The following is a 257500-nucleotide window of genomic DNA, read 5'->3' on the forward strand; positions in this document are numbered from 1 at the left end:
TCAGTCACCATCACCTCCCTAACACAGCGCTGCTTTTCTCGATAAATACGCGTGTGTTTTTTTTCTCCCAGGCTTCAGAAGGAGACAAAAAGGTCCCCTCGCCGGACACCACATTTCTCCCGCCCTACGTCCGATGGGGACATTTGGGAAGCAATTTTCGTGTAGGGAATTCTTCCCACCTCAGCCTCACGGCCTCGACGCTCCCCTCCTGCCCTGCGTCCCACGATAGCCTGGCCCCGCCCCGCCCCCTCCCCATCTCTCTTTTTCTGGACTTGACACTTTTCCCTCCCTGCTCCCTCTATGACCCCACCAACCCTCATCCCACCCTGCCCCTGTTGCACCCCCCACCCTCACCCCCACCCTTCCCTTATCCTTCACCTTTATTAGCCTTTCTCAGGGCGCCGCAGTCAGGCCTGAAGGACAGGTCTTAGGTCAGGCCTGCCACGGAGACATTAATAAACGGAACTGAATTATTGCCGGATATATTGAAAGGGGAGCTGCATAGTCTGCCGCGTGATTTATGTGTGCAAAGTTTATTACACTTGTGAACGCTCAGTCATTTATTTCAGGCGCTTTCATATCCTGTGATACCTTTGTTGCTATTTATTAGTGTGTATGGAACGGAGTAATTGAACGTGTGTGCGCTGAATGAGTAGTTTGAATGGTCGTTAATATCCGCGCATGCCTCTCTCTGCTTTGTTTTCAGTTGGTTTGTCACACAGTGTTGGATTAGTTTAACTGTCCCTACGAGAACATGCGGGAAATATTTTTTTTACTCTGGCTGCAGTGGGTATATTTGAGCCTCCCTGTAATGCATAAAAGTGCAATTATTGAAGGGCACGATATATCAGGCTACAGCAATAACGTAAAGGAATAAAAGGAGTGCGCAAGAATCCAATTACCTTACGCTGTGCAGCTCCTGTAAATTTGATAGCACATATTTTCCTTATCCATGAATTTATCAAACATTTTCTTGAAGGTGTTTGGTTGAAGGTATTTGCCTTATCAGTGACTACAAAATCTTCCACCAATTTTAAGAATGTCTTCATTACCAGATATGGAATAATAATTTGAAAATACAAGAAAGGTAACTCATCAATAAGTCCAACAAGTTGTAGAAGGGTGTATGATCTTTATTTCAATGACACTTTATTTCATTTCTCGAGCATTCCAAAGCAAAGAAATTCATGTAAACCCAGAGATTGAGAAAAATAACCCCCGTAATGATAAGATTAAATAAGAGGAAGTATGATTATATTTGACCTACAACCTTCTACCCGCCTCGAGCACTCCAAAATCAAGATATTTGACTCCCATAAGACTAAGAAAAAATAATTCTGTCTTGTAATAAACTCACAAAATTTTAAAGTCTGATTTCTAACCCATCACGACATTTTATTTACATTATCAAGCTCTCCAGGGCCAAAATTAGTGACCATAACCTAATGCAAATAAAAAAGACAACGCCATAATGTTTAAACTATATGGTAAAAAAGACTTGTAACTACTGCACTCACTCTTTTACCGCCTCAAGCACCTCGAAGACACACACACCGAAGGAGGGAAAGACAAACAAGGCAAGCACGAAGGACTCCAAGCAGGGCCTCCGTGACCTCGTTGTGTCCAGGTCAGGATGCGAGGTGTTGTTGTCACGTTCGCGCCGCCTTTGTAAAGTTTAAGGCGACGACTTGGAGTATTTTTATTCAGTGCGGAGAGGAGCCCGGGTGTTTTCTTGCGTCCGGGAGAGAGAGAGAGAGAGAGAGAGAGAGAGAGAGAGAGAGAGAGAGAGAGGGGGGGCAGGAAGCTACGGAGGACAGACTAAGAAAGTAGACACAAGCACTCACATGAAATTTCGGTGAGACAGAGATAGATAGATAATGGTGTGTTATCTCTCTCTCTCTCTCTCTCTCTCTCTCTCTCTCTCTCTCTCTCTCTCTCTCTCTCTCTCTCTCTCTCTCTCTCTCTCTCTCTCTCTCTCTCTCTTCATTTTTGCAACAGTTGTGGCTTGAGATCTAATTTCAACTCTCTAGGACACTACTTACAAACTTCTTTCCTTCTTCTTCGTCTCCCCGAAATCCAAGTCCCGAAGGCTGCATTTCCTCACGTTCCGACAGCCCCGGAACGTAATATTTCACTCCTTGTGTTCGCTGTCGAGGTAATTACGCCATTTTCATTAACTTTAGCGCGCCTGAAGTACATGTTAGTGGAAGCTGAACCGACTTTACTTCCTCTGCTTGTGTGTATTTAGTGTTTGGAAGCGTTTTAAAAAGTTAGACCCGGGGAAGATCATGCGATTCCCGTTTTCTTTATCGAGTTGCGGAGTCCCCCCTGATACACTCTATTGGGCGGTGGCTCAGCCCTAACTTTGCATATCCAGGCTTTGCGGACCCAAGTGAAGGCAGTGATGTAATAAGTCTCTCTATCTCTCCCTTCTTGCGCTCTCTCTCTCTCTCTCTCTCTCTCTCTCTCTCTCTCTCTCTCTCTCTCTCTCTCTCTCTCTCTCTCGTTCTTGATGGAGGAGGAAGCTCATTACGAACACACAGTCACCCTCGAGGACGCCATTACGCCTTTAAGGGACTCACCGTACGTCTGAATGCCTCTGGTGATGATGAGGGTGGTGGTGGGGGTGGTGGTGAGGATGGTAGTGACTGTAATGGTGTGAGTCGCGGTCGTGGTAATGGTGAGGGTGGTGATTGTTGTGGTGATTGGAGTTGTGTTGATGGTGTTGGTGGTGATAGTGGAGATGTTAGTAGTGTTGATTACGCCAAAGATTAAGACTGCTGGTGGTGGTGTTGACTAGGTGTTGTGTATGGTGATGATGGTGGTGGTGGTGATGATGAGGAATGTGATGTAGATTTTTTTTTTTTTTTAGACAAAGGAGACAGCTCAAGGGCACACAAAAAGGAAACAATAATAAAAAAAAAGCCCGCTACTCGCTGCTCCTAAAAAAAAATATATTCAAAAGAGGTGGCCGAAATAGAGATCAATTTCGGGAGATGTAATTCTTGTCCTAGACGCGTATGTTGTTTAGTATTATGATGAGTTTTTGCCGCTGTTCTCGTCCTCGTCCTCGGTCTTGTCCTCGTCTTCGTCCTCCTCGTCGTTGTGGTGGAAACGAGAACAATATCAAATCAACTTTTTTTTTTTTACCGCAATCCAATTTTCGTAACATTTAGTGAAGTCCATCCATCACCACGTCTAATTTCCCACTCCTCTCCCTTTTCCCTCTCCCACCTCCTATCCCTCTCCCCTCTCCCACCTCCTCCTCCCTCACCTCATTCCTCTCCGGTTCCTAATGCTCGTCACTCTCCCTTCCTCTCACTTTACCTCACCCTACCCATCTCCCAGCCTCCCTCTCTTGATCTATTTCTCTTCTCTCTCTGTTTCATCTATACTTCTCTTCCTTTCCCTCTCCCTTTTTCAGACTCTTCCCAAACCCACTAACCGTCCCGCCCATCGCGTATCCTTTCCTTATTCTCTTTTCCATCCCATCCCATTCTATCTCCCAGCATCATTTCCCTCCCTATCTCTTCCCCTCCCATCTCCCAGCCTTATTCCTCTCCCCATCCCTGCCCTTCCCATCTTTCACCATCATTCTTCTTCCCTTCCCCTCCCATTTTCAGTCATAATTTTCTCATTCCTTCCTCTCCCATCTTTCATCGTCATTCCTTTCCATTCATGTCCTTCCCATCTTTCAGCATCATCCTTCTTGCCTTCCCCTCCCATCTCTCAGTCTCATTTATCATTCCCCTTCCAATCCTCCTCCCCATCCCTCTCCCCAGTCTCACCATGATAATCCCCTCGACATTATCCCGCTCGTGTTGCCTACTTGTAGAATCACTCAACAGGGAAATCCTCGGAATGCAAATTACCTATCACCCCAAAATGAGACGCCATTAGTCAGCTTTCGAGGCGGAGGCGCAAAACCGAGACCTTTGATTGTGCATTACTCTGCTAAGACGAGACTAGTTTGTTTATTTTTTATCTCAGTCATGTTGTGTGGAGTTTCTTTTTTGTTTACAGTAAAGGAAGCAGCTCAAGGGCAATAAAAAGTAATAATGAAAAAAAAAGCCCGCTAAACATTGCCCCTATAAAAGATAGTTGAGATTTTTGTTAAAGTTTTCATTGACCTCGATTCTGTTAACTCTTTGGAAGGCAGAGGAGTAAAAACATCAGAGAGAGAAAGGGAAGAGAGAGAAAGAAAAAGAGTAAGTGTTCAAGACAACTCATTAACATTTTTCTTCATTATTTTCTTTTTATCTCCGTTTCCATGTTGTGCAGAAGACTTTCCTGGTGTTGAGTTTTTTTTTTTTTTTGGGGGGGGGGAGTTTTTCTTTGACCTCGAGACTGTTCACTGTTTAGAAGCCAGAGGAGTATGCATCAGAGAGAGAAAAAGCAGGAGAAAAAAAAGTAATAGTTCAAGACTTAACACAATAACACTTTTCTTCATTAAAACTACGTTCCTACTCTTCCCTCGAGGTTGTTTCGTAATCCGCTGCACTTTCGCAATCAAGGCCGCTCTCCGCTGCTGAGGGTAAGGATGAAGGGAAGGGAAAGAGAGAGGCCAGCATATATAACTCTTACTTTACTCAACGAACATGATAACAGAACCGGGTTACAAAATAGTGGTAGAGACGGACTGCACCGAGCAAAACCGATTTTACTCCAACACTCGGCGGAGTTTTCCTCTTCTCCCCATCCTTTATATTTTGTTTTTCTTTTTTATGACACTTTCGGCACACGTGGGGCACACGGGTGGGTGTTTTCTTTTATCTGAATGGTGTTCCTCTGTTTCACTTGTTTTTTTCCTGCTTCACCTGTTCTGCGGATGGCACTCAAAACTTTCTCCATCGGGAAAACTTGATTCAGCGTCTCATCATCGGATTTCACCACGTTTTTCTTTCTTCCTGTTCGTCGAAACACAATTCCAAAGTTGTTAGGATATCCAGGCGTTGTTTTGTTTTGTTTCCCTTTTTCCGAAAGGTTTTCAATATGTATTTTTTCTCCAGTCACCGTTATTTTTCTCCGTTATTTTCCGTTTTCCCGGCATGGATTTCATCAGTGCGCCGTTTGCCTTCCGTTCCTCAATCAGCCGCTGCGTCACTTGAGTCACACATCACACACGTCCCTCTCTTCAGCCTTGATGGACCAATCTCGAAGGCTTCTCACAAATTTCTCCCATCACTCATATCTCTCCCGCGGCCATCCGGCGTCCTGTCCTTCGCGTGCCTCGTCTCGGCTTGGTCTCCGCGCAAACATGACGTACAACTGATCCTCACTTTGTAACCGAGAGACCTTGGGACATTTACACGTGTTCAACAGTCAGGAGAGCAAGGAGGGGGGCCATAGTAATCTGGGGAGGGTCGTCAGAGGGGGTCAGTGAGGGGGGAAGTTAAGGGGACTTAAAGACATATAATCTCGCACACAGAAATACAGGCTCAAAAAATATTTACGAAATCCATATATGTATATATCAGTCAGGTAAACATTCAGCATTGTCTCGTTTGTTTGTTTTTATGTATATATATATATATATATATATATATATATATATATATATATATATATATATATATATATATATATATATACATACACACACATACATACATATACATATACATACATATATACATATACATACATACATATATATATATATATATATATATATATATATATATATATATATATATATATATATATATATATATATACACACACCATCAGAGAGTCCGAGTGACATGGATGAGATCGCACATACATGGTTATACATCGGCCTTGAGAAGGTCCCTGTAAGACACCAAGATTCTTCTTTCTTCGACATTCTTGTTCACCATCACCGACACTCACCTCACAACACTGGTGGCGATAGAAAGAGAAGAATAGGTCATGTTCAGCTCTGGCGACGTAATGAGTTTTTCCTTTTCGCGAGGTGGGCGAATGTTGAGGTTTTCCTTGAGTTTTCTTTTTGACCATATTAACGCTTGTCAGCGAGAGGACAAAGGGAGAGTCTCGGCCGAGGTCAGGAGAGTGCGTGGTGACGAGGAACGGCGAGGAGGGGGCGACGAAGGGGGAGGAAGGGGAGGGGGAGGAAGAGGAGGGAGCAAATAATAAAAATGGAAAAGTGAGAAAAGAGGATGAAGGAGATGTTGTTCGGGGAGAAAGATGGTGAATTGTTGTATTTGGGGACTTGGGTGAATGTTTGGTGAAGTTGAAGGATGTCGTGTGGGCGATGAGGGTGTGAGGGGTGAGTGGGGGAAGGGCAGTAACAATTGGGTGAGGGTAAGAATGACAGGGAAATATTGGTGTGACGAGGTGAGGTAAGAATACTGGATGAGGATAAGGGGAAGATGGTGGCGGTGGAAGGAGAGGAAAGGGGGACTAGGGCGTTCAGTATGGGTAAAAAATTGTCTACGTGTTAAGGAAAAGGGGGGAAGAAGAGGTAGGATATATAGACACAAAAAAGTATATATTGAATTTGTGTGGCGTGATGTAATTTAGGAACACCCTTCACCACACCTCAAGACGGTAAAAGTTTAAAGTTTTTGATTGTAGGAAATGTACAGAAGATTGTGAGGTTGGTTGTGAAGGAACAGCATAACAAAAAATCGTTTATTCTTCTAATGATGAAGTTAGCGCAAGAGATTAGAGGCAGCGGAGGAAAGAGACGGACCTAATGACTCACTAAACTAAAGAAAGATGGAGAGAGTAACGAGAGAGAGAAAGCCAGAAAAAGAATGAGACCAAAAACTTTCAAGAGACGGAAAGTGTGAGATTAACGGAAAGTGAGGAAATAAAGAGTAATGTTGAGAGGTGAGGAATGAAGACAGAGAAAAATGAACGCAGAGATGCCGGGGTGGAAGGAGGAAAGTTGAGGCGGAGTGGATGGCAGTAAGTGTGAGAATTAGGGCGTGAGCGGTGCTGTTGGAGTGGCGGTGGAGGAGTGGAGAAGTGGTGGCAGGGACGGGTGGAGGGAGTGGTGTGGGGCGTGGCGGGGCAGTGCGGTGCAGGGCTGCAGGGTCGGGGTCGTGATGGAATGGGTGAAGGGTGGCACGGGGCTGGGGTGGGCGGGGCTGGGCGGGGCTTTATCATAACCTCTGGACGGCCTGTTCGAGGATGGTGACCTTTTTCTCCTTCCTGAGGGTGGAGGTCCTGGGCGGCGGCGGCGGCTCGGGCACATCCCCAACGAAGGTCGCCCACCCGTTAGGCCGCCCGTCGCCGCCCCCGCCCGGCATGCCGCACCCAGGGTCCGCCGCGCACACCACCTCACCCGGCGGAAGGTCCCTCACCACCGTCCACGCCCGCTGCGCCTCCTCCTGGCTGGCTTGGTCTGTGGGGGAGAGCGTGAAGGGTAAAGCACACAGACCTACCCTTGTGGTTGCAGTCTTGCTCCCTCCCGCCTGACCCTCCGTCTCTCCGTCCGTCAGCTTCTGTGAGAGGTCTGATCCATCTCCAAGGAGGCTTTAAGACCCCCGACTCACCCTCAAGTTGCCTGAAGAGGGCCTCAGCGTGCCTCATCTCACCTCTCCGCATCCACAGCAGAGCCTCACTTTAGCCTTGTGTCAACACTGCCGGCCAGGAGTGCCTTATGGATCTTCCCTTCAAATTATTGCTTATCTGAGTACGTTATTGTAGTTGATCGTACATAAGAAAAATAAACTGTGACCCAAAGAAGAACACGATTAAGAAATATTCAAGACTAAACATGAAATAGCATCCACCAACTCCGAGCAAACATTCATGCTTTGGAAAGACTGCATAGCTGGCCGCTGGGAAACACTAACAAGTTGACCTGGAAGCAAAGGGCTGTAAAAGAAGAGTAACAGGGAGAGACAGGGGCGAGAAATAAAACAATGGGGAGAGCATGACTGAAGGCGGTCCATGCATGTACGTCACTGGAGTCGCTAATTATCCTTCTACACATCCATCGCAGACAATAGAAGGGGGAGGAAAGAGTACAGTCCTCAACCTGCCGTCACCATTAGTCACCTCACAGCTCGGAGACAACGATGACTCCGCAGCTCATCACTACTAATACACAGATATCGCTTCCACGCAGTCATCACGCAGAGCTATGATTAAACGACATCAACATTGCTCCCCCATAGTTTTCATTCCTGCTATCATCACCACAGTCATCACATACACAAAGATCCAGTACCCTATTACAATAATCATCACATTTCAGTTTTCATTCATATCACCAAAGTCATCACACACACATATCCATCACCCTCTTCGCCTTCTACTATAGTCATCATTTTTCAGCTTTCACTCATCCTATCGCCACCATCAGTCATCACGCACACCCTGTTACGGTAGTCATCACTTCTCAGTCATTCCGCATGGAGCAAATACGGCCATAGTCATTACACTCATCACCACCAGTCATCAAACTTATGGATAGCCAACACGCTCATCACCTATTCCTGCAGTCATCACATTCTCACTCGTCATGCACGGGGTGATAGAAACGCCACTCACACCTCACTCACCAACATTTGTCACCGCTGTAGTCATTATTCATCACAAACAAGGCACGACGCACCATCATGACCCACTGCATTTGTCATCACTTTCCACTCATCATATCCGGGGTAAAAGGACGCCATTTTCACGGTACACTCACAGACGTTCGCCACCTTTACAGTCAACAGTCGTCACACACAGAGATACAGGGCCATAATATTAAACATTTCGTCGCAAAAACACACACAATTAACGAGTCTTTCGAGGGAGTTGTGGGCCTTTCCATGGGTAGCTTTCCGACCCTGGTGGTAGTCTGACAAAGCTCCTGTACCTTGAACGTGAAAAGAGCACTCACTGGAACGAACCTAACCTCTTTTATTTGGCCTGTAGAAATTGTTAATGTGAGAATCGGAAACGTCTAAGAATACCAACCAAAGCATCCTTGTCCATTATACTTGCAGTCATCACTAAGTCATCACACGCGGGGTCGTAAAGGCGTCACCTAACTCTACACCAACACACCGACACCACCACCACCGTCACCAGCACTCACCACTACACCCACAGCGCCACACTGCACCTGCTACACTACTCTCGAGGCCTCATCACTCACAATGACAGGGGACAAAATGGAAAGGGGGAAGGGCAAGGGGCAAGGGGTAAGGGGAAGGGAAGGGAAGGGGCAACACGCAACAATGAACCTCCTTTACGGGCCAACGAAAAATCTTAATGGCTTTCCGTTTTTCGTTCCATAATTACCCCGACACATCGATCATTCAGCCATTCCTCGTCACTCATTCGCTCCCTCCCTCCTCCTCTCCACCCCCTTCTCATCCCTACCACTACCCCTCCGCTCAATTCCTTTCGGTCACTTGGTTCTCGTTCAGCCACTTAAGAGTCCTACGCGTTACCTCGACTCGTACTGAACCATCGGGAGTGGAACAAGAAATCAGTGTCCTTTACTTCCGGCCGTTGCGTTTCACTTTATTGGGGGTCGCGCCGGGAAAGTTGTGGCCCAAGTTGGGGTTAAGTTCAGTTAAGACTTGCGATCATTATTGGCTTTGGCTCAGCGTCCTCGCCACCGATTTAAAACTTCAAACGAATTGCAACTTTCCCCGCTAAAAAAAAGGCGCACAATAACTCCATGGGCTTAATTGGTTTGCAGTTATCTGAAATATTTGAGGACCGGCATTCTGGGGCTGTATGAATATGCAGTAAAAAAATAATTTGAATATTGCGCTATCACATGTAACATTTTATCTTTTTTTACCTTGTTGAAAAAAATATATATTTGTTGCATATCAGTTCGTGCAAAAAAATGAACAATTAACACCAAGAAAACACGACAGCAATGATTCATGGTGCAATACACGCACGCACACACACACACACACACACACACACACACACACACACACACACACACACTCACACACACAAACTAAACTAGAATAAACAAAAAAAATAACATATTCAAGGGGAAGTTGGGACCACACGACACGAGGCGAGGTCACAGGTCTTCTTTGCCTCTTCGGGGAGAAAGAGAAAGAACAACAAGAACAACACAGAACACACTCGACAAGAGACCCTCGCCGTGACCTCCCCCAAGTGACGTGCCGCCGCTAACACCCTCACGTCGCGCCACGGACTAAGAGATTAAAAAAAAAGGAGAGGAAGAAGAATAAGAGCAGGAAGAATAATATTAATAGAACCTAACTATGCTTTTAAAGAGTGCCGTGCGTCTCACCAATCGTCGCAACGGATTGGGTGCGCGGCGGGCGGGAGTCGGCGCCGCCCTCCCTCAGTAGCGTCGGAGGCTCTATGGTGAAGGACGTCTCCCTGTTGGCGCCCCTGGGAGACCTAGAGAGGGAGATGAGACAAAAAGGGAGATTAGAAAGTGGGTGCGAAGATACGACAAAAAGGGGGGGGGGAATCTAACTCAGCATCACTCATTTTTTTTACAATGTGTTTATTTTTATTTAACTTTTTTTTAAGGAAAGTGCAATTTAGATGCAAAGGTTCACTCGTAGTCAAGATATGGGAAGGAGGAAAGCCGCCGTCGTTGTTGTTGTTGTTGTTGTTGTTTATTTTATGGGGACGAAGCTGAGAGGCGGCCACAGATAAGGTGAGAGAGAGAGAGAGAGAGAGAGAGAGAGAGAGAGAGAGAGAGAGAGAGAGAGAGAGAGAGAGAGAGAGAGAGAGAGAGAGAGAGAGAGAGAGAGAGAGAGAGAGAGAGAGAGAGAGAGAGAGAGAGAGAGAATGTGTGGAGGAACGGAGGGAAGATATATTGTGGTGGTGAAGAAGAGGAAAAGATGGAGAAACTGGAAAATACGATGTTGTAGAGTGAAGAAAACGAACGAAGAGGAGGAGGAGGAGGAGGAGGAGGCTTTCGAAGAGGCGTCAGAGGAGGAGGAGGAGGAAAAGCCGGAAGATAGCGAAAAGAAAACCCTGAAGGAGACGGAAAAGGAATAAGAGGAGAAGGAGCAAGGGAAGAAGAAGAAGGAACAAGAAGCCGAGAAAAAAGACGAAGAGAAGGAAAAAGAGTAAAAGGAGAGAAAGTAAAAATAAGATAGTTTGGTGGCTCGTAAAGAACACGGCAACGTTTGAACACCGTCTTACCTACTGATGGTGGCAACGCCCGTGGGAGCCCTGAAGGAGCCTTGTGACTTGAGGGCTCCTGGGGACTTGGGTCTCTTTAGGGTACTCGACGGGGACCTGCTGGAAGAGGGGGGTAGAGGAGGAAGAGGCGGGTCAGACGAAGCGCCTAAGTGATGACTCTCCGGGATATAATTAATGCACCACAGAAGTAATCATCATACAACGCCCTCCTATTAATGAGAGTGAAAAGTAATCATACATCGCCCTCCTACTCACTTATTTTTTGGCGAGGAGAGTAATGAAGGGTGTTGTTGTGGGAGATTGGCAGGCAGTTTGCGGGGGTCGAATTTATGCGGAGAGTGAGAGGAGGAATTTAAGTCTGGTGTGGCGTGAAATATTTCGTGGTGTCGAGGAGGGTCTTGGGTCTTGTTGTCGTGGGGTAGGGGTGGAGGAGGATTTTCGTGTAGACTGGAAGGTAGTTGTTTATGGTATCGAATTTTATGAGATGGTGAGGAGGAATTTTATATAGTCTAGTGTGGCGTGAAATAGTTCGTGGTGTTGAGAATGGTCGTGTAGGTAATGGTAGGTTGGTAGGTTGTTTATGGTAGGTTGGTAGGTTGTTTACGGTAGGTTGGTAGGTTGTTTATGGTTATTGATAGGTCGGGAGGTTGTTTACGGTAGTTTGGTATGTTGTTTATGGTAGGTTTGTAGGTTGGTAGATTGTTTACGGTTAGTAGGTAGGTTGCTTATGGTAGGTTGGTAGGTTGCTTCTGGTAGGTTGGTAGTTTGTTTATGGTACATTGGTAAGTTGTTTACGGTAGATTGGTCGATTGTTTATGGTAGGTTGATAGGTTGTTTATGGTAGGCTGGTTGGTTGTGTATGGTATCGAATTTATGCGAAAGTGAGGCAGAATTTTTGTCTGTTGTTGCGGAAAACTTGTGCGCTGTCGGGAAGGTTCGCCGCGTTGGTTCTGGGTCACAAGTCTCTCGGGTTTGGACTAATTGCTTGCTTCCTTCCTTGGGCGGGTTTCTTCGCGCTAAGGAAAGTTACCCGAAGTATAAAATAAAACTCGCGGGCTGCACAGCGGAGCGATAAATTTTCGGAACACTCGGAAAAGAAAGTGAATTAATTTTTGTCTCATGGCTCCCGACTTGTTCCTGCTCTTTACTCTTTTCGCCCTTAAATTTCCTTCGCTTGATGAGGAAGAAAAAAAAATGCTTCCGTGTTGCGCCGCCGGTCGTCCCTGCGAGTCCTTTGAATGTTAAAACGACGAGACATTTTTGCGAGGTGCAGAGGACCGAGCGAGTCCTAACGAGGCCATCCATGGGAATAATGGCGATAGAAACCTTGACTATTTTCCATTTTTTTTTTCGATGCTGGAATTATTGAGGATGATTTAAATGCTCCGGGCACGAGGCGAAGCGCTGTCTTGCCCCAATTAACTGTTGCTGTATCGATTTTTTTCCTATTTTTTTCTTTAGCTCATATACAAGTCAGGGCTCAAGGAAAACGGGCGGCGGGCGATCTGTCAATAATGCCGCTGTAATGATGTCGCTTTAAAGGGAACGTCCCGCCAACAGTACACACGCAGAAAAGTTCTTCGTTTTTATTTTTATTTTTTCTAACGAGCAGCGGCGCGTCAGAGGTGAAAGGAGGATCCAATGCCCTTTATATGGTAGTAGTATTTTTTTTTGCGTGTGTGTGAATCAATCTACTGTGACGTGTGCCTTTGTCTTGTGTGTGTGTGTGTGTGTGTGTGTGTGTGTGTGTGTGTGTGTGTGTGTGTGTGTGTGTGTAGAAGCGTGCGTGCGTGCATGTGCGCTTTCGTGCCTGGGCTGTGCGTGTGTGTATTAGGGCAGCGAAGGGTGGCAGGACTAAACTTAATTATGGGATGAAAGAGTGAGAGGCGGGTGGGCGTGCGGGTGGTGGGTTTCGAAGGTGGGCGGGTGAGTGGGCACGTGTGGAGGTACCCGTTGAGATGGTGAAAGCTGCGGGGAGAACAGGTAGGGAGGGTAGGGAGAAAGGGAAGAGCCCTGATGAATGCGACTCGTTGTGATAAGAAACACAACGGAAGGAAGAGAAACAATACGAGACCTGGTGATGAGCAAAGTCAACAGCGACGAGTGAGTGTGAGGCGGTAATGATGAGCGATGGCGACTGATAGGGAGGATGATTGGGACGGTCGCAGTTTCGTGACCGCTGAATGATGGTTAATGAAGGTGACTTACGGCGACTGAGACGGTGACTTGGAAGCAATTGTGGCGGTGATTTGTGGTATTGGAAGAATTAAAACAGATGAATTACCGTAAGCTATAATGATTCAAGTTTATGAGATGAAGTAAAATAAAGAGAGGATACAAATGCGATTGGACCATGAGAAAGGGGACGGTAGGGAAAGGAAGGGAGGGAGGGAGAAAGGGAGGGACACAGTGATTTCGTTGAAGTGAAGAAGCAGAAGCGGAGCGAGAGGGAGAAAAAAAAAAGAGAAACAAAGAAGAGAATTTCAGCATTGCAACCTCTTGTATACGATCGAACAAAGGCTGGAGCACCGAACGCCGCTGTAGATGAAATGTCTCGCCCACCTTACTGCTCCGGGACTCAATAACGCTTGCGATGATGGACCTTTTCGTAGCATGAGAGAACTTCTGGTCGTCAGGCCCTCTACCGCTCAATCGAGGTCTTGAGTGTTTGGGTCACGAACACACACGACGCACTCTCCCGGGTCCTCGTGCCTCGGGTTGAAGGCTCCACACAAGGGCCCTCCACTCTGGACTTCAAGGGTTCATGCGAGAACATTTGTATCAGATCATTGCACAAGATGGACACGTAAGACTGGATTCGCTTGTACTACACATTTTTTGTCATATTCATTTCGTACGCGTTCCTTGTCTTGTGAGTTTTTTGTAACTTGTAATCGGAATTTGTGAGACTTTTTACCCCGTGGTGATTCGTAATTTCATGGTGGTTAGACGGCGTGTTTGCCAGCCGCTAAGCTCTCTGATGGCGTGTATAAAAAAATCACTGGACCCGACAGTTTTAAGTTAACGGGCAAAAAAATAAGCCTTTGTGGAAGTGTTCATTCTGTTTTTATAGCGAGCGATGCCGGGGTGTGGCGGCAAGGGGGGCGGGGAAGGGTGTGAGGGGAGCCGCGGCGGAATGCTCGGTACTTGCCTTGTGAGGTGTTGCAGCTCGTCCGAAGTCAAGTGAAGCTTCTCGTAGGACGCCTTCACGCAGTCGGGCGGGCCGCCGTAGGTGCCGCCCAGCCCTCCCAGGCTCATGACAGAGCCCACCCGAGGGATCTCAGCCCCCTCCTGCCGCGCCGCATACCAAGGAAAGCAAAGCGTCAGCGACATGCTTGCGTGAGGAACATGACTCTGTATTTCCGAGACTCACCTCAAGGGACCTATAACAATCGATGCCTCACCTGAGCGTGAAGGTGATGCCCCTGGCAGGGAGGGTGCTGCGAGGGCCGCCGCCAGAACAGCAGCAGGAAGATAAGGCCGTTCAGCAGCAGGAGGGAGACCCCCAGCCCCACCGTCACCAGCAGCGCCGTGGAGTATCGCACGTACTCGCTGACGTCGGGGAGAGGCATCTTGGGGCCGCTGCTAAGGGAGGGGAAGACGGCGACCGTAGAGCAGGGAGGGAACAGCGCACCCACCCCCACACCCACCCACCCACCCACACACACACACACACACACACACACACACACACACTACTGAATAATGTGTGTGGGTGGGCGCCACGTTCTCACCTGGCGATTGTCGGCGATAGTGCAAGAGTGGTGGTGACCCGCGGCGTGGTGGCCTGGGGGGAGGGGGTCACTGACAGGGTCGGGGTGGTAGTTTCATGGGCGGCAGCGGCAGCAGCGGCGGCAGCGGCGGCGGCAGTGGTAGCGGTAGTGTTGGGCTGCATGAAGTACCAGGGGTCGGGGGGCTTGACGACACCGTAGAAGAGGTGCGGGTCGGTGCTCAGCTCCCACGACTTGGGGTCCGGCGGGTACGACTTCCCCGCCGCCTCCAGCTCCGGCACCAGCCACGTCCAGAGGGCCAGCTGGTGGGCGCGGTACTGAGAGCCCACCGTGGGCGGCACACCTGCCCGAGTGAGGGTAAGAGACCAAGTGTTCTAAGTTTGCTGTGTCAAGGGGAAGGAAATCGATACCACACTCGTGTTGACTAATTAGCGTAATTTACTTTATATTAACCCAGCGTGAGTAACCCCGCCTCAACGCCAGCGCTACCAACGGAGGAGGGTGCCCCAAGACTAACAGAGCCACACAAGAGCCTCACTCAGACAACTGAAGCCGTCCCTCATTAACTCCGGGATAGACTTGCGCCAGAACAAACAGAACGGCGCGTCACCAAAGGGGCCGCGGATACAGCTAAATATTGTCACTACTAATTGGTGCAGCTCGTCTTGTTTGACCTTCCCGTGGCCCAGCGAGGCGTTCTGTTGTTCATCACACACTTGACACCAACTAATGTATTCATATTGACACAAAAGTCACAGACACACAGAAAAGGGTTAAACCAACACACAGTATATGAAGTTTTCTCCAACACTCACCTATCTTGAGGTACTGCCGCGTGTCTGGCATGTAGCGCGGCCACGCCACGGCGGCAAAGCCCGGCGAAGGAGACTCCCTGGGAAGATTGGGATCCCTGGGGGAGAGATACACAGTAGGTTATTGATGTCCTGCGCTCCGACCTATCATGTAGCTGGAGCAAGAGGTTGTTGCTGCTATCAGTAACCCTCCCACCCCTTAAACCCTTTCCTTCCCTTCCTCCGTCACCCCACCAGTCATGGTCGCGCTGCACCGATGCCTTTCAGAAGTGGGTCATCATTCCTGCGGCTAAACTTCTCTCCCTTCCTCCCTCCCTCCCTCCCTCCCCTACCCGCCCCCCCTGCGCCGCGTCGGGTGTGTGCCTTGCTCGCCCCACCCACGGCATCCTAGAAACAGCTGAGACCCGCCCATCTCTCCGCCCCGTTTGTAATTACCGAGACGGACACAGCCGTTTAGGAGTGCTCAAGAGGCTTTCCAGGAGACTCATGGCACATTACAGTCGTCGACGGTTCACCTGACCACCAGTCTTACCCATGTCTGAGAGCGTCGTTCTGGTCCCCGGTGCCCGCCACACATCCTCATGCGGATTGTCGTTTCGAGTCTCACAAAGAAACACAGAAAAGCCAAAGTAATGGATATAGATACACTCCATTTTACGAGGTTGTTCTTATTGTATCAGTGAAGCAATGGAAGCACTCTTGTGTCCCTCAAATAATCTTTTTATGTCCTCTTGGCTCGCCGGAAGAAGCTCGTGTCTGACGTCTGAGCACCGCCACTCGCCGTCCCTTTATCACTCGCCCGGTGATGTAAAGTCTCCTTCGCGTTGTTCATTGCGCCGCGTCTTCCTCGATGGCGCCCCGTTAAGGGTTTGCTGTGGACAGCGTCACCCAAAAAGATGATGAAAGACGGGGTGCAAAGTCTGCCTCTAAAGTCTTTGCCAGCGCCACCCACTGGAGATTTATGTGTCGCGTATGTATGCGTTACAGCTCTTGCCAAATACCTCGTAGTGAAAGTCATGTAGGTGCCGGACATTAAATATCTTCTTTCTTTAAATTCAAAAGGTATTTTAATTTGAAATCTAATGTTTCAAAATAATTTCGTAGTGCAGTTGCTGAGTATTCTGACGTCGAGTTACAGAGACATTATTTCAATATTCTGCCCACAACAAACTCCTCCTAAAGCCGCAATTGACCTGTCACTCCTTTCCGCGCCTGAACCTGACTTGTGGCAGCAACAGAACAGCAGCGCCACTCACCCCGACTTGGCGAAGTTGGTGAGAAGAGTGATGACGTCTTCTGAAAGCTGCATCAACACCGGTGGCCGGATGGGAGGCGACGGTGCGCCGGGAGATGAGGTGACGTCACTCATGCCGGTGCCCCAGATCAGCCCCAGCTCCCAGCCCGGCACCTGGAGCTGAGGAAGGAAGGGACGAGCTTTGTCATAGGCTTTGGGATTAGATTTACACAAAAAAGAAGGGAAAGAGATCAACAGACAGGCAGAAGCAGACTGTCAGGAAGATTATGCAAAAACGAGAAGCATTGGATGCGTCTCATTTGGAGGCTTACCTCGCCGGAGAGTTGGCTCTCGAGGTCACAGATGAAAACGAAGACTTTGGTGTGGTGTGCAAGGGCGTCGGCCGCCTGGTGTAGGGGCGCCACCACCCCTGCGTCGCCCAGCAGGTGGAGAAGAAGGTTCCGGCGCACCTCCGGCCCCTGTTTGATCGCCGTCCAATCCGTGTACTCCTGCAGCGTGGCTGCCAACACCTCCCGCAGATGGTGGCGGCGTGTGTTCCTCACCCACGTTCTCGCCACACGCTCAAAGGCTCTATCGTCCACGCCCTGGCCCACCAGACTCTCCCCCAGCCAAGACCAAGCCTCCCAGGGCGTGAACCCTAGCATCACCTGCACGTCATGTTGGCGCCCCAGCGACGACCCGCGCCTCGCCCCCGCCACCACCACGCCGTCCTCGCTTGGGCCCCACGCCGGCATGAAGGCTGGAGACTCTACTTGCCTGGCGGCGGTCATGAGGTCCTGGAGGGGAGCGTCGCGGAGGCACGACACCGTCCTGGGATGGGCGGCGTTGGGGTCGTCTGGCACCGGACACCCGGCGGCCACGGCCAGCCTGAGGGTGACGCTGAGGGGCGCAGCGACCCTGGACCACGGGCACCCCGACCACCCCGACACCATCACCACACGGTGAAACAGCCCTGCACAGACGGTTTCATGCGATCGTTAGGATCAGGTGACACGAGCGTCATGGGCCCAGATCTATAAGTGTAAAATCTGCAGCGAGATCAATAGCTTTCTAAAGGCTTTAATGGCTGCCCTGTCCGACTAGCAAGGACATGCCGCCGCGGACTCACCTTGTGGCACGATGGGACTCTCCATGAGGTAGGAGATGCACGCGGCGCCGGTGTCCCGCCCGAAGAGTGTCACCCTCGCCTCGTCACCGTTGAACTGCTTGATGTTCTCCGCCACCCAGTTGAGAGCAGTGATCTGGTCCATCAGGGCGAAGTTGCTCACCACGCCGCCTCCGCCGCCGCCGTAGGTGTTGAGGAATCCTGTGGCGGGAGGTTACCTTCACAGACTCTGACATTACCACCCTACAACAATACAGCCTCCACGCAGCCCATACCAGCCCTTTACATGAATGCGTCGCGCACACTAGGGTTTATATGTGTATTTCCTCTTAACTCACCAATCGGTCTCGCAGCAGCAGTGGGCGCAGCAAGGAGGCACGAGGGTCTCATTGGGCGCATGTACTTTAAAATCAAGTCTGGAAGTTGATTTGGCATGAGCATCCATCACCGTCGAGTGAGTTACGGCGGCGGGTAATGGATGAAGGCGCGGCCCCGACGTGTTTGGGTTCAGGGATCACGTTATGTCCCCGCTCGTGTTGCCCTGACGCCGCCGGTTCTGGGGCCGCGGGTAATGGGGCTCATCCGGGGCTCACTTTACCCTCCCCGCGGCACTGATGGCCAAGGCAACTTACCCAGACGCTGTGTTTACTTCGTTGAAAGAAAGTCGAAAGGAAAACGGTGTGGACTGCATCACTATATCTTTTCTTTACACGTGTATGGTGGTTTGTATGGTATGTTCCTTGGTATCTCTCTGCAATCGTTGCTTTATATATACTACTTTTCATTTATACTCAAAATGTATGTAATGACTCTTCGGTGGAGTTTCAACGAAATATTTCTCTCTCTCTCTCTCTCTCTCTCTCTCTCTCTCTCTCTCTCTCTCTCTCTCTCTCTCTCTCTCTCTCTCTCTCTCTCTCTCTCTCTCTCTCTCTCTCTCTCTCTCTCTCTCTCTCTCTCTCTCTCTCTCTCTCTTTCAATCAGAATAAAGAGCTGGAGCGGGAGTTATCTTATCCACTATGATGTAGAAGCTCATCCATCACCTTCACTTTATTGACCTGCTAACGACCGGGGTGACCTTGCTCGCTCCCCTTCCCCTTCCACCTTCCCTCGCTCCCCCTCTCCCCAACCTCATTCCCCGTCCGGTACAACAAGGGCAGCTCATTACTTCCCCTGCAAGGTTATTTCTCTCCTGGAGGCCGCTGCGTGTATTTTATATGAAGGATAATTAAATATAAACAGCCCGGGCGAACATCCTTTAAAATATTTTCGTGGGGCGTCCCTGTGTGTGTGTGTGTGTGTGTGTGTGTGTGTGTGTGTGTGTCCGTGTAAAAGTGGACTCACCTAGAGGCCCGAGGCGGTAGTTGAGGGTGATGACCACGACTCTCGCGTAGGCAGCGAGGACAGACCCGTCGAAGAGCGAGCCGGCGCCCCAGCTGAAGCTCTCGCCGTGTACGTACACCATCACCGGGTACACCTCCGAGCCGGGGATCACTGTGGGGGCCGTGGGGAGGGAGAGAGGATGATGGGTTAGCAACTTGCATGGGAAAGCACTACATAGAAATTAGTCGTCCCTCCTCCGAATGGCAAAGGTCTCCCCGCACCCCGCCACACTCACCCATGATGGGGCTGTAGATGTTGACGGTGAGGCAGTCCTCACTCTGATTGGCCAGCGCCGCCGACACCTTCCTAATGAAGTCCGCCCTGGCCCGCGGCATGTTGGCCTCGTCAGGATCCGGCAGCAGCTGGGGACACACCGGCGGCGGGGAAGTTGAATCCAACACCCCCTCCCAGGGCGTTGGGGTGTTGGTGGGGGTGAAGCGCCCCTCTTCCAAGGGAGGAGCCGCATACGGAACACCCATGAACACCTCCACGTCACCGAGATGTTGGCCCAGGTGCCTGATGAGCCCCTGCACCTGGCCGTACTTTGTGGTGACCAGGCGAGTCTTCTTCGGAGCTGCAGCCTGCGCGCCCTGCCATGTGGCGGCCAACACCACCAGCCACGCCCACGCCCACGGGGTCATACCACCATCACGCCCTCGCCTCCGCCCTCCGCCTGCCCTCAGCCCTCCGACATGTAGGCGCGGGGGGCGGCTGGAGGTAATGAGGGAGGCAAAGGCTCAGGTCTGTGCGGTTCGATGGGCAGGGGATGAGTAGAAGGAAGGGGCGTGCGAGGCTCTCAGTGCGGCGTCCCTTTGCTGCTGGCCATGCTGCTGGGGAGTCGACATCTTAGCGGGGCGGGGCAAGGCGGGGCATGGCGGGGCCCTCTCTTGACCTGCCGCGTGACGTCACTGCCGCCTTCCCCTCGATCCGGTTCGCCTTGGCTCCCGCGCCGCCTCTCGTCTTGGGGTTCACGACGCCATTACCTCACTACGGCAGGTGCTGCAGTGCAATTATTCCTTCCTGTCACACCTGGCGGGGCGGGGCGGCGCCGGCACTCTGGAGGGAGGGAGGAAGGGAGCGTGAGGGAGGGAGGGACGAGACATATGAGGAAATAGGGAAAAAACTCACCTATACACTCTCCCTTACACACTCACACACACACACACACACACACACACATGCATATAATTACACATAACCTGCTGGTATACGCGATCTCAACTAATGAGTATGAAGCAGACGAATTAACAACGGTAGGGAATAAAACGTTTGTGTCACGAAATTACGATTACATCCATAATTATCTCCGAGGCTTGGGTTCAAAGGAGGATGGTTACTCCGGCTAATGAGGAGTGAGAGAAGGCGGCTAATCGTGTGTTACCTGGTTAAACACGGAATCTGAGGCGTGGGTTTAGATGCCATTAATTAGCTCTCGCAAGTGTTAATCTATTACCTGTATTGTTATTGTAATTATTATCGTTATTTTTTATTTTATTGTTATTATTAGTATTAGTAGACTAGTTGTATTACTATCATTATGGTCATTATTAAAATTGATTTTTGATGTCGTACTTTTTATTTTTTTCTAATCATCATCATTATTATTTTATCCTCTTCCTCCTCCTCCTCATCATCATCATCATCTTGTGTTGCATCTACCTTGCTCTGAAGGAGAACAAGTAGGTATGAAAGTAGCAAGAAATATAAAACTTAATTAGGTTAAACTTCAATGACTCCCTTAATAGAACAGTAAAAGGCTTATGTAATTAAACTGGATGGAATTCAATGATTAAGGACATTATATTTGGCGTGAATATCTCCTGAGCCCTGTCAACCCCGCGCCCCTTGTCTTTCTCAGGCCTTCCTCTCAGAGTTTCAACAAAAGCTTCCTGCAACATAAAATCACGCCAACTTTAACACCGCCGTATGGTAAAGGCAAGAAATTTAAAGAGAATGAAGACATCAAACTTTGCCTACCCCTCGCCTGCACTCCTTTCTCCCTCTTCCCTCCTCGGGTTTGTCTTGCGCCCTCCCCCTCAAATTTACAACAACATTTTTAAGGCAGCTTAATGTGATCGGGACTTGGAAAATGCGACGGATTAACAAACTGTCTTTTTTTACTTCAGAGACCTTTAACCCTCGATCCTTCTCTTCCATCTTCGTCCCCAGTCACAACGTTTTTGAAAGCACCTCTGAAATTAGAAAATACGACTGGAGATTACCGAACTCTGATATTTTTCCTTCCCTCTCCATCAACCTTGTCTGCCGTCCCTTTCCCCTCCTCCTTCCCCTGCCTTTCCCTTCCCCTTGTCCTCCGCGTAGCCGGCATCGAGGGGTTGCCAGAGATGACCAGCCCTTCAGTCTCTCCCTAAGACTTATCGTTCGTCTCCTGAAGGCGGTAAAAACGCTGACTCGCCCCAGCGTCTCCAATCATACTGAGGCGTCCGTCAAAAGTTTTGCAAGAAGCTGCCTTACCCTGCCCCCCCCCCCTTCCCCCTCTCCCCCTCCGTGTCCTCTCCTTCCCCTCAAACTTTCTCACTTCCCCATCCCATTAACCCTCATCCTCAGCCCTACCTCCCTTCCCCCTCGCCCTCATCCCCACCGTCCACCCCTTTCTCGCAAGCCTTCCCCTCCCTTGTTCCCCTCGCCCTTCTCCATGGCGCTTCATTTCCACCCTTTCCGCTCCCTCTTCTCCCTTTCTCTCTTCTCCCTCCCGCTCTATCTCTCTTCTCTTCTTTATTTGCTGTGTTTTCAGTTTTGATTTTTCGTTCTTAGCAACAAGGTAGAATAACAGGAAGGAAGATGATAATGATAGTAATACACACACACACACACACACACACACACACACACACACACACACACACACACACACACACACACACACACACACACACACACACACACACACACACACACACACACACACACACACACACACACACACACACACCCGAGAGAGAGAGACAGACGGCTTGACAGGGTCTCACGCCGGGTGGTCAGAAACTCTCTCTTATCCCGGACTCACCTGGGAGAGAATCCTTTAAAAGATACACCCGAAGTTTTTTTTTCCCCTCCTTCCCCTCGTAGTGTGTTTCTCTGATAAGTTTCCTTTTTTTCTACTCACGGAAGGGTCCCTTAGGTGAACCGTGTTTCGCTGCATTTTTCTTTCCGTGTGTTTCATGTTTTGCTGTTACGCTGCTGTTGCTGGTGGACGTGTGTACGGAGGGGAAGCAACACACTCCGAACTTGGTCTGCTCTGCCTCGGTGCAGGATGAGATACGAAGTTTCCCGTTGCGCTTAAAGATATGCTGTCTTGTTCAGCTGTGCGGCACTAAAGGGAAGCAGGAGCGAGGGAAGGGAGGAAGCGAGGGAGGAGCGCTGTGTGGCAGGGAGGAAGAGAGAAAGGAGAGTTGTGTGACATGGAGGAAGAGAGAGAGGAAAGCTGTGTGGCAGGGAGGGATGGAGGGATGAAAGCTGTGTGGCAGGGAGGGATGGAGGGATGAAAGCTGTGTGGCAGGGAGGGATGGAGGGATGAAAGCTGTGTGGCAGGGAGGGATGGAGGGATGAAAGCGGTGTGGCAGGGAGGGATGGAGGGATGAAAGCGGTGTGGCAGGGAGGGATGGAGGGATGAAAGCGGTGTGGCAGGGAGGGATGGAGGGATGAAAGCTGTGTGGCATGGAGGAAGAGAGAGAGGAAAGCTGTGTGGCAGGGAGGGATGGAGGGATGAAAGCGGTGTGGCAGGGAGGGATGGAGGGATGAAAGCTGTGTGGCAGGGAGGGATGGAGGGATGAAAGCGGTGTGGCAGGGAGGGATGGAGGGATGAAAGCGGTGTGGCAGGGAGGGATGGAGGGATGAAAGCGGTGTGGCAGGGAGGGATGGAGGGATGAAAGCTGTGTGGCAGGGAGGGATGGAGGGATGAAAGCGGTGTGGCAGGGAGGTATTGAGTGATGAAAGCTGTGTGGCAGGGAGGGATGGAGGGATGAAAGCGGTGTGGCAGGGAGGGATGGAGGGATGAAAGCTGTGTGGCAGGGAGGGATGGAGGGATGAAAGCGGTGTGGCAGGGAGGGATGGAGGGATGAAAGCGGTGTGGCACGGTGTGTCTTTATATAGCCGAGGAATGGAATGTGAAGTCGTGAGAGTATTGAAAGTTAGTATTTGTTATTTGATTCCTCATTTGAACCTGTGAAAAAAAATAGAAGCTAAGTATTTCGTATTAATCTTTGTGTTTCCATTAGTTATTTTTCATTTTCCTCCTCCATTTATTCTCTTCATCTCCCTCGCTTATAATATTCCCTCCTCGCTATATCTCATTTCCAGTTTATTCTTCTTATTTTTCTTGTTCCTCATCCTCTTTATGTAACTCTCTCTTCTCCTATACTCGATAACCTCCTCACTCCTTCACCCCTTTAATTTCTTTTTTCCCTTCAAACTTCTTTCGTTCCTCATCCTCATTAACGCTACCTCTCTCTCTCTCATTCTCTCGCTCATTTCCTTTTCCTTCTTTTTATCCAACTTCTCTAATCTTTCATCTTTAACTCCCTCTTACACTCCATCATTTCACTCATCCCAGTTTCCTTCTCTCCTTCTTTGCACTAAATACTTTTCTTGGTTTTCTTTTGATTCACTAACTCTTTTTCCTGTCTCATTTCCTCTTTCGTTTCCCTTCCTTTCCTCTTCCTCTTTCGCTTTTCTTTTAAATTCTCTAACTTCCTTCTTCTTCCACTTTTTTTTTCTCTCATCCATTTTTCCTGTTTTTCTTTTCCTTTTCTAACTTTTCCTTTATTCCATCATCCATTCGCCTTCCTTCTCATCCCCTTTTCCTGGCCTTTTTATTTTCTTTTATTTCTATCACTTCTTCTTTCATTCCCCTTCCTCCTCCTCCTCCTCCTCCTCCTCCTTTTTTTCTTAGTTTTCTTTTCTTTTCTACCTTTCTTTTTCTCTGTTATATATTTCATTCCCCTTCCTCCACCTCCGCTTTCCTTTTATTTTAACTTTTCCTTTTTCCAACTCCTTTCCTTTGTCACACCTTCTTTTATTCCCTTTCCTCAACCTCCTCTCCCTCCCCTTTTCTTAGTTTTCATTCAATTATCTAACTTTTTCTCTGTCCTTTCACCCTCCTCCTCCTACGCCCCCTGCCCCTCCACCCGCTCCTCTTCCCCCCCTCACATCCTCCTCCTACGCACCCTCCTTCTCCTCCTCCCTCTCCTCTTCCCACCCAAATCCTCCTTCCTCTCCTCTCCCCCCTTTCTCCTGCGTACCCTCCTCCTCCCCTACTCCCCCTCCCCTCCCCGTTTCTCTCACCCCATCCGTCATAATCAAATGGACGCCCGTGTAATTTTTTTCCTGATTTACCTGCAAGCGGGGGATCATTCTAATTCCCGGCTCATCAACAGTAAATAAAGTAAATGACAGAAGGGGAAAATTGGACTCCTCGTAAACCGTGCAGCACCGTAAGAAAGAGGAAATGTTATCTTTTGCCCTCTTCCTTCCTCCTCTTTCTCCTCTTCGTTTTCTTCTTCATCTTCTTTCTTTTGGTCTGGTGTTTCTTTATCTTCCTTTTTGCAGAGTATCGGTCGTCAGTTATTTTTATCCTTCCTCTCTCTTTCTCTTCTTCTTTCTCTTCTTTCTTCTTTCCCTCTGGTCTGGTCTTTCTTTACCTACCCTCTTCCTTCCTCTCTCTTCTTTCTTTCGCTGTGCTCTTTCTTTACCTTTCCTCCTTTCTCCAGAGTATCGCCAGTTATCTTTTACCCTCTTCCTTTCTCCTTCTCTTCTTCCTTCTCTTCTTTGTCATCTCTTCTTTTGGTCTGGGTTTTCTTTACCTTTCTTCGTTTCGTTCTCCAGAGTATTGTCAGTTTCATATTTTCTCCTTTTTGTTCGCGTGTCATATTTCTTCTTCCTTTTTTCCTTTTTCTCTCGCTGCTCTTCTTTTTTTTTCTCAGAGTATCTTCCGCTTCTTTTTTATATATTTTTTTGGGTGGTGGCGTATCGTGTTTCTTCTTTCCCTTCGTCCTTTCCTTATCTGATATTTACCTTCCGTTTCTTATTGCGTCCTCCGTTTTCTTTTTATGCGTTTTGGTCGCATGTCTTATTTTCGTTTTTTCTTTCTTTTTCTGTCTGTCTGTCTCGGGGTGGCATGGCGAAGGGGAAGGTTTATATAATTTAGCGACGACGGAGGCGGACACATCTCTTGGTTCATCCCCACACACGAACCCGAACGAACTCACCCTTGACGATTTCCACGCATAAAAATAAGTGAAAATAGATAAAATGTGAATATATGATACACACACAGAGTAAAAAAAAAAAAGGAACCGTGGTCGCAAGTTCGGGTTTGAGTTTTCCAGGAACATATTTCTTTCACGAGGATGATGGAGAAGCCAAAATGAATATATGCCGAGCCGAACCAAGCCGACTCTTCCGGAACCCCCGACTGGCGGTGTATAATTATGGAGAGGCATTCCGCTCCGTCCAATTAAGTGCCGAGTTATGTTGTGGGGAGACAGAGGGATGAGGACATACTGACACGTGGATTCCCTTATTAACGAGTAATGGACACGTACGGGGAGCCATTTCCTCGTTCGCTGCCCCGCCCCGAATTTTTACCTTGTCACTGATTAAAATATTTGCATGTTTTCTGCTGAAAGGCTCCGCGCGGGGCTCATTCATGTTTACAGTGTGTTAAAGGTGTAGTGCGAGCCGGCGTAATTAATTAAGGGAGGTGAAAACAAGTCTGCGTCAAGGGTGATTCGAGGAGGGGGTCGGGGCGTCTTGTCCCCAACGCGACGCTCTCCTGTCAGGGCTGGCGCTGACGACACCTGCAGGGTCTTCCTCCTCCTCCTCCTCTTCCTCCTCTTCCTCCTCCTCCTCTTCCTTCTCCTCCTCCACTACCTTCTCTTCCTTCTCCTCCTCCACTACCTTCTCTTCCTTCTCCTCCTCCGCCTCCTCCTCCTCTGTAAGCCGTCTAGACCCAACCCCAGGGGACAGATGCACAAATAGACAGATAGAGAGACAGAGAGAAATAACAACTGGATATACACAGAGGGACCAAGGCGATACACACACACACACACACACACACACACACACACACACACACACACACACACACACACACACGTTGAAGGGTGACTTGGCATGTGGCAGGGTGTTAGGGTGACATCATGCCGGATATTACCCCTCCTCGGCCTTCCTCCGCTCCCTGTCTCTTCCCTTCACCCCTCCAACCCTTTCCTCCAACCCCTCGCACACCTACATACGTCTCCATCTGGCCCCTCTATGCTTGTTCTCTCTCCTCGTCTCGCACCTCACAGCCTTGCCTCAACGCCCCCCTTCCACCACCTCCTCCTCCTCCTCCTCTCGTGTTCTTCCTGTGTTTCCTTCCATCTCGAGTATTTCCTGTCTGCTCTAGGCTTTCACTCTCCTGCTAGCCTTTTCCTATCCCCGCCAACTCTCCCGTTTCCCTCTTGCACCATTTCTTGTTCTCCTTCGGCTTTCTCCTACCCTGTCCTCCTTTCCGCTATACTCTTCGTCTTTCCGTATCTCTTCCAGTCTTTTACTATCTCTTCTTTTTCCTGGTTTACTTTATATTTCATTTTTCTCTGTTTTAACTTTACCTGCTTCGCCAGTGTCTTAGGTTCTCGTCAATCGTACCCTGCACAGCCTTGCCTCCATTTTTTTATCCTTTTCCCTTTCAACCTTAATTTAGCCTTTCCCTTTTTTACCTTTACCTGCTTTTCCAGCCTCTCATGTTCCCATCAGTCGTACCTTTCCTTTCCTTGCCCCCTTCATTTCCTCGCTTTTCCCTTCCGACCTACATTTAGCCTTTTCCTTTTTTACCTCTCCCTGTGTTTTCATGAGTCGTACCTTGTCCTTCCTTGCCCCCTTCATTTTTTCTCCTTTTCCCACCAACCTTCATTTAGCCCTCCCAGCCTTACCTTGCCTCTCAAACTTTTCCTCTTCGTTTCAGTCTTATCTTTCCTCGCCAGCCTCCCCTAATTCCTTCAGTTTTTCGTCTCCCCTGCATCCAGCCAGCCGCTTCTTTCCTCCTTTCTACCACCACTGTTCCGGCCTCGCACTGGAAAACCTCGGGCGGGCCGCTTTAACAGTGAGCGTGGAGGGAGAGTAAAACTTGTTCAGTGATCCTGGTAATCGTTCCCTCGCTCCTTCAAGAGATGGAGTGGTTTTCAGTCTTTGCCAACGCCTCCGTAAAATCCCCGGAACATCAGCGCCGCGACCTCTGTTTCCTCACCTGAATACGACCGGCTCTCCTTGGCTTAAGAACGACTCCTCTTTCGTATCGCCGTTACAACCACCACTCGCCTCCTTCCGCCGTAAGCTCCCACCTCCTCGCAGTATCTCGCCCGGGGTATTAAAGCTTAAGGCTCTTTAAAATCACACCCTTCCCCTCCTCCGTGAACTCGAGAAAATTTTATACAGAACGCTTTGGTCTCGAGACGTGTTGTAAAAGCTGCTTATCCGCGAAGTAGAGGATGAGAAGCAACGAGGAAAAGACCGTCTATGTGGATAACATGGACACTGCACGGTATTAGCCTTGCAGAGAGAGAGAGAGGGAGAGAGTGGGAGCGAGAGAGAGGAGGGATAAAGAAGGGTACCTCAAATTATCCACATCCCACGCGCGAACTTTCTTTCCCCTTCAAGCTCCGGCAGAGGAAACGGTCGCTTTGTCATTTCATTTTCTCTCGCCAGCCATTCATCTGTGCTGCTGGTGATTGGTTCCTCAGTCTCTTCTCTCTCTCTGGGGCTTCTTCTTTAGGTTATTCTCTCTCTCTCTCTCTCTCTCTCTCTCTCTCTCTCTCTCTCTCTCTCTCTCTCTCTCTCTCTCTCTCTCTCTCTCTCTCTCTCTCTCTCTCTCTCTCTCTCTCTCTCTCTCTCTCTCTCTCTCTCTCTCTCTCTCTCTCTCTCTCTCTGTCGCTCTTATCTTATCTCCATGTCTCCCCTTTTCTCCCCTATACGTTTCGTCTTCCCTATCTGCTCGCTGCTCTCCCATTCACCGGCACCGCCACCACCACCACCACCGCCCCTACCATCACAACTCGACCTAATTCTGGTGATGGTGGTGATGATGGCGTTGACGCTTGTTTGTGGCTGAATTGCGAGGCTGTGGAAATGGCGTTGTAATTACAGTGATGGTTCGGGTTTTTTCCAATAATAAGTGGATAGGGAGGTGTAGTTAATTGATATTGATTTTGCTAGTTCGTTACATTGGTGCTGATGGCGGCGGCGGCGGCGGCGGTGGTGGTGGTGGTGGTGGCGAGGTTGGTGGTAATAAACTGTAAATAAAGGAGGATAGCTGGTGGTGTGACTAATTCTATCGTATTTCCTTTGTATTTTGTATATTTGCGAGTTTCGGCAGATGTATTAATAGAAGTCTGCCATACTCACCGAATTGCATATGTAGGAGACAGTTCTATCTAGAGGAGGCCAAGAGGATGCCCACAAAGCTCGCGAATTGAGGATGCCTTTGGGTTCTGCCGGAGAGTACTTGGTAGGGGAAAGGGGCAATAATGGAAACTTGCTCATGTGAAGTTGTGAACCCCTAACATTGGTGTGGATGGGTGAGTCGATCAGCCCTCCAGTGTACACCTCCGTTCATAACCAGAAAGTCATCCTGGACCATAAATAGCAATGTTTCTTTTCAATCTACGCTTTTCTTGCCTTTCTGAGTCCGCTACACTTCATCATCTTTACTCCGCAGTCTCTTTTTCTCTAACTGCAAGAAATAGCATGTTTCAATTTAACAGCCAAACACGCGCTTTATCCCTCGACTCCGTGATTTATCGTGAGTGTTTGTCACGCTCACTGCCTCACTCACTCTTAACTCCTGAAATATTGCCGCAGTTACTCATCGATTTATGTCATTTGTCAACAATTTTCCTTGGCAGAGTGCGAAAGTGTAATCCGGCATCCTAGCACCTAAGAGTTCTTCATTTATTGTTGGTTTGTAAAACGTAATTTTGATTTGTATATAAAAAAGAACACACACACACACACACACACAGAGAGAGAGAGAGAGAGAGAGAGAGAGAGAGAGAGAGAGAGAGAGAGAGAGAGAGAGAGAGAGAGAGAGAGAGAGAGAGAGAGAGAGAGAGATGTAAATATCTCAACATTTCATCTTTTTTCTCTGGACAGGTAAGCGGACAGCGGACAGCGGACGGCAGCTCGGGAATATGCTGGCGCGTGTTGCCGGATTTCAGAAGTTCAAGAGTAACAATATATTTGACAACCAAAGAGTAAGTACGAAAAAATTACTTCTCTTTGTTATTTATATTAAATCCTGCGCGCAAACCCTTCGAACTCTGGAGAAGGGAGAGTCTCTGCGTGCGTGTTGTTTTATTTTTTTAATTTTTTTGGCAGTAGTGATGTTGGTGGCGTAAAGAGAATGTGCAAAATATATAAAGGGCGAGATAAAAAAGTTAATGAAGGAGAGAGATATAGGAGTATGTAAAGAAAGAAATAATACAAGAGAGAATGGAAAATAAGGAAATGAAAAAGATGAAAAAGAGCGAGTTAGAGAGAGAGGAAAGAAGAATAAAAGGAGATAAAGAATATAATGACAGGGAAAGAGAGATCGAGAGAAAGAATGATAAAAGGCCAATCTTAAATCTACTGAAAGTTTAATAACAGTAATGATAATAATAATAATAATAATAATAATAATAATAATAATAATAATAATAATAATAATAATAATAATAATAATAATGCCTCCACCGCATAGCCACTCAGCTGAGGGCGTTATTGCTGCCCAGTGATAAATAATAACGCTTTATCTTTTTGCACAAAACTATAAATGTTGCGAGAGGACCGTCACCCACTCTCCCCATACCCCCATACCCGTCTATCCTCATTCTCTCTCTCTCTCTCTCTCTCTCTCTCTCTCTCTCTCTCTCTCTCTCTCTCTCTCTCTCTCTCTCTCTCTCTCTCTCTCTCTCTCTCTCTCTCTCTCTCTCTCTCTCTCTCTCTCTCTCTCTCTTTATTTTCCGCACGTCTCAACAATAAGTAACAGCGACAATCAATGGAAGAGAAAGAACACGGAATCGATGCTCAACTTGTTCGGATCAGTAACTAAATTTCGGCGCGTGGGTGTGTTGCTTGCAGTACTATTAAGTAGTTTTCCATGTCTCCAATTTTTAAAGCAGCGCTATTTTCTGTAGTGCGTCTTTTAATATTGTTTTCGTGTTCTACTATTCAGAGCTCATTATTACTCAACGGAAAAGGAGATATTTCGAGTTTAAAGCGGACTCTGGCTAGCAAAACCTCGCCAACCCAACCAGGTGAATCCTATTTCCCGTAAACAGTCAGGTAAATATTCCTACATAGCTGACTCATGCAGGTGGACACCATAACATATAAACATTAAAACTAAAGTCTCTCCGGTAACTAATTCGGGTAAAAATTTATATTAAACTGGTAAATACTAGTTGGATAAACACTAACCCACGTTAAAACTTCTCAGGCAAACACTAAACCAGGTAGATATTAATTAGACATTAACTTAGGTAAAGACAATTCAGGGAGCCACAAATCAGAGTAGACTCTAATACAGGCAAACACAGCTTAGGTAACTATATAAATAATCGAGGTGAATAACCCAAATAAACAGTAACTCAAGTAACGACAACCCAGTTAGCCACCAACCCAGCTAAACACTCACCACAAATGTTTCCTCTTCATGGATTGAAGAAATAACCATAATCGCGCGTTGGCAAAAAAAAAAAAAAAAAAAAAAAACTTGGGGCAGAAGGAAAGTCTACGGTGTTTTGTATCCTCAGTTAGCTACCTGAACCCTTTTGAGCTATCGTTGTCGGCGGGACTAAATGCTCCTTTAGTAAAAAAAATGTAAGGGTGCCACATTAGTACACTCATGACGGTCCAGCTTCAAACTTGTCTTCAGAGTTTGGTTATCATTCAGTGCTGGCCCACATATTGAGAGAGAGAGAGAGAGAGAGAGAGAGAGAGAGAGAGAGAGAGAGAGAGAGAGAGAGAGAGTTGGGGGGAGAGGGGAATGGGGAGAAGGTTTAAAAAGTGTGGAATCTCTTAACTTTTCGGCTCCTGCTCAACACAGGATCAGAGTCGAGACAAGTTTTTTTTTAACCAAATTAAGATTACATTATGCAGATTTAATATACGGAAACCTGACCCGCGAAGCCGGCGCCTGACCAGACTATTTCCTTGCTCTCTTGATTATTTACTTACTTTTCTGCTTGTTTATTCATTTATATGTTTATTTGTTAATTTACTTATTTGCCTGCGTATTTGTTTATTGTTAATTTAATTTGTTGTATATGTTTACATTGTTTACATGTTAATATTTTATGTATTTTTATTTTTGGTCTTTTAAGGATTTTGTTTCGTTCTGTAATACCCGCCTCGGGAGCTCTTCCACTCGTGTTGTCAGTCAGTTCAGGTTTGGCAGTTTTGTGGCTTAGTCGTGTTTTAACATGTGCCTGAAGTACTCTTGTTAAGTGAACGACAGAAAAAAAGAGGAATTAAAGTGACAAGGAAGAGGCATATACAGTAAAAGATTATGTGCACCTGAACGAAATATGCCGAACAAAACTGACGCTGAAAACACGTTGATTTTACTCGCTTAGTTATCACTTCATCCCATTTCGATGTGTTGTTTTATGCACTTAGAGACCCTCACGCCCGAACGAAGTGACCCAATGTTTTATTCTGTCTCTAGTTGCTCCAATCTAAAGAACGTTATTTATGATCGTATTTTTCATCTCCTTTGATTTTGAGGTTGTGTGTCTGTTTCCGGTTGAGCAGTTAGTATTCCTCAACGAACTATGTGTCTTTCTACTTTTTTCCCGTCTTTTATTATAGCAAGGCCTTATAATATGCAAACATTTTTCATACAAATTTATTTCGTAACATTTTGAGGATCTGTTATCTTTTCCAGTCGCATTATTTTGTCCACCTGAGCGAAATAACCATCATGTCTGTGCTGCCTTTTAAATATCCAAAAACATGAGGCAGGAAAAAGACAATGCGGGCCTCAGGCGATGCTCTAGACCTGATCAAATATGCTTTCGTCCTCCTCCTAAGCGATGATTTTATTGTGAGGACTCGCGAGGGAATTCAATCAAGTAGTGCAAGAAAACTGAAACACTCGCGAAGAGGAAATTGTGGTTTGCATCCATTAAAAGCAGACAGACGAATGGACGAACACACACACACACACACACACACACACACACACACACACACACACACACACACGCACAAACTATCGGCTATGTAGCTCTTCCCCGACCCCCGAGAGATGCTACCCGCCCTTAGTGACGCAGACATGCTCCTCCCAAAACGTCCAACACCACCCCAGGACAGACAGAAAGACCCATCATCCCCACCCTCCCTTCGTTTTTTTTTTTTCATCTTGGTTATAATAGGCCTAGTTTCAACCGCAATAAGAAGATAAGAAACGACAGTGTACCGTTCATTATTATTGTCATTATTATTGTTGTTGTTATTATTATTATTATTATTATTATTATTATTATTATTATTATTATTATTATTATTATTATTTGACACACACATGCACTCACGGTCGGAGGCGCACACACAAAAGCTCCTTATTTTCGTACTTAAGGAAGCAAAAGAGAGAAAACTCCAGCTCGCCATCGTTTATTTTTACCTGGATGAGGAGGAGGAGGAGGAGGAGGAAGAGAAGGAGAAGGAGGAGGAGGAGGAGGAGGAGGAGGAGATGAAGAGAAGGGTACGAAAGGAGACTATTCTTCCTCTCCAGAGCGTATAATGAAGTTCTCTCACGGTTGCCTCACTCCTTACCGGATAACTGTTTTGCCGGAAACGGCCGGACCGAACACTCCCCTCCGCTGGACGACACTTCTGCTCCGCCCGTCTGCAGTCTCTTTTCTCAGCAGCGAATGTGTTTTTTTTTTTTCCACTGCGTTCGTTTCTTTTTGTGTCACCGTGTCTGTTTAAACGTTGTGTTGTTAGTATGAAGATTAATTGTTGAAGGATTAATTGTTAGTGTTTCAGTACTCGCTGTTTTAATGATAATGATGGCAATACTGTAGCAATGATAGTAGTAACAGCTGCAGCGTTAGCAGTAATATGAACAATGATGATGGCACCTGTGTATGATGACGGTGACGATGATGAAACTGGTCATAATAATAATAATAATAATAATAATAATAATAATAATAATAACAACAACAACATTCAATAACATTAACCATCAGCATCATCATAACAGTGTTTGGGAACTACAAACTTTCACGAAGGCCGTGCAATCCATCCTTCCCCTTCATATGGCCTTTTTTCCCTTTTTGAAGGTTGCCGCCATCACCCATTCAGTCAGTCTATCGGACTTTATCGGCGTGGGCGGATCACCCCCAGTAAAGCAGAAAATCGTAGCTCTCACTTGAGACACTCTGGTCTGGCCCACAAACCCACAAACCCTTGTCGGTACCCACTGGACGCACTCTTGGTCTGCCCTCAAAGTTCAGGCGGGTTTTCCTTGTGGCCGCCTCATGTCATTGACTCATTCATTTTTCATCGTTCATTCACTACCATTCACCGAGCTTTTACCGGACGTTTCCCTCCCTACATTAAATATATTCTTCCTTGACTCATGCTACGCCTTTTAACCAAGTTTCAAGAGGGTTGAGCTTTTGTTGTTTTGTGTTATCCTGTTAAAAATTAAACACAAAAACAGAAAAGAACAAAAAATAGGTCCTGCTTGTCATAGATAATCAATCATTCATAATTAAATATATTACGTATAGTGAAAACGCTAGCAAACGTTTATACCTCAAACTATTACACTAAATTGCCTCTGTTTAACATCATCCGAGACCAGGAAGTGCATTAATATCACGAGTATACACCAATCATCCACGAATAATAATACCCTTGTCTTGCACGGCCAAATTCAGACCAACTACCGGGAATCTTATTCACACAAAGGAAAAGTTGGATTAATATGATAACGCACTCCGAGGTCGAGAGGATAAACAGTTAAAGAAAATGAGATTGGGACCCTGTCAGAAAACCATTAATCCAGGATAAATGGCAAAAGGAAAGTAAAAAGTAAAAAGGAACGGAAGCGGGAGGATGTGAAGCAATAAATAAGATTATGAAAGGAAGAGTTAGAGGAGGAGGTGGAAGAGAAGGAGAAAATAGAATGAGGGAAGAGGAGGAGGAGGAGGAGAAGGAGGAGAAGGAAGAGGCAGAGAAAGAGAAAGAAAAGGAGAAAGAGAAAGAGGAAGAGGAAGTGGAGGAGGAGGAAGAGAAACAAAAAGGAAAGGAGGAGGAAGAAGGTAGGAAGGATAAAAGGAAGAAAAAGAAGTGAGCTAACCTAATTTAAGTGAATGACAGAAAAAAAAGAGGAATTAAAGGGACAAGGAAGAGGCAATAGGAAATAATCAGGAAACTAAAAAAAATTAACGAAGAGGAAGAAAAAGATTTAGGGGGGAATAAAACTTGAGAGGGAAAAAAAAGAAGCAAATGAGCAATTAAACGAGGACGAGGATAGAGGATTTAAGAGGAAGAAGAGTTAAGAGGAGATAATGTAGCCTTTAACTAAGAGAAAAGAAGAAAGGTAAAGAAGAAGGTTGGAAAATTCAATACGAGAGTTAAGAGGGGGCAGTAAAGGGGCCAGGAGGAAGAGGAGGAGAAGCAGGAGAAGGAGGAGGAGGAGGAGGAGGAGGAGGAGTAGGAGGAGGAGGAGGAGAGATAAGGCTGAAGGGAGACGGATAGTGGGAATTGAGAGAAGAATGAGAGAGGAAAGGAGAAAGGAGGGGAGGGAAAATGAAAAGATAGCAAGGAAGAAGGACGAGGGAAGACTGAGAGATGGAAAGAAAATGAGAAACGTCGAGGAAACAGCCGATGAAGGAGAGGGGAAAGTATTAAAGTAGAGAGAGAGAGAGAGAGAGAGAGAGAGAGAGAGAGAGAGAGAGAGGGAGAGGGAGAGAGAGTGTCGCTATGACTACATCCCCAAAGGCTATCCAGCGAGCCTCGATAACAGTCACCATCATCAGCGACACAAACACAAACAAACAGGTAATGCCGCCAACGCAACGGCCGCCGCTGGACATAATTTTTCGTGTTACGCTTCGTCAACAAAACAAAGCTTTCTGAATCCCGATAACTCCCCTGGGACGTGAAGTGTGGAGCCTACCGATTTGTTATTTGTTGCCGCCGAGACACACACACACACACACACACACACACACACACACACACACACGCACACGCACACGCACACATGATTAGAAAAAAAGTCTGTATGAAAAGGTATTGATCAAAGCCTCATCAAACGGACCTCTATTGCTAAAAAAGGATGCCACTCTAATCGACATTTCTGAGAATCCTGTCTGTGACCAAATACTTTGCCTTTTTATTAACTACAAGGGGCAAGAGCAGCATGCTAACCGTATTCCAAGTATTCCAACCGAGTGTTTCAACCGTAGACCGCTGCTTGTTCTCAATGTAAAGCCGATGCAATACGTTTATACCTAATGAAGTCAATTACCCGAGAAACAGGACTACATCGCCGGGCAGCTCCGGGGCTCGCGACGTCGGTGTTAAGAGAATGCCGGGTCATTATATGGATGGACTGCACCGATCGCCTCAAAGTGTAGTGCTGCGCTACCTTCGGTCTATACTTCTACGTTCTTCACTACTAAGTATTTTTTCCTTGAGGACTTGTTAATCATGCTTATTTTTTCTTTGCTTGACAGTTGGGTTAAGTAAAGAAAATAGAAGTTCGTGGAATGGTGCAGATAGACATAGATACGTATATACAGACAAACAGGAACAACAAACAGGACTCAGGAGGGCAAGCACACATACCTACATGCAGACACAAACAGACAGACAGACTGACAGATGGTCAATGAGTCAGACAAACAAACAGAAAGATAGTGTAAATTAAAGTAATAAATCATGCAGGAAAACAAACACACACACACACACACACACACACACACACACACACACACACACACACACACACACACACACACACACACACACACACACACACACACACACACACACACACACACACACACACACACACACACACACACACACTAACAAGAAAAATTAACACACAACAGAATTCCCTTGCTTAAAACAAAACAGAACAGAAAACATGAAACAGACCAAACAACAAACCTCACCAAACCCACTCTAAAACACACACACAAAAAAACACGCACACATACACATACAACCCACCTCACCCCCACATACACACTCTCCCCCCACCACATACCCACAAACACAGGTGCTCAGTTTCTAGCCTATAAGTCTACCCGATCACTCGCGGAGCAGCACCAGAATCAGCCAGACTCGTCCACTTCGCACCCTGCCCGCATGAGAGGCACACACACGCATATTTAGAAGGACACGACAAACACACTCCACCGTTCCTTGATCCCGCACTCCTCCCTGCGATGAGATGACGGGAGACTATTGTAGAGACGGGAAGAGGAGGAGGAGGAGGGATTGCTATTTGGCTGGCTGTAAGAGGAAGATTTGTGGCTAGGAGAAAGGAGACTGGAGCAATGGAGGAGGAGGAGAGAGGAGGGCGGAGGGAGGAGAAAGAAGAAAAGGAGTCGGAGGGAGCAGGAAGAAGAAGAAAAGATAGAAGTTGCACAAGTGGCTACAGCAATGAATGGAGGAGGAGGAGGAAGAAGAAAAGCAGCAGCAGCAGGAGGAGGAGGAGGAGGAGGAGGAGGAGGAGGAGGAGGAGGAGGAGTAAGAAGAAAAGCAGCAGCAGGAGGAGGAGGAGGAGGAGGAGCTCAATATGCTTCGTGCCCTGAGTGTCGAGTAGCTTATTTTCTATTGTCTTGATCTGTAATTACTTTCTGCGCTGCACTTTTGTTGTCGTTGTTTGTTGTTGTTATTGACTACCACCACTACTACTACTACTACTACTACTACTACTACGTATGCTACTTCTGCTTCGCCTGCTGCTCCTTTTATTACTCATGCCGTTAATATTATTGCTTGTGCTTCATGTGTTATGCCCTAGAGTCATATATCCTAAATTGTTTTAATTCGATGTGAAACTTTTCCCATTTGTTCATCAAGCTAATTAATGTTCGAAACAGTAAACTCATTCATGTGTATTATCTTTCGGTCATAGATAAGCGCAGTTTTCAGAAAAGTGTCAACCCTGCTTTTAATTAATTCATGGAAAACTGACGGGACCAGACGCGCGGGGAAGGGGCGGCCCGGACGAGACGGCGGGAGAAAACACCACAAGGGTATCTCACTTGAGCGATATATTACCGCGAAGGTATTACGAAGATTAAATAGGAAAGATGAAAACCTCAGACAACTCGATTTGCATCCAGACGAAAAAATATCTTCTGTGGTAAAACTTTAGTCCATCTGAATTATCTCCAGCAAATATTTCAGCGCTGAGGGTTGTGAGGTGGATGAATTATCCCTTTGTGGAAATCATCGTGGATCCCAACAAAGGTGATATATACGTGGCCAGCTCAGGCGCTCCGCCAGGTCTGGGCCAGGTGAGCCGGGCAGCCTGTGCATACCGTTAGCAGAGTTTGTTAACTTTCAAGGCGTCATCACGAGTATCATTTACTGTGCAGGTGTGATAAGCTACCTTTCTTTCCATCAATTAAACCTCATGTAATCTTTTTTTCTCAAGAACACAATATTAAAAAGATGGGTTAAAAATGATGAACCCAAAAGTCAAACCTTGATATCCTACCTTTATATTAATTACAAATCTAGTACATTGTTGTTTTAATAAGAACAAAATCATATAAAGATAGTTCAAACCTTCGAAAACAACCTGCCAGTCTTGATATGCTGCCTTTTTACTGCACAATCAATACTTTGGGACATGTTTTTATCTTTATAGAAAACATACTCGTTGGTAAAGATACATGACCCAAACTAAGCCGACCTTGACTCCCGCCCTGTTTGCTGCGTGCATTCCCAGGTGTTCGTTCATTGACCTCCCTGTATAGAAGATTCGTCCTTGACCAGATCAATCACTGTCTGCAATTCTCTAGACAAGGTAAACACACACACACACACACACACACACACACACACACACACACACACACACACACACACACACACACACACACACACACACACACTCCAGCATAATGTCTGTGTGTCCTGTCTTTTATGCGTCGCTTTTTTACAGTCTCGCCATCCTTTCACTCTCTTCAGTTATCATTAAATAATTAAACGCTTCGCCTCTATTCATTCTCCTCTCACTCATGAAAGACGTCATTCTGTTGCTCCTGGAATGTTTCCCTCAAGGTTGTGTTTTTCTGGCGAGTTCTTTCTTTGCAGACATTCTCCTTCTACTCCCCCTCCTCCTTCTCCTGCACTTTAACCTCCTCTTCCTCCGCCTCCTCTTCCTCCATCACCGCCACCGCCTCCTCCTCCTCCTCCTCTTCATTTTTCCTTTTTCTTTCTTTTTCTTTCCTCTATTCCTTTATATTATATTTCTTCTCCTCGTTCCCTTACTACCTCCATCCTTTACCTTCTCCACTACCTCGCCCTCACTCCTCCTCCTCCTCCTCCTCCTTCCATCCCTCCCTCCCACACACGGCTTTTCTAGGTCACGTCGCCTCCCTGCCAGGCCGGAGGGCACGTCTTCTCTCCCTGAAAAGTGTCACCTCACTCTTCCCCGACGTTTCCTTTGCCGGCCGCAGGTTCTCGGACCAGACAGACCTACAGGGCTCATAGCGGCACACTCTTAAACCCTCATTAAGAGATTTCCCCAACGTTCCAGTCGGTAAGTTTCTTCTGGCGTACAATTTTCCAGATTATCCCGGACCGCATTGCTTGTTGTTAAGGGGCGAAGTTTCCCCTAACTCAAAATTTATCCAGCGTGAGAAGGTTTTTGATGGCGTGATGTGAGAGAAGTATTCGAGACCTTTCCTTGAAGCCTTCCCCTCCCTTTCCCTCCTCCCGTTTCCGCCTGCCCCTCCTCCTCCTCCTTCCCTTTCCGAATCCCAACGCACCGACCCAATGTCTCCTCCCTCCCTGTCCCTCCTCCCGTTTCCCTCTGCCCCTCCTCCTCCTTCCCTTTCCGAATCCCAACGCACCGACCCAATGTCTCCCCCCTCCCTGTCCCTCCTCCTGTTTCCCTCTGCCCCTCCTCCTCCTTCCCTTTCCGAATCCCAACGCACCGACCCAATGTCTCCCTCCCACTCTCCCCAACTCCCCCTAATCCCCCATCCGGCCTCCACCTCCCCCGCAGCGAGTCTCTTGGTGTTGCCAGTCGCATAAAAATCCAAAACTGGTTCTCCCTTCCTCGTTTTGAGTAGTTTTCCGATTTTCAGATTGTTTTGCTTCATTGCACTTCCTTTCCTAATGCCCGGGAGAGAAGGTGTATTTTTTTCCCTTTCTTTTTCATCGCTTTTCTACTGTATTCTTTATTTGCATATTCATTACCTCTTTGCATGTCGAGATTTAATTGGAGAATATCTTACTTTGGAGAGAGAGAGAGAGAGAGAGAGAGAGAGAGAGAGAGAGAGAGAGAGAGAGAGAGAGAGAGAGAGAGAGAGAGAGAGAGACAGAGACAGACAGACAGACAGACAGAGACAGACAGACAGACAGACAGAGAGAGAGAGAGAGAGAGAGAGAGAGAGAGAGAGAGAGAGAGAGAGAGAGAGAGAGAGAGAGAGAGAGAGAGAGAGACAGAGAGACAGACAGAGACAGACAGAGAGACAGACAGACAGACAGACAGACAGACAGAGAGAGAGAGAGAGAGAGAGAGAGAGAGAGAGAGAGAGAGAGAGAGAGAGAGAGAGAGAGAGAGAGAGAGAGAGAGAGAACTGACAACTCTCCATCGTGACCCTGCGAAATGGAGGTCAAATGGACTTTTCCTGAAGGAGCCATCTCGTCCAAGGGGATTTCTGGATTGCCAGCCCTGAGGGAAACGACTTGTGAATGCAATGACTCGGCCAAACCTCACAAAGAACCGCCTCGCCGTCCCACCCATCAAGAGAGCCAATATTCTGCCTTTCCTCAATAGGTTCACTAGGGTCACGTCAGGGTCACTTGGCAAGCATTCTGTAACACTTGGAGCACTTTATTATGCTTATTTTGTAACATTAGAAAGCTTTATAGCAGCCTTCAGGAAGCATAACACCAGCACGTTCATACCCAAGTGAAGGAAATTAGAAAAGAATCGGCAGTATCCCCAAAGGTACTGACCCTTTTGGCTGTTTGTTACAAGCCTTAATTTGCCAGTGAACGCAGATAATGAACGCCACCGACCTGCCCAATCATCCTGAATCTGCCATTAAAGTGTTCAGTGCCCACGACATAGGTATTTTGGCATGCATGGTAAATAATTCACTATTTTCACGGAAGGAAGACAGAGGAACGAATAAACCCAAACAGCAAGCAATCTGCTGCTGTCATCAAGAAAACACGACAAAAATGAGTGATCAAAGCGACAAGACGTGTGATGAAGACTCTTTCAGCCCGGCACGAAGGATACTTAGATCAATTAAAGGGCAGCAAGGAAAGGGTTTTAAGCCGCTTGTCGCGAGTAAGACTCAGGGCGGTGTGCAGCGGGGGCCAAGACTTTTGTTACCAGCGCCGCCGTGTCCAGTAGTAATGTATTGCATATTACGTTGTGTGTGTGTGTGTGTGTGTGTGTGTGTGTGTGTGTGTGTGTGTGTGTGTGTGTGTGTGTGTGTGTGCAGCTGTCCCGCCAGCGTGCAGTGTTGCAATGAATGGTTAATGGTATATTGTTTATGCATATGTGTCCATCTTAATTTGTGCTTCATGAGGAAGTAATTTATTTAATGAAAATTGATTTTGTCATTAGTTTTGATGAGTAATTAATTAGCAACGTATCTTATACCCCGCCACCCACGTTGTGAACACCACCACCACCACCACTGCCACCACCACCTTCACCTCCACCATCACCACAATCACCTTTATACTCCTACAACAGCCACCACCACCACCACTACCACTGCGCAGCACCACCACCACACACCACCACCACCACACACCACTCACACCACCACCAACACCAAAACCAACACCGCCAACACCCCAACACCACAAACACTACAGCCACCATCTCTACCACCATCACCACCAACAACACCATCACTCACCTACACTACTAAAACCACCACTACCACCCCTACCATCAGCACTACATCCACCATCACCACTTAAATAGTACATATCTCTCCACTCCCACCCTCCTCACGTTAACCTTTGGCCTTTTAAGCACGATTACAACAACAATGATATAAATTAATGATGGTACTAACATTAATTATAATAATGATTATTATTATAATCATTATTATTATTTCACAGTAATTGTTATCATTATTTCATTATTAAGTGTAAATGCTATATTACAAGTAGTAGTGGTTGTGGTGGGTGTGATAGTGGTTGTGATGGTGATTGTAGTAGTAGTAGTAGTAGTAGTAGTTGTTGTTGTTGTTGTTGTTGTTGTTGTTGTAGGAGGAGGAGAAGGAGGAGGAGGAGGAAGAGGAAGAAGAAAAGTAGTAATAGTGTTAGTAGCATATCTTTCTCTTACTGTTAGAATTCTTTTAAGTCATAAATATAACCTTTTCTTGGGACACTAGTACTTATTTATATTTTTTGTTTACTTAGATTTTTATCAACTTATTCATTCTTCTGTTTCTGAGTTGGTAGTCCGAGATGAATTCCATTACCCACCACTGCCCTGTGCGTATGACGGAAAAAATATAATAAACTTGTATTTCTCTGCCTAACAAAACAGAAGGTAGAATCGAGAAGCAGCACCTGCCCAGAGTTGGCACGCGGCAGACAGGTGCGTGGGTCGTATTCTGGGAAGGGATTTAATGTTTTTCAGGTGTGAGAATAATGTGTGCTCCACTTTTTAAAATTTTCATATTTTCTCGAATGGCTTTATTTTTCAATAATATGAATAAATAATCAGTAGTAACTTGATTTTTTACGGTGTCTCCAACTCGCTGCTACTACTACTACTACTACTACTACTACTACTCCTGCTGCTGCTGCTGCTACTACTATTGCTGCTACTACTATTACTACTACTACTACTACTACTACTACTACTACTACTACTACTACTGGAGCTACTTACAATAATACCACTGCTGTGTATTATAACTTGTTAATAATTGAGTCCTTCCTTCCAGTCACGGTGCATGTCAAGTATTCTGGAGTAAGACGTATCAACCATAACTCTCGAACTCAGGGTCGCTTAAAAAGTCATGAGATGTACGAGTTTCTTTTTTGTCCCGAGTCTGAATTATTCACTCCTGACTGCAAGGGTGTAAAGACATTTTTGGGATACGTCTTAGTTATAATTAGAGGGAAGACAGACATAGATTTAAGTTAGTGGTACAGAGAAAATTGCGTTGGCAGTGATGCGGCGAAGTAATATGTAGTTAATAAGTAAATGTGATAATGAGTAATGGGAAGGACGGTAAGCAGCTTTGTCCACTAAGACTTCCACAATAGACGGCGTGGCTGCCATTGCTTCCAGGCCCGCTCGTTTGTAAGACTTGCCTTCATTACACGGCAGGCCTGGGAGCTCTAAATGTGGAACACACACACACACACACACACACACACACACACACACACACACACACACTCACACTCACACTCACACACACACACACACACACACACACACACACACACACACACACACACAATTGTCCCCAAAGTGGAAATGGATTTCTGTATGTAAATGTTTTTGCAAACCGAAATATTTAATGGTTATATTTTTTAATGAGAACTTGCGTTTGTCTCTTATATTTCAGAGTAATTTCTTCAAAAATAGCACAACAAATGCCAAGATGAAGCAACACTTATATTTCAATACGGTTTCCTCTAAAATAACACAAACGGAAGCAGTCTACCACATTCATATCTTATTGCTTCTGAAACACCACAAAGCAAAGCCTGCGGACTATATTTACATGTGGCTCCTTATGAAATAACTCTAAATGAATGCTAAAAAATTAAGCCAAAATATTATTCATACGTGATTCATTTATAGAATAACTCATGAAGCAGATCTATTATATTTTTTGATCCCTGAAGCAGGACACAAAATGAGTCAGTGTACTATATGGTTGTGTGATCTCTTTTTAACACAACTAAAAACTTATTGTCCAGAGTTTGTCGTTTTTCAGCTTAAATATACGCATTGGCGCTGCATGTTAAATCTCTTTGACGTCACATTTATGTTTCAAAACACATTCAATATAAAATTCATTAAACAGTAACAGTGAAATTTCATGGTTGTTAACAGTAATTTTTCAATGATTACGTAGTGAATTGATTAGTCATATCGGATAAAAAGCTTATAGATTTTTGTTTTGTATTTTGCATAATTAGCATGATTGGATTAATTTAATACATAGGGTGATTATTACGTTTGCGTTCCAGTGGTAATTGTAAAAAATATATTTGCGATTTTTATCATGTATTTTTATGGTGCCGCGCCTCGCTTTTCATCGCTGTTACATTTTTACTGCCCGTCATCGGCCCGCAACCCCCATCCACAATAAAATGTGCGTGTTTCATTGTTGCATTCCCACCGCCATTTATTGCGAAAGAACCCTCCCGTTTAGATGCGTCGTTTTCATCGTTGTAACATTTTCACTGGCATTCATTACGTCAGAATCTTCCCTTTTATAAATGTCTTTCTCTCTGTTATATTTTTAATGACGTTCATTACGCAAGAATTTCCCTCCTACCTATGATTCTTGTTATATTCTTACTGGTAGTCGTTGTGTCAAAAACTCCCTTCTTAGTAGTGTCGTTTTTCGTCGTTGTAACATTAACTTTGCCCACGAGGAGAATCTTCCCTTTAAATTCTGTCGACTTTTCATGTTTAAAAAAAAAAAAATTCGGTCACGTATATCACTTACAACATCTCCTCTTAAATCTTTACGCAGTTCTTTTCTATCTTAAATTTAATCTTTAGGTCAGTGAACTCCCTCTTCGATGTCTCGTTTTTCGTCTCTACAACTTTTTCTCCACCCGCAGTAAAACTTCCCTAGAACCTTCCCTATTAGTGTCGATTCTCCTCTTTTGCTACAGTTTTACTTCGGGTCAGTGCATAAGAACTTTCCTTCGTAAATATGTCAATTTTTTGTCATTTTCACCATTCCTGAAATTTCCCTTCCAGTCATTGCCTCAGAACATGCCCTCGTCAATGCGTATTCACCTTCACGTCTGCTACACACACACTAACGCACTCACACTCACACTCAAGCCTCACTCACCCTTGACTCACTACCCACCACACGCTCATTACATGCTCATTACTTGGTTAATCACAGCCTCTTCGCAAGACAGTGAGCCATGATGAAAAAATGGCAACGTTGACTGAGGGCTAATAAGATGGAGTGGCTTATTAATGAACCGATGAATACATTACTTCGGGCAAATTTGGTTTCATGCAAGGAGTTAGCGGAAAGTTCGTCCATGCGGCGGCAATATCCTCGAAATAATGAACAGCTCCTGCCGTTTAATTCGAGGGCGGTTGGAAGAATACAAGACACTTTTACCCCGTTCACTCTTTATAAAGTCATTTAGGCCGTAATTGCAGGGGTGCAGATTGCCGTGAGGAGGGAAAAAGTAAAATTCTTGCAGCATGAAGACGGAAAATAAAGGGAGGAATCTTTTTCCTTCTTTACTTTTAAGGGGCAGGAGGGTTGCCAAGATGGACAAAAAGGTCACTAAACAACGAGCGAAAAACGAGGGCAAATTCCTTCCACTTCCCTGCACTCTCCTCACCTCTCCCCCCCGCCCCCTCCCCCGCCCCCTCCCCCCCTCACACTCCGCTGAAATATCTCCCATCTTTAAATTATATGCTACTTTGTTAGAGAGAGAGAGAGAGAGAGAGAGAGAGAGAGAGAGAGAGAGAGAGAGAGAGAGAGAGAGAGAGAGAGAGTTAAAAGCCCAAGCAGAACTTCTGGAACCGAGCTAGAGAGAGAGAGAGAGAGAGAGAGAGAGAGAGAGAGAGAGAGAGAGAGAGAGAGAGAGAGAGAGAGAGACAGGGGACACAATATTGAGGGAGAAAGACTTACCAGGAGCTCTAATGTGACAGGTGAGTCGCAGGTGATGGCCGCTCGCAACACTGCACTCCCGCCACTCCCCCACAACACCGCCTCCTCGGGCACGCAATATCTAAACCAATGCCTTTCAATTTAGCGAGAGTTAACAAACCTGAAAGAACAAAATGAGGGTTTTATGGTCCATTTCCTTTTGCCAATATTTCGGCGACCGAGAAGTAAGTCCTTTTAATGGTATCTAATTGCCTTTCACTGTCCGACTTATGCGAGCCTCTTTTTTTTTTAGTTGATTTCATGCGCGAAAAACATTATCAGAAAACCAGTCAACCGTGAAAAACGTTTGTGGGCCGCAGTCGCTAGGTAATAACGTTTTTTCGCGTTATCGCTTAATAAAGACCGGAAGCGCCTCAGTTAGGGGGGTAACGGGCACGAGGGGGGACAAAAAACACACTGCACAGCCCCCAGGTGGCCCAGGCGCTACGGGGAGCCTCGACACTAGGCTTAAAGGGCGAGAGAGAACCGTGCGTGATCCTTCCACTTCGGAGGGTCGAGCGAGACTGGCCGGCCGGGCGCTCTCCTACCTCCCTCCGCCTCCCCCCACCTGCTCGCCGCCCTCGCACGCACTCGCACACACGCATGTCGAAGAGCGCACGCAGACTCTTGAGTGCATGATGCGTCCTCGTGTACTCGACAGGCTAATGGGAGAGGGAGGCTTTGGAGAAGGTCGGGATTGTTTCTGCATCACCAACACATTCCTGCAAACAAACAAACAAACAGGGCTCGCTCGTGGCCTACATTCTCGCCCGCCCAAGTTTGGATGCAAGTACACAAGCCAGAGTGAAAAGAAATACATTATATATCCCTGTTTGCTCGCGGCCAAAGGATTCACCTGTGCTGCTTGTGTGAACAGGCGTGTGGGGATAGGATGAATGGAGTAACAAATATGCTCGTATCAGTTAAAAAAGCATAAGAAAGTTAGAAGAATAAATAAATGAATGACGATTAACAATAAAACGTGGACTTGTTGAGGTCATGTAATGCATATAACTGATAACATAGAGGACAACTAAGATAATATAAGATATCCCCTGCACACTCGGCTTCCCCGTCCCCCCAATAGCCAACAAATATGCGTGTTATGCACCTACACAGATCCAGTGCCAACCCAGAAATTGTTGAAGACAGGCGTGCTAGAGAACCAGGAAGAGAGATTAAATGAGAGCGTTTGGAGGGGTAGGACTGAGTAAATCAACATCAGAGAGAGAGGAGGAGGACACTGAGAAAGGCCTTTACCCAGCAGCGGCCTAGTAATGACTGATGACGACGCTGAAATGGAGTAGGGTCTTGCAATATCCTGAGCTCATAAAATTCTGTGTACTTCTATCACTAGGGAAAATATTTGCACCTACAACACGTTTCTGGAATCTATGACAGTTGCCCAAAACGAGAAACAATTAACGACCAGTTGGCACATCATCCCTGGCAGGTGGATGGCTTGCCTTGGTTTATCCTCCATGTAACGGACGCGTCGTGGAGGCAAGACTGTCCTCCATTATCCGCCGCGGGATGGAGTTACCTTCCCCTTGATGGGAAAATTAGACTCTGCTAAATCGTGAATGTGCATGGCGGCCTGGCGTCTCAAGTCACCCTCCCAGCGTGCCGGTCCCTGGAGTGTCCCGCCTCTCATCCCCATCATGTATTCATTGCATACGCACACACACACACACACACACACACACACACACACACACACACACACACACACACACACACACACACACACACACACACACACACACACACACACACACACACACACACACACACACACACACACACACATACATGCTCACACGTAAAATATATATACAGATACGTACATATAAACATACAAAAATACATACATGCATACATACATACATTCATACATCCATACAGACAGACAGACAGAGATATATACATGCATATATACATTACATACATACACATTTGAACACATATACGCATACTTACATATCAACATGCATATATAGATAGATAGATATATATATATATATATATATATATATATATATATATATATATATATATATATATATATATATATATACACACACACACACACACACACACACACACACACACACACACACACACACACACACACACACACACACACACACACATCATTTCCAGAGGCCGGTATGATATTCTGAAACTTATTCTATATTCTAAGTCGTTTTAAGATCTCTTTATCATTTTTTCTGTTTCCATGCAAATCATGTTCGCTTTCTGTCTCTCCATGTCACCGCCAGGACTTTTCTCTGTTCCTCTTTGTGTGCTTTTTAGTTTTCTCTCTAAACATTTTGAGGCGCCGAGTTTGTGAGCCGTGTGGTGGGGCTGGCGGGACACACTGTACATCTTCTCCACAGGGGGAGTGACAAGTTGCTATTCATGATATTACTGTTTTCCAAAAGGGCTCCATCCTATTCCTATTTTTTTTTTTTCGTGGACTGGGTTTGTTTGTCATAGGCATCTCTTTCTCTGCTCTCAAGTGTTTCGTTTCCGGTCACTATTTCTTGCCCTGCCAGCTGATTTTTAACATTACCTTCGTTTTCTTTCTATTCACCTTCAGACCTACTTTCGGTCTCTCTCTGTAGTGTTCATTGATCGCTCTTTGCAAACTTCCCTTAGAATCACTCACTAAAAGTGTCATATGAGAATCTTATGTAGTTAAGGCATCACCGTCTGTCTTGCCTCCTAGGTTATCGCTCTCTAAGTTCTTAAATACTTTCTAATAAGCCTTGGCAACATCTTTCTCAATAAGAATTGACTTGCTCTTCTTGTGGAGTTTAATGGTTGCTGTTCTGTCTCTCTTTGCTGGCCAGTAATGAAAACGTAACGAATTTCATCGCATTGATTACATTTCTTGTACTTTCTGTTGATTTCATTGTGCAGAAATTCATTAATGTAAATAATGTTCATTTGCTCTTAGTTCTTTCATTACAAAATAATAACTTATATCTGCGCTAACGGTTTACAGCCGTAATTAGTGCTGCTGGCGCCTATTGATTTGATAAACGATCATTAATTTCATGTGTTGTCGAATTTACTCCTAACGAATGTCGTTACATTAAGAACAATTTGAAAGTAAGTGCATTACGTTTTAAAAAGATTATAAAAAATATTTGTTGTACCTCGAGACTGAAGAACAATTAAATCATCATTACTAGTGCAGTTCTCATTAACGTTTTGGATATAATTCCCTTTCCATGTGTAGTGAAGCACAAAAGAAGCAGAGAGAAGGGTTAAATATAGTGAAAAAAATTAGATACATAATAAAACAAAGGCAACAGAAAAAAAAATCACCCCCGACACAAAATAGTCAGTTAATCGCGCGAGGAAATATGTAACACACAACTCATTCAATTACTCTTTATCACGCGGCGGAAAAAAATGAGCCTCGAGCACGCTTCGCCCCGCCGCACGCCAGGCCCTCCGTCTCCAAACTCTACGGCGGGGAGTAGGACTGGAAGACGTTAATCTATTGCGGAGCCTTCACTTTTTTTCCCCTTCAAGATGGAGTGTTCGTTCATGCAGGTACACTCCTTTTATCAGCCCGCCCTTCACTGCCTTCGCTGAGGACCTGCCGTGCGCAGTTTTTTTCCTTTTTTTCGTTTTGACTTGCTCTTTTCCTTGCATGATGTAGAGGCTTTACCAGCGCACCCCAGAGAGAGAGTCAGGGCGTGAGGAAAGGCTGGGAGGATAAGGGCTGGTGAGCGGGCGTGAGGGAGGGGTTGTAAGGAAGGGAAAGACCTGATTTCGTGCATTTGCTGAAGGAATCCACGGCGACGGAAGTGGCTTGCGGGGAGATGTCAGAGGAAGACTGTATTCACCGGGAAGAAGAGGAAGGCCATCAGGGGAGAAACAACGGTGATGGGAGAAGAGAAGGAACAGGAGGAGGAGACAGGAAAGATGATAAAAGAGGCGATTGGGGAAGGAGGAGGAGCAATAGGAAACGGAGCGAAAAAAGAGAGGAAACCAGAGAAAGAAGGCAAGGAAGCACGATTATGGCGAAGAATGAGAAGAAGGAGAAAGAGGAGGAAGAAGAGAATGAACCAGAAGAGGAAACAGAAGAAGGAATAAGAGAATAAGAAACGAAACTAAAGAAGAGAGGAAACCAGAGAAAGAAGGCAAGGAAGCACGATTATGGCTAAGAATGAGGAGGAGGAAGAAGAGAAAGAACTAGAAGAGGAAACCGTGGAAGGAATAAGAGAAGAAGAAACGAAGGAAGAGAGGAAACCAGAGAAAAGGAAGAGAAAGGAAGACACGATTACGCTAAAGAATGAGAAGGAGGGAGAGAATGAAGAAGAGGAAGAACTAGAAGTGGCAATACGGGAAGTAACAAGAGGAATAAGCCACGGGAACAGACGGAGAAAGACGGGGAGATGGGAAACCAAAGGATGAAAGGAAGGAAACGATTGTAGATGAAGGGAAACGTGCAGGGGGAATGTGCCTTCATTGGATAAGTGTTGCCATTGGCTGTTAGGTCCCGGGGGTGAGTGTAGGGAGGTGGAAGGGGAGGAGAGGCATCGTGCGGCGTTGGTATTCCCGGAGGTTCATAACGAGGGAGTAATAGCATTGAGGAACATAGCGTGGATCCCTCATTACGTTCTGCACCACCTGTCTCTAATTTTCTTGTTACCTGCGCTCTCTCGGACACGAAACCCCGGCCCACCTCTCCCTCCCTCCCCTCCCTCCTTCCTGACTCCACGGGATAAAATTTTGCTTGATAATTTACAGCTTTAATCACACACACGTAAGAGAAAGCTTAGGCGAACACAGCTTAACAGGAACGACGCTCAGCAATATATTTATACTCCGCCTTAATCCCACACACACGTAAGAACCGGATTAACTGAACACAATTTAACGTGAGTGACATTAGCGAATATATCCTTGGCTGATGCTGAGATTGTGTTTCGGTATAGGTCTCGTGTGTCGCTCTCCATTCCTCTCCTGTAATCCCTTCTCTTCCCATCACTCTTGTCCCTTCCCTTTATCCATGTCACTCTTTATTCTTCCCCTCTCTTTTCCAGGCTTCGTTTGCGAGCTATTCTCTTCCCTTCACTCTCGTCTCTTTTCTAATTCCCTTCCCCCATCCCTCTCCTGCAATCCCTCCTGTTCCCATCACTCATATTTCTTCCCTTCTTTTATTTACAATTGCTTTTCCTTCTCCATCCCTCAATTGCAATCTCTCCTCTTCCCTTCTTTCCTGTCCCTTCTAATTCCCTTCCCCATTCCTCTCCTGCAATCCATTCTTCTCTTTCCCTCTCTCTTGTCCCTTCCCTTCTTGTATTTACCTTTCCCTTCCTTCCTCCATCCCTCATTTGCGTTCTCTTCTTTTCTCCTCTTTCGTATCTCTTCTCTTGTGTGCCTCTCCGTTGTCCCTCATTTGGAATTCCTTCTTCTCCTTCCTTCATCTATCTTTCGTGTTCTCTCGCTTCTGCAATATTCCTTCTCTTCTTTCCCCATAACTTACAAGCCCTCCACTCAGTATCTGTAGTTTCTCTTTCCCTTTCCCTTAAATCCCTTTCGTTTCTGCTCTATCCCTCATTTGCAATCCTTCTTCCTCCCCTTCCCTCTTCTTTTCCCCTAACTGTGATGGTCTCTTCTCTCCGTCCTTTACAATCTCTCCTTCCCCTCTTTCATAGTTCCCCTTTCTCTATCCCTTGTACCTCTTCCATCCCTGCCCCATCCCTTATTTGCTGTCCCTCCTCCTCCTCTTCTTTCTCCTCTCCTCTTGTGTTGGTTTCTTCTTTTCTCCGTTCCAATTACAATCTCCTACCGATAGTTTTCCTTTCCCTCTCCCTCATACCTCTTCCGTTCCTACCCCATTCCTCACTTGCAGTCCCTCCTCCTCCTCTTCCTTATCCTCTCCTCTTCTGTTGGTTTCTTCTTTTCTCCGTTCCTTACAATCTCTTATCTATAATTTTCCTTTCCTCTCCCTTATACCTCTTCCGCTCCTGTACCATTCCTCACTTGCAATCCCTCCTCCTCCTCTTCCTCCTCCTTCCCCTGTTGCTTCCCCTCCTCCCTTCCTCCCCCGTGATGGTCTCGACAAATGGGGCAATTCACATGTCTTCGCTAAAGTTGGGACGAGCGACAGACCCACTATTACGCGTCGCCCTCGCCCCGCCGCCAGGTATTTCAGGCGTCACTCCGTACAATCCTTGCTTTCGTCTCTGCATTACTTTCCCATGACGCCTCACACCTGCCCGGCGACGCTCAGGTGAGATCGCAGGGAAGGGGCCGCGCTGGACTAATGACACCTGGGGATTTATGGTGATCTCGTATTATTATCTTTCTGCAGTGTTCATAATGGCAGTACAGTGGATGTAGACGTTGATGGGTTTATTTTTTCTTTGGCATTGCAGACTATGGAAATTCACCGCCATATTTAACTCCGATATAATTTACTTCGATACTCTGACTTGATTTGATACTTTGCCTTGATATTTCCACAAGCTGTAATGAAAAGAACTTAGAATTGAGGCAGATGCTTCTTTTACTGTAAAAAAAAAAAGTGTTCTATCATATATCATTATTTTATATTTGTCTCTCATATAAGCATTGCATATTAGAGAAATTGAAACTTTGAAATTATTTATAGTTTATGTTTCCAGACGTAGCATAGAAACACAACAACCTAATGTGAGTATTTTCTTATCGCATATTAACTAAGGAAACACAATACGACTTTCCATGTTTTTCATCTTGATATTTCCACACGTCGTTTGGAAACAGCCGGACATTGCGTGACCATTTTATTGTTTATCTCGATTTTTTACCTTTCCTTGGTCTTGCGTGAACAGGATGACAGGTGGACCAATACCTCAGCGGTCACTTGCCCCCTCCCCGACCCCTCCCCCCGCCCTCCGTACCTGTCACAGTGGTCGTGGCGGATGTTGCCAGGCGGGAAAAATGCAGTGAGACAAAAATGGTGTGATGTATGTGTGTGTGTGTGTGTGTGTGTGGGTGTGGGGGGGAGGTTGGTGTGGATGTGTGAGTGTATGTGTGGGAGGGTGTGGGTGTGGAAGTGAGTGTGAGTGTGGGGGGCATGTGGATTGGTGTGTGTGGGTGGGTGTGGGTTTGAATATGTGTGGATGTGGATTGGTGGATGTGTGCGTGTGAGTTTGTGTGCGTGTGTGGAAGTGGGAGGTGCGTGCGTGTGTGTGCGTGTGTGAGTGGATGGGTGGGTGTATACTAGCGCAATCTTCCCCGACGATCAATATAAATAACACTCAACAAACTACATATGTCAAATTCGACTTCATTTATCATAAAAAGTAATGAGATTAATTAACGTAATGGACATCGCTTAACGTTAAAACAGCCTCGCAGCCTTAAAACAACACACGGTAATGGCAAAACTGACGTGATGAAGAGCGCGCCGACACGAAGACACACAAATCCCGGACGCTCGTACAACATAACAAGTAACATATTTAACCTCGGCCATCACCGGATACGCCTTTGTGCTCGGGGCTCGTGGAAAGGACTCACATGGAGGACGAGAAACTATTAAGAGCATTGATATAAAGGATCAGTTGAAGGGAAGAATCTGATTAGGTTGAGTACGTTGGACATTTATATGGAATGCAAATGAACAAAAGAGAGGATGTTTTTTTTGACAATAATGGAAACAGCTCAAGGGAAAAAAATAAATCGGCTACCACTGCTCCTGTGAAAGAAAGTACAGAGGGGAAGAGATGATTATCAAGTCCTTTTTGTTCCGACAGTAAAATAGAAAGGAGAGCAAAAACAAAACAATAAAAAAGGTTCTTCTAGGAAAGGAGACATAGATGGGAAAAGACAAAAATTTAAACTTAGTGCCAGAAGAGTTTTGTCATTCCCCTATTGAGAGAAGGTTGTCGTGGTGAGGAGCGCACACAAAGAAAAGAAGACGGTTTCAAAGCTAACCTATGGAAGGGATGAGAGGGAAAAGATACTGGTGAAATCTTGCCGTAGAATATAGTTTGTATCCTACCTTTGGATTAACAAGTGGAAGGACTGAAAAAGAGAAGCTACTTGTTAATTCTTGCATTAGTATCTCGCCTCTGAAGTGATCAGTCAAAGAAGTGAAAGTGAGACGATACTTGACAACTCTTGCATTAGTATTATGCTTGTATCTGTCTTTAGAATGCCCAATAAAGTAACCGAGAGAAGATAATGGATAACGTTTGCATTAGTACCTCTCTTGTATTTTACCTTTAAACTGACTAATGAAGGAACTAAGAGATAAAAGAAACATTAACTCTTCCATTACTGTATGCTTGTGTCTTGCAATTACTAGCGTGTGCAGTGAACGTGAAAGGGATGTATGAGAGACAATACAGGTTAACTATTACGTCATATATTACCTTTCAAGTGAACGTGAGGCAAGGAAACGAAGGACTACACTCAGTTAGCCGCCCCGTGCGTCAGCCACAAGTGGTTCATTTTCTGAGAAATTGTGTGTTCGGGGGAGGCGAGCCGGCGGGGCGACCACGCAGACTCACAGCATGGTAGCTAGGCCGCGATCAAGCTTGTGGCGGCCTCATCGTTTTCAGTCTGTCTGTTTTTTTCTCTCTCTCTCTCTCTCTCTCTCTCTCTCTCTCTCTCTCTCTCTCTCTCTCTCTCTCTCTCTCTCTCTCTCTCTCTCTCTCTCTCTCTCTCTCTCTCTCTCACACACAATCATTTTACCTTGTAATGAATATTTGTTTTATATATTTTCACCTGCATGAGCGCCCTTCCATTAATAATCCTGAAGTAATTATTACCAACATCATCGTTATTATTATTATTATTATTATTATTATTATTATTATTATTATTATTATTATTATTATTATTATTATTATTGAGTCGTCATTTTCATCATTATTATTAACAACTATTTATCATGCCACACACACACACACATACAGTTGATCTGCGTTGCTCTGCAGTTGCGACCGAAACTTGTAATTAAGTAACTTTTAATCAAGGAACTCTCGGGGTAACTGTTCTAATTATTGGTGCGTTTTTCCTTTAGTTCTCCGCCCGAGGAAATAGTTAATGCTCGACAAATTGCAACGTATTATTAACGCCACAGAAATATTACTAAATCCTCACAGAAAAAAATCGGACCTCTTGTGATTTCTCGTATATGTCCTCAGTACGAAGAGAAACGGTAATAATCGACAATATTCGGAAGGTTCGAACTTTTCCGCTTGTCCGTCCGCTCATGAAAGTCAGAAGACAGCAGGAGTGCACCCGAGAGAAGAAGAAAAAAAAAAAAAAGGAAAATCTCTCCCCAAGCGACACAAACACATTCTTTTCCTCGCCAGCAGACCACAAACAATAGCATACACGCAAACCTTTATTTCTCCAGGAGCAGGAAGAGGAGGAGGAGGAGGAAGAGCAGGAAGAGGGACGAAGAGGGAAGGAGGTAGAGAGGGGGAGCATGGACGGTAGGACACAGTGAAAAAAAACATAGAAAGAGGAAGATGGAAAAGCGGTCAAGCTGGAGGAGATGAGAGGGCGACACAATAGAGGACGGAGAGGAACAAAAAAAATAAAGTGAAGGAAGAAGAGGAAGAAGAAATAAACCACTGCGGGAACAAAATTGGCTACGGGAGGGACAAAGACAGTCATGGTTGGAACAGAGGGTGACGAGGAGGAGGGACACATGTGGAAGCAGAGGTTGAGGAGGACACACAGGTAGAGGTGGAGCAGGAATGAAACCAGATGGAGAACGGACGGTTGGATGGAGGGACGCAGGAAGGAAATATGGAGGGATGGAGGAACGCAGAGAGGAAAGAGAGGGAAATATGGAGGAGGGCAACTGAAGGGTAGGGAGCATAAAGGGCATACGCAAAGCAGAAAGGAAATGGAATGAGATAAGTATGAAAGGGTGGAGACAGGTGGAGAGAGGAATAAATGGAAGGTAAGGTAAGGAGGTATGGAGAGGTGGAGCCAGGCAAGCCACGTCCTCAACCCCCCACCACACCACACACACACGTACACACACACGCACACACACGCAGGCCCCGCAGCGTCGTGAAATGAGCTTAAGAGGACTTTGGCGAGGTGGTGTCCTTCGAACTTTTTGAGGTTGTTACGCCGAGAGTGAAATTCTGCCAAAGATAAGGGACGAAATATTACCAGGTGGAGAGAGAGAGAGAGAGAGTCAACTGATTACCTTTCGGCTCTTAGCTCTATTTACACTTCCGTTGCGTGGACACCTGTGATACCTGTGACGTAAGGTGCGGAGAAAAGCGATGAGATTAACTTGACACTTTTAAATGATGCTGAAGTGTGGAAACTATTTTATTATTATTATTATTATTATTATTATTATTATTATTATTATTATTATTATTATTATTATTATTATTATTATTATTATCTTCGTATTTATGGCTTTCTTTCTTTTTAACTTCTTTATTCTCTCTCTCTCTCTCTCTCTCTCTCTCTCTCTCTCTCTCTCTCTCTCTCTCTCTCTCTCTCTCTCTCTCTCTCTCTCTCCTCCTCTTCCTCCTCCTGCCAGTCTTCCTGAGTTCCCCTTCACCTTCCCTAACTTCGGCTAACTATATGTTCTGCTTTCCCTTCCCCTTAACTTCCCCTCCTGCAGCCGCGCCTCCTTCCCTCGCCGTACCCAGCTATCATTTTCTATCGCCTTCACCTCAGTTATCGCCGCTCTCGCCCCTCTCTCTCTCCCTCTTTTTCCAGATTCCGGTTTCCATTTTACCTCATCTTGCCCCGCCCCTGCCTCCTCCCGCCCCCCTCCGCCCCTTCCCTCACCTCCGGACCAGCAACCAACCACATTCTTCGACCTAATGAACCGCTTTCCCCGCTCAAATCGAATCTGGTGGCCGAGCGCTCTTGGTAATTTGGCCTGCTGCTAGTTTCTATCTCTCTATCTCGCTCTCGCTTTCTCTCTCTTTGCCCCTTTCCCCTACAGCATTTCTCTCCATTTTTTCCATCCTCTCCTTCACTCATATTTCTCTTTCTATTAATTGCTCTTTCCCTCAGCGGACTTCTCCTCTTCCTCCTCCTTCTCCTCCTTTCCATTTCCTCTCCCTTCGTCTCTCCTCACTCACCTCTCTCTCTCTCTCTCTCTCTCTCTCTCTCTCTCTCTCTCTCTCTCTCTCTCTCTCTCTCTCTCTCTCTCTCTCTCTCTCTCTCTCTCTCTCTCTCTCTCTCTCTCTCTCTCTCTCTCTCTCTCTCTCTCTCTCTCTCTCTCTCTCTCTCTCTCTCTCTCTCTCTCTCTCTCTCTCTCTCTCTCTCTCTCTCTCTCTCTCTCTCTCTCTCTCTCCCCCCGTCCCCCCCTCCACTTTTTTTTCCTCCTCGTCTCCTTCCTTTCGCTGTTTCATGTCATATCTGTTTCTTCCGTTCCTTTATCCTCTCTTCCTTTCGCCTCCCGTCCGTTCCTCGTGGCTTTTGAGCTGCTCAGGAAGTTGCGTGAGAACATATTTTTTTCTTCTCTTTTTCCCTTTTTCTTATTTTGGTCGTAAAGGAAGGATGTTGTAGTAGCTGGAGATCCATTTTTTTTCCGGGGCGGGTCTGATTATTTTTTTAGGGGGGTCTGATTTATTTTTTCTGGTATGGCTGTAACAGAACTTCCACTATATTTAGGCTTAGTTATGTTTTTTTTACCTCAGTTTACCCTCCTACTTAGTCTCCTTTTGTGCCGTCGTTCTCTTTTTTTTTTTTTTTTTTTTTTGGTTGTGGCGGTAAAGCTATTAGAATATTTAGGCCAAGGAGACGGAGGAGGAGGAGGAGGAGGAGGAGGCAGGGGAAGGAAGAGGCGGAAGAGGAGGAGGAGGAGGGGGAGACGCAAGATGAGGAGCAGAATATATACTTCCTCATCCTCTGACCCTTCCACCACAGCTCTCTTTTCCTCTTAATATTCCTCCTCCTCCTCTTCCTCTCTGTCGTCTTCCTCCTCCTCCTCCTCTTCCCCTCAAAGTGAACAGCAGCAGCCAGCCTCCCTCTCTCCCCGACTCGTCTCACGCTCGCACTAACAACATACTCAAGAAACGTAAATTCCACCAAGAAAAGCGTGCGCGCGGGAACCTTCGCCCCTCGCACACTCTTCCCTTCCCATAACTTGACATTTCTCTCGTAGGAACCCGTAAAAAAAAACGCGCCATTGGGCCAGCGAAGAAGGAAAAGTGGATAAATGCATCAGGGAAAGGTGAAATGGCAAAGATATTTATTTGTGTGTATGGGAGGAGGCGCCGCAGGGGGTAGATTAGGCGGCGTGGGTTGATGGCGTTTCGGAAGGGTTTAGTGTCATGGGGGAACTCTTGACTCCATCAGCTGTGTGGCGCGGAGGCAGGTGGCGATACGGTGATGTCAGGCTTGCGACACTCACGCCACCTCCATCACCATCACCACCGCCTCCTTCTCCTCCTCTTCTTCCTCTCCTTTCTTCTCGCATCTTCTTTCTTCCTCCACATCCTGCATTCACACATTCTTTCTTCGTTTTCCTTTTCCTGCTTTTTGATGCCATCGCCACCTCTTCTCTCCTCTACTATTAACAGACTTTTTATTCCTCTATATTCTGCATTTACTCATTTTCCTTCCCCTCTTATTTTCCCTTCTTCGTTTTCCTTTTCTCATCTCCTTTTCTCCTTTGCGTATCTCCTTTATTTCTCAACACGCAATATCGTCACCATTTCCTCCTCTCCCTTCTATTCATCATTGCCTTCTTCCTGCTTCCGTTCTCTTTTTTCCCCTCTTTTTCCTCTTCGTTTTCCTTATTCTTCTTTACCTCGTAACAGCATCTCCATCATCATCACCACCTCTTCTTTTCCCTTTTACTCCCCACAACCTTCTTTTCTCACATCCTGCATTCATTTGTTTTCTTCTCCTTCTTTTGTTTCTTCTTCTTTTTTTCTTCTTTATCTTTCTATACCACTATCTCCCTCTCCTCCTCCTCCTCTTCCTTCTCTTCCTTCTGCTACTCCCTCGTAACTCCTCTTCTTACGCCACATCCTGAATATCTATCATCCTCTTCTCCCGTTTCTTTTCTTTTCTTTTCGTTCTTTTCATTTTTTTTTTCACCTTCGGCGCCATCTCAGTCCTCGTTCGTCTTCTCGTTATCGGGGTCTTCCTTCTTCCCTCCTTCTCGTGTTTCCACTTTCTTTTTCCAGTTTCCTCTATAATTTTGCCTCCTCCTCCTCCTCCTCTTCTTCTTCCACTTCTTCCTTCTCCTCCTTTCTTCCTCCTCGTCCTTGCCCTCCTTCCCTCCTCCTCCTCTTCCGACTCCTCTTATTAGTCTCCTCCTTTTCTTAATTCCTCTCATTCCGTTCCCCTCCTCCTTCTCCTCTTCCTGCTCCTACTCCTCCTCTTCCTCCTCTTCTTCTTAGTCTCCTTTTCTTCCTTTATTCCGTTCCTCTCTTCTTCCTCTTCCTACTCCTACTCCTCCTCTTCCTCCTCTTCTTCTTAGTCTCCTCCTTTTCTTCCCTTATTCCATTCCTCTCTTCCTCCTCTTCCTCCTCTTCTTAGTCTCCTCCTTTTCTTCCTTTATTCCGTTCCTCTCTTCCTTCTCTTCCTACTCCTACTCCTACTCTTCCTCTTCCTCATCCTCCTCTTTCCCCTCCTCCTTCTCCTCACACCATCAGCCCCTAAACTCACCCCACTCTTTCTCTTCCCTCACTTATATCCCTTCCTCCTCCTCCTCCTCCTCTTCCTCCTCCGACCACCCGTCTTTCCCGTCCTGTCGGTGACCAAGACGTTCCGTAAGATGGCCCGCTCCCGGGGGTTTGGAATGTAAACAGGGGATGAGGAGTGCCGAGGGCTGAGCGGGCCGGGACAGGAGAAAAAATGGGCTGGTAAACAGATCCCACTAGGCTGGGAATGGCTCTAGGGGGAGAAGAGAGGCTTTTTATTGGGAGAAACGGATGTGAGGAGATGAATGGCTCCTTAAAAGGTTGCATAAAACTCCCGCGAAGGTAATGGTTTAGAGAAGACGTTTTTAGGCTCAGGTACAGCTCTCTCCTCGTGTATATCTCTCTCTCAGGAAGTTGTGGTTTTTTTCTTTTATCTTATTGTTGTATGAGTTGTTTGTGAAAGTAAAGGGAAATTGAGCTGTAAAACACAAAGGCGACGCTAATGAACCTACGCGGGAACACTTTGCAGAGTAACTAATTTGATAAGAGAAAAAGTGGAGATATTATGTAGCTCGTGGACTGGGAAATTATGCTAAGAATACACGGGAGAGATAAAGTGCCTAATTGAAGATGGTGGAGGAATTTAAGTCTGAAGGACCCACAGGAGGCAGGGGGAGAGGTAGAGGTAGTGAGGCTTAGAAGTCCCATATTCTTAAATGTATCGGGTTCCCATGGCGACTGTTTTCCAAGGCCACTGAGAAGATTAACCGGGTTTTCATGGCTCTTTTTTTTTTTTTTTAACATCTCTGCCTATAGCGCTGGAAGGCTTTCTTCAGGGGCCTGGTGGTCGGCCCAAGCCCGTCATGGCGCAGGCAATTTTTATAGTGGCGCCAGTTATGCTTGGCTCATGCTGCCCCCCGGAACTCATTCGTGATTCATTTGGACGGTTTCTTCAAGAGTCCGGGTTGATGGCTGGTCTTCTGGACAGCATGTGGGTAGTCTTAGGCCACTCGGCGGTGGCTGAAAAATCCCAGGTGGTAGCGTGGGGATTCCAATCGACGTTGTCCATGGCGTGGTGAATGCGGGGCCCGCACGCTAACCACTCAGCCATCGCCGTGTAAAACTATCACTAGGATCACAAAACAGTCCATGAAAATTCCTGCAACTTCAATACAGACAAACTGAGGTGCCAAGATGTGTAAGAAAACGGGCTTTACAGTTCCCCTTTTACTTCCCATCTCCACCACCACCTTCACCACCACCGCCATCACATTAAAACCCCCTACACGGCGCCTCTTCTTGTCTCTTCGTCGGCTCCCCCAGAATTACTAAAGAGGAGGAGGACAAGGAAGAGGCGCTGTAATAGGCGGCGGACGTTGCAAATATTAAAGAATGGGAAAGGAGGCACCAAAACCCCATAGACTGTCCCTTTTGCTGTCCTTTCTTCGGCTCCTCCAGAAACACTAAAGAGGAGTAGGACAACGAAGAGGTGCTGTAATAGTCGGCGGACGTTGCAAATATTAAAGGATGGTAAAGGAGGCACTAAAACGTGTGCTTAGGCGTGCGTGCCGGTAAGTAAGGAGGGAAAAGCGGTGCAAAATTTGGGGCGTCCGTTGCAGCGAAGTGAATGGAGTGGAGGGAGGGGAAGCTTAACAGTAAACAAGCAGAAGCGATGGAAAATAAGCACAGGAATTGCCGCGCGGGGGAGAGGCACGAAGAACAAAACAAACACCAAAGTCAGAACAAACAAAAGGGGGAAAAACAACGCCCGACCGACCGAAGAATCGCGTCGGTCGGGGAAAAAAGGAAAACAGCGAAAAATATTAATAAATGTCCCCCGAAAAAGTTTATCGAGAGAGAGAGAGAGAGAGAGAGATAACACAAGTTTAGATAACACAAAAAATAATCTCCCTAAAAATCAACTAATACTTCCATGCATACGAAATTTTCTTTATGACAGTAGTGCGATCAGTAGTAGTAGTAGTAGTAGTAGGAGTAATAGTAATAGTAATAGTAGTAGTAGTAGAAGGAAGAGGAAATTGAATAGGAGGAGGAGTTAGACCAGTAGTGGTGATGAGGGAGGGAGATTAGGGTGGGGTGGGAGAGAGGATTGGGGCAGTGGGTGTTATGGTGGTGGTAACAAGTATACGAAGCCGCATCAGCTTAAGTCAACAAGTCTTTGCATCAGCGTGCGAGATAAACCCCCCGCCGCCTCGCCCTCAGCCCTGTCCGCGGCCCGGCCCGTGATGGACGCCTGCTGTGTATCGCTTGCACGCCATCAAAGACTGTTTTCCTTGTATAATACACACGAGGGGGGGGTAGAGAGAGGGAAGAGGGGGTAGGTAGCAGTGTGGAGTGGTCGCTCTCTGTCTGTTTGTCTGTCTGTCTCTATTTATCTATCCATCTGTCTATCTCCATTTCTCTATCTCTTTTCCTCCTCCTCCTCCTCCTCCTCCTCCTCCTCGCCCCTCCTCCCTCCTCTCTCACTACCCCTTTCTTCCTTCCTCTTCTCCCTTCCATGCAACTCGAAGGCACAGACCAAAGGCGCACACACACACACACACACACACACACACACACACACACACACACACACACACACACACACACACACACACACACACACACACACACACACACACACACACACACACACACACATACACACACACACACACCTGTACAGCCTCTCCACCCTCGGTCTGATAACATTCGCTAGTGCTGGAAAGCTTGACGGATGAAAAGAGAGAAAAAAAAAGAGGAAGCGAGTGAAAAATTGCAGTTGTTTACCTTTTTTTTTTTTACCTTTTTCATCTTTTTGTTGTCCTTGTTGTTGGTGGTGATGGTGTTGTTGTTGGTACTGTTGTTTTATGGGTTGGTCGCTGCTGCATCACCACCATCATTACCTCCTAACCCCCCCCCCACCCCCCCTCCCTCCCTCACCACCACCACCACCCACGTCATGTCCGAAATTAACCCGTATTTTTGCCTCTTTACTGCCGCCATGTTTACGCTGCAAGTCGTTCCCCACTCTCGTTGTTATTTTTTATCGCTCTCTTTTTCTTCCTCTTATTTTATTCGAGAGTGCTGGAGGAGCCGGCGGTACTCGAGAGAGAGAGAGAGAGAGAGAGAGAGAGAGAGAGAGAGAGAGAGAGAGAGAGAGAGAGAGAGAGAGAGAGAGAGAGAGAGAGAGAGAAAAACAGAAACAGAAACAGAGCATCAGGAACCAAAGCTTATGACTGGACAACTACCTCACCGGCCCGAGTGGCGATAATGCTCAAGAGAAACGCTAAAAATGATACGCCGGAAAGCCAGACAGACAGAGACCAGCGCGCGAGGGTTTTCATTCTCCCTGGTAACCGCAAACCAGTGTCAGGAGGGAGAGGAGGAGCGTCAAGGGGTAATAAAGCGTTGAATTTCCGGCACTCGTCATGGAAGGAAACGGATTAATGACGCCAGGAATGACCGGAAAACGAAGGGAATGAGAGAAGAGGTTTTTTTTTCTTTTTTGTTTCCCCGTAATGAGACGCTCAGTTGAAGTACACAGTCACTCATTCTCTCACTCACTCACTTTTATTATCTTGTTACCTACTTCATTACCTTTATTATCTATTGCGTTTTATTCCCTGCCTGTTCCTCTTCTGTCCCTTCCTCCGCGAAAAAAAATGTGAGTTTGTAGCAGCAGCAGCAGTAGTAGTAGTAGCAGTAGTAGTAGTAGTAGTAGTAGTAGTAGCAGTTGCTGTAGTTATGGTTTTCTATGCGGTAGTTGTAGTAGTAATTGGAGGAGGAAGAGGGGGAGGAGGAGGAGGAATTGGAGGACGAGGAGAAGGAGGAGGAGGAGGGGTAGTGGTGGTGGTGGTGGCATGCAGGACCTCACTTATAAGAATAGTGTCCGAGGCAGTGTCAGGACCCCCCCTTCCCCCCTCCCCCCTCCCCCTTAACACCACTTCGTCTTGGGTCTTGAGATGCAAAACTACGACCACTCGGACCTCAGATACTTGGCAATATTTCAAGGCTTTTGGAAGATGCAGCTCCAGCGCGACAGACAGAACCCTCATCCCTCTCCTGCCTCCCTCATTCCCCTCCCCTCCTGCTCTCTCCTCCTCTCTCCCCTTTCCCTCCCTCACTCACTCCTTTCTCCTCTCTGTTTCCGCTACTCTCCTTCACTTTCGTTCTTCTTTCCTCTTCGCCTCCCTTCTTCTTTCTTCCTTTCCTCCTTTTTCCCTCACCCTTACTTTCTCTCCTGCCTCCCTCACCTCCCTCTCTCTCTTTCCTCTCCTCTCTCTTTCTCTTCTGCCTTCTTCATTTCGTCATTCATTCTTCTCCTTTCTTCATGTACATTCTTTCTTCCTTGTCTTTTCTTTCCCTCCTATCTTTCTCCTTCATTTCGTCGAATTATCCTGCCTTCCCCTCCCTTTCTCTCTCCTTTTTCCCATCTCTCTTTCCTCTTTCCTTCCCTTTCTCCTCATTCTTCTGTTATCTTCTTCTCCCTACTTCCTTTTGTCCTTTTCCCTCTTCCTCATTTTTTTTCTTTCTTCCCTTCTCTCTTTCTCCTGTTTCCTTCCGTCCAATTATTTTATCCTCCTTCCCATTTCCCATTACTAACTATCCTTTTTCCTCCATCCCTCATCCCTCCCCTTTCTCTCCTTCCTTTCTCTCTTTTTTCTCCATATATCTCTTGCCCCTTCCATTTTTCTTATGCTCTCGTAGTCCGTTTTTCCTTTCCTCCTTCCCTCTTTCTTCCAATTTCTCTCCTCCTCCCCTTCTTCATACCTTCTCTCTCTCTCTTTCCCCTTTACCCACTTTCTCCATTCTTCCCTCCATCATCTCTCTCTTTCCTCCCCTCTCTCTCGATTTTTCCTCTGCTCATCCCGTTCTCCTTCCTCCCTACAGCATTCCCCTCTTTCCTTCCTTTTCTCTCTCTCTCTTTCTTATTTTCTCTTCCCATCATCCACCTTTCCAACCATGAGCTTTTCCTCCATTTTTTCCCCTCCGCAATTTTCTTTCCTTCCCTTCTACCAAATTTTTATCTCCCCAATCCACATCGTTTGCTATCCTCCATTTTTATCTCCTGCTTCTTTTGCCTTCCTTTATCACTATTTCTCTCTTCCCTCCTTTCATATCCTTGTATTTTCTCTATTTCTTCTTTTTTTTACTTTATTTCTCTCTCTCCTCTCAGTTCCTCCTTCTTTCGTTTCCCCTTTATTTTCTCTATTTCATTTTTCTTCGTCTCTTTATCTTCTCATCCTTCATCTTCCTTCTTTCATTATCCTTGTATTTTCTCTATTTCTTCTTTTATGACTTTATTTCTCTCTCACTCCTCTCAGCTCCTCCTCCTCCTTTCGTTTTCCCAGCATTTTCTCTATTTCATTTTTCTTCGTCTTTTTATCTTCTCACCCTTCATATTCCTTCTTTCACTTCCCTTGTGCATCCTCTGTTTCCTCTTTCTTCATCTCCGAGCATATTCTACACGCCCATTCATCTTGTTGTTAATGCTAGCCTTAAAAATACTAAGTGGTCTTTTAAGATGTTCATGTGTGCGTGCCTCGTGTGTGTGTGTGTGTGTGTGTGTGTGTGTGTTTATGTTATTGTTCGTACGTGCCTGCGCCGAGGACGGAAGGGATGTGAATTTCAAGGAGGAGGAGGAGGAGGAGGAGGAGGAAGATGTGAAGGAGGAAGAAGAGGAGGAGAAGGAGAATAAATTTTAGAGGGAGGGAAAGGAAGAATATGGAGAGAATTGTAAGACTAGAGTGAGAGAGAGAAAAAAAGACGGAGAAAGAAAAAAAAGAAGCAATTCCATCGAACGTAGACGTTTAAAATGATTGAACAAGGACGAGATAGATAGATAGACAGAGATAGATAGATAGATAAAGAGAGAGAGAGAGAGAGAGAGAGAGAGAGAGAGAGAGAATTGTTTCCCTATCTACAAATATTGGTTTCCTATCTCAGTTGTTTGAGCAAAAACTTCCACGTACGATCAAAACAAAGGAATAAAAAAAGACTGAAGGGAGCCGCGAAAACCCTCCCCCAATAGTAATAATAATAATAATAAGCAGAAGAAGAGGAAGAAGAAGAAGAAGAAGAAGAAGAAGAACGAGAATAGGAACAAGAACCAGAAGGAGAAGAAGGAACAGGAGAATGCCAATAATAACAATAATAATCAACAACAACAGCAACAACATCAACATACTCACCTAATCATCTACCTATACTTACCTGGCTTAAGCGATAATAACACTAGGTAACCCGAAATCCCTTCCTCCTCCTCCTCGCAGCTTCTCACTACCAAACACACACCGGAGAGCGAGAGAGAGAGAGAGGGGGCCAAGATTTATCGCGACCAACTTCGTGTGTCGCCGCCAAAATGCTCCCAGTCACGGATCCATATGCACGCGACTCCCCTCCGCCCCGAACAATCTGCCCGGCGCCCCTCTGCGGTCTGCCAAGGTCGAGGGGCCGCGATATTTCTCCCGGCCGACGCTCGGGATGCGGCGGGAGATTAAACGAGACAGGTGTTGGCAACGGAGGGCAGGTGAGGAGGCCGCCTTGTTTTGATTCTGGCGTGGAAACATTATGAATAGGCGTGTTGTCTCATTTTTCGCTTTCTTTTATCCGCGTCGGGTGTTTCTTGAGTTATGCGATGGCGGGAAAGATACTGCGGCGTGAAGGTATGAGGAGGAGAAGGAGGAAGAAGAGGAGATACAGGAAAACGAATGCAAGAGAGAAGTAATGGAGACCAGATGACAAAAGCGGAATGGATAAAAGCAGGATGGCAATGAAAAAGGAAAGACGGAAAAGACTGACTCGGACAAAGAGGGAGAGAGGGACAGAGGCGAGAACTGAAAGAAAGATCAAAGAGAATGTATCCCCTTTTGCTTACCATTAAAGAATTCCGAATATCCTTTCAAAAAAAAATAAGAAAAAAGTCTCTCGCTCACTCTTTCTCTCCTCTTTTTCCTCTTCCTGAACTGCCTCTGCAACTAACGGGGAGGAAAAAAAGGACACGTAATCGCCGCTCATTTGAAAGTCATTGAGACGTCCCTGTAAAAGGCCCAGTTGAGGGAGAGTTCCAGCGATTCTTGTCCTCGTTAGCAAGAGTTTTTACCGCGACTTCAGCAAACCAGCGGCCGCCACCGAGCTCTGGATTCACCCTAATGCGCTCACCCTCAAAATGGGCTCCCTAGATTATGCAACCCTTTCCCACCCTGACCTTCTCCACCCTAAATATAAATGCACTAATTGTCACCCTTATTTTGATCACCCTCACTCACCCTGGGCACCTTAGACTATGGAACCCTTTCCCACCCTGACTTTCTCCACCCTAAATATAAATGCACTATGCAGTATGTCACCCTTATTTTGATCACCCTATGCTCACCCTAATGCACCCATCCTCATCACCTTCACCCCTCACCCTGGATACTGTACAACACTCACCCTGACCACCTAAATCTAAATATACTGTCACACTTATCATGATCACCCTACACTTGCCCTAGACGCCTCCATCACACCCTAATGCACTCACCCTCATCACTCTCACCCTTAACACACTAACCACACCCTAAACACGCCGCCTTCACCCTGATATCCGACCTAAGCCTACCTGCTCTCCCCCTCCCTCCCCTCACATTCTTCCTGTTCTGTCCTACGTCCACCCTGACACCCTATTCCTCAACCATACCATACTCAACCAAGCATAGGCCACGCATCTCCTCCCTGGACACCCTAACACACGACAGCCTCACCCTACAGTCACCCAACTTCACCCTAGACACCCTATACAATCCCATGCTCACCCACTCCCAGACAACGCTCCTCCCTTCCCTGTCACCCTTACTTAAGCTGCCTTCACTTTTAGCTAATCCCTTGTTGACTGCTTCTCGGCCTTATAGATCACCTTTCAGGACATTCACATACTTCTGTACACATTTCTTTATCTCTCCGTCGCCCTCTTTCTTTGTCCTCGCGTCTTCTTTATGCCCCGATATTCTTCAGCCTTGTTATTCTTAAGTCTCTAAAGTCTAAAGAGCTCCCTTCTCAGGCCAGTCACATACCTCCCTTGCCCATGCTTCTTCATTCCAACTTATCCTCAACTTGTGGCTCGGTGTTTTCTCTCATGTTTCAGGCTCCCAGTGTCACATTCTACTAGCCTCTGCCTTTCCCTTATGTTACAGCCGTCCAGTGTCACACCCAACTAAACAGCTTCTTCAGAATCTTCCTTATGTGTCTGCCTTACAGTATCACACTCCACTAAACATCCTTTTCGTCTCTTCCTAACCAGCCGCCCATAGCCACCCACACCCCATCAAACAGCCTCTCCAGTGCTCCCTAACCCACGCCACCGCCACCAGCAGCCCACGGTATATTTAAGCAGTCCATTCTTACACACTTAACCATGACACTCGCTCTGAAAAGATGATACAGCCGCCCTTAGCCACCCACACACCCCTATACAGCCTCTCCCCGCCTCCACCAGCAGCACCTCCGCCCACACTCCCACAGTACTCTTGAGCAGTCCATTCTCACACACACCACCACGACACTTGCTGTAAAAAATGTCAGCCTCTCTCTTTCTCACTCGTGGCTCTCTCGCTCTCTCTCTCTCTTTCTCTCGCTCCCACCCCACCTTATCCCTTGCATACATATATACATACATACATACATATTCATGGTTTGTTGTATACAGATTTATGTGTACGTCCTTTATGCACACATACACACACACACACACACACACACACGCACACGCACACACACACACACACACACACACACACATACATACATACATACATACATACATACATATATACAAAACATTCAAGGCACGACTGAAGCCTGATATGAGGTCTTGAACCGACGTCGACCGCCCACACATGGTCCTTAAGCCACTCCTCTTCCTCTTCCCCCCTCCCCCTCTTCCTCTTCCCCTTCTCCCTTCTTCCTTTCTTCCCCTCACCCTTCTTCCTCTCTTCCCCTCTCTCTTCCTCTCTTCCCCTCACACTTGTATCTTTGTTCACCTCTCCGTAATCTCTCCCTCATTTTCCTATTCTCTCCTTTTTCCTCTTTCCTTCTTATCTTCTCACTCCTCTTCTTTTCTTCCCCTTTTTCCTTTTTACTCATTCTTCCTTTCTTTCTCTCTTTTCCCTTTTCTCTCCTGTTCTTCCACTTTTTCTTCTTCTCTCCTGCTCTTCCTCTCCTTCCATCTTCTCTCCTTCGGCTCTCTCCCCTCCTTCCTTCACTCCTTCCTCTTCCTCCCTTTCCCTCACTCCTGTTCTTGTCCTTTTCTTTCTCTTCGTTCCCTCTCTCCTCGCCTCTCCCTCTCTCCCCTCCTCGCTCTCTCTCCCACTCACTCTTCCCTCTCCCCTCCTTCCTCTCCCTCCCACTCACTCACATCGGCAGAATATTCAATTTTAGAGAGACTTAGAAACCGAACGAAATATGTAAATAGGAAAAAGTGAAGAAAGTGTTTGTAGAGGACTTACGAACATGTTGGGAGGGATTAATTTAATGCTCTCTCGGTTCCCTGAAAAGCGAATAATTATTGAAAAGTATGATACCGTTGAAAGTTCACCGGCAATGTTCTGGAAAGTGTCGCGAGAAATAAGAAATAAGGTGCAATCTGATTTACGTCAAAGCGCATGAAGGTTTTATCCGCGTTAAAACAGTTTCTTCCGCAAAGTCAGAAAAATAAAATATTCTACCCCAAAAGTAAACTGTCAAAGCCAAACCTCCATGATGAAAAAAAGAAAAAAAAGAAGAGTTTAATCTAAGGGTCGGAGTTTAATCTTCCGGATCGTGTTTTAAAAGACCCTGAACACTTAGGGTTTTTTTTAACTACTGTTGCCTTTTGTTTTGTTCTTTTTGTTTTTTTGTTTTTTTCATGCAACTTATTCGGGTTATGTTTTTTTTAACTACTTCTGAATTCTGTTTTGTTTTGTTTTCTTTTTATCATTCAACTTATTCGTGTTTGTTGTGTTTGTTTTTTTCAAGTGCTGCTCCCTTCCTTTTTTTTTTTTTTTTTTTATTATACATCTTATTCAATCCTCATACATACCTCAGAAAAAAAAATATTTGGGGAACTCGCTAAAAAAAAAAAAAACATGCAATCGTTCCCTCGAAGCAATTTCACATAAAGGAGTTTCGAAGTACAAGAAAAATGATAAAAAAAAAAAAATCTTACATACACCTGCGGAAGGCACCTGCGAAGTCACTTTCTTGGAAGCCTCGAGAGGGAAGTTTGAGTAATTATAAGGTAGAAATTACCCACCTGTTGCCCATGACAAGAGAGAGAGAAAAAGAGAGAGAGAGAGAGAGAGAGAGAGAGAGAGAGAGAGAGAGAGAGAGAGAGAGAGAAGAGGAAAAAGACGAAATGGAGTCGGGCTGTAATTGAATCAGTCACGGATCTTTCATATTCTGTTGTCCCTTCCGCCTCGCGTTTGTTTTTAGAAATGGAGAACTGGAGGCAAAGGGATGGAGATGATAGGAGAGAGAGGAGGAGAGGAGGAGAGAGCAGGAAGCACGGAGAAAGTGATAGAAGGGGAGTGGTGGACAGGAGGGTGGTTACAAGGTTTTAGAGTAATAGAAAGTGGATGGGTACTGGATAACACCCTAAGTGAATTGATTGTGAGGTAGCGGGAGTGCGTGAAGGGGGGAGGTGAGAGAAGGGGAGAGGGGAGCAATGGGTGTGGGAGAAGGGAATGGAGAGAACGTAGGAAAGGGATGAAGAGGCTGTACCAAGGGAGCGTGGAAGGGAGGGGATGAGAGAAGGGGAAGGGGGTAATTGGAGTGGGAGAAAGGAAGGGAAAGAACGAAGGAAAGGGATGAAGAGGCTGTACCAAGGGAGCGTGGAAGGGAGGAGATGAGAGAAGGGGAAGGGGGTAATTGGAATGGAAGAAAGGGAAGGAAGGGAAAGAACGAAGGAAAGGGAGGGAGAGACTGTATCAAGGAAGCGTGGAATGAAGGATGTGGTATGAGAGAGGGAATAAATATTACGCTGAAATGGAAAAATATTGAAGGTAATTAAAGGTAAACTAAGGGGAGACGGAAGTAATGGGAGTGGAAGAAAGGGAAAGAAGGGATAGAACGAAGGAATGGGAGGGAGAGGCTGTACCAAGGAGGCGTGGGAGGAAGCATGTGGAACGAGGGAGGGAATGAATGCTACGCGGAAATGTTGGAAAAATCTCGAAGGTAAATTATTCGTCAGGAGAAAATAGAAGCCTGCATGATTAAGGATGGAAGGGGATGACGGAGGATAGAGACACATAAATATTAATGAGCGGGCGATCTCTTCCCTTCCGTTCCCTTCCCTCCCGCTCCGACTCTGTTAAATGGCCCTAGTATTTTCTGCCCTTCCCCGAACTTAACATATAGAAGTGTTTGCATGTAGGTTGGATTTTTTTCTCTCCCATGTGTTTTCAAATGTTCAAAAGAAGTATAGTGTCTGATTTTTTAGGAAAGTGCTTTCAAATGCTCAATAGTATAGTGTCTTTTTATTTAGGAGTGTCCTTTCAAATGTTCAAATGTATGTTGGTTTTTTTTTAGGAGAGTGCTTTCAAATGCTCAAAAGTATAGTGTCTGGTTTTTAGGAGAGTGCTTTCAAATGTTTAAAAGTAGTGTCTGTTTCTTAGGAGAGTCCTTTCTAATGGTTAAAACTTATAGTGTCTGACATTCTAGGAGAGTGTAGCCCTTAACATTAATACCAAAATCCCATAACCCAACAGTACAAGATTATAAATATACATTGGAGCCCTAACAGTGGCCTGCATTATTAATATATTTGCGTCACGCTACTGGCGCCTCATTATTAAGCAGCACAGGCCCAGGTGTTATTAGAGAAGCTCGTACGGACGCGTGTGGAATATATTGCTGAAACTTTTGCGCCTAAGTTCTGTGGTGTTGTTATTAATGTTATTTTTTTATGTGTAAATGATGATGTATTGGCGAAAGATGTTGCGGAAATTGTTAAAACACTTACTCTTTTTAATATCAAGGCGTTATTATTGATTGGTAAAGGAATTAACAAGGAATTTTTGTCATGTATAGTAGGGAAATCATTAGTAAAGCCTTTCCATTTTTAATTTTAAGACTTTATTGCCGACCTTTGCAGACTGAGGTGCTAATATTGAAACAAAGACAAGTGTTGAGTATAGCGCTGGAAGACTGCGATACACCCCTCAAGCGACGCGCCACACACAACACAGCAACACACCCCCTCATGAAACACCCTACACAATACTGCAACACACCTTCACGCAACACGCCACACACAACACAGCAACACACACCCTCATGAAACACCCTACACAATACCGCAACACACACCCTTACGTGACACGCCCCGCACAACACAGCAACACACACCCTCATGAAACGCCCTACACAATACTGCAACACACCTTCACGCAACACGCCACACACAACACTGCAACACACACCCTCACGCGACGCCCCACACAACACACTCAGCTCCCCCACGCCCACTCTCGGCCCAGGGGGAGGAACACACCGCCATATCCTGGTGAACATAAAATAAAACTCACTGTTTCCGCGAATCGAGTAATTTGGTGTTGAAAGGTGTGTGACTTTTTTTTTTTTTTTTTTTTTTTGCCCGCGCCAAATGGATAAACGAGTGCGTGCAGATAGGCGGATTGAGGACCGAGTTTTTAGATGGATTGTCGGATATTTAGGTTGACATGCATGCAGGTAAAGCGATATATAGATGAATAGATCGATAGGTCAATAGATAGATATATAGATACATAGATAGATAGATAGATAGATAGATAAGTAGATAGACAGATTGATAGATAGATAGATAGATAGGTACAAACATGCATACATTGTGACGTCACTTGGCATCGGGCGGCTTAAACACCAGGCTTGCCGTCACTCGATAGCAAAGTAAGCATAGGGTTCGACAGGCCAGTGCCAGTGCACCAGCGAGAAGTATGCCCAGTGCACCAGCGAGAAGTATGCCCAGTGCACCAGCGAGAAGTAAGCGAAGAGACAAAGAGGGTACAAGAAGGTTGAACAAAACCAAAGCGCCAGATATCTTGTCGACTCCCAACACACAGAAGAACGCGAATCCGCATGGGAAAACAAGACACACGGATGAACGGATCTCGGTGTTTCTCGGTTCCTTGTTTTATCTTAAAAATAGAAGAGGTTTGAGATAAATAATATATAATAATCAGATACAAATAAGTGAAGCGTGACATCCCAGGACACCAACACTGAGGTGCACTAACGAAGTGCGACTGAGTCTCCAGACCCCGTACAGCGAGGCGGCATTCATCTGCGGTGGCGGTGACGTGTGCAGCGGCGTGCCCGTGTCGCGGCGCTTCACACGGTGGGACATTCATACTGAGAGCCGGTGAAGCCTTGCCGCCCCCAGCACCCGTCGCTGCCTCACGCTGCCGGGTGCATGATTACAGCGTCGATATTAATAAGGATTTCGAGGATTTTTATTTTGCAAGGGTTCAATGTGTGTGTGTGTGTGTGTGTGTGTGTGTGTGTGTGTGTGTGTGTGTGTTTCTTTTTTGTGTGTGTGTATGTATGTATGTATGTATGTATGTGTATGTGTGTGTGTGTATGTGTGTGTGTGTGTGTGTGTGTGTGTGTACCTGTACATATATGCATACATCCATACACACATGTATATTCACATTCATATATAAATGCAAGCATCCATTCATACTTCCATACATATACACACACATACATACATACATACATACATACTGAGAAAGCAATGAATCGGTGTATTATGCAAATCTTGCCGAAGTTCCACCGGTCCAGCAGTCCGCGGGGTCCGCTGGGGCTGGAGGGCGGGGCGGCGAGGCTCCTGGAGCGTCCGAGGCGCGGCGGGGTGAATTATTTTGCCTGCGTTTGAGTTTCCGTGAGAAGAGAGACGTGCGGCTGATGTTCGCCTTCCTCACGACTCTGTTATGCGGAGGAGGAGGAGAGGAAAAGGAGGAGGAGGCGGAGGAGGAGGAGGGGTAAGAACGAAGCGTAGAAGGAAGAGGAGGGATGGGGTGAGGAGGAACAGTAGGAGGTGGAGATGAAGGACTGTTAGAGAGCAAGGAGGATGGGCTGAGGAGGCATGAGTAGTCATAGGAACAGGGACGAAGATGAGGCGGAACACGGCGGGCAGGGAAGACGGGAAGGCTTGTGTGATGACGGAGGGAGAGAGAGGGAGGAAGTGTGGAAAAACGTTTGTGCCGGAATTACAAGTTTGGGAATTATCATATTTCTACACGACGGGCTTTTTAATGTGTCTGTGTGTATGTGTTTACTTACTAGGCTCCCCTCTTAACCTTGTCTTAATCTCTTCTGAAGATTTAAACCCTCGGACGAAATCTCCATTGTATCCTGTTCTTTATTTTCCTGGCTGGTAATATTGTTCCTTTGCTACTTGTATAAGAACACGCAGTGACGGGTGTAAGATGGATAAATTTAGGGTCAGGAAGAAAATAGGCAAGAACTAGTTCACGAAGAGGGTGGTGGATGTGAGTGGAACAAACTGAGCAGCTATATACTTGAGGCTAACACAATTAAAAACTGTAGATGAAGGTTAGATATACATATTTATGGATGGGAAGGGAATAAGGTGAATAACCCACTCTCAGGAGCTGCCATGTGTAAGCCGTCTGGCCTCTTATACGATGCGCTTTATATCCTTGAGTATTCCTGCACTAAAAGAAGGACAACTTGTAAACAACACGGAAACACTCACCGCCAGCACCAACAGCCGCCTCGCTTATCCTGGAAGCTTTATCCATCCAAGAACTTACGCAAACACAAGACCGGCAGGCCCTTCCCAGCACGAGAATATCATCCCACCCCAAAGTCTATTTTCTCTTGTCATTATTACCCCTATCACTATCTATACTATTATCAGAAGAAGTAATAATAGTAATAGTAGTAGTAGTAATAGTAGTAGCATTGTTTCTATTATAACTCTTCATATAGCTGATACTGATGTTTTATTTTCTGCAACAGATAATATAGTTGTAGTAGTAGTGTCAGTAGTAGTAGTAGTAGTAGTAGTAGTAGCAGTAGTAGCAGCATCAGTAGCATCAATATTCATAGCATCACGGGCCCTCCAGTCTGAGCTTTAACACTATGCATTTTTATTCAAATATGAGAGATTATGGCGTCTGTTTTCTATTTGGAGAGGATCATAGAGTTTTGTGATCCGGCCTTAATGAAACGGGATTCCGGAGGCAGCGATGGCAGCAGTCGCGGTAATAGTGGCAGTAGTAGTAATAGTAGTAGTAGTAGTAGTAGTAGTAGTAGTAGTAGTAGTAGTAGTAGAGCAAAAATACCTTAACTTCTTTCGTCACTTCATCACTCCCTCTCTTACTCCCTCACTCCCAACTCCACTCCAACACTTCCTCTTACTCTCACATCCCCCCTTCACTATCTTCTTCCCTCCCTCACACTTTCTTTTACTCCCTCTGACACTCTCATTTTCCCCCTCTCTCACTCCCTTACTCCCACCAACAATCACTCCTTCCCATACCCACTCCTTCCTTTCCTCTCTCATTCTTACTCACTCACTCCTCCGTTTCACTGTTTCCATATACATTTCCTTTAAACACTTGTACTTACTCCCTTTCTCCCTTCCTCCCTCCCTTGTCTATTCCTCTCTACACTCTGTTCTTACCTCTCATTCTCATTACCTCGCTCTTCCGTTTCACTTACGTTTCCTTCTCTGACACTCACTCACACCCTTCCTCCCTCCCTCCCTCCCTCATTCCTGCAGCTCATCTCAGAAGCCTCTCACTTTACACTTGCCTAAATGAGTATTCACACCTTGTCAGGCCGCCGTCCCTGCTCTCTAACCCCCCCCCCCCCTTTCTTCTCCTCTTCCTTCTCTTCCTCCTCCCCTTCCTCCTCCTTCTTCGGCCGTAACAGAGTCGTGAGGAAGGCGAACATCAGCTTCCACGTCTCGCATTTCACGGAAACTCAAACGTAAGCAAAATAATTCATCCCGACGCACCTTGGGAGACTTGTAAAGGGAAGGTCTTGCTGTCGAGTCCCACCGAGCGTCGTCGAATCAACATGTAGAGCAAATTACGTTATATCATATTAGTGTACTCTCTCTCTCTCTCTCTCTCTCTCTCTCTCTCTCTCTCTCTCTCTCTCTCTCTCTCTCTCTCTCTCTCTCTCTCTCTCTCTCTCTCTCTCTCTCTCTCTCTCTCTCTCTCTCTCTCTCTCTCTCTCTCTCTCTCTCTCTCTCTCTCTCTCTCTCTCTCTCTCTCTCTCTCTCTCTCTCTCGGTCAATAAATGCTACACCCGCTACATTTTTTACACGCCATTGTTGTATATTTTTTCTGCTCTGAATGCTCTGTTTATTGCTTTTGTATGAGAAGGATGTGGCGTTTTGCTGTGATGGAAGGGATGGGGATGGGAGAGGCGGATGATGGGTGACTGACAGAAATGGGAGGGGTTGTACTTACTGTTGGAGCACTGTGGAAGGGGTGATATGGATGGGAAAGGGAGGATGTGTATGTAGGTATTGTAGCCCATATTGTAGGGGTGAAAGAAGAAGTAGATAATGAAGGAAACGGAAAGGAAGAGTAATGGGAAGGTGGGAAGGATGAAGAAGTATAGATGTTAAAGAAAGGAGAGAGAGTAGGGTTTAAGAGGAGGTAGTGATAGAGTATTGATAGTGATGGAGATAGGAAGTGATAGTGAGTGATAGTGAGAATGAGATAGTTACAAGAAAGGAAGGTAAATATTGATGTCCACGAGAAGTAGCTAAAAGATTTGGAGACAGGGGTGAAAAAGAGAGGTGGTAGGGAAGGGAGAGAGGGAGGAGGCTGTGGTTGAGGAACAAAAGAAGGAATAGTGAAAAGGATTAGGAGGAAGAAGGGAGAGAAAGAAGGGTGTCTGGGAGGAACAAAGAGGGATTGAATAGTGATATGAATATAGAGGAAGAGATGAGATACCTGCAGGAAGTAAGAGAAAGAGGAAGAGGAGGAGGAGGAGGAAGAGAGGTAAGAAGAGGAGGAGGAGGAGGAGGATCAAGAGAGGAATAATCATCGAACCGGAAGGTGAAACTGTTTACAAACTACATTGAATTTCTAATTGAGATAATCTGTTTTACTTGTTTGTTTTCGTTTAATGGATGTAATTAAGTCTCCACAAAGCGTTTACTATTAATCCGTTGAAATTAACCCTCGTGAACCATTTCGTGTGACGCATTCAAATGAACTTTACCGGACGAGAGTGTTTGCCGGAGCCCCTTGCCTGCTTAAGTGCCGGCAACAATGGGGATGTTAATTGATTTATAAATATTAGAAGCAGGGAGCCGCGGGAGTACTCCAGGTAATCAAGGAGCTAATCAATCACGGTTTACCTGGACGCCGGGAGCACGCGGCCTCCGTATTATTCACGGCCTGACCCTGTTTTCGGATAGTAAAGAGCATAGAGCCGTTTATATCCATAGTTTCTTATATGCTTATTATTCTTATAGAGCTTTAGTTCAATTTTTGTGATTTTCTGTATGTTTGTGAAACCTCTAATGTGTAGTTTGTGGTGAGCATCAGTTTATATATTTTTTTTTATATTCAATGAATCTTTTTTTTACAAATGCATGTATCCCCCCGTTTAACGGGGAGGCGGTGGCTGAATCGACAGAGTAACAGCACCGCGTTCAGGAGGACGCGAGTTCAATCCCCGCCCGGTGCCACCAAGCTGGGATTTTTCAGCCGCCGCCGAGTGGCTTAAAACTACCCACATGCTGTCCAGAAGACCACCTATCAACCCGGACACTAGATTCTAGGATTAAAGATGAGCTCCGGGAGGGCAGCATGAGCCAATGCAAGATGGCGCCACTATAAACACTCGCCTGCGCCAGAACGGGCTGGGCCGACCATCAGGACCCACCGGGAAGAAGCCTTGGGCCGACCATCAGGCCCCACCGGGAAGAAGCCTACCGGCGCTTTAGGCCGCGACGTAAAAAAAAAAAAAAAATCCTTATTGTTTTTTTTTTTTTAACACCCAAATATGCATATCTTACTTGTATTTCGTTTTCTTCACTCATGTACTCCTTTCTTCGCTTTGTTCCGCTGCCTTGGGTTAAGTAAGGGATGTAAAGGCGTTGGTTTGATTTCCGATGCGCCGCGCGAGGCGTCAATACATTCCTAGTGTTACCGTGATGGAGCCGAGTGTTGTGCGCTCAGCGATCACCACGAGGTCCCTAAAAAATGGATGAAGCTTACTTTTACATTCTGGGTCAATATTCACATTTTTGCATCATTTATGCCGCACCTGCTCGCTGCAAGCAGGCAGGATTCAACACCTCTCGTCCCTCTGCCTGTAACTTTACCTCTTCCTATTGACTGCCGCCTTCCCTAAGGAGGTAAGATATGGTCAAAATCCGTACGCACCTGTTCATTACTTTTCACAGCATGGGAATCAGTCAAGGGTAAATAAAAAACGAAAAGGAGCAAAAAAGATGTTCCCAGAAAAGGAAATTAAGACAAGTTCCGAAGCGTGATCAAAGTGGAATGGAGAGGTGACATAATACTCCCCTCTTGAAAGGGAGGAAATCCTTGACGAAGGGAGGCTGTTCCAGAGGTTATTACTGAAAATGATGAAAATATGAAGACACTGGTTAACTTTTGCATGAAGACGATGGACAGCACACGGATGAGCTAGACTGGAAAGTCGTGTACAGCGAGGTCACGGGAGGGGTGCATGCATTTTCCAAGTTCAGGACAACAGGCATCAGGAAAATAGCGGGAAAGGATTTGAAAATATGATGATTGTTCATTTTTATGCCTCAGCTGGATTCTCCAGAGTAGTTTTTCTCCCGATATGTGAACTGATTGGAAGGGCGCGTGCGAACTACTGAACATAATTCTAGGCCGGGCATCCATTTGTCCGTAACCCGTAATCCTTGTCCGTGGCTGCCCCCGTATCCGTGGCACTGAAAAGTTGATAATGTGAAAAAATGCGAAAAAAATATATATTAACTCTACCACGACTATGACTGTCAGTATTTACAACATTTTTCTTCCCTTAAGAATCGTTCTGCCTCAAAAGTTTAGTGGCTTAAGTAAAAAAGTCCAAAAACTTCATTGATATACGTTTAAGATCATGACACGGACACTAACATGGACTTAGACGCGGACGCAGACTTTGGATCACAAACAGATAGATCCTCGCCGTAACAGCCTTCCCCTCGATGCCTTTGTCAGCCTCAGGGCACGTGTGTCACATATGAGCAGCCACAGGTAGGAAGAGACGGTAGAAACAGGTAACTCTTCGCCGCCAGGAATCTGACTCCTCTAATCACATTCTACCTGCAGATTGGTGATTACATTCTTTACCTGTAACCGGCGGTACTCCTGATGGTAGATGCGGTGATGGTGGTAGAAGAACCAGCGGTGGTTTCGATGGTAGACTCGGTAGTGGTATATGCTAGAGAGAGGGTGGTGGTGGTGGTGATGGTAGAGGTAGTATAGTTGGAGCTGTTGATGGAGGTGGTAGCGGCAGTGGTTTTCCATAACTGTTGATGGAGGTGGTGATAGTGGCGGTGTTGATGGCGGTGGTGATGGTGAGAGTAGTGAGAATCCTTAATGGAATTCGAATGGCAGCTATAATGATGATGTTACTGAGGTATGTGGTCGTGTTGATAGTAAATACAGTAAGTAATAGTGGCGAATGTTTGTAAGAATAGAGCATGTTAACCATCTCAGAATCTGTGGCCCAGGAAAAACAAGTGACATTCTACGTACATCTAACTTCCGCATGAACGTTTTTTTGCGCGGCCCTTCATGGTATAAGCTGTGTGGTGGTGGTAATAGATAAAGTAAATCATAGTAGCATGTTAACCATTTCCGAAACAGCGGCGCCATAAAAATACCCGACATTCTACATTAAATAACGTCTGCATGAACGGTTTTTGCGCGGCCCTCCATGACTTAAACAGCAGCACCCAAGTTGGAATGGAGATACAGAGCGCAAAACACGCACGCACACGGAGGCCATAAATTATTAAGGACGCGGCTTAGAAATTAGTTTATTCAGTGAGAGTTTGCAAATTTTCTTCATGGCCAAAGTTCGCCTCACGCGCACTATTACCGGGCTAATGGTGGTACGCGGCGCACAGATTTACCTCCTCTCGTATTTCCGCTTCACCAACACCTGAATATTCACGCCATGGACAGCCAGATGTGTGTGGGTAAACAATGTTGGAATTCTCGCATAGTCGCCCCAAAACTCATTTCCGGACAGGTAAATCTCATTCCAGGTGAAGCTGAATATTTTTGGTTACTTTTTCTTTTGCTTTCCGTGATGTGAGTTGCATTTTTTTTGCATTTTTATTATTCTTTGCTGCCATCAGAGGTTGCTTTGTAGGTGGGTGTACTGACGTTGCTCTTTCCTATCACCCCTGCTCCATTCTCACCCCTTCCCGCATTCCTCTTCCAGCAATTCTCTCTCCCACTTCATCTTTTCTCTCCTCCCCCCCTTAAACCTCACCCCTTCACCAAGATCCCCATCCCATCCATCTTGCTCCCCCTTAACCCTTTCCCCATTCCCTTCCTTTTCACTGTGACCACTACCTGTATTCTCTTCCAACTTTCCCTCACCCTTTCACCATGACCATTAGTGCCCCGTTTCTTTCCCCTTTCCCTTCCTTTTCACTCTGACCATTAGACTCCCTCCTGTGTCCGCTCTTTCCCTCCTACTTCTTCCTTGCCTTTATCTGCCCTGCCTTTTCCCCTTTCCCTCTCCCTTCTTCGTGACCATTATCTTCCCTTCCCCTTCCTCCCTCCCTTCCTTTCATACTGTCACCAGGACCCCCCCCCCCCCCTTTCTTACAAACGAGAGGCACATGGCTCCAGGACGAGTTGAAACGAAGGGAACGTGGGTCCTTCAATCAGAATGTCAAGGGAATACCGTCTTTAAAAACCCGAATCCCTTTAAACATAATTGCTCCGCTTCTCCTTTGCTTTTCCCTCCTCTCGTGTCCCTTTTTTTCCAGCTCCTGTGTTCGTCCGGTTTTTCCTTCATTTTTTCTACTCTGTCTTTCCTTCTCTTTCTCTCTCTCACTCTTTCTTTCTCTTATCCTCATTTTCTTATTCTTTTTTGTAGTATTTCACCCTTCGTTTCATCTCTTTCCTCCCCTTCTCTTCCTCCCTCCGTCCCCCACCCCCCCCTTTTTTTTTTTTTCGTTTCTCTTGACCGATGAAGTAAGCGAATTATTTAATCGGGAAATGCTGTAAAATTTAACGTTATCTTTAGAGCGTGGGAATTTTTTGTATGTGCTGGCCGCCGTGTCCCATTTTCGTACATAAAAGGATATGATTTCATAATTAAAGGTACGCCGCGTAATTATTTCTCGGCTTTTAAAGGTAAATACCTCGCCGGGAATAATTAAGATTTGTTGCGGAATTGCTTTACCTGCCGTATAATATGAGGCGGTGTTGTCGTCGTTGTTGTCACTCTTGTTGTTTTGCTATACTGCCCGCCTGTCCGGAGGCTTGCTTGATATTAAAATTATGCGAGGGAAATAAGATGAGAAAATATTTAAAAGACTAATACAGCCACGAAAAAGAGCGGCACATATCATGCAAAAAAAAAAGAGAGAGAGGAAAAATAGCAAGTGGAAGTGTATTTTTTGCCTCCACAAATAAAAGGAAAAAACTGCGCGCCAGCTTTTCTTCTTAGGGCGGGGGAAGGCCACAGTAAATTATGAATAACTTGCAGGGAAAAGTGAAATCCTACTGCCTGTTCGTATTATATTTTAAAAGCCCACAAATCATTAGTATTCAAGCGTTGGTGGTCCGAATTCCGAGGTGAAAACTCAGTCTTTTTCGGAGCTCTCGGCCGCACGCTGCAAGATATAACATTTGGGGACGCGGGAGAGCGCGCCGCGTTGCCTGTCTCTTAATTACGACGAGGCAGCATGGCACCAGGGCCGCGGCAGGGAGTGGAAGGCGAGTTTTTCTTGCCGGCGAGGCTGATGGAGTCGCGAGGGAGCGTGTGTTGGCTGGCAGTGTGTTGCGGCCCTGTTCATGCACGGCTCCATTTTGTGTTAGCACTCCTTTTTGCTGCAGCTCCTCTTTTATCCTCGCCTTGAGTAAGTGGAAGGAGTATATTAGCCTCTCGTGATCCTCCCTGGAGGGCGCCGTGTGTGGAGGCAAGTTGTTATCTCCACTCTTCACTACACGAGCAGACAGGAAGCCACAAGTTGTTATTAATGTTTGCCGCAGCGTAACGTCCTGTTTGCCCGCTGCTGATCCACGTAATCGATGTTCCTATCATGAGTATTATGCCGGGACTGGTTTACACCTGCTGGTGACGCCTCGTGCCGGCTAAAAGTCGTGAATTAACCCGTGAGTACCTCCAGCGGTCTGTCCGGATGGGAATTTTTCTTGTTCCCGCCGGGGGCCGGGGCCGAATTGAACCAGACTGTGTAATCATCGTAAAACTTTATTATTATGTATGATCGAGGTCACTAGAATGGTGGAATATGTTTGTGTTCATAAAGTGATCACTCTCTTTGCTTTCGTTAGCATCTTCCACATGTAGAATAGCTAAATTATTGTAAATAAGACCCGCTTCGGCGAACAAAAGATGTATATTTTACCAACCAGTTTCGTTGGACACTACCAGCTTCAGAGGTTTGAAGGAGGAGAAGAACTAGGGGAAGGAAATACAGATCTCCTTATGTAGATATAAGACAAAATTTGTTATACTTTAGTTCACTGCAACGTCAGAAGAACAATTTAGTAATGAGAGGGAAGCGTCCTCCTCTGTTGCCCTTAAAGTTCCTCCCGCGCCGCGCCTCCCCCGGGTCATTCTTCCTTGAACACACGTCAGCACGGCGGGACTTCTTTCTTCGACGCCCACCAAGCCCCCGTTCTTCGTCGCCTCGCCTGAGAATTTTCACCTGTGGCCAGCGAGTTACAAGTGCCGAGGAAAAACTCACGCCATAGCGGGCCGCACCACTCGTCTGCGGCCGCCATGGTCTGCCGAGGAACCATTGACAGGGAACGAAACTCATGCCCGGTGCTCGTCTTCCGCGGGGTGCCTTTCTGCGAGCCTGTGATCTCAAAGGAGTGTTTTCTTGGAAATGCTTGTCCACGACTTTCCTTTCATCCTTTTCTTCGCAAGCACAAGAGTGAGCCGTCGCTTAGTCTCTTTTAAGGTGACTGTCCGTCCTGTCTACGCGTCGCGACATTTTAAGTCGTTTGTTTTCCAGCAAACACCTTACTGCGAGCTCTTACCGCAACTCAGAGGCTTTTGTGAGCCTTGCATCCAGAGCTGTCCAACGTAAATACATCGATCACCCATAAAATGCAAGTCTTGTATTTTTCAACGGTATGCTGATGCGGCTTTCGTGTCTGTTCCGGAAACTGAGCTGAACGTAAACTTTGTCACAAGTAACTTTGATTGGAGACGCAGCATCAATTAGAAGGCCGCCATGCTGGATGGGGCGGCGAGCTTATTCGGCAGAAAGTCACCGTCTCACCTTCCCTCCGGCATGTCAAAACTTCACAACCGTCCCTTGATTTTCTACTCGATTCCCCTTCGTCATGACGGCCCGTTGTTGCCGCCAAAAGTTCCGTCACTGCCCGTCACGCTAAAGGGAAGGGAAAGACTGCAGTAGTTACGAGGATAGTGGTTGGCAGCATCCTACACACACACACACACACACACACACACACACACACACACACACACACAAGAACACACACTTCATTAACGATAAGGCATTCCTGGCTTGCCCCGGAGACCGATGGAAATTTATTAATCGAAGGAGAAATTTTATGCAACATTTCCTGTAACTTTCGACGCGCATTTTTCCCTTGTATATTAATCTTGTTCCTTGCCTTCCGGAAAGCAAAAGTGGGGAGGAAAAAAAGTCGGATTTCCGGGAATGCGATATTAAAATGCCGCATGTATTTGTGTCCCTTTCTCTCCCATGAAAGGCCGGACTTCACTGTTTCCGCACCGAGAACAGCGACAAAGACAGGTGTTCCGGGTTCCTGGGACGACCGCGGCGCTCCCTCAACGCTGTCCAGGTGGGATGTTGTGTCTTCCTCTCTCTTACCTGTGTTTGTGTTGGAGGAGGCTGTTTTTTTCGTAGTACCATTCTGATTTTTTTATCTCTCTCATTTTCTCTCATTCTCTCTCTCTCTTACCTGTATTTGTGTTGGGTAAAGCTTTTTTCGTAATAATAATCTGATTTTTCTCATTCTCTCTCTCTCTCTCTCTCTCTCTCTCTCTCTCTCTCTCTCTCTCTCTCTCTCTCTCTCTCTCTCTCTCTCTCTCTCTCTCTCTCTCTCTCTCTCTCTCTCTCTCTCTCTCTCTCTCTCTCTCTCTCTCTCTCTCATATTTAGAAAGGTTTTAGTGTATATATGTTTAAACAAAAGCTTCGGGGACTCGTTTGGAGAGACTCGTTGCAATGTATTTCTTCTGAATTTCAATTTTATTTTAGGTTTGTTTGCCTTGAATTGCTTTTTTATTTATTTACATATTAATAATTTATGTTGCTTTGTCTGTTTTCATTTATCTGTTCATTTATTTATTCATTCATTTATTCATGCATTCGTCTGTTACACTATTTCGTTTATCCATTTGTTTACTTATCCACCTGCTTATTTATCTACCTGTCCATCCACTTTGGCATTCCTCCATTCACTTATATTAAACTGTCAGTTTCTGTACAGTGATTCCCATTTGTCGTCTGTCACCATTTCTCTCTGACGTCCATACAAGTCCACAGTCATTCACTCTTAACCACGGGAGCAAACTGAGCTCAGTAAACATCCCGAGTCTAAACCGACCGCCGCCCAAAGCGATGTAGCGAGGCATCAAGGGAAGAGCCGAGCGAGCCCCCCCACGAACTCTTTCCTTTCAGTCACTCGCGAGGATTCCGGCGATGAGCGATTGATTACAGCGCGACTCCCGAAGCCACAAGTTGGAGATCAGTTGCCTCTCGTCCCCGTCAGGTCCCCGCGGCGAGCGACTAGTTAATGGAACTCGCTTGCCTCGGGGGATTGAATCGAATGAGAGAGGAGAAAAAAAAATGGAATCGGGAATCTCCTTGTCACACACTCATGAAATTTGCGTGCGTGCGTGTTGTGAGTGTGCGTTTGCGTGCGTGCAGTCACCATTACGTCCTACTCTAGTGGTTTGAAGTCTAATGTTTTCTCGTCCTTCGGTGTTGCGTGTGTGTAAGTGTCTCGTAACTCTCACTGAATAAAAAGTAATTGAAAAGTACGGAGGAATAGTATCGGAGAAGTAGCCTATCATTACGAGAGAGAGAGAGAGAGAGAGAGAGAGAGAGAGAGAGAGAAGAGAGAGAACATTGATTGAATAACGCTAGCATCGGCGCAGTTGCTTGTATCGATTCATCCGACACTCGCCTCTCCACCTGTTTGCCTTTTAAAACACGGCTGTTCGCCCATCCACTCCCTCCCACGCCTACCACTGCCTCCCCCCGCCCCCTGTACCCCTCCCCTACCCCTCTCCCATCCCTCCCACGCTTCACTTCCCCCATACTCCCACAAACATCAGTACATCTTCAACAACTCACCCTTACTAATTTTTCTTTCATGTACTCACTCCCATGCATATAACTTCCTCCCTCTACCCCCATTACCCCTCCCATATTCCCCTCTCACCTCCCCCCAGCCCCACTTCCCCCATCCTCCAACAAACACAGATTCATATTCAACTATCCATTCCTTTCCGTGTCCACTCTCTCATGACTATTATTTTTTACAGGACTGCCTTACCCTACTCTTTTTACCCCTTTCCTATATACCCCTCTCCCACCTCTTCCCTTGCCTCACTTTCCTATACTCCAGCAAACACGAATTCATCTTCAACGATTCTCCATTATCAATTGTGTTTCTGCTCAATCTCTCATGCCCACAGTTGCCTTGCCTTACCTTCTTTACCCCTCCCCTACTCCTCTTCGACCCCTTCCTCCTCCCATGCTCCCACCAACACCATTTCATCTTCAACAATTCACTACTTTCAATTCCTTTCCATGTTCACTTAACCGTATCTTTGACCGCCCTATCCTTCCCTATTATCCCCTTCCTTACCCTTCCCCTACTCCTCTTTCTTTCTCTCCCCTTCCTCACTTACCCAATACTTCCCCAAACAGCAGTTCATCGTCAACAGTTCACCCTGCTTCATCCCCTTCGCCCACTATCAGTAATTATACATTCATCCTCTCAGCCCATTCTCTCATGCTTGCAAGGGTCCAGGTCTTCCTCTTCTACCTCTTCCCTTTCCTTACCTACTCGTCCCTTGCCTCAATTCCTCTAATACTCCCACAAACATCATTATTCAAGCTCGACAGTTCACCCACTCGACCCCCACTCACGAGCTACTCCCCCCACTCCCCACGCGCTGCCCCACACTCCCTCACTCACTCACTCTCGCATTCTCCCACTCACAAATTGCGACTTTTCATATTCTTAGATTTTTCATACTCTTCTTCATGTGATTTTCTTTCCTCCTTTTCCAATACTTTTTCCTTCCTCTCCTCCTCAGTATAAGTTTCGTTCTCGTCCTTCTTTTTTTATTTCTTCACATTTTTTTTCCTTCTCCTCCGACATGCGTACTCTCTCCAAGTTTCTTTTTTTTTCTTTTTTTTTCAGTTTTTTTGTTTCCTCTCCTGACACGCTTTCAGACTAGTAAATTGCACCAAGACAGAATTAGAGAGACATCAGAATTTTTAATAAGTTCACATTTTTTTGGTGTTTGAAAGGGAGAAGATGTCTGAAAAAAAATACCTCTTTTACGTCTCCTTGATTGGCACATTATTTATTTATTATTTATTTATTTATTATTTATTGTTACATGTTTTCCGTGTTCGTGTCCGTATTGCTGTTCTGCTTTTGTCCTCTTTCCATTTTCTTTATTGCTTTCTTTTCCTCGTAGTCTGTAAGCTCCTCCTTCCTTCATCTTCCTCCTCCTTTTATCTTTCTCATCTTCCTCTTAGTCTTACCGCTCCTCCTCTCCTCTGTCATCTCTTTATCTTTTTCCATTTTTTATCTTCCTTCTCTCTAATATCCTCCTCTTCCTCTTTTCTGTTTCCATTATTCCTTCTCTCTTATCCTCCCCTTCCCCCTTATAATTTCCATCTTTCTAATTTCTCATTCTCCTCTTCCTCCTTTTCTATTTTCATCTTCCTCCTCTCTTACCTTTCTCCTCCTTCCCTCAGCTTCATTTTCCCTTTCACCTCTTCATTTTCCGTTTAGTCTTCTCTTCTCTCTTGCTTCTGTCATCTTTTCCTCCTTTTCCATCTCCATCTTCCTGTTTTCCTTTTCTTCCTTTTCTATTTCCATCTTCCTCACTTATCTTTCTCTTTCTTCTTCCCATCTTCATCTCCATCGTCTCAACTTCCTCTTCCCCTTATCCATCTCTATCTTTCTGCTCCCTTATCTTTCTCTTCCTCCTTCTCCTCGGCCGTGAAGCCAATCCGGTATGTCTGTGTTTATACTGTAACGCACCTCACTCTGCTCACATACCTATACGCACACACACACACACACACACACACGCACCAACACACACATGCATGAACCTACAAGCCCAAACATGCACGATCATATATTCATCTCAACCTCCACACACACACACACGTCCGTACATGCAAGAGCGACGCGTGTGTGTATAGCCCAAGGTACACATAAATATTCGCCGCAGGTCTTATGTTTATGTATGAATAGGTGCAGTTTGGTCCCTCAGCTCAGGTGCGATCCCCCTCGTGGCCAGGTAATGCTCCCACCTGCTCACCATTATGGACCTTAAGCTCCCCCTCCTACGTCACCTGTGCCCCCCCTCCCGTGACGTCATTCTTCACTTTCACTCTTTTCGGCCGTTTTTAATGCTTTGGGTTCTCGTCCAGTGCATTTATAGGACCGGTGTTTTTTTTGTTTTTTTTTTATCGCTGTTTGTGGTTGTGTTGTTTTTGGTAGTGTTTGTGGTTGTTGTTGTTGTTGTTGCTCTTTTTTATTCTTCTTGTTCCTGTTCTTGTTTATCTTGTTCTTGTTCTCCTTTGTTCTTTTTTCTTTTTTGTCATTGTTTTTTGTTCTTGATCTTCTTTGTTTTTGTTCTTTGTTCTTGTTCTTCTTCCTCTTTTTTTTTTCTTCTCTTCTCCTCCTCCTCCTTTTTCTTCTACTTTTATTATTTCATTTTCTGGAAGATATTGTGAGATTTTTTTGTCCTCCGCGTGGTAATCAGCCTTCAGTACTTTCTATCCACTCGGAAAGTCTTTAATCTCTTTGAAATTATTTATTCATTCAAGAAGTAAACGAACATCAAAAACTCCAAAGCAAATAGTGAAAGAAAACTCAGGGACACACACACACACACACACACACACACACACGCACGCACGCACGCACACGACATTTATCATGGTATCTCTTTGGAAAGTTTCCCTTCAATGACCTAAAACGATGAAGCAATATAATGTTTGTAATGTGTGTGTGTGTGTGTGTGTGTGTGTGTGTGTAGAGAGAGAGAGAGAGGGGGGGGAGGGAGGTCACGAGTACTTGGGTCAGTGTTTTGGCGTAGGGTGACAAAGGAAGGAGCTTTTAGCGTGATCGAAACCAATCAAGGCGAATTACTTGACTAGCGAGTATGTGCGGCGTACGTCTTTCCCTTTTCCTTTTCCTCTCCTCCTCGCGCGCCATCCTTCATTCTCCCTCCTTCTCACTTCATATTTTGCCTCATTTTCGCTCCCTCTTTCTTCTTCCCAATCTCCGTGACGGCTATCTACTTATTCACTGTCTCTCCCTGCAGTTTATGAGCTCTCTCTCTCTCTCTCTCTCTCTCTCTCTCTCTCTCTCTCTCTCTCTCTCTCTCTCTCTCTCTCTCTCTCTCTCTCTCTCTCTCTCTCTCTCTCTCTCTCTCTCTCTCTCTCTCTCTCTCTCTCTCTCTCTCTCTCTCTCTCTCTCTCTCAACATTATTACCCCTGAATGATGAATGCATTATCTCAGTGATGGCTCAAAGAGAATGATAAACAGAACAGGACCAACGGACACCTCGCCTAAATCCAATAGTGAGTTCATTATAGAGGACTCGATTCTCCTACGCCCTCTGCATAGGGATTAGGAGACACGTACAGGGGGATTGTCTTTTTTGTTTATCTTGCTACTCTCCCAATCCACGTCTCTCTATTCTCTCTGTCTCCCGTCTCTCTCTCTCTTTACTGTCTCACTTTCTCTCTTTTCTCTCTCTCTCTCTCTCTCTCTCTCTCTCTCTCTCTCTCTCTCTCTCTCTCTCTCTCTCTCTCTCTCTCTCTCTCTCTCTCTCTCTCTCTCTCTCTCTCTCTCTCTCTCTCTCTCTCTCTCTCTCTCTCTCTCTCTCTCTCTCTCTCTCATGCTCCCTCCCTCTTCATTAGTTGCTTTCTTTCTTTCGTCTCCGTCATTATCGTAAACGCAATGAAGCCGGAGGTAACGTGGACTTTAGGGCGAGTTATTAATTTGGTGATTCCGGTTTTCAATTGAAGCATGTATCGAGGTAATGGCCTGTGCCGCTGCTCTCCTCGATTTCCCATTAACCCCCAGCGGCCCGCCAACAGTTGCACGGCACAGTCTTCGGAAAGGTGATATTCCGGGCTCGGCGAAGGATGTAATTGTAAGCACACGCACACGCAGGTCGGCAGACACACACAGCCCACGCTTCCGAACACACACATATATTGACAGACGACTCAACACGCTCACACACACACACACAAAGACAAAAACAATCACACACACACACACACACACACACACACACACACACACACACACACACACACACACACACATAATGTTTAATTCAGACTCGTAAAAGTTGCATGTATCCTCTTAACTGAGCACACACTCACGCACATACACACAAAAAACGTGTATATTCAAACACTGGTAAACCGTTTCTCTCTTTCCTTTTCTTACCTGTTTCATCATCATCATCATTACCAGCGGCAGGTGTGGGCGCCCATGACACCCGGCCTTGCGGTTGTTTTCCCTTTAGAGAGCATCACCCGCATCAATCAGTCACTCGCGTCACTCTAGCGAAGAAGAGTTGATCTGCAGGAGCGCTCCGACTGTCCTGTGTTTGAAGGGCTCAGAGGGGGCGGGCGAGTGTAAACAGGTCGACATCAAAGCTTGGCGCAATTCGTGGAGATTGTTTTTGCTCTTTTAACAAAAACAATATAGACTATAAGTTCTATTCTTCTATCAGGTATCAATGTTCTATCAGATTTATTAATGAGGCACCGTGAAATGATGGAAAAATACTGAACCAAAGTGAAATATTGTCATGAATAGGAATACATGATAGAGGTAAATTAGAGCTTCATTATTGGTTATTTAAGGTGAGGAATAAAGGTAATTTTAGGTGATTTATAGGAGCAGTGATTAGTGGGCTTTCTTTCTCATTAATATTTGTCCTTCAGCTGCTTCCTTTACTGTAAAATAATAAAACAAAGAAATGTCAACTTAAGTGTTTAGAATTTTTTTTTCTTTTTTTTCTTTTTTCGCCTTCTAGAATCAAGCTGTGTTGCCTCCCTCCCTCTGGCGTGGCTTGCTCTCGGCTCTCTCCGCCCTCCGAGACGCTCGCAAAGTTCCCGCCACTTACGGTGTATCTCGCGGGGTTATGAAAGTGGGGAAGGCAACGCGCTGAAAGGTTGATTGTGGGTATTACTGGGAAGCTGAATCTGCGAGGGAGCAAAACATCCTCCCCCCACCCCCTAAGGTATGCCATTTACTTATTCAGGCTTGTGTTATTTCTCTTGATCCCTGTTATTATCATTATTGTTATTATTATTATTATCATTATTATTACTGTTCTTATTATTACTATTATTGTTGTTATTATTATTACTGTTACTGTTATTGTTGTTATCATTTTATTATCATTATTGTTATTACTATTATCAATATTACTACTATCATTACTATCGCTATTATTATCATTATTCATATTATCATCATCATTAACATCCCCGTCCTCGTTTTCCCCTATAAACCCGTTAACGTTCCCGTCCTGCCGGGCTGTTACAACGTGGATGTCGGCAAAATTAAAGCAATTTACTCCGGCATTCAGCGCCATTAATCTCGTTCGCATTTGAGAGGTCAGGCGCCTCCTAAGCCCCGGCCAGGTGCGCCCTCGTCCCGGCGGTGTCCAGAGCAGGTAATGAAGCCACTCCCACGCTGTAATTCTCCTCCTATGTCACCTGCCGCCCATTCCCACCTGGTATCTCACCCAACGCGCTCCCGCTCTGTGTACCTGGATATCGCAGAGAGCTAATTATCTCCAGGTGTGAGAGGCAGGTGTTGTGGGTGCCGGGGGAGATAACGACAGGAGGAGCCTCGCGCTGAGCCTCGGGATTTGAGATGAGATTAACCTCTGATGAAGTCTTGGAGGTCAGGGTAAAGTGGATGCCTCGTGTTTGGGGTGGGGGGTGGGGGGTGGCGTGTGTGTGTGTGTGTGTGTGTGTGTGTGTGTGTGTGTGGTAATAACGGTACCTAACGAGGGTTTTGTGCAGGTGATTTGCATTTTGAGAATAATCCTTGCTTCATTAAGGATATTTTAGCAGTGTGTGCGTGTGTGTGTGTGTGTGTGTGTGTGTGTGTGTGTGTGTGTGTGCATCGTAAATGATAAAGCATATTTTTTACTCTTAAACTATTGAGTGTTTGGGTAACAGTGATAGAATTACCGACAACAGAATGAATGGTGATGATTATAATACCAAATAATAATAATAATAATAATAATAATAATAATAATAATAATAATAATAATAATAATAATAATAATAATAATAGTAATAATAGTAATGCTGCCAGTGGGTCATCATAAATGCCCCCCGCCTGTCGTCATCATGGAGTGGCATTAACCTTTCAGTGAGTGGCCGCCCATCAGCCTGGCCCCGTTTGCCTAAGTGTAAAAAGGCGTAATGATAACGTGACGCCGACAAAAATTATGAAACTACATACAATGGAATCGTCACTTTTACTTGGGATTAAAGCACATCATCCTAATCTAGTCATCCCCCTCCATTATTAAGCTGAGGGAGAGATAGATAGATAGATAGATAGATAGGTAGATAGATAGATAAGAGACAGACAGACAGACAGAGAGATGGAGGGACAGAGAGATTTAAACAGAGACACGAACAGATAACAGATAACATTTGGTGTAGCTAGGACAAAGAAATGCCTGTATTAATAATTCTATTGAAGCAGGAGAGCATATAAAATTGAGTTTATGTGTTACGATGAGGCGGTGGCTTAGTGGTCAGCGCGCGGACCTATTGATCACCAGTCCCTGGGTTCGTCCCACACCAAGACGCTAACAGTTTTCAAACAACGCGGAGTTGCGGAAGATCACCCACATCCTGCGACTTAGGTCAAGAGGAGCACCGGAGAGCAACATGGGCTAAGCAAGTCATGTATCACGGCAACTACTATAAATTAACTTGTCCTGCGCCATTTCCGGGCTGGGGCCATCCACCCACCACGCCCCTCAAGAGAGCCTACCCTCGCTATAGGCAAAAAAAAACTAGATGTCAAGTGAATATTGAAAAAGAAAATAAGAGTTAAAGCACGAGAACATTGACATTGAGTGAAAAGAAAATCCGGGAGCCGTTGCAAAGGCATATCCCGGGACTACCTCTGATCTGATCTTGGCAGCCTATAAGGAGAAAAAGGGAAGAACTGTAATAAGTGAGATGGATTGTATCAGATGTGTCTTTGTCCGTGAAGGGTGGCAGCGTCCTCGTCCATGGGTATATGAACAGAAATAGCGTCTCTGGATTAATTTCAATATTTCGAATACATGTACGGTACGGAATTTTGCAGAACATTTGTGGCTTACGGAACTAATTAAAAAAAATGTGTTTCTTCAACGAATCTGAATATTTCACTTTGTGGTAAGTAAAAAATTGGATTAAGAGGACAGTGGAATGCCCCCGCAGCCCGCCTTCACCAGCTCATAAAATAATCATGAAAAAAAAAAAAAAAAAAAAACTACGAGAGACGCGAATGTCAGGAGGGCAGAAAATTAACGTTTTTACACAAGTTTGAAAGCGTAACATTAATGAACTATATCACTCTTGCTCTGCGGTGCGTCCCTTGCGGCGGCGGACGGACAGACGGATGGACTGACAGATTGATGCGGATCCGAGACCCAGATGAATGGATCTTGAGTTGGCAACGTTTTTTTAATAAGGGGAGACGAGGATCAAAGAGCTTACAGGTCCTCGCGTATCTGAATAAATGGTAAACGCTTGCAGGAGGTTATCTATATGCAAAGTCCTGCCGCGTCGGGTATAGAGAGGAGCCATCAGGGCGTACAGGACAGCTTTGTAGATGAAGATTCACCTTTATGGAGAGTAAATAAGGACGTACTGTTCAAGAAATCTCCTTTGTGTCTTTCTCATTCGATATACGAAATGTTTGTTTTTTCGGTGAGGTTGTTATGCGTCCGGTCCTGTGGGGATTGGAAAAGGGGTTCGACTTAATTAGTTTAATGTATCCGTGAAATGTGAATATGCGTGTACCATGATTATTGCAGTAATGGGGGCGTGACTGTCAACACACACACACACACACACACACACACACACACACACACACAGGTGGGCGCCCTCACGAAATTGCGCGTTGTCCGTCCGTCACACCTTGCGCATAACATTCTTCCCCGCGCAGGTAATATCCATCAGGTAGAAGCAATGCGAGGGTCAGGCAGGGAGGGAGAGGCTGCGAGGCGAGCTAAACGAGGGGAATAAGGGAAGATTAATTAGATTGGACATTGATTAGGGAGGGGAGATTCCAGACTACTAATCGTTATGAAGTTGGAACGTTTTTCATTTTTAAAAGTTGGGTATTCGTTTTATGTGATTAATGTTTTTTTATTTTCTATCCGTGTGGTTGGTTTTATACGTGTCGTTACTACTTTTATCATGTCTGACTAACTTTTTTTTATATATTAGTAACTTTTTTTATATGTTTTTCTCTTTTTTCGCTGTGCCTTCTGACATCATCACTCGGGCACCACTATGAATATCCTCGCTACTTTAATCAATAGGGTTACCAACACCACAACCACCACCACCACCACCACCACCAGCCTCAAAACCACCACCACCACCACCAGCCTCAAAACCACCATCACCATCACCACCACCTACACTAACACCACTTACTACTATCTTGCAACCACAAAACCAGCACTGCCACCACCACTACCTGCACCTCCACCATAAACGTCATCATAACCACCTTCACTACCACCACCACCAACAATAGCACCACCATCATCACTATCATGACCACTTCCACAACTCCACAACCTCTGCCACTAGCACTAACCCCTACACAAATCACCACCACCACTATCAGCTCCACAACTCCACCCCTCCGCCAGCAGTACAACCTCCTCCACACACACTCGGATAGGAGAAAAAATCGTCCCCCGGAAAAAAAAACTGCAAAAAAAGTAGTGAAAAGTTACTTGTCAAAGAAATATGGAAATGGAGAAATATGTTCCAGCCACACCTCGACGAGCGGACAGAGGCGTATGGACGGGGGGGGGGGCACACACACACACACACACACACACACATACACATACACACACACACACACACATCTGAGCGGCATTTGGCAGTACGATGTTTAATTCGCGTGCATTGAAAGTTCTTTTTTGCCGTACGGTTTTTCATTAATTTCAATATTTGTGTGGCTAAAAAGAACGCATCGGGTAAACGGAATGATAAATCGAAACACAGACAGACAGATGGACACAGACAGACAGGCAGATAGGTAGACAGACGGACGGACGAGAAGGGAAGGGAGGGGAAAGGGAGGGTAATGGAGAACAGTCGATATTTCTCCCCCTGACGTTTCCACTCCCACCAAAAAACGTATAACTGTAAAACCACACACGAACACACACACACACACACACACACACACACACACACACACACACACACACACACACAGGCACACACACATTCATCACTATTCACATTGCTTCTTTCACGAGTAATTTGAGTCCAATAAAAATTGTACGGCATTTAATTTTCCGTTTTGTTGCTTGATCAACCCTCCGTTTATTGGGCGTAGTAACGTTAATTTGACTATTACGCGGACCCACCTGAGGGGAGGGGGGGAGAGAGAGAGGGGAGGGGAGAATGGAGAGAGAGAGAGGGAGACGGGGAGAGAGGGAGGGAGGCTTACCTGCAAAACTGTTCCGTCCATAGAATTGAAGAGGAAGTGCAAAATGTGTTGAAGGTTTTTTGTTTTACTTTTTTTTCTTTTAATAATGGTCGTGGTGGTGATGGTAGGGGTAGTTGTGGTGGTCGTGGTGGTGGAATGGGACATTGTGATGATGATAATGTTGGTTTTGTTTTTGTTTTTTGTATAAACTGTTGTTTCTGATGTTATTCGCTCGCCTTTGCGTATAAAGAAGTGCGATATTTCGGTCACCGTCTGTTTGCCTTTTTGTCTACCAAAGTCTCTAACCAAAATAAATTAAAAACGGATTCACAAAGTCACCAATACACATGAGATCGTCCTTAGGTGAATATCTCAAACTGAGTAACTCTTGGGAACACTGAATGGAGGCGAGTAAGGAAATAAAAGGGCTGATTGAATGACTTGGGTGACCGTACGGAAAAACCCTCCTGCGCATTGTGGCCAGACACGAGTGCCTCCAGGAGGAAGCCAAAGTGGTCTAGAGGTTTTGGAGGTCGTCCGTCCCAGGCCATCAAAGCTTTCAGTTCCTTGTTTCCCGTGGGGGTTGTTCGTCCCCTCCCCGACAAAATCCAATAAATTGTGACTGAATGAAATAGCGTATCGCAAAAAAATACGTATCGCCGCTGTATAACCCCGCGCGTCGAAACCTCCCGTAATCATTGTTTCATGCTCCGGATTTTCATTATGATTCGACTGTGTTTAAAAAATTCTACGCAATCTTGTTGTGGTACGTATATCTAATAAAGCTCTTATTTTTTATGATTTAATTTAAGTGACTTTCATCAGTCTCTCATTTATCAGCGTTATTAGGGTAGCATGTTTTCCTGAGCCTGTAACGTTGCCATGGTCGTTCCCTCGCTGGCCGCCCGTCCGGGGCTGGCTGCTCCTTGAGGTCGTCTGCAAGAAATTTTGCTTATCTGTAACCGACTTGTTAATCCTCCCACAGCTTCACCGTCGTCAGCGTTACTTTTTATTTTGCATTTTGAATAGATTATTAAATTTCATCGCATTTCAAATTAATTACATTGCTTTTTCTGCATTTTAACTACATTTCCAAATTATTTTTTACATTTTGGTTACATTTATAACCTTTTTTATTTCACTGCTTTTTTAACTTATTTAATTTAAAATTATCATTATTACTACTGGGATTATTATTATTATCATCATCATCATCATCATCATCATCACCGTGTTGCTGTTGTTGTGGCTGTTGTTGTTGTTGTTGTTATATTTAGTGCCTGCGTTATGGATACTATTGGCATTGGTGTTAATACAGGTGAATATGTGTATTGTTAATAAACACGCGAGCAAAATAATACAATGTAAAATACAGTACGAGAAAAACATTTATTACAGTCAGCTGGGAGCCCTGCGTTGTGTTTTAATCATGTTTAACAAGCGAACTGTAACTTTATAGACAGTTATTTTTTCGTTCACTCTGTCGGTGCTGATATATTGAACTCATTCCTAAAAATACAAGCTTCATGGTGCAATTAATTCAATGTGCTGCACCTTATTTCTGAAAACGTGTTCATATTTCCGTGCTTGAAAAAAAAAGAAACTATTATTGCGAAAGATATTGATCAAACACATCGTTCAGGAAATACGTTTGTAGTCTCGGTGCAAGAATAAAGAGGAACACGAGAGAGAGGAGGCAGAGCGAGGGAAGAGGGAACACGAAGAGGATGGAGAGAGAGGTGGACATGAGGTGCAAGGAAGGGGAAGAGAAGGAGAGAAGAACAAGGGCGGGAGTAGAGGAAGAAAGGGGGTCACAAGGAGGGAGGTGAAGGATAGCTATGAAAAAAGAGAGAAGGAGAAGGAAAAAGGGACAGCACAGAGAGACAGGTGAAGGACGAGTAAGAGGTAGGTGGAGGGAAGGTAAGAGGAAGGGAATAGATGGAAGGTGAGAGGAGAGGATAAAGGGGGTCACAAGGAGGGAAGGAATGAGGTAGGAAAGAGGGAGATAAGAAACAGGGCGGGGGAAGAGGAAGAAGGGGGATCACAAAGAGAGAGGTAGAGGGAAGATACGAGGAAGAGAGAAGAAAAAGAGAAGAGGAATATGCGCAGAGAGAAAGGTGAAGGAAGAGTAAGAGGGAAAGAGGAGAGAACGAGAAGGAAGAGGAAAAACTTAAAGAACGAGGTGAAGGGAAGATATGAGGGAGGGAGAAGATGGAGTGGGAAGAGGAGGAAAAACAGAGAGGGAGGAGAATGGAAAGCGTAAGAAAGGAATAAGGAGGAGAGAGAAGAAAGAACACACAGCGAAGGAAATAAAGAGAGGGAGAGAGACGAGGAGAAGCAAAGAAAGAGGAGGGAGGGAGGGAGAGCGACACGTGTAGATGAAGACAAGGTGGAGGGATGGAGGAGGGAGGGGAGAGAAGAGGTGGAGGAAGAATGGAGGAATGGAGGAAGGCAAGAAGAGAGAGGAGAAGGAAGAGGTGGAGGAAAAATGAGAGGGAGGAAAAGGAAGGGGTGTAGGAAGGCAGGAGGATGGAGGGAAAGGAAAAGAAAGAGAAAGGCATGAAGAGGGAGGGAAAGAAAGGGGGGAGGAAGACAGGAAGAAGGAGAGAAAGCAGGAAGAGGGAGGGGAAAAAGAGAATAGAAAGACAGAATGAGGGAGGGGAAGTAAGGGGTAGAGGAAGAGGGGAAGGAAGGGAGGAGGGAGAGGGGAAGAAAGGACTGGAGGAGGAAGGGGAGGGAGGGGAAGGAGGATTATAAAAGGGATTAATTTTGGGTGCACTGTAAGATATTTAAATTATAGATCCTGCATGAGAGAGAGAGAGAGAGAGAGAGAGAGAGAGAGAGTTACATAATACCAGATAATCATTCCACCATTAGCAAAATCACTCCGACACCTTGCCTCTAGGGAGCGAGTTGTCAGTCTTTCATTCTTTTGTCTTTTCCTTCTTATTTTCTTCCATTTTTTTCCTGTTATCCCTCATTTATTTATTTTCATCTTGTTCCTTTTATTCTTCATTTCCTTTATTTTTTTCTACCTTACTCGGTGCCTGCAGTTCTTCTTTTCCTTTTCCATCGCTTCTCCTTTTTTCCTCTACCTTTTTCCCCTCTCACTCCTTTATTAATTTCCATCTTGTTCTTGCATTCGGATCTTCATTTGTTCATCCATTCGTTCTTTATTTCCTTTCTTCCATTCAGTGTCGTTGCTCTTCGTCTTTCTTTGCTCTCCTTTTCTTCATTCTTTCCTCAATTCCTAGCTTTTATTCCTCCTTTCCTTTCTTCTTTTCTTCCTTGACCGGTTCCTTCATTTCTTCTTTTCCATTCCCGTTCGTCTTCCTCTCCATTCCTTCCTACATTCTTTTCTTAATTCCTTTCATCTTTTTCTCCTTTCTTCTTTTCTTCCTTGACCGGTTCCTTCATTTCTTCTTTTCCCTTCCCGTTCGTCTTTCTCTCCATTCCTTCCTACATTCTTTTCTTAATTCCTTTCATCTTGCTTCTCCTTTCTTCTTTTCTTCGCTAATTCGTTCCAGCAATTCTTCTTTTCCTTTCCCGTCCCTTCCTCCTATCTTCATTCCTTCTATAATTCCTTTCGTCCTTCTTCCTTTCCTCTCTTCTTTTCTTCTCAACTCGTGTCTCCAATTCTCCTCTTCCTTTCCCGTCCCTTCCTCCTTCCTTACTCACACAATCACTCAGAGACGCCGTTCCTTCGCACCCGTTCTTCAGCTCTCCGCCTCTCCCTTCCTTTATTCCCTCTCCTTCCCCTTGTTCTTCGTTCGTTAGAGTCTCGACACTGCGCCGCGTAAGAGGAAAGTGTAGCGCTCCTGACAAGTTCGATATATTGTCTTTTTCTACCATTTTCTTTCATCATATCTTTGCATTTTCACCTGTTTTTCTTTCCTTCAGTCTTCCATGCATAGTCATTTTGCATTTTTTTTTTACCGTTCTCTTACTCTCCATTCTTTCTTTCTTTCCTTCCTTCCTTCCTAATTTTCACTTCCTCTCACTGTATATTTGTTTTCCCTTCAGCTTATTCTCGTTTATTTTCCGCCCATCATCCACCCGCTCATAGCTCAAGCCCTTCCGTCCCTCCATCTTCTTCCTTTCGTTTTTCCCTCCCTTCCTTTCCTTCCTTCTTCCCCTCATCGTTTTCTGCGGCGTTCTCCTTTCCCCTTTCCTCTAAATTCCATTCCATCTTATTCGCACCACTGCAAATCGAGGACAGGCACACACACAAACACACGTACACGCACACACTCACACGCACACAGACATACGCAGGCGCTACTATTTTCCGATAGCGATAAAATGGAAACATACACGGCCGTCCTTCACATGTATTCTTGGTCTTGTTTGCCCTTCCCTGGTTCTTTCCTTCGCCTGTCTTCCTCTCTCGCCTCCTCTCGTCCTCCCGGCCTCATCTCCCCCCGCCTCTCGCAACACAATCTCTCCATCTCGACGCTGCACAATGACGCCAGTGTCTTCCCGCCCCGACCTTTTGCTTCCGTTCAAGGGAGAGGAAAAAGGGAAAATCAGAGCTCAGAATCGTCGCTGGGGAACAGTACCGATGCTGACGTGAAGGCAATATTCTTTTTTCCTGAGTAATGCGTCTTCTCTGTCCCTTTCTTTGTTTGTTTGTGTGTGTGTGTGGGGAGGAGGGGAGGGGTTGCCTGTGTATGTGTGTGTTTGGGGGAGGGTTGTATGTAGGGTTGTAAAATTCCCGGGTATTTTGAACTGGGAAACTTTCTATGGGAATTTTCGTGAATTTTCGGAAACTTTGAGAACTGAGAAAAATTTGTTTGCCTATGGCGCCTTTAGGCTTTTTTTTTGTGTGCATGATGTTATTGTTGCTTCTTAGACTTTAATTTTGGGGGGCTATTAGTGAACGTCCCTTAACCCGGTGGTGGCGCAGGCAGGATTGTTGAAGTGATGCCCACAAAAAGTTACCGTATGTCTAGACTCAGTAAACAATCATTTATTCTTTCTTACTAAATGAGATTTTCTATATAACTAATTGAAGCCTTTCTTTGTTAATTTATGCTGTAGGTGTCTGGATATCATGTGTTTGGAAGTTCCTTAAACTTAACCTAACCTATTGGAAATACAATTTTTGTTGCTTAAAACTTTTTTCTAATTAATTGTTATACTAACCAAAATTGGTTTGTTTATTAATACAAATGCACATATGTGAAAAATTTGAAAATTCCCGAAAATTCCCAAAATCCCGGCCTTGAAAATTCCCGGAAACTTTGCTTGGAAAGTTTCTATTTTTTTACGTAAATTTTCCCATCCTCTGCAACCGTAGATGTATGTGGGTGTAATACGGATGTGTGTTTGTGTGTACGTGTGCGTGTGTGTGTACTTGTTTAGGGGGTTGTATGTGGACGTATATGGATGTGTGTTTGTGTGAACGTGTGTGTGTGTGTGTGTGTGTGTGTTTTGGGGGTATTGTATGTGGGTGTATGTATATGGATGTGTTTGTTTGTGTGTGCGTGTGTGAAAAAGATTAATGACACTCGTTTTTTTTTTTTTGGGGGGGGGGAGGGGAGGGAGGGGGCATTGTTTCCTTTCATTATTTGTCCGCGTCAGTCGTTTAGTCGTTGTGTTAATGTGTTTGGTTGCCGAGTGAATGTTTGCCGAAAGTTCAGTTTTGTATGCTATGAATAAATTAATGTGTGTGTATTATCCGCCATTACGTGTGTGAATGACTAGTAGTAACCTGTTATCCTTTTTTGGCAAGTGTGATTTGTGTGTGCATAAAACAAAATGTAAATGTGTGTGGTGGTGGATGTTTATGAAAATGTAAATGTACTGATGCGATTATGACACGGAAACTATATACCATTACAATTTTTTTTCGCTATTTTTTACCGGTGGTCGGTCGGTCATAACTCGCAGTGTCGATGGCTGGTCTTTTGTGCTCCTTTGTGAACGCGACGAGAGGAAAATAACCCAATTTCCTGTGTTTGGGGCGGCATCAACAACAACGCAGAAAAAGAGAAAATAGAGGACAACAAGAAAACAGGAAAAAAAAAATATGTCATCAGAACAAAATGAACAGGAAAACAGGACAACATGGAAACAAAAAAATACATTAGAACAGGAAACAGGAAAACAGAAAAAAACAATGTCATCAGAGGAAAATAAACAGGACAACAGGGACAGCAGGGAAACAGAAAACAATAGAAAAACAGTAATACCATGTTAGCAGAGCAATATGAACAGGACAACAGAGAAACAGGGAAACAGAAAAAAAGAAAAACAGCAATACCACGTTAACAGAGCAAGATAAACAGGACAACAGGAGAAAAGGGAAACAGAAAAAAAGAAAAACAGCATTACCACGTTAACAGAGCAAGATAAACAGGAGAACAGGACAACAGGGAAACAGAAAAAAGGCAAAAAAAAAAAGAACATCAGTGATACCACGTTACCAGAGCAAGATAAACAGGACAACAGAAAAAGGTCGAAAATAAAACAGCAATATCGTGTTAGCAGATTAACTGAAACGGGACAACAGGAACACAGGACAACAGCAAACAAAGAACGGCAGCAATACCACGTTAAAAAGAGCAAGGTAAATTTCCGCGACAAACAATTACCCCGGCCATAAACACCCCCAAACATGCTGCCTGATTAATTTAGTGTTTCATGAAATCTCTAACTGTCTAGCGAGGTGACGTATCACGCTGTTCATCAAGCAAAGTGAAAAGAACACACACAACAAGTCAAAGGCAATTTTGTTCCACGAATTATATTGCTTATTAAGAAGAGGAATGGCCCTGGGCGTGGGTGGCGGTGGTGGTGGGGGGCGGGGGCGGTGACATAAGAGGGTGAGGGTGAGGGGGGGGCGTGGGTGTGACAAAGAGACAGAAGCACCTCACTAATCATAAAGACAGAAGGTGATTTTTCTCTCTCCCGTAGACGCATTGCCAACGAGGTCTGAATGGGTCGCTTTGTGCGCGTGTATCGCCCTTTGCCTCGGCTCATTAATCTTGTTTTCGTTTATTTATCTCTCAGTGTCTCGAGCTCCGTTTTGGTTTCTTTATTGGTGGATCGCTTAAAAGATTGTTGTTCCTCCGGGCGGGTGCCTCACCCCTTGTCCGGCTTCATTAATATTGTTCTCGTGTGTGTTTCCTTGCAGTAGTAGTTCGCTTTTCATATTAGTTTCCTTATATTTGATTATTTGCAGCTATTTTTGGCTTGCGTTTTTTTTTTTTGGGGGGGGGGGGGTGTTGCGGTCATTTTAGGTATGAAGTTATTTTTGGTTTGCAGAAGTTCCCTTTTCATTTTGGTTTCCTCATTGATAATTTTACTTCCAAAGGTCACCGCGGATATTCATGCTTTCACCCTTGCAAAATTAATCATAGTTCCCCTAACAACAGCATCCCTTTTTGCTTTGTGTTTTCATTGCTTACGTCGGCCTCAAATTGATTATGCCAACAACTGTCAAGAAAGTCATTACTATTTTCTTGTCATCAGTCATTTATTAATATTTGGTCAGATCCATTGCTTGTAGTGACAAAAAAATACATCCCTTTCACTGCACATTCTCAAGTTTATTTACTGGCCACTAAGTCACCTGAAAAAAAAACGGTCACTTATAAAATAATCACGTATAACAAGTAGCTTTTTTTATCCTTATCCTCTACATTTCGCAGTTGATGTCTTTGTTACCATGATTGGCCAGACTCAGCCGGGCTCGTGAACGGCTGAACACACACGCACACACAGTCTCTCTCTGCATTCCCAAGCACGCATTTCAACATATTCTGAGCCATAAAGTCTGGTCAGTATTTAGCACACACCTCCCTGCCTCCCTGCCCCTCTGCCTCCCTTTCAGCAGCCTCCCTCCCTCCCTCCCTCCCTTGTGTCCCGCGTCCAAATACAAACACCAAATTTATCTCCCGCATGGCCGGCGTTTCTGGCCCAAACACACACACTCTAATTTAAGCACACAGCGGCACATGAATTCAAAAGATAAATTATTTTCACAGGTAATAAACAGGGTGAGATTTCGGTGCAGGTAATTTGCTTGATTTGTGTGTGTGTGTGTATGTGTGTGTGTGTGTGTGTGTGTGTGTGTGTGTGTGTGTTCTATTTGTGTTATGTTTGTTTATTTGTGTGTGGGTGTGTGGGTGCGTGTGTATATGTGTGGAGGTGTGTGTGTGAGTTATGTCTGTGTGTTGTGTGCATGTGTGTGTTTGTGTGTGTGTATGAGAGAGAGAGAGAGAGAGAGAGAGAGAGAGAGAGAGAGATGAGCAAATACAATGACATTAACGTATTTCAAGTATTAATAGAATTGTTAATAAGCTCATTTGCCTCTCTAACTTTTGTAACATGAATTATCCTGGTTCAGGAATTTCTTACCACTTGAATATTTCACGAGGAAAGCGTCGGCGTGTTGGGCAGTATTTCCGTGACTGATTTAGCGCTCGTGCCGTGTTCTTTGCGTCGCATGTATTAATGCAAAACAGCAAAGCTCAAAAGAATCATTGTTCACTAATTACCGTCCTTCATGGTAGTTATTAAGGGAGCACAAGGCGGCCCATCACCCGCCTCACTTGTCCATCACAGTGTTAAGCGTCACGTCTCACGCGTCACGCCTCACGCGCGGGCGCTGCGAGGTGACGTGAAGGTCATGATGCACCGTGATCCTTCTAATGGCTGGTCCTGAATGCAAGTCGTTCATTTGTCTCGTGACCCAGTGAGGACCAGAGGCACCGAGCGACTCCTTCAGTTCCTCCAGTGTGCCAGACTCGTCGGCTCAGCACCCGTCCCCTCACGGGTCTTGAGGGTCGTCCATAGTCTTCCCGGTGCACAGCTCCTCCAGACGTGCCCGCTGCTCGCTGCTCACGGAGAGGAAGAATTCAAGGTCGTGAGGAAGGCGTCGGTCACTATGGTACGACCTTACAGTCTCTAGAAACTTGTGGTTACCACTGATGGCGTCCCTGACCCAGGGTCCGCCAGCCACGCCCGGCCTGTAGAGGGGCAGGTCAGGCATCCGGGGGTCCTGCCATGAACCCACGAGGAACCTGGTCGTGGCGCGCGTGTCGTCCTCGACAATCTCCAGCAGGTGCATACCGGTCTCGTAGAAATCCCTTAGGTAATCTATAGCTGACTGAAAGTCCACCTCAAGCGCCGCTTCCTCCTCACGTGAGTGCAGCAGGACGCTGAGCAGGACCCCCTCGAGGGGGTGTCCTGCCATCATGACCTTCAGGGACGTCAGTCGGAGTTTGTTCAGAGTGACAGGCTGCAGCGACCACCTTCCCTCAGGGCTCCTCGTGGCCCCCTGAGGCACTGCCACCACCACCTGCCGTGGAGATACATACTTCGCACCCCCGCCCCGCAGCCTGTATGGTGACCCTGGGCGCCAGCAGGTAACTCGCCGCCCGTCGCCGCCCTCCACACACAGCAGCGTGTCTCGGGCGTCGCTGCTTCCTTCATCCTGGGGACAAACATCTTTGGTCACTCTTGTCATTTTGCGCCGCGACTCAGTGGACGAAGTGGACAATGTCATTGAACTGCCCACGTGACGAAGCGGCCCGACCTCCGTCGCCCACGCCTCGTCCCCACGGCACGAGGCCGGTGACCCGCCCCGGGGCCGCGCCGCCCCACGAGCACGCGCAGGCCACTCCGGCATGTTTATGAATACCGAGTTTGTAGAAATTGATTAAATAAATCAGGTAAATATTCAATATGAATACGAAGACATTTGAATTATTTATGAACGCTTTCGCAGTTTCGCTCATGAATAAATTCCGATATTATCTGTGATAGTTTTATTGCTCTGGTCAGAATACTGCATTTCAATTTCTATTGTTTTTTCAATAACAATAATAGTTAGTATAAGCCACTTATATATCATGAAATGTATGCCATATCAATTCATTACTTATTTTTTTGTTCTAATGAGATTGTTGGAAAATACTATACTGGAAGTGTCATGGCGTCTTCCTGTAGTAAAATTTGTTGACTGTGTGTATGCAAAGCGTTCATTGGCAGATTATTTGTGTTGTACTGACGCATTTCAATTGGAAGATTTGAATCCATGGCGCGAGCCTCGCTGCGCCGTGCCGCCAGTCATAATCATGACGCAACAGTGACAGCATCAGCCCCGCCAAGGCCACCTCCGGGAGTAAGAACATTCACCTTTTTCTAGCGTAGGGTGACCACCCGTCCCTTAAAATACGGAATCGTTTCTTATTGGAGAATGAATTGATGCGTTCTGTTTTGAACAGATGCGTAACGCCATTTGTTCGTATTTGGCTGTCTGAATGGTCAAGCTGATAAATTTCAGTATTTTAAAACTTGAAATTTAAAATTTAAAATAAGCAGTCCGAAAAATTATGTATTTGTCATAAGTTGTCCTAAAATACATGTAAAGTACGTGATGTAACGTCCCTCCCCCACCTCCACCTGCCTCCACCACCAGCGGGCAGCGGCTGACAAGCAGGGCTGCCAGGCAGCAGGCTAGATAAATTTTAGAGTTGCCACACTTTCCTTAACATACAGATTCGTTCCGTATTGGAGTGAAATGTTGCGTTTCGTATATTTCTGAGCTCAAGGTGGAAGCCCTACCCTTGTTCCTCACACTCCTCTCTACTCCCTCCCTGCGATCCTATGTTGCTCGGCTTGGTATCTCGCTCCACATCTAATCTGAGCGAGAGAAAGCTCCAGTCGCAGAGAATAACTGTTACTTGACATTAAAGATTCTCTCGTGACTCACCTGCTTCCGTGGCTCCTGGGGCGTGTCCTTGGCGGGGGCAGGAGCCTTGACTTTCTTAAAACTGTCATTGTGCAGCTTGAGCTTCTTTGTGGGTTTAAGGAACTTCTCCATCCAGCGTAGCGAACACCGGGTGCCTACTGAGTGTCTGCCAGTGGTGCGCGGGTGTGGCTAGGATGCCAGACACCACCACTGATATCAATGGGTACTGCAGCATGTCGGGAGTCACGTGATGTTTCCTTATCTCTTGCATCATGTTCTGTTGACAACTCGCCGAAGCTTCCATATGAGGGAGGAGGGAGGGGGTCATGCCACTCGTGCCTCCTTGTCAGAACAACACACTCTCCCAACGCCTGACAGCCTATCAATTGCAAGGCTCCGTTAGAATCGAAAGTGTTGAGCGGAAACGGAAGGCAAGTGTGCTGCACGATCCCACAAGAATGCACAATTCAACCCCGCAATTCAACTTCCACGCGCGTGCTTCCGGGGTGGTTTTGGACAGTGGTTTCGGACGTCACGCCACTCCTCGCCGCGGCAAGTATAAAGGGTGACAGTTACAAAGGAAATAATTTGAGTTTACTTGTGTACACCTGGGACTAACACGATGGGAAAATAATATATATAAGAAATGATGAACAGCTTACGGAATAGTTCATGGAAATACTGCGATTATTAGTTGCTGAATATATCAAGAAAAAAAATAAAGTAGAAAAATATGTATTACTTCACTTGTCGTAGAGATGTGTGGCGCGATTCGTGCTCTCTTGGCCGGGGATTCGAGGTTCCGCAGCGCCGTGTGTTTTTAGGAGTCATGGCAACACGCAAGGGTAACGCTTCTTATCTAAGCTTTATCTCCTTTGAGGCTTAGTCATCTGTTAAAGAGTAAAGTAACTATTCTATTTCCTCCTGGCCTTTGGGTCAATTATATTCTCCTATTGCTTCCTCTTCTTGGTCAGTTACGTTGTTTTCATTTCTTATCTTATTTGGCACAGTTGCTTTGTTTCATTCCATCCTGGTCTGGCCGAGCGAGTGTTGTGCTGGGTGCGGAGAGGAGCAGGAGCAGAAGCAGGTAGCAGGAGCAGGTAGGGACGCGCTGCCCCAATACCTCGGCCAACTCACGTCCCGAGCTGCTGTTGAGGCTGTCTTGAAACGTGACTGCTGCCTTAAAGCGCTCCAGTGAAAGTGTAGTTTAGGGAGTACACAGGAACTGCAGTGAAGAGGAAAAGACAGAGAAATTGGGGCGTCCGATTCTTTGCTGGTGTGTTTTGGCTATTCTTTTTGCTGGTATCTTTATTTTTTTGTGAGGAGAAATTTGTGTAGAAGTGTGAGGAGTAACAGTTTGTCCCAGTTGATGGAGGAAATACACACACACACACACACACACACACACACACACACACACACATGCAGACTTCAAATGTGCACTCTCATTGTCAAGCTCTGAATACGAAACATCCCAAACTGACCACCTTAATATTTTGGAAACTCCTCATGTTATTTACTGCGGCAACTAAATTTCGCGTTTTCTCTTCTTTACTATAACCTGAAACTGCCTCCTACGATGTAACAAAAAAAAAAAGACTTAATCACCCAGTTTTAAACCGTGATCATTATAAATCAAGCCATCCAAATAACCCCTCCCCCCCCCAAAAAAAAAAAGCTGAAAGAATTGCGATCACTCATGGGGAAGCGATCAACTCTGGCTTGTCTTGAGTGAGTCTTTGCGCGTCATTATGAGTCGGCGGGGCTCACTGCATGAATTAATTTGTGTGAGTGCGTTCATGTCTCTCTGGCTAATGAGTGTTCACAGTGGCGGCGTCAATGTTTGTGGGTGTGAGAGAGAGAGAGAGAGAGAGAGAGAGAGAGAGAGAGAGAGAGAGAGAGAGAGAGAGAGAGAGAGAGAGAGAGAGTTGGGGATAGTGTGTGTGTGTGTGTGTGTGTGTGTGTGTGTGTGTGTGTGTGTGTGTGTGTGTCGCAGAGGTCATAAGATCAGAGGTTCGCTTCCTTGCACTAATACGCTGATGAAATTATTGTGTCCCGATAGACTTCAGGAGCTTGGCAGGGCTTCGTTAGGGCTGCTGGGATAATAATAGGACAGCAGGAGTAGCAGTGGTAGTAGCAGCAGCAGTAGTAGTGGTGGTAGTAGTAGTAGTAGTAGTAGTAGTAGTAGTAGTAGTAGTAGTGGTAGTAGTAGTTCCAGGTTATTTTTTTTTACCAACCAGTGCAGGTTCTTATCGTAATGACTCCTGATATTGTTGACCATATTAATATTTCAACGGGCATGTTACTTATAATCTTCTGTATTGTCCTGACGTCAGCGGAAATTATTGTGATCCCCGTGGAGGAAAAAATCGTAAGGTAGGAGTAACGTATAAGTGATTAAGGTAGTGTATTACAATCCATACAGACCATGTTAGGTAAATTAGTTGCCTTAGTTGCTCCGTTGGCTTCATATTTCTATTTTCGCAAACCTGAAGGAGAGGAGATGTGATTCTATTTCCCTAAATAATCAAGGCTTCAACAGGGTTTTCATTAACTCAGGCCGCCCCAAGGCTCTTCATCTCATCAGCTCTCCTCCTCTTACTGACAGTCTACTACCTCATAAATTCCGCTGCAGTGTTGCTTCTCTATCCATCATCAATTGACATTTTCATGCTGACTGCTCTTCTGAATTTGCTAACTGCATGCCTCCCCCACTCCCGCGGCACCGCTGCACACGACATTCTACTCTTGCTAATCCTTATACTGTCCAAATTCCTTGTGCAAGAGTTCACCAACCAGCATCTTTATTCTTTCATCCTTTTCACTGGTGAACTCTGGAACAGCCTTCCTTCGGCTGTATTTCCTCCTGCCTACAACTTGAACTCTTTCAAGAAGGGAGTATCAAGACACTTCTTCAGAAATTGACCTTTTTTGGCCACTCATTTCTGCATTCTTTTACAGGAGCAGCGCAGAGAGGGCTTTTTGTTTTATTTATTTCTGCCCTTGAGTTGCTTTCTGTACTGTAAAAAAAAAAAAAAAACTGCCTCGAGGTTCCGTAACGTATATATATATATTTTTTTTTACCCTTATTTCTATATTGTTGCAAACATAAATTCCCAGCGAGGGGAACGTAAGCAGCCTGTGTAAAGGAACGTCACATGCAATATTTTTATACGTAATTGTGATATCTTTTTTTTTTTTGTTATGCAAAAAGGGAAGCCCTTTTATGAACCTGAAACGTCTGGTAAACTTTTTTTTCTATTTTGCTCTTTGATAACTGAAATAGTTTTGTTTGCTTGTGTGTGTGTGTGTGTGTGTGTGTGTGTGTGTGTGTGTGTGTGTGTGTGTGTGTGTGTGTGTGTGTGTACATTTGTCTTTGTGAGTGTGCTTGTGTGTGTAAGAAAACTAAAATAAAGCAAGTTTTACTGGACACGGAGACTGATAACATATTCCCTTTTCTGAAGAGGAAAGTCACAGTTTTATACATCCGCAAAAAATATTCGATGGCCGGAAAGGCTGTTACGGAATCGCCCCCAGATTAAAAACTATACACGGAAGACTTTTCATTTTCTCGGAGTGTACGACAGTTTTCACTTACGCACGAGTCCGAGTCCGCCTTCCATCACCCTCATTACTCGCGCCGCCTCCCCACCGTCAGGAGCCCGTCACGCCGCCGGCAGCAGCACCATAATCACCATGTTAATGATGATGGTGATCTCCACGGGCGAGGCTATGGAGGGCGCTGCATTTTACGTCGCGGGATTATCATTACCTGTTATATACTGCTAATTGGACCACTGTGGTAAAGGTACACGCGGGTCCGGCGAGGCGCTCTTCATAATAAGGGAGAGCCGAGCGAGACGCGGCGGCCTCGAGGCGGTCACGGCGGAGGTGTTGAGTCGCGTTGTCAGGGGTACGAGGCGGCAGAGATGTGTTCCTGCCGCAGCCGGTCTCTGCAACACTCTGCCATAGTCCCCCTCTTCCACAGCCTTCTCCACTCCCTCTTCTTGCCACAGCCTAAGCGCAACATCACTCTGACACAACTTTTGCCACAGCCGTCACCTTAACCACAGAACATTACGATAGTCAGGTTAGGAAAAGTGTGGATACAAAGGTGTGGGTCAGCGGAGAGCCTCTTAATACCTTTGCATCACTGAACATGTGTGTCTTATCTTGCTATATTCCTGTGTTCAGTGCCTCAGCTTACGCTTCGCACACAGTCGACAGTCGCACTCTTCCGGCCTTCAGAGTTTTGTGGTGGCGTGATAATAGCATCATTAGCGTAACAGATGCATATTGCGTTGGATCTGCTTCCTCCGTAGACGCCAGTGAGTCCTCTCCCTTCCCTTGCATACCAAAATAGGGAGAGGAGGAAGGGGAGAATGGCTCTCGAGTTACTCTTTAAGGGTGAGCGATTGCCTCAATTAATATTCCTGTAGCGTTTGAATTCACGGCTCACTAACTCTGAATCTTTAATGTCATATATGTTTTCATTTACATGTTTTCCTTTCTCGGTAGCGGGAGGGGAAAAAACGTGAGAGGGAAAGGAGAAGTGTGTGCCAGCGCTTCCAGTTTCCGTCGCCACTCCATTTTTACCTTATTTTAAAAAGCGCCTCGTGTCTGGTAACATCCGTCATGGAGGGTGATATTGAAGCCGCGGGCCGACCATCCTGGCTCGTGCGAACTGAGGCTGCGGCTTAAAAACGTCCCGGGGGAAACATCCTTCAAAAAGAATATAATAGGAAAAGGAAATAATCGTGATAGCAATATTGTGTTCCAGTAGTGTTATGGTGTGTGTGTGTGTATGTGTGTGTCTCTCTCTCTCTCTCTCTCTCTCTCTCTCTCTCTCTCTCTCTCTCTCTCTCTCTCTCTCTCTCTCTCTCTCTCTCTCTCTCTCTCTCTCTCTCTCTCTCTCTCTCTCTCTCTCTCTCTCTCTCTCTCTCTCTCTCTCTCCCTACCCCACCCCACCCCGTACCCCCGCCTCCGGACATCATTTTCCCTCCGTCGCCTCACCAATCAAGTCCTCACGAGTTGCCTCCTTGCCTTATATTCCCTCCTCCGTCTCCTCATTCACTCATTCCTCCTCTTTTCACGTACTTCGCAAACCTGTTCCCTAGTTCCTACTCTTCCTCTTCTCAGCCCATGCGATCCACCCTTTGCCTCACACTTTCCTCTGAGCTACGGAACAAACTTACCTGCTGCCCTTCACGTCCCTTCTCAGCTCCTCCGTATGGAAATGTATTACCATTGCCTCGCCGCTGATACTCTTCCCCGCACACTCACCCTCGCAGGAACAGAGTAGCTTCCTTCTTCCCCTCGGGCCTCCCCTCAAACCCAAGGACCCTCCCTCTCCCGTCAGCGTCCCCCACACATCCTCGCTGGAACAGACTGACATCCTTCCTCCCTTCCTTCCCACCTGTCTCTCCTCAGCCCCAAAACCCTTCCCTTTCCCTGCTTCCCTCACACTCTCCCAACATGAATAGAGTACCTTCCTCCCTCCCTTCCGCCTCCCCTCGGCCCCAAGGACTCTCCCTTTTCCCCTCGGCGTCCCTCAGCGGATGTCCTGGTGGCTGGCCGTCGAAGGATAATCAATATAGATCACTCAGGTGCCGTCCACAGGTGTGTTAATGGTTGTCTGCACGGAGTTGGTGCCGGGAAAATGTACTATAATTATTATTTTTTGGTTCTGTTAGATATCATTTTGGGGGGGTATGGCTTTTCTTTAAAGGAACTGCTTCTAAGAACTGAATGACGCTTTTTTGAATGGATTACCTGACGACCCAGAAGACAGGTATGAACACACCGGCTCGCCTGAGGGTAATCAAGGTGTGGCAGGCTTGTAAGGGCCAGCAGGGAACTCCATCTACCCTTGTCCTGTCATTATTATTATTATTATTATTATTATTATTATTATTATTATTATTATTATTATTATTATTATTATTATTATTATTATTATTATTATTATTATTATTATTAGTAGTAGTAGTAGTAGTAGTAGTAGTAGTGGTAGTAGTTGATTAGCAGGCTTTTTTTCATTATTGTTTCTTTTTTTTTGCCCTTGAGCTGTTTCCTTTTGCTGTAAATACTGCCGTAGTTAGTATTGCAGCAGCTGGTCAAGGCCGGTAATCAGAGTGGCATCACACGCGCCTGTTTGCCGCTCGCCGTGAAAAGGGAATAATGCGCGCCGCTGTAAATAATGGATCACCACCTGCCGCTCCGGGTCCCAGGTGGCGACTGGTAGACTCGAGCTGATTTACTTTAATGGACACAGCGCTGAGGGGCGGAGTTTGTCATCATTGTGGACGTCAGTTTAAGGTCATTCTGGGCAAGGTTGGTCTTTGTATTAATATGCGAACTAATCTAATTCATGGAAGTAGAATTTTGTTGAACTTTGCTCCGTGTGCTGGCTACTTTTTTTTTTATGGATAGTCCACTTTACGCGTCTACTAAATATGCAAAAAGCGTGTGTGTGCTTTTAATTTTGCGTCTTTCTTCATTTTAATATATCATGGTACGAAGAAGAACAAGAATGTTACTTATTAAGGAAACACACACACACACACACACACACACACACACACACACACACACACACACACACACACACACCTACACCTACACACACAGGTACTCTACACTCACACACACCTCATCTTCAGCCCTGTGTTTGCCCGGTGATATTTTTCGTAACCTGTTCTTTCCTAGTTGTAATCAGGTAATTTTTGTTAGTGTGTTCTTTCCCGTTACTTCGCTGGCCTTCCCCGCGGCTGATTGATACCACCCCCGCCTGACACTGACGCCCCGGTGACATTAGCCATCATGCCATGCAGAATTAAAACGTTTTCCACTTTGTTTTAATCACGGGAGCCGGAGATGGATTAACAAATATAAAATTGACAAGAATTAATCGAAACGCTCGTTCAAGTTACAAACAAACTCCCAGAATTTGATTGGTAATGGGACTGGTGGATAGCGGAAGTATTGGTAATGGGACTGGTGGATAGGGGAAGGGTTGGTAATGGGACAGGTGGATAGGGGAAGGATTGGTAATGGGACTGGTGGATAGGTGAAGGGTTATTAATGGGACTGGTGGATAGGGGAAGGGTTGGTAATGGGACTGGTGGATAGGGGAAGGATTGGTAATGGGACTGGTGGATAGGGGAAGGGTTGGTAATGGGACTGGTGGATAGGGGAAGGGTTGGTAATGGGACTGGTGGATAGCGGAAGGATTGGTAATGGGACTGGTGGATAGGGGAAGGGTTGGTAATGGGACTGGTGGATAGGGGAAGGGTTGGTAATGGGACTGGTGGATAGGGGAAGGATTGGTAATGGGACTGATGGATAGGGGAAGGATTGGTAATGGGACTGGTGGATAGGGGAAGGGTTGGTAATGGGACTGGTGGATAGGGGAAGGGTTGGTAATGGGACTGGTGGATAGGGGAAGGGTTGGTAATGGGACTGGTGGATAGGGGAAGGGTTGGTAATGGGACAGATGGATAGGGGAAGGGTTGGTAATGGGACTGGTGGATAGGGGAAGGATTGGTAATGGGACTGGTGGATAGCGGAAGGATTGGTAATGGGACTGGTGGATAGGGGAGGGTTAGTAATGGGACTGGTGGATAGGTGAAGGGTTGGTAATGGGACTGGTGGATAGGGGAAGGATTGGTAATGGGACTGGTGGATAGGGGAAGGGTTGGTAATGGGACAGATGGATAGGGGAAGGGTTGGTAATGGGACTGGTGGATAGGGGAAGGATTGGTAATGGGACTGGTGGATAGGGGAAGGGTTGGTAATGGGACTGGTGGATAGGGGAAGGGTTGGTAATGGGACTGGTGGATAGCGGAAGGATTGGTAATGGGACTGGTGGATAGGGGAAGGGTTGGTAATGGGACTGGTGGATAGGGGAAGGGTTGGTAATGGGACTGGTGGATAGGGGAAGGATTTGTAATGGGACTGGTGGATAGGGGAAGGATTAGTAATGGGACTGGTGGATAGGTGAAGGGTTTGAAATGGGACTGGTGGATGGGGAAGGGTTGGTAATGGGACTGGTGGATAGGGGAAGGATTGGTAATGGGACTGGTGGATAGGGGAAGGGCTGGTAATGGGGCTGGTGGATACCGGAAGGATTGGTAATGGGACTGGTGGATAGGGGAAGGGTTGGTAATGGGACTGGTGGATAGGGGAAGGGTTGGTAATGGGACTGGTGGATAGGGGAAGGATTGGTAATGGGAATGGTGGATAGGGGAAGGATTGGTAATGGGACTGGTGGATAGGGGAAGGGTTGGTAATGGGACTGGTGGATAATGGAAGGTTTGGTAATGGGACTGGTGGATAGTGGAAGGATTGGTAATGGGACTGTTGGATAGAGGAAGGATTGGTAATGGGACTGGTGGATAGGGAAGGGTTGGTAATGGGACTGGTGGATAGGGGAAGGGTTGGTAATGGGACTGGTGGATAGGGGAAGGGTTGGTAATGGGACTGGTGGATAGGGGAAGGGTTGGTAATGGGACTGGTGGATAGGGGAAGGATTGGTAATGGGACTGGTGGATAATGGAATGGTTGGTAATGGGACTGGTGGATTCCTGGTTTTCGCCTCATCCTATTTCTTCTATCTCTAGCAATCCACTTTTTCTTCGTTTTTCCAGGATCCGCTACTCAGGTGGGCTCCTTGCACCGGCCAGTGTAAATATTTGATCTTCTTTTCATATTTATTCAAACTGTGTAGCCGAAGAACTGGCCAATATTTGTCTTTCTCTCTGATGGGAAACCTGGTCAGTCTGGCCCCTCGAGATAGGTAGATAAATAAATGAAGGTTAGTAGATAACTGTGGGTTCACTTCACGTGGATTAATAGGTAGATGAATAATCGGGTGGACAGACAGACTCGTACAGGTAAAGAATGTATACAGATGGATAGGTAGATAGACTGATTCAGATAAATGGTTAGATAGGTAGATAGGTGTGTTGATAGAGATATGCAAGTAGATAGATAGTTATGTAGATAAGCAAGTAGGAAGGTCACCTAATTGGTGGGTAGGTGGAGAGTGATCTGATGAAATCTTGTCCATTTTTCATCGCCTGTGTTGCCACGCTTGTTCCACGGAAGGCTGTGTGTTGTGTGTTGATGGCAGAAAGGTACAAAAGAGTTCATCCGCAACACACACACACACACACACACACACACACACACACACACACACACACACACACACACACACACACACACAAATAACACAGATGAGAGAGAGAGAGAGAGAGAGAGAGAGAGAGAGAGAGAGAGAGAGAGAGAGAGAGAGAGAGAGATTATGTTTGTATTTCCCACAGTATGCGCGCGTGTGTGTGTGTGTGTGTGTGTGTGTGTGTGTGTGTGTGTGTGTTGCTTTGTGTGTTTGAGTTGCTTCCTTCCTACGCACAGTGAGCGGTTTGTGCTTTGCATTTTAATTCCGCTGTTTTCAGTAATTAGTAGGTGTGAGGGATTCTTTTATTTGAGGAGTATTTATTTGTGGATTATTTATTCAGTTGTTATTTTATCATATTATTTAATCACTGTATGTTTTGTTTCTCTATATCAGCATCTTTTTTTTTTCTTTGTGTGCTCATTATTTACTAGTATATTTCCTTTCTATTTTTTTAGCATTATCTTCACGTCTATTTCTTTCTTTATCTAAATTCATCCTTTATCCTTCATATTCCTTTTTATACTTTCTTCCCTGTTTTCCGCATACCATCTTCTCCTTACTGTGTCTTCTTCCATTTTAAGCCACTATTAATTTACAGAGCCTCAGTGTTTTTTCATCTTCGTTTATTCATTATTTACTCATTTAATACCTCCCTTACCTAACTTTTTTTTCACATTGTCTCGACGTCTGTTACTTTCTTCCTCATACTTTTTATTCCTCATTCTACTCTCCTCCATGTTTTCTGAATTGCATCCTTTCCTTACATTGCCTATTTCCATTTTATGCCGCTATCAAATTACAGAGCGTGAGCATTATTATCATCTCTTTTCTATCTCCATGTCTGTTACTTTCTCTTAAATTCATCACTTACCTCTCTCTCTCTCTCTCTCCTTGTTTTACTTTCTTCTCTTTTCCGCATTTCGGCATTTCCTAATTCCTTCTGGTTCCATTTTAAGCCACTACCAAATTACAGAGCGTCAGCATTATCATATTTTTTTTTTTATCTCCATGTCTGTTACTTTCTCGTAATTTCATCCCTTACCTCTCTCTCTCCTTATTTTACTTTATTCTCCTTTCCGCATTTCGGCATCTCCTTATTTCGTCTGGCTCCATTTTAAGCCACTATTAAATCCCAGAGCATGAAACGTTTATTTGTGTGTGTGTGTGTGGATGTGATGCTTGTATTAATTAAGGCCGTGATGCCCGCTTGCCTCGAATTTAATAAAGCAAAGTATTCTAACATACAACTAATGAGCCACTCGTCGGCCGGTCTCATCTTTAACGAAACAGAGGACGTTAATATTTCCTCTTCCCGCATTTCAGAGCCTCGCCCGATACTGAGCCGGCAAGACGGAGGGGAGGCATTAGGCGTAAGAGGCTGCAGCAGTGTATTAAGTCAAGGTAAGCAGTCACTCTTTGTTCTCTTGTCGCCTAGGTAATGTTGTTTGAGGATAGAGGCAAAGGTCTTTAGTTTGTTTGTTCTTTACTATGTGACAAGTGAGTTTCGCGGCCGTCCTTGTCTTTAACACAAACTATGGTATTAAAATATCGAGACAGTAAGCTTTTCATCGGTCTACCTCATATTTAACAACCAAAAAAGGTATTTCTCATATATATCCAGTAACCTATTTGTCTGCCATCGTCTTCTTTAACAAATATATATATAGGGTTCTAAGAGGTATCCGGTAAGATTTTTATAAGCCAACCTATTCGACAACAAAAAACGGTATTTCTCTTTATATCCAGTAAGTTTTTCGTTTGCCATTGTATTCTTTAACAAAAAATATTCTAACAAATCCAGTAACCTTTTCATCAGCCAACCTCTTCTTCAACAACAAAAAAAGGTATTCTAACATGTATCTAGCGAACTTTTCATAGGCTGTCGTCTCCTTTAAGAACAAAAAAATATTCGAACATTTCTAGTAAGCTCCTCCTCGGCAAAACTCTTCTTTAACAACGATAAAAGGTATTTCAACATAGAGCCAGAAACTTCTCTTCGCCCACCTTCACCAAATCAGCGACGTGTGAAAACTGTATGTACGCAGCGGGCGAGATTCGAACTGAAGTCACAAGTTTACTCAGCCTTGACGCCGGTCCGCCCGCCGTGCCGCCGTGTTTCTCGTTTTGTCTTGTTGAATTTACGATTTTTCAGCTCGATACGTTTGTTTTCCCTGTTTTTTGCCCCTTGTTTGCGCTGCTTGTGTATTTTTCCGCGTCGCCCTCGTGCATATATGGGTTGTTTTTATGTCCATTTTGTTCCATGTTGCCCCCGCCCGTCGGTCTGTATTGACTCACTCCTCTTCCGTGTACAGACGAAATCTCTTCACTCCCCATTCGTCCACTTCGCAATATTTCGTTTCGGTGTTATTACTAAACCCGATACACGGCTTTAACGTCATCACCTATTCCTCGTTCCACTGTTCAGCTCCTCTTCCTTGTACAGACGAAAACTCTTCTCTCTCCTCTCCTCCATTTCGTAATATTTCGTGTCGGTGTTATTACTAAACCCGATACACGGCTCTCACGTCATCACTTAGTCTTTGTTTCACTATTTATGGACTTACTGTAATCCGCTCTGACTTGATTTCAATTTTCCTGGAATTATTGGGACTCGGACTTTTCTCGTTTTTTTCCTTATTTGTAGGTTAGAATTTCGAGGAACCGATTTAGCAGCCCGCCACCACTAAATTAAGAGTTTATTTCTGACGAGATTGATAAAACTGCTTCTTTCTCCTTCGCCCTCATTCTCCTGCTGCCTCTCATCGCCCGATAAAGCCATCTCCATTTTCGTCTATCACTTATCCTCAGATCGTGTCCTTCCTCTTTGTTCATTCCTCCTCCTCCTCCTCCTCTTCCCTCCTGTCCCTTCCTTTTCTCCCCCTTCCACCAAACTATGCTTCAATTTCCCCTCGCTTCCCTTCTCTCCGGCTCCCCTTCCCTATCTCAACATATCTGCTGATTTTACGAACTCATTCAACAGTTCATCTTCGTGTTTGTTCATCTGAAGGAAGGGTTACACAAGCCTCCGGTGAATGGGAGAGGAGAAAAGTGAGTGATGGAAGGAGGAAGAGAGAGAGAGAGAGAGAGAGAGAGAGAGAGAGAGAGAGAGAGAGAGAGAGAGAGAGAGAGAGAGAGTGTAATAGGAACTATCTAGAGGGGGTGAAATTGATCAGAGGATGATGTAAAGTGGCGGAGAGGGAAAAAAAAAGGTGAAGAAGAGAGCGTAGGAGGGAAACGTGAGACAAAAAAGTGTGCAAAGAGGAGGAGGAGGAGGAGGAGGAGGAAGAGGAAGAGGAAGAATAGAAGGAGGAAAATGAGGTCAAAGTGAATATAAGAAAGACGAAGACGAGACGTTGAAGTGGTAAAGTCAGGAAAAAGGTGTGAGAGAGAGAGAGATTGCAGGACGAATTGGAGAAAGGAGAACCGGAAAGAGGAAAAAAAATAGTGTGAATGCTAAAGAAAAGCGAAGAGGAGTGAATGAGAAGCTTAGGTAAAAGTGTGAACAGGGGAAATGATTGAAAAGAGGAGAGGAATGGTAAGTTAGGGGAGGAGAGAAAGGAGCGGAGGGACGGGCGGTAGTGAGGGCGTGAGAGCGAGGGAGAAAAAGCAGAACGCGGTGAGTAAACTCTGAGCAATGGCCTCACCCAACCATTTCGTCTGGGAAAATCAAAACGAATGGCCCGCCTGAGTTCAGAAATTTCCACGGGTCTCCAAGTTTCGTTTTGCACACACATACATACACGCACACACACACGCACACGCACACACTCTCTCACACACACACAACCGAGTATATGTGGAGTGGTAAAAGATTGAGGAGATATCAGTGTGCGTGCTAAAATTAGGTTTACGAGTGGAAAAAAGTGAAGCTGAGGACACGACGGAGGAGAGAGAGAGAGAGAGAGAGAGAGAGAGAGAGAGACTTAATATCACAGCGTCAAAAATTATATTGAGTTGGTTTGTTATATAAACATGACCGCTTATTGTGTACTGTAGAAGTCAGTCGTAGGTTGGCAAGCTTTAATATAACTAGGGCGGAGAGAGAGAGAGAGAGAGAGAGAGAGAGAGAGAGAGAGAGAGAGAGAGCAAAGGTACATCATATTAGCTTGATAATGCCGAGGGACGTACAGAGTGCAGCCAGCAAGGCATCACAGGTCCTCCATTAAGGGGACTCACCTCACAGCCGCTGCCGCCCGTCTCTCGCCGCCACAAGTAAACACGACTAGCGGTCTCCTAAGACTTTCACTAATGTAATATAATACAGGTTTGCTCTTTCCAAACAGTTTTCGAAATGCTGTATATATACGCCTACGGTTTCCAAGTATTTGTATTATGTAATATATGAAAGATTACTGATTCCAAAGAGATTTAGGAATGCTGTGCTTTATAGATATAAGATTAGTTTTCAAAGGTTTCACACTAACGTCATATATGTATGCTAACCGTGTTTGGCAAACGCTGTCTTTCAAAAATCATATATACGTACTCTGAGAGTTGCCAAAGTCTTCCCGAAAAGCAGTTTATGCATTTTTGGAGTTTACTAAATGCCATAGAAATGTGTTGCCAGTACGCTTCCATTTCCGAAGACTTCTTTTTCAGAAATGAAGGTTCGTAGTGTCCTGAGCTCATTAAGACGTACTTTCAATATTCTCCCGTTTTATAGTTTTGAATAAGGCAATATGCTTCTGTACACTTAATACCCCGAGTCTGTCAACATTTAATATACGTGCGTTTATTGTTTGCATGTATACGTTTACAGCTTTAAAATTCTGTGTAGTATCACTGTGCCTCTTTAAACCGTGTTTTGACATGAAGATACAGCAATAAAGGTGACTTTAAAACAAATAAATAAAGAGATCAGCGCCCATGTCAACAACTCTTCTTTCCCGGACTGTTCCCCTAAAATAAGTTCAAATAATGTCAGAATACCAGACCCCGCTCATTCCCCATTGAACTTTTTACGAACGCCTTTTAAGCGATAAAAGTGTATGGAGCAAAATTAATGGGCCAAGAAATATGTAATTGGAAGATAAATTATACATTATAAGAAAATTACAAACAAGTCAGAAGCTGCCGTTGTTTCTGAATTGGCAATAACAAACATTTCTTAAGTAAGGAAAACCTCGGAATACAGAACAACAAGTAATTCTGTGTGATTCTACAATAAACAGCAGTGCGGTTTGTACATGGAATCGTTACGTTGATAAATTTATGTTTGTAAAAGTCTTTTTGTGGAGGACGACTGTCAATTAATTGTAGAACCAAAGCCAAACAAAGGCAAACTGAGCACAAACGCGCCATGAAACATATAAAACTACGACTAATACAATTCAACGATAACCACATTACACCAAAAAGTAAAACGGCGCTCATTTTTCGTAACTGAATTTTCATTGGCTTTATTTTGTTATAGGTTAAGCCTGGGAATTCAGATGCGAGTGTGTGTGTGTGTGTGTGTGTGTGTGTGTGTGTGTGTGTGTGTGTGTGTGTGTGTGTTAGCGTGCGTGCGCGCGTTCGTGGGTGATCTTGCTTTTATGTGTGAAATTGTAGTAATAGTAATAATAATAATAATATGATACTACTACTACTACTACTACTACTACTTCTACTACTACTACTACTACTACTACTAATACTAATAATAATAATAATAATAATAATAATAATAATAATAATAATAATAATAACACATTTACATACTATGAAGCTGCGTACTCTGCAAGCCACTGCGCTGAGTTTCAATCTCTCCGCGTGCGGCGCGCTGATGGGGGGAGTGGAGTCTGATAACATACCTGGTGAGGCATGCCGGGGCAGGTGCATCGGGTAATGGTATAGGTGGCAGGGACGACGGCGGTGCAGCAGACCTTAGGCAAACTTTCTGAGGGCGTTGTGGTGCCTGTCAAACAGCCTCGGCAGACCCAGGGGTGTCAGGGTATCGTCGGAGGTGCTGTAGGCGGGCCACGGATACATATCTTGTTTTGGACCCTCTCAAAGTGTTTGTATGTATAAACATTAACTCTTAAGAGTTGTTGTTAGAAGTCATTCTATTCGTTTTCTTTTCCTGTTTTAATCTATTTTTAGTGTTGATGGTTATTCCTTTTTTTGGTTTAACAGCATTTATCTTTTTTTTTTCAGGATATTATTTTTATTAATGATCAGCTATATAGATCTGAGTTCGCAATGATGAGTTATGTAAATATTTTCATAGTGTTTATATAGTGGTGTAATCAATGGGTGCGATTTTGTGGGATCTGCTGAATGACTTTTAGCACAGAGATGTGGCCCTCTCGCTTCTCTGTTAATGCATCTTTTATTTTTGCTTGGACAAAGTTTGTTAATACTTTGTTTTAGTTTTTATGACGAAGTTCTTGTTACATCTTTGTCAATACACAACTAACTTCATTGGCTGAGTAGCGGGAACGCTCAGCTTTCATTGGCTTGACGTCTGAATTGTCCAAGCCAATCATCTGCAACTTCCCATCGACATTGCTGCCAATGGATTGACTGACATGATTGTAAATACTTGTAGAATTAGAATATCACTCAATATGTGGGTGTACGTCATTCATTCATCCAGGTCTGATCACTTGCTAGACTCGCGATCACTGGTCAGTACCCTCTTGGAGAGAGCTTGGAGCTTTAGAAAGACCAATCGATGGCTGTGTCATTCATGACAGTCATTCACCGTTGTCTGATCAGCCATTGAACTTGCGACTGCTAGCCAATATGCTCCCCGAAAGAGATTGGAACAAAATATTGACAGACCTGCGAGTACTGCTGGCCCCTCACACACCGCATCCCCCCCACCCATCTCCCGTGCTCGAGAGGCGACAGTAACTTCTCCTGTGGGGTCATAAATCATACACGGTCACCCGCGGGTATTAATATGCCGACAATCAGCACTCAACGGTATTAGGAACTTAAATACATACATCATGATTAGTATTTTAGGAATTAATCACGAAGAGCAGCCGCTGGTCACGTGCCCATCGACCTCAGCACCTGATTTAAAGGTAGATAAAAATAGAGATTGAGAGACTGTTGGAGCCATTATTCACTGACGAGAGATGGACAGGTAAATAGGCAAACTTATATAGGTAGATATTTAGAGAGGTAGATAGATTGATAGATAGATATATAGATAGATAAAAAGGTAGAGAGAGAGAGAGAGAGAGAAGGTACATATCATCAGCCTTTGTTTGTGTTCTTAAATAAGAAAAGAGAACAAAACAGTTTAACGATATTTTAGAAGGGGGAGTGTTTTCTTCTTCATTCATTCTAACTGTAATACTACACATCCGATATTGGTAATGCGTAAACGTTCTTGTGGCTCATCATTCCCTTAAACACCAAGACACACACACGAATTATACACACGCCTTTGTTCAGTGTTTGTGGCAAGAGAACAGAAGAACAGGTCCCGCGTCGCCGCCTTCCCGGAGTGCGTGTAAGTGTGGCTAATGGACTGGGATCGCTTGAGAGCACCCGTAATGAACATGAAGAAGAAAAGATTACTCGCCAGCCCTTCCTCTCTTCCGCGGACTGAGAGTACAGACTAGACTCCTTGGTGCAGCCCCGAAGAGCATTAAGCTAAGAATAGTAAGCAAAGGGTATTAGGCAAAGGGTGTTAAGCGAAGAATATTAAGCTAAGTATATTAAACTAAGAATATTAAAACTAAAAATATTAAACTAAGGATATGAAGCTAGGAATATAAAGGGAAGTTCATGCTCTACTTAAACTTAAAGAAGATAAAAAAAATACTGGAGGAAATATGTTACGGATAATTCATAACATACATAGATTCCCTTATTATAAACTGCTGGAGGAATTATGAACGAAAATTCCTCGAAATCTCAGGTAGAGCGAAAAATGAAATTGGAGAGTATTAAGAAAAGTTCATAAGATCCACAACCTCCACCCGCAAAAATAAAACTAGTGGAAGTATTATTAAGAAAAAAAGCATATAAATTAATAAGAAAAATTTAGCAACCTTCTCCGCAAAAAAAAAAAAAAAATACAATGGAAGAATTATTAAAGAAAACATAATAATCTTCACAACCTCCCCCGCAAAAAAATATGGTGGAAGAATTATTAAGAAAACCACATAATCCAAAGAAAAAAATGACTAATATACGAATTCAAGAACCAAAGCAAGAGAGAGAGAGAACGAGAGAGAGAAAAGAAAAGCAATGATAGAGAAGAAGAAGCGCGCCATCTCATCAGGACCTTCATATAACATTCCACACTTATTACTAATATTAAAATTTACTGACTGGAAAGTGACCTCGGCTCGCGAATGAAATTACTCATCCATAACATAAGCCTCGCGGGATATTGTGTTCAGCAGAGATACGTACATAGGTATTGAGCCACGCGACCCTTCCATAATAAAACTCTCTCCTGCTGCCTCCCATATAACTCTCTTGCCCCACTCTCTCCTCCCCCTTCCCTCTCTCCCTCCTTCTGTCCCCTCCCATATATCCCTTATGATCCTCTCCTTCCTCCCTCTCCCCCTCCTGCTTCTCTCCTTCATCTCCCTTCCCTTTACCCTATCCCATATTCTCCTGTCCCTATCCTCTCTGCTTCCATCACTCCAGCCCTTTCCTACACCCTTTCTGCCCTTCTCCTTCCTTCCCCTTCCCTCTATTCCCTTCCATATCTCCCTACTGCTCCTCCTCCTCCCTCCTTTCCTCCCTCTCTCCCCCTTCCCATACACCCCTCCTGCTCTTCTCCTTCCTTCCTCTCTCTCTACTCCCTCCCTTACCTCCTCGCCTTCCCTTGCCTTCTCATTATTATTTTGCTATCTTTTCTGTACTTTCCTCGCTCCTTCTGCTCTTCCCTTCGTCCTTGCTTTTATTTTTCCCATTACTTTTTACTCCCTCTAGCTTCTTCCTCCCTTCCACTCGTATCATTCGTCTCAACAGTTTCCTCGTCTTGCCCCTTTCTACTCCTCTTTACCCTTCACTCCACATTTTACTTCTTTATAGCTTTTCACGTCTCTCCACTCCTGCCATCCCTCCCTCTTGCTACTCTTTTTCCACCTCTCTTTCTCGTCCCTCATTTCCTCTCTCATATTCCCCCTCCTTCTCCGCCTCCTCTCTTCCTTCTCTTTTTCCATCTACCTTCCTCGTTTTGTCTCTCCCTTTCCTCCTTTTCTCATATTCACCTTCCCCTCAGGTAGATTCAGAACGGTGATGTCCTACCTTACGCTCCTCTCGCTACAGTTGTGAATGGCTTCCAATTTGCGGTGCACTATCATCGAGGCTCTTCCTTTAGCGGCGGTGACGGCGCGGCTGAATTTGTCGCAGTGTTTATTCCGGCATAATGGGAAAACTTGTATCGGTTTCAGTCTCTCCCGGCGCTTATGAAATATGTATGAAGCTAATCGTCATAAAATACTCGTACTGATTTCTTTTTTTTTCGTCGGCGAGGCTCGTGAAAGCGGAGCACTTAATGGCCGTCAAACAAACATGAGGCAGAGCAACATAAGCCCGGAGAGGACGATGCGACCCCCCGCCCCCCCCCCCCCCCCCGCCCCCCCGAGTGGTTCTAGGCCTTCGTTTTCAGCCCCATTTTGGACACTAAAGCCCTGGCGTGTGCCCTGTTTAAGCCCAATTCTAATCCTTTTTCAGCCTCATTTTGAACGCTCTAAAGCCCGTCTGTTCTCCTGTTTAAGCCCGGTTCTATTCCTTCGTTTTCAGACCCATTTTCAACACACTAAAGCCCCCTGCGTATGCCCTGTTTAACCCCGGTTCTATTCCTTCGTTTTCAGACCCATTTTCAACACACTGAAGCCCCCTGCGTATTCCCTGTTTAACCCCGGTTCTATTCCTTCGTTTTCAGACCCATTTTCAACACACTGAAGCCCCCTGCGTATGCCCTGTTTAAGCCCGGTTCTATTCCTTCGTTTTCAGACCCATTTTGAACACACTAAAGCCCCCTGCGTATGCCCTGTTTAAGCCCGGTTCTATTCCTTCGTTTTCTGACCCATTTTGAACACACTAAAGCCCCCTGCGTATGCCCTGTTTAAGCCCGGTTCTATTCCTTCGTTTTCTGACCCATTTTGAACACACTAAAGCCTGTTCGTGTGTCCTGTTTAAGCCCGGAGGTGCGGCGTCGAGGTCAGGCCGCCGCGGTATACGCTAAAGGGAAGAGGTGATTTGCTTCTCGTTTAAGTACTCTTTCCTGGGCCCCTTGTTCCCTCACGCTCCCTCCCTGATCGCGTTGCCCTTTGTATCGTTTTGTGTCAATGCCTGTAGACCTTTGATTGTTATGCTTATTGAGGTACTTCCCTTTACCTCCACACGCGTTGCTCTTTATGTTATGTTTTGTAGGGCTGTATAGTTTTGTTTATAATGTTTGCTGTGTGTTTTTCCCCCTAAACGTGATGCTATTTATGTTAACTCATATCTGTCTGTATATTTTGTTTGATAAGTTTGGTACAGTATATATCCCTTTTCCTCTGAACGTTAAATTCTCTATGTCGCTTTCTATCAAGAGAAGATGGCGCCACTATAAACACTTGCCTGCGCCATGACGGGCTGGGGTCGAATACCATCCAAGCCCCTCAAGCAACCCTACCGGTGCAATAGGCGGAGACGTAAAAAAAAATCAATGTTTGTATAGCGCTACCTTGTGTGTGTTTGTATGGCATCTCTCTCGTCTTCTAAACGTGATGATTCTACGTCTTCTATATGTGTGATTCTGCATATCCATGTTTGTTTTGCTTCCAACCTTCCTCCCCTAACGCAGTGCTCTCATGTCATTGTGCATCTGCGATTATACGTATATATGCTTGTTATGCTTCCTCTCTTCCGCTCCAAACTCAGTGCTGTTACGTCGTTTTGCATCTGTAACTGTATACCTTTTTTTTAATTTGTGTTGTCTCCTGATTAACGTTGCTGCGGTATTCTGTGATTTTTTGTTTGTTTGTTTGTTTTTGTTCATTCCCCGTGTGACCCCCCCTCCCTTCCTAACCAAACATAGTGCTGATATGTCATTTTGCATCTGTAATTGTATACTTTTTATTTTATTTATGTTGTGTCCCAAGCGATGTTATTGTGGTATTCTGTGATTATGTTTTTTGTTCATTCCCCGTATGACCTTCCTTCGCCTCTGCCATGTACTGTTCTTTAATCTTTAGTCCTGAAGTGCTCCTCACACTCTGCCCGCTCATGCCACTCTGGTGTTTATGACTAAGCTCGGTGACTCAGTGAATGTGACTTACGGTGAATACTGCATGAGCCTCGCTGCGGGGGGGAGGGGGAGTACCATACGCATGTGCTTTGTTGTGTGAGAAGCGAGTGCGTTCTAATTCATCTTGTAACGCTGCATTAGAGTGAAAGAAAGACCATGATGTTTGTGTGGGTTAGGTAGATCACGCATGCAGAGAGAGAATCATTTATACCCACTGCTTTCAGCCTTCATTAGAAAGCCATTACTTCGCCACCACGCAAACACACTGCCTCTACCCCATTAAACCACCACCACCGCCACCACTGCTCCCGCCTCCCCTCCCAACCCTCCCCTCACCCCCTCCATGCCCCTCATTTGTCACCCAAGAACTACTTCCTCCTTCGTAATCACCTCCCTCTCTACCACACTCACATGACCCCTTCCCAATCCTCTTCCCATCACTCTTTTTTCCCCTTCCTTACCCCCTTCCTTCCTTCAATCCCCTTCTCCCCCCCGTTCCCCCCCCCTCCCACTCTTCCCATCTTTCTCTTTTCTTCCCTTCCCTACCCTCTTCTATCTTTCCCATTCTCCTCACCTACCCCTGCCCCCTCCCACTCTTCTTCCCATCACTTTTTTCGCCTTCCTTACCCCCTTCCTTCCTTCAATCCCCTTTCCCCACCCCCGTCCCTCCCTCCCACTCTTCTTCCCATATCTCTTTTCTTCCTTTCTCTACCCTCTTCTATCTTCCCCATTCTTCCTCACCTATCCCTGCCCCCTCCCACTCTTTTTTTCCTTCCCTTCCCCTTTCTAGCTTTCCCTTTCCTCCTTACCTGCCCCGCCCCCACACACATTGCCTCCCCCACACAATCCCCCCCCTTCCTCTGTCGATGTAGTAGTGGCAGCAGCACCATCTCCATAAGCACCGGCGACTAGGTAATGAAATTCACCTCTCCGAGCGCGCGTCTTTATTTTTCTTTCTGGGAGTTAATTCAGCTCGTGTTTGATGTTCTGTGCTGCAAGGCCACGAGCTCTGCCTCCGTCTTTGTCTCTCCATCTCTGTCGCTCAGCCTGCGCCTTACCTGCCTGCTGAATAAAAAGGTTAATTCACGTTAAGACTGATGAGAAAGACGAGGATGAAAGAACTGGGTGGGTGGGTGCGTTCCTGTGTGCTTATGCGTGTGGGTGGGGGTGGGTGGTGGAAGGGTAAGTGTGTGTGTGAGGGGGGGTGGGGTATGTGTGTGTGTGTGTGTGTGTGTGTGTGTGTGTGTGTGTGTGTGTTTTCATGTATGTGTGTATCTGTGAGTGCGGCGGCCTGCATTAGTGTTTGGTGGGAAAAGAGGAAGAGAGAAGAAGGACTTAAAGGTGTTGCAATGCCTTTTAACAGAGTGCAGAAAATATACGGCGGTTGATAGGTGCTGTGGGTGAAGGGGGGAGGCTGAGGCTGGTAGAAACGAGGGAAGGGAGGAAGGTCTGTAGAATTTTGAGAGAGGGAGAGAGAGAGAGAGAAGTGAATGGAGAGAGAGAGAGGGAGAGGTACCTAGCAGCAGAAAAGGAGGAATCAAAAGAAGCGGTTGAGTGGTCTTAGGACACATGAGAGGGTAAGGACGAGGACAGAGAGCAGTGAAGAGGTCTTAGCCTACAAGAGAGAGGGGGGAAGGGATGAGGAAGCAGGGAAAGTGTGTGTGTGTGTGGGGGGGGGGGGGAGGGGGGGGAGATCATGGCCAAGGAAGCTAAACGGAAAGTGAATATGCTTGAAGTATTTAGGGTGTTTCTGGTAAGAGGGAACGGGAAAGAGTGAGAGAGGAGGAAGGGAGGAGCGTCGTGTCGGCAGCAGAACATTGTGGCGAAAAGGAACACAGGTCAGACAGCGTCCATTCCTGAGCACCGGGCACCTGGCGGCTCTCACGACGCGGGGAACTAAGCGTGAGGAGCCCTTATAAGTTGAGGGAATTACCTGGACGCTCACCTTGAGAGAGAGAGAAAGAAAATGAAGAAAAATAAAGGAAAGAAGAGGGGGAAAGCGATAGATTTTAACACCCAATCGCAAAAAATATATATCACAAGATGTATCGAAAGAGTAGTTGTTGAAGTTGAAGGAATCACTTAGACGTTCACCTGCCAAAAGAGAAAGAGAAAAATAAAAATAAAGGAAAAGAAGAAAAAGGAAAAAAAAAAAGAGGAAGATGTAAACACCCTATTGCGAAGAATATGTATCACAAGATGTATCGAAAGAATATGTATCACTCTTGGTCTGCCCTCAAAACACTCACTTTTTTTTTTTTTTTCAATACTGACGCCCTGCCACTCACTGTCAGCTGTCATCATTCACTCACTATCATTGAATCAGCCTTATCGATCTTTCCCAAACATTCAGCAACTCGAAATATTTACCCAAAGGTGTTTTCATATTAATTTAGTGACAATATATCGATTAGTTTTTTTTTTTTTTTGTTTTTTTTTTAGATATCTTGGTAACAGACAGACAAACAGACAGACGGACAGCGACGAAACCCTTAACGTCCTCCTCGGTGGCGGGTGATAAAAAGAAAGGTGGAAAAAGAGGGTGGATGAAAATAAGTAGAGAGAGAGAGAGAGAGAGAGAGAGAGAGAAGAGGGACTAAAAGAGAAAGAATGAAAGAAAAAGAAAAGGAAGAAAGAAAGAAGAGAAAAAAGGTGAAAAGAAGAGGTGAAAGAAATGGAAAACTGATAAAAGGGTGGAAAAACAGTAAATACGAACGGGGGAAGAAAGGATAGAGAGAGAGAAGGAAAGAAAAAAAAATAGAGAGAGAGCGAGAGAGAAGGCGGGCTGGTTCCTTCGTCAGAGTTCCCTGATCACACGCGGCACGTCGGGGAGCGAAGTATTCTGTAAATCCTGCTCTTTTCGAATCCATTGAAGCTTGATTAAACTTGTCGTCATAATTAACTGAACGTTGACTAAAGCGTCTATTCCGAAACATTGTGGACATTCCTGCGTGGTGTGCGTCTGCAGCGGCGGGAAATGAAACGAGCGACGAGACGGGATTACGGGCAGATGTGTGTGTTGGCTCTTTTTTGTGTGTTTCGTCTTAATGAGAAGGTGATGTTTTGCTCTATAGCTCCCAGACAGACAGGCATGCATATAGACAGACGCAGACAGACAGACAGACAGACAGACAGGCATGCATATAGACAGACAGCTAAACAGACAGACAGACAGGCATGCATATAGACAGACAGCTAAACAGACAGACAGACAGGCATGCATATAGACAGACAGCTAGACAGACAGACAGACAGGCATGCATATAGACAGACAGCTAGACAGACAGACAGGCATGCATATAGACAGACGCAGACAGACAGACAGACAAACAGGCATGCATATAGAGAGACACAGACAGACACAGACAGACAGGCATGCATATAGACAGACAGCTAGACAGACAGACAGACAGGCATGCATATAGACAGACACAGACAGACAGGCATGCATATAGACAGACAGCTAGACAGACAGACAGACAGACAGGTGATAAATATAGACAAAAACAGACGGAGAGACAGACAGGTTAAGTGATAGACAGAAAAAAAAAAACATAGACAAACAGTGACAGTGATAAACAGACAGACATACATACATACAGACAGCCTGAAGTACATGCAGAAAAACAGTGATAGACAAACAGAAATAGATAAATAAACATGGACAAATAGATAGACAGATACAGAGAGATAGACATACAGACAGTCAGAGGAACAGACATACACAGACAGACACAGACACAGAGCATCCTAAGTTAATCTCAAACACGGAATATCTCTTACGTGAATCTCTGCCTCTCCGTGTGTCCCTCTCCATCTCTCTCTCTTTCTCTTTCTCTCTTTATCTCCCCCGTTAGTCCGCGTCAGTGTTTTTCTCTTCCCCTGTCCGAGGCTGTCGTGTAGCGGGTTGTGTCTCTTCGTCTCTGTTTGCATCTGTCTGTCTGGGCGGAGGTGTTTTTCGTGTTTCCCTTCCGTCTCGCACACGTTCTCTATTTGTCTGCCTCATCCCCTCCTCCTCCTCCTCTTCTTCTTAATCCTCCTCCTCCTCCTCCTCGCGTTTGCCAGACTTCTAAGCCACCTCCATGAAAATTCTACTCTTAATACTGACTGTGACAAATGGCCTCTTCCTCCTCAGCTTCCTCCTCTTTCTTATCTTCCTTCTCCTCTTTACTCACCTTTTTGTCCCTCCCACACTTTGTTTTCTTTTCACCGCCTCCTCTCTTCGCTCTTATTCTACTTTCTTTTGTTGTTTTTCGTCTTTCTTCTTTGCTTCTTTCCTTTCGTCTTTCTTTGTCGCCTCTTTTTCTTCTTCTTCTTCCTCGTCCTCTTCGTCCTTGTCCTTCTCGCTCTTATTCTACTTTCTTTTTTTGTTTTTCTTTTTTTTCTTTGCTTCTTTCTTTTCGTCTTTCTTTTTCTCCTCTTTTTCTTCTTCTTATTCCTTGTCCTCTTCGTCCTTGTCCTTCTCGTTCTCGTCCTCCATCCCGTCATCCGTTTCCTCTTCCTCCTCTTCTCAGGTCAGCTTTATTTCTTAGTTTCCCTTCAGTCCTTCTCTCTGCATTTCCTCCCTTGCCTATTATATTTCCTTACCACTCTTCCTTCCTGTTCCCACATTTTTTCGCCTCTCCCTCCGTTCTCACTTTCCTCATCTGTTTTCTTCCCCTCTCCCTTTCGCCTCCACATTTCTCGCTTTTTTTTGTCTTTCTTTATTCACTCTCACTCTCTCTTTCTCTCTTTCTCTCTCCCGTCCGGTCTCATTTTCTTCTTTTTCATCTTTTCTCCACAGCTCAGAAGTTTTTGTTTTTTTTAATCTGTTATATATTCTGGCACGATTTCCTTACTTCATATCATTGCTGCTTTTCATAATATCTCATCTTCTCTCTTTACAACGTTTTCCTTTTTACCATTTCCTTATCCTTCCTTTTTATCGTTTTCCCCATTCGCTTTGTTCCTTCATTTCTGTCATATTTCCTCTGTGATCTGTCTTTCTCCTTTTTCCCCCATCAATCTCATCCTTGCTCTTATTTCACTCCGTTCTTTTCTCTTCGCTTCACCTTTCCTTTCCAATTTATTTTCTTCAGATTTTTACTCATTTCTTATATTACCTATCATTTGCTTACGTTCACCTGTCTTTTCTCTTTTCTTCTATCTTTTTTCCTCCACTCCCATCTTTTTTTCTTGCTTTCATTCCTTGCTCCTCCTTTTATCGCATCTTCTTCATTTTTTCCCCTTTTTTCTCACCCTCGATTAATTTCTCCCTTCTTTTAATTAGTCTTCTCATTCCTCCTTTATCCTCCTTTACTCCTTTCCCACCATCATCGCCATTGTCCTCCCTTTCCTCCTCCTCTTTCCCGATATTCCTTCATTCACTCCTTCCCTGCCATCTTAGCTATTTCCATCCCTTTCCTTCTCCTTCCATCCCGACGCTCCTTCCTTCTCTCTCATGCGCCTCATTCCCCTCCGTTCAAGGGCGAGGGAAACAAAGCCTTTGGGAATGAAGCAGGTAGGTACTAAAGGTGTTTTATTGATGGGAATGAAGGCGCGTGCCGTAAGCAGTTTCTCAGAGGTGGTGGATGGCGGTGTAGTGAATGGCTGGGTAGTTAGGTGGTGGGGGAAGGGGGTGAGCAGGAAGGTGGAGGCGGTGGAGCTCTGTTCTTGCTGCTTGGTGTTACTGGTTTTAATCGTTGGTTTTGTGTTTTGTTTTGTTTTGTTTTTAGTTGTGAGTGGTAATGGTGGGTGGGTTGGTGGGTTGGAAGGTGGGTGAGGTGGTGCTGTGTTCCTGTTGCTTGTGTTACCTGTCTTAATTGTTAGTATTGTGTTTCATAGTTATTTATTTCTAGTTGTGGTGGTGGGTGGGGGTGCGTAGGTGTGTAGGTGGGTGGGTGGGTGTGTATGAAACTGTATCCTTTTTGGTCATATTACTCGTTTCTGCTTTAATGGTTAGTTTTAAATCGTGTACCCGGCGCTGTTTTTTTTTATTGAAGTTGATGTGGTGGGTGGGTGTGGGTGAGTGTTTGGATGAACATTGTGGAGCTAGTATAATATGTAATGGTTTGCTACGTTTTGGGAGTACAATGATATTTCTAGTATTTGGTCAGACTTAATATTATTTTGAAGACGGGACGTGTTTACTTATAATGCGGTGTGTTGACGAGGGATTAGCGGATCATGGATAAGGGAAGAGGAAAGGTTAAAAATATTCTAATAGGATTAAAAATTTAACAATGGACCTTACCTATTATCTACCTAACTGACAGAGTGACTGGCCATCTAAGGAAATGACTAACAACCTACCTAACAACCTTCTTACCTATCTAGCTACATACCTACCTCCCTATCTTTCTATCTGCTAACCTACTTACCCCTCTTAACCCCTACTTACCCCTCTTTCGGCCACCTCTTTGGATTCTTTTTAGGAGCAGCGAGTAGCGTGCTTTTTTTTATTATTGTTTCCTTTTTTGTGCCCTTGAGCTGTCGCCTTTGTTGTAAAAAAAAAAACTACGCGTCTACATCTACCTACCTACATACCTACCTAACTTAGTGACCGAATGACCACCTGAGTAACAAACTAACTAACTGACGTACTTAATAAAAAAAAAGAGAGGAAGAAAAAAAGTTAAATAAAGAGAGAAAGGAAGAAGATTTAGAGAGCCATAACCCAGGTGAGCACTCAGGTATTTGCGTCCGTCCTGGTAATAATCACCTTCACAAAATATCGTAATACATGTTCCTCTTTATCTTGACCCGCGCGTAGCCTGAATTGCTCGCTGTTGAAAAGGTTCCGATATTTCTCTCTCTCTCTCTCTCTCTCTCTCTCTCTCTCTCTCTCTCTCTCTCTCTCTCTCTCTCTCTCTCTCTCTCTCTCTCTCTCTCTCTCTCTCTCTCTCTCTCTCTCTCTCTCTCTCTCTCTCTCTCTCTCTCTCTCTCTCTCTCTCTCTCTCTCTCTCTCTCTCTCTCTCTCTCTCTCATTTAATTTTCACTTCCTTTTTTATCATTTTTTGCTTACAACGTTTTTTTTTCCTTTGTTTTTCGTTGTTGCGTTAGTGTTGCTTTTATCGCGGCTTTTATTTTCTTTCTTTTTTTTTCATTGTCCCGTTATTGTTATTGTTATTTGGCAGAGTGCTGATGTTGTTTACGCTGTTGCTGTTCTTCTGTTGCTGTTGTTTCTGCTAGTATGTTGTTTCCGATGGTGTTTTTTTAGTAATGGCAACAGTAGTAGTAGTAGTAGTAGTAGTAGTAGTAGTAGTAGTAGTAGTAGCTCGTATAAATATCATTGCTCTTGCTGTTGTGTTTGTTGTTGTTGTTGTTGCCCGAAAAGCATTAGCGTATTAGAGGGCTAACCTAAAAATCTACCATATACCAATAAACGTATGGAGGAGGAGAGAAGAGAGAAAGACGTGTATTGAAAGAAAAAAGTTAAGGAAAATGGAGAAACGGAAGAGGGGAAAGGGGAGTGGAAGCGGAGGAGGAGGAGGAGTAGACTACCTCGAAGAAGAAAAAGTGATAAATAAATGTTTCAAATGCTTCAAATGCTATTAGTATTTTTGTTGATGTTCTTAATGATGGCTATTCTCGTGAAGATGCCATTGTTTGCACTGTTTGTCTCCTTCGTTTGTTTACCCCGCCGTCCAGTCAACACGTGGGATCAGATTCTGTCGCCCTGTTGCTCACTGTTAGTCGTTGCAGCTTCGTCGCGTTACATTAGAATCATAACATTACCTCGAAGCTGTTAAGGCTCGTCTGAAATTTCATCTGCCGTCTATCATTACAGCAACACACACACACACACACACACACACACACACACACACACACACACTCTCTCTCTCTCTCTCTCTCTCTCTCTCTCTCTCTCTCTCTCTCTCTCTCTCTCTCTCTCTCTCTCTCTCTCTCTCTCTCTCTCTCTCTCTCTCTCTCTCTCTCTCTCTCTCTCTCTCTCTCTCTCTCTCTCTCTCTCTCTCTCTCTCTCTCTCTCTCTCTATCTCTCTCTCTCTCTCTCTCTCTCTCTCTCTCTCTCTCTCTCTCTCTCTCTCTCTCTCTCTCTCTCTCTCTCTCTCTCTCTCTCTCTCTCTCTCTCTCTCTCTCTCTCTCTCTCTTCCCTGTTCGTCCATTACTCTTTTTCACCCTCTTTTCCATCCCTCCATCACTCTCTTTCTCTCCCTCTTTTATCCTCTGTACGTCCCTCCTCCTGTCTTCATTTATCCTTCACGTCCCTTCTTCTCCCTTCACCCCCTGCTTCTAATCCTCCCTCCCTCCCTTCCCTTATTGCCTTCCTCCCTTCCTTACCTTATCTCCTCTATTCCCCTCATTCATGTTCTTGTATTTTTTTTCCCTTTTCCTTCATTCCCTGCTGTTTATCATCCTTCCCTTCTTCGTATCTCTTCCATTTTTTTTCTTTTCCTTTCCTTCATTCATTTTGTCAAGTCTTTCTTCCCTTCTCCCTTCCCTCCCTTCTTTACATCTTTCTCCCCTCTCTTTGTGGCTCTTTCCTTCCCTACCTTTCCTTCTTTTCATCTCTTTCATTCATTTTGTCAAGTATTTCCTCCCTTCTTCCTTAAATTCCCTACTTCACATACTCCTCCCTTCATCCCTTCCTATCCTCCTGCCTCCCTTTCTTTCCTATTGCCTCCTTTTCCTTCTCTCTCCCTCCCTTCCCTTCTCCCTGCCTCCCTTCCAGTCTCCCTGCCTCCCTTGCCTTCTCCCTGCCTCCCTTCCCTTCTCCCTGCCTCCTTTGCCTTCTCCCTGCCTAACTTCCATTCTCCCTGCCTCCCTTCCCTTCTCCCTGCCTAACTTCCATTCTCCCTGCCTCCCTTCCCTTCTCCCTGCCTCCCTTCCCTTCTCCCTGCCTCCCTTGCCTTCTCCCTGCCTAACTTCCATTCTCCCTGCCTCCCTTCCCTTCTTCCTGCCTCCCTTCCCTTCTCCCTGCCTCCCTTGCCTTCTCCCTGCCTAACTTCCATTCTCCCTGCCTCCCTTCCCTTCTCCCTGCCTCCCTTTCCTTCTCCCTGCCTCCCTTCCCTTCTCCCTGCCTCCCTTTCCTTCTCCCTGCCTCCCTTCCCTTCTCCCTGTCCCACTTCCATTCTCCCTCTCTCCCTTTCCTTCTCCCAGCCTCTCCTTCACCTTACCTCTCTTCCTTGACCTTCCTCTCCTGACCTTCCTTTCCCCGTCCCTCCCCGCGCGGAAACACGGCTCACGGCTCCTCACCACAGCTTCAAGGTTCAGGCTGCTTGAAAAATGTCTAAGTCGGTCGTTAATTTTATCTTTTGACGGAAAATATACTCCCGAGCAAAATATTTCCAGGCACTAAACGTTCTCCTTAAAGTTACCTAAAATATGTCATACCTGAGCGGTGGGCATTAACCTGGCTGTTCTTACCTTGCTTACACCCCCCTTTACTTACACCTCCATTTACTTATACCCCCCCTCTACTTACAACCCCCTTTACTTACACCCCCTGTCACTTACACCCCCCTTTACATACATCCCCCTTTTACTTATACCCCCCTCTACTTACACCCCCCTTTACTTACACCCCCTGTTACTTACACCCCCCTTTACTTACACCCCCATTTACATACGCTCCCCCTTTACTTACACCCCCCTTTACTTTCACCCCCTCCCCCTTATTGTCCCTACCTTACCCCTTTCTCCTCCTTCCTGAGCCTCCCCCCACCTTCCTCGTTCCTACGTTACCTCTTCTTCCTTCCCTCCTTAACTCGATTCCAAATTTTTCCCCTTTCCTTTGCTTTTTCTTCCTCAATCTCTTCCTTTTTTCCCTCCTTCCCTTCCTTCTCTCCTCCTCACCCTTTGTTCCTTCTTCCTTAACTCTATTCCAATTTTTATCCCTTTCCTTTGCTTCCCTCTTCCTCCCTCCCTTTCTCTTGTCTTTTCTTCCTTCCTTTCCTCCCTCCCTTGTTGCTATTTCCATTTTTCCTCTTTTTTTATCCCTTTCCTTTGCTGCCTTCTACCTCCCTCTCTCTTCCCCTTCTCTCCCTCCTTTCCTTCCTTCTTTCCCCTTTCCCTCCCTTCTTTCCTCTTTTCCCCTTCCTCCTTTTCTTCCTTTCATTCCTCCTATCCTTCTTCTCTACCTCGTTTCCCTTCTTTTCCTCGTTTTGCTTTCTCTTATCCCTTCTTCCCTTCCTCGTTTCCCTTCTTCCTTTCCTTCTTTTCTTCCTTTCATTCCTCCTATCCTTCTTCTGTACCTCGTTTCCCTTCTTTTCTTCCTCGTTTTGCTTTCTCTTTTCCCTTCTTCCCTTCCTCCCTTCCCTTCTTCCTTTCCTCCCTTTCCTTCTTCCCTTCCTTCCTCCTTCCCTTTCCTCTTTCCCCTCCTGCCCATCCTCCTTCTTCGGCAGGGATTTTCACTTTCCCGCCACCCTTAATAATTTCCTCCTTTAACATGTCGTAGGTTCGCAAGATGATTATGTAAAAAGGAATGAGTTTAGCGCCGTTACGTGTGATGCCCTTTTGTTATCTCTTTTATGCGTCGATTGTTATTTTTTTGACCGTTTGGCTATTAGTTAACGGATGAGCGGGTACACACACACACACACACACACACACACACACACACACACACACACATTTTTAAACACATACGAACACATATTCATTCTTTTAACATACATGAAACAGCGGATATATAGGGGAAAAAAGGCTCATGAATTCGGATAACTTTTTTTCTTTTTTTATATTATTCTCTCTCTCTCTCTCTCTCTCTCTCTCTCTCTCTCTCTCTCTCTCTCTCTCTCTCTCTCTCTCTCTCTCTCTCTCTCTCTCTCTCTCTCTCTCTCTCTCTCTCTCTCTCTCTCTCTCTCTCTCTCTCTCTCTCTCTCTCTCTCATTTGGTCCGTAGGTGCGGGGGGCGGTACAACGCGTGACAATATTCGTGAGTATTAGCGAGTATTCTGCAGATACATGGGAAATTAATGCAGATGAGGCACTCTGAAGGTGAACAGCCGGAGTGCCGGGGCGCGGGGAGTCTGTAATTCAATAAGGGAAGGAGTAGGAAAGAGGGTGTAGAAAGGAGTAGGTTTGAGGATACGTGTGTTCTCATCCCTTCCTATGTCCCTCCTTCGTTCCTGTTCGATAAGGATTAGGATTAGGAAGGAGTATTTTGAAGGATGTGTTCCCTCCTTATTTCCTGTGCCCTCTCTTCGTTTCTAATTCCTATTCGATAAAGGAGGAGTAGAAAGGAGTTGGATGAGTATTTTGAAGGATGTTTTCCCTCCTTATTTCCTATGTCCTATCTTCGTTCCTTATTCCTATTCGATAAAGGAGAAGTAAAAAGGAGTAGGATGAGTATTTTGGAGGATTTACACCCTTATCCTTTCCTGCGTCCCTTCTTCGTTCCTTATTCCTATTCGATGAAGGAGGAATAGAAAGGTTTAGGAAGAAGTTGCTTGAAGGATACGTGTATTTATCCCTTCGTCTGCGCCTCCTTCGTTCGCTATTCCTGTTCGGTATGAGAGGAGAAGGAAGACTTAGGAAGGAGTGGGAGTAGGATGGAGTAGAAGGGAGTAGTTGGAGGATACGTGTTCTCGTCCCTTCCCATGTCCCATCCTCGTCCTTTAATCCTATTTGATCAGGGGGAAGTAGAAAGGGTCAGGAAGGAGTGTCTTGAAGGATGTATGCCCTCCCTATTCCTCCCTGTGCCCCTCCTTCGTCTCTTATTCATAATCCTTAAGGGAGGAATATGTGTCCTTATCCCTTCCTGTTCCTCTCCTTCGCCCTCTATTCTGATTCACTTATTATGGTTTCATCCAACATCTCCTTTCCTCCCTCCTTCTCTTTCATAATCCTTCTGCTATGCCTTTCCTTTTTCTCATGTTTTCCTCCTTTCCTTTTATCCGCTTATTATAGTTTCATCTCTTACTTCCTTACCTCCTTCCTTCTTCCCTTTCATAATCCTTCTTCTATGCTTTTTCTTTTTCATGTTTTCTCCTTTCATTTTTTCCTCTTCCTGTATTTCTGCCTCTCTCTTACTCCTTGTTTCCTTCATCTAGTCGTTCATTCTTCCTTATTTTAATTTTTTGCTCTTTATTTTCCTTTTTTGCTTCGCTCTTTTCTTCCTATCCTCGTTATTTTCTGTTCCTCTCCTCTTTATCCTCTTTATTTTCCTTTTACCCTCTTTATTTTCCTTTTTTGCTTCTCTCATTTCTTCCTATCCTCTTTATTTTCTGTGCCTCTCCTCTTTATCCTCTTTATTTTCTGTTCCTCTCCTCTTTATCCTCTTTATTTTCCTTTTACCCTCTTTATTTTCCTTTTTTGCTTCCCTCTTTTCTTTCTAACCCCCTTCTTGTGCCCCTGTCTATTAGTCCTTCCTTCCTTCCGTTCTTTATTTACTTTCTATACCTATTTCTTTATTCTATTCCTTTCCATTTTTCCCACTTCCCCTTATTGTCCCTTCCTCTGTGTTTGTCTTCCTTACTTCTTTGTTTTCTTTCTTTCCTGTTTTATATTCCTTTTCTTCTTTTTGTCTTCTTCCCTCATACTTGTTTTCTCTATTTTCATCATCCTTTCCTCTCAGTTCTTTTAGATGACTCATTCCATTCCCAGTCCAATTCCTTCTCGCCTACACTTTTCTTCTTCTTAAATCCTTCCTTTATTTTCATTTATTACTGACTCTTTTGCCGACCTTCTTCATATTTTGTGTTTCCTCTTCCATTTCTTTTTTTTTTCACTTTTTCCAATCATCCTTTTTTCACTTTTTTATTCCATCTTCTGTTTCCATTATCATTCTTCCCTCCTTCCCTTCCCCTCATTTTCATATATCCGTGTCATCTTCCCTTCCCGCTCTCCTTATTTCAATCCTTCCTCCCAAACTCCCTCATTTCATTTCCTCATCATCGTCTTTCCCCCTTCCATTACTCCCAATTTCCCTTCCCTCTTCCATCTTTCCCTCTTCCTCCATGTCTTCTTTTACTCCTCTCTCCCTGCCATCCTTCTTATTACCTTGTCTCTGCCCCTTCTGTTATTACATCTTTCTTGTCTCCTTTCGCGTCTCTCCTCGCTGTCTTCTTCCTTCGTATCTCTTCCGTTTTATTTCTCTTCCTTTTGACCTTTCCCCCGTTTTTCCATCTGTGCTCCCTGCGTCCTCGCCTCCGCTTTCTGTTAGTTTCATCGTCTCCCCTGAACTCTAAATGAAAGGATCGCTGGCGGCTCAATGTTTTCCATCTTCTAACCTTTACGTGCGAAAATATTTTACCAGATGTCAGAAAAATGAGTTTTTATTTGTGGAAGGCTTTTTTTATCACGTTTTTGTTGTTCTGTTTAATCGTGATGAAGATTTTTTTTAGTGTGTTTTTCTTGGCTTAGTATTTTTCACGGGCGAGGCGGGAAGAAATGAACGATTGCTGTGTCCGTGAAGCCGAAAGTCAGTGGTGCGTTGGGCGAGTGTTTAATCTCGCCCCTGTAAGTTGTTCGGAGCCCTGCATTGAGCAACGAAACGTCTGTGTATTCTGGTCTCTTGTAGCTCGCACACACACACACACACACACACACACACAGTCATAATAATCAATAGCTAACAAGAGGACTCCTCCTGGACGCCGCTGGATCAGCAACTCAGCGAGTGAAAATCCGATTACCACGAGAGAGATTATAGGATTCGTTGCTCCCGAAGGTCTGTCGCGCCCGGCCGTGCACCTGCGCCGCCACCACACCTGCACGCCACACCTGCACGCCACACCTACACGCCGTGCCAAGTAACCGCCCTCTACACCTCAACAACATACACCCACGACACACCTGTTCACCATAGTACCCTCCATTTCTAGTACCCACCTCCTACACCTGCACAACATACCTACACGCCACACCTGCACTCCACACCTGCAGCTCATATATACACATTTATGAGCACCCTGTCGCCTCCATTCACTGGCCTGTTGTCATGTATTAAAGCCTTCAGCCTCTGTAGACGTCCCTCCCGTTCACATTACCACACCTCACCTTCACTTCACCTCACCTCACTTTCACGCCACACTAATTTCACGTCACTCCACCTCACCTCTCATCAGAATCACCTCACGACAACTTACCTACACTTCACCTCACTCCACCTCAACCCATTTCTACGTCACCTCACTTAACTTTCACCTCACCTCACCTCACCTCACCTCACCTCACCTCACTTCACTTTCACTTCGTCTTCATTTTCACCTCATTTTCACTTTCATATCACCTTCACATGACTTCATCTCACTTCCCTTTCACTTCAGCTCACTTTTACTTCACTTCTCCTCAACTCACTTTCACACCACTCTTTCTTTCCCTTCACCTCACCTCACCTTCACCTCACCTCACGTCACATCCCCCCACCGTCTCACCTTGTCCCGCACACTTGCCGCCGCCGCCCTCCAGTGTCACGCGCGCTCTCACCTCTCCCGCGGCGCCGTAACAGAACACGTCGAAGGCAATTATAAACTTTTACAAAGGCTTCGCTCTGTGTTGTATCATTAGCTCGGAAAATAAGGGGAAGAAAAATAATGGTTAGAATGGTAATGCCGCGCGAACACATTTTGGCATCAGGCATTGTACCGCGCTTTTTAAAACGGGAATAATTATCTTTCGCATTTTCGTAATTCTCGCGTTTTGATTTTTCTTTTCGTTTTTGCCGGTGAGAAAATAAAGAGCGAAGTTGCAAACGATAACGCAATAGGTCAGGAGGCTTTCTAAATCAGTTTCTCGTGAATTTTGTCGGTGATTTGCATTGCTGTTGTTTTTCTTATGTTATTTATGTAAGGCTTTTGGGTCGAGGGATGCACACACATAATATTTAAGAGTTTTTTTTTTGTATTAATTCTTGTTACACTCTTTTGTTTTAATATCTCAATACTTTCGTTGTTAGTATTGTCGATGTTTGCGTTGTTGTATGAGTTTTGTAAGGCTTTTGGGTTGAAGGATGCACACAATATATTCAAGAGTTTTTTATATTAATTCCTGTTACACACTCGTTTTTTTTTTAATATCTCAGTACTCTCGTTGTTAGTATTGTCGATGTTTTCGTGTTTGTTGTATGAGTTTTGTAAGGCTTTTGGGTTGAAGGATGCACACAATAATATTCAAGAGTTTTTTTTATACTAATTCTGTTACACTCTCGTTTTTTAATATATCAATACTCTCGTTGTTAGTATTTTCGGTGTTTGCGTGTTTATTGTATGAGTTCTGTAAGGCTTTTTTTTTTTTTACAGCAAAGGAAGCAACTCAAAGACAACAAAAAGAAGGTGTAGAAAAAAAAGCCCACAACTCGCTGCTCCTATATAATATTCATAACATAATATTGAAGAGTTTTTTTTCATTAAATCCTGTTACACTCTCGTTTGTTTTAATGTCTCACTACTGGGAGCGTGTGAAGAGCCTGTTGTTGAGCCCTTGCGTGTGTGAGCCCGTTTGTTTTTCTAAGCCTTAAATAATTTTGAGCTGCGTATTCCGTTTTTCTTCCTCACTCTTTTTTTTAGATAAACACCGTGATTTTACTTAAAGCTGCGCGAGTATGTGCTCCAGTGGGCGAGATGAGGCGAGACACGAAGACAAAGAAAAGAGGAAAAAGACAGTTCCCTCGAGTTTTGGACAGGAGAAAGTGCAAGATATGAAGTTTCAAGAATAAGTGAAGGACATGGAGAAAAACTTGAGATGAAGGAAAAAAAGAGAGAGATGAAAACCTATGTCAAGCGAGGAAAATGAAGTCAGAAAAGAGAGAGAGAGAGAGAGAGAGAGAGAGAGAGAGAAGAGAAGAGAAGAGAAGAGAAAGAAAAAGAAAGAAAATAAAATAAAACGATAAAGAAGAAAAATTAAGGATACATGAAAAGCAAAAAGAAAAGAAAGAGAAAGAAGAGAAAAAAAGAGGAAGAAAACGAAGACAACGGAAACAAAACGAGAAAGAAAAACGAAAAAAAATAGAGAAATGAAAAATAAAGAAGACAAAAGTAAAAAAAAAAACGAAAGAAGAAAAAGAGGAAAAACACGGGAACTATGAAACGAAAAGAAGAGGAAATATGGTAAGAGGAGGAAGACAACCCACGTGAACAAAAGGAAGCATCACAAGGGAAACTGTGTAACTTATTGATAAACTTGGTGAGGAGTTTGGACCCAAAGTTAGACGGACACGCTTCAGCCGGACTTGTGGCGTCGGTGGTTATCCCTTGCTCTCTCTCTCTCTCTCTCTCTCTCTCTCTCTCTCTCTCTCTCTCTCTCTCTCTCTCTCTCTCTCTCTCTCTCTCTCTCTCTCTCTCTTTCTCTCTCTCTCTCTCTCTCTCGGCGGGAGGTACGCAATTATACTTGGTTGTAATGCAAATGTGACCTTTTCAGCGCACCCCGGAGGACCTTTGTGACCCGCCGGGGTGTAGCGAGGCACAGGGGGCGCGTGAAAGAAAACGGAGGGGAGGTGTTAATTTATGGGGGGCGTCTGTAATCTATTTTTATGTCGCTAATTGCAGGAAAAGGACGTTTGTTTTAGCTTCGTGAAATGTTCCCCTGTGTTTTATGATCTCTTTTTAGATTTACCCGAGTGTGCCAGCCTAATTGTTTTTATTTTTTTTTATTTTTTACTAAAGGATATATTTTCACGGTTGTTCTTTATATATATTTTTTTACAGCAAGGGAAACCACTCAGGGGCAATAAAACAAAAAAAGGCACAGAAATCACCGTTAGGCGCTGCTCCAAATAGTATAACGTAAGATAAAAAAATATATCCTCATATTGATCACATCCATTCATTATCCATATGTATTACCATTCGTGGTCAGGGACGCTAACCACTGCACCAAGGAGGCGTATAACATAGCATGCTGTTCCTACAAAGAAGATAGGAATGGCCAAAAGGATAAGGATCGTATTTTAAGACATTTCATCGCCCAAGAACACTAATTTGACAAGGCTTTCGTAGGAGTTGTGGGCATTTCCAGGAGTAGTTCTATGACCCTGGTGATAGTGTGACCCTTCCTCTGTACCATGAACCTGTAGAAACACCTATTTGACAAGGCTTTCATAGGAGTTGTGGGCATTTCCAGGAGTAGTTCTATGACCCTGGTGATAGTGTGACCCTTCCTCTGTACCATGAACCTGAAGAAACACCTATTTGACAAGGCTTTCATAGGAGTTGTGGGCATTTCCAGGAGTAGTTATATGACCCTGGTGCTAGTGTGACCCCTCCTCTGTACCATGAACCTGTAGAAACACCTATTTGACAAGGCTTAGTTCTATGACCCTGTTGATAGTGTGACCCTTCCTCTGTACCATGAACCTGAAGAAACACCTATTTGACAAGGCTTTCATAGGAGTTGTGGGCATTTCCAGGAGTAGTTCTATGACCCTGGTGCTAGTGTGACCCCTCCTCTGTACCATGAACCTGTAGAAACACTCATTAGAACCCGATTGACCCCCTCTTTGACCTTTAGAAATAGATAATGTGAAAAGCGAAAGTGTCTTGTAACAGCACCTTAAGTATCACCGCCCATCAAGCCTAGCCAGTATACGTGAGTGGGCCAAGACAGGCAGACTCGAAGACAGGGACAAACACGAGGGTGGCTGACCACACATGATTATAGGAGATGTTTGCTTAGGCGGCGCTTGACCTGGAGGGAAGACAAGGCCAAGCCGGGACAAGGCGGAGCTCGAGTCGTCAATTTTAGCAAGGAAAAAGTCAGGAGAATCAACCTTAGCGCCCGTGGCATGAGACAAGGGAAGGAGGGAAACACTGCCGGCCGCTCGTGTGTGTGTGTGTGTGTGTGTGTGTGTGTGTGTGTGTGTGTGTGAACTGCGGTCGGGAGAATGGAGGATTGGGGAGGCGTGAGCGAACGGAGATGACGCGGATCGAGATGAAGAATTGACGTTGTGGATGCTGTGAAAAATGGTTTGCCTTGCATCGAGCGAGACGAGGAACGGGGAAAAAAGAAGGAAGGAAAAATAAAAAAATAGAAGAATAATGGCTTAGAAACGGTAAGCACACACACACACACACACACACACACACAAACACAAACACATAAAAATATCAACACTGCGCCACATGCAAAAAAAAAAAAATAGACAAATAAATAAGCAAAAAACCTTCAGTACTTTAACCTAACCAAGCCTAACTTCCTGATAGATAGATAGATAGATGGATAGATAGATATATAGATAGACAGGTAGACAAACCAAACAAAATCTTTAGCGCTTTACCTAACCTACCTAAGCCTAACCTTCTTGTCCTATTCGTGCGGCGGAAAACTTCACTTGAAAGGCATCGTGTAAATTCTTTAAAAGTTAGTGCGGTCGGGAGTTGAAATATGATTATAAGACGCTCCGGCTTACGAGAGAGAGAGAGAGAGAGAGAGAGAGAGTTTTAACATTTGTGTATATGAATTATTGATGTATTATGTAATCTCTCTATGGTACAATCAACATCAGGTATACGTGTTCTGGACGTGTATAGAACAGTGGAGAGGGAGACACAGATAACAAGAATGAGAGTAAAAGGAAAAGAAAGAAGGGAAGGGAAGAGAAACAGAGAAACGGATGGGACAGACGAATGGAAGAGGGGGAAGAACAAAAGAAAGGAAGGGACAAATGATCGAAGGTAGGCAAGGGAAGGGAAACGAAAGGAGGGATGCAGAGAGGCGGAGCAAATGAGTTGGAGAGGAAAATATACCGACATTGTGTGTGGAAATGTGTGTGTGTCCTTGTGTGTGTGTGTGTGTGTGTGTGTGTGTGTGTGTGTGTGTGTGTGTGTGTGTGTGTGTGTGTGCTTGTTTGTGTGCGCTGGGTCAACAGATCGAAGCGCACACGTATGACACATGAACACTGAAAAATATTATACAACCGCATCGTGGGCCCACGGTGGGCGGGAAGTAAAATAGCTATATATGTGCGTGTGTGTGTGTGTGTGTGTGTGTGTGTGTGTGTGTGTGGACGTACATGGCTCTGTGTACGTGTGTGTGTGTGTGTGTGTGTGTGTGTGTGTGTGTGTGTGTGTGTGTGTGTGCGGCAGGTCAACAGATATCGAAGCGCGCACGAATGGCCCACGAACACAATACAATAAAATATAACCGTGTTCTAGTGTTCGGCGGAAAGTAAAGTCTATACAGCCTCGCTTTAATAACAAGGTCTGGGGAACCGGAACATGACTAGATTCCATCCCCTCTATGAACGGCGAATAAAGGAATCCAATTACTAGATGCCATCCATTGGTCAGCGCCATGAAAGATCGCTTCAGTTCCCCCTTTCAATTGGCGGGATAATGAAAGTGTGATTACCGGGAGGCAGGTGTGAAAGTCATCAGCGCAGGTTAATGAAAGGTGTGTAATGGGGTGAGTTGGGCCCTGTTAGTGGTGTTAGGGATGCTTGTGTGTGTGTGTGTGTGTGTGTGTGTGTGTGTGTGTATGCTCATGCGTGCTACAAGAGACCAGAATACAGAGGCGTTTCGTTCCTCAATGCAGGGCTCCGAACAGCTTACAGGGGCGAGATTAAACACTCGCTCAACGCACCACTGACTTTCTGGTTCACGGAGACAGCAATCGTTCATTTCTTTCCGCCTCGCCCGTGAAAAATACTAGGTCAAGAAGAACACACTAAAAAAATCTTCATCACGCTTAAATAGAACAACAAAAACTTGATAAAAAAAACCGACTTCCACAGATAAAACTCATTTTTCTGACATCTGGTGTGAATGTGGGGGGGGGGGGGGGTTGTTTGTTTCCATTTTTATTATTCGTTTTATTCGGGTTCATGTAATGGTGGCGGTGGTCTGCATTGTACTCCCAACTTTTTTTTTTTTCTCTACTCCGTTCTTGCAATTTTGTCGCGTTTGGTGACTGGAAATGGGTCCGTTTTTTATTGGTTTATTCGTTCAGGTTGTCAGTCAGCCATTCAGGCAGTCTATAAAATAATTGGTGAAACTGTCTTTTGACGAATGAATCAGTCAGACAGTCAATCAGTTGGTTAGTCAGTCATTGATTCAGTCAGATAGATGACTGATTAGTTTGTAAAATAGTTTGTTATCAAATTAGTCAGTCAGTCACTCAGTCAGTCAACCAGCAGGCCAGTCAGTTATTCATTTAGTTTGTTCCCAGATTGTTTTGTAAGTTAGCTTCCAGATCAGTTAAGTAATTCAGTCATTTAGTCAGATGGTTCATAAATTAGTTTGCAAATTAGTATGCTGGCAAATTAAACGATTCATTAAGTCAATCAGTCAGTTAATCATTCAGTCAATTCATATATTATTAAAGCATTTAGTCTGTTGGTTAATTAGCCAGTCAATCACTCCGTCACCCGGCCGGTCACTGATACAATCATTAGGATTAAGCTCCTCAGAGAATATTTCGCCGGCCAGTCACCGTGAATCATCCCATTTAGCCGTTCAGTTCAAGGCCATTGGAGCGAAATTGGTGTTTAAAAAAGCAGTTCAATATTTGCTGCATAATTACTGCCCAAATTGACTTGGTGGTTTAATTGTCTCCCGAAATCCGCCTCGTTAAACCCATGTATTGTTTTTGAGGGGTCCCCGCTGTAACAGAAACACCGTCACAAATTGCTTGAAAATAAGTAAATTGCTCTACTTTGCTCCACAATTTCACACCACACTTTTTTGTTTTCCACGTTCACTCTTCCTCGTGTCTATTTTCCCGGACGAAATTAATCATCTCCAGCACCACAGTATTCATTCTTGTTTTTCATCCCACCCTCCATTTCACTTACACTAATTCCTTTCCTCTCTCTTAGTTCCTCTTTCCCTTTATTCATCATTCTCCCCGCTACGGCCTTCATCCTCCCTTCCACCACTCCTCCCGCTCCCGACCCTCTAGAATTTCCATATCAAGCATACGTTATTGGAGACAGTTAGGTACATATTTGTTTCTGAAATGCAAACAGAAGCGCAGCATTTCAGACTGGATTCCCCGTTTACCTATTTCTTCCTGTGCCTCCTCGCAGGCTCCCTGGGGTTGCTGAGAGTTGTACGCGGCTCTCGGGATGCTGCTAGAGATTCAGAGAACATGTAGAGAGGCGTAGAGGGACGGGGACAGAGAGGTAAGACGGTTAATTCCAGGAGTGTTAGTAAGAGGTGTTGACGAGAGGTGTTTATTAGCGGTGTCGAGGGAGGGAAACAAATCGTGAGGTGAGTGTTGAGAGGAAGTGCCCAAAACGACAACGGGGACAAAGGATATCAACTCGTTCTGACGGGAGGAGCCATAACAATCATTACACTTAGTTACACAGTATATAAAGTTTCTTCTTGTGGCATCTGCATTAATGTTGTTGATAGTATATATATGAAGGAGACACTTAACTTTCTCTTCATGGCCCGATAATGTTGTTGTTTTCTGACTTTCTTCTGATTATTGTGTGATTTTTAAATATTTGAAGGCAATGCAGGAAATAATACCATTGCGCTGTTGTATTGAAGAGCCAGTGAAGTCAACTACACACTGTTTAACTCTTACTCAACAGACCGATACGGCATTTTATTTGTATTTATCTTTTGTGAGTCGTGTGATACAGATATCCTCTCCAAAGCACTGCAAGAAGAACCATTAATGTTGCGTCGTAATAATGAAGGATCATGAACTCGATGAGAAACATTCTAACACTCACTTTACATAACAATATAGCCATTTTTTTTAATCATTTCTTGTGTTATCGTGTGATGATATTAAAATATTTCCCAAGCTCATGGACTGATTAAAAGTATACCTCCGTGTAGCTTCCCGGAAATGAAGTCAAGAGCGGTGAATTTATGTCTGGAGGCGATATATGTGGCGCTGGCGCATAGAGATCAGCTGAATTACTGCAGGTCGAGTCTCGTTGATTTCCAGCCCGTAAATTTCTCAAAGCAATAATAATATGTTCATACACGCACCGTAGCGGCCCAGTGAGAGATAATACGGAAATTGTATGCGTGGGGAAATTATGAGAGAGAGAGAGAGTAGGGTAGAGTAGAGTAGAGGATTTCTCACTCTTCTACTGTTTCTCCATTTCCTACCTCCATTGCCAGCCAGCAGTGAATATACGAACACACACACACACACACACACACACACACACACAGAACACACGATCTCGATAGTGTTTCCCTCCTCAACACGGTCTCGACGCCGCTGACACAACACTTGGCATGCAATACAGATCCTCGCCCGCACCCTCCCGCTTATATTTTTCTCTCCAACTACCAGGCGCCTCAAATCACGCGAGAGCTTATTTTTGAACCGTGTAATCGAGCGGCCAACGTGTCTTGGTCTTGTTTCGCCGCGTCAGGCCATGTCGAGGTTCGGTTTATGTGTTTGACCTCTGTAGGGCAAGCGCCTGAGTTTCGCGTGCAAACAAGAGGTCAATGTACGAAGGTAATAATCGCTTCGTTGTGTTGGTAAAGATGAATTATGAAGGCGATATTTCATGAGGTTTTATAGCGATGTTTTTCTGATAATTTTTTCCCCCTCTATTGTTGGTTTTGATTCAGTTAAAAAAAATAGTAGTACTGTAGCGTGTTTTATTTTTTTTCATTTTTGCTAAGATTGAAATGTCAGCCTCCGCCACCTTTCTTTTTTTTTCTTTTTTGTGTGTTTTTTTTCTTTCGTTGTCACTTTCATACCAACATTTAAATTGGAATCAACGGGGATAGAATGGCAGGCGAAAATAACTGAAAAAAAAAAACGTAAATCTGCCTATCGCTGCTGCGCTGAAAAGAAAAAGAAGAAAAACTCGGAAAAGCGAACAGGATAGTGTTGGGTGTGTGTGTGTTGTTTGTTCGTGTGTTCGTGTTCTCCCGGTGTCATGTTGTGGAGTTTTTTTTTTTTATCTCTACTTGTTTTACGTGTAATTATATTGTTGTTTTCCTTCCACCTCTATCTGTCTATCTATCTATCTATCTATCTATCTATCCGTGTATCTGTCTGTATCTATCTGTCTATCTATCCATCTATCTATTTATCTCTATCTATTTCTCTACATATCTGTATTTATGCCTGTCTGTTTATCTGTCTATCTATCTATCTATCTGTCTGTCTATCTATTTATTTACCTATTATCTATCTGTCTATCTATCTATCTGTCACCATTGTGTCTCACCGAATGCAAATTAGTGTACACAGGTGTAAAAAATCTGTTGTTTTGAGCGGAAGAAATTTTATCTAGAAAACGCGGCAAGTGAGGGACGAGTTAGCAAGGTTAGGGCAGGTGTAGAGCAGGAAGAGGAGCAGGAGGAGGAGCAGGAGGAGGAGGAGGAGGAGGAGAGGGATTCAGTGCGTGATGGAACATGAGGGAGGAATGGGGTGCAGTGACAGGGTAGTGGCGCACAGGTAGGGGGAAGAGAGGGATTGAGCGGCAGGTGTAGTGAGACAGGTAAGACAGGGAAGACATGTGTTCTGGACTTGTAAGATTACGCCAGGTGTGTTGGGAGACAGGTAACAAAGGAACCGGTGAAGATGTAGGAATTAGTTCAAGGGCTTAAAAAAAAAAACAATAATGAAAAAAAGCCCGCTTCTCACTGCTGCCTGTTGCTATATTCCAAAGCTTTTTCAACGATACAGGAGGCAGACTGAGCTAAAACAAATCAAATAAAAAAGGACTAACTGCCCCTCGAAGAAATTTAGAGATCACAAAGAATCAGATTTAGTTCCAAAGGTGTCCTGATGCAACCTAAGGAAGGAATTTGTCATTGATTGGAGGAAACAGAGCACGAGGAAGGCAGTCTCAGAGTTGTCAGTGAAAATTATAAAAGAATGAAGTTACTGGTAAACTTTAATGATCAACGATTGAGGAATTAAAGGAGATTTACGCCAAAAAGGTTGATACACTTTTCTCCTCCGAATTCGCGTGTTTTGTTCTTTTGCCTGACGAACCGGTCGCAAAGTTTGGATTTTCTTTTTTTCTTTTTTGGGGATAAATTTCCGCGTCACGGGTTGCACTGTTTTTGTGTTTCAGAGTGTTGTTTTCCGTGAGTTGCCGCCGCTGTCTAGCTGAACAAGCCTGACAAACATACGGCGGACTGCGCTGCATGTGTCATTCACTCACGTCCGTCTCGCCCAGGCCTGCATCACCTGTGTCCTCGTTGTGCAGGGGGCGGCGGGGCGGAGGCTGCATCTTTAAGTTAAGCAAATCACTCCTAAGACTTTCCCCGGAAGGACGCATAAAGAAAAGAGGAAAGGAGCGGGAAAAAGCGTCATATCTCGAGCAGCGTGTTCTCGGGGGGTTGTAATCAGCCTCATATTGCCGCGACGTGCGTGGGAGAGGCTGATGGTAAAAGGCGGGGCCGTGACGAGACAAAATTACGCGTCCAACAAAGCGGCTTCACTCACGCCAGCAGCAATAACGCCACGCCGCGCCGCACGCTATATTGCCGCTGCTCCTCAGGGCGGGTGTCTCTCCCTGTATGCGTTAGTCGTTTATTAGGCGTTTTTCATCCGTGCAGCGCTGGATGGTAGAAGTGGGGGCAGGGGAGATTTTGTAGGCAGAGAATCTTTATTACTGATACAGATTTGTTTGAAAGCGTTTAGATTTATCGATAGTGAAGCCCCCCATTTTTTTTTCTTTTATGTTTGTTTTTGTTCTTCTTGTGGTTATCGTCTGTTTGTTTTTATTCTGTTATTCTTTGTTTTCTTGCGTGGTTCGTTTGCTGACTTTTAGAAATGTTTATAATTATCAAAAGGGGAACATATTTTTTCGTTGTATCTGTTGTTGTTGTTGTTGTTGTTGTTGTTGTTGCGGTCAATGTCTGTTGCTGTCTGATGCTGTTATTCTTTGCTTTCTTGTTTGTTTGTTTTTTTGTAGAGTTTTCGAAGTGTTTTACCTGTCAACGGTGAAGCTCCTCTTTTTCGCTTCATTGCATCTTTCTTGTTGCTCTTCCGATCTCCTTTTGCTTTCCGATGCTGTTATTCTTCAGTTTTATTGTGTTGTTGTTGTTGTTGTTGTTGCAGAGTTTTAGAAGTGCTTTATTTATCAACAACGAAGCCCGTTTTTTTTTTCTCCGTCGTATCTTTCCTGCTGTCCTTCCGTCCTTTACCTGTTGCTTCCTGATCCTATTTTCCTTTACTTTATCGGAGAATCATTTGCAGGTATTTAGAAACGGTACTCAGAGTTGAAAGTATTGCCGTCCCTTTCTCATTATTATTTTTGCTGCTTTTCTTCTTCCGTTTCCTGGTGCTTCCTGATCTTATTCTCTTTCACTTTGTCGGGGAATCATTTGCAGGTATTTAGAAACGGTACTCAGAGTTGAAAGTATTGCCGTCCCTTTCTCATTATTATTTTTGCTGCTTTTCTTCTTCCGTTTCCTGGTTCTTCCTGATCTTAATTTCCTTTACTTTGTCGGAGAATCATTTGCAGGTATTTAGAAACGGTACTCAGAGTTGAAAGCATTGTCGCCCCTTTCTCATTATTATTTTTACTCCTTTTCTTCTGTTTCCTGGTGCTTCGTGATCTTATTCTCCTTCACTTTGTCGGAGAATCATTTACATGTACTTAGGAATGTGGTTCGGCGTTGTGAACATCAAATCCACTTTTCTCATTATTATTTTTCCTGCTTTTGTTCCTTCCTCCCGCCGCTCGTTGCACTCTGACTCTTTCACTCGTGATTTTTGTTAAAGGATTTATTGCATTTTCTTCCTTTTTTGATGCGGGAAGAGAGGGGGAGATTGCCGCTGTTTTATGTTGCGTCCGTCGTGTCTGTTTTATTTTCCCTTTTTTCATGGAAGCGTTTTGAATTTCATTGACTCTCGAACCTTTTTCCGCTGCCGAAGGACGAGCCGCTGCGAGTTTGTTGTTTGTGTTGTTTGTCGCGCCGTAGCTGTGTGTCCGTGTGTGTGTGTGTGTGTGTGTGTGTGTGTGTGTGTGTGTGTGTGTGTGTGTTTACCTTGTCTAATCTCTCTCTCTCTCTCTCTCTCTCTCTCTCTCTCTCTCTCTCTCTCTCTCTCTCTCTCTCTCTCTCTCTCTCTCTCTCTCTCTCTCTCTCTCTCTCTCTCTCTCTCTCTCCGCGTCATTATTTTGCATTTTTCCGCAATTTTTCTTCCCTCACATTTACCTCGTATTTCCCTCAAGGAAAATAACGCTGTAACAAAATGCCTTCATCGCCGAGAGAGAGGAGAGAGAGAGAGAGGGAGAGGGAGAGGGAGAGAGAGAGAGAGCTGCCTCCTACGTGCACAGACTGACATTTTCCGGTCCCAGATGCTTTCCAATAATCGGTTTCTGTCGATAATGAAGGCAAGCGTAGCGACCAGACCAGTTTTGGGGCCAATAAACGCTAGAATAATCGACGCTTTTGGGGGGCGCGCCGCGGGATTTCAACAGTCTTGCAATATTAGGTTTGACGGAGAATATTTGTATTGGACAACTTGGCGCGCGCGTGTGTGTGTATGTGTGTTCGTCCGTCCGGTGCTGAGGCGATGTGAACGGCGGTTTTAATTGCCTACCTTTACCTGTTTACCTACCTGTGCCTCTACCTGTGTTTTTACCTGTGCTTACCTGTATTTGCCTCTTTCTCTCCTTCAGGAATATGATGCTGCTCTTATTTTCTGGCTTCATCTTCTTCTTCTGTCGAGTTTTGTTTTTAATCTTTTGTTGTTGAGGATGTGATAAGCTTCTGTTGTTGTTGTCGTTGTTGTTGTTGTTGTGAATGTGTGGGAGGAAGTCACAGAAGAGTCCAGCACTTAGGTCTCCTCTTCATTCTCCTCCTCCTCATTCTCTTTTTCTTCCTACTCTTCCTTCTTCCTCCTCCTCTTGTTTGAATTCTTGCCCTTTTTTTTTTTTGTCGATTGACTCGTTTGTCTAAATCTTTCTTTTGGGTTAGTCTCGTCAGATGTCACTCCGTTTTTTTTCTTTTGTGTTTTGTTTTGATTTTGTTTTGATTATTTATGAAGTGACTGAGTGAGTGAGTGAGTGGATTAGTGTGCGGGTAAGCTGAGTGAGCGAGTGAATGAGTTAAAAGGAATGATTGAGGGAGTAGATGAATGAGTGAATAAATTAGTCGAGTGAATTGAGTAAATGAGTTAAAGAAGCTAGTGAATGAGTCAGCGTGAGTAAGTGAATGGGTGAAAGTCTGAAGGAGTGAGCGAGGCCCGTGAATGCAAAGAGGAGAGACAAATCAAGCATTCTCAGACCCCATTCCCATAACTCAGCGGCGCGGTGCGAGGAAAAATATGGCGCCATAGGAAATTCAAGCGGAGGATCTCGTTTTGGGCTGATTTACCTGTCCCGGAGCGGTCGTGGCGGCGAGGGACAACAGGTGTGCCAATCCTGAGGCCAATCCTTCACCTCCCGCGCTGCCAATATCGCCTTCGTCTGCCAGAATTTGCGATCCGCCTCCGCCGCCGCTTCCTCCAGCAGCGGCGGATATGATGGAAGCTTCTGCGTGTGAATGAAGAGCGTCGTCACAGTGTTGCCAAGTCCCTGTTAGAGTTTCCTGCACGACTTCCACGCTCAAAAATAGTCCAGCATGAAAACGTAAGCCTGTGTCTCGCAAAAAAATAATCGACAACGTGATTTTTTGGTGTAGTAGCGACAGGAAACAAAAATATCCCCGACATCCACATCACGAGTCTTTTAAATATTCATCGTGTGGGTTTCCAGAAATAGCCCAATCGTGGAGGGAAACCGCGACCTTGGCAGCACTGGGCGTCGTTGGGTTGTGAGTCGTGCCCGAATACCCACCGCCGAGGACACAACCAAAGGCCTCCCCGCTCCTGCTGTCCAACTCCTCCCGCCCCTCCCCTTTCCTCCCTGCTCCTCAATACCTCTTCCCGCTTCTGCCTGCTCCTCCCCGCACCTCCCCGCTGCTCCCCGCCCCTCCCCGCCCATACCCTTTCCTCCCTGCTCCTAACCACCCCTTCCCGCTTCTGCCCGCACCTCCCCACACCTCCCCGCTGCTCCCCGATCCTCCCTGCTCTTCCCAGCTTTTTTTTTGCCCCTCACCGCCCTTCCCCGCCCCTCCCCGTTCCTTCCCGCCCCTCTCTGCCTCTCCCAGCTACTCCCCTCTCCTGCTCCCCATCCCCGCTCATTCCCTTTCTTTTCCGCTCCTCCCCGCTCCTCTTCGTCCCCTCCCCGCCCCTGCCCGCTTCTCCCCGCGTCGCTTCCGGGGATTCATAACAAGTGGTTCTCTTAGGGATTAATTTCAGGTCGTGCGGCGGCCGTCCCTCAGACTTATTGCACTAATTACCGGGGCCTGAATGGCTTGAAAGAAGAAAATGCTGCCCAGTAGAGGAAGCTGCGCGCCCTCCTCCTCCTTCTTCTTGTCCTCACTCCACATCCTTCTCTTTCTCTCCTTTCTCTTTCTTTATATGTGTCTGTCTTTGTGTGTCTCTGTCTACCTTTGTCTGTGTATGTGTGTTTGTGTTTGTTTGTCTGTTCGTTTGTTTCTCTCTCTCTCTCTCTCTCTCTCTCTCTCTCTCTCTCTCTCTCTCTCTCTCTCTCTCTCTCTCTCTCTCTCTCTCTCTCTCTCTCTCTCTCTCTCTCTCTCTCTCTCTCTCTCTCTCTCAACTTACCTACTTGCTTATTTACTTATCTGCCTACCTACTTACCTTCCTGCCTACCTACCTGCCTCTCCATTTTTTCCTCTTCCTCCTCCTCCTCCTCCTCCTCCTCCTCCTTAGTCCTCTGTAGCATAATTAGATATAAGCGCGTCCAAGAGGCTCACTTTTCACCGGGATGGGCAGTTTCTTTTTTGTATATTTTAATGAATAGAAAAATAAGGCTTCCTGGAAAATGTACACTTAAAATAATTTGTCAGTAGGGCCAAAAAAGAGAAAAAAAAAAGATCGTTGTGGCAGGGAATTTTTTCAACGTCTGAATATTTCTTATTTTTTTTACGGTGTGGTTGTAACTGGAGTTTTAAAAGATTTGATAAAACTTAATAAAACACGCCGTCATTTTTTAGCGTTTTTTAGAGGAAATGAAAAGTTGGCAACACGCCTGAAATTTTTTTTTATCAAATGACATGTAATAATGAAATAACAAAAGGCATACAATTAAAAAGATGTAGCGAAATCAAACAGAAAAATACATTGATTGTGGTTGAGTTGACAATGGTGAAACCTGAACCTGTCTCTCCTTTTTATTTCAAACTCACACAACACTTTTTTTCCCTTCAACGACGAATGCGCGTCAAGGCTGAACAATGAGGCAGCAAGGACGGAGTGACTGAACAACAACGAAGAAATAATGAAATAGCGATGACGAAACATTAATTAATATCGAGATGCAGACGGAAAACAGAAAATGTAGAATAAGAAACAGATAGATAGAAGTAGATAGATAGGTACAGATTGATAGATAGAAACATTGATAGATGGCTGGAGAGAAAAAAAAAACGAGAGAGAAAAGAGGAAATTTTGCTATAAAAGCTAAATCACCATTCGAAACAAAACAAAACATATATAAAAATGTAACAAAAATAACGAAAGTAAAGATAATTCGAAAGATATTATAAAACTACATAACCAGATTTAAAGCAACGGTTTGGAATACACAGAAAAAAATGGCAAGGCAGCCTTTTTTTTTCTTTCCGCTCTCGGGTTTTTTCTTCTTATTTCTTCTTTTGAGGCGTTGCTGAGGTGAAAGTTTGTGCCTCAAATTGTTTCTGTCTGAATGTTTGTGAGTTCTGGCTTCACCTGAGGTCACGTGAAGATTAATGGCGGGTGTTGAGGAGGAGGAGGAAGAAGAAGAAGAAGAAGAAGAAGAAGAAGAAGAAGAAGAAGAAGAAGAAGAAGAAGAAGAAGAAGAAGAGGAGGAGGAAATCGCTAAAGGAAGAAAGAAGTAGCTTGAGGAAAAGGGTTTTGTCGGTAAGAGAAAAGATACCATGAAGAAGAAGAGGAGGAGAAGGAGAAGGAGGAGGAGAGTGAAGAAGAGGAGGAGGTACTTTCGAAAAAGGAAGTCTCTGGAGGAGGAAGGTACCGCCTGGAGAGAAGGAAGAACAGAAAGCTGAGGAGGAGGAGTGAGAGGAAGAGGAAGAGGATAGCGGATATGGGGATCGAGGAGGTCGCTGGAGGAGGCAGGTGGCGGGCGCTTTAGGAGAAGAAAGAGGAGAAGAAGGTGGAGAAATAGGAGGAGGAGGAGGAAGAAGAAGAAGAAGAGGAGGAGGAGGAGAATGGGAAGATGCTGTGTGGCTGCGGAAGGAGATGGTCGTAAAAGGAAACAAGTCTCGAGTCGTGTCATGAGAGAGAGAGAGAGAGAGAGAGAGAGGGAGAGGGAGAAGGAGATATAAACATTTGGATAAACTGACCACCACTAGACGCCCTACATATGCACCATATCTCAGAGCGAATTGGTGTTCCCGCGGCGCGCCATATGTTCCTCGGCACCGCTGGACGCCTAGGAAAAAGGTGACTCATTATGGAACTTTGCTCGTGTGTCTCCCAGGACCCAGGAATAGTGACACGCCTCCTCCTCCTCCTCCTCCTCCTCCTTCGCCTCCTCTTTGTGCGTTTCCTTCTCCTCTTTCCTTATCATTATCATCATCAACATCCTCATCCCCATCCTGCTTCCTCTGTTCCTCTTTCTCCTCTTCAGCCTCAATGAGTTATCTCGATTCATCACTTACTTTTAGTCTTATATTTCAACTTACGTGGCTTTCTCTTTTCATCCGCTCAGGTAATCCTAATTAGTTCACACAGGTAGAAAATCAGTTGTTTTTAGCGCACAGGTGATAACGTAGGCGGGAGTGTGTGTTTTCCCTCCTATTTCAGCATCCGTTTGTGGGTTATCGGGAAAAAGGTGGAGTTACTGTCGCATTTGTATAATATTCACATCGCTGTCAAATTATTCCTCTCCCCACGCTCAAGTTGGCCCTCCTTTCATATTTCTTCCCCTCGCCTCTTTGCCCTTCTATCACCCTTCCTCTTTCACATCGTTGTCAAGTTATTCCTTTTCCCGTCCTCAAGTTGGCCCTCCTTTCATATTTCTTTCCCTCTCCTCTTTGCCCTTTTATCATCCTTCCTCTTTCTCTCTTTTTTTCCTGCTCTCGTTCTTCACCTTCGTCCTTTCTCTCCTTCGCCTCTTCTCTTATGTCTTTGTTTGACATTTGCATTTCTTTGTCAGTTTATTCTTTCCTCTCTATCTCATGTTGAAATTCGTTTTGTTTATACTTCTTTTCCTCCTTCATCCCCTTCTTAGTCCATTATCTTCCTCTTTCTTCTTTTAGTTATATATCTTTCCTTTTGTTCAATGTTTTCTCTTCTCTCTTTTGCTCCACATTCCTTTTCATTCCTCTCCCTCGTTCCCTCCTTCATTCCTCCTCTTCTTTTCCCTTCTTCTTCTCCCTTCCTTTCCCTTCTTCTTCTTTTCCCCTTCTTTCTTCCCCTTTCCCTCCATCATTCCCCTTCATCCTCCCTTACCTACCCTCTTCCTTTCTCTCCTCCCTCATCCCTTCCATTTCTCTCCTTTTTCCTCCCTTACCTTCTTTTTCCCTTTCTTTTTCTTCTCGTTATTGTTATTCTTCTTTCTCTCCCACTCGCCATTCCAATATTCTTATCTCCTCTCTTCCTCACTTTCTTTTTGCGTCTTTTTTTCCCTCCATCTTTCCTCCGCCCATTATTCCATCGTTCCTTCTTCCGTTATTCCTTCCTCAATTTCTTCCCTCCACTTCTTCCTTCCAATCATTCCGCCATTTATCTCTTTTCTTGTTACTTCTTTACTTCCTTCCTTCTTTCCTTTCTTTCTCCCTTTCTCCGTTTGTTTCCCCTTCTTCTTTCTTCCTATCATTTTGTAATTCCTTCTTCTTTATATGTGTTTCCCTTCTTCCCTTCCTTAATATCTTCCTGTCTTTATCCCTTCCTTCCTTATTCCCTCCCTTCCTTCCTTCCTTCCTTCCTTTCGTCCTTGTATCTTTCCCGTATTGTTCCTTTGTTCCTTTTTCTTGTATTTTATTTCTTCCTTGTTCCTTCAAGCTATCCTTCTTTGTATCTTTCCTTCCTTCCTTTCTTCCTCTTTTCTTTTCATATTTATATTCTTCCCTCCTTTGTTCGTTCCTTCCTTCCTTCCTTCCTTCTTGCCTTCCCTCCCATTTCCTCCCTTTTATTATCATTCCGCAATCCTGTCTTTCCTCACACCTCCCATGCTCCCTCCTCCTCCTCCTCTTCCTGCTCCTCTTCTCTTCACCTCCTTCACCCTTCGCGTCTCCCCGGGAACGATATCTCAGAACATCTTCCTCCTCCTGTCTTCCTTTCCTCGGCCTGCCATTCACGCCTTCCTACGAAACAGTAACAAAAATAATAACAGTAGTCGTAAATATCGCCCAATACTCTTTTTCCGAAGCGTCTCCCGTTCCTCCTCAGTTCGCCTTTCCCACTTTCTTTCTCCCTCTTGTTTTTTTTTCCTCCCTTCGCTCCTTCCTCGCAGTCTCTCCTCCCTCCTCTTCCTTCCCATCCTTTCTCTTTCCCCCTCCCTTCTTTCTCTTCAATCGCACCCTCTTTCCTTTACTTCTTTTTCTCTTTTCCCACCCTCTATCTTCCTCCATTCCTTCCTTTTCTCCTTCCTCACCCTCTTTTTCAACTTTCACCTCTTCTCTCCATTCCTACCCTCTCTCTCTTCCCTCTCCTCCTCTGTCTTCAATCCCACCCTCTTTCCTTTCCTTCTTTCGCTCCTTTCCTTCTCTCCCTTTCCTCCCTTCTCTCGTTCTCCACCCTCTCTTTCTCTCCCTTTCCTCTTTCCTTCCGTCTATCCATTCACCCCTTCTCTCATTATCTTTCTCCCTTCTCTCACTTCCCTCTTTCTCATCCACACTTCCTCCCATCTTCCCCTTCTCACGACCTTTATCTCCCCATCTCCTCCCTTTTTCCCTTCGTTTATTAGTCCTTCCTTTGACTCCCTCCCTCCTCCCTCCCTCCCTCCCTCGCTTGTACTTTACCCCCCCTGGCAATATCGTGCATTTCTCTTCAAGGAGGTCCAAAAATGCCTCGTTTCCTCGTACATCAACGATATTTTGAACCCGATATTGCTTAAAGTTTCTCCGGCGCAGTAATAGCAGTTGAAAAGTAATAGTAATAGTAGCAGTAGTAGAAATAGTAGTAGTAGTAGTGGTGATGGTGGTGGTGGTAGTAATAGCAGTGGTAGTAGTAGTGGTGGAAGTAGTAGTAGTAGTAGTAGTAGTAGTAGTGGTTGTAGGGGGAGGTTGATGGTACTGGTAGTAGTAGTAGTAGTAGTAGTAGTAGTAGTAGTGAAAGAAGAAAAATAGTAATAGTAAGAATCAGTTTACTTCATTCATTAATTCCTTCATTCATTCTGTCGTTCATCAATAAATTCTTCACATTATTCATTCGATTTTCTTTCACATACTTTTTTTATATACATATTCGCCGATTTCATTTTCATATATTCAATTCATTTATTTCATCACATCCTTTAATTAATGTAAATGATCAGATCAAACAACACTCGGATAACGCAGCAAACGGCAAATTTACACTAGAAAATGCATGTGTTTGGAGAGAGAGAGAGAGAGAGAGAGAGAGAGAGAGAGAGAGAGAGAGAGAGAGAGAGAGAGAGAGAGAGAGAGAGAATGTATCGGGGCCGCGTAATGAAATGTCAGTAAGAGTCGGATGAACTTTTACAAGGAAGGGCCGCGGGGAGCCCCTTTTAGCATCTTTGTATTGGTGTGTGTGTGTGTGTGTGTGTGTGTGTTTTGGTTACCTGTTTGCTGTTACGTGTTTTACCTGTTTGGATGGCTGGGTTTACCTTTGCGTCTGAATGTTTGCTTTTTTTTAATATATACATGTTTTTTACTTTTTTTTGTCTGTGTCCGCTTGTCTGGGTATGTTTGCGTCTGTCTGTGTTTACTGTCTGACTTGTTCTCTCATTATCTCATTCTCTCTCTCTCTCTCTCTCTCTCTCTCTCTCTCTCTCTCTCTCTCTCTCTCTCTCTCTCTCTCTCTCTCTCTCTCTCTCTCTCTCTCTCTCTCTCTCTCTCTCTCTCTCTCTCTCTCTCTCTCTCTCTCTCTCTCTCTCTCTCTCTCTCTCTTTGAAGTTTGAAAATGAAGGGAACACATTTTTCTTCCTCCTTTCATCTGCTTACTCTCATTCCGTCGGAGTTTTCCCGTACGAGAAAAGAAAGAGAGAGAGAGAGAGTGACTTTTTGGCATCCGTCTTCTCCTCCTTTCTCCTCCTATCATTCATCTCCCATCTCGTCAACTTCTCTCCCCCTCTCCCTTCCTCCATTTCCTCTTTCTCATCCGTATCCCTCACATCTTTGCTCCACTTTTCCTTTGTATTAATGTTTCCTTGGCGGTTCTTTTTCCTTCGTAAGTTTCATTCTTCTTCGTGTGTTTATCTTTTGTTCTTTGTTATATTGTTGTTATTATCATTATTATTATTCCCCATATTTACTGTCTTTTCTTCTTTTTCTCCTCCTCCTCCTGCCTCCTCCTCCTTATCGTCTTTCTTCTCCTCCTCCCCCTGCTCCTCCCTCTCCCCTACCTCCTCTTCCTCCTCCTCATCTTCGTGAGTCTTGCTGTGTCCTCCTTTTCATCTTATTGTTATCATTATTAATATCACTATGTTTACTGTTTTTCTTATTTTTCTTTTCTAACTCCACTTCTTTTTCCTTCTTATCATCTTTCTCCTCCTCCTCCTCCTCCTCTTCCTCCTCCTTCTCTTTCTCTTCTTCGTGGGTCTGGTAGTGTTCGCGGAGGGTCACTCAGCTCTGGAATTCTGAACACTTTCTGGCTAAGTTACAGCCTCGTCCTGAGCCGCAGATTGTCTTAGTCCTGCTCCCATTGCTTTCTCCTTCCCGCCGCCGCCGCTGCAGACCTCCGATACAAGTTTTCTCGCGTCGTATCTCGCCCCAGAAATAAGAAAAAGCCCGTCCGTGCTTGGGGAATTTAAGGCGAGGGGATTTTGCTGCCCTCACTCTCCTCTCCTCTCCCTCCTTCTCTCCTTTCTCCTCCTTCTACTACAACCTCTCATCTCTTCCTTTTGTCTAATTCTTCCTCCCTCCTCACCTACTACTACTACTACTACTACTACTACTACTACTACCCCTTTTTTTTCTCTCTTCCTCTTAAGTGACGTCGCCAAGAATGAAAAGAGCTATTTGGGTTCCTTTCTCTTTTTTTTTTGTGTGTGTGTGTGTGTGAGTGTGTGTGTGCTTATTTTTCTTCCAAACACCATTATATCCTACAGTTGTTTCTCACTTTTATTTTGCTTTTTGCTTTTTTTGATTTCTCTGTTCAAAGATGACGAGGAAAGTCTGGTTTGTGTTCACCAATTTCCTTTTATATTCGTATGTCTCTTTTTCGTCCCGTTTTCCTTCTCCTTTCATCTTCCCGTTTTCTGTTTATTACGATGTCTAGAGTAGTTACGCGGAGAGAGAGAGAGAGAGAGAGAGAGAGAGAGTAAAATATGCACTCTCTCTCACACTCACACACACACTCACACACACACACACACACACACACATAGACAAACACACAAAAAGAAAAAAGGAAGGACAAACACAGAGACAAAGACAGAGACAGACAGAGGTAACAGGTGGGATGAGAAGTGAGATACGAGAGAGAGAGAGAGAGAGAGAGAGAGAGAGAGAGAGAGAACCTATCAAACACTGTACCCGCTTATTCGTAGTATGCGTCGCCGCCTTATACTTGCAAGACACATTTCGTATCTTCTGTTAACGTATTGCGTCGTTTCCCTTTTACAGAACGGAAATTATTGCTCTGTATAACTCTCCGTCTCTTTACTTTGTTTCTTTCTCTCTCCCTGTTTCTCTCTCTGTCTGATTCTCCCTCTGTCTGACACTCTCTCACTCTCTCTCTCTCTCTCTCTCTCTCTCTCTCTCTCTCACACACACACACACACACACACACACACACGTCCTCCGTATCTATTTCGTTTTTTTTTGTTTCTGAAGTATTTGCCGTCTGGTTTGTGCTGTATTTTTTTTTCTATCTCTCCCGACTTGCATTGCTGAATTTTCTTCGTTTCCTTTTTTTTCTTTTCTCTCGTGTTCTTATATTATCCTCGTTGTTTAGTTTTCTTTATTCCGTCTTCTTGTTTCCTTGTTTATTTTTCATCTCCTTGACATATATTTCTCCTTTTCCTGCTCTTCATCCTTCTCTCTCCCACTTTTTCTCTCCTGCTCCTCCCTCTCGCCTCCCTTTTTCCCTCCTTCTCCTTCTCCTCCTCCTTTTTCTCTCTCTTGCCCCTTCTCCTCCCTCTTGTCTCCCTTTTTACTCCTTCTCTATTTCCTTGTTATAAAGATGTCTTATGGCCTATTTCTGTCATTCACATTATGGTGTCATGTTTTCTTCACGCCGCTCTCCGTTCTCATCGCATTATTACCTCGTGTGTCACTTGTTACCTGCCGCTCCCGCTCACCTGCGCCTCACCGGTGACCTCGCCTGATCTAGTTCACGGATTATCTCTTCCGGATACATGCTTATAAAGAACCCTTGTCGAGATTTTGCAAATATATTAACGCCAAATCGTACCTGATCCATTATGAGCATAATAACTACAGAGGGACCAGTTTCAAGTTTTTCGGTAATGCTGACAGAAAACTGTGTCTAAATCCGTACCTTATGCAATGATTCCAACTCAAAATTATACCGAAGTTAGTACCTAATGTAATAATATTAACATAAAATTATACCTGAGTCAGTTTCTAATTCATTATACCTTAACCAGTATCTAATGCAATGATACCACCACAGAATTATACCTTATGCGACGCTACTGCCAGACCATGAGTTAGTATTTGAAGTAACGATTAGTAAAAGGTTAATCAGGCACAGAACATCCTCATTATATTGTTTGCAGTCTAACAATGACAAGGCTCATAATATCGAAACTAGATTCTTACGGCTATTTTTCAGGCTGTTTTGTTACACGCTTTCTTAATATATATTCGCATACGGAGAAATGCAGTCATAAGTAGTTTTTTGTCTGTCTGAAAATAACCGGTAAAATCATAATGATGCAGCTGTTGACTTCGTGTTGTCGCAATATGAATATTAGGAGGTAATGGAAGGAAGCTACCGCCATCTGGTGAGCGTAGTTGTAATTACAGGGGCGGGAACGGACTAGAGTGAGACAGGTTAAAGTTCATTGTTCTCATTATTAAGTGCAACAAGGAAATTGAATTAGTGTTACCAGCTACAGGTTGAAGACAGGTAATTTTTGTTTCTGTTTTTCCTATGCAGACGTTTTTCTTGTTTTGTCGTTGTAGTAGTTGTAGTAGTAGTAGTAGTAGTTGTTGTTGTTGTTGTTGTTGCTGCTGCTGTTGTTGATGTTTAATTTGTTTCCTTTGCAGACGTTATTTTTTTCTGTGCACACTTTTTTTGTGTGTGTGTTTTACCCATGATATTTTTTCGCATGTATTTTTTATGCTAGTTTTATCGATTTTATTCCTCTTGGTCAGCATTCTCTTACCATAAAAAAAAGAAGTATATACCCAATCAAAAGTTGCAACAAAAAACTAAGACCCATAAAGTGCTGCCACTCTAAGATGGTCCAAAATCGTCAATCTCAGGTAAAACACACACAGGTACATAAAACCCCAATGCTCCAGTTGTAGGCAGAACAGGTAGGAAGCAATTTAGCGCCACGGTGGCAGGTGTTAAGTCCAGGTGTAAAGCCCGCCATAACGAACATGGGCGGCGCGGCGTCCTGAGCACCCAGCACCTGCCGCCTCAAGTAACGTAGTGGTTCATTTGCTCTCTGTTACGTGTTTTGCCGCATCAGACGCTCAGAACGGCGCTCTAAATCACACTTTATGGCCTCCAGATTTGAAGCGGGGCAGTTTTCCATTATCGGAGCTTTAATCGCGCGGAGTTTCTCTCACGACGTGTTCATATCGGTTACTGCCTACCCTCTCTCTCCCTCCTCTTCCCGTCTGTTATGCCCGCCTTGGTCCGAACTGACAGCACGGGGCTCTCTTAGTTTTTCTCGCTTAGTATTGATTTTGTGTCTTATTAATGCCGCATTTGATCACCACATATCAATTTTCCGTATGTTTTTAGAGGTTTCATTTGAGGCAGTGCGTGGGAAGGTGAGAGTGCGTGTGTGTGGAGGTGTGTGTGTGTGTGTGTGTGTGTGTGTGTGTGTGTGTGTGTGATGTGTGATGACTTTTCCGCGAAGGTGTTTGTCTCTTTTTCATCCTTTTTTCTGAGGGTGTAAACATACGAGGAGATGGCGTGGGAAGGGAAAGATGATGGAGGAAAAATTAGAAGGACGACCATGAAAGGAAGGAAGGAAGGAAGAAGATAATTAGGGGAAAAAAGGGGAAAGGAGTGCGAGGGGAAGGAAGAGGGACATAAAGAGGAGAGAGAGAGAGAGAGAGAGAGAGAGAGAGAGAGAGAGAGAGAGAGAGAGAGAGAGAGAGAGAGAGAGAGAGAGAGAGAGAGAGAGAGAGAGAGAGAAGTGGGGGCGTGGGGGCAAAACCTATACCTCTGACTCGCCCCTCTCAATAATGCCGAAGTACTAAGGAAAAAATACAAACTTTATACGCTCCTTGTTGCTGTGTGGGGAGGGAAAAAAAGGGGAAAAAATATTGGGGAAAAAAATAGTATGGACCCCCCCAAAAAAATCCCATCAGGTTTTCCCTCTTTCATAGTTGGAATGTTTCCCGTGTAAACATTCTTCGTAAAATATTTGCTCCCTTTCTAATCCCACGGCCTGCACGCCCCTCCCTTCCTCTCCCCTCCCCTCCCTCTTTCCTCCTCTCCTACCCCCTCTTCACTTTCCCTCCTCTCCATCGTTAGCTTCCTATCTTATCCTCTCTCTCTCTTCTCCTCCTCCCCTCCCATCATCCTCCCTCCTTCCATTCCATCATCGCTATCACCTTCCCACTCCCTCTTCTGCAAACCACCCCCTTCTCCTCCTCTTCCTCCTTCCTCTTCTCCCGCTACCTGTCTCCCCCTCTCCTCCCATGCTCCCTCCCTCCATCCCATCATCGCCATCACCCTTTTTCTCCCCTCCTCTTCCTCCCACCCCCTTTCTGCAAACCATCCCCTTTCTCTTCCTCTCTCCGCCACCCATTACCTCTTCTCCCTCCCTTTCTCCGCCTTCCCTCCTCGTATCTGATGAATTATTGGAAAGAGGTGAAGTAAGCGTGAGAAGGGAAACCGCTGTCCTATTGATGTAGAGAGTTCTATAGGCACCGCTGAGGCCTAGTACAGTGTAGCCAAATGAAGATGACGGTAGAAGTGTAACTGTTAAGGCTTGAAAGGCTGTGTGGGGGGGGAGCTGAGTGGGTGATGTAGGGGGCTGTAGAGGTTTGTGGTGTGGAGGGTTCTGGTACTGCGATGTTGTGGATGAAATGGTTACGAAAAATATACAGATGCATTTAATGTATAAAAGTGTAAATGTTATGGCTGAAAAGAGGGAACGGGGGGGGGGTAGTGTGGGCTGACTGGATGATGTTAGAGCTTGTTGAGGTTTGTGGAAGACGTGGCATCGTGGAGTGGGGAGTGATATAGTTGATTAATGAAGGAAATGGGTGTTGCAGAGATTGTGTGGGTGGGTGTAGTGGCTCTGTGGTTTGGTAGTAATGTGTATATATAGTAAAGACTTGTGTAGGACGTGTGTGTATGTGCGTTTGTGTGTTATGTTCGTTAATAGCGCTTGGAGATCTATTTATAGGGTCGAAGAGAATGGCTGTGGCAGAGACTGTGTGTGGTTGTAGTGGCTGGGTGGATTAGTGATAATGTGTTGTGTAAGCTTGCAAATGACGTAGGTTTTCCTTTGTGTGTGTGTGTGTGTGTGTGTGCTGCCCGTTAGTGGCGCTGGCAGGTATCTATTTATAGTGGCGTCATGTTGTGTTGACATGAGTTAAAAATGGGTGACTGAAGTATACCTGTTAATGAGTTTTGCAGAGATGGCATTCGTGTTTCAGTTGAGTGGGTGATGTGGTGATGGAAAGATTTATGAATGCAATTTTGTTATGCTGAGGTTAGAGATTTTGTTGATTAAAGAAGAAAATGAGTGCTATCCGCAAGGAAGGTGTTGATAAAGTAATGTTTTGGTTGTATAGGAACTGTGAGGTGATGAAAAGGACTATGAAATGATGAGGGAAAGTGTTATAATAGAGGAAATTGAAGATAATGAAGGGCGTGCGAGGTATTAAAGGAAATATTTGTGATGAAAGAACTATGATAGGAACTAAGAAAGTGTAATAACAAAGGAAATGTAAGGTAATGGGGAACTGCGAGGAACTGAAGGAACTGTTGGGAAAGAAAAATGTGTGTGATGAAAGAACTCTGAGATGTTTAAAAAAAAGGATAAATATGAAGGAAATATAAGGAAATGATGGAACTGCGAGGTACTGAAGGAACTGCTGGGAAGGAAAGAACTACGAAAGGATGCGGAAAATTGTTATAATAGAGGAAACTGAAGGTCATGAACAAGCTGCGAGGTACTAAAGGAAATGTGTGTGATGAAAGAACTCTGAGATGTTTAAAAAAAAGGATAAATATGAAGGAAATATAAGGAAATGATGGAACTGCGAGGAACTGAAGGAACTGTTGGGAAAGAAAGAACTACGAAAGGATGCCGAAAAGTGTTATAATAGAGGAAACTGAAGGTAATGAAGGAGCTGCGAGGTACTAAAGGAAATGTGTGTGATGAAAGAACTCTGAAATGTTGAAATAAAAAAGGGATAAATATGAAGGAAATATAAGGTACTGAAGGAACTGCTGAGGATGAAGGAAATATGAAAGCATGCGAAAACAAAAAGCGTTCTAATAAATGAAATCTAAGGTAATAAAGTCACTTGGAGGTACTGATGGGAGGACCTACGATCTGATAGCAAGGCGAAATCAACAAAGGGATTCCGGATAGGTTACGCATTCCATTCAGAGAGGGGAATACGCGTGTTCGTGGGGCACTAATGGAACGGAGGCGCGTGGAATGATAGTGGATGGCGTAGCGTAATGGTGGCGTAAGATGGATGACGCAACGTAATGGAGGTGGATGGTGAGTGGTAAAACCCGTTGATTGTGAATAGCGTAACGGGAGAGCAGAGTGGAATAGGTAAAAATGTAATAGTGGAGGATAGTGGATAGCAAAACATGATGATTGTGGAGAATGGATAGAGTAAGAGGAAGTTAAGGTGAAGTAGATAGTGATGATATTGAGTGGATAGTAGAATATAATAGGGAAGTGGAGTGGGTAGGAGAACATGATGGTAAAGTGGAGTGGCTGGCAAAATACGATGGAGTGGAGTGGATAGCAGAACGTGATGGTGAAGTGGATAGCAAAATAATGATGGATGAATGGAGTAGTGGAGTCTGAGGAGGATGAAACACACACACACACACACACACACACACACACACACACACACACACACACACACACACACACACACACACACACACACACACACACACACACACACACACCTGTCGCTCTTGCTTACCTCAATAATGCACAGGTAACACAAACCCCTCAGACGCACAGGTGTACATCCCAGTGCGTTCTATTTTCCCACGCATCCGCCCGCCGACAAGCAGCATCCGTTACAAAAATGAAGGGAACACACGGGAACGCAAAAAGCAATATAGCACTGAATGTAGGTGGCGATACCGTGGAAGAAGAGGAGGAGGAGGAGGCGGAGGAGGCTGGCGTGGGGTCCCTGTGTCGTGGCCTGCGCGGAGGTCTGCTAACAATAATATTTGCCTCCTACCCGTAAGGCAAAGGCACGGCGCTCCCTCCTCCTCCCTCCGGCCTTATCCTTCCCTGGAGCTTCACATTATTGCTCGGTGTTGTTCCGGAGAGCCGCCATCTGCGTTTCCAGAGCTTCGGGAGTTATGAGATCGGCCTGAAGTGAGTAACTGGGATGAGAAAAATGGGTGTGCGTGAGTGTTGAGGTGTTGGTGGGGTCGCCCGTGTGGCTGCTGTGCGCTTGTGTTGCATGAGTCGCCTGGCTGCGTGGCTCCTGACGTCTTTAATGAGTAACTACGACGCTGGATGTCACAGTTCCTCTTCCTCTTCCTCTTCTACTTCCTCTTCAGCTCAACTTACCCTCCTCCTCCTCCTCCTCCTCCTCCTCCTCTTGCCCAATCTTCATCACCATCTCTTCCTTCTCGCCTCCTCCTCCTTCTCCTCTTCCCCTTCTCAGTAAACAAAGAGGTTAGCGTCGCTCTTCTTGGGTCTGGAGGAACTCTCAATATTATTTCAAGAGGAGTAAAAATCGTGCGGCTTTAACCAAACATTTGAGTTCGCCGCGAAAAAATGTTGATGCCTACCTCTTTTTCCTCTCCTCTTCGCTGGATTTAATCTCCACAAGAATCTCCCGTTGCGTAAATAAAGGGAATTAGTGAAGAGAAGGAGGAGGAGGAAGTTGTGGATGGAGAGAAAAAGTGAGGAGGAGGAGAATAAAGTTGTCGATGGAGAGGGAGAAGTGAAGAGGAGGAGGAGGAAACGGAAGATCTAGATAGAGTAGAGAAGAAGTGAGGAGAGGTGAGAAGTGTGGAAAGGTGATGAGAGGAAGGCTGAAAGGGATGTGCTGCTTAAGGGTTCGTTGACGTTGTTATGGCAACGATGATGGTGACGAGAAAACTGTAACGCGAGTAATGTTACGTCCGTTGAAGAGAGAGAGAGAGAGAGAGAGAGAGAGAGAGAGAGAGAGAGAGAGAGAGAGAGAGAGAGAGAGAGAGAGAGAGAGAATACATTAGTTATTTTTCGAGGCTAAAAAAAAAAGGAAAAAAGCTATATTGAAATCAGAGGGAATATTTACACCATATTTCACTATTTTAAGAGAGAGAGAGAGAGAGAGAGAGAGAGAGAGAGAATGTCAAATAAATACTTAAAGATACACTGCAATACATCATTTTCTTTTAACATAAAGCTGTTTTTCTATTTAAGATTCATTGGCTGTTCCTAAAAGAGAGATAAATAAATAGATAGATAGATAGATAGATAGATAGACAGGTAGGTAGTTAGATAGAATAATAGATGGACAGATAGACAGATAGAAAGACGTATAGACAGAAATAATGATTGGTAAATAAAGAGGCAAAAAGTCAAATAGATAAATATGTAGATCCATAGATAGATAAATAGATCGATGAAATAGAAATAGACAGACAGACATAGATAGATAGATGTATAAATATAAAAATCTAGAACTACATTAAATAAAGTGAAGGAAGGGCGCAGGAAAGAGAAAAAGAGAGAGAGAGAACAAGAAAGAGAGAGAGAGAGAGAGAGAGAGAGAGCGAGAGAGAGAGAGAGAGAGAGAGAGAGAGAGAGAGAGAGAGAGAGAGAGAGAGAGAGAGAGAGAGAGAGTAAAGGAATATTGTTTGTGAGATCACCCGATAGCATCCAGGTCAATTGTGTGATGACGGATGGCCGTACGGAAACAATTATCCCGTGATGAATGGCCGGAGGGAGACACAGGTAGACCGGAGGAAGCGCGGGAAGACAAGAGGAAACACAGAGGGAGACAAGAGGAGGAACAGATGGAGACAGATGGCTCGGGGTTACCGGGACCCATTACCCGCCGTGGAGTGTTGTGTTAGACTCGGTTAGAGGGAGCGGCGGCCGGGTCTCGTGTCTCGACTGCCGGGTCTCCACTCTTGACGTTTCACAGTTGTTCTCTTCAAACCTTCCTTGTGCTCTTCTATCCCTGATACATAGATACATAGATGCATTCAAGAAAAGGTTGGATAAAGTCATGGATAGTGAGGTAAGGTGAGGTTGTTGAGAATACAGGAGCTACCTTGTATAGCCCAACTGGCCTCTTGCAGACTCCTTACGTTCTTATATGTTCTTATGTATTTCAGTGACGCTGTTGATGGAGATAATGATTTAATTGGTAGTTGATGGAGAAGACGATGGCTTAATGGGGTAATTGCTAAAACTAGATATATTTTGATGTTTGAATGTTGCTTTTATTCTGAAATCTTCCTTTTTTTCCATTGTATTATTTGTCTTTTGAATCTTAGTAAATCTTTTGTTGGAGAAGACTCTGAGTTGATGGTTTGATTGATAAAACTCGACTGATTATGAGGTTTTAATGTTCTTATTCTCAAATCTTCCTTGCTCTTTTCTCATTCCTGGTCTCTTCTTGTTTCTCTGGGGCGCAGTTAATGGAAAAGATGATGAATTATTGGGTAAATGATGGAAACGACGATGAGTTAATGGGTTTGCTGCCAAAACTCGATTAATTATGAGGTTTTAATGTTTTATTCTCAAATCTTCCTTTCTCTTTTCTCATTCCTGGTTTCTTCTTGTTTCCCTGGGGCGCAATTAATGGAAAAGATGATGAATTATTGGGTAAATGATGGAAACGACGATGAGTAAATGGTTGGTTGCCAAAACTCGATTAATTATGAGGTTTTAGTGTTCTAATTCTCAGATGTTCCTTGCGCTCTTCTCATTCCTGTTATCTTGTATCTCTTCTTGTATCTCGGTGGCGTAGTTGATGGAGAAGACGATGAGTTGATGGGTTGACTGCTAAAACTTGACTGATTTTTAGATTTTAGTGTTTTCTTTTTTCTGAGTTTTTTCTTAAACATATCACATTCCTGTTATCTTGTATCTCTTCTTGTATCTCGGTGGCGTAGTTGATGGAGAAGACGATGAGTTGATGGGTTGACTGCTAAAACTTGACTGATTTTAAGATTTTAGTGTTTTCTTTTTTCTGAGTTTTTTCTTAAACATATCACATTCCTGTTATCTTGTATCTCTTCTTGTATCTCGGTGGCGTAGTTGATGGAGAAAACGATGATTTGATAGGTTGACTGCTAAAACTTGACTGATTTTAAGATTTTAGTGTTTTCTTTTTTCTGAGTTTTTTCTTAAACATATCACATTCCTAAGAAAACGCTGAGTTGGCGGGTTGACAGCTAAAACTTGACTGATTTTTAGATTTTAGTGTTTTCTTTTTTCTGAGTTTTTTCTTAAACATATCACATTCCTGTATCTCTTCTTGTATCTCGGTGGCATAGTTGATGGAGAAGACAATGAGTTGATAGGTTGACTGCTAAAACTTGACTAATTTTAAGATTTTAGTGTTTTCTTTTTTTCTGCGTTCTTTCTTAAACATATCACATTCCTAAGAAAACGATGAGTTGGTGGGTTGACAGCTAAAACTTGACTGATTTTAAGATGTTAGTGTTTTCTTTATTTTCTGAATTCTATATTACATTCCTAAGCCATTCTCTATTGGTGACACAGTTGATGATGTCAGTTGGTCGAATGCAAAAGCTGGACTGATATTGAGGCTCGTGTATAATTTTTCCCTCAAACTTTTCGATAACTCGCCAAAGTCCTTGCTTTCTTGGGTCTGGTGACATATTTGATGATAGAGGTTTTGCGTTTTCTTCCTATGCGTAGTTTGAGATGATTAATACTTGAAGCTGTTTTGGGAAACGTAATGAGTGGAAACTTTTTAAACTATCCGCTGAAAAATATATGGGAAGACGAGGAACCCAAAACCAATCGCCTGTTACGACTCAGATTTTGAAGCCTGTTTATTTTATGCAAAACTGCGTATCGAGAAGCACAAAGAAAGCGTATTACATTTTCGCGAAGCTGAAAGAAAAATCTGATTGTATTGTTAGTTTCCAGAAAATGATGTTTCCTCCGTTGAAACTATCCATGGCTCTCGCATCCTCTACCAACACAGTAATGGCAGAAGTGTCTTATGTATACACACCCGAGGACTTTTTTCAACGGTCCAGATGGCTACCGACAATGTACTCAAACTTTATACATAAAACTGAAATATAATGAGATTTATAGAACGTGTATCAGAGTAACTTCAGTGCCTCGGGTCTCCTTCCTCTCAAAACTTTTATACGGTGAGTGGAAACGAAACGAAGAAAAAGAGAAAAGGCTTCGAAGAAATTTCAGTTCTTGGAAGAAAACACAAATGGTAAGAACCTAAAAGTTATTGATAATTGGACGGAAAAGTCAAAGTTGCGCTGCTCTGACTTTTGAAAACCCGTCGATGAAACGAAGCATTGTTCATTTGTCTGCGGGAAGACGAAACTTTGGGAGACCAGTGAGAGAGAGAGAGAGAGAGAGAGAGAGAGAGAGAGAGAGAGAGAGAGAGAGAGAGAGAGAGAGAGAGAGAGAGAGAGAGAGAGAGAGAGAGAGACGTCTTGCTTTCCACGCAACCACTCCTGCTAGCGCCATTCATGTATGCATGTACTAATGAGTTCATGCATACATGTATTCAAACACATCACTGAAGGCATGAATATGTATACATACATAAATATGAATGTGAACAGACGTAGAGAGACAGACGTATTTGCAGAAATATAAATAGATAGACAGTCAGAAATGCAGACAGACAGACAGACAAACAGATAGACAGACAGACAAAAACACAGACAGAAAAGTAGAAAGACCGATACGGAATACAGACTCACAGACAGACACATGTATACAGGCAGGCAGACACATAAACAGACACAAATAAACACACACACACACACACACACACACACACACACACACACACACACACACACACACACACACACACAGACTGATAGATCAATTGAAAAATATACAGCAAAAGGTCACCGTGGAAGAAATTGATTACATCTTAATCCTCTGAAGGGTGGACAGATGAAAGGAAAGGAGAGTGAGACAAGAAATGAAAGGCGGAAGAGGAAGAGACGAAGGGAGAGAAGATGGGGAGAATGCAAGACACTAATTACTTGACTGAAAAAGAGAGATAGCGATGAAAACAAACGAGTGACTTCTTTTTGATCTATGCTGGCGGGGAATGTTTTGAAGGATGTTGGTGTAATTGGTGTTGTTGTTATCGTTTTTGTTGTCGTTAGTGATGGGGGTGGTGGTGATGGTGGGCTGGGGGAGGGGAGGAAATCCGCGTGGGAGGAGGAAGAAGGAGGAGGAGGAGGAGGAGGAGAAGCTGTACCTTAGTGGATGTAGTTTATTTTCTGTCGTAATTGTCAGCAGCTTATCTTGAAATTTTACATGCCATCTTACGCTTCAGGGCTCCTCCTGCCTCGCTCTGGGCTGCACTGCGTCCGGTAAAACAAGTCCTAAACGTGTTAAAATACTCTCGAAAACTTTATTAAATTACCTTCACCACTTCCTATCAACACCACTCGGAAAAGTCTTATATACATCAAAACTTAGACATTCCTCATCAAACTTAACCGAAGACTTATGACCTAACGTACAGAGGAAGTGGGTGTTAGAAAAATAAGGAAAGGGGTTCAGGGAGCAGAGGGCAGTTCAAAGGCAAGGTATATTAAGGTAGGTAAAGGCGGTGGAAATATTTTAAATCGTGGAGAGAAGTGTGTTGCTTCTTATAATTGGCATTCCATTCTTCCGGAAAACATCAAGGAGAGGGAAGGAGAGGCGCAAACAGGACGGGTGGAGGATGGCTGGGGTGGATGGGGGGGGGGGGGAGGCAAGAGAAGGGAAGAGGTTGATTGTTAAGAAATATGACGCAATAATAATAATGATGGTGAAAATAAAAACGATGATATTGATAATGATAATAATAGTAATAATGATAACGATAATATATGTAATATAACACTTATTTTAATTCAGCACACTTTTTACATCACAGGAAAATGCGTGGAAATATGTATATTGAGAGAGAGAGAGAGAGATTAATAAAAAGAACAGGAATGCATGAAAAAAAAAACGTTAATATGATGAGGTAAAGAAAAAGTAAAGTTAATAAAAAATGTGAAATGAGTGATTAAAACTTTCTCCGGAGCACGACAATTAAGTGTTCTTCCACCACCACCACCACCACCACCACCGCCTCCTCCACCACCACCACCATCACCACCACCACCACCACCGCCTCCTCCACCACCACCACCATCACCACCACCACTACCACCACTATCACCACCCTCCTCCTTCTTCCCCCTCGCTCCTCCACCCCCCTCAAAATTAATAACAAAATGAATAAAGCAGTAAAGTGAGGCTGCCAAGACAAGGGGAATTATACGCCATTATATTATTTATTTTATTACTATTTTATTTTTATCTATTTTTTCCATTTATATTTTTACCTCAATCTCCTCCTCCTCCTCCTCCTCCTCCTCCTCACCCTCCTCGCTGTGTTAGGAACTCAGTGTTGTGTTGAAGCTTTATTTTTTACCTTGTTTTAAGCGTATGGTTGTATTTTTTCTCTATCAAGGTTTCATTTCATATTTTTCAAGGTTCGTTTTACTTTTTTTCTCCCTTTCCCTCTTTTAAGATACATTTAGGCGTGTGTGGGGGAAAGGAGGGTCTTAGTGTGTGTGCGTGTGTGCGTGTGTGTCTGTTTTCAAGGGAGCTCGGACATGCATCTTTTATCAGCAGGTGATTTCACTTCGAAGGCATTTTAACGTTTTCCTCGAGGGCCGCCAGCGAGCGCCCCGCGGCACATGCATCAAGCTGTCACGTCCTCCTGGCGCGCGTCACCCGCCTTTTTGGGGAACAGGGGCGGCGGATGGGGCGGCACTGCAGAACCCCGCTCCCTCGGCTGATCAGAAAATTAGTAAAGCCGTAAAGTGAGGTACGAGGCTGTAAACCCACCGTGACCGCCTCCCAAAGCTGCCATTAAACACTCCCTGGGACGTAACTCTGGTGGGGGTGGTGGTGGTGGTGGTAGTGGTGGTGGTGATGGTGGTGGTGGTGGTGGTGGTGACCAGGGTGCATATGTCGTTCTTTTAGTGGTTTTGAGACTTGGCCCTTGGAGACACGACCCTTTTTCTGCCTCTTAGTGACACACACACACACACACACACACACACACACACACACACACACACACACACACAAACACAAACACAAACAAACACACACGTAACAGCATCGTGTGTGCCCCCCATCCCCCCTTCAAAGACACAAACAATTTAGCAACACACGGGACTGACTAACAATCTCCCTTGACAGACAATCTCCCTGACCAACAATCTCCCTTGACCAACAATCTCCTTTGACTGACAATCTCCCTGAATAACAATCTCCCTTCCTCTTCCCTCACCCGTTTACGTTGCATTCTCCCTTGGTCGACCAACGTTCATTTCTCCCTCCTTTTTTTTTTTTTCCTCCATCCCTCCACTCCTCCTTGTTTCTCTTCATCCCTCCATTCCTTCTCCTTCTTTCCCTCCCGCCCTCCTCTCTAACCATTTTGCTTTCTCTCTCATTTCTCTCTGTGCCTTTGTCTCTTCCTTTCTTTCTCTTCCCTGCCCTGCTTTCTCTCCTATCTTCTTCATTGTCTCCCCTTTTTCGTCTTGTTTCCTTCACATCTTCTTCCTTTATTCGATTTTGCACCTTCTCCTGTCTCACTTATTCTTCTGTTTCTTCCCTTTCTTTCCCATTTATCATTTTTCTTTGATCTCCTGCTCTCGGTTCTTCTATTCCTTCTCCTTCTTTTCCTCCTTTCATTTTGTCTTACTACTGCTTCCTTTTCCTCCTGTTTTACTTTCCCTTTATCTCTCTCCTCCTTTTCCTTTAACATTCTCCTTCCCTTCTCCCATTCATATCCTCCATCCTTCCATCCCTCTTCCTTTTCCCCTCTCATACTCCTCCTTTTCCATTACATTTCCCTGCCTCCCGCCTTCCCTTTCCTCCTTCCTGTCTCTTTCCCTCCTACTCCCCCTCCAACCCCCCTCTCTTTGGACTCGATTCCAAACCCCTGTCAACACCACCTTATTTCCATTCCTTCCTCCCTGCTTCGTTCTTGTTTCCTTCCTTCCTGTACTTCTTTTCTCCCTACCTCTTCCTTCCCTGCTTCTTTCCCTCCTCAGTCCTCATCCCCTGTCAACAGCATCTTACTTCCTTTCCTTCCTCTCTGCTTCTCCCTTCTTTCTCTCCCCCTGCTTTCCCCCATCTCTCCTACTTCTTTCCCTTTCTTTCTTCCCCTCTGCTTCTTTCCCCCTCTACTTCTTCCTCTCCTCCCCTCCGCCCCCTCGATCCTTCTCCCCTCTTTCCCTCCCTTCTTCTTTCCCCTTATTTCTTCCCTTCCGCTTCTTTCCCCCTCTACTTCTTCCTCTCCTCCCCTCCGCCCCTCGATCCCCCACCCCACCCTCCCGTCAGTTGCATCAACAACAACGCCGGGAACACTCAGCCAAGACTCGCGAACAACTTCAATAAATGACGTGAGACTGTCCGCTTTAAGGAGCTTTTTCCGGCCTCTGTTCTCGCGCGCGATGAAGCTCAGCGACGATTCTGCCACCACTCCTTTCCTGCCACACCGCCAGTCGCACAAGAGGACACTTGTCGCAGAGGAGGATAAGAAACTAATCCCCCCTGGAAATGCCCGTGTCAAGGCGTCGCTCTGGTATTAAGAACATAAGAACATAGGAGTCTGCAAGAGGCCGGTAGGCCTGTACGAGGCAGCTCCTCTGAGCCTAAGCTCCCGTGTAGCTCCTGTGTATCTAACCCCACCTAATATCGCTGTCCATGAATTTATCTAATCTATTTTTGAATGTGACAATTGTATTGGCACTCACCACATGACTGCTAAGCCTATTCCACTCATCCAACACCCTGTTAGTAAACCAATTTTTGCCTATGTCCCTGTTGAATCTGAATTTATCCAGTTTAAACCCATTACTTCGTGTTCTACCCGGTTCTCTTACCAACAAAACCTTATGAATGTCTCCCTTATTAAAGCCCTTCATCCATTTATCAACCTCGATCATGTCTCCACGCACCCTTCGCCTTTCTAGAGAATGCAAGTTTAACTGTTTAAGTCTTTCCTCGTATGGCAAGTTTCTCAACCCCTGAATCATCTTAGTCATCCTCCTCTGCACTGATTCTAACATTTTGATATCCATTCTTTAGTAAGGTGACCAGAACTGAACCGCATAGTCAAGATGAGGTCTAACTAATGCTAAATATAGTTTGAGGAAGACTTCGGCGCTTCTGTTGCTTACGCTCCTTGAAATAAATCCCAGTACCCTATTTGCTCGATTTCTAGCTTGAATGCATTGTGCCCTTGGACGGAGATCAGAGCTCACTAAGACCCCTTAATCCCTCTCGCACCCAGACCTGCTTATGAGAGTGTCATTTAAGCAATAGTTATGTGAGGGGTTGTTCCTACCTACACTCAGAATACTGCACTTCCCTACATTGAACTCCATCTGCCGATTATCCGCCCAGTCATACAATCTGTTTAGTTCACCCTGGAGAATTCTAGCGTCCTGATCCGACTCAATTACTCTACCGATCTTGGTATCATCTGCAAACTTACTGACATCACTACTAATTCCTGTATCTAAGTCATTGATATAAATAATAAACAAAAGTGGACCTAATACCGAACCTTGTGGGACCCCACTCGTAACACATCCCCAGTCAGATCTTTTACCATTGATTTGCACTCTTTGCTTCCTATTGCTAAGCCACGCCTTGACCCAGTTCAAAACTTTACCCTCTACTCCGTGAGCCTGTAATTTAAGCAACAGTCGTTGGTGAGGAACTTTGTCAAACGCTTTACTAAAATCAAGATAGATTAACATCATAATTTTCATCTTTGTCTGCCGCCTCAAATACTTTATTGTAGAAGGACAAGAGATTGGTGAGGCATGACCTACCTTTCGTGAACCCATGCTGCGAGTCGTGAATTAAGCTATGTGTCTCTAGATACTCCCGAATGTTCCTGGCTATTATGGACTCCAGCATCTTGCCTATAACCGATGTTAAGCTAATTGGGCGATAGTTTGAAGCAACTGACCTGTCCCCCTTTTTGAAAATCAGCGTCACATTAGCTACTTTCCATAGGTTCGGCACATAGCCATTATTTACCAACATCTTAAAGATGTCGGTTAGTGGGTCACTGAGTACATCACCTAATTCCTTTAAAACCCTCGGAAATATCCCGTCAGGACCTGGCGACTTGTTTTTCTTAAGCTTATCTATCCCATCCTGAACTACTTGCCTGGTAATGATTATATCCCTCAATTTATCGCCATCCCCGCCCTCGTACACCTGAACCCTTTCCGGTATAGTCATTCGATCCTCCTGTGTGAATACTGAAAGGAAGTAGTCGTTCAACAATGTGCTCATATTTTCGTAATTTTCTACAAGCTCCCCTGTGTTTGTTTTCAGCGGTCCAATTTTCTCCCGTGTTTTTGTTCTATACATCTGAAAGAAGCCCTTAGGATTACTTTTCGCCTCATTTGCTACTTTGATCTCATAGTTCCTTTTTGCTATCCTGGTGTTTTTCTTAACTAATCTAGATAGTTTGACGTACCGACCCCTGAGATGTGTTTCACCATTCTTTATTTTCTGATAAATTCCCTTCTTCAACCCTATCTCGTGTTTTAGTCCACGAGTCATCCACTTAGGGTCATTGTTTTCTTTTCTAAGTGTTCGCTGTGGTATATGCTGTCTTTGCCTCTCTACTATTACTCTAGCTAAATTATTGTAAGACATTTCTACCTGGTTTTCCTGGCTCTCCAATTCGCAGTTTTGGCCCTCATGAATCCCTAAATTATCCCAGTTTACCCTTTCAAGATGTCTTCGAAGCCCCTCGTAATTTGCTCTTCTAAAATCTGGCACTAATACTGGGTCTGGTTCGCGGGTTACCCCCCAGTCTAAGATAAAACGAACCGTTCTGTGGTCACTATTTCCTAACTCTCCGCCCACCTCCAACTCACGTAGCAAGTTCCCATTATTGGTTAGGACTAAGTCTAATATGTTATCTCCTCTGGTAGGCTCAGTAACTACCTGCTTAAGGAAATTATCTTGTATAACTTCAAGAAAATCCTCGGCTTCCAGGTCACCCACTAGGTCTTCCCCGTCTATATTCCTATAATTAAAGTCCCCCATTACGCAGACATTTCTACTCCTACTCGCCCTGCCAATCTCCTGCAGTAATATACTCGTGTCCTGCCTGTTAAGGTTGGGTGGCCTGTACAGAACTCCTAGAGTTAGTTTTTCTTTCCCTTTGTAAACGTCCACCCAAACTGATTCTGAATCCATGTTAGTTTTGACTGAATTGTTAACTAAACATTTGAGTAAGTCTTTAACATATAGCGCAACTCCACCTCCCTTACTGCCCCTTCTGTCTTTGTGAAACATCTGATAACCCGTTATTTCAAATTCTGATCTAAAATTTATTTTGGCAGTGTCTATCCATGTCTCAGTGATCGTTATTATGTCAAAATTTTCTGAACAAGCTTCACCCCTTAGTAAGTCTTATCTTGTTTCTGAGGCTCCTGCTGTCGACGCGTCCTACTGGTAACGAAACAACCTTGAAGTTAGTGCGAGTTGCCTTACCTTGCCATCACCTGAGAATCGAAGGTAATGGAGGTGGGACGATCTTTTTCTCTCCCCCTGGAAATGTCCGTATTAAGGCATCGCTCTGGTATTCTTGACGCATCCTACTGGGTAACGAAACAAACTTGAAGTAAGTGCGAGCCGCCTTACCTTACCATCACCTGGGAATCGAAGGTAATGAAGGTGGGACTCTATTTTTATCCCGCTTCACGTGTCGTTCCCCTTCCCTCCCGCCTTCTCGCGTCTCCTTATATCATATTCTCACTCGCGACGCTTAGGGGATTAGAGGCCACGTCAGTCTGTGTTAGGTTCTTCGTTCGTTCTCTACCCTTTCTTCTTCCTCCGCATTACCAGATGCGTTAGTGAGATGGTATTATTTCCTTTATTCACCCTTTCTGTTTCCTTTTTGTTCTTCTTTTTATTCTTCTTCTTCTCGTTCTAGTTCCTGTTCTTCATATTCTTGTTCTTATTACTTGTGCTCTTGTTCTTCTGCTTCCTCGCCTTCCTCTCCGTCTCCTTCTTCTTCTTCTACTTCTACTTCCCCTTGAACTTTGATATTCATCTTGCTGCTCTTCCACTTCCCCCTTTCACTTGATTTTCTACTTTCTTTCTTTTCTTCTTCCTTTTCTTCTTCTCCTTTCTCTTCTTTATCATCCTCATCTTGTTCTCCTTCCTTTACCTCCTCCTCCTCCTCACCATCCCACGTCGACGTCATCACATAACCAATTCGCATCATTTTACTGCAAGAAAAGATGGCGCCATTATAAAACACTTGCCTGCGCGTTAAAAAAAAAAATATCAAGACGCTCAACGCCCTCCGCGGGGTCTCAGGTGTGTGTGTTTGCCATGACGGACGGCCTAGCAACGTACGGGAATAAGCCTAATGTATTTTTTAGGCCTAATGGTCCATAACTCCCGAGAATTATCTTCCGGTTCTTCGGTTCGACATGGAGTGCCTGTCCCCCAATAAACTACTGCCGCTACTTCCTGATAAATTGCAGAGAAAAAAAATTGGAAGGCCATCGATCCGGCCTCCCTGGGGCAGCCTCTCTCTCTCTTTCTCTCTCTCACGCTCTCTCACTGTCTCTCTTTACTCTTTCTCTCACTTTCTCTTTACTCTCTCTCTTTATCTGTCTATCTATTTATATCTATTTCTCTCTCTCTCTCTCTCTCTCTCTCTCTCGTGTGTGGTCTGAATATCTATGTAAATTTGTTGTCTGTGTCGTCTGAATTATGTATCTCTGTAAATCTCTATCTGTCTATCTATCTATCTCTCTAACACTCACCTGACACACCTGTATTTGGCCTAACATCCCCCCCGGTAAAACATATGTGTGAATAGGTAATGATCCTCAGGGAAAGCCAAGTAAACACCAGGCAAAGAATACTGTATAAAGTTCCCCCTATTGACTCAGCCGTTTTGCTCTTCATTACATCGTCCCTCAACCCAACAAGCACCTGGCGAGGGTAAAGTATATATTAGGCAGGTGAGCGGACAGGTAGAGAAGAAGATGAGTGCAGGAAGGGTAAAGGTAAAGGAAGAAAGGGGAGTAGGGAGGAAGAGGAAGCTATAGGCAGGGTGATACTGGCGTGTGTAGTGAAGGGAAAAATATATATAAAAGTGTTTGAGGACGTGGCAGGGACGAAGAGAGGACTATGGAGTGTGAATGACCCTTGTACAGGAAACCGAAGAGAAAGGAAATGGGAGAGGATAGACACCTGAGAGAGAGAGAGAGAGAGAGAGAGAGAGAGAGAGAGAGAGAGAGAGAGAGAGAGAGAGAGAGAGAGAGAGAGAGAGAGACTGACTGACTGACTGACTGACTGAATGGATGGAGGCAAAAAAAGAAAAAAGACTGAATATTCATGCAAATTGACGGAAGAAAATGGAGTCCGGGCGAACGGAAAGAGAAAGGCCAGAGAAATAGGGGAGGAAATAAACCAAAAAAAAAAAAAAAGAGGAAAAAGAATAGCGGATGTGAAGTCAAATCGGAATGCAGCAGATACGCGACGCGACAGGGAGTTCGAAAAAAAAAAAAAGTGAAAGGTACAGGTAAAAGGGGAATCGAAAAGCGAAGGGAAAACAGTTAAAGGATTCGGGAAGGGAAATTGGAATGAGATGGAGTTTGAGGAAAGTTATGGTTGAAGAGGATCGCAAGCGGTTTCTCCAGCAGCCCATTAAGGAAGGAGGAGGCTCGGGGAGGGATTTGATTTGAGAGAGAGAGAGAGAGAGAGAGAGAGAGAGAGAGAGAGAGAGAGAGAGAGAGAGAGAGAGAGAGAGAGAGAGAGAGAGAGAGAGAGAGAGAGAGAGAGAGAGAGAGAGAGAGAGAGAGAGAGAGAGAGAGAAGAGGGTAAAAAAAATATGAAGAATGTAGATACGGAATAATGCAAGGGAAGGATTATTTTAGCCGAGGTGGTGAACTAATATATGGAAATGGCGTTCTTTGTGTGTGTGTGTGTGTGTGTGTGTGTGTGTGTGTGTGTGTGTGTGTGTGTGTGTGTGTGTGTGTGTGTGTTTTACAGCAAAGGCGACAGGTTCAAGAGCAATAAAAGAAAAAAAAGCAACAAAAAGACCGTGTGTCCTTGTGTGTGTGTGTGTGTGTGTGTGTGTGTGTGTGTGTGTGTGTGTGTGTGTGTGTGTGTGTGCGTATGTGTGCGTACTTGTTCATTTCCACTAACACAACAGGACTGGCAAAAGAGTAACACGAAAAACATAGGAGATTAAAGGGGCGTAAATGAAAAACCCAAACAATAGTTAATTCCCAGGAAGCTTTGCCGGCGCGTGTTTTGCTCTGTATTCTTCTCGGTAGCAGGGCGCGGGAGGTGCTGCTTGAGTCCATCCATCAGTAGAGTCATGAATGTGTATAGTTTTACAGTACACAGGTAGAGCAACAGATACACAACCTGCACACCTAAACATTGCTACTCTACTTCTCGGTAACAGGGCGCGGGAGGTCCAGCCTGAATCCGTCCATCAGTAAACTCATGATTGTGTATAGTTTTCCAGTACACAGATAAAGGAACAGATTCACAACCCGCACATCAGAACACTTATCTCTTATACTTTACACCTAAACATTGCGGGAGGTGCTGCTTGAATCCGTCCATAAGTAGAGTCATGAATGTGTATAGTTTTCCAGTACACAGATAGAGGAACAGATTCACAACCTGCACATCAGAACACTTACTCTTTTACTTTACACTAAACATTGCCACTCTACTTCTCGGTAACAGGGCGAGGGAGGTGCTGCTTGAATCCATCCATCAGTAAACTCATAAATGTGTATAGTTTTCCAGTACACAATTAAAGCATCAGATACACAACCCGCACATCAGAACACTTATCTCTTATACTTTACACTAAACACTGTTACTCTACTTCTCGGTAACAGGGCGAGGGAGGTGCTGCTTGAATCCATCCATCAGTAAACTCATAAATGTGTATAGTTTTCCAGTACACAGATACAGCAACAGAGACACAAACCTCACATTAGAACACTTAACTCTTGTACTTTACACTTTTACATTGCTACTATCCTCAGTCATCAGAGCGAGTAGGAGCAGACTTAGCAGGTGTTTGGATTGAAGAAAAATAATAAAACTCCCTCAGGTGATTGTCCCTTACCTGCGAAACAAGTGCGATGATAAAAAAAACATCAAAGAGTTGAGCCAGAGTAAAAAACAAAATCTAATATGAAACAGTCGTGCAGTTTTGGAGCAAGAAAATATTTAGTGAACAATCGCGCACGCAGCAAACTTTCCCAGTGAAAACATCTACCAGCACCATCACGGCTCAGAGAGGAAAGAGAAAAAGGGAAAAGGGAAAGACCGTCGCACCATCCTTCTTGTCCCTCTCAAGCCACTTATTCCATGATGTATTAGGGCCCGAAAATCACCCTTCGCCTCACCCCCTGACCCTTCGCGGCGTAAATCCAGCGTGGACGCAGATCGCCCCGCCAGGCACGCCATCTAAATATTCCGCGGCCCGCCCTTGTAAACACGACGCAGGAGAACCCAACAAACTGCCGCCAACTTCCCGCCACCCTCTCCGGCGCTGAGGGGGAACAAATTAATAGTGGAATCATTCGCCCTGCCAGAATAATTTGTGCGCGAGCAAGTTACCGTTACCGCCTCTGCATTCTCTTTGTTAATATGTCCCTGCGCACCTGTTTCTTTCCGTCCGCGGTGATTTAGCGGTGGGGGAGCTTGTGCGCGTTATTGGTGCTGTTATTTACGCGGTTTGGGAAGTGCTTTGTGTACCCTCCGTGTTCGTATAATGCTGCGTCATGGAACTTTCATAAGACTCTCTATGTATCACGGCGGCTAAGTGGGAAGGAAGTCCTGGCTGTTCCCCCTGGCGAGATTTTCACGGTTAGATTGTATTGTTGTATTGTTCTTCCTGCCGCGTCCTTGTGAATATGTGGAACGAGGAAGGGAGAGCTGCTTACTTCGCTGATGAGGAATGGAAAGCAGGTTATGTGGAAAAGGAGGGAGGAAGGGAAAGGAAGGGAGAAGGAAGGGATAGGGAGGGAAAGAGAGGAGAATGTGTATTTTCTTTCTTACAAACACCTGACTGAGAGATACTTACGTGGAGTTGTCTCACCTTTACTTAGAGTCTCAGTCATGCATCTTCTCTCACCTGTTCACGTTAATTGTCTTCCCATATGTAGGGTAAAGGTAGCCGATGCATTTGAAGGACTGTAAGGTATATTTTGTTATCGTTTTCTTTTCGACATTTGTTTTAATTTCGATTCATATAGTTACTTAGTTTTCCTCTCTCTCTCCGTTTATCTACCTATCTGTCTATCTACCTGTCTATCTTTATATCTATCACTCCCTCTCCCTCCCTCCTCTTCCCGTCTGTCCTGCATCTCGTTGTTTCTACTTCATCCCGTCTTCCTGCAATGCAAATGTGTCAGCACGCATGCAAACAGCGCCCGCAAGGACTCCTCTCCGTCCAAGGGCTTCAGAGTCACCTTCTGTATCTCGACCAGTTCTTTATCATCCCTATTTATCTCTGTCTCAAGTCTTCGATCCTTCACCAATAAGGTCAGAAAGGTCGTGAGTCTTATTCGTCAACAAAGGCCTCAGGAAAAATAGTCATCGTCTCATCTTTTTCCTTTTTTCTCATTTCGGCTCAGTAAGTTTTCTTCTTCTCTCTTTGTTTTTCGTACTTTCTCGCCCGGGGTAAAACTTTTAGCCGCACCGAGTTCGCTGGGTCTCTCTCCTCCGCGTCCTCGTCTTGTCTCTGTTTTTTTTTTTTTTTTTTTTTTTTTTATCTAAGTTGCCAGTTCCGACGCACACTCCCAAACAGTACTCATGTCTAGTTAAATAAGTACCCCATTAGATTTAAGATGAGGTTAGAAATCGAACTGCTGCCAAAATAATGTTAGCTAATCTTTGTTTAGACTTTCATTTTTTTATCCGTTTTCTGATCCAAGTTGTCAGTTCCGACGCACACTTCCAAACAGCACTCATGTCAAGTTAAATAAGTACCCCATTTAATTAAGATGAGGTAAGAAAACGAACTGTTGCCAAAATAATGTTAGCTAATCTTTGTTTTGACATTATTCTCATTTTCAAGAACAGATTTTTTCCTCACTGATAAAAATGATAATTGGAAAGGTGCCAACCAACTGATGAACATACCATGGATAATATTTTTTTTTCCCCAGCAAGGAAAGCCTCCAAAGGGATAAAACGCAAGACGCTTCTCCCACAAAAAGAAAACAGAAATTCCAGAGCGTAATTAAACGAGGCTTGAGAAGTGTCTTGATATTCCTCTCCTGAAAGTGTGGTGCTTACAAGAGCTACAAGGAGAGAGGAAGCGAGAAAATAATGAATGTGATATAAGATGAGGAGCCAGGAGCATAGTCAGGACAGGAGTTATCCATTTACTTCTACTTTAAGTTTTCTTTCTCCGCGTGAGAAATGTGATTAAATCTCTCTCGGTAGAATTTCCAGCTTGGTGTATATCCTTTGTGTGATGCGTCTTTCCTCGTTTTACATGTATACACATCAAAGCCACCAACAAACTTTCCCAGCATATTATACCTCACGAGGATGACGAATATGATGCTTATATGTGTGTGTGGAGGGGCTGTGTTGTGTTTGTGTGTGGGGGGGCTGTGTTTGTGTTTGTGTGGGGGGTGGATGTGTTTGTGTTTGTGTGTGGGGGGGGGCTGTGTTTGTGTGTGTGGGGGGGGGTCGCTTTTCCTGTGTAGCAGTTGTGAGTCAGAGAGGGGGGGGTGGAATATACCCAATCTCTCTACCGTGGTCCCCTAGTGAGGACGCTCGGCTGTAGCTTCGATAATAACCACGGGGTGTCCTGCATGGAAAACACTCTCATTGTGATTCCAACTCAAAATAACCTTCAGTGATGCTACCTTAACCTAACCTAACCTAACCTGTTCAAGAGTAGGCGCCACATACCCGTACAGAGAAGGAATATACTCGGGCGGGGCGGGGCGGGGCGGGGTTGGGGCAATCGACACGGGCGTGGCAGGTGTGACCCCGCCCACCTGGCAGCCATTAGTTATTGCCGGTTTCTCTATCGGCATTTTTTATTTATTGATGGGATTTTTTTTCCTGCTGCTTTGATGTCCGCGGACGATGCTGCAGTAAAAATGCCACTCATGTATTCGTAATTTTCATTCTTTTCAACATTTTTTCCGGGCAATATTGATTGATTTTCGGCGTATATATATATATATTTTTTTTCTTTGGCATAGTCTGTTTTTTTTCTGTTGTTGTTGTTGTTGTTGTTGTTTTAATTTCAAAGGACGGTGCTATAGTGAAAATTATCACTCATTAACTTCTTCGGTTGTTCATTAATTATCAGATTTTTCAAGGTAATGTTGGTGAATAATTAATTGCTCCTTTGCTTTCTGTTCATTAGCGTAATTATAATCGTTTTTTGTCACTGAATGTTGCTATTGTGTAAAAAGTCACTTATAAGTGTACCATATGTGTATTAATTTATCGTCGTATTTATTTACAAAGGCCGTGTTGTTTATTTATTTCTTATGCATTAATATAGATAAAACTCCGCTGTTATGATATCACCGGAGTTGCCATAGTGGAAGCGTCATTTATCAGGTTCTGTATTTTTTTATCATCGTATATTTTGGAGTCACAGCGATGAATATTTATAAACATTATGCAAAGCCGAGCCGAGAGTAGCGGACGTGGGGACAAAAAACGTGGCATGTTGATCTGGCTGTCATCCATCTCGCCCTCACCCGCCCCTCACCCACCCCTCACCCACCATTCACTCCTCCTCCTCTCACTCACTCCCTCTCTTCACCTTCATCCTCACTCTCTAACTCTCCATTATTTTCCATTACTCTCTCAATTTCTCCCATTCTCTTCCCCTCCCTCTCACTCTCCTCTCCTCACTTTCACTCACTTCTCTTCATCGCTTTCCCTTTCCCCTTCTCTCACCCTCCCTCTCACTTTCCTCTCCTTTCCTCTTTCATCTGTTCACCTTTACATTCTCCCTTTTCTTCACTATCACTTTATTCTCTTCACTCTCATACTTTCTTCTTATCTCCCTTTTCCCTAATACTCTTTCTTCCTATTTTGCTTCCTTCATTTTCCTCCCTTTCTCTTCACTCTAATTCACTCTAGTCTTCGTGTCCTCATTATTTCCCTTTCCTCCTCCTCCTCCTTCTCGTCCCTTCAATCTCCTCCCCTTTAATTCTTTTTTATACTTCCTTATCTCCTTAGTCTTCTGTCACCTTCCTGTCCATTCTCCCCGTCACTCTTTCCGCCGTTCCTCTCCTCCCTCCACTTCAATTCAAGCTTTTCATCTCTCGTGTTCATCTCTCGTCTCCTCCATCATTTATCTGCGCCAGACGAGACAGTCCATCAGAGCGAAAATATTGTACGTTGATTTGTTTTCTTTCATTTTATGGAGTTTTCAAACACGTTCTTTTTTTGGTGGGTGGAATAGCCGATGCTCCCCAAATTGGTATAAGCGAAGGTCAAGGTTTGGACTATTGTAATTACGTGATGGTCTACCCCTCCCCTACCCCCCCCCCCCCTTTCACCTTTCTCACATGCCGAACTAAGACCAAAAACACACCTGGATATGAGTCTGATAGAAACCTGGAGGTGAAGAAAGAGAGAAAGGGAGACAAGGGACAATTTAAACAAGTCTCACTGAAATTCAAATATAGAATAATAAAAAATTGAAGACAAGGAGGGATGAAAGATTAGATGAATATTAGAACCTAGAAAATGAGTGATAGAAACCTGGAAACGAAGATAGAAAGAGAGAAAGGAAGACAAGGAACAGCTCAAACAAGCCTCGCGTTGAAATTCAAATACAGAAAAAATGGAACACAGAAAAAAGTGGAAGATTAGATGAGAAAATGAGTCTGATAGAAATCTAGAGACGAAGAAAGAGGAAGAGAGAGAAAGGAAGGCAAGGGATGTCCTAAACAAGCCTCGCGTTGAAATTCAAATACAGAAAAATGGAACACAGGGAGGAGTGGAAGATTAGATTATCCACATTGAATTGAGGACCATCTGGGTATGCGGTGGAGACCCTAACCCACTTTCTTCCCCGGGTCCACCTCCAGCCAGTCCAGCCAGTCCACCAGCCAGTCAGTCAGCCAATCAGCGCGCTCTCCGTTCTTTTGACCAGTCGCGTGGTTGGTGACTGGCCTGCATGGACCTCCGCGTGACGTCATCGGTTTTGTCTTTGGCTGTGTGTGTGTGTGTGTATATGTGTGTGTGTGTGTGGGGGGGGGGGGGGGGTGTGTTTTTTTTATTCCTCCAACGTATTTTTTTTTTTATTAAGCTTCTCTCTCTCTTCTCTCTCTCTCTCTCTCTCTCTCTCTCTCTCTCTCTCTCTCTCTCTCTCTCTCTCTCTCTCTCTCTCTCTCTCTCTCTCTCTCTCTCTCTCTCTCTCTCTCTCTCTCTCTCTCTCTCTCTCTCTCTCTCTCTCTCTATCTCTCTCTCTCTCTCTCTCTCTCTCTCTCTCTCTCTCTCTCTCTCTCTCTCTCTCTCTCTCTCTCTCTCTCTCTCTCTCTCTCTCTCTCTCTCTCTCTCTCTCTCTCTCTCTCTCTCTCTCTCCCCACATCCTCCTCCTACACTCTTACATTTTTATTACCCTGTTATTTTTTTTTTCATCCGTAGTCTTCTTCAGATAATGGGAGGAAAGGATGCGATTAAGGGGGGGGGGCGGTTTTTAGGTTAGGGAGGGTTAATGTGTGTGTGTGTGTGTGTGTGTGTGTGTGTGTGTGTGTGTGTGCGTGTGTGTCCGGCCGGTATAAGGTTTTCACTCTAATACTCCATAAGCTACAGTGTTTGCGTAGGACAGGGCAGGTTCGTGTACTGGTCGCGTGGGCCGGACCGTCTTGATCGTATGTAAAGCAATGGAAAGCTATGTAGATCTCCCGGAGCCTTCTACCTTACCCCCCTCCCCCCACACACACACACACAAACACGCAAACACACACAGACACGCAGGTATCCGCGGTCAGACTTCATTTATTTCTTCCCTGTCCATCGCAGTCAAGTACACGAGTCTCTGCCGTCTGGTCCAGGGAAATGTGTGTATTCCCGCGTCCCGCCTTAATACAGAAGTTAATCTCCTGTTCTCAGTTCCCGCAATATACAGTGTACGTTTGTCGTACACTTTGTTGGGGGAGATGTTGATCCGGCTTCGTCTGGAGAGTAATACGTTAGACCAGTAGAGAAAATAGGTTGTTTCAATAGACTTTTGTAATGATTTTTTTCTTTGATGGAGTTTCTTGGGTTGTTTTTTTTCACGTGGGAAATTATACATATACAGAACTAGTACTGCTTTTTTACGTGGAAAAATATACATGAACACAAATATTATTGAGTTTTACGTGGGAAATTATACATATACACAACTACTACTGCTTTTTACGTGGGAAATTCTACATAAACACAACTATTACGGTTTTTTACGTGGGAAATTATACATAAACACAACTATAACTGTTACCAATCGTCAAGAATAGCACATGAGGACATGTAATAAACAGCACTTTCGGCACAGAGAACACACACACACACACACACACACACACACACACACACACACACACACACACACACACACACACACACACACACACACACACACACACACGACAACTCTTATGAAATGCCTCTCACGTTTCCTTGACACAGACACATGAACATTAAACAAACTGTGACGCTCGCAGAGGAAGGGATACTTTTGCTGCGTGTACACCTGCCCCGTAATTTCACCTGTCGTAACTTTTCCTCCTGAAGCAGGCGTGGCGTCCATCACGGTGGAGGCACACATGCAAGCTCTCCGCCCAGGTAGTGGCGAACATGTAAATTTGTCAGGTACAGGCATATGTATGTACAGGTGGGCTTCTCCTCTCCTCTGTCTGGGCTTTTTTAGGGATACCGTGTAGGGATGGTAGGGCGCCTGTATGTTTGCCTTAGATAGTGGTGGTGGTGATGATGGCGAAGAGAAGAAGAGCAAGAAGAAGAAGAACAAGTAGAGCAAGAAAGAAAGACAGAAACAAACAAACAAACAAAGGGAGGAAGAAAGAAAAGTATAAAAATAAAAAAAGGTCAGAAGAAGAAGAAGAAGAAGAAGAAGAAAAAGAAGAAGAAGAAGATGACGAAGAATGTGAAGAAAATTAAGAAAAAGAACAAGAAGAACAAGAACAGATACAAGTTAAAACGCTATAATAAAAAAAAAAGAGCAAAAAAGAGAAAAAGATCATACCACTCATAAACAACTTCCAAAACGGTACTCAAACAGTCATCTCTTAACCCACGCTAAATATAAAACTCTAAGGCGAGGCGAAGAAAACACAACACGCAACACATAAGCAAACAACACACATGGAAAAAGAATTAAAACCTTCGCCTCTTAAATCTCACATTCCTAGACGCGTCCGCTACAGAAGCACCGCCGCAGTGTACCGTGTCCGCCGCTACGAATGGAAAGCACCTGGTCTAATTAACATTCCAGGTGTGTGTGTACGTCGTGAGGAACTATTCTTTGTTTTACTCTCCCTTTTATGCATTCCTCACGTACATGATTCTACTTCGACCCCGAGAGAAAGAGGGATCGCTGTTGTCAGCTGAAAGGAGTTAGTCTACGGATGTGATTAAGTTGTCTCATTAAAGTTATGTTCTGGCGCGCTTTTGGGTCAATTTCCGATTAATCAGCACCAAAAAGTTAATTGGTCCAAGTTTGTTAGGCGCTGAATAATTGCTACAAGTTTGCCAGGAATTCTTTCAGCATGCAGGAGAGGGCTGGATTTAGGAGGGTTTTGGGTGCACACACACACACACACACACACACACACACACACACACACACACACACACACACACACACACACACACACACACACACACACACACAATAACAGATTCATAGATTTTGATTACCCGCGCGTTGGCCAATATAGGAAACAACGAGAGTCATACCACCACCAATACCACCACTAATACCACCACCACCACCAACAACAACAACAGTACGACTTCCACCACCACCACCACCACTGCCCAAACAACAGGAACAACAGCATTTTACTTTTCCACTTCAAACACTTGTGTCCTTGCGCCGTGGGACTTCGCGTGGACAGAATATTTCCCGCTGTTCCCTCTTTGCATCACTCCGCGTCTCTGCCACACTAGATAACACCACTAATAATAACACCTCTCTAATATACGTCAATGTCCCCGCTTTTCTCTCCTCTATTAATACCTTTCTGACAGACCTTCAAGTGCATTTTTAAGGGGAGTAAAAGCCATCAACTAAATTACAGCAGCACTTCACCTGAGCATTAATCAGAAACACCTGGTGGCGATAAGGTGAAAAAAGGTACCCTCCACTTTCACCTTCGAGATTAATTAGCCACAGAGATACCGAGACGTGGGAGGTATAGAGGATAGGGTGGCAGGAGAGGAGTGAAGGATGGAGGATGGAGGAAGCTGGGAGGTGGGTAAGGGAAGAGAGGAAATGGGAGAGGAATGAACGTGGGAGGGAAAGGTGGGAGCTTGGTAATTTGAGAGAGGAGATGAAGGGAAAAGCTGAGATAGGAGGTGAGCCATGTGAGAAAGGAAATGGGAGAGATAAGGAGTAAGGGGAAATAGATGAAAGGAATGGAAGGTTGTTAATGAGAGAGAGAAAATGTGGATAAGGAGGAAGAGATGGGAGGTGGGAAATAGGAGAGAAAAAAAGGGGAAAGGGGTAAAGGGGAGGGGAAAGAGATGAAAGGAATGGAAGGTGAAGGGAAAAGATAAAAGATTGTCAATGAGAAAGAGGAAGTCGATAAGGAGGAAGAGATGGGACGTGGGAAATAGGAGAGAGAGGAAAGGGGAAGGGATGAAGGGAAGGGGAATGAGGTGAGAGGAATTGAGGACGAAAGGAAAAGATGGAAGATTGATAATGGGAAAGAGGAAGAGGATAGGGAGGAAAAAATGGGAGGTGGAAAATAGGAGAAAGAAGAAGGGGGAAAGAGATAAAGGGAAAGGAAGGGAGGAGGAGGGAAACGGTAGAAGGTTGACAATGGGAGTGAATGGGTAAGGAGGAAGAAATGGAAGGCGGAAAATAAAAAAGAGAGGAAGGGGGACTGAAATGAAGGGAGAGTAGAAAGAGATAGGAGAGGCGGGTAATGCTGAAGAGGAAGAGGAAGAGGGACGATTTCTGCCCGGTACTCTGACGCTTTTGTGAGACGTAACAACTAGGGAGAGTAGAGAAAGGCCGGAGGGAGATAGCGAGGAGGGAGGGAGGGTGATGTAGGAGACGCCTGATGGAGTGAGGGAGAGAGAAAATCCATGTGCAGGGAGGACGAAAAGGTGAAGTATCCATGCATAGAAACACCAGGTGGAAAAAAAATATAGATTTCAGGAACAGAGAAGGAGAAAAATCCGAGGTTTCAATCAATGGGAATAGAAAAAAATGTGAGGTCATGGTCATAGGATGAAGGGGGAGAAACAGGTGAATTTAGAGCAAAAGAGGAACGTACGCAAATTTCTGGGATGGACAGGAGGGAAGGAGAGAGAGACAACAGGTAAAGGAGAGTCACTTTATGTAGAGAAAGGACAAGGGAAAGGGAGGAGGGTGTGCCAAGGGGTAAGGTGAGCAGCGTGGTAAGTATTCGAGCCAGGTGAGTCTAGGTGTGGGTGGAGACAGGTGAGCAGGATGAGGATAAGGAGGAGGAGGAAAAAGATGAAGAAAAAGAAGGAAAAAAAAAGAAAAAAGTAAAGACAGAACGAAAGAAAGAAAGAAAAGAAGGAAGAAAGGTAGAAAAAGAGAAAAAAAAAGAAAAAAAGAAGTGAAAGAAATGGAAGAGTTGAAGGAAGAAGAGTGAAAGAGGACGAGGAGAGAGAGAGAGAGAGAGAGAGAGAGAGAGAGAGAGAGAGAGAGAGAGAGAGAGAGAGAGAGAGAGAGAGAGAGAGAGAGAGAGAGAGAGAGAGAGAGAGAGAGAGAGAGAGAGAGAGAGAGAGAGAGAGAGTGGGGTGTTTGGGGGACAGACAGACAGGCAGATAACGCACTTTAGATGGCACTCATACAAGGACCAAAAATAACACACACACACACACACACACACACACACAACACCACCACCACCACCACCACATACAACCCCCGCGCCGCCGCTGCCTCGTGTGTTACGTATTCAGTACATAGCTTTTCAAGATCCACCGACCGTAGGCTTTCCTCGTCTCGCCCTCCCACTTGGCGCGCGGCAGCCGGAGGCACGGCTACTCATCAATATGCAGAAGGGAGAGCCGCGGAAGGCAGGGTTGTCTGTGGAAATTGTGTTTCGAACGGCGCCGGGAAAGTTAGAAAACAATGGAGAAGGATGAAGGGACGATAAGATAAATCCACGTCATTTACCTGATGAAAAAGGAGATTTGGAGCCATTATCGGCGGAACAATGAATATACATGACGATAATGGGAGGTTTTTTATAAAGATAATGGCGAGAAATATTTCCCCCGGAGAAGAGACGCGAGGTAATCATGCCGGGCCGCCTCCGTGTGAGTGTGGCGCGCGTGCTGACGGCGGGGGGACGCACGTGAGGCGCCGCGCTAAATGCATATTCATCACCCCGGCGTGAGAGTGGCGATACATCTTGTTATATGCACTGAGAGGAGGCATGTACACACACAGCTGGGAAGGGTGCAGTACATGGGCGTTTTTATTGTGTGCGTGCATGTGTGTGTGTGTGTGTGTGTGTGTGTGTGTGTGTGTGTATTTACTGCAAGGGGGGTGGAGCAACTCAAGGACAAAAAACAGAAACAGCAACGAAAAAGCCCGACAGGCGCTGCTCCGACATAAGAAAAAATGAACAAGAGACCAGGAGAGGTCATTTTCGTGTGTGTGTGTGTGTGTGTGTGTGTGTGTGTGTGTGTGTGAGTGAGTGACACGCGAGAAAGTGATGGCAGAGGACGAGGCGGAGGAGAAAACGATGGATCGGGCGCCCGCACAACAGCGACAGGTGACAGTAACAACTCACCTCGCCGCGGCCCGCCACTCCGGCCCCAGCACTATTGTGGGCCGTGATTGGCTTCCTTGTGTCGCTCGTAAAACGCGTCCAGGGAAATGGGTTTCGATCATGTGGAATATACTGTTGTCCTTTAGATTTATCTGGCTAATACTTGTGGTGCGTTCGCCGTTGTTTGGAATAGACTGTTGCCGTGACTGAGTGCTGGTTGGGGGACGTCCTGAGGTGTTTGGTTGCTATGTTTTAAAGTGGTGTTGGTGTTGGTGGGGAAGCAAAAGAGGAGTACTATTGGACGAGCTATGCACACCATGGTGATCAGTGTACCAGATAAAAAAAAAAAAGGAGAGCCGCCACGCCACCCTTGGCTCTCGTGTTGGTGTGTCGCTGGACTTCATCGTGAGCAGAGGCACCACAGAGCACGTTATCTGTATTTCTTCATCCCCTGGCGTAAAGCAGCGCAGGTAACATTCATCTTCAGTCAAGGGCGTATAACAACTTCAAAACTTTACTTGTGTTTTTTTTTTACTACAGCACGTCATTTATCTCTTCAGTCACTGTCGTATGGCATCTTTAATAAAAAAAAACATCATATTTACTTGTACCCTTTCACTGCCGCATTTCAGAGTTGGGAGGGAGGGAGGGAGTGTTCTCGCGGCCACTTCACCCAGGCGTCAGAGCTTCCCTTCAGCCGTCACACTCACGGGAAGAACTCCGGAGACTCACGATGCGTCTCTCGCCTCGTCTCGTCGTGTGTGTCTTGGGGCCGATGCTGCTTCCGCTGCTGCTCCTACAAGCGCCTGCGAGCGACGCGTCTCTCATGTACATGTGGCACCGCGTGTTTGTGTCGCCAACAATGGTGAACTCCTCCACTAGCGACAGCCTCCGCCACCACTCAAGGGCCAGACAGACGCTGCTCTGCTCCACCGCCTGCCTCCGCCGCCCGTGGTGCCAGCTGTGGTGCCGTTCCTCGCCTTCCCTCTGCACTTTCTACAGCGCCGTCGTCATGCCCACTTACCAGGACGCCTCTCCGGATGACGCCCTCGCCTGCTACACGCGGCGACCAAGGGATTACGCCGCGGGGGCTCAGGTCACCGGGGGCCGGCACGTCAATGGCACAAACGTGAACAACCTCGTAGACGGAATATACGACCTTCAGATATTGAGTTGCTTCAAGACAAGAAAACGAGAACACCACCAGTGGTTCCTCTTAGACCTGGGGGCGCCACGTATCTTCTCTCACGTCCGCCTTCGCGCACAACCAAACCCGCGCGCTGCTATAATGTTCTCCGAGATAGAGGTTCGTGTTGGCGAGACCTCGGTGGCGGCTCCTGAAAACTTCACATTGTACAGAAGTTTTGGAAGATTCGTCGGGCCGGGGCATGCGGATCAAGAGGTTGACCTGGTGTCCCGCCACCCCGTCCAGGCCAGGTTTGTGTCCGTCCAGAGGCACCTCGACGGGGAGCAATTCCAGGTGTGTCACATCGAGGTGTTCTAAGCCCCGCAGAGACGCGCGCACAGGTTCGTTGTGATGTACGTGTAGGTTCTTGTTCAGGAACGAAGATGGAGTGGTGATGCACTCATGGAAAGCCTCCATCCTCTCGATGTATCTGTAAAGTTATCTCGATCAAGTTTGTTTACACGCTCTTCTGACTTTTGCTCACTTACCTCAACACTTCGGCGCTGTGTTAAGAACTCAAGTATTCATACTTCTGAATCTTTATGCATGCGGCAAACAGATATATTTGTTGATATTTTTTTGTTGTGGTCTGCGCGGTTTCATCAGAAGCTTTCACTTACACGTACAGACGCCGGAGACGCTGTACAGCTCCTGCACATTCCAACCATCTTTCTGATTTCATTTTCGTGGCCGTGTCTGCTCTTGTTCTTTGTCCTGGATTGGTATATTCATCTACTCTCTCAAGTGTTATGTTCACGATCATTGTGTGTTGTCCTGCCAACGGATTAGCAAAATATAGCTTTGTTTTCTTCATAATAGTCTTTACACCTACTTTCAGACTATGTTTCTAGCTGCTACAGCAAAACTGACTCATTCTATTTATGGATTGTTAAATATCATGGTGGAGAATGTTGGTCTTGGGCTGATATATTATGTAGCATATGTCGTTTGCTAATTTCGGCCCAAGGCAACCGTGATCAATAGCACTGTCGTTTACATAAATCATGAATAATACCGAACCATTAACAGATTCCTGCGGGACCCCACTTGTACATACGCCAGGGCCGATCCATTAGTGGAGACCCTTTGATTCATATTGCTTGACGGGTTTCCAGTAAATTAGTATTCATTACCTGGAATGTCAAACTGACAAAATTTCTGCAAAAAAAAAAACTTTAATGCGGAAAATTGCGAAATGTCTGCAGGAAACGAGAGAGAGAGAGAGAGAGAGAGAGAGAGAGAGAGAGAGAGAGAGAGAGAGAGAGAGAGAGAGAGAGAGAGAGAGAGAGAGAGAGAGAATCTTACATCATCACCATACATCTGTCAGTGAGTGAGTGAATGATGAATGAGAACAAGTTGGTCGCTTCTCGTAGTAAAATGAGTCGTGTCCGGGTGTCTTCTGTATCAGGTTGGTCTTAATAATGTTTTTTTTTGTAGGCTATAAAACTACCAGTAACTCTTTCTCTCGTGCAATATAATGGGCATCACATAATTTATTCTATGCTGTATGATAATCGTTGTTGTTGTGTTCCTGTCACCAGAAAATAAAGAAAACATTAGTATATTATTTTCATAACATGTTCTTAAATCAGTAAACAGTAGTGAGTTCTCTGTTCTCCTTTTCTGATGTTTTGTCGAATATTTTCCTGATAACATGCACCAAAACTGAGCACTTCCTTAATATCATGAAGCAAAATGAAATACTTTCTTGATTATACGAAACATTAAAACTGTGTGCACTTTCCCGATGATTTAAAACAAATCTGAGTATACCTTGTTTTCCATTTCTTATACATGTACTTTTAATAATATTTTTCTAGTTACATGAAAACATCGAGTATTACTGTTTTTTTTTTATATCGGATTTTCCAGAGTACAAAGAATTCCCAGAAAGAAACAACCTGATATTTTTTTTATGGATGTTGTCTCCACATTACATCCTGCATTAAAGGTGAAGGAGGAGGAAGAGTGTCAGGGCCCGGTTTCATCAAGCCATTTACAAGACCTGGCTGCTGGTAAGGCCTCTGGTAACTTCATCCACTATGAGCGATCTTGAACTTTAGGCGGCTCCAATGGCAGTGAATTAAGTGATGGCTCGGCTGGCATTTCATTCATTGTCATCGGGGCCGCCTAAAGATATAAGGAGCGTTCGTAGTGGACAGATCTACCAGAAGACTCCCCAACGACAGATTTTGTAAGTGGTTTGATGAATCCAGCCCTCCTACTGGTGTGTTTGCCCTCCCTGAGCCTCCGGACATGAAGCGGTGATGATGGTTGGAATATAACACGTACAAATATAATGGGCCACTAACAACTGTCTCGATGGGGGATTTTAAGTAGACTCTTCGGATCTAATACTTATGACATTGTAGTTACGTAAGATTGCACACACCTACCAGAACCATTTTTTTTGTTATTTAAGTTGTCATCGTTATCATCATCACCATCATCATTATTACAAACTCTGGCGTCATTATCATCCTTACCTTCACCACCACCATCATCATCATTATCACCATCAACAGCTACAACGACATTACAGACATCATCATCATCACCATCACCACCCTCACCATAATCAGGAGAGGAACATGCCATCACTCCTTACACACACTAACCATACATCGTTAACCATCACCATCACCACCACTATATACCACCATTACAAGTACAGGACCCAGCAGCCAGTCTTTGCCCACGCCACCCATACATCGTTAACTTATCGCCATCATTCATCAGGCCCTCCACTCATCGGCCGCCGCGCCCCTTGTGTGAGCCCCGCCAGGAGGACCGGGGAGGACCGCCGGGCTCTGAAGGGACTGGGCGGCTGCCAACACGAACGATATGCCCGTCAGCCGAACTTACTAGAGTGACTGCGCTGTCATATTAGGGTACTTTTACGTGTGTGTGTGTGTGTGTGTGTGTGTGTGTGTGTGTGTGTGACCATTAGTGCATTTATTTCATTATCACTCATTTATTTTTTTATTTTTTATTTTTATGTAATTATTTATTTTTCGATTCGATTTATCCCTTACATTTTCTTTACAGTTTTGCTTTTATTTTCATTACATAATCATTTTCTTTACATATGTATACTAAGCCTTCATCCACCACCCTGTTCGTTCAGCAGTTCTTCCCTATTTCCTTCCTGAACCTGAATTTATCCCTTTTGTATACCCGCATAGCCATCCACCCTTAGACCCTCTCACCAGTAAAATTATGTGTGAGTCTTATCTGGGGAGAATCACTCATCCATACACACATCACCAAAATAGGATGCCACAAACAAATAACATCGGAAAAAACGAGTATAATACAAAGACATCATCAACATGTAGACTCTCACATCACCAAAATTATGGGTGAGTTTTTTTTGTGTGTGGAGAATGACTCATCTATATTAACTTGTATAAAAACGGATGAACTACTAAATTGGAGAGCTTTAAAGAAATCCATATGTTATACATAGACGTACTACACACACACACACACACACACACACACACACACACACAGCCTTCATATTATTTCCTTTACACTTTCCTTCTCAATATTTCAACTCCGGCAAAGATACATTTTTCATTTGGTTTCCCGCCCGTCCCTTAAATCCGCGTCCCTTCCCGTCATCCATCATCCCTCTCCTCGCCCATTCCTCATTCATTTCCTCGCGTGTCCCGTGCCCCGTATTGCCCAGCCCCTTCACTTACGATTTGTCTGCCTGTCCGTCCGTCTGTCTTTTATTTAATCTGCATGTGTTGTGTCTGTTCCTCCTCTCTAAGTGTGTGTGTGTCTGTCTATCTGTCTTTTATTTTATCTGCATATGTTGTTTCTGTTTCCCCCCCTATGTGTGTGCGTGTGTGTCTCTCTCTCTCTCTCTCTCTCTCTCTCTCTCTCTCTCGGGGGCTAGATTGCCATAATAGGGGTAAGAATATAGGCTTTAGTTATCAGAAAAGCATGAGGTGGGTGTTTATATCAATCGTTATATCGCCTAGGAAAGATATATTACCCGCAAGGTGTAAGTAAGCTTCAAAACTTATAGAATGAAAAGGGGTGTATGCAACGGTGCCAAATTGTCGTACTCAAAACATCGCAATTATCAGTTCTAGGGACCGAAACTTTTCTACCCACACAGATAACGAAATTCCAGTTAAAATTATCGTTAAGATCATTACTTATTGGTGTCTGTTTGCGATAGCTATGAGTCAGAAACCGGAGAATACGATGTGCTGAGTGTCTGAGTACGATAATTTGGTAACGCTGGGTGTATGGATCTTTTTTTCGCTGTTATTTTCTACTGCGGCATCGGGAGTGACGCGGACCGAACCAGCAGCATGGAATTACGTGAGATTAAGAATTATGTCTCCTTATGATGCGCCGTAATTGCTGGTTAGGTGTAATCGTCCCGCGGTAACCTCTTGTAATTGCATCACCCTCACCCTTTAATGAAGACGCGCCGGGGATTAGACTCTGAAAATAGAAAACCCGGGAACTAAAATCATGGGAAGACACCGGCGTACTTTTTTTTTTTAGCTTTTATTTTCTACGTCATAATGTCTTCCTTTACACACACACACACACACACACACACACACACACACTGTTATCGTTCTAGAGACAGTAAAAATATAGTCACCGTCCAGTAGATAGACGCCTTTGTATTTGCAACTTCAGCCCTTAATATGTCTCACATTAATGTTGAGATACAATTAATGAACATGCATCCACAATATGTAGGCTACTATACCATAAAATAGTTTTATGTGTAGCTACACAGGAAAGCAGCTACGGTTTTCATCCTCATGAATCTAAGCCGAGAAACAACTGTTCATCAAAGATCTTGTTTTTTTCTTTTGCAGGTTATTTTGTTTCTTTGACATGAAACAGGTTTTCGTAGAAAGGATCGTATATTACCTGAATTTCACTCCACTGTACTCCCACACGACCTCTGCGTGTAACGAAACACACGAGAAATTAACCCAGACGAGGATAGGGTTTGCCGGCGCCGGGGATCGAAGCCGCGACCAACGACATGGGAGCCAGTCGCCCAGAGAAGTACACCCCCTCGCAGGGTGAGTTGTGGGAGGCTCGCCCATCAGCAGGCGGGTCATAGCACTTTAGTTTCATTACATGGTGCAATAATGTTTTGGCGGGAAGAGAAAGGTTAGCTTGTAATATAAGCTTTTTACTCATTTTTTCAGACGTCATAGCTTCTTTCCGTGCATTTTGCCCGGAACTCAATGCTGGATCTCCCACTGGCGAAGAAAAGGAGAGAAAAAGAGTAAAATAAGACCCACGACAGTACTAAACCATGCAGTGCCGTTACAGAGGCAAAACTGCACCATCCTTGAACTGAGCCAAGACCAAGACTATTTCTGCGCCGGGAGGGGCGGGAAATGTTTGTCTGAGACGGAAAAACCTACCAAGGGAAGGCCGAGACACAGGTGGCAGGACACAGGTGCTTAGGGAGGGACGAGGAGAGGCCTGTGGTGCTGTGAGGGGTGACGAGGGACGAGGGCGAGGATGAGCAGCAGGTGTGTTGACTGGCTACCTCTTGTTACTACTTGTTTTGTTCTGTTGCTGTTTTACTTTTATCTGCGTCAGGTCACTAGCCTTATCAGTGATGGTTATTATTATTAGCAGTGATGAGTTATTATTTTAGTGTGGCAGGAGTTTGCTATCCCTTTAGTTGAGGTGAGGTTAGTTAGAGTAGTTGGCTTCCCGTCTCTGTAGTCTTCCATGTCCTGCCAGTGACGGCATACATATCTGGCTGTGTGAAGAACACTCAGCTTGGCAGTGTTGAGGTTTGGTAGTGGCCCTGTCCATCATCTTGAATTAGGTGTAATTCTGTAGTTATGCTCCTTTTATTTTGCTCCCCCCCCCCTCCCCCCCCTAGTCTTGCAAACTAATCAAGCTTTACTGCCTATTGTAATGTACTTTGGAATAGTAACCTATTACTGCTTAATTAGTTACCTACCACCAAGAAATTTGTAATCTACTGTGACCATATTGGTAACCTATGGCCATTAAATTTGTAATCTAGTACCATAGTTTTGGCTTGGTGACGGCTCACCCAAAACCACAGTGATGGCTGTCTCTCCATAAGAATTACAAAGAAGCATCAATTTATGAAAAATAAGTGATTTCCTGTAGAAAGGGTTTCCACACGTGCATAGCACATTCAAGTCAATCCAAAAAAAGTGTTGACCACTACAGTTAGATAGTAGTTCCTTTTCCAGAATGATACCAAAATGAAAAATTATGAATTTGGGTTTGCTGGTGCTGTGGGTTCTAATTCCTCTTTTCAGCAGTTTCTCTAGACAAAATTTATCAAGTGTTAATAATGATAAGTGTGTAGAGTACCTACCTTACCAAACATCATATATCTTTCATATATCTTTTATATTTTCAACAAAAAAGGAAAGAATATGGAAAAATGAAATCATTTTTTTTTTTTTTTGAAAAAAGGGATAATAATGTTTTAAAAAGCGTCGCCTCCTCTGGTGCTGGCTGCTGCGCGACGGCCGCAGCAGGTGTTGAGAAATACCTCCTCGCTGATGTATATATCAGTGTTTATTTTAAATAAGGTGGATAATCAGATATGATGTTGCATCATTTTATGAGTGCTGGGATTCTCCCTGCTCCAGTGTTTTCCCAGACTGCAGGTAATGGGCACTGACCTGAGACCACATAGAGTTGTTGATTTGATGTGATGCCCCATGAACCTGTGAAGCCATTTGTTACCCATGCTATCTGTTTGGGTTGTTCTTGACAATCATTGCTCCATGCCGATCTGTACAATAATTTTTTCATAGCACAGTCATTTGAGTGCAGGAATACAATGGAGCAGTAACTGATTATTGTCTTTCTACAGCAGAATGGCTTCCAGAAGGAAAGCCAGCATTCTGGAGACAGACTCTGAGGACATTTTCCTGAGTCCAAAGCGAAAGAAGAAGCCACCAGGCAACAGCAAAAAAGATGAGGATGAGCTTAAAGTCAACTCACTGTTTGGGGAGTTGGTGACCAAAGCCGGCTTTATCCTGAAGAAGGGTGACGCACCGAACCTGCTGAGTATGTAGCATAAATTATGGTTCGTTGTATGTTAGCCTGAAAGGGAAAATTGTCATGTACCTATCAAGCAAATCAGGTGTATTCTTTTGATAATGAATTAGACTTCTTCATGAGATATAATTTCTAATAACATTTTACATTCATATTATAACTACTATATGTAAACAAAGTATATTGTGCATATGAGCCTTGAGGTGTGGGAGATTAAAATACTTATCATTGTATTTATTGTATATATGTTGGATGCAAGAGGCAAGGAAAGGGGAATGTTAATCCAATGTTACACCAGGAATGAGTTTGGACTGATCCCTCTCTTGGTTGGTCATTGCAGTCAGATATATTGTAATAATTGTAGTTTGATGTATTTGTTGATACTGAATGGCTTGTTTATTTCCAGACTGTGATATGGCTGTTTTTCGATCAAACTTAGCCTACAGTTTGAAGACCCATCCTTCCTGTCGTATGCCTGAAATTGCTAAGGAGTTTATAAAAGGACTGGAGGAGGTTATTGAGGATCCAATCAGGCTCAAGTGGTCCTTACTCTACACTCAGGTAGGCTACACATTCTTTTCTTGCATACATGTGTCAGCCCAAAGCTCTTAATGGTAGTGCTCCATAAGTCACTGTTAGGAAGCAGGAGCATTATTTTTATGGCTGCACACCTTAGCCTGTGCCAACCCCTCTGATTTGAATACAGTAGTGTGCAAGTCAAGATGTGCTGGCTGCATACAGTCTTAATTAAGTAGTATGTATGCAAATGTCTAATGAAGTCCAATTGTAGAATATTTCTCTCAGCATCCTGTCCTTCTTCAGTCTCTTTAATTTTTGTGCTGTTCATCACTAGAAGAATATTTAATGTCTTCCTCTCCCTCAGACTGTAAGGAACTGTGAAACTGCTCGAGGGCCTCAGCAGGATTCTCTCATTCGTTTGTGCCTCAACATAGATGAACTTCAGCCTTGTCTCATCCAGCTGCTGACTGAGAAGCTTCTAGAGACTGCAAATGATGATGAGTAAGTAATGATGTAATAGTGTAAATTAACCCATCGTGAATTATCTTGGTCGTCATCATGTATGTGTCATGTATTTTCTGGGAAGGGATGTATTTATCAGGCTAGTTCCAGCAAATTTATGCAAAACATGATCAGTAAATTGAGCACTGTCTTGTTCCACTGTAATTGCCACACCAGGCTCTTAGGCATTCAAGGTCATTAAGTAATCATCATTTTCAGCCATTTCTTGTCCACCACAGGACAGGCCTTTCCCAGTGTCTTCCACCTATGTCTGATGTTGACATACTCCATCCTGCTCTGCCAAATGCTCATATTTCATCTCTCTGTCTGGTCCTCTATCTCCCCTGACCTACAATTTCTGGGTTGTTTCTGCCACATTGGTTCTCTATCTGTTATCAGTTCCATGCTTGGCCTCTGAGAAAAATATACAATTACAGCCATATTTTATGTTAAATGATGAAGATGAGTGCATATGCCTTATGAAACTTTCACTTTGTCTTGCAGATTGAGAGGAAGGGATATTTGAGCATTAGTTTTTAGTGCATAGATTTCATAATGTTATCTTTAACCCGAGAACGTCGGCAGACCCTTTTCTGGGCTTTCACAAGTTGTGGCTGTGGTACGGTGGACCCAAAAAGGGCTCACCATAAAACACCTAATTCGAGCTAATTGTAGGCGGTGGTGGCATAGTGCAACCCACCTTGAATGCCCTAGGCCTAGGTCATTGTGATGGGTGAGTGATCTTGAGGTGGGCTTTTTTTATCATAGGTGGTGCTGTAAGGTCATGTCAGACTGAATTAGCTATCCATACATTAATCACTTGTCAAATTCTCTATAGTAGACAACCAGTGACTCTCAGTTAGATGCCACGCGTCACGAGACTGTTTATTTTGTAACAAACACCACCCAAAAAGAATGGAGTTTGAGTAAAAGTAAATATTTTTAATGGCTTTATGGTTATGAGAGGAGTACTCTGATGTACGTTCCATGGTCTTTTCTTAGTCTCAAAATGCAGTGTAATTTTGTCGTTTCTCGGCCACTTCTCGGCTTTCCCACAGCCGAAGCCCACTGGTTAAATAGGGAAGAAAAAAATGTAATACATATAATACCAATCAATATTTTCTTTTGTTTCACAGGGCAAGCACTGATGCCAATATTCCCATGTTGGTGTTAGCCAACCTGAGGTGGCTGGATTATATAGTTGACAATGAGACACTGACAACCAAAATGATAGAGATGATTGAAGGTTCTCCTGTGAAGGTATGTAATTTTAACAAGTGTAACTTTGTAATTGCTGTATTTAAACTGAGATATACTATAACAGTGCCAGGCTGGTGCTTGAATGATGGTGTTGTCCAGTTCACCTAATAATTTATCCCGCCACGTTGTCCGCTATTTTTACTTCTTGAATTTGTCTCCATCCCCTTATCTTGTTCATTATAAGAATAGGCTTGTTATGCTTGTGATATTTTTTACTGCAAAAGAAGTGGACCACACAGTACAGATGCACAAACTAGTGTAATTGTTAACCCATGTTAGCTTGATATTCCCTTGGCTGGCTGCTCTCTGAATGTGTTATCATTCTTGTAAATTTTTAACATACTTATATATTTTTTTCTTTCTCTCTTCCAGGTGCAGAAGGAAGTTATAACATATGTTCCTGACATAGTGAATGATGCAGACCATCCCAAACTGGCTGATGTATTATGGTGAGTAGTCTTGTGAACTTTATGTGTTGGAAGGGGGATAATGTTAGGGGCATATGCAGAGTTGTAAAATTCCTTTCATTTTACTTTGTTTCTTTAGTCTAAGCCTGTGGTGTATGTATAAAGTTTTCTGACGACTGGCTGGCGGTGACCTCTGCTCCGCCACATTTCACTGGTGGTCTCGCCTTGGCACCCTCTGCTTCAGGTCTGCCCAAATACACTCTTCACAAACTCATCCTTATTCATTCTCATCATGCCTGGACCAGCTGAGAGAACCATATAGCACTCATTCAACCACTCCACCCACCCACCCAAACCCAAACTCATATATGCATATTTTCATAATTCTTCATACCATCTTGACACACCACACATGCACCTCTTCCACTGTGCTCAAACGTCTTCCTCTCATAACTCTCCTGTGCACTTATTGCCTGTCTGCCCTTCTTACTCTCTCCCTCACCTCTCCTTCCATGCTCTCATGCTCACACAGAACTGTCCATGAATATTTAAATAAAACAATTTCCTCCATCTCCTCTTCCCCAACCAGTCCTTTCACCATTGTGCTCTCTGCCCCAACCATGTGTGACTGCAAGATCAGTTGTCTGCTTTCTTGCCCTCTTATATACTATGTATTACCTTACTCTTGACAACATTTACTTTCAACTTTTTCCTCTTACACATCCTGTTAAATTCATCTACAATCCTCTGCAGCATTCTCTCATTTGTTCCAACAGCTGTATCATCAGCAAAGAAGCCTGCCTTCATTGACTGCTTTGTACCTATCTCTCTCAATCTTGACCCTAAATCTGCTCCTTTGGCTATCACATCCCTGATACAACCATCCATACAAATATTGTACTGCCATGGTAACATTACACATTCGTCTAACAGCCACATGAACACCAAAACCCTCACTCAGCTCCCCTTTGAAATACACGACCCTCTTATTTCGTTATTTTTTATATTCGTTATGCTTTTAGATGTAGGGATGGGAGGCAGAGTTTTATTGGTACTTGGATGAAGAAGGGTAAACTGTTGTTTTTTCATTGATGATATTGTTCATAACCATACATCAGGTACAAATTAATTGATGAATACTTTTCTGAGAAAAAATGTGATGCACTACTGTTTTGACCTAGAGTCTGTGTGCATTTCCATTCTTTGAAAAGTAGAGCGGCCTGGTCCTCATGAGGGCCCTCTTCATGGTGCCAGAGCCATTCACTGCCTGGTCCTTGCTGCCACTCATTATCACCTGAAGAAGGAGGGAGATTTATTTACATGGTGTTTTATGAAGTAAATATCATGTTTTTGAAACTTAAAAGCGAAACCCTTACTGAACTGTTGGACCTTAACCATGCCTGCGACAATGCCTCAAGATTATTTGTGGGTGCCTGGCCCTTCTAAGTGTAATTACTATTTGTGTAATCTGTCATACTTAAGTGAGTTAAAGTCCTTGAATAATAAGTTAGATGTATATATATGTGAATAATTTCGTAATAAATTAATGGGATAGGTTGCAAAATTAGTGATCATATAGTGTCCATCTAGAATGTGGCATGAAGACTTGTGCTATTTTCAAGTATTACCTTGATGCAAGATGAAAGGAATTGCCAGGCCTGGGTTTCCTCAGCTGGCCTTAGCAGGATGGTAAGGATGTTGTCAGAGGGTGGAGCCTGCAGCAGCGGTGTAATGTCCACCACGAGCCGCCGCCTCACCACCTGAATACACAAGCAATTAGTTGTGTTAGGGTGATCAAGGCTGGGGGTGGAGGGGTATTTTAGTATTTTTAGGGATGTGTAATTTACAGTTTTCTTTAATACAAACTTGTCGCACATTCACCATTACTGGGTTCTGCATGGATATTATTTTAACTGGTACGTACTCAGTTTGCCTACCTTGTGAAGGTCGTCTGATGTGTCTGAGCTGTAGTCGTCATCCAGCAGTGTCGTGACCTCCTCCGACTCCTCCATGTTGATGGTCATGTGTGTGCTTGAAGCCATTTGCCATTTTTCACATTCAGACTTTTTTGTTTCTCCCTGATTGTCCATGAGTTTTGTCTTACTGCTAATATTTTTACTATGTTCATGACTGGTATGTCTTTGTTCAAGACCAAGACTCTTGATTGCACAGGAGACTCTCTCTGACACAGAGCTGAGTGTAGTGTGTCTGGAGTTCACTCTGTTGTTGGAATTGTTCAAAGGAGGGTCTGGAGTGACACACTCAGCCGCACCGAGATGAGGCTCAGATTCACCTGAAATAGAATAGATGCACACCTTTCACGTCTTGTATGATGCTCAATCTATTAATATGAAAACTTGCTTGGATGTGGTTAGCATTGCAGCAGCTGTTGTACAAATTACCATTCAAACCTACCTTATTTGCTGAAGCTAATATTCTGGTGAAGTACAAAAACTGACAGAAAGTTAGTGTGTAGATGGTCATGAGGACAACATTGAGGAGTGAGATGTGAGAACGGTATGCAGTAATGAGTTACCCTCCGGGGGAAGGAGCCTTGAAGCTGTGGTGGTGCTGTCGATGCGTTCCAGGATGACTTTTGCAGGAACGTCTGTTCGGGGAACTTTTTCAATGCCATTCAGGACCAGATGACAATGTTGCACCTGTGTCCAGTCAGAAAGGTGGAACACCAGGTATGTTCCCATCTGTCAAAGTAATGTTTATCGGCCTGCTTCAATTAACTTGCATTTACAATGTCACTGAATTTGAAATTACACCTGGCCCCCTTTGTTGCAAGGGTTAAGGGATATGGACCCTTGCAAATAGCAAATATCCATGAATGTTTGGTGCCCTCCCTCACACAAAAAGCTCTAGACCCACAAAAAAACCCAGCAATTTTACACAAACTATACCTAATAAAGCATTTCCTTTATCTGAAAGCAGCTTAAAATATTAGAAGTAGAATTATTCATCAGCTATATGTACTATAAACTGTATTGTGATTTACATAAACTTACAAATACATTATCATTGAAATCTCACTTAACTGTTGAGTTCTCACCAAGAAAACTCCTACATTTTTCAGCTTCAGGTGCTTAAATGTATCATTCCATGCGAAATGTTTATTAGTGAATGCTTTTTTCTATAAAAATATAAACACCTGGGTATAAACACTGTACCATAACTGACAGCTGCTAATTTGCTGATATACATAAACAGGTTTGTTTGCTATGTTCATCAGCTGAACAGCTGTTTGCAGTTATGATTTAGTGTTTTTACCCATTTTGTATTTTTATCACCTGATTTTTATAGAGAGAAGCATTCACTAGTGAATAATTCACATGGAATGATATATTTAAGCATCAGAAATTGAAAAATAAAATGGGTGAGACTTCGTGGTGAGGGCTCATCAGTAAAGTGAGACTTCAATGACAATGTATTTGTAAGAAGTTTACTTTAATATTAAACTTCGAATACAGGGGGACAGGTGTAGTTAAGAAATGTCTTCAAGAATGCATTTTTGATTGTTTATATTTCGTCACCAACGCAGCCGTCGACAGGACCTGCAGGAGGGTGTGCAGGGTGGGCGCTTCGCCGGGGGTGTGGGTGTGGCCGGTGTGGCCGCGGATGCGTGTGATTCGAGGCACTGGGAGCCGCACCTTCCCATAGCAGGACACGATCTGTACACAGGAGAATTATTTAGTGTGCTTTATTTGAAGGAATACAATCTTAGAGTTCATCAAAGCACTCCATTTTTTTTCTTTCGTTTGTCAGTTTTATGGGCATTCATTCATGATTTTTGTTTGGATGAAGTGATCTGTGAGCATTCATTTGACTAATTTGTGAATTATTAACATATTCAGCCTGAGATTTGAATAGCCATTTTTCTCTCCTAAACAGTATAGTTAACCAAAACACGTCCCAGCTCTTTAATCCACTCTCAAAGTGCGTGCCGCTCTTACCAAATAATTTAACTCGGTAACTCCATTGCAGTCTCATGCACTCTGTCATTGGGAGATAATAAGTTGGACAGGGCATTATAGGGGGCAGGGATATGGCAGTACCTGTGGGCGGTGATGGTTGTAGTAGCAGCCCAGCGTGCGGGAGAGGGCCTCGAACACACACAGGGACTTGAGGTGCGGCGCGGTGAGACACACCACGCGCGAGCTCACTGGCATCACCTCCAGCTGATCCATGGCGCTCCCCGTCCCTCCCACAGTCACTGCCTGCGTCTGATAAGGCTCACTTCCTCCTCATACATAGTTTTCCTTATTCACAAAGGTCATATTTCCGAATGCTTAAGCTATTTAATCACACTGGACCACAACTAGATCACTGTTTCGCACCGAGTTCTCGTCTAGTGTTTCCAAATGATACGCAACACCGGAGAAGCCGCTTGATTCCTTGCTATCAGCCTTGCGGGAGCACACTACGTAGTTGAGAGGCGAGGAATGCGTGGTGCTTGTCAAGTGGTCTCGGTAGGGCTCGCGTGATCACCGAGAAGTGGCTCCTGGTCTCCTGGTCAACTCGATTACAATATCAGGTTCATCGTATCTGACGCCACTCTTCAATGCGGTTGCCTCTCTCTCTCTCTCTGCCGTGTTGATGTATTGCTGATTTGGCTTATCAGTGCTGTTTGCAGATAAACTATCTACGCATTTATTGGTTGTAGATTGTCTTGCTGAAGTTAATAAGAATAAAAGGTCAGGTGTCCTCGTGCCGTCCCGACTTCCCGTGTAATGGTAAACATCACATCTGTACGTTACTGTTTACAGGGAGGATTATGCTCTGACATTCGCTTGTTTCTCTGGGACGGCCGGCTTTTCTCATGACAAAGTTTTTTCGGGCGATGAAATACACCCTGTCGATACGCACTGCTGACTGGAAAGATAACGTATTGATCACTTGGCAGGAGTTAATATCGCTAGCACAGTAAAGTTTGTAACACTGTCCGCGTCTTTAACACGTGTCCGTGGCGGCGTGCGTGGGTTTGCGAGGCTGGCGTGGGTGTGAGATAAGATTGAATTATCTCTGGGCAGAGTTTAGGAAGGTGGTTCACTGTAGCTATTTGATAACAATTATGCAACGGAGCATTACCATACGTACCACATAACCCCAGTGGTTTAGATTAGCCTTCAGTGATCTTAAACTGGATAGAGGGAAACAGTGAATATAAATCATCCGCATAAAGAATCAAGGAACGCTGAGTTATGTATGAAAGGCAGAGTGAAGTTGCGTCTAGGCTCAGAGCAGTGGTCCCTAACCTCTGTAAAGTGACATATTTGAGAGTTAGGTAGATGCCACGGGCCTTAATTTTCATCGATGGAATGTAAAAAATATAGTATCTCGTTTGGTAGCAATATATCACTTCATTTCACACATTTTGTTTCATTAGCTAAAAAATCTTATGCCTATCTCGCCGCAAAGGACGGTAACACATATCGCCGCTTGAATAATAACCTGTTGCCATAAAACACTAACCCACCGCCGCATAATTAGTTCAAAATTCAGCAACGGTAATTTGCGTCGGAAATAGTTATCAAAGTGATGATTAGCGCGTCCAAATCTATCGGAAAATAATATGACGTCGACCACCGGAGTGAGTTGTGTTGTGATTTGTAACACGTAATGATGCGTTTACTGTACTTCTGTAGAGAGAGGTCACTTATTATTATTATTATTATTATTATTATTTTACTTATTATTATTAAACTTGCATATAAAAACAAACAAGTCCAGTACTTGTATATGCAGATGGGAAAGCTATTTCCATTGTGAATGTAGGGAACTTTGAAATAAAAAGTGTATGGTAGCCGTACTCATCCGTGCGTATAGGTATAGTACAGTTCGCAGAGGGTACACTATGATCGGAACTGTGTATGGCGGAGCACGGGCCTTGGTACCGCCCTGTGTCGGGGCTCCTGCCGTGTGTCCCGTGACGATGCACACACACACACTGAGTCACGACGACGGCCAGGTTCTTCTTCCCTCACAGCGTGGCCGCGGGTGTGTCTGTGCACGGCGGGGCGGGGAGGTAGTAGCCAGGCGTGTCCTGGTGTGTCTCTGTTAGGTGATCATTGTAATAATGCGTGACAGGATGCGCGTGTCACGCATGTTTGAGTTTGCACTAAACTGGTCGATCTTGGTACGGAAATCGCAATATTTTCTTGTCTACTGAACTTAGCATCGATAATATCATTGTGGTGGTGTCATATTTATTTTCTAAATCCTTTGATAGGTTCTCTGCACTAGTTCGCAACTATTTACCGAGGCTGGTGTACTCAGGCGAACGCAGTCCAAAAAATAAGCGGGCCTTGCACCTCATACGAGTGGCAGCAAGACGTGCACTGCCGTTGCAAGCCAGTACAACACTGTTGATCTGGTTCGTCTTAGCTCTTAAACCACTTGATACTGATGAATAAGCTCATTGTGGGGCCGCTCACTCAGCGCTGGGGGCGTCTCTGGCGGGGCCACTCAGTGCGCTTTGACAACACCTACGTAGTAGTACTTGGCATGCATCACATGTCTCACACCGTATCTTGTAATGCAGGTGCTTTGTATATTCATAAAATATTCACGCATTTCATGGAATAGTGAGTGACGAGGACATGCGCGTGGAGGTGGTGGTCGTGGCAGACATGTCTCGCTGGGCGAACCGAGAACACACCGCCGCACAGGAGGGACTCCTTGACTGCCTGTATTCAGCGGAAGTGGCTGGTGAGGGGCAGGGTTGTGGGTACGAGCGTGGCACTGCAAGGTCATGGAGTGTGGCTCTCTTACTGCTTGTGGTACCCCTACCCGCTCTCCCGCCACCCCCCTCCTCCTCCTCCCTGTCACTCAGCCCGGCTCGCTCACCTGCACCTAGACGTGTTGTGTTCATTTACTCATGTTACACGTAAATACGCCACGTGACCACCGCCTTTGCTCACCGTCCTGGCCATCACTTTCGTAAACACCGTAACTGCACGATTATTTGAAATTAATGTAAGAGTTGTATCTTGTGAACGAATTATTAGGGCAAAAAGACTTCGTTTACACCCTTTTCCCACCAGTAAGCAGCAACATGTTAATGGGTGACTAAACCAGATATTGCATCACGTCAACGGTTCCTTAAAAAATACCCGAAGGTGTTACGTAACAGTTCACACCGCGCTCCCTCTGGCCTCATTAATTCCACAACAGTGCCCTCACTCTAGGCTCCCACACCCGGCACACAACGTTACGGCTTGTTTTCTTTTCACTTCCTGACTCCCATTCCTCCTACGTCAGCGCCACACATTTCCTGACATTGTTTTTTCCTCCTTACAACAACAGCCTTGATCCTCCGCTTCATCTTTCCCCTCTCGTCCTGTCTTCCTTTACAATCATTCCTAAACAATTATGTTTTGTGTGTTCCAGGATCACTTATTCATGCATGATTCACCTCTTCATGTTACATCTGCTATTACAGTCAGTGGAAATTCCTGTTCTGTCGACCTGCTTTTCTTGTAACCATGGAAAAGCATCATACTGTGGCATTATGTGATCTGTAAACCCATTTTTGTCATTGAAAACACATTTCTTGTACTGTGATGGTTCGAAATGTAATTTTTATATGACCTGAGATCTTTGACCTCTCAGTCCTCACAGGTCAAATCTAGTTTACCTCCAAATCTTAAATAAAACCTTGTGGTACGTACTGAGAATGATATTGAAGCCATACTTTAATAAAATGCACCATTCTTCTGGTTATCTGCATCACAATAAATAACCCTCTACCTTTTATACCTAGCTGCAGTGATATATCCCTTCATCTCTCAAACTTACATGACTGTCCTACCCAGGGGGGTTTAAACCTCCTTGACCCTACTTTAGACAGAAGACATTCCTCACTCATTTTCCAGTTTCTTCATAAATTATGTCCAAAGCCCTCTTACTTTGCTTCATTTCTTCCCATTTTCAGTTTATTGAAAAAATTATCAGCGTGTTAATCATGTTATCAGTTACCTTATGCCTTTATTCAGTGGGTATAGGTAAAAGGTAATTGAAGGTGTTAGCAACACTATACAGTCAACACTTTCACACCTTCATTGTAGTCATATGATATCCAAGAGTCACCTTTAGCCTTGTGTTATGGAGGGCTTACACAGAAAAATTGTCTTTTCTTGTAATCACATATACTTGCTTGATCTTTACAGTGACCTTTATAGCACAACCCCTGAGCTGACCCCTGCCATCCTGGACACTCTTGGGAACTTGACCTTGCCTCCTGAGAGCCTGGCAGAGGTGCATCACTCTGTCCTGAAGACCCTGCATGCTGCCAGGCCTGAGCAGCTGCCAGTAGTGGTCAAGTTCTTGCTCACCAACACTCAGGTCTCCGTGGCATACCAAGTGAGTATTTCTGCTTGTTCTGAGTTGAAAAATTTAGTATAGTTTGCTCAGTAAGCTGCAAAGTTGCCTTTCTTTGTTAAGTTTGTATCTTCTACCAATATTCTCTTATTAACTACTGTTCTGAACTTGCAAACTGCATGCTAAGCTACTAGTTTCTATGCCATCCTAATCCCTCAGGGAAGAGGAGAGCATCTTCATTCTTTCATTCCTTTCGCTTATAAATAATTTTTAAATCACAATGTGTAATTAAAAGTAAAGTTGGGAGCATGTGCTTTATCTGTGCATGGCATTGGGGCTCATCTCTATCCTGTTGGTCCTTTGAGTCTGTGGTGAGAGAGAACCCATTAATCCAACACAGGGCCAGTATAACATCCACATTACCACAGTTTCCCTCCCCCAAGTTTCCCTAGGTACACATTTATTGACCAGCCTGAAAGGAAGGATGAACAGCTGAGTGAGCTACACGCTGACAGCTCAGACTGGGATTCGAACCCAGGCCCACAGATTCATAGTTAGAGATTCTAACCACAGCACTGCAGAGGTTCTGATATCTAATGGTGACATAATAAGAATCAGTATAGTATTTCATGTTAAATCTTTAATCTGTAGCTCCACTTGCTTTGTTTGGAAGACTGTCACCAACAATGAAGGTGGTGACTGCAAGGTCTCCTGTTCTGTTGCAGGTTCTAAGTGACATACGAATGAAGATCAACCTTCCTGGGGACTGCCGGCCCAGCAGAGGCTCCCCAAGGAAGGGCCTCAGCAGCAGCAGCATTCCTTCCTCATATGTAGCCAAAGATGACCCTGCCTATGAGCTACTCCTTCTTGATAATATTAAGATGGCTGCACTCATACACAAGTTCCTGACCTTGAATTGGTTAAAAGTATGCATTTCATTACACTGTGTAATTTTGGATGTATTATCAACTCTTAGAATAATTGTGTGGCCTGATATTGGTAATTTTCATCAGCAAACTATGATAAAGGTGTGCCCTTATACTTAGTCAAGATTTTTTTTAAATTTCTGAGAACATTAAATTTCAGAATGAAGTTAAAGTAACCTTAAATAATTTTCAGGTTATCCAAGATGTGTATGATGTGGCCAGTGTGAAGCCCATTGACTTCTTGGTCCTGCTCATTTTGCACAATGCCATCCCCTCTCACCGACAGAACATTGAGAGCATCATGAAGAACAAGATTCGGACAGGAATTTTCACAGATAGAGTCCTGGGAAAGATATTTGCTAATCATGTTGATGTACGTTTGTGCATTATTTGTTCCATGTTACTAACACATTTGAAAGCAGATTGGAGGCTTACAATTGTTTGTATGTTTTATGCTTATATTTAAATTTGAATATGTTTACAGGCTCTGAAAGAAAATTTTGGACCCCTGAAAAAAATTTCCAGTATGCTCATGAGGTCTCCAATCCTGCTCTTGAGACTGACTGGGGCTACTTTCTACAAGTATGTTTTGTTTCTTTCATAGTCAGGGTTATTAGTAGTGTAGATGAAGGAGTGGTTCTGCCTCACAGATGCCTTAAACCCACCTCTGCTGCCAGACTTGCTGGAATAGGGTCACTGTAATTCTGTTACATGGAGTAATTCTTATGGCCCAACACCAAAGGTTAACAAGTTCAGTTCAGTCTATGAAATGTAACATCTCATGAGAATGTAATTTATTGAGTTCTGTGAAGTGTAAGATAAAGTATATTTTCTATCTCTATCAGACTGTCCTTCCTACACTTGGATGGTCACTACAGGCAGGAGACAGTGCTTGGCCTCCTGCAGCACCGGGGAGATATAGCGGCAGTGAGGCACACCACACTCGGTCTTTTGTCCACTCTGGCTCATGAGCACACTGATATTATGTCCAAGTTCACCATATTCCTGAAGGTACTTTGTTAACATTCATTGATAAAAAAATAATCATTTATGTATGAATAATTCCTTATTTATTCATTATCAGTTATTCTAACAGTATTTACTACTTTATAAAGTATGAGTCAATCCTTTTCAATGCAGGGCTCCATGGAGCTAGTGGATAGGCTGAGCATGAGAGAGGTGAAGAAGCTGGTTGATGTGGTTACCTGCCTGTTGTTCAGCGACTCCACTCACGCTGCCATGCAGGATGAACTTATGATTCTTGTGAGGAAGCAGCTCTGTCACACACACTCAAAGTAAGTGATGCCAGAATATGTATTCCACTCACACAGCTCTTCTAGACAGGGTGGAGTCTAGGGCTCTTCGTCTCATCAGCTCTCCTCCTCTTACTGACAGCCTTCTACCTCTTAAATTCCACTGCCATGTTGCTTCTCTTTCTCTCTTCTATTGATATTTTCATGCTGGCTGTTTCTCTGAACTTGCTAACTGCATGCCTCCCCCTCTCCTGCAGCCTCGCTGCACACGACTTTCTTCTCATGCTCATCCCTATACTGTCCAAACCCCTTATGCAGGAGTTAACCAGCATCTCCATTCTTTCATCCCCTTCACTGGTAAACTCTGGAACAGTCTTCCTTTATCTGTATTTCCTCCTGCCTATAACTTGACCCCTTTCAAGAAGAGTGTCTCAAGAGACCTCCCCACCCAAAATTGACCTCTCTTTTGGATACTCCTTACTTTTGACTTTTGTGGGAGCAGCGAGTAGCGGGCTTGCTTGCTTTTTTTTTGTTTGTTTTTTTTTTTTTCCCTTAAGCTGCATCCCTTGATATAAAAAAACACTTAATAGCCTGTCTTGCATTTTTTTATTTTTATCTATAAAAGGAATAATAAAAGGAAAATCACAATGTTTTGGATAATATATATTTCCTACAAGTACATTATTGTTTCACAGATACAAGCAGATTGGAGTTGTGACAGCTGCACTTATTATAAAAAATATGGTTAAGGATGATGATCAGGATGCCAGCAGCAGCACTGTAGAGAGTGATAGTGCAAGGTCCAGGACACATGGCTTGGCTCTAGAGGAAGCTGAAAACCTGTTGTCCCTTGTGATGTCCTCCACAGCCACCTCACCAGTAGCCTCTGCTCTGTTCATGGATGAGCTGGCCTCCATATCCCTGAGGGAGAAAATGAACAGTAAACTTGAGGTACTTGTAGATAATACTGAGCTTGTAAATCATTCAAACCTAAATACTCTAAATAATTTCAGATCATAACTGCATTTTCCTAATAAGATTGAGTTCTTTAACTTATAACTGTCATTCAAAATTGTTGGCATGTTTGTAGTAATACTAAATGTTTTTATGCACCCCTGATTTGCACAGTTAAGCTGACCATAAATTGCCAGTAAACTCACACTTAGATTTCCTCAACACCAGCATTAGTGTACAACAAAGCTACTATAAAAGTCTGTTTTGAGAATACTAATATTGTGGAGTTGTTTGACATCAGCTTTGCTAATTTTTTACTATTTATTAATTTCAGTTGCGGATGCGTGACATGATGGCAGATGAATTTGAAAATTTATATGTGACAGACCTAGAGCCGAATGCTCCCCAGCCACAAGAACCATTTCAGATGGGTGCATATTGGAACCTGGATGCTGACAGGGAAGGAGGCTGTATTGCCCTCAACCTTGCCCCATTAGTGGTCAAAGCAGAGGTCACAAGACTTGACCCAAATGACATAAAGTAAGTGACTTGCTTTGGTTATGAGTACGACTAGTCCAATGGTACTTTAACATGTTATGATAATTTATATAATGATATCTATTTATCTTGATTGAATCATCATACATACATGTAATCCCATTCCAAGAGTAATGAGGTTGTCCTCATTTCACTCTGACAAGTGTAAGCAGCTGCAATTTAGTCTTCTCTGCTATACATGTTTTTATCTTTAGTTTTATTTCATCATTGCACCATGAGTGTAGGTTTGGCATGTGTTCATTCTAGTTCGTGCTTGAATGGAAATCAGCTGTTTTGATAAATGTTCGGACTATTTTTTAAGTAGTATATTTGAATGTCTATGTTTACAACAGTAGATTTTTACCCAGTCGCAAACTAGAATGTGCATGTGCCACATATATCAAAATTCACACTTGTTGGATGGACTGATGAAACAAAAACAACTATAGTATGTTGCTCTCATAAATAAATGCCAAATTAAGCGTTCTTTATTGGAGCCCCACTGTTTATTTAGTAGGTGTAGCTACCATGTTACTTTTGGTGATAATATAAATGATTGAAGCGTGGCATAACAGCATCATTGTTATTTTTAGCATTTTGAAAATGTATTTCATCTATATCATTTTTCAGTTAAAGCTTCATAATGTATTCTGTTATGTTTTTTACTTTGCAAGATGGCTGCAGGCACTTGTAATAATGAGTGTAAAGCAATCATCCTTATGTAAATATAAATAGATATCCTTATGTAGTTTGATTGAGATGGTTTAGAGTAATGTATCAGATGTCACATGCCTGATCACCTCCATTAAATTATTTTTCAGGACCAACCTCATCTACCTTGCACCTCAGTTTCGACTGTTACGTATGCTGGAGTGTCGCATCCATGACGGGGAACTCAAAAACATTGATGCCCTCTTGGGGTGCCCAGTGATCTGTCCAGCTCCTGCGGTGTTTGAGAGCTTTGATTCCATGGTGGAGGCTCAGCAGCATGCAGCACTGTCATGCCTCTTTTATGTTACCAACTGGTTTCGTGAGCTTCTGAACGCCTTTGTGACTCAGAAGGACCGTGAGTCAAAGAACAAAGTAAGTTGCCAAACTAGGGATAGATGATAATTGTGTGTCACATTGCTGACCAACATGTCTCCATTTTCTGTTTTAGAGAATACTGTTTCATACTTTGATACAACTAAATACTGAAATGTTTGGTATGGGTAATTTTCATTATATTTAGGAGGTTAAAATGTAATGTGCATTTCTTTAAGGTTTACCAGCGTCTGGAGAAAGTAATAGATACAGAAAACATGATTGCTGACTTCCTGCCAAAGTGTCCCAACTACATGCCCCCAATAGCAGTGTTTGACATGGACTACTCATCAGGGGCACCGACAGTCACCATCACCAGCCTGAAGAAAGGAAAGAAGGGAAGGAAGCCAGGCTCCGGGAAGGGGTTAGTGGCTTATTTCTTGCGTTATCATGAATTGTTATTTTTATCCATGACATAATAAAAGATTTTAATAATGACTCAAAGAAAATACTTATTTGAGAATGACCTAAAGAGACCATTCTCAAATATAAATGGTCTATAATCATTATAGGAATTGCACAAATAAAAAAGACGCCTCTGTAAAAGATATGTTCTATTCAGTAAAAGTCCATAAATCTGAACAGCCATGGTGAAATATATCAAGAGCAGAGACAAACACTCGCATGGCAGGTCGGACAATCGTATACGTGAGTCACAGCAATCGTAATTCGAAAAATGTATAATAATATAGGTCGATCGTAAATGCGAAATATATTAAATCAATACATTGTAAACCAAGGGAGACCTGTAGTCAGAATTTTTAAAGCCAGGAAATCATAATAAGCAGCTGCTTGCAGTTGTGATCCAGTGTTTATACCCATTTCATATTTTTATCACCTGATTTTTATAGAAAGAAGCATGCACTAGTAAATAATTCGCATGGAACAATATACTTAACCCCTTCAGTACAGTGATGCTTATGTCAGCTTCATGGAGCCTTGGTACATATCAGTGACGCCTAAGTTGGCATAATGACGCCCACCAGCCTTCTAGTCCACCATATCAGCAACAGGCTTTTGGAAATTCATCTGATTTTGTTTTATAATGTAACCTGTCATGGAAAATTATTATTACTTTTATTACTGTTATGATTATTATATTTATGAATAATGAAGTTATTTCCCCAAACTGAATTTTCATATGATTTAGGAAATATATCAAAGATTTAACATTATATCCTAGAATATGAAATGGGGCAATATGAATACCTTGTAGCTCAGTGTTGACAAAACTGCTTATCTGTATCTCTCTCTCTCTCACACACACACACACACACACACACACACACACACATGCATCACCCATCAGTTAGGGGTTAACTGTGCAGCATAATAATTTTTCAGGTGTAAATTATGACAAGGATTATGATATTTTTTGTCAACTATTGATTGGCAGTTCTGGTGCAGCTGTGACTGGAGATGAGAATGCAAGACGTATGACTCTTGGTATAGTGAGTGCTACATGATGAAGGCAATCATGTAGGCAAAGTGGGATTCCTTATTGTATTTGCATTGTTCTAATATACTGCTTGGTGTGGGAAATCATGACACTGATTTTTTTCAGGAAAGGTCCTAAAATCAAAGGGAAGAAAGCCAACACAGACACCACTCAGCTTGGGACACAGCTGTGCACCCAGCCCATCAGCCAGGTGGCCCTCACTCAGACTAACAAAGATTCCCCAGAGAAAAAGGTAGGCACTTTTATTTCTCCCTCACCATAACTTTAATTAGTAAGATGCAGTGTGCATTTACTCAATATGTTTAATGTTTCGTGTGATGTGTAGTGACTCATGACACATCCGTCCACTCACCAGGCTGGGTCAGGCTCCGTGGTGAACATGGCTTCCTTGCGCCCATTCCTGCGGGAACTTCACTTTGATGTCTTCAATTTGTTGTTTAGAAAATTGGCACTGAACACAGATTTAAACGTAAGTGATGAGTTTCCAGCCTTAAATATGTGAGGAGAAATGTAACATTTTCAGGACTCATCATATTTCTTTGATTTAAAGTTATTTTTACTATTTGCAGTTCACCAATTAGTCAACTTACTGGTAAGAGTTGCATTAACATTGTGATGCCTAACATGATTTTAATTTTAAGATATGTAGGCTTGGTTACACATTTGAATGAACCATGTATCATAGTTAGATGTTGGATCTAATCTATTAATATGTTGGTTTTATTTATTATTACTTCATGTGTGTATTTGTATCTGTACATGAATATATTTGTGTATGTACTCTTATCAGACTGAGGGCCATATAAGTCTTCCTGCGACTGAGTTTCTGTTGACTGACCTGAACTGCAAATTGGAGCATGTATTTGGAACCAGCAACAAGAGAGCCTCTGCCCTGGGAAACCCCCAGGAGAAGAGTGAGTCATCCTGAGCTGAAGTGTCCTCTACATTTCCAGACTTTTGCAAATAATCCTCTCACTAAATTTTAATTTTAAATAAAAGAAATATTTTAACATTTTTTCAGTTCAATCAATTTTTTTTAACATTACATTGTCAGATATATTCACTTGTACACACTTTCTTTGTCTGGTATATGTAAGTATGGATTTAGTTTATGTAAATATTTTAAGTTTGTTTGAAATGCATGTCATTTAGCATTGGAGAATACGTATGCTAATTACTACCTTAATGTGGCAGGTATTGGTCACTCCCATTTGGATCTGTTCACTCCTGCTGAAGTCTTTGAACACACAATACACATTGTTAAACCAGTGTGTGTTCACCTGGAAAAAATCAGTACATTCTTCCATGTAAGTATTCAGTTGAATTTATGTATATGTTATTGTTGCTTTTCTGTGTATTTTTTCAGCTAAAAATAGTACACTTGTAATATATTATCATTATTATTTCATGTTTTAAATGTTGGTTTTATATTTTCAAATTGTGTAGGAAATTTAACTTTATAATGATAAAGGCAACCTTATGTTAAAAGGGAATTTACACTACCACATTATACACTACCACCATCTATGGCATACTTAAAAGCATATTTTATTCCCTCAAGACCATGATAGCTGACAATGATGGCATACTGGACGCTCCCAACATGTTCACCAAGTACACCAACCCAGTGATGAAGGTCAACCAGCTACTCTTCACAACCCTCTGCAGTCTCTTCTCCTGGCAGGGCTTGCAGCAGGAAGCCCACAAAGAGGTTCTAACATGTAAGACTGTAAGATTATTTCCACTGCTATGCCAGAATTGTGTTAGTGTGGCTGGCTTTCTCATTTGTCAGTCTCTTTATTTTGCATTAGATTTGTATTGCATTTTATTAATGAATGTATCAGAAGGACTAAGATTGTGATACACAGAAGCTAATTTAATATGTCCTCTTTTGTTTCCAGTAATCCTTCATGTTATTGCAAAAAGGATGGAAGGAGATGCTGTAAAATCAATGGAGCAAGAGGAACTTATCTCCACTGCCTTCAAGTACTTTTCTAACTTTCAAGCCACAGTTGTGGACATGGGGACAGCTGCAGCATTGGTGCAGACTCTGGTGGCCATCATTGCTCTCCCACAGCATGAAGATTTCTCAGACAAAATGAGTAAGTTCATTTCCTTCCATTGAAGAGTGGGAGAGTGGAACAATCATTTAGTCTTTTTTTCTGAGGCCTAATTAGTATAATGTTATTGCATAAATACAGGTTGCAGTAGTAAACTTATTTCCTGATGTGGGAACATACTTGTGTTCATTAGCCATACGAAGGTATTTACAATTTGGCCTGATGTTTGTTTATTTGGAGAGATATGATTTGTTGTTAACTAAATACACCATGATCTTGGCAGTTAAGGTTATTGAAGAGCTCTTGAAGAGGGAGTGGTACACAACAGGAGGAGAGCGCGACAAGGGGACAGTTTTCCAACAGCATCTTTATGTCCTGCTGGAGGTATCACTGCTCTAAATGTGTTTGGGTAATGAGTGTGTCATGAAGGAAAATAATGTAACTTAGGCATACTGCTATCTTCTTTACTCCTTTTAAGATGATAATATTAAAGTGTTATTGTCATTCACAAGCATTTTAGATTGAAATAACTAATCAAGGCAAAATGAAGTATGAGCTCTCCTATTTTGTAAACTGTAAAACGTAATGCTTGCAAACTATCCTACAGGTGTATTTGAAGCAGAGCAAGGAACCGTTAAAACAGCTAGAAATCCTCTGCTGTGAAGGACTTAACGAATTCTCAACAGACAGCAGTAAAGAGCGTCACTCCGACAGCTTCCCCACACTCAACAAGTAGGTCACAGCAGCATACACTTTTTTTTTTCCCCCCATCTCAGCCTATAGCGCCGGTAGGCTTTCTTCAGGGGCCTAGCTGGTGGTCGGACCAAGCCTGTTATGGCGCAAGCAATTTTTATAGTGGCGCCAGTTATTATCACTTGTTCATTTACCTTCTAAAAGTTTCATAAATAGTATTTTACTCAGTATATGGATTTGTTAAAGACGTGGTTTATCTACCAAATCAAGATTTCCCAACCCAGAGCCACTAACTGTGAGGGAACCTGATATTTCCCATGCTGCAGTATATTCTCTTTGAATTGTTCAGTATTAATGGTAGCTTCTTTTTACAGAAATTCCTTAATGGTGTATTACAAGGTCATCATGTCCTTCTTGGTCAGTGGAACGACAAAGTCACTCTCCCATATAAGTACCACATCATCAGATGACAATAAAAAGCGTTTGTCTGTCTGGAAAGCATCCCTCAAGGTCTTGCACACACTAGTCACAATACTGAAGGATTATTACAACAGACAAATGTTGACCACTTGTTTGAAGGTAAGAGTTCATTGATGTTCTGAAGTCATTTTAATATCACATAAATCTATTAACTAATATATTAACAAGATATTCAATTTTTTCCAGTTTGCTTCTTCTTTCCTGGAACTTTTCCTGCGCAGTGCTATGCCTTTGATGGACACTTGCCTTCGTCAGCACAATCAAGATGTCGTGATGCTGCTGAAGGATCTCCAAACTTCAACCAGATTCCTGCAGCATTTGTGCACTCATTCCAAGGTAAGCAGAGACTGGTGGTGCTGTAAAGATCTCATCTTGATTAATCTTGATAAATGAAGAGGTAGGTTGGTGAATAACCCACTCAGGAGCTGCCTTGCAGTCCTTTTGTATCCTTGTGTAAAGTTCCAAAACTAATAATAAATTATGAAGGCCCACTTTGGGAACCATAGTATTATCACAATGAATTTTACAACATTGATAGTGGTGGCATTTAATTAACAGGTTAAACAAGACACAACCATGACCAGGTTCGTCCCGCGCCTGAGGAAATCTTTGGAGACCCTGGTGTACAGGGTTAAAGCCATGCTGGCTCTCAACAAGTGCCATAATGCCTTCTGGATGGGAGTCCTAAAGAACAGAGACATACATGGTGAAGAAATATTGTCCCAGGTATGTTGATTTTATTTAGCTTATCATCATACTTACATAAGTTTCCATCCATTTATGTAGTAGATGCATTATCATTAAGTTAATACACCTGTAGCTAAAAATCAGGCTATGGCTGAGTGGTCACTGTGCGGGCATGGTGAACCCATGGACCTAGGTTCGAGTCCCACCAAAACATGCAAAAATTGCTTTGTGGCCGACTTTGTGCACTTGGGGGAATCTGTGAATGTCCGAATCCACAAGAAGTGAACCTTTGAATATGGGGGATTTGTGTATTCAGCATACACTTTGATTAAATACATTATGTAGTTTTGAACCATAGTTGTTCATAATCAAAGCTCCACAAAAGCCATATTCTCCACTTTTTTTCTGTATTTGCAGTCAACTAATGCTGATGCTGATGAGGAGAGCAATGAAGAAGAGGAGGAAGAAGACAGGGAGTCTGATGTGGAACTTGGTGATGAAGACCAGTCATCAAATATTGGAGAGGACGACAAAGCTACTGACTATAGTAATAGTTTCTAAAGGTCTTGGAATGAATATCTGTGTACAACTTAAGTAATCAATTTGAAATGTTAATCTTTGAAAGGAAAACAAATTGAGAACTTTCCAAATTACAGATAAAGAAGCGCTTAATTTTTCTAATTAATTATGGACAATGTAATGTGCCTCAACTCACTACAGTGTGAAACACTGATACAAATCTTTTAAGTTAAAGAATCAACATTAAAAATGGCTTAAAAAGAGTCGCCTTATATTTAACTAACTACTGTAATGGGGAGAATAAGCTCAGGGGCATGTCGCTTCACTCACTTGCCGCCTCTGCTCTTGACGATCCTCCTGAGCATGCTCTCACGCAACTGCCTTGTCCATCTTACGTCCTTCCTGGCAGAGTTGATCAACTTGCCCCACCCGTGAGTTAAGTGGGCATCCCCTTTGTCTCTTCCACTCAGGGTTATCTTATACAAAAACAACCATATGAGCAGGAGTTACGTCCGGGAGGCATGCCACTTGCCTGTATAGCTGGACTTTGCATTCATGAAATAGGCTGGTAACAGGCCTTGATTCAGTTTCATCATGTAGGCGCTGGTTTGACAATGCCAACTCTGGCCAAATGGGCATGTGGCACACCCCAGATGTTGGTCCTGCTCACAGGGTTGTTTTTGTACGAGACAACTGTGAGTGGAGGAGACCATGGGGATGCCCACGTAACTCATGGCTGGGGCAAATCGATCAATCCTGCCCAGAAGAACTTGAGATGGATATGGCAGCTATGTGGGTGCTTGCTTGGAAGGACTGTTGGGAGCATAGGCAGTGGATGAGGCAAGGCACCCTGGGTGTATGCTCCCCATTGGTTAGTTTTTGTTGGAATATTTCTTACAAGCCTGTTAAATGAATCAGGAAGGTAACCTAAATGAAATGTAATAGTGGTTACCAAAGAATTTGGTGTAATGACCAGAAGTTGAAATGCCCTCCACAATACTGGTAATAATAATGACTGTGGTGCCATAAAAGGGGAACTACTTTAACTTTTGGGGTGATATCTTTACCAAGGTATTATCTGCTGTTTTGTATTTTATAATTCAGATGAAAATACAAGAGATTTGTTGTTTTCCTAGAGTTCTTACTCTTTAAAGTTCAGTGATGCAATAATTAGCAGGAGTTATCAAATACTTTCAACAGTTTTGCTTATTGTAACTTGTCAATTTTCTCATGATTGGGTGCATAATCTTACCATCGTTCTGTAAACATGATTTTTTATTAGTAACTGTTAAGGACAATATATATTTGTCATCATGATTGCGAGACCTTAATGGAAAGAAATTCAAATATATTTATACATTTATACTACTTAAATAAAAAAATTCTACTTAGTTTAGTGTTCAGTATTTTATCCCAGAATAGTGGATGACTGAAAAAAGATTTTGCAAAACAACTGTGGGTGTGTTGGGTGTTCTTGAGGTGTGGACGTGTCTGCCACGCTCCTGGGTCATACTGGTCATGCCCGTGTGGTCTGTTACTGGCTGCCCTTCTGGACACCTTTGTTGGGAGCCTTGACAGAGGCTGACAATGAGAGTCAAAGGAAAAGATTGGGTTGCAGGGATGGGTGGATGATGGTGCCTATTCGAGTCTTCAAACAACTATCGGAGATGGCCCTGCCCCTCTGCTCTACTGTTGGGTCTCTGATAAGTTATTAAGTCTCCATGCTAAATGAACCAGTTTCTGACTAAAGACTTATCGAGTCTTTGCCGCACGATTACATATGTTTAATGGGAGTTCCACATACAATTTTTAACAGTATCAAATAAGAAAAATGAAACATTTTGTGAATACTGACTATATTCATTCGTTATTATTTCCTTTGTAGTGAAAAAATACTTTATTGGAATGTCATATTTTGTGAAATAAGTGGTGATGTGGGTCTTTTACCATATATAATGGCAAGATATAGCGCTGCTTTAATCCATCAGAAAAAGGTACTAAAAAATCCACAGGTACAAGATTGGCAAACAAGTTAAGATTTTACATTGGCACGATACTGGATAGAGCAGCGGCCGTTTATGGAGACTTGATTGGGCCGATGCCTGCCGTGGTGCATACGGATAACTAAAGCAAATTGGACCTCTAAATTGGCCCGAGACTGGTAGCTGTATTGTGGTCCGATATCATGCATGTAGTTGGCCCGTTATAGGAAATTAATCGGGCCGATGCCTGCCCCGGTGCATGCGGATAACTTAAATAAATCGGACCAGTACTGGCACCTGCATTTTCATATGTCGGTTCAATATATTAAAATCTGGATTTCCGACACTGGCCAGCATTGGGCCGTAATGTTATTGTTTGCGGGGTGAGGTCCGTTTTGCTCCACCCATTGTACAAAATGGCCCACCTGTGGCTATTTTATTTTTTTAATTCATGAGTATAAGGATCCAAAGTAGTTCTTCCAAAGAGTTTATTTTGTTTAATGACGAATAAAGACTAAAAACACCATGATGAATAAAGATTGTAAAAACACCAACTATCTCTGAATATAGTACAAAATTGCTGCAAAATCTGGGGTGAAACCTTAAGGGTGCCGTTTTGCCCCACCTTCCCCTACTATCCAAATCCCACAAGAATTAGCCACTGGCTCCCCAGACCGCATCTTATGTTGTATTGTTACCTGAGTGGTGCTCACCTTACACCTGAATGCCCTGACCTGTCTCCAGAGGCCCTAGCTTGATCAGAGTAAAGACCTGACCACAGCCAGTTACTTCATGATTTGCTGGTCCATGCACACTTCACACCCTATGCTGTTCCATACACTCCCACCCACCTGACATGGCTGTCCTTTGGGGGCAGATGGGTGCACCTCCAGGGGGTGCCATCACACCGGCATCGTGGCCCACCTGGCACACTCTAGAGGTGAGACAGGTAAGCGGTGTCAGGGCCAGGCTTTTTTTCTTCTTTTGACCTGTAACGCTTTGTATCGCTTCTTAGGTCGTCCTCCTCTCTTCTGTTTATTCACACACTTTACTTTTCAGGATGCAGGGGAGGGAAGTGAATCAAGTGTATTGTTAGTGTTGGTGTGTTGTGGTGACGATCGAGTGTCTATGTTTTCTAAATTAGACGAGTCTATTGTACCGCAGTCTGTTGAGGGAGGCTGTTGTATTACTTTACTTTCCTCACTATAATACACTATCGCATTATAATTTTCAGTTTGTTCCTTGAATCACTTATTTTCATTGATTGATTGATAGTTTATTGTTGCAAGTAAACAACAAAGGATAAGGAAGGAACATGCCATCCCAACCCCCAGGCAGTAGAGTGTGATTATTGTCCTTCTTCTTCTTCGTGGGTGTTTTATGGGGCTCTAGAGGCTGTGGGCCCACAGCCTCTAGAGCCCCGTCAGTGGTAGTTGTTATCAGGAGTTGGTGTCGCACTCCTTCAAGCCGCCGCGCCGCACGTGCCTGGCGCGCCGCGGTGCTCGGCTCACAACACTTGCCTCCACTTCGGCCCACACCACAAATTCTTTTTTCTCCTTTCTTACTGATATCTGGCTAACTACATGCCGTGAAATCTTGATGAATGTTTTTTCTGATTGTTCACTGGTGTGTATATACGCTTGAGGTGCGGAAATGAACGAAATAAGCCTCGGTGTGTTTACTCGGCCCGCCAGACGTCAACTTCAAACCGCGGTGAGTGTGGCGGCCCGCGGCGGTGCTCGTGTGCTTTACCGTGTGTTGGCCCTCCCCCAGGCGGCCCGTGGCGTGCGTGGTGCCCGGGATACCAAGGCGGCCGTCACGCGAGGCTCGGGAAGGTAAATATGAGGAGTACGGTGTTACAGCGCCTGCAAGCGTCAGAGACCCACTCGGCCAGCCACCAGTAGATGCAGCTCCTTCACCTTGCCTTACCTTGCCTTGCCTTGCTTGCCTTGCCTTGCTTACCTTCCTTACCTTGCCTTGCTTTGCTTAACTTCCTTACCTAGTGGAAGCTGCTGCTCCATTTCCTGTTTACCTAGTGATGGCTTACCTAACATTGCCTTACCCTACCACCTTACTTTGCCTTACCCTATCACCTTACCTCACCATCTCACCTTGCCATACCCTACCACCATACCTGGCTTTACATTACTTACTTGTCTTACTTGTTGAAAATTCTGGTGGAATCAACACGGCCAACTTGAAAGTCTACCGCCTCCACACTGTTCCACAGTATAACTGTAGATACAATTTGATGCTGTGCCCCATGGGGTCAGGCTGTATGGAATAGGAATCTCTTTAATTGTCACTCTTTGCCCTCTGCCCCTCAGGAAACTTTCTACCAATTTTGCTACTTGCCTGTCAATTTTGGCAGCCCTCGTGTTTGCAAGCAGGTGACCATTGGGGGTGGTATCAGTGACATCCCGCCAGTCCAGGTACACCGCGTTAACATGATCCTCATCAGTGACATTTTTAAAAGTCTAGGAAATAATCCAAAAGTTCTGTTTTACATGACATACTGAACCAAAAGGCATGCTGGTGTTTACTCAGGAAGTTTTTTGTTTATTATCTGCTGTTTACCGTTGATGAGGTTTCAGGCCCTGTTCCGCCACCAGCGCAGTGCTCCGCAGGGCTGTCAACAATATAATGGTGTTAGCATCTAAAAAATTATCCCTGATTCACATGTTTGTAATGTTACTTTGTGTCAAGATGATCAACTATTTCCCTCCTGACCACTTTCTCCAACACCTTGCATGGTGCTGAAGTTAGGCTCATTAGGCAGGAGTTTAGAGGGTCATTCCTGCTTACCTTCTTGAAGATAGGTGCGACACTGACTCGGGTCCAGTTCTTGGGCATGCAATTAGTCCTCATAGATTACCTGTATAGGATTGCAAGTGGCCTGCACAGGACAGAAGTGCATTCCTTCAGCAGGACAGGGTGTACCCTGTCAGGGCCAGGGGGGTGGAGGGTTTTTTAGCCCTTGGAGCATCTTCTCCAAGCTGCCCTCTGTGATGTCAACAAGGAGGAGCTTCTCACCCTGGAGTACTGTTGTAGTGAATTGGGGAGGCAGTGGCTGAGTGGTCAGCATGTTGGTGCGGTGCCCTGGAAGACTGATTCAAATCCTGATTGCCATTACAAACTGACAAATCTTAGTCCACTGAGTGGCTAAGACTATCCACATGCTGCCCTGAAGACTACCTATCAACCCAAACTCTAAATTAATACTACACAGGATCAAAGATGAGCTCTGGGGGGACAGCATGAGCCAAGCAAGATGGTACATACCACTATAAAACACTTGCCTTTGCCGTTATAGGCTGGGGCTGACCAGGCCCATCAAGAGCCCATTGGCACTATAGGCCAAATGTAAAAAAAAAGTGGGTGGAAGGCGGCACCTTTCTCAAACTCCTCATTTAGGAGTTTTCAGGCTCCCTTAAGGGAGGTAGTGAGACAATTGTCTTCCAGTCTGAGACATTACTTTTTCCTTGATAGTTTTGCTTTGGATGTAATCAAAAAATGCTTTAGGGTTTGATTTGGTCTCCTGGGCCAGGCTTAGTCCAAAGTACATGCTCTACTTCTCATACCTCTCTGCTGCCACTGTTTCTGATCCTACAGTATGAGGCATAGCTCCCTTTTGGTCTCCTCCTCCTCCTGTATCTCTCCCATGTTTCCTCTTTCTTCCTGATTCCCTGTATAACAGCCCTTGTCATCCATTTATGTTTCGGTCGCTTTCCTGGTATATGTGTGTGTGTGTGTGTGTGTGTGTGTGTGTTTGTTCCACATATTCATTGCTACCTGCTCATGTTCTTTTTTTCATCTTTCAGGTCGTTTCAAGTGTTCTGATCTGCTGTGCTTCAAGGTAGAGCCCTGATTTTGAATGCTTATCCTGTTAATATATATTTATGAACAGTTACCTCAGCATATAGCCTACTACTTAAATAGGGTAGGAGTTTCTGGTGTTGGCAAATTAAAGCAGGTTTAAATGTAATTAATGGTATGTTTATCATTGGGATAAGCAAGAGCTTGGATGAATGAGTGCAAAATGTTAGTGTTTAGTGTCGCAGCAATGCAGGGAAGGGGAAGGGGACTGACCAGCTCAGGAAAAGAATAACTCATGCTTGGATGTGTTATAAAATGGTGGTGTATGAAAGGATGGTGGTGGGATGAATGTGTTGAAATATTTTGTGGTAAGGAAATTGCATACAAAGTCTTTTTTTTTTTTTTTTTTTTGTGTTTGTGTGTGTGTGTGTGTGTGTGTGTGTGTGTGTGTTTGTGCAGGAGAGAGAGAAAGACTAAATGCCAAACTGTGTACAAGAATATAATATAGAAATAAGTTGGGCATTCATTTATTTAAAAGGAAATTCAGATTATGCAAAGGCCAAATTGAAAAATCTCTTGTTTTCTGGAAGGTAACTGACTGATTCCATTTCAAATTGATTAACTGAGTCAATTTCAAGTAAATATTATGATAGATTTAGTCGTAATGTGAAGTGGCATTGGATAGTTCTGTTATGTGAATGCGATAATAGTGTAAGTTTGTGAATGGTAAAGAAAATATGGAAAAAAAAATCAGTGTGTTTGAAGGAAAAAAAAGAAAAAAAAGTAATATGATAAACCTGAAAAATAAGTTTGTCTTTGCTCTGAAGATGTGAAAGAAAAAGATCCTCACATGACACTCAGAAAAAGTAAAGGAAATGTTAAAACTATAATGTCATGCAAAGAGGAAGTTAATAAATAAGTGAAGCGTCGATACTCAGGAAAATAAAAGAAAGTGTAAAAATTGTCATGCGAAGAGGAAGTTAGTTAAGAATGAAGCGTCGATACTCGGAAAAATAAACGTAAGTGTGAAAATTAAGTCACATGAAGAGGAAGTTAGTGAAGAAGGAGAGTGTCATCCCTTGTGAAGTGTATGTAAGGGAATATGATGTGCCAAGAGGAATCAAACTCTCATGATACTCTGGAAAATAATATGAAGTGTAAGAATTATGGAATGGAGTATCATGCCTTGTGAAGTGTATGCGAGGGGGAGCCAAGTGCCGAGAGGAACCTGCCAGCCAGCCAAGCAACCAGGAGGCAGAGATGGCTGGAAGCAGGCACTCGAGGAACATGTCGTAAGGTGAGTAGGCAACCTGGTTCGCTGTTTTTGTCATATTAATATACCGGTACCTGAATTGCTGTAGGATTTCTTTTGTGTAATGTAGGTTATTTATTTTTATTTTTGTTGGTGTATCTTCCTTTTCTTCTTATTCCTGTTATTCTTGTTCTTTTTATTCTTGTTCTTGGCCTTATTTTTTTATCCTATTTCTTTTTCTTTTTTCTTTTTCTTTCTTATTCCTATTGTTATTATTATCATCATTATCATTATTATTACTATTATTACTATTTTGTTATTTATTAGGTCTTGCTTATTTAGTTACTTGTGTATATGTATTATTTCGTGTGAGGAGCCATGCTTATCACACCTAAACTCTCTCTCTTTTCTTTTTTTATGTTGCGTGCCAGTGAGACGGTTTTGATTATGACGTAAATAGCCGACACACACCTCCTTACACATCTACATATGGATGGTGCATTTGTTTTTTATGCTTATGTTAGTAAAAAGCAAATTCTCTCTCTCTCTCTCTCTCTCTCTCTCTCTCTCTCTCTCTCTCTCTCTCTCTCTCTCTCTCTCTCTCTCTCTCTCTCTCTCTCTCTCTCTCTCACACACAAAAAAGCGTGTTAGCATTTTTCTTCCTAATATTCCGTTACTGTTCTACTAGATAGCGGCTTCCTGGCTACCGGGTTTGCTTCCGTTCGTAGTAAAAATGCAGATGATAAGTTGATAACGCGTTAGTCCGGGGATCAGTGACGGCAGAGAAAGCAAACCGCCCCGTGTTGTTATTGTTCTTGTTGTTAGCTGTAGTAGTAGTAGTAGTAGTAGTAGTAGTATTACGTAACAACAGCAGCAATGTCCATACACGGTCGGTTTGAGGTGAGGACTACTGATTAAGTGTCTCATCACTAGTGCATGGGCAACGTATGTGTTTGTGTGTGTTTGTTTGTTTATGTGTGGACGCTTGGTTATTTTGAAAGATTTACACAGATTTTCAGACCACACAAACCCTATGGTCAAGACTAGGCGGTGGGTCCTAAAGCTAAAGCCCCGTTCAACTAGGTATGCATCAAGTTATACGATGGGTTGTGCTACTCGGTGCGGGGAAACAAGTGTTGCCAATAGTAGTTTAACTAATGCCCTTCAAACTTGCTGAGGAAGTGAGTTACACCCTACTTTTACATGACCTATCTACGCCCTGTCAGATCTTCCCTCCTCCTCGTTCTCCTCCCTCTCCTCGTCCTCCTCCCTCTCTTCGTCCTCGTCCTCCTCCCCTCTTCGTCCTCCTCCTCCTCCTCCTCCTCCCTCTCCTCGTCCTCCTCCTCCTCCTCCTCCCTCTCCTCGTCCTCGTCCTTCTTCCCTCTTCATCCTCGTCTTCATCCTCATACTCGTCCTCCTCCTCCTCCTCCTTTCCCGCTTCTCTTTACTTTCTTTTGGGTGTTTCTTTTCTTGACTGGCTGACTGACAGACTGCTTGCCTCACCCCCCACTCTCTCCCTCTCTCTCCTACCCTCCCACGCCCACCCACCTGTCGGCACACCTGTGTTTGTTTGTCGTGGCTGTTTGGTGTTTTTGAAGGGTTTCTTTACTCCTGTTCTTATCACTCTTTACAAATATATATGTTTGTAATTGACTTATTTTAATGTTTATATGTTTATTTATGTATTTGGACATATAAACACTCATATTGGTATTTTTCTTTTCTGAACGTGATATTTTGTTCTCTCTCTCTCTCCCTCTCTCTCTCTCTCTCTCTCTCTCTCTCTCTCTCTCTCTCTCTCTCTCTCTCTCTCTCTCTCTCTCTCTCTCTCTCTCTCGTATACGCATTATCATTTTCTTCTTGTCTCGTTTTCTTCCACCCACATTCCGCCAGCATCAGCCAGTGGTTCCCTACTTTGCGTTTTTGTCTGCGTAGAGTTCAGCGCAGAGGATTATTTTCTTTCACCTTTTCTTTTTTAGTAGCATCTGGCAGCGTTTACCACAGTTTCTCCTTCCATTGTTCTTTCCACCGTGAACCGTTTTGCCCTGTGTCATATTCCAGCATTTAGTCAGCGATTTTGTTCGAGTGTTTGGTCTTGAGATGCTTTCTAATGTGTGTGTGTGTGTGTGTGTGTGTGTGTGTGTGTGTGTAACCTATGGGAAATGTGAGGATGAAAATGGAAATGAAGTAGGAAAAGGAAAGGGAAGAGAGGAATTGGAAGAAAGAGGAAGGATTGAAAGAATGAGAAAGTATGGGTGAAGGGAAGAAAAGATAGAAAGAATGAACAAATTTGAGGGACAAGATGAGAGAAATAAATGGGGAGAGGAAGAAGAGGAAAGAGAGACCCGAGATAAAAGTGAGATAGGGAAGGGTAAACAGTGAATTAGAGAGAGAGAGAGAGAGAGAGAGAGAGAGAGAGAGAGAGAGAGAGAGAGAGAGAGAGAGAGAGAGAGAGAGAGAGAGAGAGAGAGAGAGAGAGAGAGAGAGAGAGAGAGATGAAACAGAACGAAACAAAAAAAAAAACATAAAGAAACAAAGAAACTGAAACAGAACGAAACAGAAACAACGAAATAAACAGAAACACAACGAAACAGAAACACAGACAGAAAAACAGAGAAATTGTGTGAGAAAGTAAAGGAGAAAAAACAAGCACCCAGAGAAATGCAAGAAAACTACAGACAGACAGGCTAAAAAAGGTACTAGTGTGTGAGAAAGTCGTGGAGAGAGTCTTGGGGGAGCTACGTAGCCTACAGGATGCGGGAAGTTGGTGTCTCGGGCGTCCAGGGAGCCAGACAGACGAGGGGCAAAACAGGCGGCGTTATAAATATGTGCAGCGCGCCGAGACAGTGAGGGGCGCCGTGGGACCGTGACGGGGAAGGTAATGGCCCGGGCTGACGGGGGAAGAAGGAAGAGGAGAAGGAGGAGGAGGAGGAGGAGGAAGAGGAAGAGGGTCATTGAGGACAGGAGGAGGAACAGAAAGGAAGAGGGGGGGAGGAAGATCAAATGGGACAAGATGAGGAAGGGCACAGAACGAGGAAGGAAAGGAAGAGAGGAGGGGGGGGGAGACCAAGGAGAAAGGGATGAGGTAGGGGAGGAGTAGGAAGAGGAGGAAGGGGATCAAAGAGGAAGGAGTGAGAAGAGAGATGAAGAAAGAAATGAAAATAAAAAGATAATTACAGAAGACTTGGAAACATAAGAAAATCATGAGGGAAAATCACATTCTGGTATTATTATATACGTATTATTTTTAGTGCTTCGTCTACCATTACGAATATGCTTTCCCTGCAGACTGGTGACTCATGACCTCAGAAGGAGGAGGAGGAGAATGAAAAAGAAGAGGAGGAAAGGAGGAGGAGGAGAATCAGTACCTATATGGAAGGAGTTGTAACGCGGCGTGGCAATGAATGAGGTATTTAAATTCTTACGGGGCAACCAAACGTCCTTCAACTTGGTCATGTGGGTCATATATTATACCTACACGTCCCGGGCATCTGAAGGCGGTGGACAGGTGGCGAGGAGGAGGAGGCGGGAGGGACAGACTATTATAAAAAGAAGAGAAGTAGGAAGAGGACAGAGCAGAGGAGGAGGAGGAGAAGAAGGAGCAGCAGAGAAAAGATAAGATACGAGAAAATGTGAAGAGAGAGGATGAAAAATAAATGAGAAGATGAAAAGTTAGACGGAAAAAAATAATAAAAGGAAGAGAAAACGTATAACCAAAGAAGGCGAAGAAGGATGAAAGTGCGATGATTTCTATTGAAGGCAAGAAGACGAAGAAAGAAGAAGAAGAAGAAGAAGAAGAAGAAGAAGAAGAAGAACAGACGTATCACAGGTCGAGAAAGTATAGCAACAACCGAAGCGATGGCGAAGATAATAATACGCAAAAAAATGTCCGAAAATGCAACGGAGCTTCAAATTTACCTCAAGACTCACGAACCTAACTCAGATTCCCCTAAAAACGACTCGACGCAACTCTACTTCCACCCAAAATAGAAGAGAAATCCAAAAACGACCCCAATTTATCTTCCAAAGTCAATTTGTCATACTCTGGTGGCCCGTCTGTTTCTCTCTGTCTGTCTGTCTGTCTGCCTCGCTCTGTATGCACGCTCCCACCCTCCTTTCAACGCTGGGCCGGTCACTGCGTCTCCTTCAAGGGCCGGAGTGTGAATCCCAAGCCCCCTCTGCCTTGTTAATGCCCTCCTGCGATGGTGCTTGGGACATGGAGGGCGCGAGGAGTGGGCTGGGAGTGGGTCGTGGGTCGTGGGTGAGGGTGGGTGAAGATGGTGGGTCATGCGCGTGCCAGGGAAGGTTAGGTGATAGTACCGTTTTGTGTGGACGAGTTGGGATGTGACTTTGTATTGGTGAGGGAGGGGAAGTACCTGTGTTGGTGAATTCATAGTAAGAGGTTGGGGGAAAAGGTCTGCAGGGTGATAGTATGTTTGTTAATCTTGGGACTGTGTAGTTGCATGGGACGGTACTTGTGACTTGGGTTAGATGATATTTTAACTGGTTTGTGAGGTTCGGTAAGGGTGAGGGGAGGTATACCTGTGTTACTGCTTGTTACGTGGAAGGTTTGTGAAGTTTTGTATGGTAGAGGTTTGGAAAAAAGGGTTATAGTGCCTTAGAAATGTGAGGTTAGTGGGATACTTACTATGTGTTGGAGTGAGGGTTACTTTGTTTTTCACTTATACTATTTGTTACTTATATGGAAGGGTTGTGAGGTTATGTTAAGGGAGGGAAAATCTTATAATGTCTGTATATCTGTTACATGGGAGGTTTACGGGGTTGTGCATGGTAAGGGTTGTGTATTGGTGTGTCTGTTATATTTATGGGTGGGGTTGTGTTGGGGTGACGGTTAGCTTTGTTATAACATGTTACTTGCCTACCTGTTTTTTATTTTTATTATTATTTTTTTTTTACAACAAAGGAGATAGCTCAAGGGCACAAAAAAGGAAACAATAATAAAAAAAAGCCCGCTACTCGCTGCTCCTAAAAAGAATCCAAGGAGGTGGCCGAAAGAGGGGTCAATTTCGGGAGGAGATGAGATTTCGTTCGTTATTTTATCTGTTTCGTTTTCGCGTTCTGCAAGTCTCGCTTCCCTGGATGTGGGAGATTTCTTTTTTCCCTCGCGTGATCACCAAGTCAGTATCTCAGATTGATCTCACACACGTCTCCATTAAGTCAGGTTACGTGGGAAATGCAGCTTTCTACTGTGCCTTTGTGATCTGTCTCCACCCAGCGCCGTGCTATATCATTACGCATCTTGTACAGGGAGTCTCGTATAGCTGGGTTCTGCAACGCTCAAGAGAGAGAGAGAGAGAGAGAGAGACGAGACGAGACGAGACGAGACGAGACGAGACGAGACAAAACGAAACAGAAACAGAAACAGAGAAATGGTGTGAGAAAGTAAAGGAGAAAAAACAAGCACCCAGAGAAATGAAAGAAAACTACACACAGACAAAAAAGTCACGATAAACTAGTCTCTACTTTTTTCTCACACACAAATGGATAGCTATGAAGGCGGAAGATGCACACTCACCTCACAGTACTGCCAAAAGAAGATGTTTGTAAATTGACTAGGATGACTATGATAAGCTTAACGGCCGTATTCCAGGCTTTCCCTTAAGTCTGAGAGTCTGTCACATGCAACTCGAAAATCAGCTGTAGCCTATAAAGTGATTTTCGTTTTCGTTCAATTCCACACATATACATCACCTCCATATCCTCTTTTCTTAACTGTTTTTCGCTTTCGTTCAATTCCACACATGTACATCACCTCCACATCCTCTTTTCTTAACTGTTTTTCGCTTTCGTTCAATTCCACACATATACATCACCTCCATATCCTCTTATCTTAGCATACTCACGTCATACTATTACTAAAAGAAAGTTAATATGTTGGATGTTGCCATTACCTGCAAACGTGACTCATATAAAGCTCGTATAGTATAGGAAAGAAAGTTTGATACGTATAAAAGAAACCAAATAAAGTACTGAAAACCATTGTGTACATTAAGAGGGTCTGACATATTCACATTGTTGGAATTCAAGAACGTAAGAACACGAGGAGTCTGCTGCAAGAGGCTGGCGAAGAGAGAAATAGGATCAACAGGTTGTAATTTGGACTAGAATATCACCAGGTCGCCGTGAGAAAAGGTTCAAGAATAGTGTTTGAAGCGTCGCTATCACGCCGAGAGAGTGTTGAGAAAGGGTGACCGTAGGAAGCGCGACTGTGAGCACGCACCACACCGTATCTGACGACAGGGAGAGAAAGAGAGGAAGGAGGGAGGGAAGAAGAAAGGAAGGCGCGACAGGGAGAGGAGGATAGGAATGAGGGAGGGAAGGAGGAAGGAAGGTGCGACAGGGAGAGTAAGGAGGGTGGGAAGGAGGAAGGAAGGAAGGAAGGCGTGTCCCTGTCCTTGTTCGTGTCCATCCTGCCGAGAATCAAGAGGAGGAAAAACAACGGAGGGAAGTGGAGGTAGAACAGAAGCCGAGGTGGAGAGGGAGAGGAAGAGAAAGGAAGGAAGAAAGGCATATATCCGTCAGTATTTATGTCCATCCTGCAGGAAACTGGAGGAAGGAAAAAAGGTAGATAAAAGAGGAGGAAGAAGATAAAAGAAAACGTAGATAAAGGAAGGAATAAAACAGGCTGAGATGGAAAGGGAGATTAGAAGAAGGGAGGAAAGAAGGCGTGTCCCTATCCTTGTCTACGCTGCTAAAACCCGGGAAGGAAAAACGCAGGGGAGGAAGGAGGAGGAGGGAAGAAGGAGGGGAGTCAGTGCTCACCCCGCGGAAATCTGGGGAAGGGAAAGCGGAGAAAGGGAGAGAAGAGAAAGACAACACGAAGGGAAGAGGAAGAGGAAGAGGCGGTAGGACAGAAATAGATGTATCGTTGAGGAAGGAAGAGGAAGTGTGACAGGCTGAAGGGGAGGAGATCAGAAGTGGTTGATGTGTATTAGTATGTAGAGATGGTGTGTGTGTGTGTGTGTGTGTGTGTGTGTGTGTGTGTGTGTGTGTGTGTGTGTGTGTGTGTGTAATTCCGTGTTGACAGCGACGCAAGTGTATACAGACGAGGCCATAGAGGGTGTCATAACTTATTTGTTGTTATGTTATTGAAGGGGACATTTTTATTTTTGCTTTCCTTCAACCTATAATAAAATAATAACCAAATAACTAAGTTTGTACCAGGGAATACACAGACAAAAAAAGAAACACATAGATTGAGTAGATAAATCGGTATTAGATAAAGGGAAATAGATAAGTTCACACAGATTGATAGATAAATACCCCCCCCCCCACACACACACACAAACGCACACACACAAACAAATACCCACACACCATTAATTTGTTACCTACGAATCGTGCCTCCTACCCGCCTCTCTGACCCCACCAATGGCAGTGCCCGTCGAGCGTGCCTACCTGGCCTCACCTGCCGTGCCGTGCCGCCTGGCCCTCCCGCCTAGGCAGTGTCAGGCGCTAGGGAGGTTCAGTTCGTCAGTCTCTCTCCGCGCGGCGTGGCGACTCCCCGTCCGTTCCCGCGCCGGTCCGGGTTGACTCCTGCGCCTGAAGTCAATTACGCGGTGGACATTGCGCCTTGCTACTACTGCCATTCCTACCCCCTACCGCGACCCTCCCGCTGCTCCTGTGCTTTACTTCCCCTCGTCTTCAGGGCCTCAAGTACTGTGCTTTGTGGTGCCTAAAAGTGCGTGCGTGTTACTCCTTCCTGTCCCTGTGGTGCTCAAAGGGCGTGTGAAGTGCGCGCTTGGGTGTGGGTGTTGCTCATTTCCCCTCTCCACCGTCAGGGCCTCAAGTACTTCCCTGTGGTGCTCAAAGGACGTGAGACGTGCGCGTGTGTTGCTTCTTTCCCCTCCACCGTCAGGGCCTCAAGTTTTACCCTGAGGAACCTCAAAGTGCGTGTTTCTACCGCTGTGATTTCAAGTGCGGGAGCGGAAGGGACCCAGGAAGTGCAACACGTGAGGTCCAGTACCCAGGTGTCCCGCGCTAACCCAACCCGACTATCCTTTTTCTACCGGTATTTCGACCCTATGGATGTTTCACGTGGCGGAGGGCGACAAGCGGAGGGGGACAGCTCTTACGGGGACTCGAACTGGTGCTCCGTCAAGACATCGCGTATAGGCTTCTGTTTACCTGTGGCGAGGCGCAGCGTGTGTTTGTGCGCTTGTGTGTTAAGATCTCGCGGTTGGTGTTGCGAAGTGCGTGTGCGTGGGAGCGTTGGCGTCATGCAGGCAGCGTCGTGGCGGTGTGTTGTGTGTCATGCGAGTGAGGAAAGTGAAGTAAGGGGAAAGTCATGCTACTGGCGGTGATGATAGTGATGATGCGCGTGAACATGACGTTAAGAGAGTGATACAAAGCTGAGTCCGCGTTCGTGCTCCTGTTGTTGCTGTTGTTGTTGTGTTGCGTCATCGTGTTGAGTCAGTGGTTGCCGAGAAGTGCCGTGAAAAGAGAGGAAAGAGAGAGATAGAAAGAGGGTAGGCAAGAGAATTGGAAAAATAGTAATTCATAAAAGAAAAATAAAGAAAAGAGAGGAAGATTTAAGGAGAGGCTGTGCTGATATTATGCATGAAAGTCTATAGATAATCGATTAGAAATAAAAGACAATACGAGGAATATAAATAGAGAGAGAGAGGAAGAAATATTAAGTGAGGCTCTGATGATATGCATGGAAGAAAATAATAATAGAAAATGAGATAGAAAAAATAAAGCTTGAGAGAGGAAGAATTATTAAGGAGACATGCTGTGATGATATGCATGGAGAGGAAAACAAATAAACAGAAGAAAACACGAAGATAAAAACGAAGAGGAATGAAGAAATAAGAAGAGAGGCTGGGATAACATACTCAAAAAAAGAAGAAAATAAACCAAGGAAAAAAATAATGGCATGCTCCTGATGTCATACAAAAGGGTAGGTATATATTGCAGTGCCGATTGTGTTTTTGTGTTTTTTTGTGTGTGTTGAGTGAGTGTTGCTGAAATCAGACTCATGTACTCCTCGTGTTTCGTTGTGGTGACTTTTAAGTGTTCGTTCCAGCGCCCTCAGTCATAAACATTGATCGTCCTATGGCAGCATCTTCTTTCTTTTACCTGTTTATCGTGACACCAAAAAGTGGGTTGATTTCGATATTATATTTTTAGTAGCTAGATGTCAGTCAATTTAAAGGGATAGTATTTAGCGGGGTTTTTCGCTTTTTTAAAAATCTTTTTTGCCCTTGAGCTGCTTCCTTTACTGCAAAATATTATAACATGTTGATGGGGGAAGTGCGTTTGGGTGTATTCTTCATCCCTGTGAGTGAGAATATAACCGGAGAGCGTGTCTTCACATTGCGAGATATAGTTAATGTGATGATGACCTTTATGTTAAATTAATCATATATACTTTTTTACACTAGAGGTAACTACTACAATTGTCACCAGGTGTTGTGTGAGGACGCAGGTGTTGAACTTGAAACAAGTGTGTGGCAGTGTTCTCAGGTGTTGGGAGTCAGCTGTACGGTAGCATCGGAACTGACCTAACACACAAGAATAGAATACCAAAACGTTAATAATAGTAATAAAAATAGAACAAAACAGGGTGATAAAATATGGTGTGGCGTGGATTCATATCAACAGACTGTAACAAAAGAAAGGTGGCGTATATACGTGTCGTGAATATTGATACAGCGAAAGCTTAGGGTACGGTGGAGAAAGGGGAGAGCATGTAAAGGAAAGCTAGCATGATGGTGAGGTGGGGTGCTAGGCCGGTATTTTCAGACGCTCCCGCTACTCACATCAGCTATTTCCAAAGACCGAAAAAGATATTAATAGCGTTGTGATTAATGTTATTTCCACGTTCATGTTACAGAAGCTTTGTCACACTACCACCAGGGTCAAAGAACTACCCCTGGAAATAGGACCAGTGCTTATCGGGCTGTTGTGTTTTTGTTTGTTTTTGCCCTTTACTTGCCTCCTTTCCTGTATATAAAAAAAAATATCGTAATGGCTGCACTCGTTTATCAACAGGCAGTAATAGAAAATGGCTTAGATTAAATGTGTTTTGAATGGTGCAGTGCAATGATGGGGTGAAGGGAGGGGATGAAGGTACTGTAAGGAGTATCTATTGTAAAGTTAAGGTAAAGGGTTGCACTCACATCAACACCCAGTAACATATGATGGTTTAGATTAATTATGTTTTGAATGGTGCAGCGAAAGTGAAGGAGGTTGTGATGTAGAGAAGGGGAGAGGAAAGTAGTATAAGAGCATCCATTGTAAGGGTAAAATCAGAGGCTGCATTCATACCAACACCCAGGAACACAAAATGGTTTAGATTAATTATGTTTTGAATGGTGCAGTGAAAGCGAAGGTGGTGATGGAAGGAGGGGAAGTGGGTGATATAAGGGGCAGCTGTGCAGTGGTGAGGTATGAGGTCATGAAGCCGTGTAGTCATGAAGCCGTGTAATGTTAAACTTGATAATGCGGTCAGGAGTACTTGTTGTGATAATGTCCTTGTGTTGGGAGTTAGGAGGAGGAGGAGGAGGCAGGGACGGAGGAAGAGGGAGAGAAAGAAGAGGAGGAAAGATGAGATGAAAAGGGGAAAGAGGCAGAATAAGAAGAAAAAAAAGGAAAAAAAAAAAGAGGAGAAGGAGGAGGAGGAGGAAGAGGAATATGAAAAATGATGTTAATAGTGAGTAAGGATGGAATGTTGTATCCCTTATATAAGTAATCATATGATGTCTAAAGTAACAATACATCACACGAAACACGCGAGTCACCACCACCACCACCACCAACAACAACAACACTACCACTACCACCACCACCAACGACAACAACAACAACACTACCACCACCACCACCACCACCACCACCACAGTAACGTGACACAAGAAAAAAACAGTGATGAATAGCTCTGTTGAAAGGAAAGTGCATATCACGCTCATTTGTTATGCGTGGGGAGAGATACGTCTAGATAAGGTTACAGGGGTATGTGTATGTTAATTAGGGGATGTTATGAGTGGAGTTTGTGATTCAGAAGGAGTTGGCATTTGAAGAGATCTTTTTTCGTTTGTTTTTTCGCGTCTGTCTGTATGATTGTCTTTTTTCTGCCTTTCTCGTATTTTTTTTTGTGTTTTCTCTCTCTCTCTCTCTCTCTCTCTCTCTCTCTCTCTCTCTCTCTCTCTCTCTCTCTCTCTCTCTCTCTCTCTCTCTCTCTCTCTCTCTCTCTCTCTCTTTTTTCCCCCGTGTGTGTGTGTGTGTGTGTGTGTGTGTGTGTGTGTGTGTGTGTGTGTGTGGCCGTTTTCACTGTACATTCCTCATTCAACATCTTCCTTTTCCTCTTAACTAAAACCCTAAATATTATATCGTGCCAACTTATTTTTTCTTTTCATTAATATTTACCTTTCAACTTATCCCTTTCTTAGCTTGATCTGCCTCTCCCAATACCTTCGTCGCTTGCAGGTCACGTTCGTTCGTTCGTTCGTGTCTCTCCCCTTCCTCCTTCATTGACCATATACACCATACCTGCCTTTTCACACCTTTGATAATTCCTCGCTTAACACTCGCCATGTATAGGACACAAACCTGCCGCCTTCATTAACACACACACACACACACACACACACACACACACACACACACACACACACACACACATACATAGCGCAAAATTCTTCTCCATCTCCCTTCTGTGTGTGTGTGTGTTTGTCTGCCTTCCTCCTCCTCTTCCTCTCCTCCTCCTCCTCTCTCCCTCATCTCCCACGTGCACACCTTGCCAGCCTCACACACCTGCCCCACACCTGCCCTCACGTATTCCCCACACCTGTCCTCCGCCGGTTTGTCTATTCTTCCTCCTCCTTTTGTGATACAGATTCGCCGGTGGCTTTTTCTTCGCCTTCGTGTCCCTTCTTTTGTGTCTTGTTATTCTCTTTTTCTGCCTCCTCTCTCTCTCTCTCTCTCTCTCTCTCTCTCTTAAAGAAAGAACAAAGCACGCCCGAGAACATTAGACTCTATAATGATGCCAGGCGACGAGTAAAAAGACTAGTAGGTCAGGCAAAGCGTAGATATGAAGAAAATATTGCAGCCAACTGTAAAAATAACCCGAAATCTTTCTTCAGTTACATAAACAACAGAAAGGCGATCAAAAGTGGTATTGGACCTTTAACAAACAGCGACGGTGCACTAGTGACTGACAGCCAACACATTGCAAACCTCTTAAACAATTACTTTTCCTCGGTGTTTAATACTAACAGTCTTCCTCTCGCTACCACCAACACCAGTACTATTGTAAATCTCGAGCATGCATTGCCTAATTTTGAAATAACAACCGATGAAGTCCTTAAAGCTCTCCATTCACTTAAAACAAATAAAAGTCCTGGACCTGACAAAGTATATCCAACTCTGCTGAAAGAAACGAAGAGCGAAATACTCTCCTCCCTCACAACCGTATTCAATATGTCCTTGCGACAAGGCATCGTCCCTTCAGATTGGAAAAAGGCTAACGTGACACCGATTTTCAAGAAAGGAGACAAAAAAGTACCAGGTAATTACAGGCCCATTAGTCTAACTTCGGTTGTAGGTAAGCTACTTGAGGGCATAATTAGAGACAAAATTGTGAGTTACCTTGAAAGCCACTCATTGATTGGGGACTCACAACATGGCTTCCGAAACAAAAGATCCTGCCTATCAAACCTATTAACCTTTTATAACGACCTCTTCACTGTTTATGACGTAACCAAATCACTGGACGTAGTCTATCTTGATTTCAGAAAGCGTTTGATAAAGTCCCGCATCATAAATTACTTTACAAATTAAAGCAAATAGGTATTGACGGTCAAGTAAACCAATGGATCGCGAATTGGTTGAGCAACAGACAACAAAGAGTAGTGATTGACGGATTTAACTCAGAGTGGGCGCCTGTCACCAGTGGCGTCCCTCAGGGCTCGGTCCTTGGCCCAGTGCTCTTCATTATTTACATCAACGACGTGGATGTTGGACTCAATAACCGCATTAGTAAATTTGCAGACGACACAAAGATTGGTAACTCGGTTCTCACTGACGAAGACAGGCAAAGCCTCCAAGAGGATTTGCACAAAATTTCAACTTGGTCGGATAGATGGGAGATGCCCTTTAACGTAGACAAGTGCCAGGTCCTTCAAGTTGGAACGAGGAATAAGAAGTTCGAATACGAAATGCGCGGCGTTAAACTCAAAAGCGTTCAATGCGTCAAAGACTTCGGGGTCAAAATCGCGTCAAACCTCAAATTCTCACAGCAATGCATCGATGCAGCAAATAAAGCGAACAGAATGTTGGGCTTCATTAAAAGAAACTTTGTATTCAAGAATAAAGATGTAATACTCCCGCTCTACAACAGTTTAGTCAGACCCCACTTGGAATATGCGGTACAGTTTGGTCCCCCACCATGCAAAGGATATTGCTAAATTAGAAGGTGTTCAGCGTCGGGCAACGAAAATGATCCCTTCCTTGCGCAACAAATCCTACGAAGAAAGGCTTTCTATCCTTAACATGTTCTCTCTTGAGAAACGTCGCCTCCGAGGAAAATTGATCGAATGTTTTAAAATACTTAATGGTTTCACGAATGTAGACAGATCAACATTGTTTATGATCGATGACAGACTGCGCACGAGGAACAATGGCGTAAAACTCAGATGTAGACAAGTAAATTCAGATTGCACCAAATTTTTCTTCACCAACGTTGTAGTGCGAGAATGGAATAAGCTTCCACCATCAGTGGTCCAGTGTAACACGATTGACTCCTTCAAAAATAAGCTCGACCGTCACTTCCTTCAACTTAGTATCAACTAGAGTAGAAATGCAACGTTTTGGAGTCTTCTGATTAATGTAAAATCACTTAGGTTTAAGGACAGACCACCAAGTCTGGACCATGGGGTCTGTGTGGTCTGATTTTCTATGTAAATCTATGTAAATCTCTCTCTCTCTCTCTCTCTCTCTCTCTCTCTCTCTCTCTCTCTCTCTCTCTCTCTCTCTCTCTCTCTCTCTCTCTCTCTCTCTCTCTCTCTCTCTCTCTCTCTCTCTCTCTCTCTCTCTCTCTCTCTCTCTCTCTCTCTATCTCTCTCTCTCTCTCTCTCTCTCTCTCTCTCTCTCTCTCTCTCTCTCTCTCTCTCTCTCTCTCTCTCTCTCTCTCTCTCTCTCTCTCTCTCTCTCTCTCTTCTTCAACATTACCATCTCCTTTTCCTCCTCCTCCTCCTCCTCCTTCGTCCACTTTTCTTCCACTTCGCCAAATCTCTCCCTCTCCTCAATACGCATCGCCACCACTTCCGCCACCTTTCCTCCTCCTCTTCCTCCCTCCTCCCACCTCCTCTCTTCCTCCCGTCTCCCAAGTGCCCGCGGCCACCCAGCTCTCTCCTCCATTGATAGCACTGCGGTGAAATCTCGTAGAAATGGTAGTAGTAGTAGTAGTAGTAGTAGTAGTAGTAGGAGAGAGAGAGAGAGAGAGAGAGAGAGAGAGAGAGAGAGAGAGAGTAATAGTAGTATATTGTAGACGTAGAGGAAAAAAAAAGGTCAGGAGGAGAGAGGCAAGTGTAGTATTTTGAGAAGCCAAAGCGATTAACTAAGACCAGCTGGGGCCACTTGACTAGGTGTGTGTGTGTGTGTGTGTGTGTGTGTGTGTGTGTGTGTGTGTGTGTGTGCGTGTGTGCCCCCTCGCGAAGTGTCTAGTTATCAGAATGCATGCATAGAGACACACACACACACACACACACACACACACACACACACACACACACACACACACACACACACACACACACACACACACACACATTCATCCCTTTTCTCACCTTGGAAAGCCTTAAATACATGCGAGAGAGAGAGAGAGAGAGAGAGAGAGAGAGAGAGAGAGAGAGAGAGAGAGAGAGACGCGGCCACACACCTTAGATAATAGGTAAGGGAAGGTGAAGTGAGGCTGGGCGGGTTCTTTTAAATTTTAAGTTTACGAAAATATTCTTGGGTGTATTTATATTCGTAAACATAGAAAGACATAAATATTCAAATGTAAATCGCCACGCGTGTCGTTTATTAGCTTGTGGACGCCTAAGAAAAGGGGAAAAATAAATAAAAATCGTGTTTGTTTTGCATCACGGAGAAGCAAGAGACTAAAAAATTATAGTACATTCCCCTTTCTTTGATGCTGGAGAAATGTGAATTAGTTTTCCATCCTTTTTATTTTATTTTTTTGTGGAGTTAAATTGAAGTAGTGAAGAGTTTTTATAGCTTCTACATAAAGCATCGTATCCTTTTTGCCTATTTCTGGAGTGTGTTGCATGTGGGGATGTGGGGGATGGGTGGGGAGGTGATGTCAGGGTATGTGGGGGATAGGCTATTCAAAGGGACAAGAATGTGGGTGAGTATTTATATTTTTGTTTTGATATAGCGTCGGAATAGAGAAGTCCATCCTGTAGGCGTGTTGTGGTGGTTGGGACTGTTTAGAAGGGGCAGGAGGGTGGGTGAGTATTGATATTATTGTTTTGATGTAGCGTCGGAATAGAGAAGTGCACCCTGTAGGCGTGTTGTGGTGGTTGGGACTGTTTAGAAGGGGCAGGAGGGTGGGTGAGTATTGATATTTTTGTTTTGTTGTAGCGTCAGAATAGAGAAGTACACCCTCTAGGCGTGTTGTGGTGGTTGGGACTGTTTGGAAGGGGCAGGAGGGTGGGTGAGTATTATTCTTTTGGTGCGGAAAAATAGTATATGTTTGTAGCGTCGGAATCGAGAAGTGCATCCTCTAGGCTCGCTTATTGCTGGGATGCGAAGGCGCGGGGGTGGGGTGGAGAGCTGTTTTGAGGAGACAAGAGGTTGGGAAGACACGCCCGCACACTCACCCATGCACTCACTCAAACGACCACTTCAACGCTTCTTTTCTCGGTCTTAACTCTCCCCCGGCTGGCCAAGAGTGTTGTCACAAGGATAGAAATGGCTATAAAAGACCGGTTACTGTATTTTATCATCTGCCTTCCTTATCCATACATCCATTTACCTTCCAGTCATACCGTGCAACACCATTAACTTTAGACTTTACATGCCATTTCTACGCAGCATCTTAACACACTACCCACCCCAGCCAGACACGAAGCAATATATAAACAAAAGGAAAATGACAAAACAACTAACCATCTCAACCTGTCACGTAGCAGTACATAAAATTAAGAATAAATAAATAAATAAAAAGCAAAGATGCATGTGTTGTGTCATCAGTAATTGGCGTCCTTGTGCTATTGTTGTCCGTCTGTCCAACATTCGATCAGCAGAGTGGCATCGAAAAGGGACCCGCTGGATTGTATTACCTGGACCACGCAACCTCCACCACCACCACCACCACCACCACCATCATTACTCCACCACACTGACCACCGCCACCATTTAGCCGCCACCTCCCTCAACCACCACTTCCCCTGCCCACTCCACCCAAAACCACCTTCAACAGGGTCACCAATATTAGCCTAACCTACTTCCCGTGGCATACATGTGTCGTTTGCGTGTGTGTGTGTGTGTGCGTGTGTGTGTGTGTGGAGTTTATCAGAGTGTGCATGATTGCTTGCCTGTGTGTGTTTGTATGTTTGTTCGCCTGTTTGTGTGTATTTTTTGTGTGTTATCCCTTTTTCTGCCATTTTTTCTAATTTTTCATTGCAATTTTCCTCCTCTTCCTTATTTTGTTGTATTTTTCTCTTGTGTATTAGTTTCCTTATTTTCCTTCCTCATTTTTTTTTATTTGACTTATTTCATTTATTGTAATTTTCCTTTTTTTACTTTCTTTTATTCCTTCTCACATTTTTATATATTTTTTTCCTTTTCTGTTCTGTCAAGTTTAAAATGTCGTGCTTCTTCTTCTTCTTCTTCTTCTTCTTCTTCTTCTTTTTCTTTCTTCTTTCTTCTTTTTCTTCTTTTTTTTTCTTTTCTTCTTTCTTCTTCTTCTTCTTCTTCTTCTTCTTCATCACCTTCTCACTATTATAATATCACTACTATTGCTATTATCATTCTTTTCTATTATCATCATTAGCGGGGTTCCATAAGAGGCGGGACGGAGGGGTCAGGGCATGATGGTTGCAGTAAATATTCTTTTGATCCGAGTGAAAGTCTGTCCATTGGTATTCACTGTTACCACATTAATCCCACCCTAGTGCTTTGGTTACCTACTGGCACTACTACTACTACTACTACTACTACTACTACTACTACTACTACTGCTACTACTGCTACTACTACTACTACTATTTACCACCGACGTGCGTGCTTGTGGGGGTGTAAGGGGGTCGTTGAAGAGAGAGAGAGAGAGAGAGAGAGAGAGAGAGAGTTTCGGGCTTCCCCAATGGATATTTTTCCCCTCCATCCTTTCCTAGATAGATATCCCACATTCTCTCTCTCTCTCTCTCTCTCTCTCCATTGTCTTATTTACATACTCCTCATTTTTCTTTATCTATATCTTTATCAATTTTCTGCCTATGCAAATATCCAATAATTCTCTTTTTCCCTTCTTGTTTCTTTTTTGTTGTCATTTTCGTCTCATTTGCAAATATTTATCTTCAACTTTCAGTGATTTTTATCTTTTCCTTCAACCTTACGATAACTTCAACTTCAGCTTCTAATTATTTCTTCTTGGTTTCATTTTGCTTTGCTCCATAATTATATCCCTGTTTTTTTCCTCTTCTTCACTGTCTTCATTTCTTCCTTCCTTGTTTCCTTCCTTTCTTCCCTTCCTTCCTTCCTTCCTCTCTTCCTTACCTTTTCCCATAGATATTGACTTCCTTCTTTTTTTGTTATTTTTTTTATTCCTCAACCATGTAAACTTATATTTCTCATTTTTTTCTTATTAATAATTTTACTTAATTCTCCTCCTCCTCCTCTCCTCTTCTCCTCTCCTCTCCTCTCCTCTCCTCTCTCCTCCTCCGCCTTTCTTAATTTCCTTCACCACTGATGACCCAAAATTCCCTCCCATTCCTATCTCATCACCACTTCTCCCTACCCCTCCCTTCCCTCTCCCTCACCCTCTCCCTCCCTTCCCTCTCCCTCACCCTCTCCCTCCCTTCCCTCTCCCTCCCTTCCCCACTCCCTCTCTGTCTCCTTCCTCCTCCCCATCTTCTTTCCTCTCCTTCGCTTTCATAAGTGGAGGGACCGACAGCTGTTCCTCCTCCTCCTCCTCCTCCTCTTCTTCCTCGTAATTTTTCCTGCTGTCTAATTTGCTAGTTTTTTCTTGTCTTGTTTTTCTTTACTTTTGTTTATTCTGTTTTCAGCCTATTCTCTTTTCCTTCCTTCCTTCCTTCCATCTTTATCCTTATTTATCTCTCCTTATTTTCTCTCTTGTTCTTCTGTTGTCTGTAGTTATGTTCTGTCTTTTTTCTGATTTTATATTTTCTCGTTTATCTCATCTCTATCCTTTTCCCCGTCTCCTCTTCCTACTCCCTTCCTTATTCTCCTTCTGTTCCCCTTACTCCTTTTTCATCTCCTCCACCTCCACTTCCTTTTGTTCCTCCTCCTCCACCTCCTGTTTCCCCTCCTCCTTCTCCTCCGCCTCATGCAGGAAGGTGGGAAGTTAGGCTGTGATGATACACGAAATAAAATTGGCGTCCTTGAATCTTCTCCCGCGGGTGAATCGGCGAGGGGTGGGAAGGAGCGAGAGGGGGAGGAGGAAGAATGAGGACGAGGAGGAGGAGAGGGGGGGGGGGGGAAGGGTGAGCAAGGAGCCTGACATTATTTCTCCTCCAAATTCTAGTGAAGTAAATTGTTTTAATCTGAGAAAATTAATAAGGTTGACGGTTTGGTAAATGAGGCTACCAAGCGTTAATTATTTTTACAGGTAGATCTAGGGCAGGTAAAGGTAGAGGTGTACAGGTGAGAGACAGCCAGGTAGAAAAGGGAGGAAAGGAGGAGGAGACGGTTTCTTGGAGGTAAGGGAGAGGAGGCGGTCTAGAGAGAAACGGATTAGGAGGGAGGGAAAGGAGGGGGAGGAGTAGGCTTGAAGGAAGTGAAGAAGAAGGAGGAATCTGAGAGGGACAGGTAGGAGGAAACGGAGGGAGGGGGAGGGAGGCAGAGGGATACAGGACAAGGGTGGGGGCGGGGCTTTGGAGAGAAGAGGGAGGGAGGGAGAGGAGGGAGAGGGAGTTGAATCTTCAGTGTGTCGGGAGAGGTGGGAGGGAGAGGTGCGTATCGTCCCTTTCTGTCCTTGCTCTCACTGAACTCTCCCTTCCTATCCTCTCCCCCCTTTGTCTCCTTCCCTTACTCGCCCGGTAGAGGAAGGAAGGAGGGAGAGAGGGAAGGGGTCAGGACAAGGACAAACAAACTGTTCAATACTGGTTATAGTGTTTCGTGTTGTGATGTGTTGCGTTGTGGTTGTGTTGTGCTGTGTTGTTGTGAAGAGGAAGAAATTAGTCATCAAGTCAAGGACAAAAAAACTGTGCAATACTGGTTATAGTGTTTCGTGTTGTGATGTGTTGTGTTGTGGTGTTGTGAAGAGGAAGAAATTATAATCAAAACGAGGACAAACAATAACACTCGCTCTTAAAAGTGTTTCGTGATATGTTGTGTTGTCTTCGCTTGTGTTGTTGTGTTGAAGATGAGAGAGAGGATGAGAAGAAAAAAAAAGCAACTCAAGGACAAACTAAACTATTGATACTCGTTTTTTCAATGTTTTTGTTTTTGTTTTGAGGAGATAAAGAGGAAGAGAAAAATACAACTCAAACTGAAGCTCAAAAAAACAACAACTTTATACTCGAGTTTAAGTGTTTCGAGTTGTGTTGCGGCTGTGATCTTGTGTTGCCCAAGATCCGTTGTTTTCATTGTTTACTATACGGAAAACATAATGAACTGATAAAATGTTGACAGTGTTGCCAATGATGATGACTTGTGTTGAGTTCTGTTCTCCCGTCTTGTTTTTGTGTCGTGCTGTGTTGCGTGTTAATGTGTTACCGTGTTGATATTGCCGGTTACTGCTTTGGTGTTGATAGTGTTGTTGGTAATAGATGACTTGTGTTGCGTTGTGTTGTCTCGTCTCATTTCTGTGTGTCGTGGGGTGTGTGAGTGTTTCTGATAAATGATAATACTAACTCATATTACGTTGTGTTACCTGCATTCTTAGTGTTGCCTCACCTCGCTGTTGTTCTGTCTCACGTGCTGGCTCGCATCCCTCACAGGTGTTGCGTCGCCGCCTCAGATGACAGTGTTACCGCGCGGCCTGTAGACGTGGGAATGGCTCGGTATTGTGTGTTACTGTACCTCGCCATCACTGTCTCCAAGGCCGATGTTGTTCTTGAAGTTATTGTTGTTGTTATGAATCACTTTTATTATTGATATTACTTTTTATTTATTTCATTACTACTTTTTTCTTCTTTTTACATTATCTATTACGTACTACTATTACTAACCTACATCTTAAACTGCTACCACAACATCAACTACTACTACTACTACTACTACTACTACTACCTCTATTACTTTTACTATTGCTCATTTTATATTAAACTTACTAAATACAAACAGGTAACAGAGGTTTAGTATTGAGAATTCTGCGAGTCATTCAGTTATTGCCGCGAGCACGAGATCTTGATGTCATTTATCTAATTGGTCATTACTACATTTATTTTTATTGGTTAGAGCTGGATTTTTAGGTTAATGCAGAGTTATGTGATGTGATTTCTCGTAACTTCGGATTACTGAGGTTTTGCAGGAAGGTAACCCATTAAACACTACCACTAACACCACCGTAACCGTGTGTGTGTGTGTGTGTGTGTGTGTGTGTGTGTGTGTGTGTGTGTGTGTGTGTGTGTGTGTGTGTGTGTGTGTGTGTGTGTGTGTCCATCAGCATCAAACTTTCATTATTGACTGTTTGTTTATTCACCTTTCTCCTCCGTCTCCGAGCACGTGTACAATGCATTCACATCCCCCGCGTATCCTTTCCCTTCATCCTGCCAGGCGCCCTCCTTTTGGGACACAAGACACATGGGGTGATTGAGGACTAATGAACAAGGTGTGTCTCGAAAATTCATGCAGGTATACCAGGCTAATGAACTGCAAATTAAACCAGGAGCGGTGATTTACGTTTTTTTTTCATTGTTTCCTTTACTGTAAAAAAAAAGAAAGCGTGTCGAGAGATTAACCTTCCTATATCCATACATGCTAATGAGAGACCTAAATTCAGACAGGTATAAGATTTAGTGAACAAATGAAAATTCTAATTCTACGTTGGTTTACAAATGAAAGTTCAATCGGTGGCCTTACAGATAAAATTCTTGATAGAGAAAGACCTACAGGAGAATGTTTTAATAGGGGAAGCCAACTAACACGAGGTGAAACTCAGAAACACGTACGACTAAGAGGAGGTGACCATTTAGGCAGGGAGGAATGCTGACTAACAAGCAGTGAAAATCTTTATAGACGAACTAACAGACGAGGGGGGAGGGGAGTTAAAGGGGGCACTTCGACTTACAACTTGAGGCGAGCACTTGGACACGTAAACAAAGGCTGAAGGGCGAGTGTTTAGGGCTTTAAAGAGTAGCAGGACCCGAAGAGAAGGAGAGAAAAAAAATACATAACTTGAGGGACCACAGCTGTAATAAATGTCAAGTGGTCTCCTCGTGATGGCTGGCGGCGGCGGTGGAGGAGGAGGAGGAGGAGGTGGTTAGGTGGACGGCAAGGCTCGCGTGTAAACATCAGTGGCTAGTAGAAAGTTAGCCGTCAGGAGGGAGGAAGGGAGGAGAGAGAGAAAAAAAGTAGTACTATAGAGAGATAAAAGGTGGTTGGGAGGGAGGGAGAGTGAGAGAAAGGAGGTCTTGTAAGGGGAGGAGGAGACAGAGAAAGATTGAAAAAAAACTGGGCTGTTGAGAAGGGGGAGAGAAAGAGAGAGGAAAGTAGGGAGGAATTGAGGTCTTGTAAGGGAAGGAGACAGAGAGAGAGAAAGACATAAAAAAGTACTGTAGAGGGAGATAGAGATGAGGAGGAAAGGGAGGGAGAAAGGAGGTCATGTAGAACGAGGAAACAGATAATGAAAATAAAAATAAGGAGGAAGCAGAGGATAAAAGAATGAAGAAAAAAGGAAAAGAAAGATAAAACAAAGGAAGGCAGCTGAGAGAAAAACAATAAGAAAAGAAGGAATTGGATTAAAGAAACAGGGAAAAAAATGAAACAAAAAAGAAGGGAGGAAACGAGATAAAAAAAAACTAGAAAAGAAGCAATACAGATAAAGAAACAGGAAAAAGAAGCGACGAAATGGGAAGAAGGAAAAAAAATACCATAGAAAGAGAGAAGGAGAAAGGGGCGAAATCTTATTAGGAAGTGAAAAAAAAAAGGAATAGAGGTTAAAAAAAGCAAAAAAAAAAAAAAAAAAAAATAGAAAAGGGCAGCTAAGCGAAAACATAAGAAAAGAAGGAACAAAAATACAGAAACAGGAAAAAAAACGAAGAAAAGATGTAAGGAAATCGGAAAAAAAAAATCCCGCTGTAGGAAGAGAGAGGGAGGGAGTGGAATCTTATAAGGAGGTGAGACATGGGCGAAGTAGAGGACGCAGGGGACGGAGAAGGGTGTTATTTACGCACTTTCCTACCGTTTATTGTCTCGGGTGATGGTATTGCAGACTCCTATGTTCTTATGTTCTTATTGTTCTCAGCGTCTCTTTAGCGAAGGCCGGCGGCTATTATCTCCCCACCAGTATTTCTCTTCCCATTCTTCGTTTTTGCCAATGTTTATAGACAGCATTTTTTTGTTGTTGTTTATCTCGCCTCATAACTTCTACCGTCTCCCTTTTCGCCTTACTTTCCAATCTGCTCTTCTCCTTTTTTTCTCCTCTTAAATATCCTCTTTTTTTCTGTTATTATTTTTTTATCATTTCCTTCCCTTTCCTCCCTCCTAAATTCTGGTTTTTCCCTTTTCTCTTTGCTTTCTATTCGTCTCTTCTACTGTGTTTCTCTCCCCTCTTCTATTCTATTATTTTTTTCTTTCCTTTCCTCCTCCTCCCTCTCCTCTCCTCCCACTTTTTCTCTCCTCTTATCTTTTCTTCTCCTTTTCCTCTCCTTTCCTTTCCTCACACCTTGCTGTCTTTCTTTTCTCCTCTTTCCTCTCCTCCCCTTCTCTCTCCTCTCCTTTCTTTTCCACTTTTATCCCTCCACTCCATTCTCTTTTCCTCCTCTCCCTTCTCACCTAAACTCCTACCTCCCTCTCCACTTTCATTTCTACTTCCTCCTCTCCTCGAGCCCCCCTCTCCCCCTTTCTCATTCACCCTTTCACACCTGAGGATGAAGTAATTAGCGTCCTGCGTGGTGCCCAGGTGCGAGGTGTGCCCAGCGTTCGTATCCCAGAAGGTGGCGAACACAGGTGAATGCCCCCCTCTCACCTGCCGCTACCTGGTCACCTGTCCGTGTGGTGTGTCAAGGTGTGCAGATAAGGGCGGTGTTTAAGTTGAGGTGAATGAGTTGAGTAAATGAATGTGTCGTCTTGTGTGGCCTTACCTGTTCATTTCCTTTACCTGGCATACCTTTTTTTTTTTTTTTTTTTAGGTCTACACACAAGCGTCTCCGCCTTCGGTAAACAAGGGGCATCCCGTGTGTGTGTGTGTGTGTGTGTGTGTGTGTGTGTGTGTGTGTGTGTGTGTGTGTGTGTGTGTGTGTTTGATCCTTTGAGTGTTGCGTGTTTGCTTTAAGTTATTTGCATCCTCTCATTAGGTACACACACACACACACACACACACACACACACACACACACACACACACACACACACACACACACACACACACACACACTCACCGACACACGAAGCAACATATATAAAGTTTTAGGTGAATCATAAAAAAAGAGAATGATGGAAAAAAGGATTGGGTAGAGAATGAAGGAAGGGAGAAGGGAGGAGGAAAAGGTAAACTGTTTTGGGTGAAAGGGAGATGGGAGAGGAAGGCCGGAGGGGTATGGAGGGGAAGGGTCAAGGAGGTAGGAGGTTGTAGGTGAAGGGAGGGGCGGAAGGGTGGTGGGATAGGATGGAGGTGAGGGAAGAAGGGAGGCTGTAGTGTGTGCGTCTCCATGATGTGCGTAGTAAGGAGGATGGAGGGAGAGAGATGTGATGGGTGGGTGAGAGGGAAGGAGGGAGGAAAGTGTGAAGGGATGAGGGAATAGGAGGGAGGACGGGGTGAAGGAATGGAAAAGGAGGGAGAAAGGGAGAGAGGCTGTAGTAGGTAAGGGTAAGGAAGATGGAGGGAGAGAGAGATGGTGGGTGAAAGAGTGAGAGGAGGGAGAGAGTTAGGGGGGGGAGGGAGGAGGGGGTTAGGTGTAAGGGAGGGAGGGAGGGAAGCTGTAGTTGGTGTGTAGTAAACAAGGTGTAGGGAGAGAGAGGTGATGGGTGAAAGGGTTACAGGGAGGGAGGGAGGGTGAGTGGGTTGGGTGGGCGGGTGAAGAAATAAACGGGCGGGTTGGGTCACGTGGGGTAAGAGGGGGACAGGACCTTAAAACCACACCTCGCAGGGGGTGGGGGATCCGACACCTTAGATGACCCTTTGTCCGCGGCCCGTGCAGTTTTAATCTTTTTTTATGACTCTGTTTATCATTGAAGTGAAAAGGAAGATGGCCAACCCGAATAATAAAGTGGCGACTAACGCAGAAGTTGTAGAAATCAAAATGGAAACAAAACAATAAAAAAAATACAGTGTACTAGCAACAGACAGGCGGATGACATTAGGAAAGGCCTTTGTTTAGCAGTGTAGAGGAGGAGAGAGAGCGGACGGAAAAGAGAGGAAAAGAGAAAAAAGTTAAAAGAAGATACAGAAATAGCAAAGCAGTAGAAAACAAAAACAAAAAAAAAAAGAAAAAAGGAAACGGGAAGAGTAGAGAACACCAGCTATAGAGAGGAGGAGTGAAAAGTGAATGATGTGATTAGTGACAAAAGATAATGATGATGATGATGGAAATAAGCTGGGAAAGTGAGCCATTTAGGAAGGTTTTTAAAATGCGGAAAAAGAAAAGTATCAAGGGACCCGAAATTGACCTTCTTTTGGCCTCTCGTTCTTTCTGCATTTGTTCGGAGCAGCGCAGCATCTAATGGGCTTTTTTTGTGTTGTTGTTTTTGTTTTTCTCCCTTGCGCTGCCTCGCTGTAAAAAAAAATAAAGCGTTAGTGTTAAGTCGTTTGGTGTACGTTTGGTTTGTTATTTATTATGAAGTGTAAGACTCTTAAAACCATTGCCCTCCCCCTCCCCCTCTCCCCCTCTCAGAACAGCCCACCTCAAGACCCCACCCCAACTTTCTCGTCCGGAAGTGATTTTTTTAGTGGTGGTGGTGGTGGTGGCGGGGGAGTGAGTGGTTAAGTTTTATAATAGGGGGTGGTAGGAGGAGTTGAAGAGTGTGTGTGTGTGTGTGTGTGTGTGTGTGTGTGTGTGTGTGTGTGTGTGTGTGTGTGTGTGTGTGTGTGTGTGTGTATGGCTGACAGAAAAGTGGAAAGTTAAGAGAGTTGAAGTGTGATAAAGGTGCGTGAAGTTGTGTGTGTGGAATGTTTGTGGAATTGAAGTGGAAGGTTTTTGTTATAGTAGGAGTTAAGTTTTTATGGCGAAACGAGAAAGTGTGTGTGTGTGTGTGTGTGTGTGTGTGTGTGTGTGTGTGTGTGTGTGTGTGTGTGTGTGTGTGTGTGTGTGTGAGAGTGAGTGAGTGAGTGAGTGAAGGAAGGAAGTAAGAGTAAGTGAATTGTAATTGGATATGGGCGTTTAGTGTGTGTGAAATAGCTATGAAATTGGAGTACGAGGATTTGGAAGAAGAAGCATTGAGGTATACGTAGAAGACGGGGGAGGGGATGACAGGTGGGTAGAGATGGGTGGAGATGAGTGAAGTGGGAGGTAAGACAAGGTAAGGTGGGGGAATAGGTTGACGAGGCTGCTGATATGGGAGTCGGCAGGTGGGTGAAGGTGGATGAAGCGATATGAAAAAAAAAATGGAGAATATATATAAGGTATTTTAAGGGGGGGGGGGATAAAGGGGGGAAATCGAATGGCAGGTAAAAAAAGAAAAGAAAAGGACAGGTGAAGGCATAATGATATTCGACAGGTGTGTGTGTGTGTGTGTGTGTGTGTGTGTGTGTGTGTGTGTGTGTGTGTGTGTGTGTGTGTGTGTGTGTTGTAGGGGGACAAGGGATGAATATTGGATGAGTGGTAATATGAAGTCAGGAGGGACACGTAATAGGTTGGGCTAGGATTCTTGTGAGCGACGAACTGGGCCATAAAAGACGAAGGAAGAGGAGAGGAAGAAGCGGCATTATAGTAGAGGGGGAGAGGGAGAGAGCGAGAAAGATGGATGACACGAGAGAGAAAAGGAGAGAAGGGAAGATATGAGAGAGAGAGAAAGATGGATGACACGAGAGAGAAGAGAGAAGGGAATCAACGAGGGAGGAGGAAACAGAGAAGGAAAGCTAAGAAGGAAAGGCAGATAAGGGAAGATGTTAGAGAGAAACAGGGAAGGAAAGACACAGAGAGAAACAAAGAAGGGAAAACACGAAAGAAAGAAAAAAAGAGAGAAAGGAAGATGAGGCAGTAGAGAAAGCTAGACGTAGGTTAATGTAGAAGGCTTAAAAAAAAACCCATTAGAATATGAAACTAGGCAATAAAACACAGGAATGGAAGAAGAATCAGAAGGCATTGATGAAGTGAAAGGGAGGGAGGAGGAAAACGAGAGGGAGGGAGGGAGAGAAAGGTAGGGAGGGAGGAATATAGTAGGCCAGGCAAGGCTATAAAACAGTGAGGAATGGAGGAGGACCAGGAGGCATTGATTAAGTGAGAGGGAGGAGAGAAGGAAGACGAGAGGAAGGGCGGCAGGGATTGAGGCCGCGTGCTGTGGTCAAAAGGCCGAGGGAGACTAATGGAGACTGTCTGGCCTCCCTCAGCCTCACGGGGAGACTAACAAGGTTTCAAGTGTTTGGTGTCTCCTCTCCCCCTTATTGTTTTCCTCCGTCTCTTCCCTGCCGTGGCTTATCTCTCTCTCTTCTTTGTGTTTATCTCCTCTCTCCCTCTCTCTCTCTAACGCTCTTTCTCTCCCTCTCTCTGTGTTGTTTTCTCCTCTCCTCTCTCGTTCTTATCTTGCGTCATCGTTTTCACATCTCCATTCTCGTTATCTCATTAGTTTGCGTCGAATATTTCACGTGCTTCGCTCTCTCTGGTGACGTGGTAATGCTGAATGGTTAATGTTTTTCTTCTCTTCGTTTCTCTTTTTCTCTCCTTATTTTTATTGTATTTCCTTCTCTCCCTTAGCTCTGTTCTCATCTTCCTCTTTTTTTTCATTTTTCATTGTTATTTCGTGTTTTTTCTTCTTTCACTCAGCTATGTTCTCTTATTTATTTTTTCATTCTTCATTATCTTGTTTTCCTTGCTTCTCTCCTTCAGCTCTGTCCATATCTTCCTTATTTTTTCATCCTTCTTTATTTTGCTGTATTTCTTTTCTTCTCAATTTGTTATGTCCTCTTCCTTATATTTTCATCCTCTCTCATTATCTTCTGTTTTCTTTTTCACTCATCTATGTCCTCATCTTCCTCTCCTTCCTCATTGTGTTGTATGTTTTAATCTTTCCTTCAGGCACATCCTCATCT

The 257500-nt window shown here is 44.4% G+C and overlaps 4 protein-coding genes and 2 long non-coding RNA genes across 15 annotated transcripts; 3 read left to right on the top strand and 3 right to left on the bottom strand.

The window, feature by feature from the left end:
* Positions 1 to 4572: 4572 nt before the first annotated feature.
* Positions 4573 to 46324, bottom strand: LOC126981466 (carboxylesterase 4A-like). Of its 5 annotated transcripts, none has more exons than XR_007733948.1 (14): positions 45477 to 46323; positions 19610 to 20430; positions 19336 to 19485; positions 17998 to 18195; positions 17201 to 17841; positions 16891 to 17048; positions 15638 to 15732; positions 14826 to 15165; positions 14496 to 14676; positions 14243 to 14382; positions 11092 to 11190; positions 10220 to 10332; positions 5854 to 7333; positions 4573 to 5353 (listed from the first exon to the last, which is right to left on the bottom strand). XR_007733948.1 is itself a non-coding variant. In XM_050832531.1 (14 exons), the coding sequence occupies exons 3-14, from the start codon at positions 20013 to 20015 to the stop codon at positions 7092 to 7094; spliced, it is 2763 nt and encodes a 920-aa protein (XP_050688488.1). In that variant the 5' UTR covers positions 20016 to 20430; positions 45477 to 45615; positions 45982 to 46323; the 3' UTR covers positions 5698 to 7091. The 5 variants fall into 5 exon arrangements, 3 of the variants coding, with proteins under 3 accessions (XP_050688488.1, XP_050688489.1, XP_050688490.1); XM_050832531.1 differs by lacking the exon at positions 4573 to 5353 and having other exon boundaries at positions 5698 to 7333; positions 45477 to 45615; positions 45982 to 46323; XM_050832532.1 differs by lacking the exon at positions 4573 to 5353 and having other exon boundaries at positions 5698 to 7333; positions 11092 to 11187; positions 45477 to 46322.
* Positions 46325 to 92727: 46403 nt separating this feature from the next.
* LOC126981467 (uncharacterized) lies at positions 92728 to 105253 on the bottom strand. 2 transcript variants are annotated; one of them, XR_007733950.1, is made up of 3 exons: positions 105044 to 105253; positions 102685 to 103762; positions 92728 to 92868 (listed from the first exon to the last, which is right to left on the bottom strand). XR_007733950.1 is itself a non-coding variant. In XM_050832534.1 (2 exons), exons 1-2 carry the CDS (start codon positions 105152 to 105154, stop codon positions 103097 to 103099), a joined length of 777 nt encoding a protein of 258 aa, XP_050688491.1. In that variant the 5' UTR covers positions 105155 to 105253; the 3' UTR covers positions 102356 to 103096. The 2 variants fall into 2 exon arrangements, 1 of the variants encoding a protein (XP_050688491.1); XM_050832534.1 differs by lacking the exon at positions 92728 to 92868 and having other exon boundaries at positions 102356 to 103762.
* A 10272-nt stretch (positions 105254 to 115525) lies between these two features.
* Positions 115526 to 199694, top strand: LOC126981468 (uncharacterized). Its single transcript, XR_007733951.1, has 4 exons — positions 115526 to 115604; positions 196909 to 197060; positions 199026 to 199238; positions 199368 to 199694. It is a non-coding gene; the product is annotated as an uncharacterized LOC126981468 (long non-coding RNA).
* A 1324-nt stretch (positions 199695 to 201018) lies between these two features.
* LOC126981469 (Fanconi anemia group D2 protein-like) lies at positions 201019 to 224283 on the top strand. Of its 2 annotated transcripts, XM_050832535.1 has the most exons (27): positions 201019 to 201237; positions 201635 to 201789; positions 202112 to 202248; positions 203385 to 203508; positions 203881 to 203957; positions 212090 to 212282; positions 212966 to 213166; positions 213360 to 213539; positions 213651 to 213748; positions 214012 to 214177; positions 214307 to 214461; positions 215115 to 215370; positions 215708 to 215913; positions 216732 to 216993; positions 217173 to 217357; positions 218558 to 218684; positions 218808 to 218921; positions 219243 to 219366; positions 219647 to 219759; positions 220014 to 220173; positions 220354 to 220554; positions 220796 to 220896; positions 221120 to 221244; positions 221580 to 221784; positions 221872 to 222021; positions 222244 to 222411; positions 222790 to 224283. In XM_050832535.1, the coding sequence occupies exons 1-27, from the start codon at positions 201045 to 201047 to the stop codon at positions 222931 to 222933; spliced, it is 4320 nt and encodes a 1439-aa protein (XP_050688492.1). In that variant the 5' UTR covers positions 201019 to 201044; the 3' UTR covers positions 222934 to 224283. The 2 variants fall into 2 exon arrangements, with proteins under 2 accessions (XP_050688492.1, XP_050688493.1); XM_050832536.1 differs by lacking the exons at positions 201019 to 201237; positions 201635 to 201789; positions 202112 to 202248; positions 203385 to 203508; positions 203881 to 203957 and adding an exon at positions 211312 to 211361.
* LOC126981471 (uncharacterized) lies at positions 203531 to 210360 on the bottom strand. Of its 4 annotated transcripts, none has more exons than XM_050832539.1 (7): positions 210180 to 210360; positions 207977 to 208593; positions 207476 to 207592; positions 206452 to 206617; positions 205853 to 206208; positions 205544 to 205675; positions 203531 to 205209 (listed from the first exon to the last, which is right to left on the bottom strand). In XM_050832539.1, the coding sequence occupies exons 2-7, from the start codon at positions 208106 to 208108 to the stop codon at positions 205093 to 205095; spliced, it is 1020 nt and encodes a 339-aa protein (XP_050688496.1). In that variant the 5' UTR covers positions 208109 to 208593; positions 210180 to 210360; the 3' UTR covers positions 203531 to 205092. The 4 variants fall into 4 exon arrangements, with proteins under 4 accessions (XP_050688496.1, XP_050688494.1, XP_050688498.1 ...); XM_050832537.1 differs by having other exon boundaries at positions 207977 to 208793; XM_050832541.1 differs by having other exon boundaries at positions 210233 to 210315.
* Positions 224284 to 226331: 2048 nt separating the features above from the next.
* Positions 226332 to 230118, top strand: LOC126981472 (uncharacterized). Its single transcript, XR_007733952.1, has 3 exons — positions 226332 to 226708; positions 228695 to 228729; positions 229517 to 230118. It is a non-coding gene; the product is annotated as an uncharacterized LOC126981472 (long non-coding RNA).
* The last annotated feature ends 27382 nt before the right edge of the window (positions 230119 to 257500 follow it).

The sequence above is a fragment of the Eriocheir sinensis genome, chromosome 48 (genome assembly GCF_024679095.1).
Source record: "Eriocheir sinensis breed Jianghai 21 chromosome 48, ASM2467909v1, whole genome shotgun sequence".
Lineage (NCBI taxonomy): Eukaryota > Metazoa > Arthropoda > Malacostraca > Decapoda > Varunidae > Eriocheir > Eriocheir sinensis.

Coding starts and splice junctions, on each gene's coding strand:
- LOC126981469 (XM_050832535.1), top strand. CDS start 201,045: ATGGCTTCCAGAAGGAAAGCCAGCATTCTGGAGACAGACTCTGAGGAC. Junction 218,685..218,807: donor AAGATTCCCCAGAGAAAAAG/GTAGGCACTTTT, acceptor TCCACTCACCAG/GCTGGGTCAGGCTCCGTGGT. Junction 221,245..221,579: donor AGCTTCCCCACACTCAACAA/GTAGGTCACAGC, acceptor TTCTTTTTACAG/AAATTCCTTAATGGTGTATT.
- LOC126981467 (XM_050832534.1), bottom strand. CDS start 105,154: ATGGAGAAGTTCCTTAAACCCACAAAGAAGCTCAAGCTGCACAATGAC. Junction 103,763..105,043: donor CCCAGGAGCCACGGAAGCAG/GTGAGTCACGAG, acceptor GTTTGTCCCCAG/GATGAAGGAAGCAGCGACGC.
- LOC126981471 (XM_050832539.1), bottom strand. CDS start 208,108: ATGGATCAGCTGGAGGTGATGCCAGTGAGCTCGCGCGTGGTGTGTCTC. Junction 207,593..207,976: donor ACAACCATCACCGCCCACAG/GTACTGCCATAT, acceptor TCCTGTGTACAG/ATCGTGTCCTGCTATGGGAA. Junction 205,676..205,852: donor CATCAGACGACCTTCACAAG/GTAGGCAAACTG, acceptor TTGTGTATTCAG/GTGGTGAGGCGGCGGCTCGT.
- LOC126981466 (XM_050832531.1), bottom strand. CDS start 20,015: ATGACCCCGTGGGCGTGGGCGTGGCTGGTGGTGTTGGCCGCCACATGG. Junction 19,486..19,609: donor CATCTACAGCCCCATCATGG/GTGAGTGTGGCG, acceptor CGGCCCCCACAG/TGATCCCCGGCTCGGAGGTG. Junction 18,196..19,335: donor CTACCGCCTCGGGCCTCTAG/GTGAGTCCACTT, acceptor CTCCCGCCACAG/GATTCCTCAACACCTACGGC.